The sequence below is a fragment of the Gasterosteus aculeatus genome, chromosome 18, assembly GCF_964276395.1.
Source record: "Gasterosteus aculeatus chromosome 18, fGasAcu3.hap1.1, whole genome shotgun sequence".
NCBI classification, from domain to species: domain Eukaryota; kingdom Metazoa; phylum Chordata; class Actinopteri; order Perciformes; family Gasterosteidae; genus Gasterosteus; species Gasterosteus aculeatus.
In genome coordinates, this window is record NC_135706.1 from 2,359,193 (window position 1) to 2,647,550 (window position 288,358).

The 288,358-nt window shown below is 44.5% G+C and overlaps 8 protein-coding genes and 1 non-coding gene across 41 annotated transcripts in view; 6 read left to right on the forward strand and 3 right to left on the reverse strand.

The window, feature by feature from the left end:
- nrxn3b (neurexin 3b) overlaps positions 1 to 42,527 on the reverse strand; it is a 210,734-nt gene extending 168,207 nt beyond the window's left edge. For 21 of the 26 annotated variants that reach the window (XR_013453507.1, XR_013453505.1, XR_013453504.1 and 18 more), the window contains exons 1-4: positions 42,244 to 42,527; positions 37,846 to 38,961; positions 33,066 to 33,083; positions 32,691 to 32,717 (exon numbers count right to left, since the gene is read on the reverse strand). Coding sequence is in view for 21 of the 26 variants with exons in the window: in XM_040160101.2 (XP_040016035.1) it covers positions 32,691 to 32,717; positions 33,066 to 33,083; positions 37,846 to 38,542 (742 nt within the window). In the remaining 5 variants the exon portion in view is untranslated. The remainder of the gene's footprint in view (positions 1 to 32,690; positions 32,718 to 33,065; positions 33,084 to 37,845; positions 38,962 to 42,243) is intronic. The other 5 variants (XM_078094043.1, XM_078094031.1, XM_078094042.1 and 2 more) reach the window with 1 other exon arrangement.
- Positions 42,528 to 116,427: 73,900 nt separating this feature from the next.
- On the forward strand, positions 116,428 to 123,564 carry snw1 (SNW domain containing 1). Its single transcript, XM_040160822.2, has 14 exons — positions 116,428 to 116,580; positions 117,023 to 117,176; positions 117,327 to 117,488; positions 118,081 to 118,176; positions 118,326 to 118,432; positions 118,813 to 118,917; positions 119,464 to 119,533; positions 119,628 to 119,693; positions 120,302 to 120,418; positions 120,501 to 120,642; positions 121,156 to 121,258; positions 121,590 to 121,707; positions 122,268 to 122,431; positions 122,923 to 123,564. The coding sequence occupies exons 1-14, from the start codon at positions 116,567 to 116,569 to the stop codon at positions 123,113 to 123,115; spliced, it is 1,611 nt and encodes a 536-aa protein (XP_040016756.1). The 5' UTR covers positions 116,428 to 116,566; the 3' UTR covers positions 123,116 to 123,564.
- A 6,524-nt stretch (positions 123,565 to 130,088) lies between these two features.
- On the forward strand, positions 130,089 to 143,761 carry sptlc2b (serine palmitoyltransferase, long chain base subunit 2b). Its single transcript, XM_040160801.2, has 12 exons — positions 130,089 to 130,389; positions 132,570 to 132,764; positions 133,003 to 133,157; positions 133,762 to 133,910; positions 134,227 to 134,351; positions 134,537 to 134,630; positions 135,065 to 135,170; positions 135,349 to 135,568; positions 136,175 to 136,301; positions 138,264 to 138,399; positions 140,677 to 140,806; positions 141,743 to 143,761. Exons 1-12 carry the CDS (start codon positions 130,246 to 130,248, stop codon positions 141,854 to 141,856), a joined length of 1,695 nt encoding a protein of 564 aa, XP_040016735.1. The 5' UTR covers positions 130,089 to 130,245; the 3' UTR covers positions 141,857 to 143,761.
- Positions 143,762 to 144,059: 298 nt separating this feature from the next.
- On the forward strand, positions 144,060 to 155,261 carry ism2b (isthmin 2b). Its single transcript, XM_040160806.2, has 6 exons — positions 144,060 to 144,739; positions 147,770 to 148,021; positions 149,613 to 149,946; positions 151,983 to 152,120; positions 152,220 to 152,288; positions 152,864 to 155,261. Exons 1-6 carry the CDS (start codon positions 144,629 to 144,631, stop codon positions 153,379 to 153,381), a joined length of 1,422 nt encoding a protein of 473 aa, XP_040016740.2. The 5' UTR covers positions 144,060 to 144,628; the 3' UTR covers positions 153,382 to 155,261.
- A 5,787-nt stretch (positions 155,262 to 161,048) lies between these two features.
- trnat-ugu (transfer RNA threonine (anticodon UGU)) lies at positions 161,049 to 161,121 on the reverse strand. Its single transcript has one exon. It is a non-coding gene; the product is annotated as a tRNA-Thr (tRNA).
- Positions 161,122 to 161,235: 114 nt separating this feature from the next.
- LOC120808146 (cholesterol 24-hydroxylase) lies at positions 161,236 to 166,206 on the forward strand. 3 transcript variants are annotated; one of them, XM_078094062.1, is made up of 16 exons: positions 161,236 to 161,273; positions 161,379 to 161,683; positions 161,801 to 161,878; positions 162,231 to 162,312; positions 162,528 to 162,601; positions 162,801 to 162,887; positions 162,993 to 163,131; positions 163,263 to 163,373; positions 163,440 to 163,602; positions 163,708 to 163,773; positions 164,170 to 164,242; positions 164,621 to 164,705; positions 164,943 to 165,053; positions 165,289 to 165,377; positions 165,473 to 165,539; positions 165,621 to 166,206. In XM_078094062.1, the coding sequence occupies exons 2-16, from the start codon at positions 161,388 to 161,390 to the stop codon at positions 165,768 to 165,770; spliced, it is 1,671 nt and encodes a 556-aa protein (XP_077950188.1). In that variant the 5' UTR covers positions 161,236 to 161,273; positions 161,379 to 161,387; the 3' UTR covers positions 165,771 to 166,206. The 3 variants fall into 3 exon arrangements, with proteins under 3 accessions (XP_077950188.1, XP_040016737.2, XP_040016738.2); XM_040160803.2 differs by lacking the exon at positions 161,236 to 161,273 and having other exon boundaries at positions 161,318 to 161,683; XM_040160804.2 differs by lacking the exon at positions 161,236 to 161,273 and having other exon boundaries at positions 161,450 to 161,683; positions 161,801 to 162,006.
- Positions 166,207 to 167,532: 1,326 nt separating this feature from the next.
- ccdc85cb (coiled-coil domain containing 85C, b) lies at positions 167,533 to 191,818 on the forward strand. Its single transcript, XM_040160807.2, has 6 exons — positions 167,533 to 168,802; positions 182,831 to 182,910; positions 186,846 to 186,947; positions 188,820 to 188,912; positions 189,320 to 189,418; positions 190,203 to 191,818. The coding sequence occupies exons 1-6, from the start codon at positions 168,100 to 168,102 to the stop codon at positions 190,290 to 190,292; spliced, it is 1,167 nt and encodes a 388-aa protein (XP_040016741.2). The 5' UTR covers positions 167,533 to 168,099; the 3' UTR covers positions 190,293 to 191,818.
- Positions 191,819 to 192,406: 588 nt separating this feature from the next.
- On the reverse strand, positions 192,407 to 197,531 carry ccnk (cyclin K). 5 transcript variants are annotated; one of them, XM_040160805.2, is made up of 11 exons: positions 197,364 to 197,531; positions 196,322 to 196,551; positions 196,066 to 196,147; positions 195,849 to 195,980; positions 195,238 to 195,343; positions 195,080 to 195,137; positions 194,817 to 194,986; positions 194,509 to 194,717; positions 194,395 to 194,425; positions 194,121 to 194,192; positions 192,407 to 193,285 (listed from the first exon to the last, which is right to left on the reverse strand). In XM_040160805.2, the coding sequence occupies exons 1-11, from the start codon at positions 197,370 to 197,372 to the stop codon at positions 192,747 to 192,749; spliced, it is 1,638 nt and encodes a 545-aa protein (XP_040016739.2). In that variant the 5' UTR covers positions 197,373 to 197,531; the 3' UTR covers positions 192,407 to 192,746. The 5 variants fall into 5 exon arrangements, with proteins under 5 accessions (XP_040016739.2, XP_077950185.1, XP_077950187.1 ...); XM_078094059.1 differs by having other exon boundaries at positions 195,843 to 195,980; positions 197,364 to 197,526; XM_078094061.1 differs by having other exon boundaries at positions 196,322 to 196,512; positions 197,364 to 197,494.
- A 3,760-nt stretch (positions 197,532 to 201,291) lies between these two features.
- On the forward strand, positions 201,292 to 226,220 carry bcl11bb (BCL11 transcription factor B b). 2 transcript variants are annotated; one of them, XM_040160800.2, is made up of 3 exons: positions 201,292 to 202,138; positions 208,359 to 208,742; positions 221,268 to 226,220. In XM_040160800.2, exons 1-3 carry the CDS (start codon positions 202,075 to 202,077, stop codon positions 223,319 to 223,321), a joined length of 2,502 nt encoding a protein of 833 aa, XP_040016734.2. In that variant the 5' UTR covers positions 201,292 to 202,074; the 3' UTR covers positions 223,322 to 226,220. The 2 variants fall into 2 exon arrangements, with proteins under 2 accessions (XP_040016734.2, XP_077950189.1); XM_078094063.1 differs by having other exon boundaries at positions 201,497 to 202,138; positions 208,362 to 208,742.
- The last annotated feature ends 62,138 nt before the right edge of the window (positions 226,221 to 288,358 follow it).

Genomic DNA, 288,358 nt, shown 5'->3' on the forward strand with positions numbered 1-288,358 from the left:
GAATGTGAATGGTTGTGTGTCTCTGTGTAGCCCTGCGATTGGCTGGCGACCAATCCAGGATGTACCCTGTCTATCGCCCGAAGTTGGCTGGGATGGACTCCAGCCCCCCCGCGACCCTGTGTGCAGGATAAGCGGTTTGACAATGGATGGATGGGATGGATGGATTTGGTCAGTCCTTCGATGCTAAATGCTACCATGGCAAAAAACACACCGAACAGCATCAGCAGATGGCCCTGGATCTCGTGATATAGTTATATTTCCCTCAGACAAACCATGCCGAAGTTAGAGTACGATCCTCACCAACCCATTGCAGCGGATGAATCAGAAATATCTCATAGCATCAAAACCAGAACGGAGCAAAGTGGTACTCATCATGAACACAAATATGCATGCCGCCCTGGTGAGTCCTGGGTCACAATAAGCTGTAATCCACTTCAAAATACTGCAAACACAACTTTAGCTAGTGGAGTTAGAACAAAATCTTCCATGCAAAATAGAGACATTTTTGACTCGGGCGTACAAAAGTTGAAGAATTCTTCGATGCTAAATGCTAAGACGACAAATGAGAGTGCTAAAAGGCCGATGAGATTGTGCCCAATCTATCTATATATCAAAGACACCAAGCTGTAGTCATTGAGCACGCTTGTTTTTATTCAACATGTGAGTTTGGGTGTGTTGCAGGTATGGTGACAGAAAGAAGGGACTTAATGTCGGCTCATGTAACATAAAGGACATTTCTCTTGAATTAAAAAACCAACCATCAGTCTGATCTCAGAGCGATGACTTGGCCAATGAAAGGACTGGAAGTAAAATGGCTGCTGCTCAAAATGACAAAGGGTCTGCACTTGTTCGTTGCACAGCATGCCTGTGAAGAAGGGGATCTTTATTTGGGACTAAAGTGGTAATCACAGCATTTTCCTAAGCAAACAGCATGAGAGTAAAAACACTGGAAGCAGAAAAAAGTAAAGTGGAAAATTCAAATACCGGCTAAATCAACAAACCTGAAACAAGTGGTGCCGTGAATATTCCCGTTAGCTCCCGAGGGCAACTTCACATCCTGCACACAGCGGTCTCTCTCTTGCACCCCCTTTTCTTTTCCACGGCTTGACTTCAAAGGCCCTCTTAAAGAATCCAAGTCAGGTAGTGGGGGGGGGATAAAGCACACAATATGCTGAGTGCATGCCATATCCCATATCTCTCACTCTTTTATGTGTTAATCACAGCAAGTGGAGCAGCGGACGGAGGAGGAATGAGAATGAAGACTCAGGCCGTGGGAAGTGACTCCCGATCTGCACCGAGACTTCTTGACATCCGATTGGTCTATAACTTGTATTAACTTCTGCCACTATGGCGGATCTTTGGGGCACATGCCACATGAAAGGAAAACGCCGCGCTCTCAAGCTCAATCAGGAAACGGGAGAATGGCAGAGAACTGGGCACCGCCCTGGAAACTCAACTGGTTATTCTTTTAAACCTCTGAGGAATAAATAAGTGGGCTGAGTAAATTTCATTAGTTTTGATCCCATCAGATAATTTAAGACAGGTACTAAAGCATGAGAAACCTTTAATTTTAAAGGTGGGACAGAGGAGGAGGATGAGAGAGAAAACCAAGACCTCTTAGAATTGGTTTGATAAACAGTAACAGCAAGGACCTCTCTTGAAAAAGTATATATATATATATATAAAAGCGAGGCCTGAGTCTGGCAGAATGAGAGCTCTATCAGGGCTAAGCCACACATCTATCAGGGAAAGGCACTACGGCTATTGGGGATAAGGCACGGAGGCGTGAAGAGAGGCTATTTTCATGGGGAGTCCTTGAAGAGGCCTGGCCCAACCTGCTGGTGAAACCCAGCAATGAGAGGTCTCTCTGGGGGACTGCAGAGGATGAGAGGCCCCAGCGGAAGAACTCTCACGTCAGCACTTCAATCACCTAATCCCTGCTTAGTACACCCACTGCTATGGCAAATAGAGGGAGAGAAGAGGGGGGGAAGTGCAGAGTGAAAATGGAAGGCTGGGAGAAAAGGGAGATGAAGAGAAAACGAGGGAAGATAAAAGCTACGCGAAAAGGAAGAAGATTAAGAGAAAGACTAAGATGAGACAAAGGGGGAAACATTGCCAAAGGAACCATCAAAGGTGAGCAAGTGGAGATAGAGTGTGAAACTGAAAGAATATACAGTACATACTCAGGCGTGATAAAAGCATCCGAGCAATCTCTACCCAAACACACGTGTTTTTCTGACACCAAATGCAATCCAGGTCAGTTGAAGTGGAAGCAAAAAGACACGCTGCATGAAATATTAATCATCAATGAACATATGACCATGCGGCAAGAAAATGATTCTCAGGAGTGATAGCAAAATGAAACTTCAAAGAACAATACTTTTAGCTATAAAATAAAAATCAAAGCATTTCTTTGAAAATGTGGTCCTCCATTTCTAGTCATTTCAACGTAACGTCTCATTTCTCTTGGTAGCAGGTTTGTTTGCCTTTAGGTTGAAACAGTCCCTTCCACACCAGACAAGTTGCCTGTATTTAGCTTGTGTTGGTCAGCAGTCGTTCGAATTATCCCTCCAAAAGAGGCAAATTGATAGAATCTATTTCTGTGCAGATGTGAAAGAAAACAACAACTGCAGTGACACAGCAGGTCTTTTTTTCATACCCCTCCTCCAGCCAGAGATGTAGAGGGAGACATCTGAAGATAGAAGGGCCATGACGGAGGAGGCAAGAGATGCGGATCTGCTCCTTTGACCTGCCATTACTTCAACCCTTAAACATGTAAACCTAAGCTGACGACTGATGTGCATATGTGCCGTCTGTTTGTGTGCACACTCGTGCATATGCGCTGCTGTGCTTTTGAAAAGTGTTTCTACACGTGTGAGTGTGTCTGGGTGAAGTGATGGAGCGGCGAGAGAGGACAGGAAAGAGGGATGGAGATCGAGCAGATGGACTCGGGGAGATCAGTGAAAGAGGATTACGGCCCGTCAAACCATCATTGCACTCAAAAAAAATCTGTCCACCCACACTGCTTCAGAGGCGGCCGAGCCAATGTAGAGCAGGGATGATTTAAGGCCCACAGTCCATCACCCTCTTTTACTCCAGATAGTAAACTACTGCTGAGAGTGAGTGGACAGAGGAGACAGGATAAATTAAGCGCTGGGGATTCTACAAGAAAGGGCGATTGAGAGCGCGTCAGGATAAATTGTAAAGCGCGATTGTGCATGAAAGCTGTGAGGGGATTTCCAGGTAAGAGGGTAAAGTCTGTATGTATTATTGAGTCGCAAAGAGCATCACTGGGGACAGACGTAAGCGTGCTGCATCTATTCCCTCTTGTGAGTGTGTGTGTGATAGGGAGGAGCTGCAAGTGCAAGAAATGTTAGCTAAAGATGCATCTGCAACAAAGACTGAACCTCAGGAGTGCTCTAGGCACTTACCTGACATTTGATTTACACTGGGAACCACATCATGACTATGAGCCTACAGTCAAATGATGACAACTGGGTGGAACTTTACATAAACTCAAGCTGAAATACAAAGAATCCAGCTGCTTTCAGTCTACTTTGTTCGTAACTCTCCAAGCTGCTGCTTTTTCCTTCCTGTTTTCCGCCCACTAAATTTCCTGCGGTTATCTTCTATTCAGCAATTTACATAACAAGGTGGCTGACAAATGTTCTAACACATAAACCTGACAAAGCCTCTGGTAAAATACGTTCACACAGTCAAACGTATTCTATAATCAACAAATATACTCAACACATCACACCACACAATATCAGCCCCCGAAGAGTGCTAGTCTCTTTCCCATTGGGCATTTCAGCACCATGGACAAGTCCTTGCACGTCCTGAGCATTCAGGACACAGCGGCCTTAATACAAATTGGATTTATTGTTGGTTTATTCGACAGTAATGGACGATACTTGTGTATTTCTTTGCTAGTCTTCCGATTGAAGGACACACCTGCTCTCCACTGAGCCACAGTAACTGCCAAGTGGATTCCTGGATTTTGTGCAATGGCAGAATTTTTTCTTAACAGCAAATGCTTGGTTTTTGTACCAAAACTAACTGGGTCGAGACCATTGGATGAGGGCCATTCCTACAAGTTTGACTGAATGGATTTGAACTGCTATTGTGAGATAATAATAATACATTTCATGTTTTACGCATTGAGCCAGTATATAGTACCAAAACATCAAACACAAACTATAATAAAAAACAAATAGCTGAAAGTGATTTAACATAAAGTCAAAAACGCGCAAGATCAAAATCTTGCTCTGAAAATGTGGAATATCTGACTTTGAAGACCATTTTATCCGCCAGGTAAGAGAGTGTCGTTTATGTACTTGCAGGAGGATGCACTGAAGGAGCTACATTACATGATCAGTTAGCATGACAACACGTATACTGACACTGATTATTCTGGGAGATTTTAATCACTGCAATCCCCGTAAAAACATGCCTAAACTGCATCAGTTTGTGACCTTCCCCACCAGCGCAAATAAAACACTGGGCCACTGTTACAGCAAATCACAAATGCCTTCTCAGCTGGACCAAAACCCCATTTTGGAAAGTCTGATCACTGGCAATTCGGCACAAACCAGCTTAAAACAAAAGGCTCAAGACAACACCAGTCGCAGTCAGAACCATCAACACCTGGACCACTAATCACATGAGCAAATACACAAAATGGGCCCACTCCCAAAAACCTAAAAGCAATACTACCTCAACCACAACGCACACAGTATGTGGCAGGGAATCCGGTCTCTCACAAACTACGGGAGAACTACAGCATGAAGCGCATTAAAAAACTAGTTCTCACACATCAACCGCACGGTCCCAGACACTGTCCACCGCCTTTAGTTTGCCCGTCGCTCCAATCGACCAGTGGACGATCTGGTAGCAATACTCCACGCCACGCTCTGCAACAACTGTAAAAAAAGAAAAGCTGAACGCTTTTCCTGGACTACAGTTCTGCCTTTAACACAATCCGCCCGGGAAAACTGATGGAGAAGCCGGCAGACCTTGGCGTTCCAACTCCCTCCTGCAACTGGATTGTGGACTTTCTGACAGGTGGCGAGAATGGGAGGACAGGTATCTATTAGGCACACAGTCAGCACAGGATACCCACAGGGCTGATGCCTTAGACTCAAACTCTTCATGACTGTGTCTCAACCCAGGACAACACTATCCTCATCAAATACGCGGATGACTCCACCATCCTGCGGCTCATCAAGGGGAGAGGGCGGGGGGGGGGGGTACAGGACCCTGGTAAACAACATTCTTGTCTACGGAGAAGAGAACAACCTCACCCTCAAAACAGACAAGACCAGAGAAATAATACCCCCCCTCTCTACAGCCTCTTATCATCAAAGGGACTGAGGTGAAGAGGGTCCTGGGACTGCAGGTTACATCTGACCTGAGTTTGACTCCACAGCCACAGTGAATACAATTCTGCTTCTTTGTAGTTCATTCTATATATTTATAATTTATAATGGCGGCCAGTGTGGCCCAAAGAGGTGAGGGCTTGCAGACTGAGTGCCCAAGGGAAAAGGTCTCATGTTGTCTCTGAAGGCATGCCAACAAGGAAGCACTCACGGCTCAATGAGGTCAATATTCAAACACGCTCATCCCATTCTACTTCCCAGCCTGTCGACTGACCTTGAAAAGAAAAGAAAGGGTAAATGACAGTACCGACACTGCTTTCACTAAGCTACATAGTTATTATTCAAACTATCAGTTTATTGACAAGGTAGCAATACAAAACATTTAAGCTAACGGTTATTTACATGATCTGCGTTTCTCATCGATCGTTATTTCTCATAAACAGCCAAATGATACTTCACAACTTAAATATTGCTGCCGCAAGGACTTTTGGGACGGAATCATCTCCTTTGCTTCCGTAAAAGGATGGTCCAATGGGTCCTGTGCTAAAGGAGCTAAGCAAGGTAGCACTGAAGCTCCTTTCCTTAGCATTAGAGAATTTTAAACAGCTCTTATTATGGCGGCCACTTCATTACTACTACTATTACACTACTTCATTCATTTGTCATTTAACTCATTTACAAACTTTTCTAAGCAAATTTACAATTTCAATCCAGCCAATACGTCACACTCAAAATGGCCGATGATTAAGGCCATCTGTGGTGGGCGGGCGCCATGCTAACACTCTGGAACAGAATGGATGGAGCATCCCAGGTCCATCTGTGCCTGTACATACAGATATGTACACATGGGACGTGCACGGACTCTGTGTGCACACATGAACTGTATAAATGCTCACAGACAAAGTCATAAACAAGCTGAGACACAGACTCCAACACCGAAATACAAATATGACACCAGAGAGAGAGAGAAAGAGAGAGCGGAAGGGAGGAGGGGAGATAAAAGCAGGAACACATGCTGCTGCAGCCACTATTGGTGGCAACGAGGCTTGGACTCTCTTTTTTACTGAAGCAACACTTGTCCCTGGCAGACTTTCTAAGCAGATACTCTCTGCTGCATATCCAAAACAGCACGAGAGCGGGAGGACATTAATTAGCCCAGCAGGAGATTACTCCCGTTGGTTTAAAGAGACGTGGATTTTCCTGGTGTTTGATAAGTTGTCATCGGGTCGGTAAAAAGAACCCCCACATTATAGTGCCTCAGAAAAGGCAGATTGCGCCGTTTAATTAGCATAGGAACCAAAGTGTGCTTGAGCACATGCCACCATTAATATGTCCAAGAATTGCTTTGGAAATGCAATTAGGAGTTGAAACTGTGACTCACTCAAGGTGATTTCAGACATTAATTAAGTGACCTTTAGCCAAATATGTTCTTTGAGGATTCACATTCAGCGTCTGACAAATGAGTTAATGACTATCGGGTTTTCAGGAACAAAAACAGAAACATGCTAAGGTTGAGTACTTGCACCTTCTCACCAGCTCTCATATTTATGTCCCCGTGGGCATTTAGAGTCTATTGTGCACGAGGGTCAAGCTGGAAGATGTTTCATTTGAGTGACATAATAGCTCCGACGCTCCCAGGCAAAGAGGAGCGGTAGAACTATGCAGCTTTCAGAAGAGCCATTTGTCATCCTTTTTTTTTTGTGGCTTTTCGGTTGGCCTCCCCTGCCGTGTCTGTTAGTTTATTTGCTTGTTTTCTTTTTTTTGGGCTCCCGTGTGCTAAAAAGAGATGAATCCATTTTGCGCTTTAGCGCGTGGGAAAGATTCCGACAACAAACGTTTACAGCCCTCCCTTTTCACGGCAGCTGAGAGGAGCTCAGCTATTTTTACGACGGGGGTGAGGAGGCGAGGCGAAGGAGGAAAACAAGCTCCCTGCTGGAGACGGGGAAGATGGTAAAGGCTAGAATGGCGTTGTTCTTTACCGTAGTACCAAACCCTATCAATGTTGACCTTTGCCCAAAATATATTCGTTCGAGCATGTACGCCATGACAGTGCATATAGGGAAAATATGTGATTATAAATTCACCTCAGTCCTTTCCACTTGGCAAGAGGAAAGAGGTGCATTCATGGGCAAATTCTGCAAAGGGAGAGAGGGAAACGGTTGATGGAGCTCATTTAAAATCTAAATGACAATCAGCTCCAGCAGAGACAGAGAGAGAGAGAACGACTGAGGGAGGCAATGGCTGGAAGACAGCTGAAAACGTAGGACTGGGAGTGAGGCTGAGATTGGGGAGGGACTGTGGGGCTACTGGGAGGCTGCGGCTCCCCGTAGCATCTGGGTGAAGTTCATTAAGCGGAGAGTCTGTTGCGGAGAGACTTCGTTGAAGGTTGTTGCTTCAAGGTCACAGCTCATCCCCGGGGTCACGAACAAGCCTTACCTCACACGGAACGATGGAGCTGATGGCGTCAATGATGATGGAGGATTCACACACACCCATATTCTGTCTCCCAATGTGACCAAAAACAAAGGGAATCAAGTGTTTACTGCCGCAAATACAACACATGAAATACATTTTATATATCTCAACATAAAGCCACCTGATGTCTTCCATGAACACAGCAATTGTTGCTAATATTTCATTTTTTGCATCGGAGAATAAGCATGGTGGTCATTTTTACCCGACATGGCAGTGTGGCAACTGTTGGATAGATTGCCGTCGAATTTGCTAAACACATTGAAGCCCCCTCATGATAATGCGTAATCCCTTCAGTTATCCGCTGATTTCTCCTCTCGAGCCATCAGAATTGCAGTTAGCCCAATACTTTGGTTTGTATCCAAATCCCACTGCTTTCAGTCATGACGCAGGACTCACGAGACCCAACAATGTTGCGCTCAAAAACAAATTTTCAATTGACCATAATCCTAGGAGCAATTAAATGTCATGCAACATGCATTAAGATCAAACAGTAGTCGTTATATACAAATGCAATACATATATATATATATATTAAAATTATATATTATTATCTGAGAGAGAGTGAAGTGTTCAAAGAGGCACACATTTGATAGGATCCATCCCCCATCTTCTAGTTTTCAGCAATCAAATTACATAATACAAGAGTTGGTTAAATTCTTCGCTTGGTTTAAGCAGGAACTTGGTATAATAACAGGTACTGTTGTCACAGTGATGCAAATCTATAAAATAAAGCTTGCGTTATGAGTTCAAGTTTTGAAAATGGTAGCAAAAATGTGCTTCTGGTGTATGCATGATTGCTTTTATTGTGAGCCGTGTTGGATAACCGTAATAATCTGAATGCAATTTTAACTGTGTATGAACATTCCATTTAAATTCTATAAACAACTATAGTGAAAAATATGCACATCCAGTACTTGTCGTGATGTTGCAGCTTGATGTCTTTAGGGAATGCAGGGTTATGATGACTTTTTCTTACCATACAGACATGTATTATTTAATACATTAGTCTTCATTCAGTTCATACAGAGTTTCATAAGGAAATAAATTGCTTCTGTGTTTCAACATTGTGCTAAGTAAAATACAACGGCGCCCTCTCAGGATTTGGATCAAATCTGGTTTTCATTGGTCCCTGTGTCCCGCCCCTTATCCCACCATGTGATCTTTATTCATCACAGATGATTTATATAATCGCAGGGAGAAATAATGTTCCTCCAAATCATTAATCTTTGGTTTTCAACAACCAGCGACGTGCAAGGAGAGAATTAGAGAATATAACACAGTCGTACATGAGCGTATCCATAAAGGCCTGTCAGATCAGATGTGCCATTTCTTTACTCTGCATTTATTATCATTAAGGGCTGTGGACGGCTGGTAAATATTCCCTGCATGCTGATGAGGGACCCTGGTGCCGAGATGTCAGACCAGATCACACTCACATTAGGTTTCACCGTGCAGTGGGAGTGTGTGTGTGTGTGTGTGTGTGTGTGTGTGTGTGTGTGTGTGTGTGTGTGTGGGGAGGCAGTAATTGCATCTGGTCATATGTGGAGGACAATGTAAGATGTCGTTTCGATAGGTACGGAGTAAGAAATATGTTTCAGCGTGTACCTGGCAGAATGTGTGAGTGTAGTAATACCTTGGTGGCCTCACGGCCTCAACACAAACATGCTCTACTCACAAAACACACAAAATATCGGGACACTCCAATAAAATAACTCTGCAAAGGCAGGACGGCAATTTGCTTTCATATCTGAGTTCTGCTCTTCTAGATGTTGGCAAAGGAGAATCTAAATCTAGGAGTGTTAGCTATTCCAGGTTTCATCCTACTCCATCTGCTCCACCTATTAGCATGACTTTGGTTTACAAAGGTGCGCTCAAACAACAATGCACCCAGAGCTGTTAAGACATCAGCTTTTTTTTCTCTCGAGCTCCAAGATCTCTTGATCTTTACTCTGTTTTCTTTGACTCGCCTCCTCTTCTTTTTTCCTCTGGTTGCTCTTCCTGTTCCACTGTTCTTTCCCTCTCTGTTGTTCGTCTCTCGTTTTTGCCTTCCTCCTCTACTTTGCAACGCTGCAGAGACACAACCGTGATGGATGTGTGCACTTTTTCACGAAAAAAGGCAACCGCGTGCGGTAAAAGCTGCCGGCTTTTTAAATAAGTAAAGAGCAAGAGCTACTGCAAGAGATGGGAAAGAAGGGGCTGTGATTCTGAGGGTGGGAAAACAAATATTGACTTTTACAGTTCAATGCTGATTCATTCATTGATGTTTGAAGTTAGAAGGAAGTTTGGCTGGAAGCTTAGATATTCAGGATTCTATTGACTGCACTGAATAATGTCCGAGAGGAGAGGCGACTACAAATGAGGGATGAGGAAATATGTTCGGACATGTAATATTTCAGATGAATACACGAAATACCCAAATGTTAATAGCTTGCCATTGCCAGAAAGTAGGATGGTAACGGCTTGCTAGTTATTGCTATTCATGCATATTTATTGGAAGATCATCACACAGCTATTGATATTTATTCTGCCCAGTGATGGTTTTGAAATTATGCAGATATAATTAGAAAATTGTATAAACATTAAGCCCATATGCTGGTGTTTTTATGGGTGTTGGTAGTTCTCCTCCTCTTCAGCTCAAAATGTTCAAAAGTAATTAATGAATTAATCCTTTTACTAATATATTCAGCTCTACACTCCTAAAAAACTAGGACTGAGGAAGCAGCAGAGAAAATGATACTTCATTAGAAGTCTTCTCGGCAGGAACACACTTGTCCAGCTAATATGTCAGCATACCGGCATTGGCGAATTAGCACCAAACACAGATTACTGCAGAGATTAACAAGAAAGTCATTAGTTTACCAGATGTTTGGGTCCAAAAGCGGTGGATCAATGGACTGACACTGTCATCTTTAGGGGTGGGCAGGGGGGGGGGGGGGGGGGGGGGTTGAATGCAGAGAAAAATTACCTGCATGTGTAAAACAGGCTCCAGAGTGAACTCTGCATTGGCTTGTATTATACGGTCGCCAGTGCAGAGTTAGCCGCTGCACAAACTCGATGGGTGCAGAGACCACAGGCCAAAAGCCCCATTTCAAGATTACCTACAAATCATGTGTGATTCACTTGCAATATAACATGTCCTATTTTTCTTTCTTTTCCTCACTAAGTTTTATAAAAATCGGGCCAGTGGTGTTTCCGTAAGTCTCCTGACAAACAAACCCAACCCAAACAGGAGCTGGTTGGCGCGCGTACTGGCTATTCTACCACGCGTACACACATATGTGCATGTATTTACTTCCAAACCTTTGCCGGGGGCCACTGCAGTTACGCCGTCATCATCATCGACATAATACTGAGTGGACTGGGTTTCAATGGCCTCACCTGGTTGTCTGTCCATTAGCATTCTCACCACTGTTGTAGTGCTGAGAAGGCAAAGCACAAACATGCTGTACCAGCGAGGGCTTCCACCAAATAAGCTCTCCATTAAGTATCAGCTGGTCCTGAAGCACAAACCATTTTGAGGGGCAGCAGAGGCTGTCGCTTAGAGATCTTTGTCAGCTGAGTCTTAATAAATGAGGCCGTCGATAGAACCTGACCTCAAACATCCCTCTTGGGAGCACAGTTTGGTACGGCATGCATACAATAAAACTAATAACCATCATATCCATATTCAAAAAATACAATACACAGGCGTCAGGCAGATTCCCTGCACCCTGCCACTCTGGGAAGGAGCCGGTGTGAGAAAAGCCGGCCATTAGAATTGGCAGGGCATGTTCTTGAGTGGCTTCCCCCCCCCCTCGTGCATTCAAGGTTCCTCCTCAGGATTCAATAACGTGAACTCCCAACGCGCACACAATGAAACACATGCAGGCCACGCGCTGGTCAAACAGCGGCGCAAAGCAGGATGTACTTTTTATGCAGGTGACGAGTCAGCCACAGCCAGCACCCGCCAAGTCACCCCTCCTATGTTTTTGTTACAGAGCGAAGCACAAACTGTGTTCATGCAGATGGTTTTTTCCTTTTTCTCTCTCGCTCGTCTGAATCCCTAACCTCTTCGTTTTCAGCGCTCTGCCTTCATCCATTTCTCTTGGACTATCCTCTCTCCTCCCCCCTCTCCTTCCTCCATCCCTCTATCCCTTTGACCTGGATTTTTTTTCAGCGGCCTGAGCTAAACAATACGCTTTGACGTATTAGCGGGCAGTCCAAGCAAAAGAACCCTGCTGGGGCCCCTCCTCGGTGTCTGTCTATCTCACTGTCTTGCCCCTCCCCATAAACTCAGCCCTCCATTTTGCACCCTCCGACTTGCAGGTATGCTTTGTGATACCTTTCCATTTCCGCGGCCATCCATTTTCTCCTCTCCTGTTATTGGCTTCAATTCTTCCCATCTTTTTCCTCCCTCTTCTTCGGTGTGGCTATGTGGAGCAGCCATGCCCGCGGCTTTAATAATCCTAATCCGCACAATACTTTGGACCTCTGCTTGTCGGGCAGCGTTGCCAGCACATGCGTGAAAATACATTGAAACGTGCCGTCTGCATCGTGGGCTGTAACATCTTTATGCCCATAGTGGGTCGCCATATTCTGACGTCGAGAAAGGATTGAAAGTTTGAAGGAGTTAATTAAATTGCCATTTTGATCAGCAGCACAGTCTTCACATAATCGTTGTTCACGTTTTATGAACATGTTGGGAGAGTTTCAGAGCTTGTAACGGGTGCGTATGGCACGGAATATTCACATTTTATGGCAGTAGCAGCGAGAATGTTCTAGTTCTTCCTACAGTCCGGCCCCACCCTGCTACATTTCTACCCCTCCTGTCCCATTACGCGCTTTTCATTTTTTCCCCTCACCTTCGCCCACACGCCGTTGCTCTGCCAGCCGAGCACTGGAGAGAGGGGGAGCAGCATGCTTTGTTTGATGACAATATTTAATCTCCGTCTCCCAATCTTAATGAGCCAAATCATTCACAAGCCAGAGAAGGGGGGAGAGAGTGGGAGGAAAAGGGATGGGTGAGAGAAGGGATGAGGTAAGTGTCTCGTCCTTGATATGCCAGTGTGGCTCAGCTTCACTCAACAGGCATCCCTCAAACAGCCAGCTGCCTACCAGGTGACCAGCAGCACAACTTGAATCCTGGGCCTTCATTGTGGCCGATTTCAGGCAGAACACTTTCCCTCAGCAGTCCACGAGTCCAGGAGTCTTCTCAAGCTGTTTAAAGCCAAACATGCGATGGTCGGCTCCTTTTGCGTCTCAAGAACTCATTAACGCATGAAGCTGCTCTACTTGTGTCGTTGGAGATGGTAAATGGACGTTTTTTCTAGTCATCGGACCACTCGAACACTACTAGTCAATCACATACATGCTAACACAGACCGCGTTCACGTTAGACAATATTTCGCAGGTCTTCAAGGTGTGGCAGATAAGACACAACGAACTAAAAAGATATGGTTGGGATGAAGACATACATCCATCTAACGCAGGGCGGCGCATGAGAATTCCCTGACGTGATGAACCTGTATTTTAAGCACGACTTCCTGTTAAATGAAGCTTCCTGTTAAATGAAGCACTCTTTTTTCTGCTTGCCTCTTCTTGTGTCTCCTCAGGGGGCTTTTTCCCCCCTTTCCAAAAGAAGTTTGTTTGTTTGCTCATCTCGCTAGCTTGTGGGCACAAGTTTTGCGTTGATTATCACATTGAGAAAAGTGTCTTGAAATGTGTTAAGAGGGAAAAGTGCATATAATTGGGAAAGAATCAGTTTTTTTCAGAAAGAAATAAAAAGGTCCTTCATTCTTTCTGTGCGGCCTGGTACCAAAGGGCCCACGGACCAGTACCAGTCAATGGGGCAGTGGTTGGGGACTGTCGAATCATTCACACTCATTCAGCAACACATTGAGATGGTGGACCCGCTGATTGGAGGACGACCCGCTCTCCCACTGATTCACACGTCTTCATCGATAGTTCAAGTCATAGTGATTAACGATGAACTCTCATCCAGGACCGACCCTACCCCGACAGCCAGTGGCCCCCCGCTCTCCCTGCGGGTACAGGTTGCGATGTAGTGGACAGCTTCCAGCCAGTAAAATGGTGGTTGTGTCATTTGTGTATTCGACGCAGAAGCAGGTCATGTCTCATTTATTCAACATACAAAGCAATTTTGCACACAATGATGATTGCTTCCAATTAATGGTGAAGGTCGAGCTTTAAAGAAGCTTCATTCATATAAAATGATAATGTTATTCACAATTCACAGAAGTGCTATTCACTTGACACAGACTGAGGGTCAATGCAGTGTTACATTACATTAACAGAACTATTGAACTATTATTATTTCTTTTGGAATATCGCTATGGGAAAGGTTAAGGTTTTATGGGTACGTTTTTAATCTGTATAAATGAGTGTGATATGTTTCGCCCAACGAAGAACTGGGTTTAAAACGATCAATAACCGGTACTGTTAAGATCCAAACGAGCCTTCCCTCTAGTGTAGGGAATTATGTAATAGTATCAAAATGCGTCGGATACAGTAACATTATTCATATGTATAATTGAATGAGTACAAACAGATTCTCAAGAGGACATCAGAGAGACGGTGTAGCACGTACTCTGTAATGTGTTTATGGTAGCACACATCTTGTCTGACTCCCCCTTTGGGTTTACATGACAGCTGTTTTCACAGCGGGATCTTCAAGCTCCTCAAGATCACAGTGATTGACACTCAATCTACTGGGGCTCATAGGAATTAAAGGATAGAGACCCGTTTCCCCACAAGTCACGCTGATCAGAGACGTCTGGGTCGGCGAGCTGGGCATGTTTATTAAATCATTTCATTTAATAAACTTTATTTTCTTTTGCCGTTTATTCTTGTGATTTATATATGCAATATGTGGGTTATTCTATTTGTTTCAGACGCTACGATGAAAAATGTTGCAGTAACGCATAAACAAATACGAAACACTTACTGTCAATTCGTAGCGGGCAACAAGCAAAATACCAATATTGCGCTTTTGCACACTTTGATTTGATGTGTATTTTTCAACATGTATAGCAAAAAGGACAGCTCTGATGTGCCTTTGCACATGAATGTATTAGGCCAGTAATCATCCATGTTACATATCGAGATGCTACTGGACGTTCGCAAAAGGGACAACAAATGGTGTGATTGTTTCACACGGATGGTGTGGAAGGCTACGTGTGGCTATGCTAACCGTCAGCGGCTGTACTGATACCCCGGCCTGCTTCAACGCTGTGATCGGCGCCTTCACAATGAAGAACCGCGTATGGATTTTACCTAAAAATAATCAAGCGATTGGTGAGTCAGAACCTATTTTGGGCTTAATATTGAATTGATAAGCGCGGTTGAATACCGGCTGCGAGATTCAAGAACATTTGCCTTCATATTCAATTGAGCAGTGTGTGTTTTTCATTGTTGCCGAGTGACTCACAATCGGCCGCTGTGCAGTAATCATGGATAAAGACGGTTGCATTAGCGTGCGTGCGAAACAGATTGAGGCTGTGAGAGTAGCACGCGACATGTCGTCTGTCAACGCGTACCGTTTTGACGTATTAGCCCAAAGAATAAATGAGGTAATGGGGCTTTCATAACTCAGCGCCTAGCCTCTCACAGACACCGCCGCACGTCACTGCGGCTCATTTGTAATCGTACAATAGCTAATAGATGGCTCTTCAGTCCTACCATGTCATTACTGCCTGAGAAGACTGACTTGGGCGCGTAGGCACGCTTCGTCACCGCTGTCCACGTCGGTGTCTGCCAAAAAACAGTCATCATGTCAAAGAGATAGATGTGAAGTCAGTGAAACTTTGTTGTGAGGAGTCACGCCTTTATAAAAAAGGTTAAATAGCAGTGAAATCGATGCGATCGCCCCGCTTGTCCGGCCGGCCGACGGGACACTAATGCAACAATTAATAGACGGAGACTGACAACTGGATCAGTGCTTTAAAGAGGGGCGGATCGTTTCGCTTTCAACCACACGCCCAAGGAAAGGAAAGGAGGAGAGAAGGACTCTCAGCACATCCCGATTCCCCCTTCGGCCGTTTTAAAGAGGGGAGTCCAGAATGCGCGAGCGCTCCGGGGGGGAGACTGCAGCATTACATCATTCCCTGCCATACCCTCTCGCCTCTTTGCTGACATTTCCAGCTGTGAAGCAAGTATCCGCCAGGGTCAGAGAAACGGTCTCGCTGCCACAGCTGATCCACGACGCTGCTTGAGATTATGTCGGAGAGCTAGCCAGACAAAAACAAAGTGGCGGCCCCGAATAATAGCGGGAGGTCACCTTGACACGGATACTCGAACAAGGAGGAGATGACAATTACGCCGAAGCACAGGACGCGCCGGTGGGAAGAAGGGAGTTACGGGGAGACTAAAGAACAACGCAAACGTGGCGTTTGTTCAGTCCCACGTTTAAGTAAATTCACGCTGTGCTGCACTGCTCAAGAGAATCTGTCAACCTAATTACTGTACTGGGCTCAAATCAGGACAGACGTGAATGCCTCCTACATTACAGCGCCTTTTCATGTGAATTCAAATCAAATCTGGAAAAACTGATAGGGAACCAGGTGGATATGTCAACATTAATCATGTTCACTATGATTGAATGTTCGACAATGGTGACACGATGCATATTGGGAGTCGCTGCAGGAATTTGAATTTTTTTTTTTCCTGCTTCATGTGCATCACCGTGGCCTTTGAAATGCACGCCTGCCGTGCTAAATTTAATTCCGTAGACTCAAATAAAGCGATCATGTGGCTCTTGTTTGTGCTACCGAGTAAAGCAGCTTGTTTGTATAAGCTCCGTCTACTCCTCCTCAAGCTCTAAATGTGCGACATCCGACAGGCGTCAAGCCGAGCAGACGGCGTCGGCCCATTCTTCGCCCGAGGCCTCCTGCTTCTGTCCAGAAGCTCGTCCCTCAGCAAACTGGGAAAATGAATTTACATCCATCAATTCTTGGCATTGCGGTGCATGTTGCTGCAGAATTTGACATGCAAGGATGTACGCCGCACTTTACAGAAAACATACAGCCGAATACGTTTTTTAGAGACGGATCAGGATCATTGAATGAAGAATGAAGCAGAAAATCAATTACCGCCTTTCAATGTTTCTGCTGCCATTGAACAAGGAGGGGGGGGGGGGGGGGGGGGGCGCCCTTCCCTGAAACTTTAGTTCAAGCGTTCTAGAAAGAATAGCTTTTAGGCTTTTTGAAGATGTGGGGATACTCAGGCTTGGTGCACAGTTTGATTATTGAATATGACTAAATCACAGGGTGGCGGGAAATAAAAGCAATAGAGACGATAGCATTAAAACTACAATCAGTCTCAAAGATCAGCTTCTGACAGTCTCATCTACATATGAAGCTTTTTCGGTCAGCCAGACAGTTCCTTTACTGCACACACACACACACACCTGCGTGAGCAAAGTGCATGTTAACAGTGACACTTTCACTGCTGCACTGAGAATTTGAGCAGAATGGCGTTGCATGTATGTGGAGTCAATGAGCTGCACACGCATGTGAGCCATCAACAACACTCATTAAGCCGCTCTCTTATGTGCACAAATTCATAGGTATCCCACGAAAACCATTCCTATGTGATCCAACTTACAATGAACATGTAATAATAGTCTTCTATAATGTTTGTATTATTATCACTATTCCTGCATTGAAATCCAACTAAAGTAGTTCTGCTGGCAGAACCTGATATATTGTTTCACCATCTTTCCATAAAGCTAAGATGTTTTGTTGCTGTTGCAGATGGAAGTTTATTTTAAAAAGGCCGTATGCATGAGATGTGTTTATACTACATTTATATACAGCACCTTTTTATCAGCGGACTGTTCACACTGAAAGCTCACGAGAAGCGCTTGGCACGGTCTCAGGACGCAGCAGCACCACATCATCCTTTAACCATGAGACACTGCGACTTCCCTCACTGCCGGTCAAATGCGCACACTGACCTGAAAACTATGGACCGACACACCAGCAAAGCGCACCGGGAGCTTTAAACTGGGACGTGGAGAACAACATTTACATCTCAAGCTGTTGACGATCACAGCAAATTTCCAAGGAGATTTATTTAACCGACCACATATATTATAATCACACGAAAACACATTAGTCTCTGAAAATGATTGCAGCAAATTTAAAAAGGCGTCGTTCTGATAAACAGAGATCTCTATTGAGAATATAATGTGTCATTTGTTTCACATTAATTACACACTAACACTATGAGAAGTGACATATTAGCAGTTAGAACTCTAAATCTCACGAGACTGGTGGGCAGTGTCACGGCTCTCAGGCGCAATGCATTGTGGGACAGGTAAGTAAGCGGAGTAAGCTCACGTATCAAACTCTGGCTGATGTGTAGTAAAAAATATACAACCAACTACACACTCAATTCCATATCACACCAGGTGTGAATGGTACAACAAGTATGTTGGTATGAGATTTCTTTCAGCTACCGGAGATGAAAAACCTCAGCTGCTACTTCAGGTAATTTCTTTTTTTCACGTGACTAAGAACAACAACAACATCTGGATTTCAAAGTTATTATTTCTTGACGTTTAGGGGGAAATGTGTGCTGAACATTTCGGTTTCCTCTGCGTAGTTGGAGCCCAGGTTCAGCAGGCCGGCGTCCCTGACAGAACCTGAGCTGCAGTGGAGTTCACACACTGGCCCTAAGCGCCGTGGCCCCATTCTGCCAGGAAAACCAATTACTTAGTGTTTCGAATCCCTCTGAGTGCCCGAAAGGGGCCCATCATTTAACCATGAGACACTGCAACTTCACTCACTGCCGGCCTTTCAGCAGCGGGTCAGACCGACACACAAATACACACATACTGAAAAGCCCTATGAATCTACACACACACACACACACACTTCAGATTGGGGCCGGGAGACAAACATTTACTTCTGATGCCGTTGATGGAATTGGTCAGTTAAAAAGAAACTAAAAAACGTATCTATTTGTTCCTGAGCTTAAGATGACAATGACAACGGAGAAAACCTCCAACATCCACAGTGATCTTTAATGAAAAGGAACGCAAGACAGATTCCACCTGAAATACACGGATCCCATCACCCCGAAGGCGCCAGTCCAGAATGTTGCAGTGCTGTCCAAACATTTGCAATTCATTTTAAACCAGTTTTTGACCTCTCAGCGGCGCTGATCGGGCGAGCTTTCTAATGCTCCGTGTCTTCTTACCAACATCTCACACACACACACACACACACACACACACACAGGTCAGTGCACCCAAACAAACACTAGCTTATGTATGCAGTCACTCGTGCAATTACACGTCTGGACAGACGTGGTGTCATACATGACCTTCTCCGCGTGAAGCTTCACTTAGCTGGATGAAGCTGTTCTCGGTTTACACTGTGATATATATATATATATATATATATATATCTATATATATATATAGATATATATAAGCTCGTGTGGTAAACGGCTTTAACACTGATCTTCTGTAGACTGCTCCGTTTGCCCGCAGTACATTCAATATGCTCCCTCTTTGTCTTGCTCTATCTCTCTCTCTCCGCAGGATAAGTTAATGAGTCTAATGAGAATAAAGAGTGAAGGGGTGAAGAGGGAGAGAGAGAGAGAGAGAGAGGGAAGGAGAAAGGGAGAAAAGATGGGGAAGCAATCAGATGTGGCTCGGCCCAGCCTTTGGCAATGACAAAGTGGGGCAATTATGCATGAAGGCTGTGACATTGACTGTGACATCACCTCCTCTGCTGATCTGTTAAAAAGAAAACACTCTCTATTCTTCAGCAGGGCTCTCACTCAATCCCACGCCCATGCAGACGCACACACGTCGCCCTGCCAAACATGTTCAAGGACACGGATGAACATGCTTTAACGAGTTCACACTGCGCGTCATCGGGGCAGGGTGGCTTGCTCTTCCACAATCTCTCGCCCACTGGGTGTGTTAGATTCTGCGAGAGGAACTCGTTACTTTCACAAGTTCTCACCTACTTTTCGCCTGCCATTATTTTCCGGACACTCGCACACACCCACAAAGATTAACCCTTAGCCAAGTGCACGGCCCGAAGCCCCCTCCCCCTCTCTCCACTGCCCTACTTGATGCTTGAGTGCATCGTAATGGTGTCATGCATGAAAGAGGTATTGATTACTCAGAAGAAGGACTCCTCAGCAGCTCTGCTTTTAACACTCACCTCATAACCGTGAGGCCTATACGCAGCCGTCCTCACATGTTCACCAGAGCCACATGGGACTGGCTGCAAATAAAGGTCAGTTACTGTGGAAAACCTGAGACATTAAGCACTGTGGAAGGCTGATTCGAAAATATTAAAAGGTTTTTGGTCATTGTGTGCATCACTAACAATCATAACATCAACAATTAACTGCTGAGCATGATACAAAGAGTCTGCAGCGATGCTCTGAGCTAAACGCTACGGTCGACTTGCTGATATTCTGCAGGCACGATGTTCACATGTCTTAATTCACACTGTTACCATGTTAAGATTAGCTAATTAGCAAGCATTCAAAAGAGAGGACAGTTGAGCCTTGCGGTACTGTTATGGTTATTTTTCCATTGTTCATATCAATGATGAAAGCATGCATAGCCTGACGGGGGAATCAGCAGAGTTATTACATTTTAACCTGAGGGGGACATTGATGCGTGTATCAAACTTCATGAGAATCCATCCAATCGCTATCATAAAAGCGTACGGGGCCGTTCCCCCGAAGGCCCAATCTATTTCCCATGGACCTTTCTGACAGTGAAAACCTTCAGTGTGAAGAGTCAAGTCCACTTTGCCATTCAAAGAGCAATGCGGCTTTGCTAAGACTTTTAACTTTTGGATGTCATAAAACAGCCCACAACAGGCATATAAGTGACACTGATGGGCTGCCGGCCAATCGAAATAGCTGTTTTTAATTAATGCTACCGTTTCATGACAGTAAGATGTGTTATAATCAAGCGGTTTCTGGTGGAACCTTTCAAGATATACAATAATCATAATAAGCTGTCACAAACCAAACCCAAGATCAGAATATATAAGTTCTTTATACATTTGAAATGCTAAATTTGGAGATTTAGAAAAAGAAGAGTTAGCTTGTAAATGCTGGATGGCCAATGACTCTTTCTAAACAGCTGCAGTGCACATACCTTTGAGCAAGGCACTCAGCCCCATGACAATCACATAAAGGGATATTTGGTGGAGCCTCCTGAAACCACATTCCTTTTATTTTTCTTGACCTAAACATACGGCTGTGTCAAACATGCAAGCTCCTTCTAAACAGTGACAAAACACGATGGGATTAAATTCATCAATCCCTTCATCTAACCTTTAATGAATCCAATAGTGCGTCATCATATGCATGAAAAGACACACAATGACTCACACCTGTCAGGATCTACCATAGGGTAAAAACGGAGTCTGAGCGAAGCATCTTTCCGTGATCAAATGATCACCCAATTACACAACTTATTATTGCCTCTTTAACATCTGTCAGACTGTGCGAGAGCAGAACAGTGGAGATCAGTGGGATGTGTTGATTTGAGCACCAAACATGCACACCGTTGAAAGGGAGGATGATGATCAAGTGCAATCAAATGCCTCCGTTAGTCCCTCAGAAGACACACAGTAAGCTGCTGAGAAAATGGGTATTAATGGTGGGATGCTTTGAGATTCGCCCACAACAACATGCAAGTTAAATCTGTTATCTGCTTTTACTGGGGCTTCAGGCAGGGTCAGGGCTAAGACTGCAGTGGATTGTGAACAGGTAGGGGAGAAGGGGGATGGGGGACGGAGTGCAGCGAGGAACTATAACTGAACTTAGAAAAAGGAAGTGCTTAAGAGGTCAAGAAAGAGATAAATGAAGGAAGGACGGATGATTTAATCATGAGGGAAGTATTTTCACGTTTTATAAAGGGGGGATGCCAAGGGAGGAAGTGAACTGATGACTATCTGATGAAATCCAATTAAAAAGGATGGGGGATGTGTTTTTAACAAACGGATGGGAGAAGGAGTGAGAAAATTAACGGGACAGTGAAGACAGGAAAGAGAGGACAGCCTCAGATTCAGACTAAAATGCTGGATCGTGCTCAGGCAAGTGCACGACTCTTCAAGCTCGATTCAGTGAAAATGATTATTGATCTTAACCTGGCTGTAACAACCGGTCCGTGTCGAGAGAGCCACCATGCGAGCCTCGGAAAGGAAACGGCGTGAATAAAAACAACCTGACGACCTGCTTGCGTTTCAATCTCTTCTCTCCTCTTTTTCTATCTCTGCTGCCAAAATCTCTTTCTACCAATCTCAAATTCAGTCCTCATTTTCTAAAATCTAAAAACTCTTTTTTTATCTTCTCCTACCTCCTCGAACTCCCCAGTCCTCCTCCAGCTTTCTTCTGGGAGACTTAAAAAAAAATAGCTGACATACGCTCCTGTTTCTCAAATCAATCTCCTATTACTTGTGTTTCACCAACTTCACCTCTATCTCCCTCGCTTCCCTCGTTCACCCCCGTCTCCTAACCAAGTTGTTACCTTAGTAACCTCTGCCCGTCCGACCACCTGCCCTCTTGACCTCATTCCACCCCATATTCTACAATCTATAGTTCCTGACCTTCTTCCCTTCCTCATCTGTCTCATTAACACTTCCATGCACTTCCCAACTCTCTGAAGTTATCCTTCTCCTGTAGAAACCTACCCTCAACCCATCCAAAGAAGAAAACTACAGACCGGTCTCTATTCTTCCCTTTTTGTCCAAAACCCTTGAACGTACGATCTTTAACCAACTCTCCTCCTATCTCCACCGTAACAACCTCCCCGACCCCCACCAGTCAGGCTTCAAGGCAGGCCATTCCACAGAGACTGCTCTCCTTGCTGTCTCAGAGCAATTCCACACTGCTAGAGAGGACTCTCTCTCCTCGGTCCTCATCCTTCTGGACCTTTCTGCTGCATTTGACACAGTAAACCACCAGATCCTTATTTCCTCCCTTCAGGAACTTGGTGTCTCAGGCTTTGCTCTCTCCCTTCTCTCATCCTACCTCGGCCGCACCTACCGGGTAACCTGGAGAGGATCTGTGTCAGAACCTTGTCCTCTTAGGTGGAGCTGAAGTTCCTCAGGGTTCCGTCCTGGGTCCCCTCCTCATCTCGATCTACACCAACTCTCTCGGCTCTGTCATTTGCTCGCATGGCTTCTCCTACCACGGCTATGCCGATGACACGCAACTAATTCTCTCCTTACCTCACTTGGACACTCAGGTGGCGGCACGGATCTCTGCCTGTCTAACTGACATCTCTCAGTGGATGTCTGTCCACCATCTGAAAATCAACCCCGACAAGGCTGAACTACTTCTTTCCGGGAAAAGATTCTTCTACAGAGGACCTGACTGTTAACTATGGCAACTCTGTAGATTGTGTACAACTCTCCAAATACCCTCTATAACATCACAATTGCACTTTCTTGTTTCTTTCTTCTTTTGAGTTTGTATCCTTGTGGTTGAAATGCACTTATTGTAAGTCACTTCGGCTTGATTAAGATCATAGACGTTCAGTAATAATAACGACAATCTAGTATTAGCGGTAACTTCAATTTGGGGTGAAAGGGCGAAAGGTTGGAGGGGAAATTATTACGCTGTAGAGATCCCAATGCGGATTGGCCACGTGGATAACTATGACAGCCCTTGTCGCTAATCACGTCCAGTATGCTTTTGTCCTATTTGTCATTAGCTAAGACCCAAATTGGGCCGTGACATATTTTAATTTCAAAACTGTGAATTTTGGCAAAAAGTGGCAACTTTGCAGGTATGCTAAATACATATTTGAGCCTGGGGAGGAGAAGAAAGTCAAATCTGGAGCAAATAAAAGAAAGCCTCTTGCACGCTGACAACATAAAAGAAGGTGGTAGCTGAAGCATATCCAGCAACTGAGCAATAAAACAGCAGAGCTTTGTAGCCCTCCTCTTACATTGTGAAGGCAGCAGGCCGTAGCTTCCACTGGGGACACGGAGCTTGTTTCCTCTGAACTTAACTGTGATTGACTGGCGACCAGTCCAAGGTTTACCCAGTCCAACATCCAACGTTAGTTGCCATTGACTCCAGCCCCCCTGGGACCCTCTAGGGAAAAGCGGCAAAGGAGATGACTGACTTGACTCCAATCCCCTCAATTGGCATCTGTTACCACTAAAAGCATACTCCTTTGTATTTTAAGCTCATAAAACCACCACAAATAATGAAAAGCCCAAAGGTTCACAATTCATGAATATCCATGTGTTTTCTCCTTCAGAAGCCATCCAGCACGCATGGAAGTGTGCAACACACACGAATACATAAAAGGAACAAAAAGCGAGCGCAACGTTTGAAGCTGATAATCTTCCCTCTGCGCAGTGCACCCCAAGCTGAACCAAATCGGATGACTTCATTAGCATATCATCTACATAATGGCTCCACCAGAGCAAGGGCCTTTTCCAGCCACGTGGCTGCTACCATGTCTCATTCTGAGGCGTGAGCTTAGGGTCAGAGATTCGCTTTCATTTGAGTCATAAGCGAGCATATGCTGGGTCTCTTTTGAGTCACATGACTCCTGTAGACATCTCTACTAGCCAGTTAATTGAGGGCACTATAAAGGAAGACAGTTCCCTCTCGGACATTTCCAATTATAAGCCTTTCTGCTTCAAATTAAAGTAGTGACACGAGGGCATGGACATTTGTACGGTGAATGGCCTGAATATTTCTTTTTAGTATTCAAAACACTTTCCTATTGCAAATCGGGTTGACAATTTTTGGAATAAAAACTAGTGCTATCTAAAATAAATGATCAATGTGTATTTTTGTAATTCCATAAATTCTTATCTCATACAAATTCATGTTTCAAAGGCTCTTAGAATATGTATTATGCTCAAATGGTGTGTGATAAAAGGTTTTCATTTCTCATCTCACAGATCTGCCCTTGGTCTGTGTTTGAAAAATGCCCTTTTAATATGTTTTTACATTTCATATCACTTACTTTGGACCTCTAATGTTAATTAGTTCGGATTCTTTTGTGTTTAGCCTTATTAGCTGCCTCAACATTACACCAACTCAAATTAAATACTTTTTTGAACTGAGACTTGAACATTTATTGTAATTGGTCGCAGTCAGAATGTTCAACTGGAAGACATTCTGTATCGGTGCAACACTTCAACACATAGACACAGGCATAAAAATAACTTTGTGGTGAGAAAAGAAAAGAAACAGCCATTCTGTTATGTTAGACTCCATGATGTGGGCAGACTCTTGACAGTGTTCAGGTGCGTGATTGCTGGAAACTCCTGAAGAGGTTAGATAGCAGTAATAGCCTCAGTTATGTAAGAGTGGGAGAGCATTTCTTGGCTGGCTTTGTAAATGTTTGATTGACAGATTGATCATTCGATTTAACTACCACATATGGAACAAACTATCTGGCACGCCCATGGAGCTCTGCAGGATGACGGATTGTTCAAGAGCAACCCCAGAATTAAACACCACACTGATTCAATACATTTTCATCACCATTTATATGGTTTTTGAAGCGTGAATCTGAACAAAAGAAGTCAGGAGCAACTGGTGGTCTATAACACCACGGTCACATGACTTCACCAATAGCCAAGGGAGGACTAGTTGATGTGGTGCGGTTTTAAACTCTCATTTAGTAAACACTTTTCTTAACACACTAAAGGGGTATTTACTGACCCATTTTATATTCTAAACCAAACTTTGAAATCACCTGTCTTTATGCCCCTCGCCCCCCCACCCTCCCAAACAAGACCAGTCTTAGCACGACTCCATTGGTATATTGGCCTAGATTGAGAAAGTGCAAAATGATTTGCAAAAAGATTTTTTTCCAATTTTTGCCAATACATGGTCTTCCCACACTGTTTAACTGCAAAATACTTTTCAATATCTTGCTTGTATGCGTGCTCCTAATGAGACGACGAATGGCATCTGTCTAAGGGCGGTGAGCTTCTGTAAAGTCTGAGGAGCAACATAAATGAAGGGAAATTAATATGTGATTTACAGTTGAACATTTTTTTAAGGGTAACATTGTAGCAATATTCAAATGATTCCAAATTTTACTTTTACAGATATGGGATCAACTTATGTTTGAAAATGAATCTGTTTAGCAGAGGTAAACACAGAAAGGAGAGGGTCAAGAAGAGAACAAGAGGCAGTGTGCTCGAACACTGCTTTCTGTATTTCTTACCATGCTGCTGCCATGTTTGTTTACTTTCACCCTGGTGTGAACATCTATGCATGGCTGCAGCCATCACATCTACACACGTCACCCCACTGCAAAATCACACACACACACACACACACTTTTTCATATTTTCCTAAGCCTTTCTGCGCTCATCCTTAGACTCTCACAATACAGCCCTTCAAGCCACATCTTAACCCAGTTCTTTGCATAAATCCTACTCATGAGGTCTCAGGCACTTCGCAAACAACACACAGCAGTCCTGAATTTCAGCCTAATGTGCTCACTCAGTATACTATTACTACTACTCCTGCATGTCAACCATTGTCTTTGGGTTCTTAAAACATGTTGTGCATATTTAAAGATATGAGAGTGTATCCGGCACATTTATAGCGGATTTCCTGAGTGAGCCATAAAATAATTCATGTGTTAACACCACGTGGAGGTAAGAACGTTTGAACACATGTCCCTTTCTGAAATCATAAAGACATGAGTTTTCGTAGGACTGTAAACAGATATTCTATGTGATGCTCTGTGTGAACAGTGCACAGTTCCTATTTCATGCAAACACATCAAATATTTTGGTGATTAGTCCCAATGTATATAAGATGGATGAATATGTCAGCTACATATTCACATGCTCTCTCTCTCTCTCTCTTCCTTTCTGTTGCGTAACCAAATACACTCATGATCCGTTAAAAAGCGAGAATCAGTTTTGCTCGGTTGATCCCAAAGGTCATCGGCGGAAAGAGGGAACAGAGGGAGAGAAGTGAAGAGAGCACAAGGCCAATAGAGAATGAAAGGAAGTGAGTCAGTGTAAGGATTGCACATTGTAAATTATGTTTTGCAAACCTCTGCCCTGTGTCATGGTAAATAGAGATGCCAGCAATGGCTCCCAAAGGGTGCAGGAAGAAGCAAAACATTAGATGACAGAGAACGGTGTTATGTAAACATAAACTAAAAGCTTAGCAGAAAGGAACAAAAAGTAAAGGAAATAATGCATTGCAGATTCGTACAGATACAAAGGAACTACTGATGACAGCCGATGCTGGATCACCCTCACTCCTCATTCCTTGACCGGACTGCTGCATTTGCTACAGTGGACTATCCTGTCATAGCGCCTTCACACTATCATTGGATTATCAGAATCTTCACTAAAGTGGTTTCAATCTTACCTTTCTGGCAGAACTGAAAACGTCTCACTGTCTCCCGTGGTGTTCCGCAAGGGTCTGTCCTCGGCCCCATCCTCTTTATCATTTACATGCTCCCCTCAGTCGTGTCATCAGCAAACAGGGAACGTCCTTCCACTGTTATGCTGACAACACACAGCTCTACATCAAGACTGCCCCAAGCCCCTGTGTAGTGATGTCATGTCTCACTGCCTATCTTGGGGAGATAAAGGCATAGATGTGCAACAACCGTTTGTAGCTAAACAGTTGGAAAACCAAAGTCCTCCTTGTTGGCATGCAACACCAGGTTATCATCCTCCATATCCCTTCTCACCTATGACAGTCGGTCTCCTCCACAGCTAGGCTTCGTTAGTTTTGACGCTCACCTGACTTTTAGTTAATGAGCATATCAAAGACACGTGCAAAACCTCCTTCTGTCATCTCAAAAACATCTCCAAACTCAGCCCCACTTTGACCTTTTCAGAGGCAGAGAAGCTCGTCCACGCATCTATCTCCTTAAGACTGCACCACTGAAACTCGTTTTTACTGGGATCACTGGGAAGAATATGAAACTGCAAAACACCCAAAAGAGTGCGTTTGCATGCCCCTGTAAAAAGTCAATCATAAAGCTACAGCTGATCCAGAGCGCTGCAGCTGGAGTCCTCACTAGGACCAGGAAAGTGGATCACATCACTCCAGTTCTCTACACTGGCTTCCTGTCAAACAAAGGATTTACTTTAATATCCTGCTGTTGGTTTAGGAAGCACTGAATAGTTAAAAGGCAAAGTACATTTATGATCTGCTGATAACTTATGAACCGCCCCAAACCCTTAGATTGTCTGGGACGGGTCTACTTTCTGTTCCCAGAGTGAAAACTAAACATGGAGAAGCAGTGTTTAGTTTTTCTGCTCCACATATCTGGAACAAAGTACCAGAATAATAAGAAATCCAGATTAAATACTTTTCTTTGCTGCTGCCTTTAATTAACCATTTCATTCTTAAATACCTTCTTAAAATTACCCTGCAATTTTTTTCTACTTTTACTTTTTTTAAATGTCTTTTTTAATCTTTTTAATGACTGTCTATTGATCCATCAATGTTCTTAACTGTCCGTAAATCTCCTTGCTTTATGTTTGGATGCTTTTAATGGTTTTATGTGAAGCACTTTGAAATGCCTTGTTGTTGACAATACTCAACAATAATTTCTGTCGTGGCAATTGAATGCATTGTACATCTTGAACATTGTTCATTCTGTACACATGACATCCATTGCAGTATTTCCATCCCTGGAGAAGGATCCTTCCTATGCCGTTCTCCCTACGGTTTCTTCCCATTGAAGCGTATGTTATTTATTGGGGAGTTGTTCCTGTGCTGATGTGAGGGTTTTCGGGACATGTCGCATGTGTACAGACTGTAAAGCCCTCTGGGCAGAATTTGTAATTCCCGATTTTGGCCTGTATAAAATAAAATGAATTATATTAAATTCTGACTACTTCAGTAGCAACGTATCAGAGTTGAAATCAATTTCACCAATGCCCTCAATTTTTTGCAATTTTGAAATCCACCTCAAGGATTGTGCTGTAGTGTCTGACTGAGTAATGAGGAGAGGCAAAGCTAAACTCAATTTGAGGGGAAGCGTCTGGCCAATAATAACCATTTACCAACAGTATGAGCAACGCATGCCAAAGCCAGCAACAGACAGCTGGTGCTCTCAATGCAACGTCTGAGGCATAACAGGAAAAGTCCATTTTATTGCCGCCATGACACATAGTGCCTGTAGGTAGGTTGAGGGCCTTTACAAATAGGAGATGAACCTTTCATTAATGTTTGACCCAAAAGTGGAACAGATAGCAGTGGTAACAGTTACTGAGAGGGCACCCGTTGGGATGTTGTGCATGCACAATACAACACACATACCCGCTGAAACTTTCCCAAGGTCCACTAATTTACGGGTAGCTGTGGTCACTTAAAACGTAATCATGCCCCTGATCATGTAGTTGAGGGCACAATCTTTTACCATTATCATTTTTTTTCACCAAGAAAATGTTACTTTTAATGCACCAAATTTGATTTGGTGGAAAATAGGGCAGAATGACATTTTGGGATAGAAAAAGGTTGCGAGGTAAGAGACGAGCCTGCTACTTAGTTCTGGTAGGCTTACTTCTTTCAAACTCTACATCCTCAGAGGGTTTTCATTTTTCAAACGGGTAGTCTTCATCTCCAAGCAACACTGACCCAGGTAACGTCCCTTCAGGAATTATATCAGATTGTGTTACACTTCCTTTTGGAGCCATATATCTTCGGTTACATAAGCAGCAGTACGTCCTAGGAAAATGTAAAAAAAGTTGATGTCCATATTAATGACCTCAATCAATAACTGTAACTTGTATGTGTACTTTTTACACCTTCAACTACAAAACATCTCAAATTTGTGAATGACTAATCAAAGAGTGAAACACAATAGAGTCATTATAAGCCTCTCAGTAATTCCCAAGCCTGGACCAGAAAAACAGCTGTTTAAACTTAAACTCCTCAAGCTGTGTGATGAGATGTCAACGGGGTGCAACTCTTTGTTTCTAACCAAAAAACGTTTGCATGAATAATATATGAGCAATCACTTTTTTTCAAGGCATCGTGTGTTTGTAGAATATTAGCTGACAAAGTATGTAAACAGGGCACTTGAATATCTATGTAGTACACTCGCACCTATAGCGCCATCTGTGGACAGGCAGTAGGCAACAGCCTGACTGTAATGTGAGGCTCATGAGGTCGATAGTGCTTTGAACTGGTGAGACACAAGGAAGAGGGAGGACGGGGGGGACGGGCGCGTGAAAAAGGACAACTGGAGTACTGAGGCAGACAGAGAGAAATTGAGTAGGACAAAGGCAGAGTGATGGAGCCCGAGACAGGAGACAGTCAGGGCGAGAATACACAGTGTACATAAAGAGAGGGAGAGAGTGGGACAGAGGGAGGGAGAAAAAACCCTTTCTGTGTGCACTGAAGAGATAGAGAGAGTAAGTTCTCAGTCCAAAGTCTTCATGCAGGAGATTTAGACTGAAGCAAAGGAGCTAACTTTAGCAGAGTACGTTAGCATATCATTAATAGCATTAATGCTAAATAAATAAAGACAGACATGCTCCCTTGGGCCCTAAATCTACAGCATTCAATCCCTTAACCTTCCGTTGTTCTTTTCTTTTGCCTCTTGAGTCACTCTTCTCTATTCTATTGTTCCTCCCACTTCATTGTTATCTCTGGCCACTGCACCTTGTACAGTGCATACGTACACACACACACACACACACACACACAACAGCAGAGACATTAATCAAACAGCACAGGGACTTGTGATAAGGAAAGTTTGGAATTATATACATCATGATGGTGGTTTTTCTCAATAACTTGTCATATCATAATTTATGGAACCTTGGTCACATGTACGTGTCTCAGAATCATCATTCTTATTTAATTACACGTTTCCATGGATATATGATTCACAGGATCGCTGCAGGGATACAATAATTCACACAAGTGGATACAAGTAGCTGTCAGTAAGATGAATAAAAGAAGCAATTTCTTGTTTTACCTTTGTCATTGGCACAGCACAATGCGTTATGCAAGGACAACAGGTCACGTGATCAAAATAGTGAATATCGGCAACTCAACCACATCGTAGCCGCTTTCATCGTAGTTGCTTTTCAGTCAATTAAAGTTCTAGAAGTCAAACCTGGTGATCATAATATGTAGTTTTCCTACAACTTACCAATGAAAGCACACACACACACACACACACACACACACACACACACACACACACCATGGCTTTGATAAATGAATAATGAGGTTATTCTCTGCAGGCTTGCAACACAGAGACCACTGCAATGGCCTCATTCAAATGGATCCAAATGTCGGGTCAAATTCACCAATCGTCTCCTTTTCAACAGACACACAAGTGTCACATCCAATTAGGAACACAGACTTCTGGGTCTATAAAGAAATGCATGCACGCCTCATCTTTACAGTTTATCATTAATATTTACTCTTTGCAAAAGACACTGAATAAACCATTGTAGGGCTTCCATCATTTCATATTAAAACAGCAAGTCAAGTGTGCTCGCACTCAGCCACCCTTCATGCAGCAGTGCATGTGGGCTCTCACCACCTGGAAAGCACCAGAGTCCCCTGACATTTACCTTTTCTCTCACACAGAAGAGCATTATGCACACATTTAATGAACGCACAAAATGAATGATTACCCAGTGGCAGCACCTGCGCAAACCCATCACGCACACACACACACACAAAACCTTTTCAAATGGAAATCAAGGGAGTGCTCTACCTTTGTTTCTACCTACAGTTTTTGAAGAAGAGAAAGGATCCAAAGAGATAAAAGAGGGAAGAGCGTCATCCGGAGCAGCATACCAGAAAAAGATGGCAAAAAGGTTTGGTAAGTTTCTGTTAGTCCGTCGTGAGCCTGTACAGTGCCAGCTCACACTTTCATGCAAAATGTTGCCAACCATGCAAAATGACGGAGGAATAAGAGAAGAGCAGCAGACAAATGACACTTCGCCTTTTTAGCAAGTTCCTTATTTGAGGTCACACGAGCAAGATTCCCTTCTCTCTTAGAGAAGGGAGCTGAAGCTTGTTGCTACTTGAGGGTCGAGCCGTAGTTTTCACTGGATATGGCTAGTTTTGTGAGAAAGGGGAAAGTTCAGCCGCAATTCATATAATAGCATTTTTAAACCGTTACCTCCAAAGGTCAGCAGTGTTAAGACATCTTAGTCAAGTTCAAAGCTGAACTCAGGGATTTGCACCAGAGATCTTGAAGATTCTATGGAAACTATTCCCACTTTTATGAATCCCGGAGCAGCAAGCCCAAAGACTCTTGGTAGTGAACAATACTGCAAAATACCAAACTACATTCAGTGATCTTTAACTCCTAATTAATTCATTATGAATTGAGGTGAAGGGGTAAATTTACACGTTTTCTGCATGTACCTCAGCTAACTGGGACACTTGTTGCTCCACGTTCGCCCCTCTCCATCTTCAGAACCCTTCATTGTCTTCTTTCTCCGAACTGTCTCCCCTAATTCCAGTGATTTCCTCCCCCACCCTCCTGCTTCTCATTGTCTCCCCTCCCTCACCCTGTCGCTGCAGAGGTCGAGTAGTAAAAGAGGAGCGTCACTGCGTGTTAGCTGTGGACCTGAACTAAACAGTGCACATTTATGTAACACACAGAAACCTGGGTGAAGCCAGGGTGAGGACACGGAGAGGCGATAGAAAGAGACAGACATAGGTGAGATGAGGAACATGCCATGCAGCCATGCAGCCATCGACGCACCCCCCCCTTCTCTGCAGCCACGACTAATGCACATGGACAGGTAGAGAAAGCAACACAGCGGAAAGATATGCCCCAACACCACGCCAGGTGGTGAGTGAACATAAAAACAGAACATCAACGCTCTAGAAAGACAAAGAACAGAATACCTTGCTCTGCCTTCAGGTGTGCGAGGCCTGCAGGAGGAAATAAATCAAACAAAGAGGGACAGAGAAAGTTTGAGAACAGCACGCCAATACTGCAGTCGTATTGTCAATAAACATGATTTGCATGATAGCAAACCATGGCGATCACACTAAAGGCAAAGCTTCCCCAAGTGCATCTGAAAGCTTTCTGTTGAAACAAACTAACAAAGACAGCAGCACAGTATGTGAATGTGAACTCGCTCTGCAGGTTGTTAACTGAGTGAATGTCAATTCGGAATTACATACCCTGATAAAGCACTGTGCATAAATGTGTAAACCTGTTTCTGATCAGGCTTTATTACTTCATAACATGAACTCTACCGACCCCTTGAGACTCACCTGGTTTTCTCTGGACTGCTGTGGAGTTGTCACAGGAAAGGAGAGAAAGCAGAGAGAAGTCTGCATTAACAACACACTCAAAAGTCATTTTGCATGTGGATCTAAACATGCAAACCATAGCACTCCTAAGAACTATGCTTCATGTAAGGACCAACGAGACGTCTCTTGACATGCCTGTTTAAAATAAGTACTCCAGTGAAAAACCCTGTGGAGAAGAACCCAAAACATTTCATCTGTCCCGTCCACTCGAGGAATCAGATCGACACCTTTCACATTTTGAATATTATAACATATCCTGCAGTTTGTATCACACAGAGGACCTCAAACACAGAAAAGAGACATAAATCCATGAGGAGTTATGGTGTTGTGAGGTTTGTGGATCTTGGTGTGCTTCTTCTCCTCCACTCCTCCCACTCCTTCTGACCCCGCCCACTTTGTTTGAATCGCTGACCCAGGTTCAACACGGCCCTTGTGGTCTCTCAGAGGAATGCTCACCGTGGGAATCCTGCGGTTCACAGTATGCCCATGCAAAAAAAATAAAATTAGCAACACATTTCCCTTCCCCTTGAGAGAAACCTCTTCCCAAGATGTGACGCACCTGGTGGGTCTGAAACCCACCCGTGTGAGTGACAGGTCACTCTGTAAAAGCAGCCTCGGTTGCATCAGTGTTTTTATGCTGAGCTTTTATGCAGCGTCCTTACTCATTAGTCTCAAACCCGCTGCTTTAGCCTAAAATGAATATTCATAGATTTCTGTAATCAGAGCGCTTTGGGAGTGTCACGGACTCACTAAATATTAAACAAATGTTAGTCAAGATAGACGACATTGGACAATTTATAGCGTCAGCTTTAATACATATGATGTCGGCCCAGGCTGGATATGACCGTTACCGCTCTGACAGCATTAAGTCCTTGAAAAAAAAACCCTCAACAGAAGACATATGTGTCTGAGACCGGGAGACAAATAATGTGTTTCTTTCCTCGCCTCCTTTGGGCGGTCCAAAATGGCTGCTACTTCTCCTTGCGTATGAGAAGGATGACATTGGGAGAGGAAACGGAAGGACAAAGCATGCAAGTGGGGGGATGGGAGACAGTGGCCAGCTGATGGACAGCAGCACCATAGCTGAAGACCGGGGGGGGGGACTCAGGACCCCTGAGCGCGTGCGCTTGAACGGGCATGTGTGCATGTTTTTTCTGACTATGCACACGCGTGTCCTCGATACGAGCGCTTCCATTGTGAGTGCATGTTTTGCGCGTTGCACGCGGATAAAGCCCCTTTTTCTTGATGCGACACCACCCAGAACAAACCAATTTGCTGTTGAGGACATGTGGTCCGAGCGTAATCCCCTGCTCTATTTTACCAGCAGCTTCGCCACTCAAATCCAAACATCATTTTCAGCTTGGGCACCAGACGCAAATGCCCTCTGCACTGGCAGCAGGCAAGTCCCTGCACTATTTTTTCCCTTTTTTCCCCCTGACCTAATTTTTCGAGAAAGATTATTGTAACTGTCATTTTTTCCCATGTCTGTTTATTAATCCCCAAAGCTAAGCCTGAAGGCACCATTTTAGCACTTGCTTAACAGTTTGCCTGCCATAGCCTCCAATTACCGGCCTTCCATCAAACCAGCAAATATTTTTGCAAGCGAACGGGTTGAACTGTTCATTACAAATGTAGGACGTGACGGATTATTCTACATATTCATTAAACTATCCATTGTAGCTCTTAATAACCTTCCCCGTATGCATGTCTTTTTGTAAGTGGAAAACCCTACGATATTCTAGAGACTTTATAATTTCCACAGTGATTTAATGGAATAGAATGTGGGATAATCTACATGAAATGTATTTACATTTGCGCAGGTAATAACGGGAACTGAACCAAGTTCATGCCTGAGAGTTATCCCGTCTGAGGGCCGGAGCGAACGCGGAGGATTTGCCTGGCAAAGTCGACTCGTGCCGAGCGCGAGTGGTGAGTGGTGTCTTAATTCAGCTCATTGCACTGACACAGTTCCTCACACTGATACGTCCTGATCCACGAGGGACGAGAGACTGAACATGTGTTTTATGGCCAACTGTTTGCGGTGCTAAGCTGCTAACCGAGCTGTTTCGTAATGAGAGTTTGCCCACCAAAAAGGTTGGGACCGTGTTGGAATGTGGATGGCTTTTAGCACGTTTGCCACAAACAGCCTTCATCCACCTCCACATTTTTTCCCCATTTCTCATCTCACATGTTAATTCGTCCCACTAGTTGTCTTCTAGGCCAGTGGGCTAGCGGGCTACTATTAGGAATGCAGCTGGCGAAGTGCTTCAAAGGGCCAGTTCGCTCAGTCAGTCAGCCATCTGCCCGTTTTAACAAGCTGCTCCCGGGCCTTGTTGCGTTTTGAGGTTGCCTGCACGCCTTTAAATGTTTCTGACCTGGGACATGCAAACCCTTGTAACACATAAATATTCACAGGTTTGACAGATTGCTTTCATTGCTAATTAATATACTGCATAATCACCAGTATGCCGACATGGACAGGTGTGCTCAGCAATTGTTGGTTTCCCCAAATGGGGAAAATGGGATTGTTCTGAATCTTTTGCTTGAGGGTAGCTTGGACAACAAGTATCATAACACCAGGCATGTGGCCATGGCAATAAAAGAAATCCTGCCCTTGTTTGCCATTAAAGAGTTTGAGTTTACAGCGGTGTTTGTGGAGGCATTTTTCAGGCAAATTAGCAATATCTGTTCTGATTGTTCTCCTAATTACGGTTCCCTGTCTCTGTGGCATAATCAACAACAATCAGCCACATCGGTTAATGGAGAGGCAGAGAGAGCAGCAGTCACATCAGCCGGGTAACGGACATCAGGACCCTTCCAATGTCACTTGAGAAGAAAAGAAGATGGAGGAAAGGTGTGCAGAAAGGATGGAAGGTGGGAGGGAAAGCCCACCAAAGAGCGGGGGGGGGGGGGGGGGGGGGCGTGTATTTGGTGAATTCCCTGGTCACACTTTCTGTGCCTGTGCCATAATATTAAAATATTCAATCTTTAGAAAGGATAAATGATATAATTGTGCCCCGTGTGTGTATGTGCATTTGTGTGCATGTGAAAGTAAGCATGGCTTGTGATTGTTCAGGGATGTTGCATTACACCCCTGTGGTCATTCCTAAGCAACGGGAATGCTAAGAGACACAACTATAAATGTAGATATAACGGTAAAAAGCAATTAAGAATTTCTTTCTTTTTGTGATTCTTAACATCTTGGTTGTTTGAACCAGAGGATGCCGTACCCCCCTGTCAGTTTTTTAGACCAATGCACTTTCTCCTCCTCGTCTTCATTGACTTTTCGACAGTAGACGTGAGTGAATGGGATCCAGCGGAGGGGGGGGGCAGGTCGAGTCCGTGCGCTTGACTGCTCTGCAACCAGCACATTGCGTGCTGCCCTGAATAATGCCACAGGCTAACGCTTGGGGTTTAAGCTCCAAACAGCTTTGTTTGAGCAGGAAATGATGAAACGTACTACGCAACCAAACACGTCACAACCTCCGCACGAAGATCTGAGAATGCTTATTCTAAAGGCACGCTATTGTGGTGGCAATTTGCAGAATGCTATGTGTGCTGGACACAGTTTTAAATAGCTTGCAAACAGTGCCATAGGATTCAGTGAGCATTCCTCTGATTTATAGCAAAATTGAGTCATTCCCTTGTCATATCAATTTGATTTCAACATGTAGGAAGTGGGTCGGCAGTGGAGGAAATTTTCTGTTCACACAAAGGTATCTTTTACAGTGCATACACGTGGAAAAAAAAGAGTTAAGCATGTAAGATTATAGTGAAATGTTGTATTCCAAGTTATTCTTGACTTCATTATGCTTTGAAAGATGCAGGATTTGACATCACGCAGCCCTTAACCCAAAGCAGGGCCAGGCAAAGTACAGCCCGGTATTGTAGAAGGAAAAATATCCTTGTATTTCCTGGGGAGAAAGAGGCAATTTGTGAAACTGTGTCCTGTATTCTATCACTGTCAATGGGCCGTGTGAGAGTATACATAAGTGTTCGCTGAGAAGAAAAACTGAGCATGCCTATATCTTGCTTCAGAGATAAAAGAGAACATTGTCATCACACTTCCGCAATAAGAGATGACCTTGGCACAGAAGCAGGGGGAAAATGGATGAAGTTGTCTCTCATCCCAACACTGTGTGTACCTTCAGGTCCCTGCACCATCTTGCACCAGCTGAATACATTAAATGGAGAAAAGAGAACTGAGTGTTGTAATTTTAGTCATATCAGCTAATACCGCATCCAGCACTTTCTCATCTAAAGTGAGAACTGTGAAGGCAAAGGAAATGCTGACCACTTCACCCTCAATTTAAGTCACACATAAAATACGAAGACATTCCAAGAGAAGCTTTCAGAGCAGCTACCCACAAAAAATTGACTGACTTTACTTGGATAAACTGCATTCAATGTTTCAAACACATGGTGGTATAGCTGCCCGTAATTTAAGCTGGAGAGTAAACTGCTACATTGCACAAAGCATTTCATAAATTAAGTTAAGGAAGTAAATGCATACAGCAAAATATGATGAGGCCCAAAGACCAACTTACCTGGGAAATTATGGATTTTCTTAATTATGGACACATTTTTACAAAAACGCAATATCAGGAGCTACTGTAAAAATGTGTATTGTACACCTTGAAGCAGAAATTGAACTTGCTGCTAAGTCAGGTACGTTTAAAATGAGTCCTTGTGAAAGATTTCTGATTAATAATGACATAGAAAGCTGTGGAGCCAGCCCTACCTTCAGTGCAGTATTGACCCACATATCCAGATCTGGAGCAGTCACAGTAGGGTTCTCCATCTGCCAAAGAGCAGATCCCGCCATTCTCACAGGGGTTCTCCGTGCAGAGACCCATCATCTCCAAGCGTACTTTCTGACTATTGATGAGCGTGGGCAGCTTACTCCCATAACTGAGGTCGGTGATAATTCCCTTGAATGGCGGTAGCTCACGGACAGAGGGCAGGGTGATGGCAGATGTGCGGATGTCCACCGGAAGCCCTCCCAGAAAGAGGTCACTAACGATCTTCATAAACCGCCGTTGGGGCCGCACCTCCTCCGTCTTGGTCTGGCCGTCCACGGCCAAGCCAGTCCGCAAATTGTGCCTGTTGATGGCAGCAAAGTGCCGGCGGCCGTCGTTGACCACCTTGTCAGAGGTGATGGTGGTCTCAGCACAGTCGATGCTGACGCGAAGCTGCAGCTTACCGTCTGACACAGCGAGCAGCAGAAAGTCACAGTAGCCGCCGTCGTCGAAGTAGAGCAGCAGGCCCTCCGATTGTGAGGTCTTGAACTGAAATGTCAGGTCACTTCTGGAGCTGGCGTCCCAGCGCAGGTAGCGAGCCCACTGACCTCCAGCGCCAGTGAACTCCAAACCTACGCTCAGGCCCAGCATGGTACCCAGCAGCGAGAAGAAAAACCCAGCTAGGCTGATGGGATTCATTGTAGAGAGTGACAGGATGCACCACAAGAGGGACAGAGCTCGGGAAAGATCCTCAAGAGTGATGATTACATCTGGTTCTGGGTGCTATTCAGGATTTATCTGCTGGATATTATGTCCCACATAGATCATTTTACAGTGAAATGCAGAATGCAATATCCGTTTTTTGCTATTGTTGATAACGGACAGAACGTAATATTCTCGGCCAAGTCTTTGCAGAGGTAAAGTGACTTTCCCACAGAGTGTACAGGTGACAGCGCTGAGGGGAAGGTCACAACCGTGTGTTCAGTCAGTGATTCAGAGCGGTGTCTTGTGAGTTTTCTTTCAGGCGACTTCCCGGATTGAAGCACACGACCGTCATGGTGGGTCCAGTCCTGTGCCCCATGCCGTGTCCTCCAGCTTCGAACGCACCTTTGACAGAACTGCAGAACAAAAGAAGATCACTTTAAGCAAATATGCCTACTTGTCCATTTCAATTGGCATGAGAAAGGTGCCACCTGCAAAGTGGCAAAGGGACCACAACCAATGGACTAATTATTGGAACCTAATGTTAACTCTAAAGTATTTTTTCGCAAATCTTAGCATGTACTAAGAGTAAGGAAGTAATTTCAAATCAACAGTTATCCGGAAAAGAATAGCGATAGTCGTGCGCGTGGGCAAAAAAAGTGTATAGAATTGTTCCTTTCATTTAAACAAAATCATGACAATGAGGCACAATCAACATCTTAGAGGAATATTAAGATTTAACTCCACGTGTGGCGAATGAATCCGACTAAATAACCTCTAATAATGCCCTTTAAAGGTTTACAAGCATATAATCTACCGATTAATAATTTCATTTGAAGATGAACTTGAATATTGGTTCCGAATTTTAATGCCTCTTAAATGAAGGCTTTAAAATTCTTCAAATGAAATGGTAGTTTTTTTGTAGGAAAACTAGTCGGTTGATGCTGATTCGGTATTGATTGGAAATCTATTGCGGTGAGCTGGAACATGTGTTGGGCGCTCAAAGGCAGGCTTGATATCTGTAAGGGTCTGCTGGGACCCTGATAAAAATGACTAATTATCCACAACCACTCTCTCTGTCCTTTGCAGGTCTTTGGGGATTACAATCATAAACAGCCATTCAGCGAGGATGGAACCGCTTCAAATACAGATCCCACCACTGACATTTTTCTATTTTCTTCTGTCGTTGAATCCATATTCTAATTATTTCCATCCACGAAACAGGGATGAAAGTAGTATTACTCACTGGCCTTTGCTTTGTACACCTGTACTCATTTACTTCTGTTTAAATTTGGTTAGCAGAGCCAGAAACTATTCCCGTTGAGAAACCTTACACTGTGTGTGTGTACTCTCCCAGCCTTTTGCCCTTGCAATAGTTTTGGCAGTGGGCTTCCCACTGGACAAACGCATTGTGCAATCATGACAGTAGCATAGAACCGTGCAACACAATAAGGCCTTTAGCCACCTGTCCTGAATAGTTAATATTGCTGCAGCAGGCAAGCTATTGAATTCCAGTAACAGATACCTATGCTAATGACCTCGTGTGCACACATGCGTGTCCGTGTGTGGGAGTGTGTGTGTGTGTGTGTGTCTCAGACAGCCCGAGGTTGCCTGGCTGGATCATTTCATCGCCTTTGTTTGAGGAGTGACTCTGTGAGACAGCACGGAGGTTAAGAGAGGTTGTGTGTGTGGTGAAAATAGACCTGAACGCAGCCGTGTCAGTCCAAACCACAAACTATAGAGCTGTGCTGTGTGTGAGGTCAATAAACAAAGCTTAGTATGTCCACGAAACCTGAGCCCGCAGTCTCCTATGAAAATGGCTCTGGCCTCCACTGAATTTACCCACCGTATTGTGTGCACGGCCTAACCGAGGAATCGGGTGTCACCGTGGGGCTTAATATGACAACGGCAACATGTTCACTCTAAGTCGGCTATGACGTTGGTCAATTTTCAATTACTTGACGTTTGACTCGAGTACATGGAATAGAGTAGGCTATACAACAATTGCACCTTCTCGCTAGCAAGTAGGCCAATGTGATAAAAAGTTAATATCCTGCAACCGATCCATTTCAATGAAAGGTCCCCTTAGCAGACCAAGCTGGAAGGTCCACGGGGATATTGTCGTCTGACCCTTCTTAAGTAACTTTAGCCTGACGTTACTTTTGATAAACTACCACAAATAAAGGTTTTGTTTTTCTTGGATAAATCAGGAAATTGACCACGTATTTCAAAAATCGAAAGGTACTTGGGAGCAGTAACCCTCGCTGACGGCAGCTCTTTGGCTTGGTAGGCGTAAGTGTGCTAGAATAAGCACATATTTTCCAGGGGATATAACTAACGTTACGCTTTAAATTATTAACTAGAGAAGGACATGAGGTGACCTGCACCGCCGTCACTGACTGTACATGAATAAATAAATAAATAAATAATGCATCGTTGCAGCCACGTTCTGCTGCGGGGGCCACCGGCGTGTTTTGTGACCCAGCCGGGCCCCCATCACGCACCGGAGACCCCTCTGTTCCCCGCGGGGGTCCCGGCAGACAGCAAACGTAACACGGCACGCGAGTGTATGAGACACGTGGAAGTGCGTCCGGAGCGGCTGGTCTGCTGCCAAGACAAAGTGAGGTTCGCGGACCGGCTGGTGCCTCTGTGGACCACCAAGCGGTCACCGCCAAAAACCACCTCATTTTATTTATGCAACTATTTCTCAAAATTATTGACAGCACATAAATCCCACAAACGGATGGTGCGTCGTGACGAATTAAAATAATTTGTTGCGTAAAGTGAGAGAGTGAATTAACATCTTAATACTTCCTTATGTAACTCACCCGATGAACATTGCAAACATCTGATTTTACTACGGAGAAATTGGAAATTCTTTCTGCCATAAGGCTTTAATAAGCAGTTCACAGCGTACAACATAAGGTATAAATAATATCACACTATATTAATGCATAGCATTGTAATGAATAAAAATCAAGTCAACTCGGACAGAAGCAAAATACATTCCTGCCCCGTTGGATCTTTCCATCCAGCGAGCTCTCACGAAAATTGTCAAACAGCCAACGTGTTGATTAGTTTGTTGAATATTTGAAATATTTAATAAAGTGCTGGAAAACGGAGTGTAAATGGGAGCAGAGGAACGAAGCGGCGGGCACTTTGCCTCCTGCTCCTCGCACGGTGTCAGTCCGCCTGCTGCTCGGGGCTTTAAAGCTGATGCCCGCAAAAGCAGTCGGAGTAATGTGACCAGGAGTCGTGTCTAAATTCGCCTTAAACCATTTGTACCAACCAAATATACGCAGTTGGAGCCAGGTTTAGTGTTGGAGCTCGGTCCGCATGAGAAGCGACTCGGCGAGCTGAAACTTTCACGCATTCACCTGATCGACTGTGTATTTGTCATAATTTCATCGCTGATTTGTCTCCGCGATGAGCTGTGCTGTCTGTCCACTAATCAGCACGCTGCTTTGTGGTTGGAGTGTTGAGAGCATCATCCAAACTAACCGGGCGAGCGTTTAATAAATCCACAACTCCACGATTCCACATCCGATTCACCGCGGGGATGGGATGGTAATATCTTGGAGAAAAACTTCAGAATTCCATAACATAAGTACATTCAGAGAACATCTAGTGGATGATGGATAAAATGGGATGGCAAAAAACATAACACGGATAGCTTTTCCGTGTTAATCGGCTCCTACCTTCTCGTGCAGAGAGACGATACCGGGCGGATGAAGCGATGAACGTGTGTATATGCAGAGAATTCCAACAATCCAGAGGGAAATTCCACCAAATAACCGTCGTATTATGAATTATAGTCTTCCCAAGGCGGCGACATGCTGATGCTGGTGATGAGAAGGTTATACCAATTGAAGCGCGGTGGAGGGAGAGGCGCTGGTCCTCCTTCCCGCGGCTCGGTGAACGCGCATCTCTCAGCCTGGCTCACTCAGCGCAGCTGATCCCCCGCGACCCCCCCGCACCCCCCACTCATGATTTCTCCCAGACTGACGCCCTGTGCCGCCTTCTTCACATTACTCTGAATAGTGGGGAAGTAATAATTTAAATTGGAGAGAGAGTGAATGGAAAACAGCACCCCGGGGAACACTATTGAATAGAAATCTCTTTCGTATTGTTAGTTGTTTAGATATAAAGCGTGTGTGTGTGTGTGTGCGTGTGTGTGTGTTTGCCGGTGAACTGCGGAGAAATTAGTAAAGCAGATTCCAAAAATGTCTAAAAGATTGGCTGAGGGAAAATGTGGTTGGTTTTTTTCTCTAATGAAGTAATAACCAACTCCAGATTAGTTGACATTGAGTTCAGCACCTTGGACAGCATCCCAGCAATGCTTTGCCAACATGCACCATTCCAGCTCCTTCAAAGGCTCAGCCCCCAACCGGCCTGCGTGTGTACAGCCAGGGACCTTCCCTCAGCCCAGAGCCCTGTCAGATGATCATTGCAAACATCAGCAGTGCTACACACTTACATTTAAATTCCCTGCCACTTGATTTAGCTGCATTTCCCATTATTGTCAGAGTTCCCCCCTCCAGACCCAGGTAAAGGCTGGTTTTGGTCTCCCTCTGGTGGATCTGGGAGAGGTTGGCCTCGCACGCACCTGTCTCAGCTCTGCAATCACGCACCTGCACCGGAGCCACAATCACCAGGGTATAAGAGGGAGAGCCTGACAACCGGCCGACGTCGGATCGTTACTCACGTCACGTATGTCGACCTCAGTCTTCGCGAGTCTCAGTGACCATCACCCAGTCAAGCCGAGAGCTGGCTGTTGTTCTCTTTTCATTCAGTGTTAATCCTGTTACTTACCCCTTGTCTCACCTCCTCGGTTACAGTGACACCGGTCTGGATTCCTGCACGTGGGAGGAGCACTGGGCACCGCGCACTGTCGAGGAGATCATCACCCGGGACCCCATCCTTCATCTGCACTCCTCACGCCCGCTCCTGCTGCACCTCCACAGTCGTGTCGATTAATAAACTGTTAAATTCACTCTCCTCCTGACGGCTGTGTCTGTCTGTTCTGCGTTTGGGTCCAGCCAAGTCCCCCACCTGACAGAACGATCCGACCAACTATGGACCCAGCAAACTTCGACACGGTACGTCAGGCGATCTCGTCCCAAGGAGCCATGTTGGGACAGCACCAGTCCTCCCTGCAGGGAATAATGGCCAGCCTGGACTCCCTGTCGAACAGTATCGCCGCGATCCAGGCGCACATCAGCGCACCACCCCAGCCTCCGGTTCCGAGCCCTTCTGAACCCGTTTCTGTGGTCATGTCCATGCCAGACCACGAGCCCCAGGTCCCCACGCCGGAGAGATATGACGGACACAGCGGCCGGTGCCGCTCGTTTCTGATACAGGTGGGACTGGTGTTCGAGCAACAGCCCCGCTCCTACCGGAGCGAGCGAGCCAAGATCTCCTACATTATTGGATTACTGCGCGGGGAGGCTTTGGAATGGGCATCTGCCGTTTGGGAGAAGCAGGGCGCAATCGCCCAATCATGTGAGTTATTCACCGCGGAGATGCGGAAGATTTTCGATCACCCCGTTCGGGGAAAGGACGCTTCAAAGCGATTGTTATCACTGCGGCAAGGGACACGCAGTGTCGCCGATTATAGCATAGAGTTCCGTATCCTAGCTGCGGAGAGTGGCTGGGATGAGGAGGCACTACAGGGGGTGTTCTACAACGGACTAAATGAGTGCGTTAAGGACAGTCTACTCTCCTACCCCGAGGTACAGGGACTGGAGGAGCTGATCTGTCTCACCACACGGATTAATAACCGTAATAGGGAGCGGAGGCGTGAGCAGGGCTCTGCACCAAGGGGATCGCCGTGCTCCAGAGTCGACACTCCTGAGAGGGTTACAGACCCTGAACCCATGCAACTGGGCCGTACCCAAATTTCGGAGGCGGAGCTTCTGCGCAGACGCACAACTAACTGCTGTCTCTATTGTGGCATGTCGGGTCACTTTCGCTCTCGTTGCCCATTAAAGGGGGGAAACGGCCCCGCTCACTGGAAGTAAGGAGGATTCTAGCGAGCGAGAGTCTATGCCCCTCCCCACACATATCACGGACTCCGCTGAAGATTTCAGTCAGCAACGGCACTGCAGCAATGGCAGTGGAGGGACTCATTGACTCCGGGGCCGATGACAATTTTATGGATCATAACCTTGTAGACCGATTAGGACTCCGTAGAGTTCCGTTAGAGGAAGTTATTGAGGCGAACTCCCTAGATGGCAGACTACTGGCCAGAATCACGGACAGAACGGAGCCGGTCCAGCTTCAAATATCAGGTAACCATTTTGAGCAGATCAGCTTTCTTGTTTTCAAGTCCCCTCTGGTACCGGTTGTGCTGGGCTACCCCTGGTTAGCAAAGCACAATCCTTCAGTTGACTGGTCCACCAGCTGTATTCTGGGTTGGAGTGATTTCTGTCTGGCTAATTGTTTACAGTCCGCCCGTCCCCAGGGTCCCCAGCAGGGGAGTTTGACGCCTGGCCCCGACCTCACTCTGGTACCGCCTGCTTATCACGACCTGGGCAAAGTATTTAGTAAAGAGCGGGCCCTATCTCTACCCCCTCATCGGCCTTACGATTGTCACATTGAACTGCTGCCCGGGGCCTCCCTACCCAAGGGTAGACTCTACAATATCTCCAGACCAGAGCGAGAGGCCATGGAGAATTACATCAGGGACTCACTGGCAGCTGGAATCATCCGCCCCTCTTCCTCTCCGCTGGGCGCAGGTTTTTTCTTTGTTAAGAAGAAGGACGGCACACTCAGGCCGTGCATTGACTATCGGGGGTTGAATAACGTGTCTGTCAAGAACAAATACCCGTTACCACTAATGAACACTGCTTTTGATTCATTACAGGGCGCTACTGTGTTCACAAAGCTCGACCTCCGCAACGCCTACCACCTGATCCGCATTCGAGAGGGGGATGAGTGGCTCACAGGGTTCAACACCCCCCTGGGCCACTTCGAATACATGGTTATGCCATTCGGTTTAACTAATGCCCCAGCCGTGTTCCAATGTCTAGTTAATGACGTCCTACGTGACATGCTGGGTCGCTTTGTTTTTGTCTACCTGGACGACATACTTGTGTTTTCACAGAATCTGGAGGAACACCAGAGACACGTCCGCCAGGTTCTTCAGCGGCTGCTGGAGAACAGACTCTTTGTGAAAGCGGAGAAGTGTGAATTTAACACCAGGTGCACAAGCTTTCTGGGTTATGTCATCGCCGAGGGAGAGGTAAGAATGGACCCCCAGAAGGTGCAGGCCGTCCTGGAGTGGCCCAGACCCAGCTCCCGTAAGGAGTTACAGAGGTTTCTGGGGTTCGCTAACTTTTATAGGCGGTTCATCCGCAACTACAGCCAGATTGCAGCCCCCCTAACTGACCTTACCTCCAATCTCAGAGCGTTTCGGTGGTCTCCTGGGGCAGAGTCCGCCTTCCAGGAGCTCAGGGAGCGTTTCTCGTCGGCACCCATTCTCATCCAACCGGACCCGTCTCTACAGTTCGTAGTAGAGGTCGACGCATCGGAGGTCGGAGCTGGGGCGGTACTCTCCCAGAGAGCTAAGGAGGACAACAAGCTCCATCCCTGCGCGTTCCTCTCCCATCGGCTGTCACCGGCAGAGAGGAACTATGACATTGGCAATAGGGAGTTGCTTGCGGTGAAACTGGCCCTCGAGGAGTGGAGGCATTGGCTGGAGGGGGCGGACCAACCGTTTGTGGTGTGGACGGACCACAAAAACCTTGAATACATCCGGAGTGCCAAACGACTAAATTCCCGACAGGCTAGGTGGGCGCTATTCTTTGGACGCTTTGATTTTGTTCTGTCTTACAGACCCGGATCCCAGAATGGGAAGCCCGATGCCCTGTCCAGGGTCTTCTCAAAGGAGGAGGAGACGAGGAGGACGCCAGAGACCATCCTGCCATTGAGGCGGGTAGTGGGAGCCCTCCAATGGGGCATTGAAGGAGCGGTTCAGGCAGCCCTTAGGAAGGACCCAGGCCCGGGTAAGGGACCTCCGGGTAGGCTGTTTGTCCCCGAGGGAATGCGACCGGCGGTGTTGGAGTGGGGCCATGCCTCCAAGCTGACTTGTCACCCGGGTGTCGCACGTACCATGTCCTTTCTGCGGCGACGGTTCTGGTGGCCTGCTATGGGGGAGGACGTTCGGATGTATGTGGCGGCTTGTCCGGTGTGCGCACAAAACAAGGGCTCAAACCGGCCAAGCGTGGGGTTATTGAGGCCATTGCCCATCCCTCATCGTCCCTGGTCCCACCTAGCCGTGGACTTTGTCACTGGACTTCCCCCGTCCGGGGGTAACACGGTGGTATTAACAATCGTGGACAGGTTCAGTAAATTTGCTCATTTCCTACCCTTGCCCAAGCTCCCATCGGCCAAGGAAACAGCGGACATTATGGTGCGGGAGATATTTCGTATTCACGGCCTGCCTACCGACATTGTTTCGGACCGTGGCCCTCAGTTTGCATCAGCAGTGTGGAGGGCTTTTTGCACGGCAGTCGGAGCTACTGCCAGCCTCTCTTCCGGGTTCCATCCTCAGACTAACGGCCAGGCAGAGAGGGCCAACCAGAAGATGGAGTCGACCCTACGATGCCTGGCTTCCTCTGAACCCTCCACCTGGTCTGAGCAGATCCCATGGGCGGAGTACGCCCACAACACGCTTCCCACTACAGCGACAGGTATGTCCCCATTCCAGTGTGTTTACGGCTATCAACCTCCCTTGTTCCCGTCCCAGGAGAAGGAGCTGGCCGTACCGTCGATACAGCAGCAGTTTCGCCGATGCCATCGGACCTGGCACCGCGCCCGGGCATCCTTGCTGAGAACCTCTGAGCAGTACCAGCGACAGGCTAACCGCCGACGCACCCCGGCACCTTCATACTCAGTGGGAGACAGGGTTTGGCTGTCAACCAAGGACCTGCCCCTCCGCACGGACTCAAAGAAGCTATCGCAAAGGTTCATCGGCCCCTTCCCCATCGAACGCATCATCAACCCCACGGTGGTCCGTCTCAAGCTCCCTCGGTCCCTTCGTGTACACCCAGCGTTCCACGTATCGTGCATTAAACCGGCGTCTGTTTGTCGCCTCCTTCCCCCCCCACCTCCTCTGCCGCCTCCCCGAATGATTGACGGGGCCCCAGCCTTTACTGTAAAGAGGGTTCTGAACTCCCGACGCAGAGGGAGGGGCTACCAGTTTTTGATAGACTGGGAGGGTTATGGGCCGGAGGAGAGGTGTTGGGTTTCCCGGCGCCTGATCCTGGACCCCAGCATGATCCGGGAGTTTTATCGGCGGAAGCCGGGGGCTCCAGGTGGACCGCCCGGTGGCGGTCGTGGGGGGAGGGGTACTGTCAGAGTTCCCCCCTCCAGACCCAGGTAAAGGCTGGTTTTGGTCTCCCTCTGGTGGATCTGGGAGAGGTTGGCCTCGCACGCACCTGTCTCAGCTCTGCAATCACGCACCTGCACCGGAGCCACAATCACCAGGGTATAAGAGGGAGAGCCTGACAACCGGCCGACGTCGGATCGTTACTCACGTCACGTATGTCGACCTCAGTCTTCGCGAGTCTCAGTGACCATCACCCAGTCAAGCCGAGAGCTGGCTGTTGTTCTCTTTTCATTCAGTGTTAATCCTGTTACTTACCCCTTGTCTCACCTCCTCGGTTACAGTGACACCGGTCTGGATTCCTGCACGTGGGAGGAGCACTGGGCACCGCGCACTGTCGAGGAGATCATCACCCGGGACCCCATCCTTCATCTGCACTCCTCACGCCCGCTCCTGCTGCACCTCCACAGTCGTGTCGATTAATAAACTGTTAAATTCACTCTCCTCCTGACGGCTGTGTCTGTCTGTTCTGCGTTTGGGTCCAGCCAAGTCCCCCACCTGACAATTATAGGCTGTTTAGTTTCTGTATATTATACAACTAAACACAGGCTTCTGTTTGTGTGCAGGTCCTAACATAAATATACATACCATTTTCTGTGCAGCTAATAATTAGCCTGCGTGTTATCCCACCCCCACTCTTTTACATTCTTGAATTAACAATGTATCTTCCAAAAGGATGAACTAAACCTCTCTCGTTGCACACTATTGACTATATCATTTATTCATATCTAGAATTCTGTCAGTAGTGTTGATAAGTGTTATTGCTTCTACCAGTTGAAAAACATGCTCACAAAGAGCTGGCACTACTTTTAAAATACATTTTTGCAATGACAACACCTATAGGGATTGGAAATTAAATGTTCCTCTCAAAATGTCCTGCATTAATTTGTCATGTCCCATCAAGGTCAATAAATACATATAAACATGACATCTCAACGTTGTTTCAACAAGCGGCCATAATTGGTGTAGCACTTAAAAGGGAGATGCTGATCCACGGAAGCCACATTGGGAAAAAATATATATGATTACACAAGTGAGGAGCTATGGCTGATTTAAAAAACTATTGAAGAAAAAAATGCGTGGTGACACTTAGAGAACCTTTCTTCCCCACTCAAAACCAAAAGAGTTTAAATGATTTAATGCTCTAGTGAAATGAATGAGGAAAACGATGATGGCATTATTCAAATGGAATTCACACAACGAATTATATCTTTGCTTGTATGAATTCTAAATTAATAAAGGACGTTTTTAGAGTTGGTTATTTTTTTCCACGTTAATCTGAACAACATCATTTTGTTTTTCCTTAGTTTTAATACGTGTCACATTTAACTGTTTCACTCTAAATCATTTCCCAGTGTCAGTGCATCCCCTAACCCATCCTAAAGCTAAGCCAGACATGGTCAATAACGCTAAGGGGCAAATTAAAATGCAAAAATGATGAGAGGATCAGCCGCTCTCCTTAATGAGCAATGGCAGGGAATAACTGACAGCAAAGAGGAGCCCAATCTCCAGGATAAAAGTGTTTTACATGCAAACAACTAATCACAGACCATCAAAGCCTAGACAAAAATGCATGCAAAAAAGGAAATTCCCTTCACGAATACATTTTCAAAAATCCAAGAAAATAATGCCGTAAGCTCTTTATGACACATTTCTTTTAACCCGCTTTTCTTATGTGCTAAAAGGCATAATAAATGAGTCATTTCCCTTTGATAACATCTTCAAAATGAATTCAACACAAGATTCTTCTTTGCTTAATAAACACCCATCTACTTGTTCTGTAATTATGAAATTCATTTTTTTGATGCCACAGTTAATGTTGTAATATTCACAATGTATTATTCATGGCAGGATGCTCCTTTTTTTTATTAATCACGTGTGAAGCATATTCCTACTTCGTGTGGTGTGGCTTGAGACCAAGCTTAGTCATCAGGCTAAGCCATTGCATGCAGCAGTTGTGTGGGACATGCTGTGACATGTGAGGCGTGACAGGCTGACCAGGCAGGCCGGGGGGGGCTTCTCACTTGCGACACGTCTCCTCTTCCTCTACATCTTTGCTGATGATCCCATGGCTTCTTCCCCATACTATATCACACTTATAATACCTCCTTAATGTCCATCTACCTCATCATCAGCTGCTGAGGATGAACATTTTTGCAACATACAACCTCAGCCTCAGATAACATATCTAGCGATCCTGCTATATTTACAGTACCCCAATTTTAAATACAATTAATCTACCTTTGCCTAAAATCGATTGTTTCAAAATGTATTAAGATTTTCAAAATGTGGAATCTACTTCTGTTCTTATTGTAAATAGAAAGTGTGTGTGAGTGCAGACAGCTTGACGGCAATAAACAGGGAGGGGGGCTTAGTAAATGGTCATTCCACTTTTCCATAATCCAAAATCTTTATCTTTCTCCCCAGCCAACGCTCTACCCCTATTCACCCCCCCACACAGACACACAGTCATTCATTTAAACAGTCATAATAACCATGAGCTCTTCAGCTTGGGGCTTTCACTCCTGATAGATCAGTGGCCTTGTGGCGCCCCTGTTTGCCCCGATAGTGGGAGGTTTGGAGTGGAGTTTGATCTTTAGCTGACTCGTCTCTGCGTGATACCAACTGCAGTCCTGCACAAAAAGATGTGCTAAGCCTCCATTTACTATACATTCAGCGCACAAGCTAGTAGCCTGGCCTTCTGTTTAAACATGGCCTTACAACTACGGACAGATGACATTTTCTCTGCTATTTGGGGCTATTTTGCTTCAACGCGTCTTTTAGACTAGTGGAAAGAAAACATCCAAAATATACATTTAGATGTCTATTTATTCTAATCAACAAAATATAGCAATATATGATGCCTCATTTTCATTTACACAACATTTCAGAAAACTTGTAATACAAATGAATAATTGTTTTAGTGTTTGTCTCAAATAATCAGGTATGTATGCAAAATAGCACACATTTGATTAGTTATTGCGTTGTTTTCATATTTAAACATGCATTTTCATTAAACACACACCAAACTAACCTTCTTCTTGATCGGGTCAGTTTTTTACCCCATTTACTTTGTTGAACTGCTGCAGGTCTCCATTTGCAAATTAACAACTTCCTGTGAGAGTTATATATATATCTGTTTAGAGAAATCTGCTCTTAAAATAAGTCAAAGAAGTTGAGTATTAAGGGTAGATACACATTCCAAAATACAACCTATGAGAACAACTGTTGTTTTTTAGTTAGGGTTAGTCTAGTTAAGTCTGTTAATCTGCTCTCAAGGAATTTCAATGAGCTCCCGATTGTTCTAAAGATTCTTCCACGACTAGATTGCAAAATAAAAAAAGTAAATCTATGTTCACAAGAAAAGAAGCTATGGAGTCAAATTAGTAATATTTCAGATGATGCTTTAGGTGAAAGAGGATACTGTAAATGACAAAGGTGAAGTTACAAAGATTATTAGGATAATTAGGCTTTGTGAGTCCTGTAGTGTAATAATGACATGGCCACAGCATCATTTGATGAGTAAGATAGGGAGTTGATTATGACTCATACAGAGATGTAAACAATGGAAAATGCCTGCATAGTAATAATACTGCAGCTTCATATCAATATATTAACTCTAATATATTCAAAATAAAAGCAAAAATATGCAGTTATAGCAAGACAGAGAGCATATACTTAAGCACAAGGTCTGGAAACGTCAAGTCAGCTTGTCTGACTCTTTGAAGGTAGTTAAACCTCTAAAATACACCAATCAACCTGGTATAGTTCATATGAACAAAAACTGAAAGTGACAAGTTGTGGTTTTCTTGCAGTCAGGGCAGCTGTTTTCTCCCGCTTTCAATCTTTATGCTGATCTCAGGTAGCCAACTCCATTACTGTAGCGGACATGAGATGTGTACTGATCATTCCATCTTTGAATAGCTTAAGTTCTAACAGCATCCTGACTTCCAACTTTGTGACAAGAAGTGATTATGTGAACGCTATGTTGTGAATGTGTGTGGGTTTTTCCCACTACTGACCAATCAATACATTTCAACTATCCTGCTATGGTGTTATCAATAATCCATGAGAGTCCTGATAATGCTGTGTCATGGTTTACCATCTCACATGTTTTCTCTCTCCACATTGCCCTCTTTAACTCTCAAAAACACAGGCACACATTCACACAATGATGCGTATTGATCCTAATTGCACTTATTTTACCTCAAATCCAAGCTGCCTGAATCCCTGAAAAGGCCATTAGGGGGTCAAAGTGATTACACTAATAAGGACATCTATTAGAATCCAATTTGGCCATGTTGGGTTCTCAAACACGCCCAGCTAACCTCCTTAATGCACATTCATTTATCTCCCCCTGTCTGGGAGCTCTTGTGCGGGAGATCCGCTGCCTTGCTGCTAAACAGGATGGATGTGATATTTAGATCAATAGTTCCGGCTGTTGAGGAAAATTTGATGTTAAGAAGGGCAATATTTTATTGTAAATGTCAATGTAATGTAACCATTAACGCCCATGGTAGGAGACCGTGCAAAAACTATACTGCAGTTTAGTGGCTGTATACTGTACACGGCGCAAACTATAGAGAATGACACATCAAGGCACTTCTGCCTTTCTCGGGGGTGTGAATCTATTTGAATAATGAGGAGAAGCACCTGTCAGGCTTGGTTATCCTGACACATGGACTCGAGTCTGAACACCTATACAAGTCTGAATGGAGGAGGAGACAAATAGCACACTCATTGCACTGCAGGGTACTTGTGGTTTTTATTTAACCACATACCTAACAGCTTGAATAGTTAATCTCACCATGAGAGAAAATGCTGCTCGGAGATGAGATCTATTAGTCTCACCACAGATTTCAAACGTGACATTTGATAAGCAATGTACTATATCTCATCACACTACTAGCACAGTGCCATCAGTGATACAGTCGGAGTACTAATTTTGTCCTCTTCACCATAGGTTTCAGAAGTATTGATAAGATGAAATATAGATGTTGCTACACTAGTGACTTAGGCCATATGCTACAATGATCTGAGCTATTACAGTCTGGAATCCTTTCCGCATTGCTCAATGTGTGCTGTCTCTGCTCTCTCTCATCTCCAGTAATAAAGCTCATCTCTGAAATAAAAGAGAACAAAAATACGACCCAAAATCCCAAAAAGGCTTTTTATTAGAATGACGGTTTCACTTATTCAGCCCCTTAAAACCAGTGACAAGGCTGTGCGTGTGACAACCAGGCCTTCGGGGATGTCCTACACATTCCTTTCCTGAATTAAGCCACCTATTGAAAACATTATCAGGCTGTGGCTCTCGAAACTATAAATCCAGACTGAAACGCTGTACAACTGGGCCTTATCACTGACCTCTCCAGCTTTTGTTGAGGAGCCCATCTTGAAAATGGCATTGTAAGTATATCCGGGACAAAAATTGAGCTCTCCATCCTCCATCAGCCATTGTGGGTTGCGAAGAACAGCTTGTAGATCTACACAAATTAGTTTATTCACGTGGTCGTCAGGTTCACTTTTCTAGCTCTGCATAGCTCTGCCTCTCACTGTGTGTATCCGATCAAAAGAAATGACATCATTGTACGCCTGCTTGCTGGCCCCTGTGTCGCCAACTCCATATCTGATTAGGAATTGCCACACAGTTACCGTTCCGTTCACTTCAAGCTGTAACGCTGCGAAGGCTTCTGGGACCTTGGCAACACATGATGGCTGAAATATGATCAGATGAAAGCTTGAACATAAAGGCCGGCATTGCAAAACTCAACCTGAGGCTGGAAGCAGCATAACCAAGATGACAGCTATGAAATGACGAGAATAGCCTATGGGAATTTTTTTTATCAAAATTAATTTTACATTCTGATGATGTTTAGGCCAGCAGAGAGGGCCTTGCTGGCCCTTACGGCCCGCTGCTGCTAAAAAACAAGTAAAAGTGTGGTGTTCTTGTGAGGTGGTCAGATGTTACTGCTTTAAAAGAAAAGGCAACATTGCCAAAGGTCAAGTGCTCAATTGCTTCATGTCACACGTTAGCTTAATTGGAAATGAAGCATTGATATCAAAGTGAACTATTGCTTTGAGGGTAGTTCACTACTTCTTGGATCCAGACAAGCAAAGGTCCTGCCAAGACCCCCGCACCACCTGAGTACAGGGACACCTGACTGCTGGCACTAGATGACTAGACGGCCAGATGGTGGCACAATGAGAGATCACACGCCCGTATTCTACTTAGCACACAGTTACCGTACTCAGTTACCTGTAGCTCAGTTGTTGACAACAAAATACAGTGAGGAACATTATATACTTTAAATATGGTATACTATGTTGGTACTGGGCAAAGGTTTAAACCCAAAGAAATTTACAGCATATTTGATGTGCAATCAAGCTAGTAATAGAAAGATTGTTCGTCTTTGTAATTTCAACTTTTTTTGGAAACAGAGACAAAGGCCAAGCTGAGGATTTTGAATAAGGAGACAGAGAGAGAGAGAGAGAGAGAGAGAGAGAGAGAGAGAGAGAGAGACTTATACAGAAAGATAGAATGAAGCCCTCTTCCCCTCCTAAATGACGTCGGAGGCAATGAGTGCAACAAAAGCAGCCAAGGCGGCAGAAACAGTCATCAAAGCTTCGAGAACTTGAAAACAGTTTTTTCATTTGCGAAGAGAACCCCTACTTCTAAAAGCAACGTACAACAGAATGCTGAAGCGCAAGTCTTTTTGAAAAAGAACACGAGAAAGCCCTGAAAGAGAACAGGCGCTTTTTCTTTAAGTTCCCTCCTTTGCATGATAAAGGGAATGTGTGTTAGAGAAGGGGGGTGGTGGGGGGGGGGGCACCATTATATATCAAAGCCTGGCAATGACTCTCAGGTTTATTTAAGGTGCAGTACATCAGCGCGAGAGGAATGCACCCAGTCTTAAACAAAGGTGTAGCTAGTAGTGAAACCTTCTCCAACCTCTCACTACAATCAGTTCATTCATATTCTCTACCTTCCATCTTCAAGGCAATCACTCATGTCTCGGTTGTAATGGAAGGTACAGCAGTCTTTTCTACCTAGCGAGAGGGAGCTCCGATTATTTCCTCATTGAATTGACGGATGATCCCTGGATACGATAGAGGGAGAGGGAGAGGGAGAGAGAGAGAGACATAATGTTGAGAGAGAGAAAGAGATCAAATATAAGGGAGAAGGGTAATGTTCAGGCTGCTAATGTTTGCTTTCAGATTTGAAATAAAGCTGTTGCGGCGAGATAGGAGACAGATCAATCAATGTAAAGAGAACGGGGTGAGCATTCTGGGTCTAAGAAGGTGATTAGTCTGTGGGCTGAAGGGAATTGGACATTCAAACAAGAACGGTTAGGAAAATGCAACCAGGCAGTGACTTCAAAAATCCCACAGTATATATATTATATATATATATATATATATATTGTGCAGTTTGTGTATATTAAACTAAAGTTTAGATTTCTTCATCTTAATTATTAAATTACTTAGACGCCTGGTTGGAAAAGGAATTTACAATTTATAGGGATGAGTTATTTTATATTTCAAGGATAAGAATCCCCTCTTGTTTCCCCTGGACGTTGTTGCCGAGCTTTGAAAGGGATATCTCCTAGTACCTTTGTCTATGCTTGATGCTCTTTGAACACAGCATCAATCATAACTTACACACAACTAGGACGGCAAACAAACCCACTGGATTTACGGGTCAAAGTCAGACTGAACCTTTGTATTTGTACAAAATCAGGGCTCTCACCTCTCAGGGACAATATTAAGATGAGGAATGGTTACAGAGACCAGCAACTCTCTTAATCTATGATTGGAATGTAATAATTCTATGAAGATATGCTCGGGTTCTATCAACTATGCATAGAACAGAGGAAGAACAACGAACAACGTTTTCAGTCAAAGAGGTTAGGATCTAGCAGGAGCCTTTTTGGTTAGCAGTATGACAACTAAATTATTGACAATGTATCAATAATTAAATCAATCACAATATCAATAGTAATCGGGCACCACCCTGAGATTAGTGACCAATAACAAAACTACAATATTAGTCTCAAACTTAGTGTTCACTCAAAAACAGTCAAAGTACTACTCCAAATTTAGTACACAGAAAACTGTTTCTAAAAGTATAACTGTCGCAGCTCCGCTCTTATAGTCTACTTCAGGGGTCTTCAACTTTTTTCAGTTTTACATTATGTTGGATTCATGTTAATGTGTATTTAAGGACAATAAATATAGTTCTGATTCTGAAGACATTTATAGTTGTGGAAAAAAAATTGGGTGAAAAATGTCCTGTTAAAGACCTCTGCTCAACTTGTCCCTCTGCCTCAAGCTCATTCAGTGTGCCTGTCAGGTACACCCTCTTCATCGCTCTCAACTGCCAACTGCTGCACTTACTAACCATAGCATTTGAATCCCAATCCAACACTGACATGTTGCCAGATTGTTGTGTATTATGCCACATCTTCATGCCCTCGCCCTCATCCTCGGACTCCGTTGCTGACTCTGGTTTGTGAACAAATACTTGTGTGTAGGGGGGGACAAAGGATCGCAAAAGAGAAATGGTGGCTACGCCGTGATGAATTTAAAAATCAATGAGGACCTTGATAAATCCTGTGGATACACAGTGTTGCTGCACATTCAGTATGTGTCATTCATTTTAGCAAGGATTTTGTTTTATTTCTCATGAATTCAATGTTTAATAGGGTAAATACACTTAAATATTAAGCACTAAACCTCTAACAACATTGACACTTTTCACAACTTCAGGATCAGATTAGTAAATGTTACAACAGAGCTATGGGTCAGAATAAAAGTAAGCAATTTAGCACAGCCGGTTAGTTGAATCACACCTATTCCGCCTTAAATCAAGCCATGCCCTATGAATCAGCTGTGCCCTTGTTATTCATTGTAACCGATTTGGATCTGAAATGTCCTTCCCTCCCGATTAGACTATCTGTTTGGCTTTCTGATATAGCTTCCTCCCATCTCCTTCCATTTGTCTGATGAAGAGACTATTGATTTCTTATGCTAACCGATGGGTGGAGAAATAGTGACAGAGTGGAATAGAGAGACAGCCAGGCAGTGTGCATACAAACAAGGTCAATTCTTGTAAATTAATATAATAAAAAAATGGATCATCACATTTTGGAATGAAAAATTATATATATATGAACTGAGAATTAATGATTTGGGTTTTGTCTTGTCAGCAGAAAATATTTTTTTGGTCTTAAAAAACTTATTTGAGTTTGGATGTTGTTCTTTAATAAAATAGAAACTCCTGGCTCATTCACCAGAGTAGTCCTCGCCCATTACGTCCAAACTCAAAAAAAAAAATTGTTTGCAACACCAATATACTTTCAAGGGTGATGTTGGTCTGTTGGTCCAAAGTGAAACATTTCAACATGTATCCAAAGGATGTGTACGTTCCCCATAGGATAAACTAAAACAACTAGGTAAATCCCTGACGTTTCACCTTGTGCATTGCCAATAACGTCAAGTGAACTTGGTTGTGTTGAAGCTTAAGCACATAATTAAACATGGAGGTAAAATATACCTCTATTTTAAACATTATCAGAATTGGTAATATTTTACTGGAGCATGTTGCTGTTAGCATGTAGCCCAAAGTAACCTTTAGTCTAAGAACAGCCTTCCAGCGCCGCTAGTGTGCCTGTAAACTATTAGTTTACAGGCACACTAGTTTACACGCAGTGAAATATATTACCTAGATAAATAACTAGAGCAAAAACATCCTCTCTGTCCCCATGGTAGGTCCGTCCAAACCACTCAGAGTGCAACCAGACTTCAAACCGTCTTGAATCCAGTTGAAAAAAAAAATGGGAATTTGGGTGAAGCTAAAAAAAACAAATAGACCCTTGGGTTAGAAGATTTATTTCTGTGTAAACATGTAGCTTGAATGAAGATTTGTGGCAGGCAGATAGAGAAGACATATTTTATGATGTCAAACAGCATTGATTAAAGTGACTGCTTCTAACAGAAAGCTGTAGTTAGCCAATATTAAAAAGGTATATCTTGGGGGTTCCACAATCAAGAGGATTTTTCATCTGACGCTCTCTGTGTTGCCCTCTGAGTTACTTCTCTCGGATGAGCATCCCTGCACCCCCCACGGACTTCTTCACTCTGTGTGTCAAACCTGTTTAAGACAGGGCCACAAAGAGAACTGATCTCCTTTGATTCTCCTGGACTAGGAGGAGAGAGAAAGAGGGAAAGTGCCACCGGAGTGCAGTTTCCCTCAGAACTTCTATATTCTTCCCGGTACCACAGGGATGCGGTGAATGAGAGGGAGGCCGGCAGAGCGTGAGGAGAGTCAAGAACAGGCTCTGCATACAGAGACAGACTTAGTAGAGAAAGATAAGGACTCACAGGGAAAACAGAACGGTATATGTGGCAGGAGAGTCAGGAATTAGACACAAAAAGAAATTCCAACAGAATGAACTCCATGTTGCAACAACAAGGAGGTCATTGAAATTGAATATGAATTAGACGGCGATCATATTTACCCTTAATGTTTGGCCCCAGCTGAAAGCCAGGACTGTTCATCAGCAAGGTCATCGAATGCAGACTGTTTGTGGACATGTTGGCTTTCTAAAAATGTTGCGTTGCATGAGTTTTTGGCACTGCTGAACTACATTGGATCAAATATCCCCAGAATGTCCATCTTCACACTCATGCTCCTCCTTACCACATGTTACAGTCCTTAACCCTCCCTTTCCACTCGGCTTTAGATGACAAGAGCAGCGAACTTCTTTGCCATTGGAAGAGAATATCCATACCAGAAGTGACTATGGGTCTCTTGACATTATGAGGTTAAGCACAAAAGAAACACATATTAAGGCTTAGCTCTGGACTAATATAGGAATGTGACCATGAAAGACATTTCAATCTGCTCCACCAAAATCACATTAACTCTCCTCATATATTTCCTCCACACTTACAAAGCCAAGTCTGGAAACATTTTTAATAAGAAACTTCCCCCTCTACACTGGCTGATTAAGGGGAGGACTAAAAAAAAATTCTGCTGCAAGTAATCCACGCTGAATTGGAATCAGGGTGAACTGGTTGAACACTTGGGCATGCATAGACTGCCTAAAACAATGCAGATTTACCTTTAATAAAAGTAGTGCTCATCTATGACAGTCAGTCAATTTCCTCAAAATGTCCGGGCACAGAAAAAAAAAGAAAAACAGTCTACACCAAACATGAATCAGCTCTATGGGCAGAATAAATGGCAACTTCCTGAAATGTGAAGCCATGCAGGACGCTACAGAAGACAGATGATTGGCTGTCAGGATCTTTCTACGGTGTAACGGTTACTGGTACCGGTGCACAAAGGAACCCAAAAGTAAGACTCAAGACAGGTGGATTTTATTAAAAGTTCAGGCAAGGTCAAAACCAGGAGATCCGTCAGTAGGCAAACAAATCCAGAGGGGCAGGGAGGGAATCTGTAGACGAAAACAGGCGGGGTTAGAACCAGGATGGCAATCAGACAGGCAAACAGCAGCAGGCAGGGAATTCATGATCAAAAGGCAGGCTAGGTCAGAACAGAAGGATATCGGGCTAATTTAGATATGCTGAAAAACTTGGCAAACGCACAAGACAATCTGGCAGGGCACAAGAGAATGTTACAGGCTTAAATAGTGAGTGGCTGACGAGGTTATGTGCTGCAGGAAGGGCAATGAGGACCAGGTGAGGGTAATGAGCTGATGATGTGGGAGGATCTGAAATGACAGGAGACTTGCAGGTGAGATGAAAACAAAGTGGTCGAATGTGTGACATATGACTTGTCGATCATCTCAACGAGCATGTAGACTCACTCATGGGTCCCCTGGGGTCCAAAACTCAGAGTTTGTTAACCCTGAGATGAGGGAAACTTCACAAAGGGAGGTAACTAAAGCTCAGGGCCAGTTTCCATGGTAACTGAGCCTGCGAACCGAACCTGCTCAGGGGGCAGGTTTTCTTCAGTAAACCTTGAGTTTCTTTCACAGTCTCCTCCCTCTGACAGCAGCCCAGCCAATCACACAGCGCATTTTCATTTCCTCATTCATGTACTCTGTACTGTACGTACGCAGTTTCCACATACGAACAAAATAAGATCTCTGTTACGTTAGCATGGCACGTCCTTTTCTTGACAATCCTGTTGATGAAGAAGCGACCTCACCCGTCCTCATATAAGTAACGTCCCACATCGTGGACATGTTCTCACATCCAAGCACATTCTTTGTGTAGCATTATGTTTTTCTGCAAACGGCAGTTTCCTTTACAACATTGGAATATTAGTAAAGCTGCTGTATGCAGAGCCGTGAGAAACATGTGCGTCGCTCTGAAACCTATTTTAAACCTTTTTGTTCTTTGGACACAAACCAGTGAAGCCATTAAAGAGGAGTTCCACAGGATGCACCTGAATAAAATACATTATAGGTCCAATACCATTTTACCAGTTTATACCAGCGGTATTGTTCTTGTGATTAAATATGAGCATGGGTGTGCATTTCAAGCCTGTGTGCCTGTGTGCATTCTAACAGAGTGTAAAAAATTTAATTGTTGGAATGCTTCAATGCATTTGTTGAAATACCTATTGCTCTTTCAAATACTACTACACTAATACTACAACCACTACTAATATTAAGAGTGCTTCTAGTAGTACTACTACAACAACTGATACTTCTACCACCACCACAACTACTACTAGTATTTCCACTCATGTTAATACTACTACTCGTGGTAGTACTAAAAATACTGCAACAGATAGTACTACTCTTACTACTATAAAACGTACTAATATTTATACGGCTATTAATACTTCAACAACTACAAATATTACTACTACAACTAGTAGTACTATTACAAATTATACTACTATGACTACTACTACTATTATTTGTACTGCTATCAAAACTACTACAACTAGTAATTGTGCAACTGACATTACTACTCTTACTACTGTAAGAAAAAGTACTACTAGTATTTCTACCGCTATTAATACTACATTACTAATGTTACTACAAATACTATGGCTGATAGTATTATCAGCTGTAATACTAATACTAACACTACTACTAATACTTCTAGTGTTTCTACTGCTATTGATACTAAACAGAATTGTACTACCTCTCCTGCTAGTACTACTAGTACAACAATTACAACTATGACTACTACTAATATTACTACAAACAACTTAAACATTTTTATTCATCTCAGCTTTTGTTATTTCTGTATATTTTTTAATTCATTTAAGCTCCTGCAACTTCTGCATTTTCAGCAAACCTATTGAAATTCCTTTCAGCTTCTCCCATTTCTGTACTTTCAGCAATTTCAAATTAATTTCAGTTTTCTCATATCTGTAATGTCAGCAAATATATTGAAATTACCTTCAGCTTTCCGTATTTCCAGCTATGTTTGAAATTTTCATTTTAACTTTTAGTTTTAAGCATTCCAGCGCATTTTCAGCAGGAAATGCATTTTCTAGTTTTCCCACTGGGAATTAGTAAAACATATGGATTATGATCAGTATGTACTTTAAATATTAACTGATAACACTATATTGGAACTTAGAGTTTGTTAAACCTCCTACTTCAAACAAACCCCTGGGGTGTTATGATAGCCTGATATACACCGCAAAGAAAGGATATGGGAGCAAGAGTGAAGCGCACGTCATTTGGAGCTGCTTTATTGAGGAGCACATATGATCAACTTCGACAGCAACTATACTAACTTATTAACAACAACATTCCTGATTGCTAAATAATTAAGAGTGCATGCATTTTTTACCCATATGTTACATTTCCATTGGTGTTGATAACTAGGTGTCAGAGAGGTTTGATAAACATACCCTTTCAGGCACTATAACATGTTTATTCTGACAAAATATTTCGAGCTCTGAGAAAAAAGAAAGCCAACACCCGGCTCCACATGCATTTACTGTTGAGGCACAAAGTAATCTGATTTCTTGATTTTTTTTTTGTTGAGTTTTTACACAGCATGCGCTATCAAGAAAAGCTGTTTGTTTTATGGATGTCAGAAGTTAATATGAACTTTGGGTTAGAGGTGTTGTTGTGGAAAGAGTTGGCCAGTTCTATTTAACGTAAGATCATGTCTGTTTAAAGAAAAGAAGAAAATTATATTTTCATCCTATTTTCGGTGCTATTTTCAGCACACATCCACTAAAGGTTGTTAAGTATTTTGCAATTGTGGGCTCTTACATCTCTGGATGAGTACCCATCTAAATGTTTTCAGCAACATTAATATTTCGACCAATTTTACAATTATACATCACTCTATATTGTATGCTACCGGTGGTGGCTTTAAATAAAAAAAAGAAAAACACTGGACAAAAGAATAGATACAGCAGATATACTGATGAGGAAAGTTTTGTTTGAAAGGGATTTTATGTGGTGGTCTCAGCCTTGAGACCGTGTAGATTCACACTATTAGCCAAAATGTAATTGGCAGTTCTTCACCAATGAAAAGTGTGTAATTGGAATAGAGACTCCCTAAACAATAGAGAAGGGATTTTCTGTTAGGAGAAAGCTGGAATATACTTTTTATTTTATATTCTTTGGCACTAAAGCATTAAAACGGGCGTCCTTTATATTTAACTTCCTTGTTTTTGCAAAGTATCTAGTTTTAATTTTTATGCTCTGAAGCAGCTATCAAGCCCCCATTCTGCCACTGCAAGCGAGCATTCGGCCATAGTAATGTCATACAGTTCAGCTTTGGAAGTTTGACAGTAGTTTCATAGGTTGTGATATAAGAGGTAGATATTGTGGCTGTGATAATAGCTGTTGGAGTGCCAGCAGCAGGCCACCAGATAGGAGTCAGCATAAGCTATTCCAAAATAGAGCAAAAGCAGATAAGACTCTAATCTCAGTAATGGCAAAAATGGCTTTTCCGTCCCCATGGAAACGGATAAGGGTCAGTAAGCCATGATTGTCCTGGTGTGAGCCCAAACAACAAAATGCCTGGGAGGCAGGAAACACTGCTCTCACTGCATCTTTTGTTTCTCCAGCACCGGAATAATTTGTCTCTCCGTCTCTCCCAGTTTCAACAGACTGACAAGACTTGATTTGTCCATGCAGCGTTTTTCTATCTGTAAATCTAAAGCAGGATCACACATGCTCATTTTCACTGTCTGAGACAACACCAGTGGAATCACCAGGCACAATGGGATAGAACAGGGGTGTCAAACTCATTTCAGGTTCGGGCCAGATACTGCCCACTTCGATCATAGGGAGGGGTGGCGCTGAAGATCCGATCGGTGGACGGTACGGGCGACAGGGGGATGTGGGGGGTTGCGCGGACGGTACAATAGCAAAGTCATTCGGCGGGCTGTCCACACTCCAGTGGCGGGCTGGATTTGGCCCGCGGGCCGCGAGTTTCACATATGTGGGATAGAATGTGCCTAAAATGTACACGTCGGGGTTGCTGGACAGGTGTTTATTCTGTTTGCTCACAGAGATGATAACATAATATCAAGATAATTTTAGTGGTACATTGGACTGCAAATGTATATTGAAGGGGTGTCAAACTCATTTAAGGTAAAGGGTCACATGCTGCCCACTTTGATCTCAAGTGGGCCAGACCAGTAAAATCATAGGAGATGGTTTGTTCATTGCGGGGTGGGGGTGGTGCGCGGACCGTAGGTCCAACGAGGGTGGGAGGGGCTCACCATGTCACTTTCAAGCAAGCGCTGATGCCTGGAGTGACGCCGGGATCAAAAAGGCCTAACGCAGGGGTGCCCACAAATGCTTTTGAATAAAAGGTGTCCGTTAGTAAGCAAGTATCGCTAATTAGCACAAACAAGTTTTCCCGTTAGCTCCGGCTGACTTTATTTTTCCAATGGCAGGCAATCTATTGGCACTGCCTTGGCCATGGACCTGATCTAACACATGCGCTGACTTATAGAATGCAACCCCCAGTGGACTGATTAGGAATAGCGTCTACTTTTATAGAAATGCAATTTATGTCTTTCTGTAACTATAACGATAGCAAAGATATCCAGCGGGCCTTGAGTCTAACATCTGTGGTATATTGCTTTAAAAGGGAATGAAATCACTTGCTAACAGCTGTGATGTTATTTAGACATTGGGCAAAATAAAAAGTGAAGATGTACTGTTTATAAAAGCTTTTTGAATCCTGCGGTGGCAATGTGGAAATGCAGTGAGTCAGAGGCGGATGTTGGTCCCATAAAGAATTCAAGGATGTCTTTCTGACTTTGCTACTTCTACACCTCAATCACCCAGAGAACGGATAGAAATTGAGAGCTGGAAGATTGAAAGAACCAAAAAAGAGGGAGTTAAAAGGAGTATTAAAAAGAGAAATGAAAAGATGACAGAGTGACAGAATCTATTTTCATGATGAGCACAGAGTGTCGCTCAAATTATTCTTTCACTTGCTATTATTCAACAAGAGATGCCTTTCATTTCGATAGCGTGTAGTGCATTGCACTGTTTCCATTGTTAGCTCAAACACACCGCTACCTCAATTACTGCCAACTGTTGGGATCGGTGTAGGGGCATGTCTGGTTAATAGCTAGTGTGAAACTAAATCATAATAATGATTATTAATAATCACTAAGACCATTCAAAAAATTACTAAATAACAGGGCACCACCCTGAGTTAACAGGGACTAATGCACAAACATAATTAACAATTAATACTCATTCATTAAGAGTTAGGAAGTGAAGATTTGCTCCGCCTCCAGTCCTTTATCACAAGGTGAATGTGCGACTTAGAGGTAAGGAGATGGGGAAGGAGGGGGAGATATGAATGAGAAAGTGGCCAGCTGGAAACTATGCTAACTACCCAATGGCAGTCCACATGTGGCTACGAAATGGGGAAGGAGTTGCTAGGAGGATGTATTTGATCACCACAAGTGTTCCGCGCAGTTAAAACCAAATCTATATGTGTGGGGATAGATGTGTATTGGTAACAGCAAGTAACTGAGGTTGGCAGTTAAACAATACAGTGAATATCAACACAAACACGCAAATATATCTTCCTGCCAGACTCACTGTGTGTTGATAGGATTTGCTCTGTTTCTTTGAGTCATGTTTATCTCAGCAACCACTCCGCCCGATATGAAGGTGTCATGGTCGTCTCATGATACCCTAAAAACGATGACGCTCTACACTCAAGGCGGTTTCTGCTCACCAACTGCAACAGTTTTTTGGTTTGGTTTTGGTGTTTTTGACCCAACTGTCCCCCAAATCTCCCTTTGACCTTTTCATTGAGTTCCTTCTTTACTCCTGCGATAACTTACACCACATAGAGCATCATAGTGTCATGTATAGGGCCACTGATCGATGTATCTGATACAACCCCTTGGCTGCTGCGGGAACTGTCCAAACCAGGTGTGAATCTTTTATGTTCACTGAGTTGTATCTTTGATCTTTCATCAAAGAAACAGTTAATTTTCTTACACAGTTGCTCATCTTTTGAACTGATTATTTGACCCAGAGACTCTCATGCCCAGTCAAGCTTTAAACGCTTGACTGGGCAAGAGACTTAAACGCTGCTACAACTAACAGCCATCTAAAATTGTCCACTGTCTTATCTTTAGAAGAAGAAGAATGTATGTGTATGTGCACTCTCTCTACTTCATGCGCCACGGTAGACCAATGTCTTGGTAAATACATAAAACAAGTTATGTATTTGAACATCCACTGGGTTTTTTGCAAACATATGCCGTTGTGCATCCTAAAATGAATTAAAACCTCCTTTTTAAAAGATTGCACATTGAATGCATAAGAAAGTTAAGCCACAAAGAAGACATGAGTATTCAGAGTGGAGAAATGTCCCTTCGCTCCTTGTATTGATTGGATACAGGCATAATTAAAAGTGACAGCTGTTCAATCAATAAACATTTCCCTCCGCTCACCCACTGGTGCAGCTGGACAGCAGACAACCCTCTCAGCACTACCCCTCTCTGTTTTTCACTCACTCGACACTATGCACACACCTCTTGGTGCTGTACTGAGTAGTGACGGGGAGGGTGACCAAACGTGTCATGCAGCAGCAGTAGATTATGTAACAGCGTTATCCCTGCCTGGCTTGTTTTCTTTCCCTTTCTCTCCCTCATTTATTGGCTCTCACCTCAAAAGGGTGGGAGTGAGGACTCAGCAAAAACAGCACGGAGAACACCCAGAATAGCTCATGTTGGATCTAAAAGCCTCACACACGCTCTCTTCCCCTCATGCATCCATATGTCATCGGGGCTCATATCACCACCTTTGCCTGTTGGTTCAACTCTAGTGTGAAAACTGAGGGAAAGATGCTCAGGATGCCAGTGAGAAGGCTTGTTTCATAGGGATTAAACTGGTGAATTGCCAAGTTGTTGTTTCTTCCGTCAGTATTCAGTATTATTCATGTTTTTAAGAATAAAGGCATATACACAAAAGACAAACGGAACATTTTTACAAGGAAGGTAAGGAAAAGAATTGCTGTAGGATGAACTGTGCAAGCGTCTACAAAGAACAATAAGATGCTTTCTTATAAACAACACATCCTCACATTATATTGTACCAAACGTTATTTGTGCATTTTCCTACAAAAACAGCTAAACATTTACTACACAGGCAGCTGAAACCAGCTGACAGTCCGGCAATTGAATCATCGCTTCAATCATCCATTCGCCACACACCAATCCTAGCCCACTTTCACCTCCAGGAGGTTCCTTTACATACTGCTCACTGATCCACAGACCATACGGATGGCAAACCTCTTAAGAACTTATTCACTTTACGTTGTCAACATTAAACATCAAGCTCTTATTCCTCCTGTGGCTCCTCTCCTTTTCCTTGGTAAATACATCTAAGAAGAAGAACTGTCCCTTCCCTGCTGCCCCCGCTAATGCCTCTGCATCCACAGGCGCTAACACTGTGGCTAAAAGAGCAAGACTCCATCCTTATGTCGAACTTTATCATGAAGACCCGGCCCTAGGAACTCTCTAGCTATGTCTCAATTCGTGGGCTTCATCCTCCAGAGGACCCAGCTTTTGCAGTTGAGCTGAGCTGGGTCCTCTAACGGCCGCATAGAACCAAGCCAGAAACGGGACGTCTGGCCTACAAAAGAACTTGTTTGCCTTATTAGCTTTTTCTCTGCCGCTTTCGTTTCCTAGCAACCTGCTACTCTTGACAGTACAAGCCTTAACACCCAAAAAACAAATCTTCTTATTTCCGTAAATTTAAGATATGCCTCATCTCAAGAACATGATATATTTCAGGCTGAGAGAAAAACATTTTCCGGTTAAAGTAATCCAAATCGGACACACTTTTAACTAAAAGTAATAGTTTAATCTTAAAAAATAGGAAATCAAACAATGTACTCAATAAAAACCTCAGAAGCAAACACATTTATTAACTTGTATTAACTTGTAGACTTTTCTAAAAAAAAATCTTGCACATACAAGCTATTTTAACAGTAACCTTAGGACATTACAAAATATGTCCAAGCTTGAGTAGCTGAATGTCACCACACACAATGTTCTCCTTCAGCTTGATGCTGCTTTCTCGTGGCTCCCTAAAAACTAAATGAAATGTATAGATAGTTTATCACACCACAAAACAAAAGCAAGCAAGTTCAGTTTCTTTGTATTTATTCTCAACGTTTGTAACGTTACTAACTTAGAAAGGTACATTTCTCACTTATTTACATTTCTCACTATTTACTATGAAGTATAAATCTATTCTTTTTCCACTGCTAACTATGGTCAGATGGTCGGTTGACAAGCTGCGTGTAGTTGGGGGATGGCCAGTGATACGGCGTTATGGTGCGTTTATACCAAACGACAGATACCATTGAGTATCGTCTGCATAACAATGGATGCTGTGTTTTTTGATAACATCGCCCCATGAGTTTATTATTTTAGAAAAAGGGAGCAGGCAGGTCCACATGGATCTCTCTGCGGGCCGACAGTCTGCCCAACAGCCCAGAGCAGTTAAACAGGTCATCATCTCCAAACACATCATGAACCGGCGGCGCTTAACTCTCTTAAGCGGATTCAGCCTGCTAGCTAAACTGAGACAGCTAAGCTAAACTAAGGAAGTGCACATTCACGTTGCAGTCCGTAGTCGGTGCACATGAACCACTAATGTGACCGAGCATTCTAGGTTCGTGGGTGATGCACTTCTGATACATTAATAACTGCCTTCACCCCTCAACCAACCTTTTGCCTCTAAGGCAACACTGGAGGGACATTATCTCAGCCGTAAAACACGAAACATGAGATGTTAGACTACAATAACAAAATAGAGAGAGGGAGAGAATAAGATATAGAATTACACTCGCCAAAGTGGCTAGTGAGAGTGACTGCTTTAGCTGCCACAGTTGATTTCTACCCACTTCAGCGGGTGGACGGGTGCCAATATTAAGCCCTGCCTGCACCTAATTTCAGTCTTATATTTAAATCATGTAAAGACACCAATGACCCTCTCTAAGCAAAAGTGGGGTCTTTCAATTTCTTGCTTGCCGCTTTAGCACTACTAGAAGACATTGCAAATGGTGCAATAAGGAGAGAGCTCATATGGAATTGGCTCATCAGCCGCTTTAGGTTTCAGAGGGCAATCCTCCTCGAACTATGTGCAGAAGCTTGAATAAATTAAAACAATTTGACCATTTGAGGAGTGTATGTTTCCCTGTAGTTTTTGACACTCAAATAGATAGCATGAGTGGAGTTTCCTGCTATGCTGGAATGTTGCTCTCATGGAAAGCTGTCCCGCTTCAGACCCTAAAAGAAACACATGCCGAGATTCGAATGTACGGTTATATATAGAATTCTGTTTTGATATATTTTCTCCTCATACCTTTTTACTGTATATATATAGACAATTACGGAGAGGTTTCCTGGATCTAACAGATGCCTTTCAAATAGTAATCATCAAGTCAGATTTAATTCATCCCTACGTAATGTTTTTCAGCTTAACATTGCCCTTCATATGAAAAGCCGCTGTGGCCTTGGTTTAGTCCACCTCAACCAGGTGAAATCAGTGGCCGGACGGAATCCTTTCAACTCCTTTTTATCTCCAAGGCTTGCTGCGGATGGCTGTGACTGCAAATTATGCAAAGTATGTTGTCATGCATCTCTGACTAAAAAAAAAAAAACAGGAAGAGAGATATTGGGCAGTAAAGGGCTTTGTCTATGTTTGTGTCTCTGGTAAGAAGGCTGCTGCTCCTGTGCTGTGTTGCTTTGTGGCCTCATCATTGACGTGACACAACTGGGTGTAACGGTGCAGACCTTGTCCTGTATAAAACAAGTAAACACAATGACTACTGCCTTGGCCTGCAGTCAAGACGTTGGACAGGAAACAAATTTCTTATATCCGCCCTCACACCAGTGTTGCTCTCTCTCTTTTCAATTTGCTTTTCCAGAATATCTCACATATTTACATATATCGTGCCCCTCCCTCGCAAAACCTGTTATCATTATAGAAAAGAAGCACAGTTGTGCCGGCCCAAACACTTAAAGCACCATTCTAGCAAGATACAAATGAGGAGGGTAAATTGAGAGGGTGTGAATGTACAAGATGCAGAGAAGAAGATCTAAAGTTGCCTTTATTGATAATTTGCTGTGATACAATATTTTAAAAACACACACACACATGTATTTTGCAGTGTCTTATACCAAAATACAACAATTTAAAGGCACTGTAAGCAGGGAGCTTCTACCTGAAACCAAATGGGTTATGAGAGGTTGGTTACACCTACACAATGTATTTGTTTTTTGGAGGTGAAATTGCCCACCACAAACTGACCAGGGCATTGAGCGTGACAGTCACGCATTGCGGTCTCTAGTCACGCACGCCCGCCACATATCAAATTCCTCACGCCAAGAAAACGGACTCAGGTCCGAGCCGTGTTGGTCACTCCCCCACCCCCCACCACATTTTGTCATTTGAAAAAGACAACATGTCTTTGAAAAAATGTATAGCATAACAGTCTTTAAAATTCAGTGTCTCGCAACCAGTGACAGTACTTTTGGAAGATGGATGGCAACATTATGATGGGATAGAAGACCTGAAGATCTGAGATGTTATTGTTGCCCTTTTTCTGTCTGAGGGTGTTTTTAGCCTCTGCTCCGAAAATGGCATACCATGACAAAAGTGTAATAACTCTGGAACTACTTCTATCTGGACAATTTGTTTTTGCCAGGATAAAGCAACGCTCCTGTGAGTGTTCTGATGTGTAAAATGTGTTTATATGTTACTGGTGAAGAAATAAATCAAGATAACACACAGCAACGCACTAAACCTTTTGAATATTGTGAATGGCTTGAAATAAAATCACTAACAGCCCTATAAGCCCTATAAGACATACAGATCTACGTAACAGCCCGTGTTTGGACAGTAAGAATGGTAAGTTTCCCGTTGATAAAGTACTGAAAACAAGTCACAATCTGGATTTTACATGTTGAATTTTTCTGGATCAGATTTATCTGAGAGTACTTCAGTGCGTCATTTTCTTTGTTACCGCCTTGCTTAGCTGAGAAAGATTTACATAACCACCGCTGTGTGCACATTTTCTGGACTAATTTGCGTATATTTTATTATTTGTTGGATTGGTGGCCGTTTGGAGTATTTTCAAACGGATTAGTGCATATTGTAGCCAAGATGTAAAGCATATTTCTTGGTGATAAGAACATGATTATCCTGTTCTTGCTTGGTTGTAGCTCGGTTTGGAGCCAAAATTGGCTTCGGTTGTGTGTAGCAGGTGGGGATAACGGTGCAAAACTGGTCTTTTCTGGAAGCCATTAATGCTCTATTCATTTATAGATGCAACATTAACTAAGTATTGTGAAAAAGGTTTCTCAAAGAAACCTTCAGCACATAAAGAAAAGGAAGTATGGGGCGCCGTTTGTAAAATGTTGCACGTTCCAAAATCCTGCGCAGTTTTTCCACATTTAGCATTATCATATGAACAAAAAAGCACGACAATATTCACATGTCACTTTTTCAAACATTTAGAGAGAAATTCATGTACATTCATGCAATAACTTTTCCAAGGATAATGTTTGGCAGTGACAAAGTTGTTAAATAATATAAATGTTAAATATAAATATAAATGTAAATATAAATCTAAATGTTGAATCTAAATGTAAATGTTAAATGTTATATCTAAATGTTAAATCTAAATCCAAATGTTATATGTAAAAGTTAGATCTAAATCAAGCTCAAAAGGAACCACCATGTCCTAGGAAGTCTAGTGGGAGTCTAGGCCTAGTAGCTTATCTTGGGCTGGTCCAAGCTAACCTGAGCCAGCCCTAACTATAAGCGTTATCAAAGCTTTATCTTACATGAGTGGATGTGTCCTCCTCCCTAACAAAAAGTGGAAGCTGGTTCCGCCACAGAGGAGCTTAATAACTGAAGGCTCTGGCTTAAATTCCATTCTTGATTTAACAACGAGCCAGTGAAGAGAAGCTAATACAGGAGTAATATGATCAATTTTCTTAGTTCTTCTTAGCATTCTGAATCATCTGGAGAGATTAACAGATTTATAAGAGCAGCCTGATAATGAAGCATTGCAGTAATCTAGTATTGAAGTAACAAGTCTAATGTAAACGTAAAAAAAATGGCGTGCAAGCAGATAGACTTAGATATGGAATGTAAAAGTACAAATGTTACAAGCGCATAATAGGTGTTCCTTAAATTAGGTTTCAGCCATCTTGGGAAGGGACCAACATGTTTCTTTTTTGTTTCTGTGACTGTTACGCCCCATTCTAGGGAAACCAGAATTGCAACCTATCCCTGGCACTACCTTGCCCAATGCAGTCCACAATAATTTATTGTGTCAGAGTACAAATAAGCGTCAGGGTGAGCGCTGCCCAAAACAATAAACAAAAATCTTTACCAAAATTGTACTTACCTAACCCCCCTCTCAACAAAACAAAAGGAATGTACTGTATGTAAGAATTTTACCTAACTCTCAATTGTAAAACATGACAAAAGTAGGTAAACAAAAGGGCTTCTCATTCGTACCATTACCCAGACTGTAACTACAATATTATCAGTCCCTTTTAATGTGATGAATCTCAATGTTGTCAAGTCTTGTAGCAGTAGCTAATGGCGCATAAGACGTTGATTGGTGTTACGCATACGACACAATACAGGAATACACAAGGACGGGGTGAACCAACATATAATTCAAGTGCTGCATTGCCAAAAGAAAAACCAAAGCTTCCTTTTCGATAGAGAAATATCACACAGGATGGTCAATTCCAAGGGCATCTTGTAACAGAACAGTGTCTGCATCCCCACTTTAAAGGGGTGCCCATAATCAGGCGCAGTTGAAACAGGCGCACTGCAAAGCAGAGCTTTGGCAAAATCGAGTGACTCACACATGGTAACCCAAGTGAAATGGCAAGAGAAACTGAACAAAGTAGGGAATGGCACTACCACACAAATTTCTCACAGAAGCCACGATAATAGCCACACATTCCCAGGAACCAGCGTGGGTTGCCGCCACATTTCCAGCACCGGAAAATCCAGGATGGCCTGGATTTTGGCAGTTAGAGGCCGCACCTGCTCCTACCCCTAGATAGGTGACTTGGACCGGACTGGGGGTATGCTGCTGTACAGTCCCAAGAAGGTGTGCCGCATTGTGATGGCGAGCGGCGTCCTCCACAATGTGGCAAACCGGCACACCATACCACTGCCACAGCAGCATATCCCCCCACCAGACGAACCAGAAGCTGGACCCATTAATCTCTGTCCTACACAGGAGGCCATTCGGGCCTGGCAACATTTGATTTCAACCATGTAAAAGAGGTAAGCACGCAGAATTCACTTATTCACCAATGCATTTGTCGATTCCCCTATATTTGTGAGGGCGCTTATCAATTGATCTAGACGATCATTTATGCCGCCTATTGCTCTCACGATTTCCTCTTGGGGCTCCAGCACAGCACGAGTGAGGACACGAGCAGTCGGGGGGACAGCAGCAGCTGGTGGTTGCGGTCTACTGGCGCCGGAGACACTGGGCCTGCCAGTGGAATCACTTGAGCTTGTGGCAAGTGGCTGCAACTCTGTGTCACAAAATGATAAATTGAGTTTTGAAACATGAGTTAAAGTCTTTGTTGTGAGTTACACAAATACATAGGTATTTACCTTGGGGGTTATCGGAGTGCTCCCACCACCCCTGAGAGAGCAGTGTCACCCATAATTGCGGTGACTCGCTGTTCAAACAGGGTGGGCCCCTCTTCTCCTGCACCCCCGCCTGTTGGGCAGCCAGTCTCCGCTTTACATCCACCTTGATGTCGTACCACTTCTTCTTGACCTCCGCTTGTGTTCGGTTCTCAGACCCCAGAGCATTCACAGCCTCGCATACACTCGCCCACTCCCTCCTCTTATGTTTGCTGCTTATTCCTGATGATAACGTGCCAAAGAAGACATTTTTGCGTGCCTCCACTTCGGAAAGTAGCACTTCCATCACGCTTTCGGTGAAGTTTTTTATTTTTCACCATCTTACTCATTCCTTTTTTCTATCTTTTCTGATCATGCAGAGATGGGAATCGCAGGTGCAGGGCTTATTTGATGTTATTTGCATATTTAAGTAGGGGCGTGGACAGTGAGGGGTCGGGTACTCCGACATGTGCGCTCAATCCACGTTGATTGGGATGTACAAAGGAGATGTGTTTGGATTCATGCGTTCGCACACATTGATACATCTGTATATTTTTGTGCGTGGGAGGCATTTGGGTTTGATCGTACGCCATGTTTCAGTAAGAAATCCACGCGAGTCTTTGTACATGAGGCCATTGATCACTTTGAATGTGTTTAGGTAATCTAATGAAGAACTTAACCAAGCTATCACTAATGCTGTCATTTTTAAAGAGCACAACGGCACGGCTACAAAGCGTGTAGACGTGCACATAATAGTAAGCACATACAGATAACCAGCCTTGGTTTTTGGTAAGGGTCCTACATAGTCAAAATGGTCCCCAATTACCGGGATGGGATGTGAAGGGGGCAGAGGAATAACCTGGTTAGGTTTCCCAGTTAGCTAACATGATTATAAGGCCTGGTCAAGTGCCATCACACTCCGTTCCAGACGCCGGGATCCATTCAGGCAAGATGATGCTCGCAGTCATAAGTGACCAACAGCTCACTGCGGTTTAAGATCTGTTTTACAACATAGTGAGATGCACTTTACATAACCAGCAGCCCAACACACTACACCGTATTAAAACGGCCACAGAGACACCAAAGGCGAGTATCCAGATGAGCAGGTGGCTTGCCAGTTATCCACACAGGCATGCAGGCAGCCTCCCATTATGATCTGGGCTGTGACTGCTGATTGCTCGCCATTGTGGCCAGAGCAAAGTGGATGGGCTTGGAGGCCGAGATGCTGAAAGCCACTTCTGCAAGCAGCAAGGGGCTGGTGTGTATTTACTGTGGACTGAAAAAACATTTACAGTAGATATCCACCAATGTCCAGGCAGGCACTTGACAAAAATACACAAAATCCATTCAACCCTGCATGTGATATAAACAAACCCACACACAAACAATTGAGAAACTACAAAGGAAGACAAACACTCACAATCACTCTCCTCCTTTGTCTGAAATGTGGCTTAGAAGGTCTCTCACATACACCACAATACCAAAACAAATTAAACAACAAAAAAGAATATGTGTGTAACAGCCAAATCAAACTCTGCTTGCACAGACACACACCTGGAGACCCACGAGAGAACACAGTTTGTAAATAGCACTCCAAAGAAATACTGCTGTGTTTCGGCGCACACCATGATCCACTTTTCCTCAGCCCCTATCAAGTTCAATTAGCTCCTGGATCAAATCTTATGACGAGTAAACTGTAGGGCGGGCAGCTTCACACAGATCTCCTTCTGGTTGGCTGCTTCCTACACTTAACTTTCTGACCGACGTCGCTCAAAGCCAAATGACTTAATACTATGAATTATGTATAGGCTCATATTCTGCTCCAGCATGTAGGCTGGAACTGTCGTAAGCATCTGTTGCCACCTCTGACAAAATGAGCCTCTTGATTGGTTAGGAAGCAGGAAAGAGCCAAGAGGTAGAGGAGAAATGCAAGCTGCATACTTTTCATCGTATAAAGGCTGTATTGTTGTTTCTAATGGCTCGAAAAGATATTACGAGTTGTCTCACCAGGATATATTATGCTGTCAAACAGCATCCCAATATATCTTGATTTTATTGAAAAGGGGTTTTATGTTTTATGTGGGGACTTGACCCATTGCTTGATAGATAAAAAATAATAATGTAACTAAGGTATCTTTATTTTTGAGTATGGCTTTGAGCAAGGTTACACACCACTGTGTAAAGCTGTAATCTATAGCTTATTGCGGTTTGAAAAAAAGTCTTCTTTATAGCTGTCCTCAGTGGCACATGACCAATTCTAACATATTTCATTTATAGTTTTATGACATTTCACCACCACTCAACATGACGATGTTAGCAACGAAGGAATTGTTTCACCTCACACTCATTATTCTATGCCCCCCCCCCCTCTCTTTGGATAAGGCCATTATTGTGTGGATGACCCATATACATGTGTATCTCTGGAACCAGCACCACTCCAAACTCAAACCTCATTAATTTGCAACTTATCTGTATGTTCGCTTTCTTCTATTGCTTTTCTTCTACCCGTTAGCCGTTTTTTGCCATCATTACATAATAATGCTTCCAATGTCCTTTTTCTCTTCAATAACAATATACAGTAAATGCATAAATTAAGCTTTGTTTAGATTCATATATCGGTTTATTCTACAAAGACGTTACTTTTACGTAAGAGTCATAACAGCTGGTTATAATTCCCATGATTGGTTGATATTCACAGCTGCATTTGACTCACACCTGTTCATAGCGTGTTATTTGGTTGCATGCATGTTTGCATCACTGTCACAGGGTTGGAGTTGACTCACTTAGCCTCTTTTCCGTCTTTGAATTTAGACCTCAAAGAGCAACTTAAAAGCTTGATTTAGTACAGGACGATGTACTCCTCACATGATGTTGCTCCTCATGTGAGGAAAATGTCAATATGATTCTTGCTATTATGATTAAATGGCTGTGTTATTGAATGACTAAAGTTGACACAGTTAAAATTAGTTTTGCTGAGGAAAATCATTACCATTTGATCAGCTCAACCCAGTGTTTTCCCACACTTCTCACTTTGCATATTCATTTGATGTATTTATGTGCTTGAAATTTCAGTGTTTGGGTATGGGCACTGGTGTGTGGAAGGAACAGTTGTTTTACTTGTTTAAAAGTGTGTTTTCATATGCATATAACGTTCATAAAGCATGAAGTACAAGCAAGGAAAAGGTAAGTGTGTTTTGCGTAGATTGGATTTAAGAGTGCTCTGGGGGTTTTTCAGCAAATTTATTCTAAGTGAATTCTAAGTATGTCAATGTAGTCTTCCAAAGTGAAAAAATAATTAACTACCCAAAATAAAAAGAAAATCCTCCCGAGCAACACACAGCTTGTAACTCAGAAACCCATGACCTGTAACTAGCAGCTGCACGTGTAAAACTTCAGCATTGCACAAAACCAAGAATGGGAGACAGATGGAAAAAAATATGCACACAAGTCTGCACCCGCCAGTGGTAAAACCGCAAGAGATGCAGGTTCTACTCTGTTCAGCCTGTCACTACCTGCATGTTTGCTAATGCGAGCTAGCCAGATATACGTACGGTCAATGTCAGGAAACACATGCAGCAGTGGCTTTGTTGAGCCACTATAGCCCATATACTGCATTAACAATGGCTAGATCTGCTGCACATGTGGAATGCTATAAACAAACTGACAACCCAGTTCATAAATTAGACCAATTAATAAAATGCATTTAGTCTACATCAGTATGCAGCTACGATTCTGAAACTATGTAATCCATAAAGAACTGGCTGTAATTTTGAAACTATAATAAATAGAATAATACCAATGCGCAGCTCTGATTGTATTCGATGAAATCAACCAAAGTGCATGTATGTAATACTTGATAACACTACTTATATTGACTGAGAGACGTTCAAAACCTGAGAACGCACCATCCAGTGAAATACCTCAGCGCACCACTATATTCTGTGAAAACTTTAAATAACTAGTGAACATGAACGCACCAGGAGACGTCCTGAGCCAAGCGGTGTGACATTGCCTTTCACACCTTTACTGACGTATAAATACCTGTAGGCACCCATTGTTCTAGATTCGTTAGGCGAAGCAAGACACAGTCACTTTGTGGCCTGTCGATTGCAGAAACCGACTGGTCCTCAACTGAGATGTTCTTTTTAGCAGAACACCTTTTTTAAATGCTTTTAATCTTAACTTTTCAATCGAAGATGTCCTTTGTTCGTCCGGAGTTTCTTGTACAAAAAAAGGCAGATTACTGGAAGTTCTTTGTAAAAATGGAAGAGTGAGAGAGAAGTGAGGTACGGCAGTCAACTATGGCTTGTTGCAGCTTTTTTTTGAACATGTTGAGAGAGGTGAGGGCTGTTAGTATGAGTTCCAATCATTTGGAGCGGCAAAATGAAAGGAAAATGAAAATTTTGGAATGATGAGGCGAATGAAGTCACTGTATGTTAAATGGTGATTGCTGACGGAAATGTGCAGAAGATTTGAGAGGGGGGGTCATTCCCAAAATGGATTTGTAGACCACGAGCAGCCAGTGTTATTAGCCGCCTGGTATGAAGGGAGGGCCAATCCACTAATCTGTAGAGATCACAGTGGTGCGTCGTGAAGGGTGCACTTGTGGCAAATCGGATTGCTGAGTGTTGGAGTGTGTGCAGTTTTCTGAGGGTGGTCTTTGACGCCATTTTAAAAATTACATCGCCATAGTCAGGAGGAAGGATGGTCATTTTCAAAAGGGTGAATTGAATTGTGAAGTGTGTGAAGGAGGCCTTGTTTGAATACAGGAAACCCAGTCTGGCTTTAACTTTAGCCAGAAGGATTTTGTTAAATCTTAAATGAGAGAGATGAGTCCAACCAGAAGCCAAGGTAATTGTTGGAGCTAACAAACCTGATGTGCGTCCTGCCCAGAGTGTTAATTGGTTGACCACCCGGCCATTCCGAGGGCAACTTTGTGTCCTTCGCCATTAATGGATGTTACGTTTAAAGGAATCTGCATGGACCTCATGGGGTCACTTCCCCGGAGCTCTCGCGGATGTTCCTTTGTGTAGGTCCTTGTGGATTGCAGTGCTGTTGAGAGATTTTAACTGACCAGGGCACGTGAATGCGACATTAACAAACGCTTTTGTAAGCAAGCATCGCAAATTAGCATGAGCATTAGTCGATGATCGACTGGTCGACCTATGGTGCAGCCCTTGCCCAAACCATACAGACGTTCAATTTACAATAACATCAAAACAGACTGGAAGTCCCATTTCCTTACATTTGACAAAGAGACGAAAAGGAAGAGAGTTTTTTTCTTAATATTTACTTTATTTATTGTTTGCTGCCTGACTTGTTGCTAAAACTTTAGTTTGTATATTTTAGGTCACTTAGAGATACTTATCAGCAGGAAAACTGAAAAAAAGACTTCATAAATCCCCCTTGTTGTTATCATTTTATGCCATGCCCGTGCCATTTACATCACTGTGCGAGCAGCTGAGTGGCGGCTGTTTTTTTCATTGTCATTTATGTCCATTGTATCTAAAAGGACCACCTGTTGGCTGGAGTAGCGGTGGACAGCCTTCTAGGGTGCGTTCTATAATTGCCACTGGGGGGCTGGTAAATAACAGCATGCTATTTCACAGGCTCACAGCCCTGCCAACATAATAAGTCATGGTGTTATTTCCTCTTTTCATTAGAGAATGTCAGAGTTAATTTAGGACATTTTGGCGAGAGAGCAAGGAGGCAAACCTGCAATTGGGGAGGACAGGAAGGGGGTGCACGGAGACAATGGGGAAAGGGGAGAGGGGGGGACTATTTAGCTCTGTTGCTATGGTGTTGGATGGTGTGTGGGTGAGGCTCCTGTGTAACTGAGTACTAAAAACATCATGCTAACACTCCTAACCACCTCAAACTTTGAAATCATTGGTATAAACCTAGGTTTAAAATAAGCTTGGTGTAAACATCTGAAACCTGTATTTGCATCAGGCTGTGGATGCCACTGAAATACATCCCTTGTGTGCGGAAATAATTTGACGGTTTTTGAAGTATAAAGCTTTAAGGTAGCAATATACTTGAATATACTTACATGACACTAACTGCCGATTTAACCTCATGAAAATCAAGCAATTGTTTCGGCTCCTGCTCAAAAATGTCATACCCATGATAAAAACAGTAAATCTGCAACCATAAAGTCTACTTGAATAACCTGGTTGTCATGATACCGTTTCAGGTTTGTAAATAAAAAGCACTTATAGGATGTTTATCTCTTAGGATGTATGCATTTACAGCTTTAAACCCCTCTACATGTTATAGCAGAATAGCTTAACATTATTAATGTTTTTATCATTATTAATAATCTCAAACATATACAGTCGTATATCGTAACATGTACATACGTTGGCCGGATGTTTTCAGTTGGCAAATAGGTTAATCTGATGATCTTCATTGCCAGTATCTGTGCGGAATGTGTCTAGAATACCTTTTTAAGGGCTTGTCTTATGTCATTATGAAACTTCATTCATGGCTATGAAAATATTTTGACGAAACAATACCACTTATTATTATTATTTTGGTATGTAGCTGACATTCATACCTCTCAGAGAAAGTTAGGTATTCGTTAAAAAGCAATATTATTCAACTTTGCGTTTATTTAGTTCTCTAGATGGTAAAATATAATTTTTGTATTTGGGTTTTTTTAAAGGGAAATTTTAGACTTAGCTCAAATTTGAATCAGCAGAGCTGTAGGCCTTTTATTGATTTATATCAACAGACACCTACAGTACATCCATCTGGCAAGACCAAATACTTTTTTTATTTCTTTTCAGCCAGATACTGGTTACTAAAACCCTCACAGTACGGAAAAAGATGTTGCAGGAGAAAATAAACTAAACACTCTCTTAAATTTGATTTTGTTTTCCATCATTCATGTACTGACATCTGTGCACTTAAATGGCCTCTCTCTGAACTTAATTCACACATTTTCAGGTGAATAAAATTGAAGGGGACGATGTGTTACATGAAGAGAAAGCGAGTAAGGGAAAAGAGAAGAGAGAGGGGCATGAAGTCTCCTTTAGCTTCGGCAGTTGAAGACTTATTCAGCTTTGGTGATTGGTGTTGATGGAGGAACAGGAACAGCCGTGATCCCCTACAGAGAAAAGGGACCAGCACAGCGAGATGGCTCTTTCAATTAAGCATTACGGCAAATTACTTCCTATCATATAAATAATAAATAAAAGAAATCAGTGAGCTTTTAGAGCAAAGTGCAACGTGGAGGGTTACAGCCTGAGAGGCCCTGTGCTATACAAGTGCAATCCAGGAAATGCTAGAAATTATAGAGTAAAACTGCACAAATGAAAGTTTAAAATGTGGGTTCAAATAAAAGTTGTATTAAATAGATCCATTCAGTGCTTTTGCATCTCAACATATACTTCATGTATTCATTAGGCCTGATCCATATAGCAAATCACTTCCCCTTTTGTGAGTCTTACCTTAAATTGCCTTTGCGCTGCACAGATGTTCAAGAAGCATCTTTAAAAACCCTGGGTCTTGTAGCTGAGCCCCTGTTAAAGAAACTCCTCCCTCAGGGAAGTATTTTTTTACAGCATGCAGTGGCTTACAAGAAGAGGAGTGAATGTCGTCTGAATTTTTGAATGGAAATGATGGATCTTTCTTTAAGTGGCAATTCAGTAGGCCCGGGCTGAAAGAGTGCATGTCAAACACAAAAGGGGCTGAGCACCAAATGCTCAGCCCTTTTTGCTGTATACAGTAGCAGCAGGGATGTGCATCTTGAAATAGCTGTTCTCCTGAGCAACAAGGTATAACAGCTTGCATTTACGCCCCCTGGTCAGGTAACGCCGTCATTGGCTTTAGTTCTAAAACCATCATGATAAAAACCCAGAGGCCCAATTACCTTTGTGGTGGGTTGTTGCATTGGACAGGAGGCAACACTGTAAAAAATGATTTGAACAATAAGTCATGGTAACTTCTTTTTGTTATTTACTTCAACTTATCATGATGAGTTATACAATTACAACTTCATTGTATACATTGTCAGTCCTCCAACTAAGGTTTGTAAGCCAGTTCAGCTAAGTTAAACACAACATTATGAGTTGTACCAAATTGTAAATCCAATTTGATTCAAAAGTTTAAGGCAGCTTTTGTTTGTGCAAACTTATTTTTGTACTTATTTTTGTTGAACCCCCTTGATTTTTTTAGTTCAGGCCTTTTGGCCACTCTGGAAAGTTAATAAACAGAAATCCATGATTTAATCATAACTTTTCTCTGCCACACTCATGATAGTGTTATGATATGTCGCTTCGCTGCAAAATTTCAATATGAAGTAAGCAAAATGTTTAGTCACTGCATAATGGCTATTTGGGAAACACTTGATCATTAGTGATTTTACTGTCAACACTATAAATGAGTCTGTATCCAGATAGTCAAGTTACTTACCCCCACCTGACTGACAACTCATGGGATTAGCAAGTGATGCGCAGTCTTGTGACAAAACGTGTGGAAATCTTGCTATTTGACAACCTAATGATGACATGTCAACCTGTCAAACAGGGCTAATTAGTCTTTCAGCGGTTCCGGGGCTCGTAAATCAGCACGTAGGAGAAAGTAAAGCCGCACAATACTTTAAAATAGCAAGGGGACCAGTAAAACTACAGCAGATGACTACCCTTGGCTAATTAAAAGATACATTTTAAGATGCTTCTTCAAATTCTCATTGTTAGTTTAAACACTACATTTTCTCACTGTATACACTACAATTTCACAAAATCTTTGGTCATGGAAATTTAGTTTGAAGTCATGGAAATCCATTGGTTAAAATGTGGAAGAGCAAAAGAGCACTCCAGAACCGTGTGCATGGAAGAGCAAATATGGCTGCACTGCACTCTTTGTTAACTGTTGCTTTTCAAACATAAGAATCAATTAAAACCACTCAGGCCAGTATTGGGTTTTTAAATAGCCCAAAAATAAATGCAAATATTTGGACTTTTATTTCAGCTTTTCATTGTGACATTAAAATAAGAAATACGTCATTGTTTTCAATTCAGTCAGTCAGGAGCTATACATTAAGTGAAATATATGAGAAAGCAAATGCTATACAACTGAAGGTTGTCAGTGTATCACAAATGTGCTGCAGTTTAAAGCTCATCAAGCAGACCCGTTCAAACATACTGACCTTCACACACTGTGTTCCTGTTGAATTGATTTTCGTTAAAGGGCAGTGCTCCTCAGTTAAATGTCACCACTGAATCGTCCCTCTTGTCTGTCTCTAGTTGAGCATGGGCAGTTTATTTTATCTAATAATTATTCTATGTGGTTTAACAAAACATCCCTCATGACCAATTCGGTGTTTCAGAGCTCCCATAGTCTGAAAAGTTAAAGGAGCAAGATAAGGTTGCTAAATGCATTCGTTACCACGCAAATATTAATCGTCGCCCCAGTCCGAGGTCCAGGTCGTCATTTCAGGCTATCGTCAGCCAACATCATGCTTCACTGTATGGATGGTATTGGCCCAGTGAAGAGCAGTGCCTGGTTTCATTCAGACATAATTCTTGACATCCAGGCCAAAGAGTTCAATCTTTGTTTCATCAGAATTAGACCAGAAAATTTTGCTTCTCGTGGCTTGAGTCCTTCAGGTGCCTTTTGGAAAACTCCAGGCATAGATTTGTGCTCTGACATGCACTGTCAACTGTGCTATCTAATATAGACAGGTGGTTCTAAATAATAAATAATTATAATGACCAAAGTTATTTCTGTACAGTGAACTCTACCGTACAGGCCTGCAGAGAGGGTTGTCCTTCAGGAAAGTTCTCCTCTGTTCATAGAGCGATCAGAGTGACCATTGGATTCTCTGTCATCTCCCTGACTAAAGCCCTGATCCCCCGATTGCTCAGTTTGGCTGGGCGGCAAACTCTAGGATGAGTCCTGGTGGTTCCAAACTTCTTCCTTTTCTGGATGATGGAAGCCACTGTCCTCATTGGGAACTCTAATCCTGCAAAAATATTTCTTTACCCGTCGCCAGATCTGTGCCATCTGTAAGACAATTCCTTAGGCTTCATGGCTTGGTATGTGCTCTGACATGCACTGACATGCAACTGCGGGACCCAATAAAGACCGGTGTGTGTCTTTCTAAATAAGTCCAATCAACTGGATATAGCAGGGTGGACTCCAATCAAATTGTGGAATCATCTCAAGATTGGTCAGTGTATGCAAAGGCTGGGAATACTACTTCTGTATCGTTTATTTCTGTATTTTTAATTGATTTGCAAACATTTCCAAAATGTTCACTTTGTTATTATGGGGTGTTGTGTGTAGACTTTTGAGGAAAAAAGGGAATATCATTTTTTTGGGAATATGGCTGTAACATAAGAAAATGTGGAAAAAGTAAAACTACTGGATGCACTGTGTATATACAGTATATGGTATATACGGTGGCTGAGGGAGCAGCCAGAGCGTCCTGAATGGAGTACAAGGGGTTGTCCATCAGGTATCATGGTTTAGCCATCATCCTTTATAGCAGATGCTGCTGCTCCAGAAGACCACCCCATGGAAGATGGTTGATCCCACCACACAATGGATGAAGGTCTTCGGGAGTGCTCCCTGAAGACAGCAGACTCCTTATCAGGGGCTCTATCCCTTTTTATAGAGTGCATTAGTGTTGTATGTCCAGTCCATTGTTCTACTTAACACCCAGCTACTTAAATGGTTTAACAATCACTCGTTCTGAAGGATAGTATTTGCACGGTGGAAGTCCACCACCAATCCCATTTATCAGGTCAATTTAGAAGTGAAGTTTTTTCCGCCATTAAATGGGCTGTACTTGTATTGCATATTTTATGTTCCAAACCACACTGACCCCCTCCTGGACCCCCTGCAGTTCGCCTACAGAGCAAACAAGTCTGTGGATGATTCTGTCAACTTGGCCCTGCACTACATCCTCCAGCATGCTTAACTGTTATCACGGACTCCCCAGGAACCTACCCAAGGATCTTTTTTTGGTAGACTTCAGCTCTGCTTTCAACACCATCATCCCGTCTCTCCTGCAGGACAAACTCTCCCAGCTGCACGTGCCCGACTCCACCTGCAAGTGGATCACAAACTTCCTGTCCGATAGGAAGCAGCACGTGAGGCTGGAGAATCCAATCTGAACTTATAAACATATAAAGGATATACTGTTGGGGCGACTGTGGCTCAGTGTTAGTTAAGGGTTGTCCTTTTAAAATTTGAGGATCAGTGGTTCCCTGCCTTTGCCAGTCCATGCTGATGTGTGGTCCCAAAGGCCATACTCATAATCCAAAATGGGTTTGAATGGGTAGTTCAGCCTCCCAGACTATCAGCACAGGTTTCCCCCAAGGCTGCGTCCATTCCCCTCTGCAACTCCAGTCACCAGTACGTCAAGCTCCTGAAGTTTGCAGATGCCACCACCCTCTTTGGACTGATCTCTGGTGGGGACGAGTATGCCTACAGGTGGGAGTCTGACCATCTGGTGTCGTGGTGCAGCCAGAACAACCAGGCAGGGAACCACTGATCCTCAAAATTTAAAAGGACAACCCTTCTCTACCACTGAGCCACAGTCACCCCAATAGTATATCCTTTATATGAAAGTTCAGATTGGAGATGGAGATGGAATCAATTTATCCACTACCAACAAATTTGAATTTGTGTTAAAATGAAAATTGATTTTCACTTTAACCAGAGTGATCTATGATACACAACCAACACCGCTTCTCTAAGCTCCAGAAATCCATACTGAAAGTTATTTTAAGACACAGATCAACATCTCAGCATGAGGTAATAAAAGGGAGGTGTGTTGCCAAAAAAGAGGCAACCACGACAACAGTAAGGCCGAGATCCTCCTTGTGGCAGTGGCAAGTGGGTGGCATCAAACTTGAGAGCCCCACCCCCTACACGGAACCCGCGGTCCAAACCTAAAATTAGCCTCTGTAATAAGAAGACGGGGGCTCACGTGTCTCAAATAAAATTAAATAAAATTAAATAAAATTAAATATTTACAGCAGCTGACCTGTCGTACAAATAACAGTTGTTTCTGGGAAAAATTGGCTCCTCCCACCCAGCGTGCCGTCGTGACGCCGACTGATTTACTGGCGATTGCCGCTGCCTGCCACAAAGTTGCCACCCACTTGCCACTGCCACAAAGAGGATCTCGCTGTCACTCCACGACAAACACTATAAAAATGTGATTCAAGTTAGTGGCAACAATCAACAGCAGTCCATTCTTAAATATCCCAGTCTCAAACAAAGGAAAAGCAATCTGAGAACTGGTGGCACGCTGTTGGGGAAACATAAATAATATTTAATCTTAGGTCAATACTACTTAGAGGACAGAGAGTCTGTGATCCCTCACGCAGAGACACAGTGCATTCAGGCTGATAGTGAAGATGTTCGTTGTGGCAACCAACGGCTGTGGGTGAAATGATAGCACTCGTATGCACGAGTGGCTGCACAAAAATAAGGTAAGAGGACAAAACAGGTTCTTCCTCTCTTGAGGGATCGGTTCAATAGGTCCAACCAGGCTGTCCGGCCTTCCGTCTCCTTGCTGCGGAAAACACAGAAAAACAACGAGGATTAACACACATGCGGTATCCTGTTGCAGAGACTAGAACATTTAATTGGTATCAAAGGAACTGCACTCAGCTGGTTTAAATCCTACCTATCGGACCGATCCCAGTTTGTGCTTGTAAACGGTGAATCCTCAAAGACCACCAATGTTGGTCACGGAGTCCCACAAGGTTCTGTACTTGGACCGATTTTATTTACCCTCTATATGCTTCCTTTGGGCGATCTTATCAGGAAACACCGCATAAACTTCCATTGTTATGCAGACGATACTCAACTGTATCTGTCGATCAAGCCAGAAGAGACGGACCAGTTAGTTAGACTCCAAGAATGTCTTGGAGACATCAAAACTTGGATGACTGGCAACTTCCTGATGCTAAACTCAGAAAAAACGGAAGTTATCCTGATAGGCCCAGAGCGCCTTCGAAGCCAGCTGTCGCGTGATACAGTTTTTATGGATGGAATTGCTCTGGTACCCAGCAGCACCGTCAGGAATCTGGGAGTTCTCTTCGACCAGGATATGACCTTCAACTCGCATATAAAGAAGACTTCAAGGACTGCCTATTTCCATCTACGTAACATATCAAAAATCAGGAACTTCCTGTCTCAAAGTGATGCAGAAAAATTAGTTTATGCGTTTGTCACTTCCAGACTGGACTACTGTAATTCTTTGTTATCAGGCTGCTCTTATAAATCTCTTAAGCCTCTCCAGCTGATTCAGAATGCTGCAGCACGTGTATTAACAAGAACTAAGAAAAGGGATCATATCACTCCTGTATTAACTTCTCTGCACTGGCTCCCTGTTAAATCAAGAATAGATTTTAAGGTACTTCTCCTCACCTACAAGGCACTTGCTGGTGAGGCACCGTTGTATCTTCAAGAGCTTGTAACACCGTATTGCCCTACAAGGCAACTGCGCTCCATAGATGCTGGGTTACTTGTTGTTCCTATGGTTTTAAAAAGTAGGCTGGGGGCCAGAGCCTTCAGTTATCAAGCTCCTCTTTTGTGGAACCAGGTTCCACTTTCAGTCCGGGGGGCAAATTCGGTCAGCTCTTTTAAAGTAAAACTTAAAACGTTCCTCTTTGATTCTGCCTATAGTTAGGGCTGGCTCAGGTTAGTCCGGACCAGCCCTTAGTTAAGCTGCTATAGGCTTAGAATGCCGGGGGAATTCTTAGGACACACCGAGCTCCTCTCTCACGCTCTCGTTCTACCATAATTCAAGTTTTATTAATGCACATGACTAATTCAGCTTCTTTCCGGGAGTTTTTTTTTGTGCTTTCGCCCCTATCAGGTCCATAGATCGTGGTTCCTTCGGGACCCTGGTCCTGACACCTACCGTGGCCATGCTGACGCCTGCTGCTGCCATCATCATCATCATCATCATCATTATTTTAGATATTAATAATATTACTTTACTCATAAACCGACATTACCCTCTCCTAAAATCTCTGTGCTCTCCCTCCCCACAGGATTCTGTGGATGGTGGTTCTATCTGATGGTGGTTGCCTCTGCAGTGGTCCTGCTGTGCGCCTGGCTTACTACTCACAATTACTTGAATCATTTCTGTCATAGGAATTGCATGTATTATACATTGTTCATTCTGTACACATGGCATCCATTGTAGTCTGTCCATCCCGGGAGTGGGATCCCTCCTCTGACGTTCTCCCTAAGGTTTCTTCCGTTTTTTTCCCTCTTGTAAGGGTTTTTTCATTTTTTGGGGAGTTTTTCCTGTGCCGATGGTGGGTTTCGGGGCAGAGGATGTCGTATGTGTACAGACTGTAAAGCCCTCTGAGGCAAATTTGTAATTTGCGATTCTGGGCTATACAAAATAAAATGACTTGACTTGACTTGACATGCCCCAACATGCCCCTGCGTGAAGTCAGCTCCTGCTCACCTCTGACCTTGGTGCTGATCTTTGCTCCTGTGCAGTTTCCTGAGGCTCTGTCCACGGTGCTGCCAGGGTGCCAGTGTCCAGATATCGTGGTGCCCGAGGTGTAGAAGATGATCGTCTAGCCCAGAGCTCCCCGCGTTTTAGCAAATGTTATCTCCAGGTATATATTTAAGCACCGATGAAGAACTTAATGCATGACTTGTATGCGTGTCAATTCTATCTCATACTAGCTTTTAAATGATTTTACACTGGTGCCAAGAAATAATTTTTATGACACAGTTACTCCTCCATCAGACAAAGAGCAACTTACAAATTAATCTGGAGTCTCAGACAAGCTCCTGCTTAGCTGGTTGCTAAACCATTTCTATCTGGTGTGTTGGTGATGAGTGGGGAGCTTACTAAACCGTTTTCTCTAATTGCTGCTGCTTCAGAAACGGAGTTAGTGAGGGAAGTAATACCGAACTAAAATGAATGATAAAGGTTGTCAAAATAAAACAAAGGGCTAAAAATCACAAACATTCAGAAGAGGCAACATATGGTCGATGATTGAAACCTTTCACAGCACACTTGAAAACATGCTTGTATGTATTAACATATTGTTAAGTGCAGCTTAAACAATATCTTAGGTCAAATCAAAAAGGTAAACACACACGCAGACTTTTAATATTTAAGAATATACAGTCTCACTGCGAGGGTCTGTAAATACGAACACAAACTGGTGTGGGAAATAATGCACTAAGCCAAAGTTAGTATGTGCACCATGCCAATCTGGCCAGCAGACGGCGTCTGACCCCTTAACATGGTATACACACCCCCTAACGCCGGGGGTCCCCTTGACGTCACCAGAGACCCTCAAAACTCCAGGCTGGCAGAGGTCAGCTAGCTAGGACACACATGGTGTAAAGAACAATTGCTATCGCTACCCCACTGCGCAGTGTAGTTAGCTTAATTTGCTGTATAGATAGAAGACTATAGTAGTTGTTATTTCAAAAAGTTGTGATCTGATTAGTCAGTTAATAAACTCTTATTTAGAAGGTCGGTGAAGGGCTCACGATGTGCATGTCAAGCATCCTAGTGCCACCTATGTGTTGTTGTGATGTTTGTGGGTGGGTTAAAGTAACGGGACGCAGGAGCGTTGTCAGAGTTCTTGTGATTGAAAGCAGTTGTTTTGTTTCAGCGCAGGCTACGGCCAACAATAAAATCCTAAGAATGCGTTGTCCAGAACTTCAGTAGCGAGAGTTGCTACAATACTATACACACTATGTATGTGTAGTTGTATGCATAGTCTGTGCCTAAACTCGAAAACCTCTGTTTGCTTTTAATGGCAATAGTACCTTGACGATTGAGCAAACATCAAGCATGAGATTGAAAGCAGTCTTGTGGGACATGCAGAGTACACAAGACCCACAAGACAACTCCAGGGCCCTGTTCTTCATACGTTGTTCAACTAAGTCGATCAAATGTCCATTTATCCAGCTCAAATTAACGAGATGATTGACATCAGGCTCTCGGTTCTTCAAAGGCTGATCTTACTCGCAAAAGGTCTCGTTAGTTTGAGTCATCAGGATAATCGAAGATCCATCCGGGGGTGGATCCTCCTGTTTCTCTTAAGGTTTCTTCCCGTTATTCTCCCCAACGAATGCTTTTTTCTTTTTTCCTGCACCGATGTGAGTGATTCAGGACAGAGGTGTGTACAGACTGTGAAGCCCTCTCAGGCAAATTTGCGATTGTGCTATATAAACTCAAATTAATTGAGTCAAATAATCACGGCAAAGACTGCCGCCGCCCCCCTGCGAGGGCTACAAGCCCGACAAAGTATCGCAGAAAAGCTGAATGTGTGTTGGGAAAATGTAAGTGCCTCATCATTAATGAATCAGGGTACATTTCTTTAAATGTGCCTGCTTGCATGAGGCTTCATCAAATGCATCATGATCCAATGAGAATAGTTATCTGAACTCTTTCAGAATATGTAGATGACAAGCCCAAAGAGTGACCATATAGAACTAGGAGTTTTATTATGTGTGTGTGAATGTGTATGGATGAATCAGTATATATCGGTTACTCATAATCAAACATTTCATCAATTTAGACAGAAAAACATGGAATAGAAGTTTATTAAGTGCCAAATAAACCAACAGAACTGATCACCACATGCAGAGGTTTTCCAGATGTTGTCTGCATCGCAAGACTGTACAGACATGGACAGTATGAGAGACAGTGTGTGAGACAGTGCATGAGACAGTGTGCGGGCAACTCGTGACCTGACCTAGTTCACGATGGCATCCTGTTTGGAAAAAAGGTGCCTTGACTGATCCATATCGTGTTTTCTCTGTCTGTCAAATATGATTGACTAGGTCCCATTAGGGGAGGGTCACAGGCGTCTCCCAACAACATCTTCCTTTTGCAGGGGGGTCTTCTGGTTTCCTCAACACAAACCTCTCAGAAGTGTATAAAAGCTCCTGTTCTCCCCAGAAGCTTGGTCAGATCTTTTAGCTCCTCTGAGGGAGAAAGAACAATCTGCCCCTTTTCAGCTAAATTGTAGTCATTTGACTTCTGTCTGTACTTACGGCTTGAGTTGATGATTTCTGTATTGTTTAGCATTTTTCGATACTGCACAAATCACGAAGCGAGTTCAAGATACTTTTGATTGCTCACAAGGGCTTAATCCACAAATTTCCACCACATTTCCTAGCAATGGAAATTATCAGAATGTCTTCAGAACAAAGGGCAGTGAAAAAGATTGTTTTTAAAAAAGGTCTCACTTTACCCGAGCTTAGGGGTAAAGTGAGACAGACCAGATAAATCAAGGGGGTAAAGTGAACCAGCTGGGGGTAAACTGATCCACTTACCTTTTCCACTTTAAAACTAGCATAACAACATATGTTTTAATAGTTAAAATCTTGACCGCTAGATTGACAACCACACATTCCAAAACTAATATCAGACTAGTAACAGAATCATGGCGATTGGTCAATTAAGCACATTTATTTAAACATTGGAAGTAACTCTGGACAAAATCATATACAACATAGTATAATTCAAAATGTTTTAATTAATTACAGATAGAACCAGTTAGATTAGAACAGTCATGGGACCATGATCAGATGTGGTAGGATTTCACGAGGAGACACATATCCAGGTTGGCTGGGACATGGCACATCTGAGTTAGCAGGAGAGGCACATCAATGTGAACATGATAGGTGGATGGATTAGCATCAGTGGGTGGATCTGCAGGGAGTGGACATCAGGGGTCTCAAACTCAAATCAGGTGCGGGCCAGATGCAGCCCACTTCGACCTAACGCGGGCCAGACCATTACCGTTGACGGGGGGGGGTGTAGGCGCTGATGGTTCGACAGGCGAACGGTACGGTCGACAGGGGGGTACGGATTTGGCCGGTCTGACACCATGGATGGTGCGAACGCTTCCTCAGGAAAAATATCTCGGTTATATGGGAAAATCCCAGTGGCTTTGAATCCAAAAATGATATTCCGTGGTGTACTGCTCGCAAGAAGGCCTCATTCACAAGTCCTGTTTTGCCAGGGATAGATCTCACCCATCTATCAAGAGCTCGGCTGTATAGGGTCTTGAAGGGCCCATACACGGTCACATCGATAGGCTGTATGCGATGGCATGTGTGGGGTGGAAGGGTGAGCAGACCAATACCGTTGGCCCACCGCCACCAATTTAGAAAAAACAACATCTCTTCAATCAATTAAGACTAATCTTCAGCTAGCATTAATCACATGGTTTTATGTGTTGGAAGTTCATTGACATGTATGATATAGATTTTTCTACCGGAATCATTCACAATCATTTGTTTTGACACAACAGTTGATTATGTTTACAGCAAGAAAATGTACTTTTACATGCTAAAAACACATTTTTGTGAAAAACATCTTCTTCATGGCAAGAGGGAAATGGGAGGGCTCTTGAAAACATAATGGTCACATGACAATAAATGTGTTCCGCCCTAGATACAGCGGGTGTCTCACATTACCCCGTTCTCCCCTACTGATATCCTTGCCCAATTCTGACCTAGAATCGTTCGAACCTAGCCTGCCTTTTGACCTGGAATTCTCTGTCTGCTCCTTTTCGGATCTGTTTGCCTGTCTGAATGCCATCCTGGTTCTGACCCCCGCCTCTTCTTTTCTACGGATTCCCTGCCTGCACCTCTGGATTTGTTTGCCTGTTGGACTGATATCCCAGTTTTGACCCAGACTAAACACAAGTAAAGAATTTTGATTGGATTTCTATTTCCAAGTTGTCCTTTGGGGTTGTAGTACCTGTAATCCTCACACGGTATTTCAGGGGGCTTACCACAAAGGTGCCAACACACTCTCACACAACAGTACAGAACTACACTGAAGTCAAAGAGCACATCTTAAACATCTGCTGTAAAAAAATAAAACAATATTGTCATCCTTTTTCTGTGTAGATTGGTTCGTTTGGTTTGTCTCCCTAACATTTGAGGTAGAAAAGGAGCTCCACTACGTCTGTATCAGGCAGCCACAATCGCTTAGGTTCTCACAAACATTTCCAGTAAGGGATCAGAATCCGGTTAGAGTGCCGTGGTTTTTCCCCACACACATATTATATCCAGCGGTCTGATTTCCCCATTATGACTGCAGTCATCTCTGCTGCTCCAAACCTAAGCGTCTGATCCTTTGTCTTCTCTGCTCTCTTCCCTCTTATTATAATTTATTTATATTATTATAATGATTGTGATAAATATAACTATTATTACAGTCACTTTCCTGTCTCACCTGCTAGTATACAAGCCACTGATAGATAATAAATGCTATGTAAAAACATGAAATGGTAAATTTTGGTAAATAAATGTTTCCTGATTCCTGAAATGTGGCAACTACACCTAAATACCTTACATCATATTACAATTTTTAAGTTTTAATACTGAATTTAATAGTACTATTACTCATTGGCCAGTAATTTATCCCTCTATTCAAGTGTCCCACGGGCACCATTTTGTTCACTTCTGGTAGTATCTGCCAAACAGGCCAGGAAGAAGTGGACAAACCTTAAAACGAGATAAAAGATAATCTCCACTTTGTATTATGGACTATGAGAGTCCGATTCCCCTTAAATAAACTACTTATAGTTATCAAAGCCAGGTATTCAACCCATGCACGAGCATGTGTTCTCTGAAATGGTGTACACTTTCTTTCAGCTTTGCAGTGAAATAAGTAATAACCTGCTTTGAGGAGCATAGGGACCCACCAACGGGGAAAGGGGTAGAGGCCGGTAGTGTCACTGCTGCTACCTGGCAATGGTACACAGCCATGGATGCTGCACTCCAGGGGCAGCACTTAATTAGTCCGCCCCTGGTTGTTGCAGCAAACCTGACTGCCACTACGGGTGGCACAATGAGCACATCTGCCTCTGGCTGACCCTTGCTGTAGAAGAAGCAGGGGTCAGCCAAGGGAGAGGCCCAGGGACTGAGAGGGTATTCTGGAGTTCCTCAAAGAGCGATGAGAAGAGGGAGCAGGTGGCAAGGGAAGAGGAGAGAGAAAGGGCTCCAGAGAGAGCAGAGTGCTATTGGTCTCTGTTCGAAAAACTTGTTGATAAAATGAAAATAAATGTCATGTTGTAAATTCAACACAGGGTATGCAGTTTGTACAACAGTTCTTTATGGTGACATGAAAACAAATCAGTCACAAGGAACAAAAACATATATACAAATCAACTCAGATGTAGTCGTGTTCACGAAGGCAATTAGCCAGTTCCTCCGGAGCACAAAGCTAGGCGGCGAGCCTTCCTTGGATCCCGTTCCCCTTCAGGTCCCTTGAAGTTCCTCAGCCACTTCTCAAAGAAGTTCATGTCAGAGCAACTATTCAACAATAGAGAAGGAAACACTGGCGCTTATTGAAGTTTATGTCGGCACTGGGGGAAAACCAGTAGTTGTGTATACCGATCAAAACCCATTGACATTTTTCAGTTCGCTGCACTCCCCAAACCAGCGTCTGATGCGAAGGACTTTGTTTCTGCAAAGTCATAAATTTAGATGTCAGACACATTAAAGGCAAGGACAATATAATGGCAGATGTTTTTTCTCGTGCCCCTGTGGGTTAAATGGTCTGAATTGTAGTGGTGAGGGTTGATATTGTGATTATGAAATGTAACCGTCATACTTTCCTCTGTTCTCATCTTAAAGGTACCTGGTTGCAGGGGTGGGGCGTAGTTTCAATGTAGAGGGTGGTGAGGTAGTAGTTATGGTTTTTTTTGTGGAGTTTGCGGTGATCCCTGTGGGGACCCCGTCTTAAGGGGGAGGGTGTGGCGACCCCTGCTGTGGAGGCAGCTTCCTTTGAATAATGATGTACCTGAAAAAAGTGTCAACTTTATAGAAACTAAAATGCATGCTGTTAGATGACACTTAAAATGCAACGTAAACATTGCCTCTGGAAGATGTAAGTGATAAGCAAATGATATTTCATTGTTTTAAATCATAAAATAAAACCTTGAGTGGGATGCTTTCATCCTTGGCTCCATGGCTGCACTTTGAGTAAGAGGTTGGGGAGATTGAGAGTGGGTTCTCCTGCTCGGTCAGGAACTTTGATACAAGCTGCACGTTGTGATTCAGGGAAACTCATCCTGGATCTGTAAGACAAATAATGAAATCTGGTTCAGAGCAACACATATTACAAGTGTACACATGGTTCTTTATGCTGTGTTCACACAGTAGTTTACAAACTAAGTCAATGCACTGACGCAAATAACGAGTGACTCGAACAATTCGCCTCACGTGCTTCCCGACGTAATACATTACATGTCATTTAGCTGACGCAGAGTCACACAAAATAACCTGAAATATCCCATGCGTGTGAACACAGCGTTATAACATGCATATTACTGTGGAGCAGCTCATAATAACTGATCTGAAACCAGCGTTCACAGGCAGTGCGGTGTGACGTCAGGCCGGGAGGAGACCATCGAATCCACAACGTCACTACGATAGAGAACACAGAAAGATGGCGGTCTGGATCTCCTGCTGGCTCTCAGCACCGGGAACGTGAGGACTGTGTGACTAATGTTACGTTACTAACGCCGGTGAACTTGTAATAGTCAGCAAGACACCGGCCACAGCGTGCACAACACACATCAACACACTATAGCTTAGTATAATGTCAGGTTTTAGCAGATCTTCAGCTTGCCATGTTAAAGTTACTTACAAAACGACGAGCAGGGATATGCCGTAAACATTTGTTAAATTTAGCTCAATAAAATTCCAAACTGTACTTAGTCTTTTATATTATGTAGATATTAATTAACGCCAATCCCAGTTTTTACAGTGCATCAAGAAATGCTGCATGTTAAAATCCCCACCCTGTATATATGACACTCCATTCATCCGCAAATCGCTTATCCTGCACACATGGTTGGGGGGGCTGGAGTCTATCCCAACTTGGGGGCATAACTACATACTTATGAGTAATTATAATTAGTTGGAGATAGCAGCACCGAGATGCCGGGACTACAGCTCCTCTTCTTCATCATCTTCTTATCAACTGTATAATGACTGATCCATTGAGTTAGTCTGTTTTACTTTAAATGAAAAGAAACAAAAGCTTGATAGAAAAATAAAATACGCAAGATTGATGGTTCGAGTCCAGGCTGCCCCATGTCCCATGCCGAAGTGTCCCTCAGCACGACACCAAACCCCTAATTGCTCCCCCGGGCAAAAATGTAAAAGCCACGGTTTAAAAACAATACAATGTAAGTCGCTTTGGATAAAAGCGTCAGCTAAATGACCTGTAATGTAACTTACAATCCTAACGCTCTTGTCTAGCAAATGAAATTGTTAAACGTATTCAGTTCCGGAATTAGGAAACATTTATTACCAAAATATGTCAAACATACAAGGAATTTGTCTTGGCGGTTGGTGGCGTGGTCCTTGCTGTTTTTTAATGTTTTACTTATTCCCTGGGTAAGTAGACAGATTTTTTATCAGCTCAAAAGCTCACAACCAGTAGTCAAAGAGAATATTCAATTGCCTGAATTTAACTTAAAACCTGACAAGTTTGGACATGATGGTTGCAACACCGATGGAGTTGCTGGTTCTCAAAAAAATCAAAATACACAGTTTGATCAGTTATATTAATATGATACTTTCTATCTTTAGTGTTATGTGTATAACCAATTTTCCCCATAAGTGTGCATGTCAAGGGGCAAAACCCACTGACCATCTTATAAAAAGAAAGCATTGTCATGTCTCCCAGATCTGTGGTGAGATCTAATGACTTTCCAGTTGCGTGCTGGCTTAAAATGTCTTCTTTGCTGCATCGCTGTGATTTGAAAGAATAATAAAAATTACTGGAAAATTGTTCAAATTAATATGCAGAGACAACAATGTATTGCAGTACATTATGTAATGTTTAAATGATGTAACGCAAATGGGAAGCCTCTATTCTTAGTGGGAACTAGGTCAACCATCTCAGGAGCAGCCACATGTCCCTGAGGTGGCGCAGAGTAATGTGTTGCTGGCCCTGGTGTCTCACTGCAGTCTTGTCTACATGATCAGATATCTACCTTCGCTTTGGGACGCACTTTCTGTGGTGGTCACCATCAGGGGTGGAAGTAATAAATTACAAATACTCACGTTACCAGGGACAAAATTGTGTGGGGGCTTACCACGAAGGTGCCAACACAAAGTGGGGGGGGACAGTATTTTTAATAAAACTAACTTTTTCAGTTCATTGTGTTTTCTAGTAGTTCTTCTAGTTTTCTATTGCTACTTTTAATTTTACGGTTCCTTTTTTGGCACCAACTCCTACTAAGTACCACCTATTTCACACTTTTTTTTGGAATATGGTAAACAGACCTCATTTACATAGCGGGTCAAACTGGCAGGAATATCACAGGTGGAAATTGAATAAAATGTCCATAATTCAGTGTAAGAAGTGAAGTCATTTTATTCGAAATGAGTGTAACAGAGAACCACTGTAATTTTTAGGCAGTTGTATTAAAGACAAAAATCTACCGCTGACCGCCAACGGTTTTTGACAGTCCGTTCGCTACTTTTTTCAGTTACAGGGCCAACACACACGCCAAACTGCATGCTGGGTACAGCTCACAACAAGAAGTAACGTTAACTCTGTTGCTACATGAAAACACGGAAAAGAGCGATACAGGAGGAACAACAAGAGACCAGAGATGCACCAACACAACTTGTGCCCAAACGAGGAGCTGTGTCTGTTTGGAGGGTTTTTGGTAAGTTACGTTAGATCAGAAAGCCGAACAGCTGTTCGGGTAGCCGCGGTCCTTTCCCGGGTCAATGAATTTGTCATGAACCGGGTACCTTCCTCTTCTTTTTCCTTTACACCTCTTTCGTGTCATTTACACACACACACACACACACACACCCTCCTTTCACTTACACCCGCTCATTCACTCCCAGCTGCTTCTCATTCTCTCATCATCCTCTTTCCCTCACCTGTTCCTGCTTCCTCTAATTAGAAGCTCTATTTCTAGTCGGCCTCTTCCCTTTGTTCTCCGCCAGAGCATAATCTGCACTATACGTGCCTGAGCTTACTGTCCCGTACCCCCTGCCCTGCCCTGCCCTGCCCTGTCTTGACGGTTCGTGTTGAACTAGTACTGTATCGTTGCTAAACCTCTGAGGTCTATTTTTGCCTCGGCCTTCCAGAGTTTATCAAAAGAGACTTTACCTTGCTTTGCGTTTGAGTTCTCTCTCCCTCACAACCACAACAGAATGAATGTGTTTGAAACTTGAAAAGCAATACTGTGCAGCCCTTCCTTACGCCTCCTCTACCTGGTTGCCGCCCTCCCTGCCCCCTTTTGTATTAGTGTTCTGATGAAACTCACCCTGTTTGCCCTCTCTTCCAGGTGAGAGCAATGACACTAATAACCAATTGAGAATCATCTAATTTGTTATCACCACTACTAAATTTATTAGTGTGCTGACAATAGCTCAGTTACATGTCCCCAGCGGAACATTAGCTTTTAAAATGCTCCTCCATAAAATGCTGTTCAGGCGGCCTTTGGAGAAATCCAATATTAATTTCACTGTATAGTCCCTTAAATTGGGTTTATGAGCCCAAATTATCTACATAACCTTGTCTTAGGTTTGAGGTTTTGTGTAATGACTATCTTTAATACCATCTGTTATCATACTCTTACTTCATCCATGATAACATCGTATTTCATGACAATTTTCAACATCCATAGCATCTGCAGCAAACAATCAAAAGCGCAAGTATTATGGAATTGTTGCTAGATTTCTGCTTGTCCGCCAGGCTATGGGAACACACATCAAACTCCCCTGCCAAAAATCTTGTGATGGAACAGTGACATATTTCAAAGCTAAAATCAGTCACAATATGACAGAGAAATGACCACCTTCCCTTAAGAGCGATCTGTCAGTACCAGGGCCAATCAGCTCATTGACACTGACACAAATTGACACGTCAACATCAAATAAAAACCGCTACTGTAACACAACGTTTTTTGGGGGTTTGAACTCTGAGGAATTTTGAGTTTTGAACTTCAAACATTGATTATGTTTCGCTTACTCTTTGCATCATTTATGTAGATATTTGATTCTCAAAAACGTTGGACACTTATCCAGCACAGTTATCAACTTCTCCAATGTATGACTATGGATGATTTGTTGTATAATTTGAATGTACAACAGGCAGCCCTGATTAACTGGCAACCAGTCCAGGGTGTAGCCGTTCTCTTGCTCGATGTTTGCTAGGATTGACTCCAGTCCCCCTACAACACTCTATATAAGCGATATAGAAGATTAATGACTGACTGACTATTTTATAGGTATTCTTGCTGTGTGCAGCAGGTCAACACTCCCAGTCAGTGTTAAATGATTATGTTCCAATCTTATGGTCTGCCCGAGATGTGCAATCAAGTCACGAGGCTCCATTTAAGTGGAAATATATCATCCTGCGGATCTGCCATTGCAGTGGAAGCGCAGCAGGGCTGTAGACAGCTAAGGTTTTAGGGATGGATACGTGAGGGGTTGGGTTAGGGTTAAATTAAAATCAAAATGTTTATTCTGTAACAAAACCCAGTGCAGTAGCAAACTAAAATATTTAATTGAATACAGCCGTCAGCAGTTAAACCACACAGTGTTATGGGTCAGCTGCCGTTTCTCCCCATCCTGTGTGTTTGTATCTTCGTCCCCAGAACCCCTGGCTCAGCCTTGGCTATCCCCGTCCCTTGGAGTCCTGCACTCAATAAAATTACTTCTACTGAGGTGTCAGTGTCCTGTGTGAATCTCTGTGTGCCGGGTCGACTACCCAGCCTTGACACACAGACTGGCGTATCCCAGTTCAGGTGCCCTGTCAAACCCCAAAGAGACCCTCCACATTTTTCATTTCCAGTCTTTGGCTGGATTGAAATTGTCAAATTTGCGTAGGAAAGTTGTTAACTGAGTGAAATGACCCGCAACAAGTGGCCGCCATGATAAGAGCTTCTCTCGAAATCAGAGGTGCCAAACTCAAATACAATTTGGGCCAAAATGGGTGTAAGTCAAGCGCATTAAAAACATTGATCAAAGGAAAACCTGTTGCATTCATTCGTAACAAAGTGCAAAAAGGAAACATTCCCACAGTTGAGCAGCTTAAGTATTGGGGCATTGTAGCTGGGAACGTGGAAACTGCAGTGCCCACAGAGTCATTCTTTGCCTTGAGTGTGTCACTACATTAGAGTTCAATCAGCTCCATTTGGAGATGGTTAGTGCACTCTCCACGTCAGCTACAAATGGGAAGTATGTTGGATTTCACACATGTCGGATTCACATTCACAAAATGTATTTTCTACTCTTTAAAAAATTAAGCTAGAAGAGTGGAAATGTGTGGCAATGCTGGTCAAAATATCTGGTAAAAATCTATTTTTGAACCAGATTCTGAAGCTGTCCACTCCAACATGCCACGTACACACGCATGTAAATCTCAAACAGTCTGGAACACTTGAGTTTGCATAATCAGTTATATTAAAAAAAGTTGAATAGATATCAAAAATCGTTGTGGGTGTTGTCAACATTTTGAAATGGTGGCTGTAGCTGAAAGATTGAGGAAGAAGAAGGATTTGAATGTTCAGGAATCCTATATACATACACATTCCCTGACAAAAGTCACAAGTTGAACTTAAGTGCCCCTCAAATATATTTGTAATACATTTTTGGGGCTAATTTCAATCTAAACATCTTTTGAAATGTTTTGGTGCCAAACGAAACTACTGAAAAGCGTTCTAACGTTCACAGCTTGGTAAAGCCCACTGAGTCAGTTTTTGCAAAGACAAAAGTCTTGTCTCCTTGTCATATGATGCACCCAATCCTGGATTACAGCCTCACCTGTGATCAATAATTGATCAATTAATTAGTGGGTGTGTATAAAAAGAACCCCAGCACACGACACCCTTCACATTAACCGCAACTTGACCTCAGACAGCATGCCCAAGATTGACCCTGAGACCAAAGCGTTGATTATCAAGATGCTGAAGACCAGATCCACTGCTGAGGTGGCTTAGCGTCAAGTACAAAGAATAAGAAAAAGATTTGAAGAGACTGCAGATATTTTGGACAAGCCCAGTGTCACGGCTAGCCGTCCCCTTTAATGTGAGCGCTCAAAACGCAGACACTGTTGTGCTAACCTCGCTCACGCCTTGTTTTTCTCCGTCGTTCCACCTTTGCAAGGCTACCTTTGTGTGTTACGCCTGTGCCCCCCTAGGCACGATAGGCAGGCCGTAACACCTTTTGGTAAATCAAATGTTATAAAGGTTGAGAAACAATTATTTTTCTAAGTAATATTGGTTTCTGCAAGGCAGTGTGGAAGTAAAGCGAACAATGGCTGATGGTACACAGATCATTATTACTCACTAGAGCAGACCTCCACAGCTGAGGAAGCGATTCGGCCCCAGTGCTGTCCGTCAGCCCTGTGGTATACGTTCGGAGACAAGAATTTGCTGAACTGTGAGGGGAGGTTTAATTTGATGGGTACATGCTGCTTAAACCACAAATGTGCTCACAGAGAGCGAAGGCAAAGAGCGCCACGCCTTTGAGGGACTGACTTTTGTTAGCGGCACAATGTCACATTCCAATCAATCTCTCTGTGTGCTGGAGGTTGTCTGAGCCACAATTATTTAATATGCAGTTTTCTGCAATTTTGTCCAAAGAAGATAGGAATCAAAATATGGTAGAGGCATTGTTTGTTTGTCATCACACAATGACATTACTGCTCTTCTCTGGGCCTGAAGCGAGAAAGCAATTTAAATGATAACATGGAACGGGTAGCTGTGGTAGGATACAAATAAAAAAGGTAAGACTCAGTGTTCCTCATGGGCTTTTCATAAGACTCCTCAAGCACGGGTGACTGCTGGTATTTGAAAAGCTGTCGGGGGAAATTAATTATAACTATCTCAGTATAGTGATCAAAAAAATAAAAGCTCTAAGTATGGTGAAATCAACAGGTACATATGGTATCTGGTACAAAAAGAAGTCCATAACAATTTTTATGACTTAAAAACAAGGACACTTCTAAAGCAGTCTTTAACACGATGTCTCCTGAGTGGATGTGCTGTGACTCTTGCCCACCAAAAGTGGTCTCACACTGGTTTTATTACGCCACTACTTCACAGCACACTTGGTTGTGTTTACATAGCGGTCAGACCACACGGCGCACAATTGACACACACAAATTCAGCGCTTTCTGATCGCACACAAGAACTCGTTGTGTCACTCGTATGCCAACTGGTTCAATACTTTATTTTTTTAGCAAAAAAAAATAACGTTTCAGCCTAAGAAGGCATTCAACTATTGTACATTTGCTAATATTTTAGTCAAATCTCTCATTATGAATGCTGCCATACCTGCTTATTTGTATAATTTATTCCACAATTATTAGTGTAATTACTGCGCTTACTGTAGAATTATGATTCTTTTTGTACTATGTTGCAATCGTAATATCTGATTTGAGGCTATACAAAACATAATTAAATTGATCTTGAAGTAGAAAGGAATTTAATGTAAAACTAACAATAGTAATTAATGACTTACCTCAGAGTTCAGGTTGCACTATATGATTAAGCTGCAACTACATGAGGCCAATCACAAACTGGCTCTACGCTTCAAATTATCTCAAACCAGTGGTTTCTAAACTTTTTTCTGTCAGGGCCCCCTTGGAAGATAAAGGGTCTCGTGTCTTTTTTTCCCTTATGGGTGGCTGTTGTTTGGGAAATACTGTTGTAAACCAAAAGATATTGATAGCCATAGAAAGTGGCACTCCTGTAACCCTACCAATGTCTGCAATACCACGCAGTCCAGATGGCAAACCATCCATCCATTGTCAAACCGCTTATCCTGCACACAGGGTCGCGGGGGGGCTGGAGTCCATCCCAGCCAACTTCGGGCGATAGACAGGGTACATCCTGGATTGGTCGCCAGCCAATCGCAGGGCTACACAGAGACATACAACCATTCACACTCACATTCACACAGCAACGGGCAATTTAGAGTCCCCAATTAACCTGATCCCCCAGAGCATGTCTCTGGACTGTGGGAGGAAGCCGGAGAACCCGGAGAGAACCCACGCAGACACGGGGAGAACATGCAGACTCCACACAGAAAGGCCACTGGGCGGAGTCAAACCCAGGACCATCTTGCTGTGAGGCGACAGTGCTAACCACCACGCCACCGTGCCGCCCCTGATGGCAAACCAGAGACACTAAAATAAAAAATACTGAAAACCGCAAGAGTTGCTGCAATACAACAGTTGGTACATTGACAGCTGTGAATCAAGAGAAGCAATGTCTCTGTCTGAGTGGCCGGTGGGTCTCTTGAATGACAGCTACGGCCTTGCTATCGTGGTCGATATCAAGGCTGGTGGGTCGTTCAAGAAACGCCTGTTTCTCTCAAATAATGAGGTCATTCGGTGTATAATGAGGCAACTGGGAGTGCAGGGAGGGAAAGGGAGGGGGGGGCTATCCAGACACAAGGGACTTGAGGGTCTTTTCAATATAAATTTGTCGGAACAGATTGCAGTTCCTTTATGTTTTGTCGCTGCTGCTCAGTCCTCCTCCTCCTTTACTGTTTTTAATACGCTGTCATTTTGTTGTGTCATCAGTGCTAGCAGGATGTGACAACCCGCTGCTTTTAATCATTCTCAATCAGGAAGGACAGTCTCCCTCCCTTCTCTCTCTGCAGGAGACAGACAAAATGGTGAAGAATGAAACATGTGCGTAACCTTTTCAAGGACAGCAGTGTGGATGGGCTGTCCGGCAAGAAAGCACTTTAGGAAAAGAAAACCACTGGTGCGGTTAATATAGAAAAAAAAGAAGAGAGGGAGAATGGATGAGGGGGCCTGAAAGCCCATGATGACTTCTATATATAGCCTGGTCGCTGCAGAGCTAATCCGACATGCTCTTCCAGCTAAAGGGATTTCACATAGAATATGTGTGTGTCGATTAGTGCGTGCGTGTGCGCGTGTGTGTGTGTGTGCGCACACGCATCTTCATGTCTTATTAGGACCAAAGATTATAGTGAACGCTGCTGCGGACAAGTAGAGAAAAAGAGGAGGAGGAGAGCTGAGGAGCCGTGGTTTCCTTAATTACAAAGCAAACAACCACAGGCCTTATCCCTGGATAAATGCTTAGGATTCCTCTGAAGGGCTATTATTACAAAACTTTTCTACTCAGCCTTTTCTAATAATTAAATGTTAAAGACCCATTTTGCTTCCCTGGATTATATGGATTGTTTAAGGTTATATTATTCAGCAAAGTAGGCCTCTTTTATTCTTTTACCGCTGGTTTGTTAAAGGAAATTCAGACTCCGTGCAGACGGACTCTAGTTTGCCTGAACCCGGTGAACCCAGTCTCCGGATAGCCCTATCGTGCAGACGAACGCACTGTATCCGCACACTGTATCCGCACTCCCTCGAATCGGGGGTCCAAAGTGAATAAACTCGAAATCCGATTGCTGTTGGTGTTCGTCTGCACGCTATTCGCATACCTAATCGGATTGCCCCACCTGATTGCATCACGTGATTGCATGCAACCTCACGCTGAACCCTTATTAACCCCAATGCGTCACTTCATAACAACGACAACAATGGCGAACGCAAGGATAATGTGCCTGCTGAATATGCTAACAAGTCTACAATGCGTACCACGGGAATATTGTCAGTTCTTTTCGTTTGTATACGGCGCACATGTCTTATACGCATGCTCCTGTCTTCTCCTTCCGTTTTCTTAAGTTGTCTGTAGCACCTTAAAGCGCCACCAACAGGCATGGGGGATGTACTACAGCGGAGTCAATCAGATTCACTGGGTTCATGTGCACGCGATTTAAAAAGTGGGTAGGTGTGAAAAATGAACCCGGTTCAGGCAAACTAGATTCCGTCTGCACGGGGTCTAAGGTTGATACATACATATTGTATCACCTTGAGCAGTAGTGAATGTGTGCTTTCCAACACGTTATATCTATTTGTTCTAAACAATAATACAAAACGCTGTCACTGGATCCTGAACTCATTGAAGGAAGTGCGTCTTCAGGACAATCTCACCTACTCAGCCTCTTGGTGACTACTTGGATGTTTTCGATACCTACACCTTTTAATACATGTAAAAAGCATTCTAGTGAGGAAGATTGATTAAAGTATTAGATTTCAAATAACTTAATAAAGTTATAATTGTTCTGTCTGCTATTGCAAAAATACATCGTATTATTATTATTTTTTAAATCTTGCAGTCTTGGAGTATAAAGCTCAGGCATGCAGCTGTGTTCACTGGACTTGGAGACTTCAAAATGTATTTTAAGTGCCTCCCACTATTCCAAAATGCATAAAACCGTTCAATGAGAGCCAGACCCTGGTTATTAATAAGGGTTTCTCCCAACAGTTGATGGTCTCATATAAGGCCTTGTAGGCCTCCTTACGCTTTGAAGTACTACGGGGGATGGTGTCATTGGACGCATAAGTTACATCAAGTTGCATAGAGCAACACACACAGCAAAAAACAATTAAATCTTTGACAGCCACTTCTTTAGCCCTTTATGTACCCTATTTTTTCCCCTATATCCAGTTTCTCTTTTTAAGAGCACTCTTCTCCAGGAAGGCCACAACAGCTCGGGCTATAGATCCCCCATCCAACTCAACAAGCCCCAGAAATGTTAAGCCAATTGTGTCTTTGTCACTAAAGTACCTTATTACAACCCCCAGGTACTGACCAATATTGACCAACTTATTACTGATAGTAATTGTATCAGTTGTAGTTGTACTGACACTACTGCTATTATTACTAAAATGATTCATACTAAAATTGCTTAATACTACCAGTAGTAGTAATGACACTGCAACTGATATTTCTACTAAAACAAAAAGTACTACTATTTATGCTGCTATTGGTTTTATTACAAATACTACTATGACTAATGGCAGTAGTACTACAGCTGATAATATTAGTACTAACACTATTACTTTTCTAATGCTATTGATAATAAAACTACTACTTCCTCTACTGCTAGTATTGCTAGTACCAAAATTACAATTACTACAAATATTAATACTTCAAATATATTTTTTAATATTCATGCCAGCTTTTGTGATTTCTGTATTTTCAGCAATATTTTTTATTCCTGTGTTTTTTTCAAATTCATTTTACTTTCTGCCATTTATGCATTTTCAGCAATTTCTGGTAATTCAGCTTCTCCCATTTCTGTATTTTCATCAATTCTTTCAAATTTATTTAGGCTTTTCTGATGTCTGCATTTTCAGCAATGTTTTGATATTCTCTTCTGTATTCTTTTAGCAATTTTTCTAGTCATTTTTAGCTTTTCTCATTTCTTTATTTTCAACAAATGGATTGAAATTCCTATCAGCTTCTGCCATTTCTGTACTTTCAGCAATTTTTCAAAATGAATTACAGCTATCAGCTTCTAAGCTTTCAGCATTGCATCGCATTTTCTATAGGAAATGTATTTTCTAGTTCAACAGGGGGTACACGTTTTGTAAACTGCCAGTGGAGTCATATTTATTACCGGACAGACATATACACCACATGGTCGCGTTTGGTAGAGTCTGAACACAGCTGAACCATAATAGCTGATTAGTGGAGTGACATGACGCAGCTATGCTCTCTGTCATGAAACCCCTCGCTTGCCCCCCCGACCACTCCTTACTCTTAATCGCTCACTGTCTCAGTACTTCTACTACTACTACTAGTAGTAGTACTACTAGTAGTAGTAGTAGTAGAAGTACTGAGACTACTGGTAGTAGTAGTCTCAGTACTAGTAGTAGTAGTATTCAAACTGGTATTAATACTAAACTTACTCTTACTATTACTACTAATACTATTAGTGTTAATACTAAAAATTGCAATGACACTGCAACTGTACTACTTGTACTACTAGTATTCATACTGCTATTAATACTACTACTACAACTTGTAGTACAACTAACTAAATAATTCTATTATTATCACTACTAGTAGTTCTACTGGTATTAAAATGACTACTAAAACTAGTACTACTACTAAAAATACTACTACTTCTAGTACTGACTCTGCAACTGACATTACTGCTATTAATACTACAACTACTACTAATGTTACTACAAATACTACTATGCTGAATAGTATTACAGCTGGCGTTAACGGCCGAGCAAAAAAGCTCCACTGGAACGAATGGAGTACAATGTATGTGGGTTCTAGATGAAATCCCCATTTACTCTGCCTGTTTTCTGCAGTGCAGTTAGCCCAGTGGTATTTTTTTTTGTATGTAGAAGACCCGGATTCGAATCTCTCTTTTTTGTTTAGTTTTTAATGCAAGTCTAGCCAACATTACGACACTCTAACAATTTCTGCGGAATTTTCTAGTTCTGTTATTCCCCTTCCGTAAAAAAGTTTGACACGCATCTCCTCCCGCACCCTTGCTCGGAATTGTGTCGGCACCCAATTGTGTGCTATGACCTAGCTAAAAAAAATAACCTAGTTTTCCCAAAGATCGCAAAATGTCTGTTTTACTCACACATTATGTAGCAGGGCTAAAGCTTTTTGTTTAGGACGTAGGAGACTCAGGTTCGAGTCTCGAATATTTTAGTAATAATACATTTAATTTCTATAGTGCTTTACATAGTTGGCATAGACAGATCAGTTTGGGGAATCTTAGCCTGAAAAACGTTGAAGAGCCCTGGTCTACAGGAAGGGCTGGCTCTGCCAGCATGTTCAGTGCATGAACAGTGTTCAGCAATAGCTAATACCATGGTGTCTTTTGCCTTTTTTGCAGAGTCAATGTGTTTATTGGTAGCTTGCTTAGGGTAGAACTGTACGGCTTTGCCTTTTGAATTTTTTTTTTTGGCATAAAACTCTGCTTTACACTACAGAAAGTATGCCTGTGTATCATCTCAAATAACTGGTTTCAACCAACCTTTGAAATCAGGGTTGGATTTCCATTTCTTTCTGTATTTCTGTGTGGTTAAGTTTGAGACATGTTGTCACAGAGAGGCACAAACACAGTGGATGAGGTCAATAAGTAACTGAGGCTGTGTGAACGTCAGTAAAGAAACATTTAAATACCCCACTTGACATTGACATTTTAACGGAACATTCAAAGAAAACAGTCATGACACTGTTATAAACTGGTTTGACTATGTAATTACACACAATGAAATCTTAATTGTAGAATCTAATCGTTCCACTTTACTTGAATTCAAATAAAAGAGGTATGACACTATTATAAACTGGTTTGACGATGTAATTACAAATATTGACATCTTAATTGAAGAATCTAATTGTTCCACTTTACTTGAATTCAAAGAAAACAGTCGTGACACTGTTATAAACTGGTTTGACTATGTAATTGCACATGACATCTTAATGAAAAGTTAAAATCATTAAATCACTGTAGGAGGGAAATGTGACAGTTCTAGATTCATTTAGCAGTGTAGTTACACTTAACGACATCTTAGTGAAAAGTATAACATTTATGACACAATTGTAATGGTTTTGTGACAGCGAGTGTCCAAACCATCCATATTTGACGGTTTAATGTAAAATAATATGAAGCCAAACGGTTTTCTTAAGTTTGACAGTTAGGTCTGCTATGACAGGTTTTGTTGTCTTGGTTTATGTCAAGTTGTCATAACAAGGACATCTCAAACAATGTCACCTTTGCATGATAAGTGACATAACTTACCCAATGACACTTGACGACAACTGTCATAAGTATTCATTGATATTTATGACAGCTGTCATGTCATGGTTATGACAATGTTATGTCAGTCTTATGAACAACCATTCAAGTAAAGTGTTACTCACAGTAACTCTGTAAGATCACAGAGGAATAGAGCTGTAGCCAATTTCATGCCTTGTATTTTCTGCCATGAATGGCTAATTCATAGTTCAGGCGGGCGCGATGAAATACACGCCCCATGATCTTCCATAGTCCCCCCTAGTGTGGGCCTCGTGTGGTGGAGCCACTGAGCTATCTTTATGTGTGGAGCCTTTGCAAATCCATATAACTGTTTGCTTTCATACAGTGTTAATTCAAGAGAGCCCGATGAAACCAAAGGGGAGACAGTGGTGGCAGTTCCATTTAGGTTTGCTACCCTTGACTGACTCTGTGACGTAAATGACTATCCACCCCCACTCTCCAATGTGCCAGGGTTTACTGAATTTTTAATTGAATACCTTTTGACAAATTGCACAAATTTGTGAAATTATTTCAAGAAAAAAATCTTTTCCATAAAAAACATTTGGAAGGAAGAGTTTAAAGAATTAGAAAATGACTTTGTTACCAAGATGGGACAAGTAATGGCACTCATATGTGTACAATAACTATTTGGCTTGAGTTACCTTAGCCTAGCATGTTTTTAGGTGCTGAGATTGAGGCAGCTTTTCTGACCTGTGGATAAATGTCAGGGTTTGTAATGGGGCTGAACCCAAACGTCAGATAGCAGGTGAACGTCTGATTTATTAGGTGACACAAGGGTAGGTGTGCGGCAGGAACGGATGTGAGGAGTGCGGATGATGAGAGTGAATCCCAGGTGTACGATATCCGGTGAAAATTCAACGTGCAGGAACAGACAGGTGCAACTGGAACAGAGGAGGTGAAACGAGAGGTAAGTAGCGAACGTTGACTGATACGAAACAAAAAACAACAACAGCTCTTGGCTGACTCGATATCTCTTCTACTGAGACTAGACAACGCCGGAGGTTGACATACGTGACTTAGGTAACGATCCGACATCGGCTGGTTGTCCGGCTCTCCCTCTTAAACCCTGGTGATTGTAGATCTGGTGCAGGTGTGTGATTACGAGGACAGTGGCAGGTGTGTGCAAAGGCCAGCCTCCCCCAGATCCACCAGAGGGAGACCTAGCTCAGCCTTGGCCCGGGTCCGGAGGGGGAAACTCTGACAGACAAGGCAGGGTTTGCTTCTTCCAACTGTTTCCAGTCTTTATACTAATCTATGTCCGCTGACTGCTGGCCCAAGACAAATTGATGGGCACTGCATTATTTCCGGCAATATGTTATATTTTATTCTGTTTTTATTTAAATTAAACAAACAAGATGTAACATGTTAGTAAACCTAAACCTAACCCAGTATTGAGCGAGCTCCTCAGCTTATTCAAAGGCTATTACATTCTGCTAGTTGACCTATTTACCCAGCTGCAAAATAAATTGATAACATTATTGGTTGTGATCTAATGTATGTTATTAGAGCAGCTCCATCAAAGATTACCTCCAAAGCATTCACAGTTACACATCACATCTTCTGTAATTAAACAGATTTTGGTTGAAGAAGAAGTGTAATTTACCCTCACTAATAATATCCTATTATTCTATATCCTCACTAGAGGATGAGGATGGACGTGGTAAGCTAGAGGATTGGACGCCAGTGAAGCCTGAGGGTTACATATCCTTCAAAACAAAACCTGTTGGGCAAGAAGGTTACGATAAAACCATAAATAGATACCTTTGGGGTTAACGGGGGTTTCAGTTCCTTTCTTATTGAAGCACAGCATACCGCATCGCACATCAGTGTTTCCATGGGTCGTCCGCCACAGATCGCCCCGGATCTTCACGGCCTTGATGTAATTGGCTCCCGATAGCAGTCTAGATCCCTCCATAACCCCTTGGCTGGCTCTCGGCACTTCCCCGATGTTGCTTAGGCCTGCGCCAGTTTATTCTTCAGGAACTGTCTTTCCTTGGCTTTGGTACCTACGTGCTCACGCTGGAAGCATAGCAGGTCATTCCTGGTCAAGAACTGGAAGTCCGGGTGGCCTATTAGCGCTTGTATGTCATCGTCGTTTGCCTCGGCTAGTTTGCCCATCCACATCGCTCTGAGACGCGGGATCGATGTACCTACGTACATCGTTAGGCAAGGGACGCCGAGTCCTCCGTCCGCGGGGTCGGCGTAGATGTAACCCAGGTCGTCGACGAAGGCCAGCGTTTGGAACAGGTATCCAGAGCATATTCTGAACCCTACGCCTGTGGCCTCCACCTTGGTCAGGGCTTTATTGACTATCAGGTTGAACAGCAGAGGGGAGAGAAGGTCTTCCTGCAATACACCATTCACCATTCTGAGGTTGGCGCCACATAGGTTTGTGGATCCGAGGGCGTAGTATGTTTTGAGGTATCCACATATGTGCTGTGGTATCCCGGCCTCCTGTGCCACCCTTATGATTGTTTGATGGGCGACACTATCGAAGGCTTTCCTCATGTCTATGAAAGTAATGAACAGGCCTTTGACCCGCCTTTTCGCTTCACGGATGACAGTCTGGAGGATCGCTAGGTTGGCTGCTAATCCGTCCACCTTCCTAAATGCTTTCTGTGAGTGATGTATGGGTAAGCACTGCTCCAATCTTTTAGCCAAGAGCCGGTGGTATAGGCGGCAATAGGCGTTGTTAATCGAAATTGGTTGATATTCCCCAGGGCTCGCTGGGTTATCGTTCTTTGGTATCAGGATGGTCCGGCTCTCCAGGAATGTGTGTGAGGGCACCCCTATGTAGAGCACTGCGTTAAGCAACGTCGCAATGTCCCGCGGATCTTTGTACTTTAGGTCGGAGTTGAGTACTCCGTCAGGCCCCGGAGCTGACATAGGCAGCTCCTTTAGTAGGGCGGTAGCCTCCAGTACTGTCACTGGCGCTACTGCTTCCTGGAGGATTGGATGATACCTGTTCGGGTGTCTCTAATCCTCGATTTCGATGCAGGGGAAACAGAGATGGGCCACCAGATCCAAAGTTGCACAAGAACGCACGATGAGCAAGTGAAGCGCCACAACACGGTGAACGACTGGGTCTACCATTGCCTCATAAAGAGGGGAGCAAGATGCACGCGGCTGGAGCCGCAAATAGCAACAGGCGAAGGCTTGAGGAAGCCCGACCTATTCGCAGCGTGCATTGCGAAAGGAGTGGTAGTTCTGGACACTACCATAACTACGGACTCTTGCATCACCACAATTGCGTTCAGACAAAAGGTTGACTACTTTTAGATTAGATTAGATTCAACTTTATTGTCATTGCACAGGGTACAAGTACTGAGGCAACGAAATGCAGTTTAACATCCAAGAAGGACCAGAAGGACATTAGGACATGGATTGAATGTGAACCCCACAGCAATAAGGTTCGGAGCGGTGGTACTGACGTGGAGAGGCACATTACACGGCCAAACAGATCAGTTGCTGGAGGAACTTGGCATGTCCAAGGCTGACAGAAAGCTACTCGCGATCAAAAGGCTTGAGGGCTCAATTCGATGTGCGGAAGCATTTGCAAGGCAAACAACCCGCAAGAAGGGCCCTACCCAGAGAAGGACTTCTAAGAACAACTAGGGAAGAAAAAACAGGACGCGAACCCCCACTTGAAGAAGAAGAATGAACGGTGCAATAGTATTTAATAAGAAGGGTCTTGTGGTAAAAAGAACATGTCAGCTGAGGAGCCGCTGGTCTCTGTAACCAACAGGCCACAGTGCCCGTCTGTTGCCTCCACCAGCGAACTCCAGAACAATGGTTGTGTGAAAGTTAGTGTCCACACCTCTGGGAGTGGTCTTCTGGTGAGTTCAATGTAACTCGGATTTTGTATGACCCTCAGTCAATATCAGTTGTGGTGTGGTCAAGAATTACATGCATGCATTCCAGTTGATTACATTACATTAAATTCAACTATAACTGTACATTGATATTATTCTATTGATTACAGTTTCAATATTACAGTGGTTTTACAATATTGTCATTACTTTATTGATTACACAGTTTCAGAATCATGGATGTATTCTGGTGTATATGGATTTTATTAATTTATGAACCGGGTGGTCAGTTTATTTCTAATATCCTACAGTATCTATCTTCTTATCTTCCTCTCTGCAAGAAAGAAAAGGGGGATATTTTCTCTGCCACATTTTTGGCACATGCATTTCTTTAAATAGTCAGTCAACATAAAAGTTTTGGACTAATAATAATACCAAGGTGTGCCAACATTATATCATTAAATACCCATTCTACAAGGTGAAACAAACTCTGAATGTTGCAGCTGTGTCCCTTTTTCCTGAGGAGACACTGCCAGCTGATCTGCTACCAGGTATGTGCAGGGCACAGCTGCACATCGTACCTCCTGTCTCCATTACCTGTCAAAAGCAGTTAGGTTAGAAGGGCCCTATCACAGCACCCACCACCAAAACATGTCATCTTGCTTCTGTGGACGATGCAGCGGTCTATCAATTACCCTCGCTGGAGCTCATTCTGATAATGAGGACCATTTCCAAACTCAGAGTACCAATGGTGCGTTAGTTTTATGTATATTGGAAGTGCAATTGAGGAGGAAGATGCCTAAAATCGATGACCACTGACCCCTCAAATCAAACTAACACACCCTCACTGTAAAATGAGGTGGTCTCTTTATAAAACACGCCACATGTTCAGAAATGCTCAATTCCCTGATTACTTACTCTTGTTACACCCCCACCAAACAAATCCATAGTGCAGCTTTCAGCCCTGAATGCAGTGTCACCACATTTCCAAAGCATTTTTCTCTAAATTAATTGTGTAGCCTTCCGGGAACAGCCTTAAACTTGCCGATCAAATCCTTTGCTTCACTTTGAGGGCTCTTTCTCAAATCTGGAGCGATGCATATCTCGACTGCCGGAGACGCTGCTGCTCACTATCAGCACCCTTCATCGAGCGGCAAGCTCTGGAGATTAGCCCTGTGCGCTGCTGCTCCCGCTAGCACCGCCTGTGTCTCCCCTTCCCAAGGTCACATCAGCACTGAGGCGCTGAGCACCAACACCCTGTGCACCAAGGCATGAACGCAGCATGTAATGGGGTTTATCGGAGAGCAGCTCTGCTTACTTGTTTATTTGAACTCACACAGCAGGCGGAGTAATTGCAGAAAATGGCCTGTCGATGAGTGCTGAAAGCATTTTAATTAGCTCCGCTTGGTCCCTTCAACAACAAGCTCGCTCCGTATGACAAAGCGATATTGCTTTAATTAGAAAGTGAAAAGTTCCTCTGCAAATCGTGGGACGGTCTGGCGGGAGTACACCTCCCCCCTGGCACCACAAACGGGTGGTGCATTGAATGAGTTGGTAAAAGTCAAGACAAATACAGGAAGAGTAACTCAGTGAGCCAGTATTGTGATGTAAAAAGGCCCTTGTAGCGGCTGCATCCTCCCTCTCCCACCCTCTACTATGGCTTCACATATCATGTTATTCAAGCACACTTGTGGACAAAACATAGTCACCCTTAAAGACACAGCATAATCTTAGCCTTTGAGAGGTCTAGTGAAACAGAGCTCCTAGTGGAAACCCCTGCAAGTATCCTTGTTGTCACTGGCACGCCATCTTTGAGTGGTGCTGTCATCTACTGGTGCATATTTGAACTGTGCACTGCAATATAAACACAAGTATGACATGGTTCCTTCTTCATTCATTAAGCAAAGTGGTGATAAACACATTGCTTACAAACCACAGGTGCATCCTTTCATTTTTCAAAAGAGGGAAATATGCCGTTAAACATTAAGATGGCTTCCCAGTCCTTACATTATTTTCAATGTGGCTAATATATTGCTGAGTTTAGCTATTTGATTGTAGACGAAAGAAAGCCCTTAACACATGATTCACACCATCTAACAGAGATTAAAGACCTCATGATGTATTTGTGCTGTTTGCATCACTGCATAAACGATCTGTTCTGCTGCAGACCTAATCATCCATTCCAATCACCTAATTATGCCCATCAGTCAAATGAAGGCATTTCTTTCAAATAATAAACCCAGTCTAAACTAAATCAGACTGAGAAAATACTGCTACACAAAGAAATCTGTAACCCAACACTGCCCGTGCAACATAACCCCCCCTTCCCCCTCCTCGGGACTCTCATACGTAGCTGCTCCACTTCCTCTACATTTAAGGCATCATTTGCTCTGCTGGCAGTTTATTTGGCTCTCATAAGCTGTGCTTAAAACCTTCAGCCGACCTTGTTTGGCCCCGTCTCTGTCTGAACTCCATAAGAAGGAACTAGCACTCTCCTCTGCGTTAAGGTCAATGTTAAAGGTTAAGGACCATTTTGCAAGACATTTTGACAGTGTGGCTGAGACTGCCCGAAGACGTTGCAATATACATACATTAGTATAGTATAGTATAAGTGTAGGAGTTGATAGGAGGTTTGCAGAGAAAAGACACAAACGCACACATTTGATCTTATTTGTACTTCAGTAACATTTTTATTGCTTTTTTGTATTTTTGTAATGTTTCCCTTATTTTATTCCTCCTGTGTATTTTTATTTTGTACATTGTTTATGTTGTTCACTGCTGTTGTCCAGCTTGGGGCCATCAAACGAAATTTCGATGTACAACAACAAATTGTACTATAACTAGGCTTGAGTGTTCATTACAGTTTTCGGACTCTTCACCGGTAACGTTACGTTTGTTTAAGGGCAGAGTTTAGATTCATAACTGTTTAAATTGAACTTTAACATATTGTCTGTATCCATGGTGTGCAGGCTTGTTGCACTGTCTATCATTGTGCATTAAAACTAACAATGTTTAATTAAAGGACATGAGGAGACCCGGACCGTCATCAAGACTCTAAACCGGCAGCAGGACATCAGCGTTAAAGCGACTCTGAAATGTAATAATAATAAACAAAGTATTTAGGATATATATCATAGCTATTAAATACTATGAGGTTAAGGACTGATGAGGTCATCTATCTTATGGTATGTAGCCTCAGTAATCACTATATTTTTTTGTGGGACAGTCTGGCGGGAGTACACCTCCCCCCTGGCACCACAAACGGGTGGTGCATTGAATGAGTTGGTAAAAGTCAAGACAAATACAGGAAGAGTAACTCAGTGAGTAACTCAGTGAGCCAGTATTGTGATGTAAAAAGGATACTATGAGGTGTGTATGTGGAGCGTAGACCTATTCATTATTGTTACTGTGTTAAACCTTTATAAAGTTAATACAGTGTGATGTAACACAACAGCCCGGAATTAAATGTTTACCTCAGTACCCGTTTATGTGTTTCTTCCATCCAGTATGAATACAAATGAGATATAGACCTGTCAGTACAATCCAGTAACGTTCAGCAGTTGCTCCTCTTTATCTTCTTTAGAAAAAGGTTCAACTGGACAGCAATTCTGATGTGATCCATTGAGATGTTAATTATTTTGGCTAATTATTTTATGTCAATGAATGACAGCTAGCCGCACATGCATCAAAAGTTAACATTTTCAATACAACGGTCTACATCATGGTGCATCTATGTTTCTGCTTAAAGTGAGGGTCTATATTCAAATACTTATTTACAATAACATCAAAATATAAAACACATTTTCCCTTTCAAATTGCATTACTTTTAAGAAATTACATTCTCTGTTCCTGCTGCCCGTTGGGATCGTGGTGGCGTGGATTTCAGGCCACCCGATTAACTGCTTCCTGTGCTCAAACTTGACCGAAAACTGCCATCTATTAAAACGTAGTACTAATTATTGTTGTTGCAGCTTTCTTGTTACGGTACATTGAATATATTCAGTGTTGGCTACAAAGAGACACTGCACACATCCAGTAAAATTGGGTGCAACAACTTTATGATCGGCTGGTTCTGTGACCTTATTATTTGTACCCAAATGCATGAGTCAAAGTTCCTCGAAGAACAACAAGTTTCATGCTGTTTAGTCATTTTAAATGGTCAATACATTGTAGTTAATAATAAAAAGGTTCTAGGTTTCATTAAACAACAAAAAAAACCTATTTTATATGAATCAGTTGAGGAGGAAGTCTACTGATTCTTTAGAAAAGAAAAGTATTGATAGTTCACCATTAAAAACTCTGTTCCATCTTAAAGTTTTGCATTGGGAAAAAAAGTTAAACTCAAACTCATTCATATGTCCTCTTCTATGTACTCCTATATATAGATATAGAGGGGTAGAAGTAGGAAGTGGCATGAAAAGTGTTACACTCGTTGTTCTCAGTGGCAGAGTTTGATGTGCTTGAGAACATTTTAAAAGCTGGTCAGATAACGACAACAATGTTAGTATAATAGATCCTACAAAGGTGCATTTTCTTGTTTTAGTTTCTAGTATAGATGTTACAATCATCCAAAGCAGCCTCTGTTTGAAACACACACATAAATACATCTTGACTGAAAACATCAAACATCACTTTGGGTTATAATAAAATAGTTTGAGGGCCTTGTTATTTGTTTTGGTGGGGAATTAAATTATTCTATAACTATAGATAGTCTATAGGTAGGTATAGGTAGTCTTAATACCATAATGTTGTTAATATCATAGTGTTGTTGTTATTATGTAGTATCTTATTTAAATAAACTGTAGAGGCATATGTGTTACGTTACAAGTTTAAAGCTAAATTTCACGTAATTCACGCTTGCCTTATAAAAAAGAAAGACAGAAAGCAATGTCTTCTGTATTTCCCCTAACTTAAACTGAAAGTGAATAGAAAAGCATGCCAGGAAGACAAATATCTTCCTAAACAGCCTATATAACCAAACATTGACGCGTCCACCTATGACAGTCGCTTCAAGCCAAGCTCCGCGCATGCGCAGTTCACAGCTAAGGAAGAAAGGGGGAAAATGTCTCTGACGAGGTGAGGACCGCGACCAGGCCTTCGCTGTTTTATTTAATACAATTGCATAAGATGTTGTTCCTGTTGTCACTTAACGTTGTGCGAAGTTTATGTTCCTTCTAATATTGTACACCAATGTTTTTGCTTAAGTCGCTTTCATTTCGTTTGTATCGAAGCTAATGGGATCAGCTAATGCTACTGTATGTGGTAAGCTAGCGTTAGCTAGTTAGCTTAACAGCACGCAGCCACGAACAACAACACGCGTTTATCAACGGTTAACTGGTGATGAGCTAACTACACTCTTAAGTGTGGTTAGTGGGCATCGTAACAACTGCCCGGTGGTTCGCCAGCTGAATTCCCGTTTTAACTCCTAAACTGAGAGTAACGTCGCTCGGTGGCTCTGCTGGCTAACCCGAGCTGGGGTCGCTCGACCGAACCTAAACCTTCGTTAATGCTTGTGCAGTTTCTTGCCGGCGCCGACCCAGCTGTCCCAGGACCAGCTGGAGGCAGAGGAGAAGCTCCGCGCCCAGAAGTCCTACTCCACCGCCCTGGTTTCGTCTCGCAAGGAGCCGCCGCTGTATGAGACCAGAAAGGGCTGGGTGCCCCGCTCCCTTGAGGTACGTCAGTCTTCAGTATTTACCCATTGAAAAGTTCCGATTGTTGGTTTGTTCGGTGGTGGTTGAGGGGGGGGTCCGTGGGAGCCCCACACCTTCAGAACTAAGTCCGCAGTCTGTCGAAGTCCTGCTGTAAATGTTTTGTTTGTGTAGGATTTCGGAGATGGGGGAGCTTTCCCGGAGATCCACGTTGCCCAGTTTCCTCTGGAGATGGGAAGGAAGAAGAAGACCTCCAATGCCCTGGCTGTACAGGTGGACGCAGAGGGAAAGATCAAATATGACGCCATTGCCAGACAAGGACAGGGCAAGGATAAGGTATAACACATTTTTAGAAAATGAATAACGGTTTTAAAGGATCATTTATTTTTCTTCCTCCTTCAAATTCACCAATATCCGGCATCCAGGAGCAGGCTGGATAAAGTAGTTGCCACGTTCCTAGTGGTGTTGGCGTAACTCACATCTCGGCTCTCGTCCCTTGGGCAATTTGATGGCAATAAAGAAGATCGAAGATAAAAGAAAATGTGCTGGAATGAAGGGAAGCGACAGGCTGGAGCAATAACTCTCACTGCCGTAGCATTTTCCATTTGGAAAATATCAAATCTTTCGGTCAAACAGTCAGTTTGTAGTTTAGATCAACAAGGAGGGGCATTAAAATTGGACGTATTTAATAGCTAAAAAAACTCAATAAGAAATCTACGGAATTAGAAATGCAAACTTCATTCCTGCAGTACTATTAATTTTATTAATCACCTACTTGGAGTCCATTCATGGACTAAAAACACACCATGATGCACATCGTCAAAGCAATTCATTGCCGTGGTGCATGTCATCTTCACGCGTTTTATAAAAGTGTGTTTGCTTCATGAGTTAGTTATTTCTAGTCATTTCTCGTCTTTCACTTTTGCAGGTGATATTCAGTAAGTACACCGACCTTCTACCGAAGGAAGTCCTTAATGACGACACTCCAGAGCTACAGAAGCCCGACGAGGAGGCCATTAAAGAGGTAGGCCATGCTGCAATGTGTATTTTGGGGAAAACTTGAGTTTCAAGCAGGATGCGATGGATCATGTTCTTCATGGGAATATTTATTGGACTACTCCGATCATATATGATTTTTAAATGTGGTCGTCATTCTGTGTTTTTTTTTTGTAGCTGACGGAGAAGACCCGCAGTGCGCTGGACAAGCAGGTGTCTCAAAAGATTGCTGCTGCCATGCCTGTAAGAGCTGCAGACAAACAAGCTCCTGCGCAGTACATCAGGTGTGTATTGAATCAGGACGAGCTCAAACTTACTTGTACAATATTTAATAAGTGTGGGCCTGTCGAAAATAGCTCAACTAAACCAGGGTTGATAGCTGATTTTGAGTTTTGATAACTGCACAAAAAAGCCAATAATTACATAACTTTGATTAAACTTTTTGTTTTTGTGGTGCATTAATAGTTTTAATCATATTCGTGCCGTCACAGATAGTGAGGTATGAACTCTGTAAACAACAATAGTAGTATTGGGCTGTCGTGCAAAGCTTTGTTGACGTGTTGGAGTGAAGGCAGGGATGAGGTAGACTGCCACTTATGAAGCTAAATGTTATCAAACTCTTTGTCTGTGTGTGTCCCCGTCTCCCACTTTTTCTCTCCCAAAGATACACGCCGTCCCAGCAGGGAGTGGCTTTTAACTCTGGGGCCAAACAGAGGGTGATCCGCATGGTGGAAATGCAAAAAGATCCAATGGAACCTCCACGTTTCAAGTGAGTAAACAACAAAAAACAAGCGTAAAGCCGTATTCAAATACTGGTTTGATAGATTTTGATTAAACAGGTTGTGAAACCAGAGCACAGAAAACTCCATTTACGTCTGGAAAAGCTTTTTAGCTCTATGCTAAAATTAGCAACATATTATGAGGTTAACCGAAAAATCGGAGTACAAATGAAATGTCTGAACTGGAAGACCCACCTGCTGGTCCACAGGACTCCACCCACCAAATAAAACACGGCAAACACATCACTCGCTCTATGTAGAGCAGTTAAATCCTCAGTTTCCTTTGGCAAGACGACACCCTAATAGCTCCCGTAGCTGTGACGTTAACGTTAGTTAACGTTAGTTACTGATGTGGAGGTGGAACCGTTGTCCTCTCATCAGCGTGTGATGGGTATGTAGTGTTAAAGAGCTGCAAGGGGTCAGAAGACTAGAAAAGAGAAACACACTTCCTCCTAAACCCGTAACTATTAGAATTAATAGAATTTTTCTAATTCCCACTTGAGGCCGTTGTGTAATACGATGATTATATTTTTCAGGATTAACAAGAAGATTCCTCGAGGACCTCCTTCTCCCCCCGCCCCTGTCATGCATTCCCCCAGCAGAAAGGTACAGGGGGCAAACGAATGTTACGCTACACGTTTCACTACTATTGGGATGAATTGAACATAATTGAATTGTGTTTGCTGGTTGTTTCCTGTAGATGACAGTTAAGGAGCAGCAGGAATGGAAGATTCCTCCTTGCATCTCCAACTGGAAAAACGCCAAGGTAATGTGACACCACCAATTAAAAAAAATAAAGTCAGTCTATAATACAAATATATATAATAATAATATTACAAACTTATAATAACTATAACCCAGTTTATTCCGTGTGTTGAGGAAAAAAACAAGTAAAAAGCCCCACAAAACTACTTTGGCTAAATTGTGTCTGTTTCCTCACGGCTTGTGTCCGTCAGGGAACGTTAACATTGCTACACAGCGAGCTTGAGTTATCCGTGTGTGTCCGGTGTTCTCTATCGTGCCTCCTGTCCCTTACTCTCATATCTGTCCACGCTGGGTTTAAAAAGCGAGCATAGGAAGCAAAATATGGCGTTAGCACGACTGCCTCCAGCTGGCTAAACCTTCCCGGTGTAGAAGTCTCTACAGGAGCTTTGTATGTGCAGCTTCCCTCTCACGCCTGCCTGATTGTGAGGTCAGGCTGATCTGCGTTCAGCTGTTAGTCAGTTACTCAAATACTGACTATTTGTAAAGTATTTTGAATATATTTTTTAAAAGCCATGTCCCAGCTGCCACTGTCATTGAGCAATGAAAATATGTACGCAATGCACCACCATGTGATTCCAATTTCATTGCTCTGTATGCTTGATGTTTCAGGGCTACACCATTCCGCTTGATAAACGTCTGGCTGCTGATGGCAGGGGGTTGCAAACTGTTCACATCAACGAAAACTTTGCTAAGCTGGCCGAGGCGCTCTACATCGCAGATAGAAAGGTATTCCACCTGTCCAATGTGCTCCAGAATGCAATGCATTCCCCTTTTTACCCTGCATTTAAAATGTGGATTGTTTCCGTAGGCCAGAGAGGCAGTGGAGATGAGAGCCCAGGTGGAGAAGAAGATGGCACAGAAGGAGAAGGAAAAGAAGGAGGAGAAGCTGAGGGAACTGGCCCAAATGGCCAGAGACCGCAGGGCAGGAATCAAGAGTCATGGGGACAAAGGTGAGTCCTGGCGATCACTAACAACAAGTGTGTGAGTAGCAGGTGTGGTTTTCTAAACTAGTGGAGCTGTTGCCACGTTCCAAATCTGTCACACAATGTTGTATCCTTCCGGTGTTGACGGGACCGTTGAGCTGTGAAATGTTTCTGCTTCCCTGCTGATGATTCAGCAGTTCAGCATCAGTGTTTTCAGAAGAGAAATCAGTGTTGGATGTCTTTTATTATTCATCCTCATAGTAATTCAAAAGACATTAAATAAGAATTTAAAGCCTTTGTTATGGATCCAAATGTCTGTCCCCTGTGTGTCTTTTCACCTCATGTTTGCTCTTCATCAATCGGCTGCCTGGCATCTCTTCGCTTTCCATACGTCTGTTTCCAGCATCCTTCTCATCCACCTCACTCTTTACATTCACCTCTGCGTTTATGCACCATTTCACATCATCGCTTTCCCAATCTTCTCATCATGTGGATTTATTCCATTTAAAAAAAACTCCCTCTTTCTATCTCACGTGACAGGTGGCGAGGACAGCGAGGTCAGGGAGCGTGATGAGATCCGCCACGACAGAAGGAAAGAGCGGCAGCACGACAGGAACATTTCCAGGGCGGCTCCTGATAAGAGGTGCTGGACACACTTTAACACAGCGCACGTGAATTTGTGTGCGCGCGCTGTCAAGTTGCCAATTGATGGCGTAGAGTGTCCCTGCTGGAGGATGTGACGCTCATTTCATCACGATTCCACACTTTTTCATAATTAACTTTGATTGAACTCTGAGGTGTTCTTTTTTTGAAGGATGGTCCAAATGTTACTGATGCTTTCCAAATATCTCATTATACTACATTTAACTTGCTCTGGAAACCAAATATTTATAGTGGAACTCCGTTTCTGTTTTGATGTCCTTCTTGCTCGTGCTCAGCATGCGCTTAATTTCTGACTTTGCTCTCCGTCCCAGGTCAAAGCTGCAGAGGGACCAGGACAGGGACATCAGCGAGCTCATCGCGCTGGGCGTTCCCAATCCTCGCTCTGCCGGTGAGGCCCAGTACGACCAGCGGCTCTTCAATCAGAGCAAGGTTAGAAACAAAACTTCCAAACACATACAAGCCCTGCAACGTGCAAACGTGTCGCTTTTCAGCTAAATTTGGCGTTTTGAAATAAATATTTCATCCACATGAATTGTTTAGAGCTGAAGCGTACAGCCGTGGCCAATCAGCGTTGATGTCATTTTCCCTCCAACTTTTCATCCTTTCACTCCAAATTAAAGTTACCGCCAATAGTGTATGATTTATTATTACGGTACGTGTTTCGGCACAATCTCTGAATCTAATCAGTATAGACTTGACTAATCACCCTTTTCACTCCTTAGGCGTTTGAACATGAGGAAACCTTAAACAAGTTTTGAGCAGAGGTGCTTTAGGCCGCCTGAAAAGGGTGCCCCTAATAATAATAATAATGAACCACAGTATGTTTTAGACATTTCAGTCACACTGCAAAGAAGCAATTCAACTTGTGGTAAAAGGGCAGAATGTCTCCTTTAATAACAGATCAAGGAAGACACTCATCACTTCTGTGGGTTCAAACCCATCAATAGGTTTTATTCATACATGGTCGTGAACTTGCATCTCTCTCCCAGGGTATGGATAGCGGTTTTGCAGGCGGCGAGGATGAGACCTACAACGTGTACGACCAGCCGTTCCGCGGCAGCAGAGACATGGCCTCTAACATCTACCGGCCCAGCAAGAACGTGGACAAGGACGCCTACACAGATAACTTGGAATCCCTCATGGAGAAGAACAGGTACTTTCAGGAGATTTGATTTCAATAAATCATGTATACATTTCAGTGTTTCCCCCGTGGCTTACAGCTTCGGGGAGGGTATTATAACAACAGTCGTTCCAGCTGAGTTGGATAGTTCATGTTTTCAGTGAGCAATGACGAAGCAAAAATAACAAATTATCAGAGAGAAAAGGTATCTGAAAGAAAGTCAATACAAAGTTTGCTCCCATCTTATTTTGTTTTTAGAAACCTTATACCTTCTATATTGATGGAGTAGCTGCAATATTAATCCTATTCATAAGGTTAATGTTAAGCTCATCCAAAGTACTTTATAATACATAATCCATGTGGGTAAATGTTTTTTATATTTTCACTTACTTACAGCTAGCAAGGTGCTTCTTGTTCAATCAGCTTGCCTGTTCAAACCAGTGTCCTCCCGCCTGCTTTCAGGAGACAGTGAGAGAAACTGAACTTGTTGCACACTTGTAATAGTCTTTCTGTTTCACTGGCAGGTTTGTTCCGGACAAAGAGTTCTCGGGTACCGACCACGGGCGCGGGCGAGAAGGGCCGGTCCAGTTTGAGGAGGATCCCTTCGGGCTGGACAAGTTCTTGGAGGAGGCCAAGCAGCACGGCGGCTCCAAAAGGCCGTCCACCAGCAGCCGCTCCAAGGACGACTACCACGACAAGAAGCGCAGGAAGGAGTGAGCTGGGAGGCCTTTTCACCTCCGTCAAGCAGGATGTGTTACATTTTACTTTTCTTTCAGTGGAGAAAAGACAGGCGATTTATGTTCAATGTGACATAATTAAACACCTTACGAATAGAGTACGCTGGAGCTAAACTGAAACCGGTTGTATGTGTAAGATCAGCCTCTGCATCTGGAAACATTACACTGATATTTGGGCCCTGGAAATGTGCAGGTTTTAGGTAAAACCTTTTTTTGTTTCCTCAACATTATTGTTTTAACATTAATAGAAAGTAAACTCAGCAGGACCTGTTTTTTTATTTTTATTTACCTCATTTATCCCCCACCTTTCCTGTCTGTGAGCCCAGTTAAAGCTCGTATTAGAGCTACAGTACAAACGTATCTGAAACAAACCAGCTTTATAATTATTGTATATTACTACCAATGGAATAAATTTCATACAGTCTGCAATGGGCTGCTTCTGTGTTTTTATTAAGGTATTTTATTTATTGCGTAAAACCTTGTATGGTGTTTTTGGAATTGTACTGTAATTTCTTTTCAGTGCTACTAAACACACCAGCCTAGTGGGAATTTTGTAATTTTAAGAGATTTCTGAGTAATGCATTTTATGTATATAGTTTTATTAATGTATTTTGAGAAGCCATCACAAAGTGTGAATACTGACATTTTTACCGGTAATGGGCTTTGCGAGGATTCAAACAAAACCGGTTCCATTAATTATGATTCATGCATTCTGACAACGTTATTTTCCGGGGCTCTGGAAAGGAATCATCAGGACGTTACACGGTGCCAGCGGTCTGTCATGCCTGAGTGCGGCTCAGACAGTTGTTAAATGCACGCAGGATTCATGTGTTGTGGCTTTCATTATTGCAGTGTTGGATTTGCATGTTACGTTCTATTGCTGATTCTGTTCCAACATCAGAAAGTACAGCCTGGGAGAAAGAAGTCAAGCTAAATTAAATTCTATGGGACTTTTGCAAAAAAGCAGGACTGGGTGTTTTGAAAAACTTTACCTGACACCGCTGTAAAATAATTGAACATTTATTAAATGCTTGCAAGCATGGACCAGAGTTGAAACACGTTCAAGTGATGCATCAAGGCTATCTTTCTCAAGCTTGGGGTTCTATAGTATAAGGTGACAAACATCTGTGCCCCCCTCCTCAGGGGTTGGGGTATCTACAGGATCGTGTTGTCACTGTAATGTTGGGAGTCAGGGAGAGTTGACTGTCGAGTGTCACGCCGAGGTTCATAGCCGTCACAGTGGGCGTTAACACAGAGTTGCCAAATTTAACAGTCAGGTCCTCTGTAGGAGAATCTTTTCCCGGAAAGAGAAGTAGTTCAGCCTTGTTGGGGTTGATTTTCAGATGGTGGGCGAACATCCACGAGAGATGTCAGACAGGCAGAGATCCGTGCTGCCACTTGGGTGTCCGAGTGAGGGAAGGAGCGAATTAGTTGCTTGTCATCGGCATAGCTGTGGTAGGAGAAGCCATGCGAGCGAATGACAGCGCCGAGAGAGTTGGTGTAGAGCGAGAAGAGAAGGGGACCCAGGACGGAACCCTGAGGAACTCCAGTAGTAAGAGGACAAGGTTCCGACACAGATCCTCTTCAGGTTACCCGGTAGGTGCGTCGTTCGAGGTAGGACGAGAGAAGGGAGAGAGCAGAGCCTGAGACACCCAAGTTTCTGAGGAAATAAGGATCTGGTGGTTGTGTCAAATGCAGCAGAGCGGTCCAGAAGGGAGAGGAGAGAGCGGCGGCTCTAGCAGTGTAGAGCAGTCTCTGTGGAATGGCCTTGAAGCCTGACTGGTGGTTGTTACTGTGAGGATAAGCGGAGACGTGGTTAAAGATCGTGCGTTCAAGAGTTTTGGAGAGAAAAGGAAGAAGAGAGACTGGTCTGTAGTTGGGGTCGTCGTGGCGCAGGGGGTAGAGCGTGAGTGATGGGAACGGCAAGGTTGGTGGTTCAAGTCCCGGCTGCCCCATGTCTCAAGTCGAAGTGTCCCTGAGCAAGACACCTAACTCCTAATTGCTCCCTGGGCAAAATATTTAAAAAGCCATGGGTTTACAGTATAATGTAAGTCGCTTTGGATAAAAGCGTCTGCTAAATGACCTGTAATGTAGTTGTGTTCTTCAGAAGGGTTGAGGGTGGGTTTATTTAGAAGAGGGTTAACTTTTGCCTCCTTCAGAGAATTGGGAAAACAGCCAGATAACAGAAGTGTTAATGAGACAGGTGAGGAAGGGAAGAAGGTCAGGAGCGATAGATTGTAGAAGATTGGGTGGAATGGGGTCAAGAGGGCAGGTGGTCGGACGGGCAGAGGTTACTAAGGTAAGAACTTGGTTAGGAGACAAGGGGGTGAAAGAGGGAAGAGAGGGCGATAGAGGTGAAGTCGGTGGGACGCAAGTAGTAGGAGATTGATTTGAGAAAGAGGAGCGTATGTCAGCTATTTTACCAAAAAGATAGCTGACAAAGTCTCCCGGAAGAAGGGGGGGGGGGCTTCGAGGAGAAGATAGAAACATGTTTTTTGGAGTAATAAAATGAGGACTCAATTCTAGATTGGTAGAAAGAGCTTTTGGCAGCAGAGACAGAAGCAGAAAAAGAGAAAAGAGGAGAACGCAAGCAGGTCATCAGGTTGTTTATATTTACGCAATTCAACTGAATTCAATTCTTGGTAAAATATTCAGGTCCTACTTTGCAAATCATGCTGGACATCTGTTTGTCCCAAAACGCTACGTATCACTTCGAAAGGTCACAAACTCTCTGCAACAAGAATGGACCTTATTTGAGTTTTTCCAACAGCGGCACATTTTCTGGATGTACGGAAGTTGATAATGTTCATTGCAATATTTTTTATATTTTTAATATTTTTTTAAAAAGCGCTTAATGGGATTTCAATGGAGCATTTAATGCCAATCAAATACATTTCCATCCCAAAGACTTTATAAGCAGACGCCATGACTTATTATTTCATGCTTTTGTCCGTCGCGTGTTTTGCTTAAATTTATAACTCAAATTAAGTTTTTAGATGTGGTTGATTTGACCGTACCAGTGATTAAAGACTTATCATACAAGTCCTTTACTTTGATAGGACATTAGTATCATAATTAAGTAACCTCGTACTATGCTTGAACCAGTGCGAAGATGTTTCCTCAAAATTCGCTGCAATCGCACGTGAACGCCGTTCAAATGCATTGAGGAAAAACTACAAAAGCAAGGTGACACGAGAGGCCCGACACTGATCTGTTTTTCCATAACTACCCACAGCTCCTCCCACTGCTTTGCTTGTGCTTGGACAGGCAGTCCTCTGTTTAAGCATAGGCAAGGCAAGCGCTTTTCATACACAAGGCAGACTCAAAGTGCTTCACATCATAACATTTCATACAATAAAGTGAAAATAAAATGCAGGAATTAAAAGACAATTAAAAACAGCAAATAAAATTATTTAAATTATTATTTAAATTGTTTAATTAAAGGCGGAGGTTAAAAGTGCAATGTAGGTAAAACTTAGCAGAAGGCGAAGCTGAACATGAAGGTTTTCAGTCTTGTTTTAAACGTGTCAGAGTTGGGGCAAGTCTTAAATCTTCAGGAAGTTTATTCCAGCTGTTTGTTGCGTAGTAACTAAATGATGCTTTCCCATGATTTGTATTTACTCTGGGAATCACTAACAGATTGCTGTCAGAAGATCTTAGTGATCTTGAAGGCTTATGTAGTGGAAGCATATCAGTGATATACTTTGGCCCTAAACCATGCAGTGATTTATATGTGAGCAGTAGGATTTTGAAATGAATTCTCTGACATACTGGGAGCCAATGTAAGGATTTAAGAATTGGTGTAACGTGCATACAAATATTTGTTCACTTAAATGCTTGCCGTGGTGTCTCCTTTCTAGTAACGATGTGACGGGGGGACGAGCTCCGCGCCTCTGCATCAATGAATGAGGACAGATGGACGAGCTTAAGGACAGCCGGGGGTTTACTATGAGTCGGTGTGAAGAAATTCCTCTGACATGTGAATGCTTAGCGTAACAGACTTGTGAGGGGAAAGTCCTTGTGTTGGAAAAAAAAAAAAAAAAAATACAAGTCAACCAAGAATTCAATTGTTTAAATCCTGCTGGGTTCCTATCTGTACAGCACAGACGCGGGGCTGAGGACAGCTTAATAATGTCTCTCCTCTCAGCTCTCGCCTGCCTTAATGAAGGTGCACCGAGGAAGATGAATGAGATTCATTTTGTGAAGGTAAGAGGAAATTGGTTTCCTCGGCATTGCTTTTGTGTGCTGTTGGATGTAAACGGCGAGTATATTGTGTGAGGCTACAATGGAGCCCTCAGGTCACAGAGGCCACGACGGATAACTCCTTATCTTTGCTCCACAAGGTCAGAAATAATGAACAACGTTGCCTTGTTGCTGACTTGACGAGTACAGCTTGGTTTGTTTTGTGATATTTCTTCCCTCCCTCCCCTCGGCGGCAGTAAAGCGGTACGTTAAAAACTTAATAAACCTGCATGTAAACACGTAGGAGAATACGGCAGCGTAGGAGTCAGGTAGAGACAATAGCAGAGCTAAAAGTAGAGTCCATATGACACATTCCGCAGGAGATAAATAAACGCTAATTTCACTCCATGTCATCTCAACACGGGCGAATTCAATCATCATCATAGCTGCCGTCTGGAGTCGTCTGCTCCCTGGGGAAGGGTCTGCCGGCCCCCTCCGTCTGTCCTGTCAGCCCTCAGAGCAGATTCTGTCCTCACATCCGAGGCTCCCGCCATGGATCATGTATCACATCGGGGTGAGGTAGACAGGCGTAACCATCTCTAATGGTCGTACCAGTCATTGCGGCAGGGCCCCCCCCCAACCCGTGGTGGGAGTGCATCTGGGAGCGCTCCGGGATTTGCTATGGCAGGAATCGATCGACAAATTGGCCAATGTCTTGATCTGAGGAAAGAGGCTCGGTGAACTGTGGTTGGAATGGAACCGTGGCGGTAGACATGTTGATGATGTATTTAGTGTCTTTAAATACACATTAACGTAATTCCAACATATTGTGGCGAACGGATTGATGGAGAAGACGATATCTTCAAGACACACACTCATATACCCACATGGAGCTCTGTCAAGCTGGGCACCGGTTCACTCACAGCTCCTTTCATGCTGATACGACATCGAAGGCACCAGCCAATCAGATCGCGTTCATGCTCACGTCTAAAGAGCGCGAAGCTCAAAAATAAAACATGGCGGACCAAACTCTGTAGAATACGGGGTCCCTGCTCCATCTCGCCATCAGTTTGGGGGTGACCTCTGACCTAGAGAACCAGATTCATACATTGCTGATATTTAGGCAGGAAAAAAACGGTATTACAGATCATGAGACTTATTGATAATTGCATACAGTATCATGTATATGTGAGTAGTTACAGTGTCAGTATAAATGCAAGCCTTCCGTCATCCAGGTCATGTGCGGATTAAGATACAAGGACGCATTGGGAAAAATATTCTCTACATAACCTGCACAAATAAACATCGAAGTGGACCTGAAATTGTTAGTACGAATCATTTTGTATCCATCAAGAGAATACAAGGCTGTTGATTGTATTTGTGGTGTTTGAGATTGAGGCCTCAAGCTCCTGGGTTTGCTTGAAAAAAAAAAGATTGAATGTAAATGAATGCTTTTATTTTGTGTGCTGGATGGAGGCAATTGTTGCTGCCCCTGTTTGACATACAAACTCTATCAGTGGTTTTGTAGCAGAATTAGAATTTCACTTCAACTGTTAGATCAAACATTGGTTCAAGATAGCCTGGAAATTGTGCAATTTATGTTGTGCTTACACTGAGCTTCTTCTAATTTTTAAATGTTCCTTATAAAACTAAGTGCAGCTCTTTGGGTCAGTGGCCTCTTTGCCCAGTTGTTAGTCCAGCCTTGGGTCACGGTTGAGAACCACAAAAACATCTTTACTCGCAGGTTGAAATGATTGCACCAATCAAATGAATTGCTTAATTTAAAGTCACTGTGACTTTTATAGCCTCGTTAGTGACTTCAAATCATTGTTTGAGCTGCATGCATTGTCTGTATTGCCTCTTTCCTTTTAACCCTGCCTCTGATCCTATTAAGCTGCAGCCGTATCACCTCCATCAGCTCGGGAATGGATTGTAGTTTAACTGCCTTTGTGCACATTGGCAAGAGCTGCATGGACTAATGCTTTACACAACCTTGAGAAGGAAACAAAGGCTTGACGGTCGATTACAGAATTAAATGATTACATTACATGTCATTTTGCTGACACTCTTATCCAAAGCGACTTACAATAAGTGCATTTTAACCATAAGGATATAAACCCAGAAGAACAAGAAAGAAGTGCAATTTTATCAAATACTATCAGATGCTCTCATCAATGTCTTCATCATGGATGGATGAAACCATCATATGCACACCACAGCCATTGAATACGCAACTGTAACCCTCGGCACCGGCATCACCCCCGATTGTAGCTCCCAGCAGGGTTCAACCTCTGTGGCCCAACACCGCCACCTAGGAGGCTGGTTTAGAAAAGAGCTCTCACACGGTTTGATATTAACGTGACACTCAACCTAAAGAAAATGTTGGCCTCTCACCAGAAATACCTCTGATTTGTGCGTGTTATTAATACCGTTAATATCAAATGATGCAATAAATTGTTAAACTGTTAAAATAAGCTCTCACTTTCTGCCATTAAAGCAAAAGATGATGGCTAATATTTTAAACTGTGAAATGTGGACTGCCATAAAGAGGCAAAGGCAAATAGAAACATATTGAGTTTAAGAAATACTTAGCTGTGGCTGTTTTGCTACACGCAAGCTTACATGTCCGCTAATTGAGAATTTACCACTAGATTACATTACGATCGTGTCGATCGTAATGTAATCAATGTTATCTGTTGCCTTGTTTACAGCTTTGCATTGTTGTAACGTAGACGATCTTTGGGAGACAGCATCGGCCAATGAAACGACTCGGGGGGCGTGGCTTCATGGCCTGCTCTTCCGGTCCCGATGAATAGTGGGCGTGGACACCCGCCCGCTTCTCGAGCTCATACATGACTTCACTGTCAACGGTACACAAGTTGGGAAACTTCATATCTAGGATTTCTCCGTCGCAAACGCTTGACAAAGATGACGGAAAGCTCCGCGAACAAGCTGCTGAACGGAGAAGCTTGTCACCGAAACTCGAACGGTAGAAAATCGCGCAAAAATGGCTTCGTGAAGAACCACTGCCTGTTTCAGCAGCCACAGAAGTATCGTCGCCCCGGGGAGAAGGTGAGGCCCAACCGCCGAACGCTCCACGGGGGGGGGGGACCGTCCACAAACACGTCCGTGGGTGTCGGAAGGATGTGGACTCGTCGAGTACTGGTGTATAGCGGCTTTATATCACCCGTTTTGGAGTCACTTGTGTCGTGTTAACGAGAATAGCGCCGTGATCTGCGTTCACACGACGGCAGCCTCGCCTCTCAAGTTAATAACTGTTTACATTAACTAATGTAACTCCGCTAACCAGCTTTAGCTTAGCATCAAGGTCCCATCCTAGCGGCGTGTCCCCCGCAAAAAAATGCGACACATTTCAAGCCCAGCGGAATTCCGTAACACGTCCTCGTTTATTTCCCGTCATCTAAAAAACAACAACTAATAACATCAACAAAGCGCGTCACAAATGTGCTGACTTGTGTGTATTAAAGCTCGTTTAACGCCGGTGGTGTCGTCACAGGCTCGCAGCGGCGACTCTCTTGTAACCTTACACCCCGTCTCTGTTTACACTGGTCCCAGTTTGAATAAGACCAGTGCCCTGTGGTGTTGTTACCAGAGATCCGTCTTTCTCCTGTTGGGAGGAGGTGTGTGTGTGTGTGTGTGTGTGGGGGGGGGGGGGGGGTCGTGAAGGGTGCGGCCCCTCCCACGGTGGAATGCAAGCACAGTTTGTGTGTATTAGTGGAGGTTACGAGACACACACACACACACACACACACACTCTCACGTGGTACGCATTTGTTTTATTCCCTGTCGTTTAGCTTAGAGGGGAAATCTAAAAAGGTGCCATTTCCGACTTGTGACGCTGCAGGGCCCGCTGACGTCAACACGAGGTTGAATCACTCGAAAAGGCCCTGATGATTTTGCTAGATGATAATCTATCTGGCCAGACTTTGAGCCAGAGCTGCCCTTCAGGCCACCAGTGATCTTCTCACTTTAATCAAGAAGGGACTGAACATATTCAAGTTGAGGATTCCTAGCGAGGAGGCTAAAAAAGAATCCATGGTTTTACACGATGGCAATGCTGTTTATTTTGTGTGGACCAGCCCGAATGATTATGAACACCGTTGAAGCACTTCAGGATTAGTAATGCTTGGGATCGCTATCAACGCCGAGAACGTGTGTGCTGGTGTGTGTCGGGTCATTTGAAGTACAGCATCCAGGGCCATTTCTCACTTTAATGTAAATTCTTGTTCACAGGAGGTTAAGAAAGGTCGTCCCGGGTCCGAAACCTGTCGCTAGGAAATAGATCTTTCCTTATCCAGCTGGCCAAAATCCCCATATTGACAAAGTGGGGAATTGGTTAGACGCAGGATTGTTATGACGTTGTGATAAATGCAAATGCCTTTTCAGTTGTTCACTAAGGACTCCATATATATCCATATTTGACAAAAATATGTTCATTTCTCCAGGGAGGCCGTTGGTTAGAAGCTCTTTTGGGCCTGTAAACGAACGGCAGACGTCTCCTTCTTTTCAGTCCCTGTTTGTCCACAGGTATAAAAGACCAGACAAACATGACGTCAGTCAAGCTGAATTTAGCCGCTGTGGTTGGAATCCGTCTGTTTGAACGATGTGCCTGGACAGGAATGCGTTTCCCGTTCACGGTTCATAACTCATGGTTTCTCTTTCATAGAAATGTTGTGCCTGTAGAGAAAAGGACGTGTTTGAGCTTCAAACACACACACTAACACCTGCACACAGTGCAGCGCTCCCCCGTCTCCTGGCTCAGAGGTATTTCTCGGAGAAGCATGACTGGTCACATGAGTTATGGTCGCTGAGCTGCAAATCCCAGCCTGTAAATGTGCGACCGCCCTCTTTTATTTAATGGTGCTTTAGTAGCCGTCCAAGTTCACAGTCCAGCTTGAGGTGGTTCTTTTATAAGTGTTATATCACATTGTTATATTGTCCCATAATCCTGGGTCAATATTACGATTAAACAACTCAGTCTCCGTGCATTCGTGTACTTATTGTAGCCTTCGTTCTGTTTCCATCCTTTCTAAGAAACAAACTATTTGAACGTGCTGCTGTCTCGTGTGAGCCCAGTTTATGTGCTTTCTATCACTTCATTGGGTGTAAACAGACCATTACCAGGGAGAAACCACTGTTCAACATAGTCTGTTAACAGTATCACTCCTAAATCTGTGGTTTGTATTTTAATTTCATTTTTATAATTAACTTTCTTTTTTTTTATCACCCAGAACCAAAATGCGCCGCACACCTCCAGCCTGTACAAGAAGCCCTTTGCAGAATCCTTCGAGGAGACTCCTCTGCTGGTGGCTGTGCTCACCTACATGGGCTACGGCATCCTCACCGTCTTTGGCTACCTCCGGGACTTCCTCCGCCACTGGAGCATCCAGACGTGCCACGTGGCTCGGGAGAAAGAGGAGCAGAAGGTAAATCACTTTTTTCACACGCAGGCTTCCTTTATTGTAAAAAAAACCCCCAAAACATTGCTGGCATAATTATAATTAGTCGTAATAAACAGAACTGTGCCGCACGTCCCCCCCCCCCCCCCTCACGCCCATGTCACACCCATTAAATGCGGTTCAACAGCAATCGTTAGCTGTTGCCACAGAACCGCAGACACGCCATTAAGGAGTCTCCCACACTGTTCCCTTGTCCCCCACGCAGGACTTTGTCCCCCTCTATCAGGACTTTGAGAACTTCTACACCAGGAACTTGTATATGAGAATTCGGGATAACTGGAACCGGCCCATATGTAGCGTCCCCGGTGCCAAGATGAACCTGGTGGAGAGAGTTTCTCGTGACTACAACTGGACCTTTGAGTAAGTTGCTGCGTTGTGTGTGCGGTTAGAGGTGTCTTGTCTCTATGTCTCTATGATGCGTCATTACTCCCAGAGGTGTGTCCCCGTGCTGCTGATCCTTTTGCGCAACAGGACTTGAAGTCACTGACCTCGTGTTTCTGATAATAAGCGTGACGTAAGCTCTGGTTTCTGTCGGAAGCTTTACTACCCGTCACATGATACCGAGCAGAAGCACCACACAGAGCCGCCCTCCGCTAGCAACATTAGCGCGATACGGTCCGCTGTCGGTACTGCCAAACATGGAAATGCGTGGCCTGTAATCGGCTGAATATTATTTTATTAATCATTTCCTGTTGTTACCTCAAGGAAATTCTGAACATCCTATGTTTCTGTTTTACCAAAACCTCTTGACTTTTATGATGCGTCAAAGGCACAAACTGCAAAAAATGTGTATTACTTTCCTTTTTATCTCATTTGTATGAACAGGATAAAAGGAACTATCCTAACATATTACTCTGTGAGACAATACAGAATTCTAACTGATTAGCAGTGATCAGGTAACCAGTCCACATAATAATTATTTCTATTTAGCTGGTGTCGGGTACCAATTGTCTGTCTGTCTCAGGCACACAGGCAGAGTGGTGAAGGACGTCATCAACATGGGCTCGTACAATTACCTGGGCTTCGCTGACAATACCGGAGCTTGTGCCGATGCTGCCGTTGAGGCCACAGAAAAGTACGGCGTCGGGGTTGCAAGCTCTCGCTGTGAAATGGGTGAGGATGAACAGAAAATCCAGAAGATCCGTCATTTTAGAAGATTTCATGATCTGCCGCGGTCTACGGGTTCTTTTATCCTAAAATCCAAGACACCTCAGCAGCGGGCGTGAATGGCTTTGTAGGATTAGCAACACAGTGAAGCAAAGTACCTGCAAACCGTTTTTTTAAATCAACATGTCCTCCACGTGAAGCGTGTAGATGCAAAGAGTGTTTGAATGAAGTAAAGAGCCTCAGCGTGATGACGCAAATTAAAACTCTTAATGCAACGCTGTGCTGGAGCGAAGCCGTAGTGAGACTGAGATGTTGTCTCCAGGGAACCTGGACATCCAAGAGAAGCTGGAGCAGTTGGTGGCCAGGTTTCTGGGTCTTGAGTCGTCGATGATCTTCGGCATGGGCTTCGCAACCAACTCCATGAACATTCCTGCTCTCACGGGGAAGGTTTGGCATTTCCTTCACTTCCTTTGTCCCCAGCACATGTCCTTACTCTTCCCTAGTCAATTTCTAGACTTGATCTCTAACTGAATAACGTCTGACTGACCTGCCTGACGCCGTGTTGCTGCTGTCCTTCATTGTATTCACTGAGATCATCAGCTGAGAAGAACGTCTTCTCTTCTTGTCCTCAGGGTTGTCTCATCCTCAGCGACGAGCTGAATCACGCCTCCCTGGTGCTGGGGGCCCGCTTGTCCGGCTCAACCATTCGGGTCTTCAAACACAACAGTGGGTGCCTTCTAATAGCAGTTGGATAGGAGGGGGATTCAGGGTCTGCGGTTCCACGCAGCACCGGATTAAAGTGGACACACACACACACACACACAGACAGGATTCGGCCGACAGCAGAGCAAATACATTTAACATGGGTGTAGCTCAACGTGTCGGCGTAGGTTCGTTATGTTCCCTCCCTTTGGTTCCTTCAGTTCCACGTTGCCTTTGTGGCGTGATTTTAAAATGTATGTTTTCCGCCGTGTGTCCGGACGAATGCACACAGAGTTACAGACTCGCTGTTATCCAGCTCAGAAAACGCTCTCAATGCTTCGAAGGGCTGATCAAATATTGACACTCATCCATTAATTAAGAAAAGCTCTCAAATTACTTGACGGTAATAACTGATCTCCTTAGACAACCGGCCTCGTTTTTCCTTTTTTGTGTCGTAGACATGCAGAGCCTGGAAAAGCTGCTGAGAGACGCCATCGCTCACGGGCAGCCGAGGACCCACCGGCCCTGGAAGAAGATTCTCATCGTGGTGGAGGGCATCTACAGGTACAGTGTTTACCCTGCGCCTCACTGCCGATGACGGGACACCAACAGCAGCTCACCTCTAAGCTTTCCTTTAGCGTGACTCGGGTTGAACTTGTCCACTTATTTGTGAGCACTTGCTCATCACATTCAAAGGCGCTGTTTGTTAATACTGTTGTTGACTTATTGTGGTGTCCTGAAGCATGGAGGGGTCCATCGTGCGCCTGCCAGAGATCGTCGCTCTGAAGAAGCGCTACAAGGCGTATCTGTACCTGGATGAGGCCCACAGCATTGGGGCCCTGGGGCCTAACGGCAGAGGAGTGGTGGACTACTTCGGCCTGGATCCCAAAGACGTCGACATCATGATGGGAACGTTTACCAAGAGCTTCGGTGCTGCTGGAGGATACATTGCAGGCAAAAAGGTTGGTGATCTGGAGCACCGGTAGAACTAAGGCTCTGAGGTCAAGGGTCAGGGCCGTTTTACAACATTCAAGGTCCCGATTACTGTTAACCAGCAATGGGAAATGTAGCTTCCTCTTCTACTGAAAATGAATTATGTCACGGTCAGATTTCATTGGAACTTCAGACAATGCAGCTTGAGTGATTAACCAAGTGAATAATACTCATACAAATACAAATACTTTGTATACAGCCATCATGACCTAGAGGCCCAAATGGAACTATTGTTTCCATAACCCTCAATATGTCTGTTCTACAGCTGCTTATGTGTTCAATGATAAGCGTAATGACAGTCAGTGGTTCTGTGCAGTAGTAAAAACACCTGTTGTCTGTCCAGGATGGAAAGATAATATTTTACAGGATATAGTCCAAAAAAATTGTAATATTTGAAAAGAAATCTGGCAGAATTGTATTGATAGTGATTTTATCCATCATTGATGTTACGGAGGAGAAGCTGTCTCTCTTTACTATTTTCCTCCTGCATCTTGAGCTTCCTGTGTGGGCGAGTTAAATGTATTCCCCATCGTCAATGTTAAACAAAAGTGATCTCATTCTAATTTGTGGTTCAGGACCTGATCAACTTCCTGCGGTGCCACTCTCACAGCGCCCTGTACGCTACCTCCATGTCGCCTCCTGTGGCCCAGCAGATCATCACCTCCATGACCATCATCATGGGAGAGGACGGGACCACGCTGGGTAGGTGCCAGACAATGATGCATCTCTGTGCCGTGTAATGAGAAAGGACCAAAAGCAGCTTAATCGGGATCCGGTCCAAGGAAAAAGGGGAGATGGAGGTCGTCCTTTACTTTGACTACTGTGACTACATAAAAGCTTTAGGGTGGGACAAAGTGTTTAAGAAGATGTGCCGCTGGCTCTGGGTCGGTTTTACCGTCACCGCTCCGAACACCTGCTGTAAAAGCAGAGCCCCCCAGACCTCAGAGGCCGTCTCCGCATTCCTGCAGGCTTCTCCTCGTTGCCTCTGTGTCCGTCGACTGGACGCTTCCAAGCTGCATAAAACTATGCCAAGTGCTCGTCTGCCACAGTTCCACTAGTGTCATCTATTTAGTGTTTACTGCGGGGTCCTTTATCTGATTTACATTTTGTGCAAGCATGAATTACTGAAAGAAAGTAAAGACAATGATCACACTCTACCTCACGTGCACGGAATACGCTGAAGCCCCTAAGTGGGAAAGACACTGAGCAGGTAGAAACCTTTTATCTTTTAAAAAAAAAAAATGCTTGTCCGTGCTTTTCCTTCTTTGCAGTTGCAGCAATTTTGAAGTCATGGGATTTCTGGACGACTGTTGTGTCTGATTTGACGTTTCAGCAGCGCAACTCCGTCGGAGACCACACGATGTCGCTATCGGCTCAGTTTCAGACTAAATCCAAATCCCGCTGGAGTGGAGTTCCTACTGCGTCATATCAGCTTTTGTACTTTGACTCTTTCGTACGGAGTGTGCTTGTTCACCTTGAAGCTGTGCGTGCGTGAGGACGCTTTCAGCAGCGGACACCGTATTTAGGACGTCAAAAAATGTCAATATCTGCCCCCCCCCCCTCCCCCATGAGCTGTAAACTCAGGGAAACACTGAAAGCCAGATGTAATATGTACGTTATGTAAATGCCGCAGGTTGTTGGCTCATTGGTTGGTCTGAATCACATGAGTAATGAGTAAAATGTCCCATCCAGGGTGGTATGTTGACTCTGCCCTCTGCCTTTTATGGCCTTCAGATATGTGTGTGTGCTTATTTGCCTCCACGCTGTGCACGGAGCCGTATGCTGCTCCCGCCAGAGATCTGTGCACATCTTTGGTCGTCCTTTTACTCTTTTAAGAGGCCTGGTTGATGAAGATCAGGTTACACTGTCATTCAATCATTGCATTCTTTTATTTCAAGTATAATTGTTCCACGATGTCGGCGGCTCTTTCCCCAAACCATTCGGGAGAGGGGAACTCGCCGACCTGACAACGCAGCCCGACAACTTCCCTGTTGGACCAACCGGCTGATTGGTTGCAGGCCCGTCACTGTTTGAAATGCAGCCCTTTGAAGATTTAGACAGTGAGTCAAAGTGACAGTCGAGCTGCCTGTTAACAGTTTGTCTCCGCATCCAAGTAGCTGCATCAGAATGGACGTTTGTTTGTTTGAAGCTCACATCAATCAAAGTTTCGATGGGACAAAAGCATTTGTTTCGTATTTCATAACGCTCTGCGCGTTATAAATCCTCAAGGTGTCTGATCACTCGGCGCCCGAGTGCAGCTTTGTTGAATATAATGTCCGGCTTTGTTGCGTGTCGGGGGGGGGGGGGGCTTTGAAGCTGCGGCGTCTCAGCACAGCCGGGCCGCTCGGACGCGTGTTTAGCCGCTGGCTCTCGGTGGCGTGTGGTTATTTGTTTGGTTAAGACGCGGATGATCTGGTGGAGTCAGAGGGTGAAGCACACTGACACGCGAGGACGGTTTCAGCCCGCTGACCTTGACCGCTGAGAATCTCGTTTGTCTTCAAAGGGTGAAGCACTTTCAAAGGGGGCGGAAAAGCTTCCGGTAAATTTCCGGAAACTTTCCATGCAAAGTTAAGCTCAGGGATCCTGACCTTTTGTTACGGCAATAAGCTTGATTGATGTACGGCCATCTTGGTGAATACGCTTCTGTTCATCTCCCCTCCCCAGGTGCCGACCGCATCAGACGGCTCTCCGAGAACACCACCTACTTCCGCAGGAAACTCCGGGAAATGGGCGTCGTCATCTACGGCAACGACGACTCGCCTGTAGTGCCTATGATGCTTTACATGCCTGCCAAAATCGGGTATGACATTCTTAAATGATACGTTTCCATGCGTGCACACATGTGAACCGGCCGGCTGGTCAGAGAAAAGGAGAAAAGTTCACAGTAAAACGTCTTTGGTGAGACGTGTGGAGTCCTCGGCGTTGAGATCTCCATGTAGACGGGGCCTGGGTTTGACTCCAAAGGCCCCGTAGGAAGATGTTTGACTGACTCAATTGGTAATAAAGGGCCCGAAGTGTGCTAAGAAAATATCTCCCACACCATTACAGCAGCAGCCTGAAGCGTTGATACCAGGCAGGATGGATCCATGCTTTTAATGTTCAATTCGTCCTCTAAAACTATGACGAAAAATGGTCATTAACAACCTTGTTTTCCATGACTGAGACGAGATTAAGACGTGACGAAAACTATCTTAGAATAGATTTAGTCATAGTTTTTATTTTTTAACTTTCGTTAACGAGACGAGACGAACATGTTGGTGGTTGACGAAGTCACGATACTTTTCCCCCCTAAATTCGCACGCAGCCGACAGACAGCAGACCGGCAAAGTACGGCGGTTATTAACGCGTCATGATGACATCATCCACGAACCCAGATTAGGCTTCGTTAGTTTAGCTCGGCTGTCTCGGTTTAGCTGCCTGTTAGCGGGCTGAAGCCGCGCTGCTTCACAGAAACATGAAGACGCGTTTAAAGACCGTCGGACCTTTCTGCTCTGTTCTCTGGCGACGGCAGGCAGCGTTTCCTCAGCTGGATGAGACGCTCCGTCACAAACACGTCTAACGTAATAAACTCATTGTAGGTTCTGAAGCCAAGAAAATAATGTCTTGCAGCGATTGTAGGACGTTAAGGTCTCTTTTGTTGGGACAGTGGAAACAATAAAGGAGCATAAAGTGTCAAAAGCATTGCAAGTAAACAGACAAAGACAACAAAGTGTAGCGTTTAGGTCCCTGGTCCTCATGAAGTTGTTACACCTTTGCCAATTTGTTAAATGGCCTTGCAAATAAATGCTTTGCTATTTGTTAAAATCCAAATCCTTTCATGTAATAATCTTTCACATGTCATTTATATCAGCTCACACAAACACTTCAACCATTTGTTCTTGGCCTCCGTCACATTTTACAACCCATTGTGGCCGCGAGTCAAAACGTTTGCCGACCTTCTATAGACCTGTCCTAGGAGGGACATCTATAGGCCTGTCCTAGGAGGGACATCTATAGGCCTGTCCTAGGAGGGACATCTATAGACTTGTCCTAGGAGGGACATCTATAGACCTGTCCTATGAGGGACAGCTATAGGCCTGTCCTAGGAGGGACATCTATAGGCCTGTCCTAGGAGGGACATCTATAGACCTGTCCTAGGAGGGACATCTATAGGCCTGTCCTAGGAGGGACATCTATAGGCCTGTCCTAGGAGGGACATCTATAGACTTGTCCTAGGAGGGACATCTATAGGCCTGTCCTAGGAGGGACATCTAATGGACAACCAAGTACTGCAAGCTAGACTATTATGCAGCTGTAGACACAACACAGGGGGTCCCATGGGCCTGAGAAGGGAAGAAAAGGAGTTTAATATGGCTATTTAATGTGACTAAAACTAATTACATTTTAGTTTTCGTCGACGAAAACTAGACTAAAAATGACTAAATGTGACTAAAACTAATATGCATTTTTCGTCTAAAGACTTAAGACTAAATCAAAAATAGCTGCCAAAGTGAACACTGATGTGATTGAAGTCAAATTGTGACCCAAGACTCGTCCGACCAGGCAACGATCTTCTGTTGTCCGTTGCAGTGAGCCTGTGTGAGTTGTTGTGAGTGCCACCGGCTGCTGTAGTCTTCTTCGAGGTTCCACGCGTTGTGCGTTCACAGACGGTATTCTGCGCTCCCTGGTTGGAACAAGTGGTTATTTGACCTTCTGTGGCCTTTCTATCATCTCCACCAGTCTTGCCCATTCTCCTCTGACCTCTGACCTCTCACATCAACACGGCATTTTCGTCCACACAGTTTTCTCTTTTTGGGGCCCATCCTCCGTAAACCCCGGAGACGGTTGTGCGTGAAAATCCCGGCAGATGAGCAATTTGTGACGTACTCTTGTCTGGCACCAACTACCACCCCCGTCCCTTTAAGGGACTACGGCCCCTGCTCCAGTTTGAATGACTCCTCTCACTGCCGTCCCTTTTCCAAATGGAACCCGAGTGTGTGTGTTTTTTGTATCGGGTTCGCGCAGTTAGAGGAAGCGCCATAAAGGATGTGGGGATCAGTTCCATTTTGCTGTGGCTAACGTTGCCGTTGCTTTGAAGGGCGTTTGGCCGGGAGATGTTGAAGAGAAACATTGGCACCGTGGTGGTCGGCTTCCCAGCAACACCCATCATCGAGTCCAGGGCACGTTTCTGCGTGTCCGCTGCCCACACCAGAGAGATGCTGGACACAGTAAGTCATCCGATCCCTGTCCCAAACATAACACGGAAGAATATGTCCTACATGGAAACATCCACATATCTGTCGTTTTAAAAGCGATAGACTGCAGTTTAAAAAGAATGACGGAAAAAGCCACTTCAGCAAATTCATGGGTTTACGGTTTGTAATCGCTGCACGGGTCTGACATATGAATCACCTGGAACCTTTATTTTTCTTAGGTTTTCTCTTACTTATCTTGCCGTTTCTAGACAGTTTTAGAGTTTTTACTCCAAATAATCATCAACCATGCAGAATGATTTGAAAATGCTCATTAGCACATCAGCACAAACCGGAGAAATGGCTCCACTTCCATCTCCGACATGCATTAGTAAAGATGGTGGCCGAGTCTCTTTGGGGAAGATGGGTAAAAACCTACATTCCTGGACCATCGGAGCTTCCAACACAAAACGGCCACAAAACTGTCTGTGTGTGTCCACACAGTCACGGCATGATCAGTGTGCCTGTTGAATAATTTAGCCACCCAATGTGTCCTTCATTATAAAGAACTTGGGAGGCTGGGCTGCCTCCAGATATTCCAACATGGCTCCAAAACGGAGACTTTTATTTGTGCCGCTGTGTCTCTCCAGAGACACTTCATCCATCTTGCTGAGGAGCATGTCAACGCCGTGTGTAATAGTCCATTTAAAGGGCATCCGCCTGCCTTTGTTGAGCACTTTGAGGAGCCGCTTTTTCTTTTTCGGCCAGCACTCGCTGTTTCTCAAAGCGTGGATCCAGAAAAAAAGGTAAATTGTTTCCAGGTGCCCCGCAGTGTTGCAACGCCGATCCAAGCTCTCGTGGTTGCGTCTCTGTTCCCCCGTTGACCAGGCAGGCAGCTTTCTGTTCCCCTTTGCCCACGTTGACTTGAGTTTTTGGACCGAGCCTCATAGCGTTCATGCTGTTCTTTTCCAGGCTTTGAAGGCCACAGACGAAGTGGGTGACCTGCTGCAGCTCAAATACTCCAGACGGGAACAGCCCCTCCCCTCGCTTGGGTGGATGGCCAAGGAGAGCCTGCTTCAAGACTGAGCAACATCCACCACCACCACCACCACCCACCCACCCCACCTTTTCTTGCCTGATGTTCTTCATTTTCCTCCTCACCATATGTCCTTACGTCTCCGGTCACCAGAACATCTTCACCGGGCCGCCCTTTTTTCTGAAGCCTTCACACCACCACTGCTCACTGCGGCTGGTTCCACCCCCCCTCCTTCACAACGTCCCTTCACTTTGTCCCAATTCATTTTGATCACATCAAGCCCTGTTCCTGTATGCATATAAAACGTGTGTCTTTATCCGTGCAATAACAACAACAACTTGAATAGGGTGATAGTTTCTTTGTAGTTCCACCCAGAATAGAGTAGAGGAGACCTTTTTTGCCACGAGTTCCCTCTCGTGCACTTAGAAGAACGGAGTAAAGCAAATAATAAATTGGATCAGAGTAGTGATTAAAACAGGAAGAGAAAAAATGTAAATATTATTTATCATCCCAAACCTTCAATGCAGATACATTATTTCACAGAACTAACATTTGCATATGTGCGTGATGGCCTTTTTCTAATTACTTTTACTTGAATGGAGCAGAGAATCGTGGGTGGTTTCCCTGACCAAAGGGTCTATACGCATAGACGTGTTTTCTACCCTTTTCTCTTACGATGCAAAGCAGATGTTCCCAACAGAACACTACGGAATATTCCTATTGCTCATTTCCTACAGATATTTTTCTGGCTTATTTACTTGCACTCAAACGTGAGCACAGTGTCTTTAACATTTCCATAAGCTAATGCGCTGCATGGGTGACCTGTTCTTGTTGCTTTCATGTGAATCGGTGTCTATGAGCACGACACCCCGTAACTTGGATCTGTATGTATGACGATGTTCCATTCCTTTACCATCCTATCGGGGGGGGGGGGGGGCGCCCCCCTCTCCCCCCTTGGGGAAACACTGCATCTGATTTACAGACACCTTTTATTTATTCAAAATGTCTTCTCGTATTTCTATCTGAAAGGCAGCTCAACATGTGTTTTAACTGAGTGTCTCCATGTCGTAACTTCAGCGCCGGCACTACTGACGGGCGTCCTGCGTGCACAGATGACGTAGTCGCTGATATTTGTGTGGCTTTGCTTCAGATGTTGTTTGTTTTTCTACCTTCGGGAATGGCATTCCGTACGAACCTGCTTTCAGTGTCGAGTGTCGGGTTTGGTTTTTTGTCTTCTCGGTGCGAGACCACCCCCGAACAAGGCCCGCACGTCCTGCCATGTTCTTGTGTTCTCGCACTCGATCGATCTGAACGGCGGCCAGTCACAAAGCCGCCAGCTGTCTGGCAATGGGATCATTCCTGCGAGGGTTCTTCAAAGTGATTTGCCCTCAACTCGAGTTGAAGGGTGCTTTTGCTGAGTTGTTTTGCGTCTTAGCACAACAGTCTGGCAGGACTTAACTGCACTGTTATCGTTGACTGAGTCATTCCGATACTGGTTGTCTTCAGCAATAATCTCTGTGATGCATTTGTTTTCAATGAAGATAATGTAGCCGATGATTAAGGTCTGGAATTGCACTCTTTAGAAATATGCACTCTGACCTAATAAAAAAAAAAGAAAGAAGCTGTCAGCATCACCGTGCAGTGTCTTAGGTCTCCGCATTTCTGTCTGGAGGCAGTGTGTGTAAATGCAGCGGCCTCGTCCCACATTGGAACAGCAACGAACGTGAGATATCAACATGTTTCAGTAGCTCGGAGCCGAGTGACGCAGCGTTCCACAAACACCTGCACACCGACCCACAGTGTCCATTGGAAAATGGTTTATCAGCAGCTTTTGCCCTTGGGATTGTATTTGTGTTGAACATAAACCACTTGCAGGAGTTCGACGCTATGATGTTTGTTGACTGTTTGTTGGAAGCAGTGCTGCAAAGATTAAAGCACTTTCTTTGGATCAAGTATTTGGAATTTGGTGTTTATCTTTATTTTTACTGAAGGCACACGCAGATTGTACAACTCGTATGATAGTTTCCAATTAATCATTATTTCAGAATAGTGAAATAGTATTTAATTGAAAAAATGTGGTATTCACAGAAGTGTACACGTCCCATTCATGTCCTGATTTGTAGCCCACTGTAGGTTCTCACACACACACACACACACACACACACACACACACACACACACACATCTGTGAGCAATAAGCTTCCCACCCCCAACTATTCCACCAGCATCAACCTTCTGAATGCGTGCGTAAAAGGCGAGTCTCCCAAAACCGGTCGGCTGGGCGGTGCACGCAAAGATACGCACGCATCCGCTCGCGCCGGTGGATGAACTCCAGCGGGATAATGGATGAACGCTCCGGGTAGACAGCGAGAGCGCACCGCGTGCGCCGATCTCCAGACGTCAATGCACTGGGAGCAAACACCCACCCACGACGCAGTGACTCACAGCTCGAAGTAGTCGAATAAGCGAGCGTCGGTGCGGACGGGGAGATTGCGCGTGTGCCGCCTCGCTCGTCCGCTACTTAAAGCCCCGCCGGCGGCTCTCTATGGGAAGAGACGCGGGGAACTCGAGCCGCCACCCGGACTGAACGCTGATCGCGGTATGGACAGCACGCGGGCGACCTGCGCGCGCTGGTGCGCGTCCTCATAGAGAGCGGCACAAGGAGTCCGACGCAGTCTGACCCGTTCCTCCTGAGTCCAGGCTGCTGACCAGCGGGAGAACCGTCCCGCAGGAACCCCCCCCCCCCCAGAGAGAGAACCCCCCCTCAGAGGAACCGCCCGACAACCTAACGAGTCCTCCAAGGAAGGTCCGCAGCGGAGGACATGGGTGAAGAGGCCGCCGCGAGATGTCCCCTGCTGGTCCTCGTGCTGTCGGTCCTCCTCGTCGGCCCGGGGACAAGCTTTCCCACCGGGCACAAGAACGGTGTCCACATGGTGAGTTGGCTTCGCTTCTCCGGTCCCCGTGGACCTATTTTAACTTTAGTAAGTTGAAGCAACACGTCTTAAAAAGCTGCGTAGTCTTTAGAAAGTAACACCTGCACCAAACAGAAGCATTTGTCTCTCAGATGATGAGCATCTTTGCTTACTTGTAAAATGTCCATTCGGTAATTATGTGATCAGCCTTATTGCTTAATATCTTCCTTAAGGTCAATGCTTTGTCAACATTGGGCTTTTGTAAACGTCCATGACAATAAAGTCACATTAAACGAAACTATACAAATATCACAAACCTAATTCTAATTTTTTTTAATACACTCGAATGTAAATGCCAATTTCTTTGAAATGTAATGTCATTAATACAAGTTATTTTCAACACATTCTCCTTTTTATACCAACCTGAGTGTCATAGAAAATAAGTGGAACTGCTGCTTTTTTTTTTGGTGTTGCCTTTAGTCTGTTTCCATCAATAAAGTGATGTGAAAGGACCAAATCTCCTCCTCCAGTGTGGTCGGCTTTTACTGGGCATGCACGCTGAGCGCTGCGTCTATGGGAATGTTTGTGTTGCACACGGGCAGATCTGGATATCAAAGCCTTTCGCTGTGGGCTCGGGTCAGAGTTCAGTTTGTGCCTTTGAACCCTCCTTCCTGTGTGGCCTGGAGCCCCTATTGAGACTCTCATCATCTGTTTGATTGATGCCAAAGCAGAAATAGGGAGGGAGGGAGGAAAAAGAAAGCATTAGTGAGAAGTCAGAAATAATCTCTCTGTGGCTGTGTGAGCGTTCGCTTCATTCACCAAAAGGCCCCGGTCGGCGACTCGGTGCCCTTGCCTGTGACTTGGTGTGGATGGAGAGGAGAGATTAGCAGAGAAGGAGGAGGGGAGGCTCAGTAACAAAACGCTTATGTAACCAGAATAAGGCGAGCCCGGCGTCTCTCACGCTGCCGCTCGGGTCAAGTGTCATTCGTCTGATTGTTTACATTGGCTCTTTTTTGTGTTAATGTGGAATTTCCTGTTTTTGGTTTTACCCCCCCCCCCCCCCCCCATCCCACAGCAAGGAAAAGGAAAGGAGGGGTTCATGTTGCAGTGGCCTCTTTGGATCTAAATATCTGGACCTGGTTGCCAGGTCCAGATATTTAGATCCATTTTGGATTTGTTGCTCCACTTTCCACCCTGACCTCCCAAACCTCACCCTGATTCCACCGGGCGTGCATTTGTTGTCCGGGTTCCATTTGCTAAAGATGGCGATCAAAGAGCGCCCATAGTTTATTGTTCTCGTGTAATGGTTTGGAAACAGCCAAGTGCAGAGGCCTCTGATATCTGCAGGCACATAAATCAGGGCTGCCTTCCCAACCGGCCCCCCCCCCCCAATCCCACCGGCTTCTGTCGCTGCTCCTCAGACCTTGCTGCTCCCCTCCTGTCTCCCTGACCTGAATGTTTGTGGCCATCAGCAGTAGCTATGACAGCGGCTCAAAATGGATCCAGTCTCCATCCGTTTAGTAATAAAAGCACACAATGCACATTGGTGAGGCAGAGGATTTAGAGAGAAAACGGTCTCCAGACCAGAGCCAGGTCCTTCACTGCAGCCAGATAGTCTCACTCTTAAACACGCTGCATGCCATCGGCCATCCGGCCTTTGATCAGAAGCGCCCCACTACAGAGGAGAGCAGGATCAGAGAGACCGAGGAGGAGGAGGAGGAGGAGGAGTGATATACAGGATCCAGATGTGTAACAAGACGCGATGAGAAGGGTGTGAAAGTATGTGGCCTCTCTCGTGACTCTAGACCCTCTGCATGTGAGGGCGGAGGTGTGAATTGGTGTGTAATGTGAATATAGTCACTGCTGGACAGTGACACACTCACAGTGCTCACAACCGGCCTGTAGCACCATCACATGGAGACTTCAACGCTGGAGGATTTCTTCAATAAATTCTCGTATAAGACAGCACACTTTAAGTGACCTAAAGGACAATTGATAATCTCACTGGTTGATCATTATTTTGCTCTAATAACGTTATAACCAGTGGTGAAAGAAAGCCAGTAGATTATTTTACAGAGACCAAGGCTGAACGTGCTACTTGTCATTACCAGTTTACATTTATTTACCGAAGGGGCCAACTTCTTTTCATCTAACGTTCATCATGCTTGAACGGCTTCTCCTCTAAACAGGAATTGTGTGTTCACATTCTTGACACAACTTCTTTATGGGACAATCAGTGCGTCGGTGAAAGATACGCCCCGTTCTACAGGCTATAAGTATAAATCATCAACCTGTTTTTTTTTAATCATTCACACAATTCACAAACTGCTTCTGGTTTGTTGCAGACCACGAACTGGCTTATGACGAAAGTCAATGTCCAGTCCAGTTACAAGATTTAGCCAATTTATCCAAATCTGAATCATAGAGACATGAGTGACCAACAGACCAGTCTGTGCATTACAGGTACGGCTTTTTAAACCAAATAAAAAAACTATTCTCAGTCCCTCTATTCCAGATTAACGGAATTGCAGAGCTACAATTCCCCACCGTTCTACTGCCACCAATAATCACCATAATCTCAGAGATCAACATTCATCCCTGCCGGGCTCATTAACTGTAAAACCTGGAAGGTCAAATGAAGTGGCGGCCATATTAGCGGCAGCACACGCTTGTACCAGCTTAGGAGTCCCACGCCTCCCAGGCCCTCTCATTAAAGCCAAAAGAGGATCTCTCTCTGTCAGAGGCCCCCCTTTGTCCACAGCCTGGATGCCATGACTGCTGTGGGAAAAAAAGAAAAGAATAAATGAACGAAGGCTGGTTGGTCACTTGTGCTGGATGCATCAGGGGCTCGTATTGCTGACCAAGCTACAACGTGGTCGACTGGTTAAACGTATCTTCCCTGAGATATACTAATATATTTCTATCATTATTCCTGGCATATCCACTGGCTAATCCCGTTGTTTGATTGATTGTTCAAGGTGTAAATCAGATCCGAAGGCATTGTCTTTCATCGATTTAGTCTTTATTTTGTGTCCCTGCTGGTTCTCTCAGGCTCACGGCCTCTCTATTTCCAATGGTGGGATCCAATATGTGCCTGAGGATTCAGAGCAGCAGAACCAAGTCCGGAGTCTCCTGTCTGAGCCGCACAGCCACCAGAGGAGGTGGTCCCATCCCCAGCACCACTCTGTAGGTGTTCTTCCACAGCCGGAGCCTGAGGAGGAGACTAAACCCTTCATCCTAGACCTTAAGAACTTTCCAGAGCTGGCCAATGCTGACATACACCCGCAGAACCCCAACATCCAGGTGAGTCTGAAGGGATCAGTTCCTTAGACATCCTTACACCGTTTCAAACGTGCCTTTTGGGAATAGGGCGTATTGCATGGCCAACAGACATGCTCATTGAAGGGCTGTTGAGAGCCGCTCATCGCCCGTTGACCCCAGGGTAGTGAAGAAGACTTGGACCTGGTTGGATCCATCATCCAGCACTAACAGTGGATGAGTTACATGCTCAAGCTTATTAAAAGTGAACGCGTAAAGTAGATCAGAGCTTCGGTTCCTTAAAATACGCCATGGACGCCGACACATACAGATGGACTTGCTTGGCTGTTATAGAAAAATGATATGGAACAAAAAAAGTCTAGAAAATTGTAATGTTCTGGCTCGGACTAGAGATTTCTGAACCCAATAAAACGACAATTGCTCAAAATTTGGACACAATTCAAATTGAAAGAAAAACAACGTGCCTGAAATAGATTTCTCTGGACCCCCAGAAACCAGGAGAAAGGACTTGTTAGTTTTTCAGACGTATGGTTCAAAAGCTAGAGTCTCGACGGGTATATTGGGGGAAAATCGGGTCATGTGTGAAGTGCTAGATGTTCTATTTGTAGGCTATGACTTCATTTTAAACTAAGGTTCATGGAAGGAAAACATTAACTTATTCTGTGTTAAAGGATTTATTTTTTGTTTTTTTCTACTTATAAGATCAAAATGATGTGTAAAAACTCTCAACGGACAATCATTTGTCTGAACTTTACACACAGTACCAGTCAAAAGTTCGGAAACACTTTCTAATTGAATTGGACGAGAAAATGTGTCAAAACATTTCACTGGTACCGTATAAAACAAGTCTTCAGTCTTAGCGAGGTGTGCTAAAGGGAAACGGGCCCTGTAGTCATACGTATTTGCCAGTAAGTCGTCATCACGTTCGAAACTGACCCAGAGTTTTCAAACATATTTTCTGCCAGTTGCCCTTTCTAGCTCTGGTCAGCGTGAGCAGGATGTGGTTAAATGGACATAATGAGGTCTTCATCACATGATCACAACTAAAAGGTATATTCAACTTAGACCGATTAAAGCGTTTCCAATCCCCGTAGAGCTTTCCTAACTGTGACATTGATTTCACAACGGAACAAAACGCTTCCCTCTGTCGTCTCCCTGCTTGCTGCTTGGCCTTCACATCAGCTGCTCTTGGATGAGTCATATTGAGCTAACGAGAGGTAGTTATCCAGAATAAATGCTCATGTTCTCTCCCTGAGAGGATTGTTTGGTTGGCTGAAGCTCACGTCTGGCTGGCTGACTTAGATCAGCAGGTTTGTTTGCTAGAAACCTTCTCAACCGATTTGAGTTGGTTCATTTCTTCTGAAGTGCTTCTAACTCAAAAGTATCGGAGGTACTTTTAGTTTTTAGAAGGGACATTTTGGCATAGTCAGACTCAACGTGGCAATGCGAGGTCAATACTTGAGTCATTGCATTCTACTCACCATTAGTGTGTCATTTATGAGATTTGTAGTTCAGACCAACAGGAGAGTTTTAAAGCAAATGTGTGTGCTGTCCAAGATCTGATCAGCGACGCACACACTTCAGACTTCCAATGGCCCTCTCTGTTTCTGCGTAGGTAACCATTGAGGTGGTGGACGACCCTCAGATGGAGGTAGAGATAGACGTTGCCAAGGAAAAAGACTGGCTACCTTCTTCCTCCTCCTCACCTTCTTCCACGGTGGATTGGCTCGGTGGCAAGACGCTTTTCTGGCCTCTGTTCTGGAGTTACACCGACAGCGAGTCCAGCGAGGACAGCAGCAACCGGTCAGGCGTGGGGGAAACTGGCGAGGAAGAGGAAGAGGAGGATTACTCCCTGGATTACGGTAGCGAAGAGCCGTTACCCAGCGGAGTGGGCGGAGACTGGGACACACGCTGGAAAGAAGGCTGGGATCCAATGCAGAGCTACTATGGTAAGGTTACTAAAGTGGTAGTTAGTTCTGACTTTAGCCAATGATTATGGCTTTTACAAAACAACCAAAATATGTCCAGTGAGTTTTATCAAATAAGGTGAATGCAAAAAGGGAAAGTGTGGAATTTCAATTAGTAAATTCATCAAATAGAGATGTAGACAATGGAAATATCTGGAAGGAGAGACGGAGGGAAGTTCAGAGGTGCTCATCAAGCCTGCATGATACCTGCCTCCACAGCCGAAGAGAACCAAACGATGTCAGCATGCAAGGCATCATGAGCATTCGACCATCAGGGCATTGTGGGTAGTGCGTACTTTGAAGTCGACACTGGTCGTGTTGGGGGAGAGGCCTGTCCTTTGAAGATGGGTTCGATGAGCTCGCTAATGGCAGCGTGAGGCCGCCACTGTTCCCTGGGACAAAACAGCCCTCTGCCTTTGGACAATTAGAGGGCAGATTTGGAACTCAGAATGACAGGCGCCATCCGGCCAGTCTTTTCATCTTTCCCTCCCATACCCCCCCAAACACATAACTTGGCGTCCCTCGCTGCCTTTTGCGGCTCAGCCTTTAGAGCCAGTTCAAGAATTTTGAGGGTCTTTTGGTGCTCTGCAAAACTCTTAGACCTCGTTTCCCCTTTTGTAATTCTGCCTTCTTCCTGTTGGAAAACATAAACCACTTGTTCATTTGTGAAGATAGTAAATCAGTCGGGGAGAAAGGTGAACGTAGTGAATGAAAGGGACAGAGAAATAAAGACAAAGGGGACGTCGGATAGGCAGAGCAGTGTGGGCTCACTACATCCTGTTGTTGTTGTTGTACATAAAAACACAAATGCATGTTCCAGCAGGTGGCTAGTTAGCGCTAGTTTAGATTCTTTAAGCGTTCCCCTATATCAATTTGAACGGCTGTGCGTGTAGTTGAGCCGGCAAAAGGCAACAATGTCGATTAAGGGGTCACATCCAAAGACTTGGTGAACATAAACCAAGATGTCTGCCGTGGCTTCTTTTGTAATTAAGACTCTCCTGAGACTTCTTCTCGCATGGCCACATGGCTACTTGGCAGCGTCCACGAAGTAAAATTGGATGCTCGCTACACCCACGCAGGTATTTCTTCACCCACCTCGCCTTTAATCAAGATTGACTTTTTTTCACTGTTATTAACACCACAAGGAAACAGCGCGGAGGCGGACAGCCACAGCCCAGCTTCTCTCTCTAATTTGACTCCGACCTTCTTAAAAAGAATACGGGTTTGCATAGGATAGGTTGGAGCAGGAGAACATGGTCATTTATATGGAAGGAGACTGTACAGTCCTCCATAAGACCGTTGAAGTACAGACGGAGCTCTCCTTAACACAAATCTGTAGGCGCTTTTGTTGTTTGTGTTGTTTTCACCCTGTATTTCTCGTGTCAATCAACACTATTAGGAGGTTAAATTCAGTCCCCAAAGGAAAGTATGTCAACTTATTTGATCGAGTAAGATTTCAGTGTGTTCATCTCATTACAGTAAAATGGGATTGTCAAGCAGACAAACGTACCGACACTGTCACAAATGTTGCGTGTGCCTGACAAACTGAACTGTTTGTATGACACAGTCCAACTTAACTGAATGCAATCGCGTGTGGACTGCAGGGGAGCCTGTTCAAAGCAAACGTTCCAAGGAGGCAGGTCTTTGCTCCAATAGGTGATAGATTTAGTTATTTTCACGTTTCCAGTTTCTTTCTCCAACGTGTCCATTCGACCTGTGACCTCTGCTGACCTGATCAGAAAACAACACAGTACCATCTAGTGGGCTGAACAAGCCATTGATTTTATTATTCAAGCTATTCTATTATACTTTATATAATAAAAGGTCGATTCTTGGCTTCCGTGTATCTTCACAAAACCCCCACCAACTAGGAGGCATGATGTTGGAGCTCCTGTAACTGAATTAACTTTCATTTTGTATTCCCTTAATTTCTCAAATATGTGAATGATATTGAGTTTAACAAAAACAGAAAACATAATGGCACAAAGCGTGTTTGCATTTTGTTTTCCTCCCCACAGAGAAGGAGACAGATGAGTGGACTCCCTGGTCTCCCTGTTCAGTGACATGTGGAAACGGTGAGAAGAAGAGGACCAAGTCCTGTGGCTACTCCTGCACCCTGACCGAAGCCTCCAAGTGTGACCTGGAGCCTTGTCCTGGTGAGACTATATTTCCCTTTCAAGGGAGACACTACTAAACCAAAGCCACAGTATTTGGATTTATGATTTTGAATCTACTGACGTATCTTCTCTTTGTAGGTGAAGTCAACACTGTGGTTGAGCCTTTCCCTTTTGAGATGGAGAATGGCACACAGCCATTTGGTACAGGTGAGTTTTTCTAATGGAAAGTTCTCAAAAACATATTTCCTTGACTTTTAACAATTGCACGATACATTCATCCATTAACAGCAAGCAGTTTATACTGTACAGTCCACAAGTGTAACATGTAACCTATAGATAGTATAGACTTATTACACTTTGATGGAGCTCCTCTATTTTGATTGTGCGCATGGAAACATACGACCACATATGTGACATCACGTGTCGCTACTCAGCCAATCGAATCTGTATCTGTATTCCGATCTGTTATGTATTTTATTCTTAAACCCACTCTTTATTTTACTTCAAATTAGATGAACATTTTATTATCTGAGGGTAAATGATGACATGAAGGTTAAAGAGATTAGAGTGGTGGGAAGACTAGAAGAGAGAAATATCAGTACAATTACCATTTAATTGGACAGCCTTGGATTGTGGTAACAATCTGACAATGGGGAATGTAGCACGAGTGCGTAGCAACGTAGCATCTTAACAGGACATACCCTGTAAGCGCTGCCCACAATGCCACCATGTACAACTCTAGCCAGCAATGGCACGTACTATTACTTTTGTCTTTCCCAAAGATGTGGACAGCTGTGAGAAGTGGCTGAACTGTAAGAGCGAGTTCCTCCAGCGGTACCTCCACCAGGTGCTGTCTGAGATGCCCAGCTGCCCCTGCTCCTACCCTTCTGAAGCGGCGTACGCCGTGGTCAGCGTCCACGACGAGAGTCGCGGCCGACCGTTCAGCTGGCGCGATGCCAGCGGCCCCAAGGAGCGACTGGACATCTACAAGCCGTCGGCGCGGAGCTGCATCCGCTCGGCACTTTCCAGCGACTCGTCGACCCTCGCCGCGCAGCAGTGCTGTTACGGCGACCGCGGTCGGCTGATCACACGCGGGAAAGGCGCAGGGACGCCTAACCTGATCAGCGTTGAGTTCTCCCCCGAGCTGCACTTTAAAGTCGATGTGCTGCCTTGGATTCTCTGCAAGGGCGACTGGAGTCGCTTCCATGCTGTGCGCCCACCAAATAATGGATTGAGCTGCCCGGAAAATCCCCACGAAGACGTGTTCATGAACGAACTGGAGGAGGCCAGGGAGTACTGAGGGACCACAGCCAAAACTACCACTTGACTCAGTCAAGGGGGCCAATCCTAATTTGAGAGGAGACGATGAAATGAAATGGTACATCTGAACCCGGCTGTGCATCAGGCGTTAACCAAGCGCTGACAGAGAGAAATGCACATTTGTGGTTCGGATGTTTGGGAGGTTTAGGTAGGGTAGTCGCGTGGCTGTCTCAAATTAGGATTTGTGTCCTGATATCAGGCTCACATGAACTGATGTATAAGAATGGAAAATGCAGTGTTCTCCCATCACTTGCTAACGTGTTTCACATCTCTCTCTTTAAATCCACACTCTCCTGTGTGTGTGTGTGTTTGTGTGTTTGTGTGTGTGTGTTTGTAAGCATGACGTCTTCGTATTGCCTTTTCGCTGATGTCCTGGAGCGCTTGTGATTGACCATACCAACACACGGTAGACATCCAGATCATGCTTCTTGTAGGTTTTACAAAACGTATAAATGTAAGCTGCTTATATTGATGAAGTAAACACATGCATGGGAAAGGTCCAACAGAACTAATATCCCAACTATGCTGCTACACGATCAGATCCTTCCGGTTTTACAAAGGTAGTGAGGGGAACTAGACAACAGAACATGGGTAAACCCAAAAGAGGCCTAACGAGCTCACAGTAATGTGCATTTCAGTCATTCAATTGTATTACACTAAAGTTGGTGGTATCTCAGCCAGAGAGGTAAGCTAAAAAGATTTGAAACGGTGTGCTCTCTGCTGAGCGTTATAACCATATTGTATTGGCATCATGTTTTTGTCACAGATTGATTTCATGTTTCCTCACACTTTAGGAACCATGGAAATAATATGACCTGGGTGCCAAAGAGTTAAAAATCAGACAGTGGCAAATCTCTATGGTGCAAATGTAAGTAAAGTTCTGTTCAACAGTGAGCGGATTGAGCTCATAGATCTCAACAGTCTTCTCATGGGGACTGGCTGAACGATAAACACATTTGTTAATTTACCTCGACAGCTGAGCGCTATTGGAAGTAGCAATTTCATCCCAAGATACCATATTTTATCTTGAATTTGAGTGAAAGGACAAATCTCGCATCCAAACCCCTGAGAGGACATGTCCTTTAACCCTGACTAACATAGAGGTTAAGGAAACATGGTAAATACCTATTTAGGTATGTTCAACCATAATTACGATAGTTTTCAGCATTGTAGGAGGAGCTGTTTTCACACGGCAGCTAAACGTAGCGACCAGCCTTTTTTCAGGAATTTTGCCTCCAGATTTTGAAATCACCAAACGTTAAAAAGGAAGGCACTTTAATTAAGAAATGTGTGTGTGTGTGTGTGTGTGTGTGTGTGTGTGTGGTGGTAACAGGATCGTCTGGGCACCCGGGCCTAGACGCCTTTGAAAGGGATTTTGATAAATCTTTTATGGCGTATATATATATATATATATATATATATATATATATATATATATATACACACACACAAACAAACAAAAATCACTACTCCTATTGGCCATTTGTTGATACTGCTATTATGGAGGGAAACAAACCAGAAACGCTGCATTGTTCTGTGAAAGTGTATATACAGAGTGTTCTGTTGAGGAAAGTGTGATCTTGTTGTGATCTTTGAATCTAGTATTACATATGGTGTTGTACAGTATTTATTTTTCTGCTCTTTTTTTTTTTAAGTTCGCTGAAGCTTTGAAATGTCTCTATACTCGGTGCACTAGTCTGACGGAGAAACGAAGGCAGCCACTATCAAAGGGAAACCACTTGCCACATATCACTTAATACAACAACATAAAGCGTCTTTTCCGTTCTACTTTGTACTGCAGTGCTTTATGGATGTGTTGTTTCTATTATGCTGAAGAAATAAATAAAGCCCTTGCATTCATCATCTGACTCCTTAATGTGCCGTTTCTTTTTCCACACTTTCACGACTATGGTGGAGCCAAGCATAGCAACATTCCTTCAAACTCAACTGAGTAGTTCTTCTCTTTTATTGACCAACACAGCTAAACTTTTCCATTAGCATTCAGGCTTTCCAGTAGGTCAATTTAACAATAAAGAATAGTTGGACATTTTGGGAAATATGCTTCTGTGCCTTCTTGCCTACACACACAGTAATGCAGGGGAAATGGTGTTTGATTATTATTCACGTGATGATTGTACAATTTAAATAATCCAGCAGCCAGGTAGTTTGCTAGTTAGTTTGTGTAATCAGCCATGCTTTCATGCTACACTGGTTACAGAACATTGCCCCAACAGTGGGCTGGTGGCCAGTATTGGAACCATGGTCTGTCTTTGACTTCCTGCCGGTAGGAGACAATGCAGCTGGTCTCCTTTCAGTGAACTAGTCTCCTAGCTGCTGTGAGTGAGACAAGAACCGCAGCTAGCTAATCATTATCTCATTTTCAAATTCACGAAATCACACATGAATGTCTTTGATGGTGATGGTGCGCCAGAATTCACTGCAGTCGGAGACTTCAACTCCCAGAGCGTCTCAATGTGCACTTCAAATCTGGTTTTATTTTGTAGACTACCAAACCATACTTCTTATATTACCTCCTGTCGTTGTTCACTTTCCCGCCGTTTTTTACCCACACTGTCTCCAGTTTCCCATCACACACTATTTACAACCTGAGGCCCATGAGGAACAAAGCCCTGTGATCCCTGAAAATTCTACCACACACCAAAATATCATACCAATATTTTGCCAAAACTAAGCAGACTGTGCGTTTCGGGGCCTATTGTATCGAAGCTAGATGCTAACAAGGAAAAAAGCCAGCCAGTTACACACAGGGCGTTGTTGTTGAACACCCACCTATACCTGGTTCCAGATGCCCTCACTCGACAGTATGTCTCGGAGGATTCTCTGTCCAATCAAGTCACTATCTTTCCTCCACCCTGTGTGGTAGCTGCAGTTACCTGTCTTCCAAAACTATACCGTTAACTCAATCTAGAATCTAGGTGGAGCTCCAACAGCTCTCAGACTGAAACTGCTTGACAATGACGATCCATCCGACATTCAATCAGTGCCTTCCATCAATCATCCTGCCTTCTTGGGTTGATGGCTCCTGTATGTACGTTGTCGTGGTCGAGGCTACCAGTAGTCCAGTAGACCAGTAGAAGAGAGGTCTTGGGTCCCTTGGTCCTTAATGGATCCCCCAGGGAGTTTCAGTAGACTCAACCGGACAAGCCCGGGGGAGTACTTAGAGGCTCCCGTTGAGGGAGCAGTGAGTCACGGTCCGCCAGCACCAACAATGATAGAGAGACCATGCAGCGGTTAGTTGATGCACCCAAACAAACTGCATTAAGGGGGTAAATGCTCCAGGCGGTTTGCCAGTTTACAGCCCAATCACAAATGAAAACCAGCACAATTAAGAAAAAGAAAATCCCCAAATCATGATCCGATTTCATTTTCCATTCAATTTCTTTTGTATTGCCCCAAATCACAAATTAGTGTCAGATGGCTTTTTAACGTAAATGCTAAATTGTTTATTTATCTCTGCAAAGCACTTGTGGCTTTGTGTGTTAGCATGTGCCTCAATGAGAATAATAGTGTATCACGATAGGATTTAATTAAGAGTCAGGCATAAATTCTCTTGCTTGCATGTGTTAGCAGTGCGTGCAGTGACTAGTTTTACCAACAGTATTCCTTATTTACATTTTATTTACAAAAATGAGATTAGTTTTTAAATTTACTTCATGTCTGAGTCAAAGGTTCTACTAATATTTTATATGAGTCGTAGAAACAGTCGATCTCTGGCTTTTCAAAAACGGCATGTTTCCAGAAGAGTGATTACTTTTCAGGACTTTCAGTTATAGTTGTAGGGTCCAAGCGAGAGGACGGTGTGTTGCTGTGTAGACCAGCTGGATATGAAAACCATACAGATGGTTCCATTCAACCAGACAAAACAAGGCCTGTTAATACATAAATGAAACCTCCTAAACCCCTGCATGTCTCCACTGTGGTATCTAGGTTGATCTTTTTCTAACATCATGTTTTCCAGGGTCTAGACTCCTTCCAGAGTATTAAATAACATTGAGATTAAAAGTTTAAAGGTCAGAGTAATGCAATTCCATAGGTTTAAGCAACCCCAATATTCCATTTAGACCCTCTAATTCCTGCAGGTCGTGCTGTCGATCGTTCACCCAATAGAAATGAAGGGGGAAAGGTCTGCCTGCACGTTTACAACAGAACTTTGGGTCAAATGTGAGATACGTCGTTAGCAGAAGATGGAGTAATGTTTTGTGCATGAACAAGGATATACTTAGAAATCCCTAACCATCAGTGTGGCACATATCTAGTGTGGCTCGAACACTTGTTTGCTTGGTAGGTCTGCTACGGTCCGCTAGTGACTCCTAGGTGGACTACAGATGAGTTCTGAGTGGAGGGAAGCCAAACACATGCGGACCACATTTCTGCCACAGAATGGAAGATAAATAACCTCAGATGTGTTGACAGAGGGGAGAGCAGAGAGAGAGAATACAGAAAGAAATGGGAAAATAACATGAAGGAGAGGAGGTTTTAAAGCTCTGAGGCTTAAAGATGTTATCTGGAATATTGAAAGGCGCCTTTTAAAAACCTTCTGATTGTGGTTACTCAGAAATTCAAACTGACGATTACATTTCAATTTAGCGTGGTTGTTGTCTTGTTGTCTATTGTCTGTTTTGTGTCTACTGTCACGCACCAACCGGCAAGACAAATTCCTTGTAGGTTTGACATATTTTGGCAATAAATGTTCCCTGATTCCTGATTCCTGATTGTTTCACATACAAAATGTGACTCAATTGGATTGAACTTAGTTTCAGAATGCACACCTACATTTCATTCTGTCGTGTGTGTGTGTGATGTGATTCGTTCCTGTAGTTGTGTTGACCCCAGTTGGTAACCCCAGGCCACGCCAACAACCATGCACTCCCACTAACAAGGGTTCAGCCAAACCATCCTGGAGGCACACACGTTGCATTGAAGGTAACAAATCCCATACACATGCTTGCTGCAATGTCTACATGATTTGTGAGAACGCCGGTGGCTTTTAGGATCTTGTGGATTATCTGGAGTTCAATTTGTCCCGTTCCTTGACACAGAGGAAGGCCTTGTTCTGAAATAATCAACAAGACTAATCTCGAAACGGAGCCTCCACTCACTCAAATCCAAGAGTTGTGGAGCACAAGTTTTGGAGCACAAAAAACACAAGTGTGTATTTTTAATTTTGTGGCATGTTTCCTCCAGCTTTAGGTGATATCGGTGGTTACCATGTGAATGTATAACAGTGCTAAACTGCCGGTTGTGTTGTTTCATGAGCCAAAGTGCTGGACACATTTACATTTTGACTTAATGATTGTCAGAACGACAACACCATACATTGAGTCCCAAGTATATAGTCTACTAACATCATGCTGAGCATGAGGTTGGTGAATGTTAATGAATCATAGTACTGATGGCAGAATAAGGCGGCTTTGTGTAGCTCCTGTCATCAGTGTATGGATCGGTGTGAATAATGAGAAGTAGTGACAATATGTTTGATGTTTACTATCAAAATGTCCTTTCCTCTTGAATACTTTTCATGCTCTTCAAATCATGGGAACCAATAACAGGCAAATTGTTTTACAAGCCAGAACAATATTCAGCCGAATAACCCCAACGCTGGACATCAATATCCTCAAAGAAGATGACGGACATTCTTTGGATGCACCAGACGCGACCAATGCTTGTTTGCTTACTCGTGTCCAGTGGGAGTCTTAATTTGCTCCGTCTGTTGATATTACAAATCAAAAGAGCAGCCAACACAATACCTTTGGTCATGAGAGGGGCCTGCAGATCCAGTAGTACTGAGGCGGCGGCGGCCAGCCAGCCATAACAACATCAAACAGCCCGTAGCCTTCAGCGTTTACACAGAGCCAGGACCCTGGACCCAACATCTGACGGCTCGTTCGTTTTAAGATAAGAATGCAGACAAGCTCGGTGTTTAATGCAAACAATATGTGCAGGTATGAGGAGGTCATAGTTGTACAAGTGGATGGCTTGTGGAAGAAAGAAGAAAGAAGAAGAATGTGGTACGTTAGGTCAGATGAGTTTCTCCTTGTATGTTTGGCATATTTTGGCAAATAAATGTTTCCTGATTCCTGATTCTTGGATACCATAGATCGGATTGTGAGATATGGGCAGAATTGTTGTTTATATGTGCACTACAGGGCCAGCGTTGATCCTCGCAGGATTTTGAATCTGTGCTGTATTCCTTGTTAGTCATTGTTTGCAAGGAAAAAGCCCTCCCTGCTGGCCACCACAACTAGGTACACATACCTCAAGGAGCGGTCGACCTGCAGCGGTTCTATACATCGCAAATTACAGAGTTAAGATACCGAGATTTGTTTGCAATCTTAATCAGAACAAAACTGCTTCATATTCGAGACATTTATTTTGTCACATTCTGAAAAATGTATCTGCTAATCAGTAGTTGCATTGAAAAAGGTAAGCTTCTAAATGGATAGCCTTCTCCATTTCAATTCTAGAATGACAGTTGTTGTAAGCCTGTAACTAAGAAATTCCCCTACAAAATGTTTGACAAATTGTTTGTTAAACAAAATGTAACATAGTAAAATATTGCATTTTCCTAAGGCTCATTTCAAAAAAGGTTTGCCCCCCAAAAGTCCAAAACCCAAACATTTTATGATGATCATCACAGAAAAAGTTGGTACAAGTAAATATATTATCAAAATTGTTGCCAATTACATTTTACTAACTAATACTGTTATGTATGCATTGTTTGATGAATTGATTTTCTGGGTTACATCACTTTTATCACAGGAAACATTGAGTCCTGAATGAGCTAGAATCAGTCAGAAATACCATTGTATGATATGGATTAATGTATATGCTAAATAAATAAGATTCTGTACAGAAAGTGCGTCACTTTATGCAGCTTGAAAAAAATGACTGACTCTAAATCTGATGTTTTTCCTTGCATGCTTACTTTGCTGGGGCCTTTTATCTCTTTTTAACACTGCTGAATGTGATAAATGAATATTTCCACAAGCAAACATAGGTGCTCATTTGATTCACAATGTCCATCTGCATCACTTAGCCGATCACTTCTGAACGCATTGCTTTCCTAATCCTGTGTGGGATTCTGTGTTGACTCAAACCATTACTGCTATTTCAGTGCTTCTGGAGATGAGTGTAATTGTATAAAGGGAGTATTATGTGGGATCTGATGTGTGAAGTGCATCTATCTACGTAGTTATATTCTCCGCTCGGCATCATTAGTACTATTTTTAATCATGGAGGATTTCCCTTGCTGTTTCATGCTGAAACAGACTGCCGAAGGATGAACTTTGCGGATGAAGAAAGAATAATGGGATTCAAAGTTGAGAACAAAGTTTACAAGTTGCAGTGGGTGCATAACACATACACATATTTTATTTAGTTTCACATAGCTCAGCCTTTTAGGCACGTTGCACAAACCTGACAGCAGATATTTATTTTACACAATTGACATTGGTACCCTACAGTTATCTTTAGAAATATGTCAATGATTTGATCATGATCCTAACAGCGACTTTGAAAATATACCTGGCCCAACATAAAAACTAATTTAATTTGATTCACCACATTGTCGACTGGAATCAAGGAAATGTCAACATAAGATATCTGCCGAAAAATGTTCCACACACGAGGCCCCAGCGAGGATCGAACTCGCGACCCCTGGTTTACAAGACCAGTGCTCTAACCACTGAGCTATGGAGCCCGTCATGGTGCAGCGTTTGAATAAAACGCTTTATGTATACCTACCTCACCTACAAACACACATCTTTCGGTGATATTACCAAAACCTTCGCCAACATGTGGTTAAAACATAGTTACACTACGCGAGGACAACAACAAAAGACACAGTAGGTGGTAGGTACCGATGCCTGTTCAAGACACACGTCAATATACGCGTTTCAGAACGCTTGTCGTCCGTCTAATACGTGTATCATAACTCGTTAAACCTGTGCCAAGTAGATGTGAGACATGTCTATACAGCTCAAGAAGGAGAACTGGTTCTTCGACGCGGGTCCCGCGAGGCTCCGCCCACTTCACACATCCGCCTCACGCGCGATGCAAACGAAGCAGCCACCGGAACACGAGAAGAACCAGCGACCCCGCGAGGAACACGCTCGGACCCAAATGGCTCTTTTTCCCGCGTCTCTGAGTTGGACCGCCGCGTGCCTCCTCCTTTTGGTTTTGATATTGTGTCTTGGTTACTGCCTGTATGTGCAGCACATCCACATGAAGTACGACCACATACCTGGGCCACCGAGGGACAGGTGAGTGACGTGGGCCTTACCGCACGTTAAAGTGGGCTAACACTGACTGCTCTCGTACACCTACAATGCTTGGCTTTTGACATAACTTTTAACTTTGGGTTTTCAACCCCCCCACAGTTTTCTCTTCGGACATTCAGCAACCTACGCGAGGGCGATGCGGGATGGCGACATCATACACGACAGGTTCCTGGAATGGTAACTTAAAGCAAAAGCGATAGAGGATGCATATTGGACAGGTATAAGTGATATAACGTCATTATGAGGCCCCTCGGTGGCACCTGAATGTTTCCTGCGAACGGCCCTTGTATTGACAATTGTATCAGGTCAGTTCATTCGTTTTATTTAAGCAGGATTCTGCTGGTTTTTGCAACAAAACTGATCGTATTGCAGTCTTTCCATATAATTACTTCTACAGTCATTTACAACAATGGGATAAAAGAATGACAAAAGAATGGGAATTGAAACATGCAAGTTCCGATCAACATCAAGTCCTCAAACTCTATTAACCGTCATGCTGCCAAAACCATAATGAAGATGTTATTTACAGGGCTGAGAAGTACGGGCCCGTCTGCAGGCAAAACTTCCTGCATTATGTCGTCATCCTCGTGAGCTGCCCAGAGGGAACAAAGGTGAACACCCGCACCTCTCAATAGCACTTATGTAACTGTGATTTGCTGCAGCGTTGCACAACAGAATCGAAGTTCACAGATGCATGGATGTCCCTGATTCGGTCGAGACTCTTGCAAAATAATAACCAGGCAGCAGTATTCTGCTTTTTGTCTAGAGATGGATCCTGACAATGTTTGCAATGTTAATGTTGGGCCCTTTGATGACTCTGTTTCAGGAGATCCTGATGTCCCAAAAGTATCCCAAGGACCGATTTTTCTACCGAAAAATCTTCAACCTGTTTGGTCAAAGGTAGTTTAAAAGATGTTGGATTAGTTGAGTCTTCACAGTTGTCAGGCTGAGGAACCTCAGGCTGAAGTGTAGATTTGGCCTGCGTTTTGTCGGTACACTTTCGAGGCCCAGGAACTTAGTTAGTTTACTTTGCTGTTTTGATATGTCAAATCTTTTCCAACCATGCCTTTCTAAGTGAAAGTGTGGCTCTTTTTTCAAGGTTCCTAGGTAACGGCCTGGTTACAGCACAGGACCATGAGCAGTGGTACAAACAGCGCCGGATCATGGACCCCGCATTTAGTAGTTTGTAAGTTTCACGACGAGTCACGACGGAGTTCGCAGCTCTGTTTAGATTGTAGGTCTCTCTCCCTCCCTTTGCGACAGCGTTGTCTATAACTTCCGGTGTCTACAGGTATTTGCGAGGGCTGATCGGCACCTTCAATGAGAGAGTAGAGAGACTGATGTCTAAACTGTCGGACGTCGCGGATAACCAGACGGAGGCCGGCATGCTCCAGCTCGTCAACTTTCTCACCCTCGATGTCATTGCCAAGGTATTGTGCCTCATCGCCTAGGTTCTCACCATCCGCGACAAGAGCGACATCGTACGGTTTTCCTTGCATGTGACAACAGATCTTGAGACAGAAAATCATTGAATCCACGTTGGTTCCCTGATAACCCTTAGGTCGCTTTCGGGGTGGATCTGGACCTGCTTAAGGATCGGTCACGTTTCCCCAAAGCTGTCCAGACATGTCTGAAAGGGATGGTCTTCTCCGTCCGAGACAACTTCTTCGCCGTAAGACTTGGCAAGTTCGTATGAAGTAAGTGTGGCGACAATGTTCTTAACTGCGCCATTTTTCAGTACAACCCAAAGAACAGATCGTTCATCGAAGATGTGAGGGAAGCTTGCCGACTGCTGCGCACAACTGGAGCTCAGTGGATCAAGGACAGAAAGACGGCCATGGAGAGCGGAGACGACGTCCCCAACGACATCCTCACCCAGATCATCAAATCCGCTGTCAAAGGTCACCTCTCCAAAATGAAACGGCTCCGTTGTGGCAGTTAGAGGGTAGATTTATATATTAAGAATGCGGGTTTAGCTGTTCAACTTCAATTTCTTATTATTCCAGAGGAAATCATGACTAAAGAAGACGAAGAGTTAATGTTGGACAATTTCGTGACGTTTTTCATTGCGGGTGAGTTCTTGTTGTTTCTGCTTTTAAGTGTGAAAGGCTCCACAAGCCGGACGCTGGGATCTGCAGCAGCGAAAACTAAAATTCAAATAGAAATCTCCCTTTTACGCAGAATCATACCAGTATGAAGTGTTGAGATTTGGAGTTCACTATTACTTTTGAATTATATTGACATAGTTATTTTAGTTATTTACAATAATTCATATGCTCTTTGGTAAACACTATCTGCCATTGTTATTATTAATAACCATTGCTTTTAAGTCCTTCACTCATTGTCTTTTTACATGAACTTTTCTTTGAAGCTCCACTTTTTGGCTTAGAGATAAAGACAAATGTAACTTCACTGTGTGTCGTTGATCCACATTTGCTCCATTTGAAGGTTGTTTTCTCTCATTTTAGGCCACGAAACAACAGCTAATCTACTGGCTTTTTGCATCATGGAACTGACAAGACTTCCTGATGTTCTGGAGAAGTATGAACTGATAATGTTTAACGCTGAACAGTTGAGTGATGTAGCTTCTGAATGATAGTGTCTTCAGCTGTCGGGGGCGGTGGAAGACCCGAATGCAGTGAGACGCGGGAAAAGTCCAAAAACAAAACGCATAATACAGAGCAGAGCGAAGTAGTGCAACAGGGAACACAACAGACAAAGCCAGACAAACGGGGACAATCAGGGTTCAAACACACCGGGGAGGCGCAGGGGTCGAGACAGGAGCATTCAATCAGGGGCTAGCAGGACATCACAATGGCGGGAAAACATGCAAAGAGGTTGGAAAAATACAAAATAAATGCAGAAATCCACTAAACAAAAACCCAATACCATGACATGAGTTGTGATTCTATTTGTCAGAGTGAAGAAAGAGGTGGATGATGTCATCGGGATGAAACAGGACATCACTTGTGACGATCTGGGAAAACTGGTCTACCTCTCACAGGTAAATATCATCACGTTGGCATATGATGGTTTAGTGAAGCATGTCGTGAAACCACTGTGCAACTTACTCGGTTATGCATTGATTTATTCATTCCGGGACTTAGCTTAAATATAAGTCTTTGGATGACCAGAAAAACCAAGACTTCCTTTTTGCAATTCTGCTTTGATGAGCTCAAATCCAACAAATTGTTAAGTGAATAACCAATGTGTGCACCTCTTGCTGTAACATCCTCCCCAGGTCCTTAAAGAGACTCTGAGGATTTACCCAACGGCTCCAGGCACCTCTCGGGATGTACTGCAGGACATTGTGATTGACGGGATCCACATACCCGGTGGAGTCACATGTTTTGTGAGTCGTGCACTTTTGATCTGGATAAGATTGAACTGATGTGTAAAAACTCTTTAACGGACAGTGATTTGTCTTAACTTTACACACGGTACCAGTCAAACGTTTGTACACACTTACTCATTGAATTGAATGAGACAATGTGTCCAAACTTTTGATTGGTACTAAAAGAATACTGATGTAGCAAAACAAAAAAAGTACATGTTAAAAGATGTTCATTCATTCTTCTAAAATGCAGTTCAGTTCCTATGTGACTGGGAGAATGGATAAATTCTTCAAGGACCCGCTGACCTTTGACCCGGACAGATTTCACCCAGATGCTCCCAAGTGAGAGGCATACGTTGTTAACACAATGTCAATAACATGACCGACCACCGATCACTGGGGCGTTAATGGAGGCCGTCTCTTGTCCGTTTCACAAGGCCTTATTTCTGCTACTACCCCTTTGCCCTCGGCCCACGGGCGTGCCTTGGCAAGAACTTTGCTCAGGTGGGTGGTGACGGTCATATATAATCAACACACACAAAACACACATGCAAACTAACTCAATAATCTGTGGGTCTATTGCAGATGGAGGCTAAAGTGTTTATGGCCAAGCTGGTCCAGAGGTTTGACTTCAGTCTTTTGCCTGGACAGACCTTTGACCTTGAGGACTGCGGCACGCTCAGGCCAAAGAGTGGAGTTGTGTGTTCAGTCAGACACAGGGATCACAACAAATAGGTGGTCAAATACCCTTCATTTTTATTAAAAGCACGTTCCATAAGGGTTCATGTGGTGAAATTGGGGTTATTCAGTTGCTAGGAATAGCCTTCGACTAGGCTACATTTTCTGCTGCCTTATGCTGTACAGTTGTGGATAGGATCAGGTGCACTTGTTTTAGTAACGTAAAACAATAGAGTATAAAGTGTTCAAAAGTATATCCACAAATCAGTGGTGAAGATGATGATTATGCCTAATAATGAGGAGGGAATGGGAAATTTACAATAACAACTTCTTGAGAATCAGAAGCACATTAATTGAACTAAGACATTATACCTATATATGTGTAAACACTTTATGCCTTTACCACGAATATTTCTTCATTTCACATTAGATTATGAGAAATGTGTAATCTGCTATTATTTACACTTAAATAAACTAAATATAATCAATTCAATTCTTTAATTTGAATTCTTTGTTGTTGTACACATGGGGGCACTGTGACCATGCAGAGACATTCAAAAGCATCATAAACTACTTTTTCCTCAGCATTAAAATGAAAGAATGTGCCATTTCTCCAAGCCTTTTACCGGGATTTATACATACAAACAGCTGTAGATAAAATCAGTATTAGTATTACAACCAACGCGTTGTTATTAACAAGAGGTGAACAATACATTGAATAAGATGTCCCTCGTTGTACTGTCACTTTAAGAGCCTGAGCCTCGTAGGCCGTTCTACGCATAGATATACATAAAGGCTAGATGTCTTTCGGCGGAGTCTAGAACGTCCGCACATGGCCGCCATCTTGCTACAGTGAGCTCGCTCACCCATAACATGGTGTTTGTAGTGGTACATGTACATTTAAAATAACCTTAACTTGCTCAATTTTCAACGATTTTTAAAGGGTTTGGTTTGTCAACGTCAGAGATGTAGTTATGGCACTGCATACTTATGAATCATTATGTAAAATAGAATAATGTTCTAAAATAGGAACAAGATTTCCCTCACAAGTATACATCAGGAAATGCTGCATATTGAAATGACACTGCATAAGAATATGAATAATTATAATTTTAACCACAAGCTTTAATCAGAACAGGTAGGTGCAATAAATATACACATGCACAATGTATTTATGTTAAATCAATATATAAGCACACAAACATATTTTATTTATATTATTACTATTATAAAGTACACATATATCTCATGTTGCCATTCTGTAGGCTGAGTTTTGGTAGCCTATATATTAATTTAACATAAATACATTGTGCATGTGTGTATTTATTGCACCTATCTGTTCTTTTTAATGTAATTTTCATATTAAAACTCACGGTTATAATTATAATGATTCATATGTATCATAAATCATCATGTCATCGTGTCATAAATACATCTCAATCAATGTACATGATGGGGACAACATGCATTTCTTGATATATATTTGTAAAGGGAATGAAATCTTGTACCTATTTTAGAACATTATTCTATTTTATAACATAACATAGTTATTCATAAGTGTGCAGTGTGATAACGACATCTCTGACGATTATAAAAAACCAAACCGTATAAGAATCCCTAGAAAATTGAGCAAGTTATGGTTATTTAAAAAGTACATGTACCACTACCAACACAGTGTTATGGGCGAGCGAGCTCACCGTAGCAAGATGGCCGCCGTGTGCGGACGTCCGACTCCGTTGGACGGCAACGCGGAGGAGACTTCTAGCCTTTGTGTACACATCTATGGCTCTGCCTTTTGCCCCGCCCCTCCCTCACGTCTTGATTGGCCACGTCGGCCCAAATCGCTTTGGAATGATTTCAAACCCGAGCGTCGGGAGCAGAAGGAGGAGGTCCGCCGCTAATCCCGAGCGGTCTGAGAGGAAAGGCTCGAGCCCAGCAAAGAGGCTTATCCGGAGCAGCGCTTCACCCCGCAGCTCAGGTCCGGGTTTTGCCAGCTGGGACTTATTGGTGCGTCGGGCTGTCTGTCTCTGTTTGCCGTGGACGGGGTGATGTCCAGAGGACGCGGCGCGCTGTGCTGAACGGACCTGATGAAAAAAATCCCCGGTAATCGATTTCTAACCCCGAGCATCCGCTATTGACGGAATATCAGCGCCCGGCGGTTGATCCCCAAAATACATTTATCCTCTTTTTTTTTTTTCCTATTCCGTTGTTCATTATCGGCCCGTTGAAGAGAAGCCGTAACGACACTTACAACGATATTCTGCACGATGTACTCTCGTTGCAATTCGACCCCGCAGCTCCGGCTTGGTTGAAAACCACTCGTCGCGGTTGTCTTCGAGCCGCCGGTTTACACCAAGCGAGCCTCCTCTTCGCCCGGGGGACAGACATGGCCGGCAGCCCGTCCGACGGGCGGCAGGGGGACCTCGGCCAGCCCGCCGCCGCCGACGAGCTGCTGCGCTGCAGCCGAGAGGAGCTGCTGCGCAGGTTCCGGAGGGCGGACGGCGAGAAGATGAACCTGATGCTGGAACACGGCAACATGATGAAAGACGTCAACCGGCGGCTGCAGGTGCACCTGCACGAAATCCGCAGCCTGAAGGAGATCAACCAGAAGCTGCAGGACGACAACCAAGAGCTCCGGGAGCTCTGCTGCTTCCTGGACGACGACCGGCAGAAGGGGAAGAAGCTGTCCCGCGAGTGGCAACGCTTCGGCCGTCACACAGCCAGCGCCATGTGGAAGGAGGTGGGCACCTACATGATGAAGCTGAAGGAGCTGGAGGCCAACCAGGACGACGTGCTGAGGGAGAACGCCGAGCTGAAGGAGATCATCTTCATGCTGGACGAGGAGAGAAATGGAGCGGGTTCCAGGAGCTCCATAGACAGTCAGTCCAGTTTGAGCAACCTGAACGGCGGCACCGGGACCGTAAGGGACGTCGGGGACGGGAGCAGCACGTCCAGCGCAGGTAGTGCCGGCAGCCCCGATCACCACAACCACAAACACAAGAACGGCAAGTCGGGCGCCACCACGAGGAGGTCCATGGACGACCTGTCAGCGCCGCACCATCACAGGAGCACCCCAAATGGACTCAATGGTGAGTGCAACCCTGTCCCCTCCACCCGGGGAAACATCTGGCCGTCGTGGTAACCAACAGGGAGACTTGACACCGGGCCAGGAGACCATGTCCGACAGCCCAACCGGTCAGGCCTGTCTTTAAACGAGGGTGGAATTGCCTCTTTGATGTTATCTCCATCGAGGAGACCAACACTTTTGTTGGTTTTGTTGAAAGATCTCCATATACGATTCACCGTGTTCCCCCTTTGAATCCTCTTAGAAATGTTGATTTCTTTTCTGTGTGATTGCGCAAGACACGTCAATTCCTCTCCTCGTAGATATTAGGATGTGATCGTGCTGGCAACATATGTTGACCAATCACTGTGAAGGATTAAGGGGGGGGGGGGGGCTTAACCTTACTGTAATGTCTTGATTAGGGTGATTATGACACACACACACACACACGCGGAGGCGTCTTCTGTCCGTGCTTCCCATTCATTTGAATGTGTACAGATTTAGGTCGCTGCCCTCGTGGTCCTTAAGGAAGAGGACTTATCTTAATAGCTTTTACGGGGGAGGGGGGGGTATTTTTGTGTCTTCCACTGATTGTTGTGGTCGGCGAGCGGTCGTGTCCGCCGTGAAACGCATGGCGTGGGACCAGAAGCCAATGTCCCCGCGTTAAGACCTAAATGCGCGGCTGAAAGCTTCAAGCGGGGATGAAAACGGCCTGATGGAGCAGGGAGACACTAAGCCTCACTTCGCTTGCACATGGGCTCAGTCGCTATGTGGAAATGCATTCTGGTCATGGTGGGGTAGAAAAAAGAAAAAAACCCTCCACCCAGTCTCAACTTGATCATTCCCACCTTTACAGGGAAAGGCAGTAGCACATACAAGGTCACAGCCAGCAACGTCACTGGTCACATGTTCTCCATCGGACAGGACTGTGAAGGTGAACAATACGAAGGTTGGAAAGGCGCATGAGCCGAGGAGCCCGTAATCCAGAAACACCCACATTTTTTTCTGGGTGGTGTTTGGCGGTCCAGCGGCGCTCTAAGCTGCTGTTTCTCCCGATGCCCCCGAGGCTCTGGCTCTCGGCTCTGGGGGATCAGCGCTGACGACAACGCGCACTCATTATTCCATGTTAAAACCAAAGCATTGGCATTGGGATTGGTGCCCCGAACGAGTCCAAGGGGGGGAAACAGGACTACTGTTGACGTGGCCTCGGATGTCAATCAATATTAACGCAGTACCACATTGATCCTAATCTGCTATTACATAAATTGGATTCCCACCCAAATGTTTGCTCGGATAAGAATCTACGGGACCAGTAAGAAGATTCTTCCCCCCGGCACAGATCTACGTAGTGGCACATGTTGGGAGGTCTTCGGTGTGGCTTTATCTGACGCTGTGGAGATGCCGGGGGTCTCCTCCCGGGCATTCAGGGGACGGGCGTTCAACGAACAGCATCTGCCCGACTGCCTGATACTCAGACGGGACCAAGGAGAAGAGGATGATTATGTTTGGTGTCCCGAGAGGAGAACGGACCGGCTGCTTGAGCTGGAACGTTGTATTTCATACCCTTTCACAGTTTAATATATATTCTTGGTCCATCCAAACGTGGCACTGGGAGAGGAGTGTAGGAGAAGGAACTGGGGGGGGCTGGTAGGGCCATGTCGGGGGGGGGGTATGGAGCTCAGAGGAGGTAATTAAATTTGTCACCACATGTGGGAGGGGAGCAACGTCTTCAGTTCTGAAGGGAGCAGCGCTGTGTCTCATGCGGTCTAATGGGGACTGCTTTTTCCAGGCTTCTCAACCCGGTCCCAGCCAAAGACCGCCTGAGACATGACGCGTTGACGTTGTCCACGTGAGCCGAGGGGGGGGGGGATCCGCCCTGCAATAACGCCTGTTGACCTTTAACACCCCCCCCTCGCATACTCTCCTGGCCGCCAAACGGCTTTAAAGGCGCCCGCTCAAATCTTTGAACCGGGCGTGTGAGTGTTTTTCAGGCGAGCGCCTCACTGGTGACGGAGCGGCGTGATGGGAATGCACTCGAGTGAGTTAGTTAGTCGGTTTCTCCGGATGTGGGTGGACTGCTGGTCCTGGTATTTGGTCAAACAGGTCTGTGCTGCTGGCCGGCGTCAAACTCAACCGCGGTCCTCAAGAACTTGTTGTTCACATTGTTCCTCCTGAAGGGACAACTGCACGAGGCCCTGAATTCACCGGACCGCTCGCTTGTTACGCAACAGACCTCCATTATCCTTTTAATTCCTGCATGATATTAATAGCTGGTTTATTTGCTTCAAAGAACAGGCTGCTTCTCAGGAACAATCCACCAGCAAAGAATCGGGCGCGCCGTCTGCGTCCATCCGGAGGACCCGGCCTCCTGCGGTCGACCTGGACAGGGGGTCCTTCTGGGTTCTGACCGAACCAGGCGGTCCCACAAATGGGACGGTCCGGCCCTCAGGGGGGGGGGGACTTCCCGCTCGCGTCTTCAGCTTCAGCAGCAACAAAAAAAAAAACTAAACTTAGAGAAGGTAATCTTGTTTCATTAAATAAGCGACATCTCCGCAGCATGATATATTTCTAAATTAAATTAAAATCTGTGAAGCTTAGATAAAAGTAATCTTGCAATTTTAAGGTAGAGGAAATCATTTCAATAAATACCGCCAATAAAAACCACAGCAGCAAACGCGTTTATTAACTTGTATGCAGACTCTTTATTTATTTTTTCTTCGCAAAAGATACGATAAGGGGTTTTAACGGTAACTCAAGATGTTACAGAGTGTTTCCAAGCTCCAGTCGCTGAATGTCACCGCGCACATCTTCCGCTCGCCGCTGCTTCCTCCTGGCGAGTCTCAGCCGGAGGGACGAATGCAGCCGCGTGAGTTCCATCTGGTTTCAAATGAAACTGGAGGATCAACGACACAATGGTGCTTTCCTCTCGGCTGTGGTTTCAAGTCATTGTGCAGCGTTCCTGTGGGCTTAGAAATGCATCAAAGCAGGAATAGGATGTTTCTTTTTCTGCTCCGCTGCTTGTCTCCGTGCTGCAGGAAGGCCGACTCGCCCCAAACTTATGTACTTTTCTCATGAAAAGGAAGTTACACCTCTGGGATTATTAGAATTCAGGAAATGAATTGTGTTGCATTTGGTCGCGTTTAAACCTGCAGCGCGGATTGTAGCTACAAAGGAGAACGCAAGCGTACCATGCATGTTTTTATGGTCTTCCATTAGCTTCATTGGGTTTATCTCTTTGCCTCGTGTTATCTAGCACCCGGGCTGCCTGTGGGAGGCCCGGTGGGCTGACACACACACACACACACACTCAGTGTGAGAGGTTGTGTGGAGGAAGCCACAGGGGACCTCTGCTGTGGATGAAAAGCCGGCCCGTCACTGCGTCCCACATTCCCGCATAAACAAAAGAGAAAGTGGGTCCTTCCTCTTGGTGACACACACACACACGGAGAGGTCCTGCGTGGGAAAAAGGGAGGCGGGCGTCATCGCTCGCGTCTGGGTCGCTCGGCGGTCTTTCACCTCCCCCGACACGCTTGACTTCTCCGGTCTTCCCCCCCCCCCATCGGCCTCCATCTCTCTCTCTCTCTGGGTTCCTGCGACGCTGCCGTCTGATCCGCTGTGCGTCCGTTCCCGCCGGCGACAGAATGAGGTTACAGCGTCACGCAGACACAAAGTCACCGATCCGATGTTTGTGCCTTTTTTTAACACGAAATGTTTGGTTCCGCTTTGCGCGCTCCTCCCGTAACGCCTTCCAGTGGCGTAAACGTGATGTCACAACGGCAAACCGGAGATTGAGTAAGCCAACCTCCGCCACTTACCTCTGCGTCTGCACTAATCTGACTCCCCGCGCCTCCTTTTCTGACGGTGGAGCAGTGGGCCGCTGGAGGGGCCGGGTCGCTCCGTCGCCAAGGCAACGGCAATGATCAGTGGGGCGAGTGGACCTCGCCCACGCCTCGCCTAGGACTCACTGGAGCAGAGCGGAGCAGGGGGGGGATGGGGATCGGTTTGGGCATGGCCTCCATGCTGGATGACCCGTGCAGAATAGTGCTAGCAAGAGCTAGGTCGTCTCTGTGTGTGTGTGTGTGTGTGTGTGTGTGTGTGTGTGTTCATTGTTTCCAAGTAACCTTCTCAAACAAACTGGGCGTGACGCAAGTGACTCATGAAATACAGTAATCCCTCGTTTATCGCGGGGGTTACGTTCCGAAAATGACCCGCGATAAGTGAAATCCGCGAAATAGAAAACTTTTTTTTTTTTTACAATTAGCAACTATTACATGTATACAAATACAGTGACTCGCGTGTAGGCCGTTTCACTGCTCTTCAGACTGGGCCGCTGCATCCTGACTGCGCTCTGCAGTGTTCTCTTCTTCTGAAGCCCGCGGTGCAGGTGTGTTTGTTCGGGAGAAGAACATAGTGATAGGCAGCTGTTGTCGCTCTTTTTTCTTCTTTGCAAAAAGATCCTTGTACACCGACATGCCACCATCGATTACGTTGGAGAACTGTAATGAACGGCTCGGGAGTGAGTTTTTAGCGAATCAGAATGCAGAGCACAATGCACCAAAAAAAAAAAAATGCAATATGAAAATCCGCGAAATAGCGAATCCGCGATAAGTGAACCGCGAAGTGGCGAGGGATCACTGTATTAGTAAACTGGCTTTACTGTGAGACGTGGAAACCACAATCGAGCGTGAGTTATTTTAAGAGAGCAGATAAAAGTATAAAGTACTTCTCTGTTTTAGACGTTTAAAAGTGTGTTTTAAGAGCTTCGCTCCTCTGACGTGATGCACGAGACAAAGTGACTCACCAACTGCAGAACTAAAAACAAAACGCTTCTGAAGGTCTCACATAGTTATAATATATCTGGTTAAGCACTGTCCTCTGGGGTGGGCCGGCTCCACACAGAAGGTCCTCCGTCTCATTGTCGGGCTGTCCAGAACCGACCTGAAGTTCTCGTCAATGAGCACTTCTGCATTCTAGCGTGAATCTGTGTCACGTGTCAAATTGAAACAACTGACGAAGATGCAAACGGGGCACGCAAAGCGGGAGATTGTGGGTCCAGGTTGAACAACGACAAAAAAAAACCCAATCTGGGGGTTGCAACCATAAACTCCCATTCAGCGATTTCGATTCCGCCCACACCCACACACCCAGTGACCTTCATCGGTGGAACGCTCCCAGGTCGGCCAGAGTCAGCACCTCGGAGACGGCACGCCTCTTCATCAGCTCCTCTCCAGGCCCGCCAGGCACAATGTGTTCCTCTGGCTTTGCTGCCTGTCAGCTTTTTTTTGGGGTCGCTGTGACATTGGAGACTGGTGTCAGCACATGTCTACACCTTGCTTGCATTTAGAAGTGCTGACTCTTTAACGCGGAGCCTAACGTTTATAGATGGCTTTCTTTCCGTGGAACGTGGGCACGGGGCCGGTTTACGTGGGTCCCACTTTGAACGCCTTTTTATTAGATTTCCATTTTGTCCTGTTTTAGCTGAAAATATCTTGGAGCTTTTTATTCTCCAGAGACGTGGTAAAATGTGGAGTCGGCAGCATCTGGAATGAATTGCACGGTCTCCACGTTGTTGCTACATCCTCAGGATGTGATGGTTTCAGGTAACGTTCTGTTCTGTTCTGTTCTGTAGACTCATTTCCTCTTTCAGACTGCACTGTGTTACTTATGAAAACATGTTCAGCGCCTTGCAAAGGTATTCGGCCCCCTTGGCCGTTTCTACGGCTTGACATGGTATAATCACCAATTCTAATTTATTTCATTGGGATTTTATGGAACGGACCAACAGTGAATATGTATTCACCCCCTTTACTGTAAAAACTTGCTTTATTTGCATGTCCAACTCCATCAAAGAGACATTAAGGCCCCCCCCTCTTCCCTGGAACTCATATTATCAGGGCGTGTCATTATTTATCCTTCCTGGGGAAAGGATAGAGCCCTCGATTCCACAATCATAAAGCGCTTAGGTGAAAGCTGATGATCATGGGAAAATGCGGGCTCAGAGAGAGAGCTTGGCTGGCTAAATTTGACTGGCAGCATTGATGGCTGAGAGTTACAGGTACAACTCCAAACGCATTCCATCCTTTCGTCTGTTTGCGTGCGTGTCGGGGTATTGGAGGTATTAATGTTGACGCAGAAACCATCCACGAACACGGGAGCTTTTCCTGGGGATCCCTTCAATCCTCTTTAACTCCATCAGCTGTTTGGCTCTTGATAGATGGAGAATAACATTCATTCATTCTCCGTGTAGAACTGGATGGTGGCAGAGGAGGCAAGTGGAGCCAGTTATTTGTCTTCAGATTACTCTCATTCATGGCGGTCAACCCTAGGCGGCCCGTTATTGAGTTAGAACTTTGAAACGGTGTCTCGGTGGCTGAAGGGTAGCGTTGGAACATGCTCCGACACCCGCGGGCGATGGGAGTGGCACTGAGGTTGTGACATTTTCAACAATGAATGAGGTTAGACTGAAGGGTGAACTCACTGAAGCCACCCACGCGTTGCCTCTCACACAAACCTTGTACTTCCGTCTTTGTGAGGACACTCCTTGATAAAATGCATTCCCCAGCCTTCATTAAATATCTGATCCTTACCCGCACCTCATCTGAACTTCACTGCAACGTAACTCTTCAAACCACGTCTGAAGCCTCAAACGGGCCGTTGGTCATTGTCAATGACACATCCATTGAGTGGCGGATGTCTGATCTGTGTCACTCATCGCTACCGTGAGATGACGCCACACCTCGGAAAAGGACAGCTGGCCCCTCGGCTCCGACAACGGAGGCAGGCTAAGAGGGGCGTTGCTCCTGGGGTGGACTCATCGGTCGCCTTTTCACTGTGGCCTCTGCTGTGGAGGTGTGCTGGGTGACTTTTAGGGGTCATGGTGTGGGTGTGGAAGACTACAATTTAGTTTCAGCAGCTTCTTACAAGCTTATTTTATGTTTGAGGGGGCACACATGCAACATCCTCTGTCCCGAAACCCTCACATCAGCACAGGAAAAACTTCAACGGGGAGAAAATAAGGAAGAAGCCTTATGGTCCGTTCGCACCCAAAGCGAAGCAAATGGTTCGCGCTTTTGAATGAGTGTCATCTTTACAGAACGGCGTACAACGTAGAAGGTGCCGTAGGTTCAATTCACGCGACAGAAACGCTTCACACGGGATGTGAAATGAGCTACTACGCCTTGTTTGCGTCCGCAGTATGTGCTGCGTGAACCTCCCTGTCTTTCTCAGCGCCTCTTTGCAGATGACTGAGTGCCTTCGCTTGGTGTGAGCGGGGCGAGTTGAAGGCTGTAGAAATAGAAGGTCCAATATCAGTCCCTCCCCAGCTGGATGGGACAGGATGACAGTCGATGTGGACCGATCCAATGTAAGATCTCTTTGTCTTGGTGGCAATTACTGTGCTAACAGCACTGTGGGATCCCTTTGATCCACTATTGCCGGGGTAATAGTTGGTGAAGCTCCAGATGACATCAGTGGATGGATGATTCTTTTCTCTCATTCAAGATGAGTTTCATTTGAATGGAATCCGAGGCAGTTATTCCCATGTAAACGGTAATGAAACCGCTATAGGAAGATTGGAAGAAGCCTGAGTTTGCAGATTTTCACAGGTCGATAATGAAGGTGTTTCAGGGTTCTACCCCACCATGCGACTGCTGCCTGTTGGACTGCTTAAATAAGCACAACCTCTGGCAGCTCGGCAGTCAAACAGACTGGGGAAGTATGTAGATCCATGCAAATGAAGCTGCCATGGGGTTTGTGCTGGCGAAACCGTGGTAACGGGGAGAGGAATGAGGTTAAAAAGAGCCGCGGGCTCCGCGACGACACTCTCTACCCACGATGCCCTCTGGTGTTTGTTTACACCCAGCGTTGGGTTTGCTGTGAAGGAAAACCAAGCGTCTCGTTAAGCCTCCTCTGCAGAACCCGTCTGTGGGGCTGAGGACATCGTGACGGTCACAGGTTACATATCTACCGTATGCTTGTGTTTCAGTGGAATTGCTTTTCAGGTTGACCTTTTTAAAGAACGTTATTTAAAGCACAAGTAACAACGAATCATCCCGTGTAAATAGATCTAGAATACTGTCATTTCTTCAAGGATATGCATTGTGTAGAATGTGTTTTCCAGCAATTTAACAGAAATTCTGGTTGTCGCACTGGTTGACTGGGCCAGAGGAATGTAGGGTTCCATCCTCAGACCAGCCAATCGTTCTGACCTTTTGACCTTCTTAAGCTTTCTTTTTTGTAAAATACTAAACACACAAAGACATTGTTCACCCTAGAAAGTGACTTTCTCTTACTCAATGCAGATGTGAGCGACGGATAAGAAAAGTTGCCTGCAACAAAAATATTTGTGCACACGCGCACATTTCCTGCTGTCAATCAGAGACCTAAAAGCCATCCGACGACAGACGTCATTAATCTTTTCTGCTTTGTCTCACAGTGACTGGCCGCCGCCACATGCGCAGTAATTAATGGAGAGGTCTAAATATAAGCCCACCGCTTTGATTCCATGGGATTAAGCCCAGCAGGCTGCCACATTCCCATTGTTGTAGCCTAATCAAAAGATTAATGGCACCAGCTCTAGTGGCCTGATCATCAGAAAAATGAACTGTCGGTGCTGAATGCGGTCCACTTTTCTGGGGGTTAGGGTTTCGCGAGGCTGTTGACATAAAGTTCACATGAGTACTATTTATAAATTCCCCCCCACACATTACGAGAAGACGTGTGAAGGCGTCTGCTGACTCCGTGAGGGTGGTGACCGTGAGCTGAGGAGACAAGGAGGTGGTTGGGGATGAGGCGGGATGAGGGGGGAGGTTAGATGTGCGACAGTACTAAGACACACTCACGTTTTGCTGGAGTCTCTCAATTTCTCGATGGGATAAATGAGGAGGTTGTCATGAGCAGCAAACCGGTTTATACTGATCTCTGTGCCGGTTTTAGTATTTATGAGAATTCTAATGTCGCTGTCTCTGGGGACTAATGCTGCGCACATTATTCACGCATGTGTATTCCATGCAAAGTCAAAGCACGGACGCGAATGGTTGCGGCTAAAGCACGTTTTTCAACGCGGTGCGCAAAAAACGTGGAAAGGACGCGAAACGAGCAAAGCAACTAATTGCCTATTAGCCCCAAAGTTGAAATATTTTGCCTCGCAAAAGCCAACCGGCGTTGACGCGCTTCTGCTCGTCGTCAACCAATCGGCGAGTTAAATCCCAACGGAGGCTGTTTAATAAGCCCTGTTGACAAGCAGCAAATGATTAAAAAACTGATCTCCCCGTGGCCCCGGCCCTTGTACCTGGCTAACTAATCCTTTTTTCAGGATCTCCACGAAGCAAGTTTGACATAATCACCATGGCAACACATCCGTAAACCTGAATCTGCCCCAGAGCAGGCTAACTTCAGTTAGCCGGATAAGCATGCCCCGCCCCCAGAAAAAATATCCGCTCTCTTCCTCAGAGATCCCATTGATGTGGTTTTTCTGTTAGGGAGAGAGAGATCGCCAGGAACCGTTATCACATCACGATGGCATACAGCGTGTGAACACCACACGCTGTATGCAAAGTCTCACACGCTGTATGCAAAGTCTTGTGCTTTTTGTCGAGTGGTACGCGTTCGGACGGTGATGCGGAGGATCTCGGGAAAGCGGCTATTCGTAAAGTTTATTCAGCGCTTTAGACACCTGGATGTTCCATGTTTCACTTCTTCAATATATTGAATTTCTGATTATGAATGATGGATACATACACACTGATCCGCACATACACAGATTCACACACGCACACAGGGCTGTCACGATATCACATTTTTGTTGTGCGATTATTGCACCAACATTTATTGCGATATGCGATATTATTGCGTTAAATTCTTCTTATATTTTCAGACCATTTATACCACTGATATACAAACATAATGACAACATAGCCTAGTAATAAAAGCACGCTATTTCAAAGAACAAAGAGCGGAATGTTTACGGAAATTCACCGGAAACCTTCCGCCCCCATTGCGACCTTAGAAACACTGCACCGCCAAGCCACCAACATGAATTCCTCATCTTACAAATGCTCCATATGTTTCATTCTTCAAACACACCCACAGTGCTGAGAGAAAATCCCTGTCTGTTAAAGCTGAGCAGAGGAGATGAAAGCCTGTTGCCGAGCCAGGAATAATAAAAGCAGATTTCAATGCGCTGCGTGCTTCTATGGGCCGAGAGCTGCGACTCCAAAACATGAAAGCAGGACCTTCTTTTTCTATTTTAACGTGGAGGTCGGTCCTTCGCTTCGGTTACAACATTCCCATCAGTCTGATCTAAATGTCCATTATGCATTTGTTCGTGTGTGTGTGTATGTGGTATAATTTGAACACTATCAACACTAATGTTCACATCAGGTTTTTCTACTTTTACGTCCAAGTTTGCTGCGGAAGAAGTGACGTGCATTGACTTCCAATGAAGTTACTCCCGCTGCCCCACCCTGGAGACACATTACAGGAAAAGGCCAACTACAACTAGAAGGAAATGACTGAACTATCCCAAAACATTGAGTTGGCCATATTATCCCAAATCAGAACACTGAATTACGGAAGATCAATCTTTAAAAATGGCCCAAAAAAACTATACTTATCTATATTAAGCTGCAGATTGGATGCAGTGTGGAGTATACGCAGCGGGGCAATATATGTTAGATCAAGTCATTAATGTCACACAGGCGCAGTGTGCATTTTACATAGGTTTTGCATGTTTAACAAGGTGTGGGACACAGAACAATGGGATATCAGACTGATCGTTGAATGGGATTGATGAGGTTGGGTCGTGTGTTCCATCACATGAACTTGCTGTCAGAGAGCGTTTCATTCCAGATATGGAAATGTGAGTTAAACATTAGCAAGCAACAATAACGAGGCAAAAGGGGCGCAGACTTTATTTCCCCTGTTTAAGCAAAAGTCTGATGCTTGTCGGGTCACAGGGGGTCGAAGGGAAGCCAGCGGTTGCCTGGATCGGGAGAAAGGGGACAACATCTGGAGCTGTACAGTCTTTTTAGTTGACACTTAAAACACACAGATTTGGTTCTTAAGGGGCACAGTGTAGATTTGATTAAACTCGTGCAGCTCTTTTTTTACTGTTGAATGAGTTTGACATTTCGGATAAATACTGTGTAGACCCTCCGTTCCTCTTCGAAGTCGCCTCTTTGTTTTTCCAGATAATCAGAAGCTGTTTATTGTTACATGTACAGGAATTTCTCTTTAGTGACTTCTTCTCTTCAGATCAAATTTTTAAAAATAAGGGAAGGGGACAAAAAGTCTTTGTCCGGGATGAACGAGGTCTGCTACAATCTTTCTGGCCCAGAAAGCCTTCTGTTGAACTTGTTGCGTTATGGTAATAGGAAAAAAACACGCCCAAAAAGCTAAGCTGTCCAATGTGTCTAAAACCACAGTCCACTTTTTAATAGCAGAAAAGAAGCACAATGGACAGAAAAGTTGCGGCGGAGTGAAGTGATGCGACAGAAGGAGGGGGGGAAAGTTGAGGAGGGACTTGTTACTGGAAGTGGGTCACAGCACTACTGACGTGATGCAATGTGACGTGCAGAGAGGGGGACAGGATCACGCCACTGTCTGCGTCCCCCTTTTGTCCTTCGCATAAGCAAACACACACACACACACATAAAGATGCATCTGCTCGGTTAATTGGGTAAACGCTTGTGCAGAGGTAGAGATCACTTGTGCTTTGCAGAGGCAGAGGTCCCTCTGGTTCTCTGCCTCTGCAGATACATATAAAAATAAATTGAATGAGTCCTAACTGCCTCTACCTGGGTGCTCGTTGATGATACATGAAGCATAAGGGATGGAGGGGATAACAAGGTGGAGTTCCAGGGGAGTCAGGGAGCAGTTTAGTTGAGGGGTCCAGGTGTTTTCTGCAGGTTACCTGTTCCTGCAAAATGCACACATACTTAAGACCTCTGTATCAGATCATGTGATGTGCTCTGGGATTTGGCCTAACCCGTTTGGCACATGGAAGGCTCTTGGACAGGGTGGGGGGGCTGCGGGATGTGGAGACGACTCAGGCTCTTGCCACAGAGGGGCCCTGAACAATTCACCATTGTTTATATTCGATTGCTTTTCTTAGCATTTGATTCCTTTGCTCTTAAGAAGACGAGGAAATGAGCCGGACAGACTGGGGGGACTTTTGAGTTTATTGGATTACTGATGGCGAGATCTCAATCTCTGTAAATGGTCCAAATGCCACGGAGAAACCAAGTAATGAGAATTTGTTTGCCGTCCCCCCCCCTTGGTTGTTGGAGTGTGCTGACGGCGACTGAAGGTTGAGGAACCTTCATCCTAATCGGCTTGAGATCTGGCCGCAGTTCAGGCCACCAAATGAATCCAGATTAGAAGGGTCACAACGCAGGAAGAGGGGATTACCAGCTCTGGCCGCTGCGCCGCCTCCTCTCGCCGTTCAGCCGTCTGACTGGTCGATACAGAGGGGCCTGCAGGCCCAGTTAGGCGCTGCTGGCATTCACTCCTTTCTGCCGGTCTTGGGAAAAGGCGTCGGATTCGAGCAAATTGGAAATAGTCGTGACGCAATGTCTGTCATTATTTCTGTAACGTAATCTAAAACAGACGTACTGGTTTAACATCAGCACACGCAACGTTTTGAGTTTTTTCTTTTACGTGTAAACTACAAGGAAAGTAAAAGCAGCTTTACAGTAATCGAATTAGAATTGTAGAAATGGTACGAAGCTTTTGGGCTGCTTCTGGGAGGGTTAGGGTTAGGGTAGGTAAGAAGCGGGGCCCTGGCTAGGGTTAGGGTTAGGGTTGCACTGCGTGGATCACACGTCTGCTGTTCAGCTGTGGAAACCCACTCATTTCTTTGCCGTCTCTGGTATAAGTCCGACCTGATGTCTTTAGAAAGCGAGCGAGTGTATTAAAGGCCAGCCCATCATTCTCAGGCCGAACCCAAGCGACATGTGGTTTCCATCTACATCCCTTGGTATGGAAAATAGAGACGGTTCTGCAGCAGGCTGACCTCACTATCTGGTATGGAAACATGCTGTAAATGGGGGAAACATTGGTGTCGCTATCATCTGTGATTGAGTGCGTGTTAAAAACATTGTATGTTTTCAGAACAGAGCCCCCTGGTTGCAAAGTGCAGGTAAACTAGGTTACACAGTCTGGTTGGACGCGTTGGGGTGAGTTAAAGACAAAGGGAGGTTGTTAAAGTTCCCCATCACCCACTCTGCTCTCCGTCCCTCTGCTTCCACTTAGACGGCAGAATGGAATAATGCTGCGTGTGCAGCGGCGTGTTCTGCAAGCGGCCAGACTGCGGTTCCTGTGCGTAGCTCTGTTTCTGATCCCACTGTAAATTAAACATGCCTTTTTAGATAACAGGCTCTGTGCCCCCCGCCGTGTCAAACTGCTGCTCCACACTTCAATCGGCTCGTGTCCCTGGTTTGAACTCAGCGGGTTTGATTCCTGTTAACGCACAAATAACAGCTGAGGGAATCTGCAAAGCGATTAGGCCACCAGTCGTTTGTGAGTCGTATAGAAGCCGTCGTGCAACAAATCTTAATTCTGACAGCTACGTGTGTTCGCAGGAGAATTTTGGGCCGGACTGTGAAATGGCTCCAGTCGAGTATGAGGTCAGAAGTTGGGTCAAGCTCAGCTAATCTTGGTGCTTGACCTTTCACATCCGCCTGCGACTAGTTTTTCTTCTTGTACCAGGTACAACACGGGGGGGGTGAAGATGACTGATTATCGGGACATCTTATTAACCTGCTGATACTCGCATAGACAAGAGAAGTAAAACACATAACTACTAGCTATGGTAATTTATTACAGACCCCCGTGAATACTCATGAATTGTTAAGTAATAATTGTTGTCTGTAGGGTTCTCGGTTAGAAGATGATTGTTCCATCACAGGACGGGTATTGCACATATCTTAGAGACTACTGGAGGAATACATTTTCTTCTTTCCTCTTGTGGTCCTTTTGCTCCGGTGCTCGTGTCTGCCTTTGAGCTCTTTTGAAATGCTAATCCCGTCCTCTTTTCTTCTCCTCCGTGCCCCAGATTCCTCCTCCAACTACATCAGGCAGCTGGAGAGCAAAGTGCGGATCCTCGAGGATGATAACAATAAGCTCCTCTCACAGGTGAGCCACACAAATATAGATACCGAGTCACAGCACAGCACTATTTGAACTTCTACCCTCCCTAAGCACCTCTTGTGCAATTATCGGACTCCCCCTCATCCATGCGAGTTGGAGAACATGTTTACCCATGTTTAATTCAGTTTCCAAGCAGCCATGTTAGACCTTGAGGTGAACCGTGAGAGCAGGGGGGAGATCAGAGGAGGGAGTATGAGAGGAAAGAAGCATTTCTCACAAAGTTGACCTTCCTTTGACTTCTCCCACATGTGGAGGGCTGAGTGAGTGCAGGTGGGTTATCGGCCTGGTTCATATGGGGCTCAGTCTGCATCCACACAGCCACGTTATGTACGATTCATTTATAACTGAAACATATTAATTGGCGCCCGTTTGGGGGATTACATCGTGGAACAGCGCTCATTCATTCTAGGTGATATTAAGAGCCTGGAATAGATTCATACACCTGTTGTTATCTTTCTGTTTGAGTCCTTCAGTTGGTTTGAAGCCCTTTTCGGGAATTTCTCAGTTTAAATCAAAGCCTTAAAAAAAATCTATTCAATTTCACCAATTATTTCCCAGCAGATTCATTCGTACGCTGGAGTCCCTGATATGAAACCCGAGCGCTCCTCATAATTGGCGCTAAGTGCTACGATTATGTGCTACACATGGTCTCATGGCAGGCGAGACGAGTCATTTAACCCGGCCTAGTAGTCCATTAACAGTCCTTCTGTTTTCTTTTTCTCTGCTTCGATTTGAGGTTTGGATCAGTATCTTCTTTCAGTAGTGGAACTTGATATGAATTGTAATGAATGCGTTGGCTAATAATAATAATTAAGATGTGGAGTCCTCCTGACACCTTCTTTAGAATACTTCTGTAAACCGTATCGTATGTGGATGTACAATACAGTTGCTACCATTTCATTTTGTCCAGATAATCCAATAATGGGCATATTTACTCTAATGTTGATCTCTCACTCGGTGTATAGTTGGTATAGATCTTTATAGTTTATACGAAAAAGGTAGTTTTCTGAAACATCGGTGATCTGCTTGTTGAGCCGGGACGTTTCACAGCTTTGACTTTGTTGCTTTCTAATATGCAGGAGGTGGACACAATATTAGCTCACCTGTACAATGGTTAATGTGATGTTGAGCTAATAAGACTTTTACATACTGTACGTGCCGATTCATGGCAACATTAAAGAAGAATGCTGTGCTTACATTCTTTCTTGTACAAAAATTGAAAGAAATATACTTTCATATATATGCATACAGTGCATACTTTCATATGCACTGCTAGCATGCTATGCTAATGAACAAGCCCAGGTGGCACATGGGGCCCGTGGTGAATGAATACTACGTTGTGCATAAATGATACCCGCATGTCCTGGCTTGTCGGGATCTCTGATTGGCTGAATAACCGTTACAATGGATTAAGTGTCCTCAATAAAACTATTGGCCAACTTCCTGTTGTGAAACCGGTCGGGTGGAACTCGCTGAGCCTGAACGAAGCAGTAGCCTCTTACCGCTGGACTGTCGACCCCCAAACCCACCTTGGGTGGAGGCTCTCACCGTGCGTGAAGGAGAAGGGAGAGAGTTAACAAAAGTGTCCCTCGGGGCTTCCACCTTGTCATTAACATTTAAACATCTGACTCTGACAATTTAATGCTTCCTATGACAGAATCAGATGAAGTCGGAACCAACAGGTCCGTGGAGGTTGTAGCTCCAGCTAGTGCGCTAATTTAGCTTATCTTTGAGTTTTACTTTATTACTGATGACTCGATTGATTACAGCAGGGGTTTCAAATCGGGGGTGGCGACCCCCAGGTGGGTGGGCAAGGCTTAACCCCGCCACGACGGTAAAAAAACTAAAAGGGAAACCAACACGAGGACTTGACATGGCTTGTATTCATCTTCTGTTCTATGATCCACTGTGTCACGGCATCCAGCGTCACTCCCGTGCCTCAGAACTCCTACAGCTCCTCTCTGTCTGCACCAAGAACACGGTGATGGAAGGACGGGTGGTGTTGGGTGGAGTCCGTCAGTCGAATAGCTTCGCTAGTCTCAGTGGTCCAGGTCAAGTCTTCTCATTTAGTTGACGGATGTATTCATTTCATGGATAATGCGTTTATGTAGGTCTGCACGGTACACCGGTTCACACGGTATACCGTGCAGCGGTAAGAAACCCCCGCCGAACTGCATGCTGGGTAAAGCTCACAACAAGAAGTAATGTTAACTCTGCTGCTACATGAAAAAACGTGAAAGAGCGATACGGGAGGAACAACGAGAGACCAGAGACGCACCAACGCAACTTGTTCCCACGAGAGGAGCTACAACACTTAGCAGCCACGACAGGCTAACGAGCTAACCCGCTAACGAGCTAACTCGTCGGCCAGTTGCGAGCGAGTTGGCCAGCGAGCGGCGAACAGCTGTCGGCTAGCTGCGGCCTTTTTTTCGGGGTGAATGAATTAACGTGTTTACTTGCAAAAAGCAACACCGTCACATAGCGAGATACCGGCAGAATCTTTCTAAATACCGTGATACGGATATTTGACATGGATACCGTGCAGCCCCACGTTTATATAGATTACATTACCCTACAGATGGGACGTATAGGCCGTAGCTCAGAAATGACAAAGACAGAACTCAACGCGTGAATATGGAAACATAAAGCAGTGGGAGGATTGTAAAACATTAGCGGACAGTAGCAGGACACTAAGCCGTGAGCGCTAACGGGCTGCGCGGCATGAGGTCTGCGCGCTCCTCGTTTGGGCCGCGTATTGCCCGGGTGCTCCCGGACGTCACGCGTTCACTCGCCCGCGACTCGTGGCCGAGTGCGCGACGCGACAAATGTCCCGCGGGCCGGCGGAGCTGCCGTGTTGCTGCCTGCCGCGAGAAGCTGGGCGCCTCCAGGAAGCCGTGGTCTTTGTCTCTAAACGAGGATGAATCCTAGGACTCGCCCAAGTGCAGCGCATGAGGAAAACCTCAATAAATGAGAGAGCTAATGTGCTATAAGCAGCATCACTAAGGACCTTGACATACACTGACGTACACGTCATCTTTAGCTAATGTTGAACAACTGAAACATTGCATATTATAGCGTTATGGGGGGTTATGTGTGAAAAACAGTTGAGCGAGAATAATAACAGGAGCGTAAAGAATAACTGAAAACACAAACCATGATTCATTAAACATAATGGATCCTCATTGTTTGTGTTGAAGTAAAGACATTGTGTCAATTTTTGAAACAATATATCATTATCAATCAGGCCTCAAATGTAACAATAAGTATAATGTAAAATGTACCTTCACATCAGCACAGGAAAAAAACAAACCAAAATGAAAAAACTAAAACAAAATGGGGATAAAAAAGAAACCTTAGGTGGAACTTACTCCGTAGGGTTAACAGAATGCAATGATTGTCATGTATACTGAACAAACAGCCTAACAGATGTACAGCATGTTCAATTCACACCACAGAAATGATTCAAATATTGAGAGTAAGCAGGTGTAAGACCAGTCCGGGAACAACCAGCACGAAATAAAACTACCATGAGATAATGGTGCTTTACGATGATAGTAATAGTAGTAAATAGACTAATAATGATATTAATAATGGCAGCAGCAGCGGGGGTCAGCGGGGCCATTGCAGGAAGCAGAAACCGGGTCCAGATAGAACCATGATCCATAGAAACCTGTGAGGCGACAAAGCACAAGAACTCCAGGGAAGAATCTGAATTAGCGATGTGAATTAATGAGATGTGAATTCTTATAGTTATGATGTAGTTTAGGTTTAAGGTTAAAAAAAGGCTCAAAACTAGCCGATCACGCCAACCACGTTCTATGGGAAAGATCCTGTTCTGCTTCTTGCTCGCATGAACAACGATGAGCGAACGTGTCTTTATCAACGCCTTTTATCTCTGGTGTGTGTTCGGTTGCCATCAGTCCAACCCGGGTGACCTTCGTGCCCTGAGGAAGGGAATGACCCTCTATCACTCCGAGTCCCAGCTGTCATCACTGCCCCAACGCCAGGACGCCATGCACAAGGTCAGTACCCAACGCACACACATCCGGAGCTACACATGCCGAGTCTGACATTGCCTAAAGTGGTCACAGCACTTTAACAGTCATAGTAGATCAGTAGTAATAATAATAGATTCAGTTATTTATAGAAGGGTGGTCGTGCCGGGGATCGAACCGCCAATCCTCTGATTAAAGGACAACCCTGCTCTCCACTGAGCCCCAGTCGCCCCCCTTTAATTACCCCCCCGCACAGACCACCAGATAGACCACTATCTCTCACACACGACAGGAAGAACCGAGAGCGTGGAAGGCGAAGAGGATCTAAGACCGGGAGACGAGGGGGTCCGACCTTCGACCTCTTCCTGTTAGAATTGAAACCCCTTTGACAATCCCGTACAAGCCGCTCACCCGGCCAGTGTCTGCAGTCACCAACCGGAGGTCTTCCTCTCTGCGGCGTGAAGGTCTGCGTGTGGTTTTCATCCTGGGCGCAGTGTGAGGTCACAGCCCTGTGACACGCGGCCGCCTCCTCACGGAGGTTCGTGCTGTTCAATAGTCTTCACGAGGGGAAATGGCTTTAAAGTGCTGTTGTTATCAATGAGCTGGTCGTCTGAACTTTTGATCTAACGAGATGTTTGAAGTGGATTGAAGTGCCGCGTGAGGTCATCCTGTGAGCTGGAAAACGTCTGCTGAAAATGTCAATTTCACTAAACGCCACATGTGTTTTCTTCCTCGTCCAACTCAGCACAAAGTAAACAAACAAAAACATAACCTGGGCCCCCTTTCTGCGGCTAACTGAGTTAGCGGGATAACCTTCAGGATTACATTACATACTTGTAATGTCAGAGGATGTCAAGTGTACAGAGCGAACGGCGTAAAAGATGCACAATACATTCAATTCTTACATCAGAAATGATTCAAAGCGGATCAATATTAAGATTCGAAAACACTTCTTACGGAACCTGAGTAGACAAGTAGGTTTGCGTCGTCGGTGCATTCAAATGACACAGCGGGTCAATGCATTCGTATCAACCTTTTCCTTTTGTCCCTGATTTCAAAGCTCATGGATGAAATCTATCATGAGAGCAGACTCATCACCATATAACTGGATAACAACAAGTTCCACATGAAAACCAAAGGGCTTCTGTTTCCTCTCAAAGGTTACTTATGTCGACGGTCTTTCTCCGATCGTTTTGAAACACATGAATTTCATAAAAGGTTCAATGTAAATTGAAAACGGACATTCAGACATTCAAAAACAAATCTATTTTTCTTGTGTTTGAACAGACAAAACGCGGCTCTTGGTTTCAATTCATTTTATTCCTTATAGCCCAAAGTCATAAGTGGCAAACCTTCCTCTGAGGGCTTTACAGTCTGCACACACGGGACACCCTCAACCCCCCCCCCCCCCCCCCAGTGTGGTTATTCGGTCGTCACCGTGCTGGTGGGGTGTGTGGGCCCATCCTGGCACCTCAACGGGGTCAGAGGGCGCAGTGAGCGGACAATGGAACCCGGGCTGACCGAGCAAGGGAGCTGTGTCTAATGCAGGGCCCCGGTGCCAGCTTACAGTCAATGGTGCCATTGTGTGCCCCCCCCAACCCCCCCCCCCCCCCCCCCTCACCCGTCTGCCGCGGACCAGGGGGGGGGAGGATGAGTCAAGCCGCTCCCATCACACCCGCTCAGAATCACCGGCCAGGTAGCAGCTGGCTGCAAGTTGAATACGTGGTGGGAGGGGGAGAAAACCACCAGGGGGGAAGAGGGGTTTGGGGGGGCGAGGGGGGGGGGCATCGTCCGAGCTACGCTACAGCTCAGTGACTCCTCGAGTTAAACCCATTGAGGGCAGATGTCTCCTGTTCTTGCTCTTATGGTTTTGCTGTGCCCCCCCCCCTCCACCCACAGGGTCCTGGCCGTCTCCCAACCAGCGAGTCTTCTCCAGCCACAGGCTACCTGTCCTGCGTCCAGAAGCCCGAGGCTGTGGTGCACGCCATGAAGGTACAACATTCACCCGCAGCTGAAGACGACATTCTAAAGTCCTTTTTGTACATTGAGGTTGTGCAGCCGCTCATTCTCACCCGTGTTCATCCACTCTGCTCCTTTTCATTTGAACCACTTTCAGACTCACACTCACATTCATTCAGCAAATCATATTGGTCTAGTGCTGTTACCATGACGACAAGTGCTAAATGATTGCAAGGTTCAAATGAAACCAAATGCATTATGCTGGACATCCCTGAATGAGTTATTGGTGTTTTAAAGAAGCCCGTTCATAATAATAATAGCGACACTCTGACTCACGTTTAAAACCTTTTGTAGGGTAAAACGAGTTCAACTGCACATTTGTAAACTGAAGGGTTGCTTTACCTCTGTTACATAACTACGATGGTTTCACTTGTCATAAGGTGCTGGAGGTCCATGAGAACTTGGACAAGCAGGTTCCTGAGGACTATGAGGACGACCTGAGTGAGAAAGAGAAGGCCATTGTGAGAGAGATGTGCAACGTAAGTGCGACCCCCCCGCGCCCCCCCCCCCCCCCCCCCCCCCGACGCGTCTCCTCTGATCTGCACCGACGTTCCGTTCGTTCCGTCCGTCTGCTCGTCCGCTCGCTGCAAATGAGGTCACTTTTTGAGCTGCTCCCACTAATGAGCACGGCTCGTCTCCACTCATTGGGTTTGGAACGACACTCGCTCCAGTGTCCCATGCCCCCCCCCCCCCCCCCCGCCCCTCCCCTCCCTCCCTCCCTCCCACCCATTCATTCATTGCCGCTCTCAGCCGGCAGCCCTAAGTAGAGACTCGTAGCTGAGCTGCCGGGGGCAATTAAACCGGAGCGGCAGGCAAAAGAACACCCCTCCGTTCTTCCTCTCCTCCGCCCTCCCACTCCTCCATCTCCTCCACCTCTGTCAGCTGGGACCGAAAGACCCCTCGGCCCCATTTAACAGGTCCGCTGATTAGACAGGAAAACGGGGAGCGGGGCTTTCCGGGAGGTATGTGACAGGCCGGGAGCCTGGGGAGCACTACAATAGCACCTCTGTGATAACACGGGGGGCCCCGGGGGCCATGGGGGCCCCTCTCTCAGCACCAGCCGGCAGCCTCACAGAGACACAGAGATTGTGTGTGTGTGTGTGTGTGTGTGTGTGTGTGCGCGCGTTTCTCCTGTTTCTCTGCAGCTCAAAGTGGAAGTGAACATTTGAAGCTTGCGCTCTTGAAGAAGTCCTTTTTTTTTCCTCTTCCCCTCCGCCGCCGTCCTCCGTGTGAGCCGCTCTCTCCCTCCACTTCTGTCTGCAGGTGGTGTGGCGAAAGCTGGGTGACGCAGCAGGATCAAAGCTGTCCGTCAGACAGCACCTCTCCGGGAACCAGTTCAAAGGGCCCCTGTAGCCTGGCAACCAGGGAGCGAGAGCGATGAGGAGTTCCAGTACCTGCGCGTACGCTACCCATCATGCCGTGCACCTCATCAAACAGACCTGCTAGTCTGTTGCTCACCTGCAAAACTTTACGTGTATTACATCTTTTTTTTTTTTTTTTTAATCTCTCAGCGGGTTATGAAGCGTCGACAACTGGCAGCTAGTTTTACTGATTCACAACTTGTTTTTTCTTTCTTTGATTTGGAGGCTTCCAGCTGCACAATAGTGTCTCTTTGTAAACGTAATCAAACACCACCTTTAGTTCTTTGCAGCTCAGCTGGGATACATGAAGCAAAACCTACAACAGGGTTTCAAGCAAAGACGAAGGTTTTAATAGCGCCCCCTTTAGATACCCCGACCCTGTCACATATACCCCCCCCCCCCTAGTGCGTATAACTAGCATTAGCATTCTAAAGTGATAACTCAGCAGGTGAGCTCCTAGTCCATAGAGATGACTTCTAACTTGTGTATAATATGTATAAAACATAGCACTACTTGTTATAGTTGATTTTACTTTGATCTATTTTGTATTCTAGTGTGGCCATGTGATCAATTACTTCTCCTAGTCATTTTCTTACTTTGTGGAACTGACTAAAATTGTATGCTCGACAATCATTTTCTCAGGTTGAGAGGGCTACAGCTTTACCTGTGTGTGTGTGTGTGTGTGTGTGTGTGTGTGTGTGTGTGTGTGTGTGTGTGTGTGTGTGTGTGTGTGTGTGTGTGTGTGTGTGTGTGTGTGTGTGTGTGTGTGTGTGTGTGTGTGTGTGTGAGTGAGTGAGTGAGTGGTTTCGCTGCAGTTGTAGCATCTTCACCTATTAGGCATTTGCTGAATCCACACGAAAAGCCTGCACAAAAATGTCACGGTCAAATATGAGACCCTCAGTTCAATGAATAATGTCGGCGGCGGCGTCTCCTCTGGATGAGACGGGTCCCTTTCGTTGGGCTCGGTCCTTTTCTGTGGATTCAGCATTTGTGTTCATGTGGCATGTTTCTTCAATCTTCTTTCTCAAAGTCTTCCCTTATGTCTCCTGAAAAGACTTAACATTTAGAAACGAGTATTTCTTGATGTCAGAATGAATAAACACTGTTATTGTTTAGTATTGATTGACAGGTGTCAGAGATGGGAGAGCCATTAGTAAGTGAACAGTCCACTTTTACATTACTAAACTATCAGATGTTTACTGACAGCTGAGCGTCTCCACCTCTCGCACCTCTTCTCTCAAACAATGGGGGTGGAAATAAATCAGAGTATTTCTTTTTAAAAGTCCTTTTTTGTAGGAACTGATTTGAAGCCATGATGCAATTTTGAATACTTAATAAATGGCATTAGATTTCAAATATGCCACTTGTTTTTCTGCAAGACGTTTTGGATTTGGAACTCGTCTTATTGTCTGTACAGAATCTTAGATTCCACAGTGTAAATAAAGCAATATCTGTAATAGCTCCCATGGCTGTAGCCTCTTTTCACGACTTTGGAATAAATGAAGTTGTTGGAAGGACGCTGTGAAGAAGTGTCTTTATTTCCTGAAGCAAGCGCGAGTCAGCCTGCCCCCTGCTGGTCTGGCACTGGAAGGAGAACTGATGAGGTTCTGCATCAGTGTGCCAGGAGGTCATGATGTTCTCGCTCTGGAGCTCCTCCTCACAGACACTGTCTGCTACGCTCCCGCCTTGCTTCAGCTGCGTACTTTATCAGTGTCAAAAGATGATCTGTTAGTCACGTGTCAGCCGGGTGATTCTGTCCATTTGCATCAAATCCCTTTACAAAGCCGCTTGTTATTTTTGTGAATACTAGGTATGCAAAACCAAACCGGGACAAAAATAAGTGTTCAATGAGGTGCGCGCTTGCTGAAGCACCACTATTAAAAACAGGTCTGTTAATTATTCAGTCAGGTGTGGAAGAGTGAGGCCTATTTGACCTGAGTGGCACTGAGAGAAGCCTCTGAACACACGGATAGATGACACATGTACAAACGCACCACTATCGAGTTCACGCGTTACTGTCAGCAGGAAGCTCGCCCGAAAAATAATGGGCCAGGAAACGTGAGGAAAACATTTCTCAGTGTGATCATCTTCGAGTCAACTACTGCATGGAAAATCATCTCCAGATTTTATTACACCTTTTCCTCAGCAAAACAGAGGGAACGTACAAAAACGATTAGAGTGCATGAATACAGAAAGAAATGAGTCAACCTCTAATAGTCAGAAGGTCAAGAGAGAACAGCACAGAACTAAAGTTAGGATATCAGTTTGCAGACAGACGAGTGCACAGCGATTGATTCAATATGCTGGAACCACAGCAAGTAGCATCCTTGTGACGCGTAACAATCTATTCATTTTCAAGTCTACGTCTTAGAAAGCCTTCATGAACAACAAGAGCCCAACAACTGCCTGGTGGTCGCCCTCCCCAGCGACGCCTCCGCATTCATTCTCATCTCATCCAACCGCCATGATTCATAGGCATGCCGGGCGGAGGGGGAAGGGGCACCTGCGATTGTCCTGGGGGGCCGGGGGGCGGGGGATACCCAGCAGGGGGGAGTCCTATAACCGGAGGGGGCACGTGGCCCGGCGGCATGCGCGGAGGCGGCGGTGGAGGGTAGCTGTTGTAGCCTGGTGGAGGATACTGAGGCGCCAGGTTGGGTGGTGGGTAGCTAGATGGCGGTGGCGGGCCTGGGGGGGGGGCTGAAGGCGGCGGATAGACGTGGGGGTGGTATGGTGGGATTGGGGGTGCGTAGCTGGGGGGCATCGGCGCGTAGGAGGGACCTTCTGTCTTCATCAGTGACTGCAGGCTCTGGTAGCCTTCTCCAGACATGTAGGAGCTGGTGGTGGACATGATGTAGTTGGAGGGCGGCGGTGGAGGAGGGCGATGGGGCAGGGGCGGGGGCTTATGTGGCGGCGGCGCATGCGGTGGAGGCGGCGCGGTTTCATTTAATGGTTCTGCTTCCGTGGGAGGAGCCGGAGCTTTGCGCTCTAGTGAGGAGAGAAGACGAGAAAACAAAGCTGGTTAGAAAATTTGGCTTCATCGTTTCCTGTAGAACCGAAACCACTCACCACCCCCCCCCCCCCCCCCATTCCACCACCACCCCAATCTCAGACTGCGCACACAAATGAAGCCAGACAGCCAGGCTTCAGCGGCCCAGGAGGTCTCATTATGAGGCTCAAGCACTAATCAGATTGCTCAGAGGGGTTAAGAGTCTGCGTGTGTTGGGAAACAACGGACAGATAAGTGAGCAGGCTGAGGACTCCAGATAGGGGGTCCCTGTGTACGTGTGTGTGATCCACGCTGACGCTAAACACAACTTTTTTTTTTTTTGCGCCACCGGATTACATACAAAGTTTAATACGACGCAAATTTGTCACGTCAAACGCAAAAGCTGAAATTTGGTGTTCGAGCGGCGTGACCCTGCGGACCGACAGCCTATCAGCGTTCAGATGCTCACTGACGTCCTGCAGACAGTTGCTGGATCCGAAGGAATGGAGGATAAATGAATAGTAATAGCTGTACGATCCATCCTCGTATCTAATGTTACATTGTGACCAGTCCAGGAAAGACTTGCACGATACAACCGTATCTGCCCGTTCTACAACATTCCATCACTGCACTCGATATAGTGCATTACGGTGCAGGGGAATTGTATTGTTTGTGACATATTGCTACTCTACATTCAGTAATATTGCTCCTTTAGGATGCGCTTGAGCACACGGTGCATACGGGAGGGGAAACAGTGCAGGTGGAACTCTAAATCGCTACCTGCCTCACAAATGAGACTGAATGAAAGAGCGTGGATGGAGAGCCCTTTGTTACCTGGGGGAGGCTGCGATGCAGGCAGAGGGGGCATGGGGCTCTCCAGCCGGGGAATCTTTGATCCAGCCGGTTCTGTGAATGTAAACAGATGATGCATGAGGGAACTTTTCTGTTGGCTTGAATAATAATTACATCAAATCTTGCCCGAAAGGAAAATATGAAGCCCGAGCATTTAGAACCTGCAGCATCCATGTGATCTTAAACTGAAGTCATGTAAAGTAGAAAAGAGGTTTGGGAGGCGTTTGAGTGGAGTTATGTGTGTGCGAACACCCACCTGGAGCCTTTGGTTCATCTTTGGAGGGAGTCTGTGAATAACAAATAGACATAAAAACATGAAACCTACAGCCGGTGCCGCGGGTGACGTCATATGAATTGGGCATATACGCACATGTGCGCGCTTGTGCTGGCGTGCAGGGCTGCCTCCCATGGGGGAAGTCTTCTTTGGGGGTGGGGGAGGGAGGCTGGGGGCTGGTGGTAGTCCCTGTGGGATTGGAGGGATTGGGGCCTGAGGAGCAGCGGCCCTTTCCTTCTCCTGGATCTGCTGAGGGATGGGCTTGTTGCCCTGAGAGTACAGATCCAGGATCTGGTGGCAGATGTCTGGAAGACAAACAAGTGTTTCTGTTGCAACTAGTCCGTTAGGAAAGGAAGCACAGCTCGTAGCTGCGGCATGTGGTGTCACGGCTTCCTGACGAGTACCTTCAAGCAGCTCAACTGGGACGTCCTGCACAAACTGCTCCCACCAGCGGCGGGACGACTGCTTGGCAGTCCACTCCTGGATGTCAAACTTACAGAGGCGGCCGGCCAGGTACATGACGGCGACGGCGATGATCTCTGGTTCCCACTGCAGAGACAGCATGGTGCACAGGCTGCCAGGGACACACGCCACACAGTTACACCCAACGGCCAGAAGGCGGCGCGTCACTTTGTAATACCAAGAGGTCCCAGGCCAAACGGCTCACCTGTCATTGACAAAGGTCCAGGCCATTTGTAGCACCTTGCACACTTTATTCTTCTCACCTTTAATATGAAGAAAATTAGTCTCAATCCTCATAATTTCCTGGAGAAATAAACAAACAGCCCCTTTGTGGAATCAAACGCCACTCTTACGCCAGCTCACCCTTGAGTTGCTTGACGTAGCGCAGCAGGAACATGTAGGGGTGCTCCACCTGCAGGTCAAACTTGATGGTCTGCAGCAGAATTCTCTCCAACACCATTACCTCTTCCTGTTGAAACAAACACAGAGCTCAAGTATTCCCGTGAGAGAGAGAAAACACCTACAATACTTTACAGATGTGCATTTATGTTAAGCATCCTGTAGTAAATTAATACATTCTTTTTTTAACAGCTAAAAGTAGATTCTTCTGATTCTTCTTTAAAAAGTAAAGGGAAATAAATAGTCGAGGAATGGAAACTTAACCACTTGAAACAGCAGGTCAACACGTCTGTACTGACACCAAGAGTAACAGACACGTTTGTTTAGCAAAGCTACACATGCAAAGTAAAAAAGAACTCCGCCTTCAACAGGAGCGCAGACGTTTTACACAAAACATTAAAGCTGGTTCATCAAAATGATGTTGCAACTTGTTAACAGACAGTGCGACTAGTTTTCAAAGGATTTAGGATAAGATTAGAGATTAAAGATTTTTAAAGAGTTAAGAAGATTCTTTTCACACATGAAACAGCTGACCAGTGTAAACTGAAAACAAGTCAAAGTAAAACAACCTGCACCTTCGGATCATCTCCGAACTGGGCAAACTGCACGTCGTTCAGTAAGCTGCGAGCCGTTTTGATGATGTCTTTACACTTCTTTGGGGTTTCTTCCACTTTGCCCGCCAGAAACAGACAGCAAGCACCGGTCACCTGTTAGGACATACGCCTCAAGATTAAAGACACACATTTTGTACACTTCAAGCAAAAGACCCAAAGCAGGAACGACTGGACTTACGTATCGGGGGAACTGTTTGAAGGAGTGGAACATGTAGAAGCGGTGGAAATATATGATGCCAGTTGCCAGTGTGTCATAGTGTCTGATGACAGTCAAGGATACAAGAAGCACGTCCTCACCAAAGTGGGTTCACTTGGAACAAAGCCGAACGTTAGCATAGCACAGTATTTTCATTGAGCCGTTTCTCAAAACAACTCATTCATAAACATAGATACGAATTTCGCCTTCAGTATTCAAATCAGGAGATCAAGGATACAGGCCGAGTCTGGTCCCAACGTCAAAAATGAAGCGGGCTCCTTCTCTGCGATACCGGGCCTCCGTGCCAGGGTCCAGGCCTTCAGACTGCGACGGGGTGTGGGCCAAATCTTTCTTGTCCCAGTACCAGCATGGCTTGATGTGGTCCAGGATCGCTTGGCCCGAAAAGTTCTCCTTGAATTCCTTCATGGGCTGAGAAGAGGCAACGGTGGATGAACCCGCTGCACCGGACTGCAAAGACAGGACATGAGAGAGCAGGTCTACGGACTGTTTGGACCAGCAGAGGAGCCTGAATCCTGGTCTGTTAGACGGACTGTATGGTCTCTACAATAGAAGACAGCGGGGACATCAGAAGTCAATTTTTCTGATTACCACCTGACTAGAGGGGCTGTTCTCAAACCTGTGACCGGATGTGGGAGAGCCAACCATCTTCAAAGTTAACCCTTAGCTCACATCTGGTTTCCTCATAGTTTATATGACAGGTTACTGTTTGAGTTTGAAGAAGCAGAAACGAGGGCACCGTTTCTACGGGATTGTGTTTTTCACGGCGCCTTCCATCCTATTCCTTCATAAACTACAGCTACCACTGCTCACAAAAGATTTATGAATACTACATATCACACAATACATAACGTTACATTCATGTGGATTTCAAAATCGACGACTAAGAATATCGTCGAAAAAGCACGACGGTAGTGACAGCTCCTCAATAAGTTAGCATTGAGTAATGCTATCCAAGCTAGCAGCAGTGGGAACTTAAAAGTTGGCTTCGTGGACCTGACGTCACCAATGCACTCAAGATTTTTAACAATTTATATATTATATAGAGAGCAACGGGTGAGTTAGATTCACCGAGAGACTGACACGAATTACGCCTTCATGGGAAAACGGTTCCGAAAAGACAACTTGGGCTAACTTTAGCGCAGAGGCAAACAGGTGTTAGCAGCCTCGGCTAGCACGCCCGCTAACTCGCGGTCTGAACTGCGCCGAGGCGCGAGCGACGCGCTTCAGCTCCGCTGTTCGTGGAAAAACGCGACTGTTACCTTTAACATGAAGCCGGCGCAAACAACCCGCCGTGACAAATATCCGCAGCTTCTCACAACAGGTCGGCTAACAAGTTATCACCATTGTAACAAGGGTTCCGCCATTATGGAGCGAGTCACGGGCCGTCGGCTACGTCATGACGCAGCACGTCGGCTACGCGTTCACCGGGATTAACGTCCGGTTTGGGATTTACCTTCTTTTCTCCTCGGGATTAATCGATCCAACGCTTTAGCTAATTCGCCCCTATTGGAAATCTCCAAGCAAGATATGCATTTTAAGAATTATTATTATTAATTATTATTATTATTTTTATGTTAAAATAATACTATTCCCAGTGACATCCACCAGAGGGAGACAATTAATCACTCTTGGACAAAACATCGGATTTTTGTGTTTCGAGCATATGACTCAATTGAACAATCAGTACAATTTCTATAAAAAAAAAAGAGTAATACAAAACAATATTTACTAAATTATAAGACAACGTTAAGATAATATATTGGATATTTGCTCTATGGTATACCTGATTTGGTCATATGCCCGTTTAAAACGACTACACTGCTAAATGAAATATAAATATAAAAATAAATGTGCCCCTATTAAACATATACGTATTACTCACAAATGTTACTAAATCATTTGTTGAAGGATCCATGGAAAACCCTGATTAAAGCCACTGAGATAACTGAATGAAATGTTACAAAAGCAGCAGCAAAAAACAAAAATCGAATCTTACACAGAATAAATGTATTTATCTTATATCAAAACGCTACTTGTACATGAGTTCAATATAGTTTGAGATTTGCTCTTGGTTAAAAGAAAAACAATATTTTCTGGGACAGATTTCCTGCGCTGTTTGAATGCAATTCCCTTCTGTCTCTGGAGTTTATAGACAATTAACAACCTGCAAATCAGACATTTCTGAGCCCCTTGGACCAGTAGACGAGACTGAGAATGCAAAGGGAATTACTGGATGCTCTTATTTATATATCAAATCCAAAATTGTGATCTTTTAAATACACATCCCTGAAATGCAGAAAATCTACTGCTGCCGCATCTTTTACAGAGTAAGAATTACATTTTGTAAATCCTACATTCACGATAAATGAGAAAAGAAATAGAAGACTCGCTCCACTCTTTTAAAGTTGACGTGAACAACGGCGGCTCAGCGCGATGTCTCGTCGCCGCTTTTGTTTGATAGTGAAGAGCACTTTCAAGTAACATCATGTGCCCTCTCCATTCCCCTCCCAGCCTCACGCAAAGCCACCATTGAATCATTTACTTTGTCCAAATTAAAATTTGGAATCTGCATGCATTATATATTCAGCCGTGCTCGGACAAATCCTCTTAACTTGGAGAAATTGTCACGATGTGTCCTGTAGAAAAGTAAGAGCCTCGTCTCGTTGTACCGCCCGTAGCAAGGGAGCATCTCAATCTGTCACTCAAGTCCACACACACCACCGTAAATCAGCTTATGAATAATATATACTTGTACTTTCTTTATTAATATTAAACATTGCATAATGAGGCACCGTCTATAAGCAAATCCCAGAGCAATATTCATATTACCCTGAGCTGTCCGGGAGTGGACCTCTCATTGTTTGTGTCACTTGTGGGCCTCTATTTAACCACAACACTAATGCAGTTTTGGTGCATTCTTTAGGCAGTAAAGAGGCGTGAAAAAAACGAAAGAGAAAAGGTTGTGACCCAGAGTCAAAGCCACTTAAGCTGCACGCTTTGTCCACTAATGCGCGAGAGCTTCGCTTCTTCTACTTGGTCCTGATTTAACACAAATGCGTGTGGAATCACCATGAATCCCGTGTCAGAGAAGAGCTAAAATGTCCCCATATTGTCTCTTGTTGCCTCGTTGCAGAACTTCAGCACATCTCCTGCCTCACATTCAGCCACAGCACTTTACCACACAAGATATACATGTCTCCTTGGAGGCAACGCTTTGGACTTAAAACCTTTCCTGTGTCCACAAGCAGGGCATTTGTGGTGTGTTGGCCCCGTGCAACCCGGTTTAAACAGGAGCCAGCAGATACAAGCTATAATAGAGACATTGATGTATTATTAAGAAACCCACGGGTGCGGATCAAGGAGCTGCTTGCAGTCAGCGGGGGGGGGGGGGGGGGGGGGGGGGAAGCGAGCGAGCGCGTGAACTCAGCACAATGTTTTCCTTCGGCGTCCAACGTGCGCAAGGCCGCCGTGGCTCTCTCGGCCCAACGTGGAAAACCCAGACATTTCATGTAATATCACATACGGAATTTATGTGCTCCAGTCAAAGCAATATGCTCGACAACATGCTCGGCCCATCTGTGGAGGATAGCTGTTGTGTTGTGTAGTGTTTCCATGCAGAGTCGGCTGATGTTATCTCTACTTGAGCCAGAGTTGAGATGACATTTCATTTATATAAATAATTACTGTCCTGAAAGTCCCCGAGGCCTGCCCCGAAGCAATCAAACCTCTAATGCTCTTAAAATTGCCCACCATCTTTTATTAATGGCGGACTATAAAATGCATTGCTATATCTGCACACTTCCCTCCCGATCCACCAGGAAACCGTGTCAACTTTAAACGTCAGCATCAAGGCTTTATATTTGTATCCAACCTTGTATTTCAACCAAAGAAAGATTCGTGGTGTCGTCGGGAAAAAATGAATAAACTTGAGTGTGTTTTATAGCCGAGCTGCAGCCGGCGTGAGGCTTCCTCTCATCCAAACGAACGCGGGGGAACTATGTGCGGAACGATTGCCCGTTAGTGGCATTAATTGACCACTGAGGGAACCGGCTCTGCTCTTTAAGGACTCTCTCACATTTTCAACGGCGTAAATAGCGAATTGAGGAGGCTTCATTTAAAAAAAAAGTGTAGCAAGGCAGGTTGGTAATGTGTCCTTTAATGCGCCAACAGAGGGTACTGTTGCCTCACGACATCTTTAAATGATCCCCGACCACAAAGGTGAAGCCTTCTGCCCCCCTACAACCCCCCCCCCCCCCCTCTGATGCAGTTTGAGGAAATAGAGTGTTATGAGGTTATGTTCACTGCTTGGACTGTGTCACAATAAAGTATTCGTTTTCTGAATTCAAGTTGACCTTTGAACCTTCATTTGGTCCGATCGAGGTGTGACTGGGAAACGGTCCTGCAACGGAGTCTATTGGCTCCTCAGGCTCAGCGGCGTGAATTATGCACGACTTATTTTCCTGCAAACCAAATAAAATGTCAGGTTACTAAAAAGGACGGGTTTAAATCAACTGCAGGCAACAAAGCAAAGGTTCAGGAAATCCGCCACGATGGCGTCGGCCCACGTTGAAGATCCTGTGTTCGTCTTCGTTTAAAGATCCTTTGATTGACTGCCCCCCCCCCCCCCTCCTGGCCTCACCTACTGTCCACTGTGGCTTTAGTCTTCGCTTTTATTACCCTTCTACTTCTGACTGCTGCACATTTCACTCCTGTGTCCACCATGAACCTCCTAACTGACGTTCCATGCTGTTGGGTTGAAAAATTGTCCAACAAATTATTTTTCTTTGTACTTTTTCAACCAACAATTCATGAAAGAGGACGAATCAACAGATTTGGTCAGTTAACCGACTGTTAAGTTAACTCACTAAAGAACAAAAGGCGGACAGAGAAATGGAAAGTCCTGGACATCGTGCCATGTCCATCGGGGAGGGATTTGAGGTGGTGGACTAACACAGTGGACTAGTAGTGTGTACTAGTACTACTAGTAGTAGTATGAGTAGTACTAGTGATGAGTGGATGGAGACCGCTGGTGTCCACGTGTTATGTTGTCCGCGCGCCTCTGCGGACGCTCTTGAACTTGAAGCTCGTCCCGCAACCCGAGCCACGCACACACACACACACACACACACACACACACACACACACGCACACGCATTCATGAAAACCCCTAGAGCTGTGTCTGCTCACACACAAATGCGTCCTCCCTCCTCGTGTGAGTCAAGGAGAGGCGCATCGACACCGTAGGACACCAGGAAACATCGGACCTGAGCTTGTTGGACGAGAAGGAGGAGGAGGTGTCTTGTCTGCCCGCCCCCCTGCCCCCCCCCCCCCCCCCCCCCTTCCGCCCCCCCCTTCCGCCCCCCTCCCGCCAGCCTGTCACGCTTTCTCTCTCAATCAGCGAAGCTTCTGCCACCAGAGCCAAGAGTTGCCGTTCCGCGCACCGATGCCAAAACGCGCCGGAGGAGTCAGTGCCAAAGGGTCATTTCAGCGCAGCGCCGAAGCGGAGCCGCTGTAGGGAATCCTAGAATTAACAGGAGCCGTTTGACCCGCAGATGATACGATCATATCATTAAAACCATAAAAAGGGGAGCCAAATACAAACCAAAAGCCGGCAGCAGTGGACTTCTTCTGCCGTCGCTGCCGCTGCAGAGGCGCGCTGTCCAGGACCCTTTTTTAAATTTATTTTTTTTAACATCCCCGCGCACCGCCGCCGCTGCTCCGTAAGCCGCACACTTTGGCTTCTTCAGCCCCCGGTGCCGCTTCCTCCGATCCCGCCGCGGGACACCGCGAAGAGACGGTCCCTGCGCTCGCGCGCGTCCGCGCCCGTCCAAGTAGGACTGCGCACGTTAGACGGATTAGGAGAGGAGGGGGGAGAAGTTGGTCACCTGCCAGCCAGAGTGGACCGACACCACGGTGCGAGCCGACTCCCAGTGCCGTTCACCGGGCGATGCCAGAGTAAATGCCGGGGCCATGTCCCGCCGCAAGCAGGTGAACCCGCAGCACTTCTCGTTGACGCGCAGGGAGACAGCACGCGGTGAGTTAAATACCCGAAAGACTCACTCACTCCACGTCAAGTGCACTTATTCTATGTACCATGTGCATTTATTGATTTGATTTGATTTATTTGACTTAGATCCGTGGATGTTTTTAAGCCGGTGGAAATGTGCCGGACAGAGCAGCTAATCACAGACAATAACTTCAGTCGCCTTTTTTTGTGCCATGTGAAATATTATTAAATATTAAAGTGGATTTGAACACTTGTTATAATGCACATTTGCAACTAGCAAAAACAATTCAGTGATATATTTGAATGCGCCTGTTGCAGCTTTATGCAACCGAAAGATTTGAGCACATCTTCGGTGGGACTGGCAGGTTACGTGCCTGCGTGTGTGCACGTCTGCGTGTGCACGCACGAAGCAGCGCAATTCAATTTAGATTTTTCTTCCTGCAACATGTGGCAACGTGCACATTTATGCGCTTTGTTCAACATTATTTGGAGACTGCACGGGGTGTCTGGATTTAAATGTGTTTGAATTTAAAATATCTATTTCTATTCCACACACACACACACACACACGCACATGCACGCACGCACACACACACACACACACACACACACACACACACACACACACACACACACACACACACACACATGCAGTCATTAATTATAAAAATGTTGACACTCAAAGGCCTTTCTGCACTTTAAAGCACCTTTTAAAAGCTTAATACACAACAGAAGTGTGTAAAGAATTATGTTCAGTTTGCAATCTGACCAATAATATAAACGCAACACAAACTCTGAACTTTTCCACAATATTTAACAAACAAAGAGTTATGACTTTGATTGAAGATTTCCAGAGCTAAGACCAAAGTTTTGATCGTGCATATTTAATCTGAGTAAGTATGTTTTTGCTTATTTGTGGCATATCATTAAAAAGTTGCTTAATCCAATTTAAATTCCATTACACCAATCTAACCTTCATCTCCCGGCGCTCTGCTTTGTCTGAATCTAATTTCATCGAGGCCTAATCTGGGTAATTCATAGCAGAAGTTCATCGTGTAATCTCCGCTCAATCTGTGTGTGTGTAGGAAAGGTTCTGACAAATTCTGTCCCAGCCGACACATTTAGCATTTAGACCAATCATTTCCTCCATTCATGTTCTGTCTGTCTGTCTGTCTCTCTCCCTCTCTCTAAATCTCGATATTTGCTATTTTGTTTTTTGGTTGAGAAAGGATCCTCGCCGGATTAAAGGCGGAGATCAAATTCTGATCCAGCTTGAATATTTATCTCGATCACAATCATTTAATTAAGGCGTAGGCCAACTTGTTACTCCTCAATACGTTTAAGAGTGTGCAACGTTTCACCGTCGGCATGTGTGTCTTTGTTCAACATTTACCTGCGTGCATTATGATAAATAATTGACAGTTTCATTTGTTCATTTGTTTTTAGGGAAATGGCAAACATTTCGACCACTGTCAAATATTTGATTATCCTCCTTCTAGTCACTTTGTTTGACATCTTCTTTTTTTTTCTTTTTTTTTTACATATTTGTGAACCTCACAGCACCTGCAGTAAGCAAATAGTCCAAACTGAACGGCTGCTGATAATTAATGTCACACATTGAGTTTTAAATTTTTTTAAATGTCCGTGTTTGGCTCAAAGTGTCTGCAGAGATGCATCTGTTCTTGCCTAAAGTTTTTTTTTTTTGAATTTAGAATCAGTGCTGAGCTGTCAGGGGAGATTTAACTACGTCTTATATTCACATGCTGCCAAATGTTTGATGTTGTGCTCAGTCGACGCTGTCGGCTCTCGGAGCAGAAGCAGCAGGATGCTGAATCTCGCCCTACCTGTTCTCTCTCATGGTACACACCGTCCCGCTCAACTGTGGCCTCAACGGCTGCACCATTAGGGAAGCGCTGGACTTTTTCCTGTCTTTCTTTTTGGAGATCAATGCAGTGCCGAAACCCGGACTTTAAACAGATCAGCAAACAACAAATAAGCAATCGCCCTCCTTTGTCTTTTTTCTATCCGATTGTTGTCTCTCCACGAGAACAACGTGTTCTCAAATTGAGTGTGTGCGTGTGCACAGATGCACCTGTATTTCCATATAACGCCATAGCCACATTGTTACCACACCTACGTCTTAATGCTGACACCACGTCTCCGTCTATGATGGAAGGAATCACTGAATGGGGAGGCTGGCTGGGTCTGGAGAGGGCCAAGTCAACGCGTACCGATAGCCTTGCACATGCACACCGAGCATCAGAGAACGTTGACTATGGAGAATGGACCTCATGGTTAATGTCTCCGACATGACCCCCCGTCCCTATAGGTTGTGTAACACGTCAGTGTCAGCTGCAGCGACCTGCCACACACGTCCTTATACCGTTAATAACGAGGGGATGATTCACTGTAACTGAACACGGCCTCGTCCCCTGCAGCCATGAGCTTGTGCGGAGAACCTGAATTTCTGCATATCTCTCGGAAGGCTTTTTTGTTGAAGATCTACTTGCCGGGGCAGATGTAAAGAGGGACGTGTCGTGTTTAGTATCACAGGCCCCCCCCTTTGTTCAGAGACTGGGATTCCTCTAATCATCACAGGGATCTCGGGGTCCGGCCGTGGAAACGCCCCACAATAACCGTTTACTCCGAGTGCACGCTACTTGTGGTGCAGTGAATGTTTTTGCTTTTATTCGTGCCATATGGCTGTCACACGCTGGGGGGGGGGAGAAACCCCCCGTACGCACTGCAACGCAACACTAAATATTCACACACATTGTGGTAACCGGATGGTAATCTCACCGGAGGTGATTGGTGGGTGACGAAGGATTTATCGTGAGGCGGCTGCAGTTTGTTCTCAGTTATTTTTCAATCTGTCAGTATCATCGAAAACGTTCAACGAATTTAGCGGCGCTTCTTTTTTATACCGATTATTATTGTGTCTTAAAATAGTTTTTGCAGATTTAATTCTCATCCTCAGAGGTCACAGCTCGCAAGTCATTTGTCGCGATGTAGTGACGAGTCACAGTTTGCCGCACGGCCGTTTTGCTCACTTTCACACCGAAAATCTAAGATTTATGATCAAAAAACGGGAGTGCTGCAGAGTAAATGATGATAAGATAATAAAACGCAACGCACACTGTTGCAGCTTTCATCGGCGCCGGAGCAGAGGAAAAAAAAAGGATAAGCTAAGCGAGGACGCTTGTTGTTTGAATTTTTGATTGTAGCCATCTGCAACGTTGCTGGTGTCATTTATTTTCAATGACAGGGAGAATCTTACCCGACTTTCCCTGTGGATCTCGTGTGTGTGCGTGTGTGTGTGTGTGTGTGTGTGTGTGTGTGTGTCTGTGTGTGTGTGTGTGTGTCTGTGTGCACACCAGTTCTCAGCTCAGCAAATGAAAAGGTAAAACAAAGAGAGGTGTACAGGTCCGAACCCATACGGTGTGCTGGACCGTCATATGAACCCCCCCCCCCACACCCCCCCCCCCCCCCCCCCGGCCTTCTTCCGCCTTCACCGACACGACATTTTGTGCTGCTTGTAATAAAATGTCGTCGACTGAAAACAGTTTCACGGTTTCTGTTTAAAGCCGCCATGAAGTAATATCATCAAATTCACATCAGAAACAATAATAAATATTTCAGACCCCCCCCCCCCCTCCATAAAATACATTTTCTCATTGTTCTTATTCAAATTCCTCTGGCAACATTTGAAACACATTTGTAACAGCATCTGAGAACAAACAAAAATAATTAAGAATAAGTGAGATCAATAAGTCAAGAGACATGCGAGGATCTTCGTACATGTGGATTCACCGGCTCTCTACGTGCATCCTTTTCTATACATATATATACTATACATTTCTATACATGTGCAGACCCACGAACCAACCGTGAGGCCCAAACAATTCAAAGTTTGCACTTTAAAAAGGGTTTAGAAATAACTCCTCCCCTCTGACAACACAATAACTTCATTAAGCACTTTCTTGGCCGGACGTTTTTTAATTATTTTTCTTAAACTTAAACACAAGAGGAAATGTTGGTGAAAGAGGCCCATTGTTTTCGGCTGTGTGTCCCATCTGGTCCCCATTGTGCGGCGGCGCTGACTCCCCCCCATCCAGCTGATAGGGGGTGCTCTAACGCCGCCTGACTACTCGCACCAGATAAGGACTGTCTCTGGGTTACCACAGCTCTCTGTGTGTGTGTGTGTGTGCGTGTGTGCGTGTGTGTGTGCGCGTTGTGTCATGCTGCACATCGGGCCTTGTTTGGCTCTCTTACCTGTCCAGCATGTGTTCACAGGGCCGTTTGTGCACACAGGGTGAGACATTGTCCATCACCACCAGATTAGTGTGTAATTCTTCTCGCATGTACGTTTTCTCGTTTCAGTGTTTTTTTTTTTTTTTTTGTCCACGGTTGTTGTTTTTCCGAAGTTCAGTTCCTTCTTGCACCTGTTTTTTTTTATTTTTTTTACCTTTTCTCTCTCAGGTGAGCCTCGGGGATAAACGAGCGAGCGGGTTTCAGGGAGGGGTGCGGTTTTTTAGAAGGTGTCCGACTGTTATTCCAGCGGCACGATGACAGTGCCAACGCCTATTAATTCACCGCCTTCCGCTCCGAGCCGTGTCACTCAGCCACATGTTAGCAAACAGGCTCCCTCGTCTCTCGTCTCCCGCGGCGACCAAGTCGAGTCCAACTGTCCTCTCGTGGGCTCGCTGTTGTTCCCCAGCTCGAAATTAGAACGCGAGACAAACCTGTCAGAAAGGCGAGCGCCACGTCGTCCGCAGACGTCTCCCGCAAATACTGACTTACACGCAAGCATGCATGCATGTTCCTCGGCTTGTGACTCTTGAACGCTGCTTCATGTGAATCATGGTGGCGAGCTGTGAACTGGAGGTAAATACGTGTTTGTGTTTCTTCTTTGCCGCCAAAGATTATGAGATGGAAATGATTTGGCGGCCATCCAGGAACCCATCTCCATTTAGAGAAAATATATTTGGCAGCGGATAATAACTCCGGGGCAGTGAGGGGACCGGAACGTGTGTGTGTGTGCGTGTGTGTGGGGGGGTGGTTGATTCATATAGGTGCAAATATACATTTGAAATATGACATTTTGGGGGGGGGGGGGGGGGAAATGTGTTTAATATTTAGCCGTATCTCTGCGCCGAGTTTAACGGCTGTGACTTCAGAGGCCTCCTTGGCAGTTAGAGACGGGGTGGATAAGGGACACCGAGACACTGGCACACGCTCACCAGCACGCACAATCTTTGTCTAATCTTTGCAATTATTAGGGTGTCGTGTTTGGAGAAAGAGAAAAGGGGAGGATGGGGGGGGGGGGGATGCATGTGCTAGAAGTGGAGGAGCAGCACAGACAGGCACGCAAAGCTATGTTCCTCTCCCAGGCAAACGGCACCTCCTCCTGGGTACCCGCTCCTTCAGGCGGCCTCACAGTCTCTGGAGCTTCAGGTTCCCTCTGGGCTTCTTAGAAGAAGACACAATTTCATACTGCCGTGCTGGGGCAGTGTTTAAAAAAAAACAGAGGTCCGTCCATGAGGGATTTACGTTAAAAATGGAAATGCTGCACGTGACACAAATGTAAAGAAGGAGTTTACTCTCTCAACAGGACTTTTTCTGTGTGCGGGGAGCACGGCGCTGCACCTCACCTGTGCGCCGCTGCGTGCACGTGCACGCGCACTGCAACATGTTACTGTTCATATCGCTTTCTCGGTTTTTCTTTTTTCCATCTTATTCTGTGATCACAAAGAAATACATGCACACACACACACACGAGCGCGCACACACGCACCAACAAAAACACACACATGCTCCCCACGTCGCTCTGCACGAGCTGCGGCTCCCACGTGGTGAAGGCATCTGTCTACCTGTGACAGCTCGGTGCAGCAAAGGCCCTCACCGGAAACCCAGCCTGCACATCGAGATCAATACGCTTCCTGGCCACACACACACACACGCGCACACACACACACGCACGCGCACGCACACCAAATTTGCATTTAGTGTATGTGCTGGATTCCACCCACGCAGATCTCTCCTGGATAAGCCGCGCAGGTGTTCGTCAAGGCGCAGCGGCTTTTTTTGTGCCCGTGAAAGTGACACAGTTGTGTGTGATCGTTTAATTCAGCAGGAAGAGGGTTTTCATCAGGAATAACAAAAGCCTGCTGTGAAGTTTGTCTCCGTCTGCTTCTCACTCGATTTAACCCTCGAAAATAACTGATTTAAACCTTTCTCTCCTCTGCAGCAGAGGCCAGCTATGATTCGGGGCCGGTGTCTTCGTCTCCGGAGCTGTCCACCCCCAGCCCTCGGAGGCCGGGCCCCAGGGAGCACGACATGCTGACCTGCGGCCAGTGCCAGACAAACTTCCCTCTGGGCGACATCCTGGTTTTCATAGACCACAAGCGACGTCTATGCCGGGGGACTCGAAGAGGACCGGAGTCCTTCTCCAAACCCGGGGAGACTGGCGGCGTCCCCGGCGTTCCCATCTCTCCCAGGGTGGCATCTCTGGAGCTGGGCAGAGGGTCCACTCCGGTGGAGGTGGGCATCCAGGTGACCCCCGGCAGAGAAGAGGCTCTGGAGAGGAGCCTGACCCCGGCCAGAGGGATCTGCCCCAAACAGGAAAGAGGAGGTACGGAGACACGCCGGTCCACCTTCTAAGCTTTGCACAGGGCAGTACAGATGTGCAGCTTAAATACACACACGCACACACACACACACACACACACATGCATCACCTGTCCAGGAGAGATAGATCTCTTTAAAGAGAGCTGCTTGTTATTTTGACAGTGGCCTTCAGGAGGGATTCATGTAGCCTGGGATGATTTCATTAGAGCGAATGAGAGTCGTGCTGTATTTCTATTGCGCTGCCACACACACACACACACACACACACACCAGACTAACCAGCAGGCCTGAAGAAGTTATTCATCTGAAAGCAATAGTAAAAGTCGAAGAAGAAGGTGATAGAGGAGCCACCCTGAGTGTGTGTGTGTGTGTTTGTGTCTTATTTTTTGCTGCTGTGAGTGCACATCAGGATTTGTAAAGAAATCCTGCAGCATATAAAAAAAAAAGGTTAAGAAAGCTGATTAAAATTCATCTGGGTGCGTGGCGAGGAGAAGGGGATTAATAAAGCCGCAAGGCCGTTCATCTGGCTGTGGGGGGGGCGGGAGGGGGGGGGGGGGGGGTCTGTAGACTGCCAGCGCTGCAGGGAAACCAGTTCAAAGTCATCACAGGAGACAGTCGCCGTCGCACCCCTGAGCCGGCGAAGCTATCCGGGATTACACAGACTCCGGGTGGCTAAGAGGGACGTGGTTAAAGGAGGGACGCGGCCAGGAGGACGCGTGACATGAACACTGGAACGGGTCCCCTGGAGGTCTTAAACCACCATGAAGAGACTCAAATAGCAAAGGACATGGACCCTTATGCTGTTACACGTATGTGCATTCTAGTCCTAAATGCTCCATCGTTGTTTTTGTATTGTTGGAGATACAAATCTAAGACATTCTAATTATTTATAAAAAGGGCTTTTAAGTCTTATTCTGTATGTCACACACATTCAGGTTTCGCTGATGAGTGTGCTGTTAAAACGATCCCCTTAAATGTCCAACGTGTCTGGGACACAGGACATCGAGGACGTGCACGTTTAGTTGAATCACAGCTGGTGTGGACACGTTCTCGCCGCGTGCACGGCGTCTCCTGCAGCGGGAAACATCCATCGCAGGTGATCAGGAGCAACGTGTGACGACACAAAACTAAAAAGTAATTTCCCTTAATCAGAACGAAAGTTATCACATTTTTCAGTAATACTTTGTACTTTTTATGAAGCCTGAGGGTCCTTTTGCACGCGGAGTCCTTGTGTCGTACAAAAAAAAAAAAAAACATTGAACTCGTTTAAAAGCTCAATCTCGGTTTATATGGCGGGTTTGTCTGTTGGGTGGTCAGAGGAGAAACAATAGAGCGCGTGTGTCGGCCAGCTGTTTGCACAGACACACATTCTTATCGCTAAGAAAACAGAACATGAAACACTCCAAGGAACAAATGAAAGAGAGGAGGGAGCTTTGTTCTACACATTAGATTTCCACTCAAGGCACTCTCAAGTTTCAACCGAATTAGGCCTCATTAAGTCCAACGTGTTGGCAGCGCACACTAACACCCTCACACACACACACACACACACACACACATATGGAAAAATCCTCACATTTGCCTGCAGTTGGTATTGAGAACTTTGCAGCCAGAACGTACACACTTATTCGCAACATGAGACATAAAAGAAAGCTGCACGCACACACGCACACACACACATATACATACTTGGCATGAAATGCTTGAGCCGTGTGCAGAACCCATAACCATCTCCTCCGCGGGATTCGGTTTTTATTTCTGTTTCACCTGTTTGTGTTTTAGAACTTCCTGTCATGCCGCTGCACGGCTACACAGAGTCAACCCTAAAGAGACGCACACAAACACCCGGACGCACACACTCCCCCATGCTGTGTAGATGAAACACGGCCCCTTTCTGTGCACAATTATATTTTCTGCAGTTTCTCTTGCCGATGCATAAACGTTACGTGCATGTGTGTGTGTGTGCACGTGTGGGCTCAGTCAGAGTGTTTTAATGTGTGTGTCTGTGAACAATGAGGCGTGTCACCAGGGAGAGCGAGATGTTGTCACTAGGGGAGCGTTACCCACGCTAAAGGCGACCCTGGCCCCGCTCTGAACCGCTCCCAGGACGGCTGCCGCCCCCCCGGAGCACTTTAAGACATCCAGTACAGGACAAAGTCACATCACGACAAGGTCTCTCTCTCTCTCTCTCCCTCCCTCGGTTTCCTCGCTTCCTTTCTCCCCCTCAAACACTGTGTGTATAGATGACGTGGTAAATGTTTCATGAGACAACGGCGACATCATCCCCATCGCTCGCCCTCCCTCTCTCTCTCCATCCACCTCCGACACCCTCTGGGGGGCAAATGAGCATATTAGGCCGAAGATTCTGCATTGCTTTGTTTTCGTTTTCTGGGAAAACACTTACATGCATGACTTATATAATCAGAGGAACCAAAGGAGATGCCGGCCACTTTAAAACCGTCACACAGACACGCCAAGATTCTCTCACAGATTCTGTGTAAAGGAAGGCAGGTGTTTTCACGCGATAACATCAGTTGTTTTTACTCGAGGCAGTCGACAACGAGGGATTCTTTACACCAGGAATGACTGAATGATGCTTTCTGTAGAGGAGCCTGAAGAATGTGACGTTACTGGTGGAACCTCAAATGTTCAACACTTATTTAAACCATTCCAGTTTCCCCCACTGGTACGGATTTGATGTCTGGGTCCCGTCCTCTCTTCGTCCCTCTCTGTCTCTCCCCCTGTCTGTCTTTTTTTTTTTTTTCTCCTTCTTTTTGCCCCCCACCACCCGATGCTCCTTTAATCACCTGGCTTGCTCTCATTTCCATATTAAATAGGCTTTAATCATGAAAAGCAATCAGGCCTCTGCATATTCATACCTTCCCCTGCACGCCGGCTTCCGCGTCGCGCTCCAGTGCCGAGCAGCCAGCAATCAGCGAGGCAGGCGGCGTAAAACCTCCGGCCCGTGGCATGAAAACACACACACACACACACACACACTGGGTGAGTTAGACATAGCTTCACATGCTACCTGTGCATTATCGCCACTACCAAGAGAGAGATTTAAAAAAAAAAAAAAAAGAAAGAGAGAAAGATGGCGATACCGATCCCTGATTTGAGCTGCGAGTGCATGTGCAGCGACTCAAGGAAAGGTCGATTTGCATAATGACTTTGTAGTTTTGCATTAATCACATTTGCATATGAAAATGCGTTAATTACTCCTGATGATTTAAAAAAAAAAAAAAAAAAAAGAGGCTTGCTTCATTTGATGTCCAAGCTCTGGGGTTGTGATTAGGGGTTACATGGTGCCAGTCGTGTAAGTGATGTGCACGTGTGCGTGTGTCTCTCATGGGTTTGCGCGGCTGGTGTCTTTGCGTGTCAGCGTTTTGAACGCTTGCCAGGAAACGTAGGTTGTGTCCGCTGTCAGGCATTTGTCTTTCTTTTTCATTTGCGTTTCCTCATTCTCCTGAGGCGGACACTCACCGGTGTGAATACTCAACCTTTACAATGAAAGGGACGTCTACTGTGTGTACATACTGTAGATATCTGCTTTTCATGTGTGTATTTTTTCAAATGTCAAGCTGCGTGGAAAAGACTACGAGAAAGAGAGAGAGGGAAAATATAGAGTGATATTAGATGTATTTTAAAGACAATTTAATTTTGTAACATTTTGGATAGAAACAATTCCCAAATTTCAATCCTTACAAATGCAGAAACCTGCAGAAACACGGAGCCTTTTTCCATGTCTCCCAGCATCTACGAGAACTTGGGTTCACATACGGACCTGTGTGTGTGTGTGTGTGTGTGTGTGTGTGTGTGTGTGTGAAATTACAGTATACGCGTTCCTTCCTGTGTACGGGCCCCTAGAGTTGTTGGCCCATAACACTGCGCCTCAGACGGGACCACCCCGGGGGCCGTCTCACTCTGCTTGTGTCTGTCTGCTCCGTGCAGCAGGGTCAACTGGGTCTAAAAGGACCGCTGGAACATGCTGCACATGCAAAATGCCACCTGACCGACACACACACACACATACACACACACACACAGAAACTAAACATACATGCAACACACAAACAGATAAGAGCCACACACACACACACACACACGAAACACGTGTTCATGCCTGAATGCCCACAATGGCTCCCATCTCCCATCGAGGCCTGCAGACACATGCACACAGACATGCACAGACACGCGCACACGCACACACACACAGCGTAAAGGCTCCCACATGAAGGCATCAAACGCTCCGCAGTCAGCTTTATGGTACTCATATGGCAGCAGATTTAATATTTTCCTACCACAGCGGGGGGAATAAAACTCGCCACTAATTTGGACTGCGAGCGCCACCGCTAACTTTCAGCATGTGCCGGCGGACTGTGTGTCCCAGATGTGTGGAATCTTTGCTCCTTAACAGCCTTAACTTAAGAGGCATTAGAAGCCTCGCACCCCGGCCCCGCGTGCGCTGTTGGTTTTCCGACACAAACGCGCTGCTTTGTGTTGCGAGTGCTGATGTGAACTTCGTGGTCTCGCTGCTACGGACCATAAGTTGCGTCGTGTCAGTGAGAATCTGTGCATGTGTTTATGCTCTGCGCATGAATAGCTATAATCACGGCAATCTGACTGCTACACTGCAGTTATTCCCGTTTCCCCCCCTACTTCTCCCCTCCGCCCGTGACATTTGATAACTGGTGTGCTGTCATCAGCGCTGAATAATGTCGTGCATTTAATCAAGAACTTACTTGGTGGAAGGAATCCGATGCGCACGCATGTTGCATGTACACTTTTTGAAATGTGCACAAAAGCCCCAAATGACACAAACCTGCTGAGCAACGTGTGCACCTTTCTGCCGCTGTGGAACGCTCCTTGATGAGGCCTTTGTGATGGACGTGCAGATAAAGCGGACGTGTGCTCAGCTATTACGGCTGCTGTTGTTAGTGCAGAATTTTCTGACCCGCTCGTTTCTATTGAAGAGTAGCGTGCGTTTGCCTTTTGGGGGGGAGAGGACTGCCATTAGTATTTGTGAAAAGAAAAAGAGATGGCGCTTGTTATTAAGTCAGACATGGGTAATCCTACTTGCTACAATGTTGTTGTTCCGTTCCTCTTATCCGAGCGGCGCTCTGCTCTTACAGGGCGGGATTGTGGGAGAAGAAAATGAGGAGACAGCGTTTATTGCCGTATTTTGCTTTTTACGGGCTGCTTCCCCGCAAGAGATATTGAAAGCCTTTCATGGTACACTTACGATTGGCCTTATTTCATCCACTTATTTGTCTGCAGCAATTACTCCTAGAGGGAACACAAGAGACGTGAACTTATGTTACCTTCACCGTTACACCAAAATAAATCAGGGGTGTGCTTATTGATACAACATTGATATGAAATATCAGACACACTGTAAGCAGTTAAATACCATTTTTTTAAAAGATATACAAAATTAGAAAAATTACTTTTCTGTCACGTTAAAAGGACTGTTGAACAAGTAAATAATACATGGCATTTAAAAATGCAAATTCAACATTGTAATATCTTTTTTTTTTTTTTTTGGGTCGACATGTACTTACATTTAATTTGATTTATACCACAGACATACATGAATAGATCTTAAGACCTGGGCAAATGTGAACCAAGCGCCTTGCTGGGCTGGATTGTTTCATATTTTGGTCAAACAGAGGCTTCGTGAGACGAGGCGTCCAGTTTTCTTTTTCGCCGTACTGTTTTTTTGTTTTGCTTTCACTTTAACGGAAAAAAAATGTGAGAAATGGGTAAAACCATCAGCTCTTGGAAGCTCGTGTGCTTCTTGGAAGTCAGCCGGCCTGCGCCGTCATGTCAACCGATGGCATCGCCCAAGGTTAAGGCGCTAACGTTCTCCCCGTGAACTGCCGTCATTCACATTTTTCCAGAAAGCCCTCTTTTCTGCGACTGTCTCTCTCCCAGAGCCGAGCACGGCTCGCCAAAATGAAATAAAGCCTGAGATGCTATCAGGGTGATTGGTGCCAGCAGAGCTCGTCTGGGCCTGTGGTCTGGCGGGGCAACGCCGGCCCGTACCAGTGAGTGTGCGTGAGTTTGTGTGTGTGTGTGTGTGTGTGTGTGTGTCCTAAAGGCACTGGATGGATGAAAGCTTTATTTTACCATAAGCTATGCAGGAGCCGTGCCAAGAGCAGGAAATGTATCAGCGTGATAACAGCCAGAAAGACAGAGAAAATAAGAGAGAAAGAGGTAGAAGAGAGTTAGTGTGTGTGTGTGAGGAACTGAAGGTTAGATGTTCGAGTCGAGAGACGGTTTGACACACCTGAGTACGCTTCAGGACACATGAGGGAGGAAACTGAACCAACCAGGAGATATGAGCAGTGCCGCAGCATTGCAGCTTAAACACGAGACACGGGGGCCGCACATAAAGCCTCCACTTGATCTTTGCTCCATTCATTTGATCATAATTTGTTTAAAAGTGGGAAGAGGCATTACATACATTTTGATCTGAAAAAAAGAGAAGAAAAAGGCTTCTTGCAATGAAGCAGGCCTCAAGAGGTCCCCGCTCTGTTGCAAGAAATAATCTGGTGCACAGCCCCTTGTTAGACCACAGACACTGATAAATCCGTATAATCAAGAGAGAGAAGCAAAAAAAGGAAATGCGTGTTTTTACCCAAACGTTGAACCGTTTCTTCAAGAGTTTCACGCATATCACACGCCCACATCCTGCTTTCTGAAGTGAGCTTCACAAGCCCTTTTCCAACATTGTGCAGAGCTGTTGAATGTAGAGCAAAAATAACGGCGGTTCATCTCTCGCGCTGACGCTTTCTCCGCTTTTGTTACTGCTGTTTAGTGAGCTGACACTTATTAGATAGCTTGCAAATTGGTGTCAAATGACGCACCGCTGTGATTCTCCCAGCAGTTGTTTTGTTTGTGAGCGTGAGGAAAAAAAGCACTGCATCCTCTCACAGCCCGAAGTAGCCAGAACTACATATAAAAAGTAATAGCGGATTAGATCATGAATGTTCAGGCTCTCTTTCCCAATCAATGGAATGCACTCCATGCCACGTCTGAAGTATGTGAAGGGGCAAGTTTTATAGCGGGCTGATTGGGTTGGACGGGCCTCTGTGCTTCATTCGGGGGCCGCGGTGGTATTTTCCTTGTGGGCTGCTAGTTAAGTGGGACTGGCTGCTTGGCTCCAGTGGGCAAAACCCAGCTGGGGACCATTACTAGCGCTGAAGGGATGTAGCGCCCTGTCACAGGATGGAAGCCTGAGATGCACAGAAGAAACGCGCGCCTAAACGGATGATACCATGTACACGTACTTTGCTATTTTTATCTTTCCATTTTCACACACACCTGCGAAAGGTAAATTGAACAAGCATGCGACGTGGCTCTTGATGCTTTTATGCTTGATTTGATTTAGTTTGCTTTAGTTGACATTTTGTAAAAAAAAAAAAAATCATTGCCGCAATAAAAGACAAATAAACCCCCAAAACAGAATTTGCAAGTCACTCACGTGTCAAAGCAGATTTCCTATTGACTGCCAGCGAATAGGAAATGCGCGAGAGTGAGAGCTCCCGAGGAGAACGACTGGAGCTCATTTAGACCTCAACAAAAATATATATCCATAAAGTCAGTCTTCATTTCATTCACCGCCTATTCAAACATTTGCTGGTCTTTGGTGGGGACCTTTTTATGAAGGTTCATTTCCGTCTGTATTACGCAAACAAATAATACGTTTTGAGAGCAAATTTCTTCAAAAAAAATAAAAAAATAAAAACCCCTTTTTTACTGGAGGTGAGTTTGGACGTAGTGGGCGGGGCATATACTGCCAAACCAGCCAGGAGTTTCTATTGGTGCGTTCAATCCCCGTCCGATTCCTGATTCTGCACACATGCTGCTACTGTCCTCAAATGATGATACGTGATAGAGTGACGATAAACTACTCTACAGGGGGCTTTTGTGCAGGCCTCACGGCAGGGAAACCGCAACTTTTTTGGATCGTCCGATTCTGTCGGACCCGAGTAACGCTGCGCGAGAGCGACAGCTCCCTCAGCCACTCAGGAGCCGAAACGGGCGTAGCGTAAAATTACGCTTGGCTGACAAAACCTCATATCTCCTTTCTGACGGAGGCCTTTTCGGTTATTTTTCACCGATCGCCCCGTGTAGCTCGCAGTGACGTGCTCCCTTAGTTGTGCTACATGGGATCCACTCACACATTGTGACACAGCTGGAGTCAGTCAATGTGTGTGTGTGTGTGTGAGAGTTGTTGGAGATACCTGATCCCTTTTATTGTTCATTTGACCCGCATCCCAGGCTGCATGAGCTTCGGGGTGGAGCATCCAGATTCCTCGTCCAGGTGATCAGTGTGGACGTGAAAGCAAAGGGAGAGAGAGGCGTGGAGGGGAGAGCGCGAGAAAACCCCCCACAAAGTATATCCCAAATATTTCTCTCCAACAAACCCATTAAGGAGCATTGTTTCTTTAAATCCTCACAGGCCCTTCAGCGAGCAGAGAAGCACACACACACACACAGATGTACATGGTTAGCAGGCTGGAGCTGGTTTGATTCAGCATGCAGCCAGTCGCACTGTGAGGGTCTCACCCCCTGCCTGCTACTGCCACCCTCCACAGTCTCTCCCTTTCCTTATTTCTGTCGCTAGCTCTCGCTTTGTGCAACAGGAAGCGAGTGCTGGCTGAGTTTACAAACTGGGCTCCCAATGTCCTGTGAAACACGCACACACACACACACACACACACAGGGTTGATCTGCCCGGCCTCGTGTCTCCTGATTAGCCCCCCTCTCCATGACAAACAAGCCGTAGCACTGAAGAAGGAGGAAGGGATGCACGGGAGATGAGAGGAGGAGAAGGGGAGTTGTATGGGGACTGGGGGGGGCCGAGGTGAGGAGGCCGGGACCCCCCTGGGGACCCCGAGATCACAGCCATGCTAACGAGGAGCTGCTTCGCCAGCAGCAGAGGTGTCAGCGAAGCCCTGACAGGTGCACAGGCGCGTACTTGCGTCGGCGTGTGCATGTGTGTGTGTGTGTGTGTGTGTGTGTGTGTGTGTGTGTGTGTGTGTGTGTGTGTGTCGTGAGCTCGGGTGGGAGGAGCTGCAGCGGCAGGTTTATGTCCCAGTGGCCTCGCCTGCGGGCGGCTTTGTTCTGTATGCAAATTCTGTCGCAGAGGCGTTCCGTCGCCCTTGATGGAATGTTGTGGGGAACGTGAACCCGGGAACGCCACGGTGACATGTGACATGTTCTGTCGCAGGGCCCGGCCCCGCACGGCCCTCCGGGTTTTGCCAGTAAAGCGACATCACTCTGCACACTCAAGAACTAGAGCTGGCGTTCAAAGGCTACTCATTTGCAAATTAGGATTGTTTCCCTTGAGCTTCATAAGAGTTAATTTGGGCGTCATTGAGCCGTCATTACCACGTAGCGTCGGCTGCGGAGCGCCGCGGTTCGCCCGTCTTTTCGAGGGCTGAGCCTGTGGATTTTCGTTATTCTTATGTGGTCTTATTATAAATCCTCGTGGATTAGCGCATCTGATGAAGGCTCCAAAATGGAGGTGTAGTGTAAATGAAGGGAGCTCATGCTTCGAGAAAAGGATAAATCAAAGTCGGGCGGGGGGGGGGAGGCGGCATATGTGAATTCCTAAATGAAACAGAACTCCACATGTCTGCACCATACGCCCGTGTCGTGTCGACGTCAAGCCTGCCAAGCTCACACCAACTTTTCCACACCGGCCATATGCAAACAGTCAATACCATGGCTCCCCTTCATTCACTGGCATTTTGTTTGTACTTTTTAAGGCAAAATCGTGGCTATAAAAGGCAATCTGGAAGGAATAAAATCTGATGTAAAGCTCTGATCTCAGTCCCCGAAGACTGGGTTAATTGGCCCGGTGGTTTAGTAAAAAAATAACCCAGGAGAGGAGGAGAGCATTATTACCGGCCCACCTCAGCTCGACGCATGTGCCAATGTTTTAATAACTTCCTCCAGGCCTCCTGGCCCGTAGCCCTTGTTTTCTTGCAGGACAAAGAATAGTGCTCCTTAAGTGGATTGAGGTCTGTGTCGCGTTCATCCGTTTCATGCGAGCCTACCTGGTCGGACGGCCGGGCTCGAGGCTCGAGGCGAACGCGAGCTCACAGATTTAGACGGTGTCACCCTGTAGCTCTGAACGAACGCTTCGAGCGGCTGGGTGTATTTCAACATGCGGCGCCGTATTACTGAATCCTGCTGTGACGCCCATTTCATTTAGCCTTTCGTCTTATTCACTGCAGAAGATGTAGCGTCAGTGGCGATCACATGGTGTGCCCGAGTCAATTGGCCCATTAGGTCCAGCATCAGCGACCATGTGGAGGATCTATTCCAACTGGTCGTTGACCTCGGCAGTGAGCAGTGAGGGGGTCCCTGCCGTGTCAGACCGACTCCTTGGGAGGTTTCTACCCGTCCCACTCATGAACCCTTTCCACAAGTCAGAATTGGATGCTGACGTAGCCCGAAGGAATTGCCCATAAGTCATTGCTAGGCGACGTCAAAAACTGGGATAGCCGTCGTTCCTTCGATGTTGTTTGCTGTGATTATTGAGGTGCAGAATCCGTGACTTCATTTCCCTTTGCGGATGACAAGAGATGGTTGGATTATTTTCGTTTCGTCTTTATTCTACGTAGGAAATAAATTATAAATATACAAACAATAAACACGGTCGAAAAACGATATGCTCTCGTGCCTAATGCAGCTCTCTGCTTCAACCATGATGTCACTACATTTAGACACAAATACTTGACACATCTTTAGTTCATACACAATGAGCGTACATCTGAAATGAATGATTAATGTTGCCCAAATTCCAACAAACTATTTTCACCAGTTAATATATTGTTCATTGTTTAAATTTAAAAAGTATGAAGCTAGAGTTATGAATTCAATTATATTTACAATATTCTTTAAACAGTTATTATAATGTTCAATTTGAAGGAAATAAGCCAAATTGACTTTACAATAAAATGTCGTAAATTGTTGTTTTCTGCTTCTTTTTAAAAGTATTGGGTAAAAACCCCAAACGATACCCATCCCTAATCACGTCTGGCCCTTAAAGTCTCCCCACCTTTCTTCTTACCCCCTCTCCTCCTCTTCCCTTTCCCTCTTTCACTCTTCGTCTCGTCCAAGGTGTTAAGCTGTCCAGCTCTCCGCTGCCAAGCGGCTGTGTGAAGCCTCGCCAAACTAAACACGGGCAAGCAGCCCACCACTCGCCCCCCCCCCCCCCCCCCCCCTCCCACACACACACATGCACCGACCAAAAATACATCCACATAAATGTCCACACATGCGTGCACACACACGTTAGGAGCAGGAGTCAGGTCATGTGCCCTCCCACACAAACAGAGAGAGACGGCCTCATGGCAGAGAAAAACAGACAGAATCGGCAAATGAGCCCCTCATTAACTTTTTTGACCCCTTCTCCCCTGAGGAAAGCCAAAGCAATCCCACTGCCAAATCAACTTCCTGTACTGAACACTGATCCAACATCAGCTTTGTTCTCATCCCTTTGCACAATACAAGTGTGTGTGTGTGTACCGATGTGGGATGTGAGAGAAGCAGGAGACAGGGAGGGGGGGAACGTAAAAGGAGAACGCTGCCATGCATGTGCCTTTTTTACGTTCCGCGACCGCGGGGTCGCTTCGAGGCAGCCATCTTACTGTTGGGGCTCTGTTCTTGATCCCGCAAAGCTTGTAGGCAAAAATCACTTCTCCGTCTTTATTTCTCCATGCGGGCTTTGGGACCACCGGACCAACTGAACTCCATTTGCGGTAGCTGCTGCTGATAAAGCAGATGCAGATGCTGCGTTCGATGCTGGCCTGCCTTGAATTAGATGAATCCCGACCGAGGCGCTCTTTATGACTCGCGAGCGTCCTGACATGGCCGTGCCGTAGTGACTGATAGATTCATTTGGCATTACTAAGTCATGCAATTTAAAAGGGCAATTTTTCCCTGAGTGATATGAGGGTTTGTGTGCGTGTTTGAGTGTGCGTACTGTAGTTTTTATTACAGCAGTGACGTAGAGCTTTATTTCCTGTGGATGCTGTGTTAATACCGCAGGGCTCTTTACTGTTTACACATCGTCTCCATCACCTCTCCTGGCTGTCCCTTGGTGTGTCCCTCAAATACCACTGTTCCCCTCCCCCTCTCCCATATTTTCCCCATTTTTGTGCTCTTTTCCCATTGCTGTCTCCCCTGTCTCCATATGGAAATGACAGAGTAGACGCGGTGGATCTGTATATTAAAGCCTATCTGACATTAGAATTAGCATAATGTCTTGTGGCCTTAGGGCAGTACCTGCCATCTGCATTAGTCTGCTGACACATTTCCTACAAACAAAAAGAAAACCTTCATAAATGGACCAAAACAGAATGTTTATACAACTATGTTTAAACTAAAGTTGATTTTACTCCTGTGGCACGGCAGCCTTGCAAAGGAATACATTGACTCCAATGTAGTACTAAAGTGTTTTGGGGGATTTTATGGTATTGATTGTGATTTTGTTTATTTTGTCCTACAGATAAAGGTGAGCCATCCAGCTACATCTGCACCACCTGTAAGCAGACCTTCACCAGCGCCTGGTTCCTGCTTCAGCATGCTCAGCACACTCACGGCATCCGCATCTACCTGGACCACCACACAGTCAACTACTCTCTCACTCCCCGCTTGGCTCTGCCTCCACCCCCGTGCACTGAAGCCCTGCCCCGCTCCCCGCTCCCCACTTTCCTTGGTGACACCAACAACCCATTCCACCTCCTCCGCATGGCCGCGCCTCTGCTCAGGGAACACCACCCTCCGCCGGGGTACATGGAAACCCGGCTGCCTGCCACGCCACCCTTCATCAGCCCCCCTCCTCCACCGAGACCCGCCCTAGACCGGCTGGGCCCGGAGGAGATGGGGCTGCTGTCACAGCACCCCAGCGCCTTTGAGAGGGTGATGCGGATGACCCCCATGGAGCCGCCTTCCATGGACTTCTCCCGTCGTCTCAGGGAACTGGCAGGCAACACGACCAATAACGGGGGGCCCACACCTCCTCTCTCACCAAACCGTGTGCCGCCGATGCACCGCTTGCTGAGTCCGACGCTTTTCCAGGCCGGCGCCAAACCCCCAGCATTTCTCACCTATGCCCCGCAGCAACCCACTTCTCAGGGGGGGCACGGTTCTTCCAGCCCTCCGGACGCCCAGGGTCCGAACCAGACCCCGGGGAAATCCAAATCCTGTGAATTCTGCGGAAAGATTTTCAAGTTTCAGAGCAACCTCATTGTCCACAGACGCAGCCACACAGGAGAGAGGCCGTACAAGTGTCATCTATGTGACCACGCCTGTTCCCAGGCCAGCAAGCTTAAAAGGCATATGAAGACCCACATGCACAACAAGTCTGGGTCCTTAGGTGGCTCCCCAGAGCAGGGAAATAGAGAAGAGGGAGGAGAGGGTGAAGAAAAGAATATGGAGGGGAGTTCAAGAGGCTTGGGGATGGACAATGAGGAGGATGAGGAAGAAGAGGAGGAAGAAGAAGAGGAGGAAGAGGAAGAGGAGGAAGAACTGAGGAATGGTCGGCCAGATTCAAACTTAAGCGAAGACTCCCAAGACTTCGGCCACAATAGGGAGAATGGCTCCAGACAATGTCTCGGGGAGAAACCCCTGGGTGGGGATAGAGTAAGTGACGGTGGCGGCGTGGGTATCATGCACCAGTTCAACCATCTCGACAATCACCTCAGACTTAACCCTAACAAGAGAGGCCTGGAGAGACAGCCGAATGGAGATGTTGCTGAAAGGGGTGAAGAAAGAGAGAACGAGAGGGAGCAGGACAGAGGACGGGATCAGCACGTGGAGCAGAGGCCTGTGATGAACGGTAGGATCAGTGTACCTGAAGCAGACTCCTTCCCCGGGCTGTTCCAGCGTCGTCCCACCCCCATCACCAGCCCAAACCCCTCCAATAACAAGAGGATCAAAATAGAGAAGGAACAGCTGGAGCTTCCTCCGACCTTACCTCTCATTTCCCCGGAGAACGTCTACTCTCAGCTGCTGGCAGGCTACGCCGCTTCCCGCCACTTCATCAGAGAACCCTACTTGGGATTCACCGATTCCCGTCAGTCGCCGTTCGGCACCTCCTCCGAGCACTCGTCCTCAGAGACAGGAAGCCTCCGCTTCTCCACCCCGCCCGGGGAGATAATGGAAGGAGGAAGCGTCTCCGGCCGCAGCGGCAGCAGCACCCCTCACCTCCTGCGGGGACCTGGACCCGGCAGGCCCCCGAGCTCTAAGGATAGGCGGAATGACACCTGCGAGTACTGTGGCAAGGTGTTCAAGAACTGCAGCAACCTCACGGTGCACCGACGCAGCCACACAGGCGAGCGGCCCTACAAGTGCGACCTGTGCAGCTACGCCTGCGCCCAGAGCTCCAAGCTGACGCGCCACATGAAGACCCACGGGCAATTCGGAAAGGATGTGTACCGCTGCGACATCTGCCACATGCCCTTTAGCGTCTACAGCACACTGGAGAAACACATGAAGAAATGGCACGGCGAACACTTGATGGCCAGTGAGGTCAAACTGGAGCAGGCGGACAGAGGCTGAGCCAGCAGCCATTTGTTAATCAGCCTACGGTGTACACAAGCAAACAATAACACACATACAAGAACAAGTACACACACATGTACACACCAAAATTCCTGTAACCTCTTCTTCAGCTAGGCTACTTGGCTGGATAATCTCTCTCTCTTTAAAAAATTGAGACTGATCGATGTTAATCTTTCTTTTCTTGTCGCAGAAACTGCCACCTAAGAATATAAACAAAGGGAAACTTTAATGATAACTAGTCTGGAATGCACAATATGGTGCTTCCTGGCAAACTGTCTGAGGATTTTATCAGTTAGGAGTCCATGGAGCCTTTCTACTGTGCAATAATTTCTGTATTTATTGGATTTTTGTATTGATATTTGGCATGTGCAGGTACATCTTTGTGGGATTTCAAATGGAGTTAGTTTTGAAATGTGCTAAATTGTTTTTTCTTTCTAAAATGAGACAACTGAAGTCACCCTTAATACGAATTTTTCTTGTTTTCTCCTATAAGGAAGCTTATTGACATGTCTGCGTAAAATTGTACAAAGCAGTTTTTAAAGTAAAATAATTGTTTTTTATATTAACTGCAGCAGCGGACTACAATCCACTCCCTAATACTGGCCTAAAGCACTGAATGTCAGCCTGACAATAAAACATTATGCTGGATTTCAAAAATCCAACATTTTCTGAAAGACCTGATAAATTACTTTACATTCATTCAGGGGATTTGTCCTTGAAAATATTGGCATGTGAATAATTTTTAAAATGCAGTTACTGTATTGCTGTCCTTGCTTGAGTCGGGACATTAATACAGGTAGCACTTAATGGAGGTACCTTTAACTGATGCTCAGTACATTCCCAATGTAGGATTAAATACCATATTTAATATGTTGAATGAATTACTTATGATTAACGTGTGAGGCAGAACAGTCCCGTTTATTTTTTTTGTAAATATTTTCTTTTTTTGGTATCTTAAAGCTGCCCTGACTGTACGTGAAAGACGGACTAAAACTAAACAATCAGAAGACCGGCTGCCTCCGCAGAATACGCTCAAAGAATATGTTGAGTGTAACGACCATTCATCTTTGCTTTATTAGACCCACCTGTTTATCTCCCCCACCCTCTGTGTGCTTACTGGACGGCAGTTTGTTAAACTAAAGCTACTTGAACAATTGCAACACGTTCTCATTCATCTCGATCTCCTTGTTATGTCTGCTGGGTGATCCGTCTCCGACCCGGGGTTTGCCTCCCCCTGTCCCTTTAGGATCCACGAAATGCTTCCAAATGCAATTCCTATCAATATGTGTTAGCATGTGTGTTCCTCTCACTGCGGTGTGTTCTAAGCCTCTCTCTTCGAAGGTTCCTTTTCGCAGATCACTCAGATTTATGCATCAGAGCAGCTTTTAAAAGCCTCAAAGTGATTTGTTTTAACTCCCAGCAAAAGGTATCGAGACGGTGTACATGTTTGACTTTTGGGGATAACAGTTTTTATTTTCTACATTGTTGGTCCGAAAAGTACTCTTTTGGTGAGAGAAAAGGGCTATTTTATGAGTTATGATCATTTTGAGCACAGCTGCAAGGAAGTGACCTTAGTAGGCTCTATTCTTATGGTCAAAATGAAAGATTGAAACTGAGAAATGCATATGAAATGTGTGTTTTTTTCACCCAAATTCACATCCATTGGCCACATCTTGTAATGGACTATCAGAGACAGAGCGAGCGTGAGAGCAATGGAGACGGCAAAACCATGTGAAAGGAAATTCAGACTACATCTTTTATCTTAGTTCTGCAATTCTCAATCATCTTCACTTGAACGTTTAAATTGCTACTTCAGCTTGTTGTCTTTTTCATCTGCACCATTTGTTTTGCCAAAACAATGATTATACTCTATGTTTAATGCCAATTGCCCGTTTTTTAATTTGAGAAAGGATATGATGTTGAGGCCATAGCAGTTCTCCATAAGCTAGTTCAATATTTTAACAGTGAATTGACATAAGAAGTGAGATCGGCTAAAGAGTTGCTTTACGCTTGCTTACACATGTGACGCCTACACCATGAGAGCAAAAATCAAAATCTTGTTACGAGTGTATTCATTCCAGTGAAACTGGAAAAGGAGGAATAAAACTATGAGACATATCGCATCCAAACAGTGAACAGTGGAACGCTGACAGAGACCCGATCACACCTGAACATTCAGGCCTTCAATATGTTTGAAGAGTAGAAGTATGCTATTAATACAATACTCTGTGTAAGTGTTTAAATGATAACAAAGTATTGTTTTTGTCAAATGTTTTGAATGCCATTACAGTTTTGTATGATTATCATGGTGGAGGGATTTGTTTCTGTATGATGTTTCTGTATGATTCATTTTTCTCTGTATGGGAGGACAATTTTTACTGCAGAATCATGCCAGATTATTATTTTTTTTATTTTATAAGAGTGGTACTCATTTGTTTTATTTAATTTTTTCTTTGTTGGTATGGTGAAGCTCTCCTCCATGGACGTAAAAAAACGATAAAAAAAAACAGAATTACATGAATGAGATGATTCTAAAAGAAGAACTTTGGGCAGGGAAATGAGCATTGAGCAGGAATCAATTTTATGAGATATTCATGAACATTGGCTTTTGTTTTTCCTCATGGTTGGTTAAAGGTCTTGTGAAGGCACTTACAACTGTAATTTGAAATACATTTTAATATTTAACTTTTCACAACTTTCACTTTCACTCTTTGTACAAAACAGTTTCCTGTTTGTTTTTGGTGAGAGGAGGGGGGGTATCATTGTGAAAAAAAGTGATTTTCGAACAGTGGATCTGCTGTTTTGAGCATATATGTATTTTTGTAATGTGTTGAAAAATCAATACAAGAAAGCCAACACTTCAATAAATGTTGCAATTGCTCTATGATTGAAGCAACTTTTCAGTTTGAATATTTCATTCTTGTCTTCCAACATTGTGATTAACAAAAAACATACATTTATGAATAAACCACAGGTTTTGCAGTGAACATGTTCATTTTTTGATAACTGTAGTAAGATAAAAGTAAGTGAAATAGGTGAAAAAAGTGAAAACAGCAATACAGGAGGAACAACGAGAGACCAGAGATGCACCAACACAACTTGTGCCCAAGAGAGGAGCTGTGTCTGTTTGGAGGGTTTTTGGTTTTGTAAAATCTGCCGTAAGTTACGTTAAATCGTTAAAAGATTTATTGCAAAGTCTGTCGAGCCTCTGGCGGCAACACCAGCAGCCACAACAAGCTAACAAGCTAACACGCTAACCAGCTAACTGGGCCTGCGAGCGGCGAACAGCTGTTCGGGTAGCCGGCAGTCCTTTTTGGGGTCAATGAATGACTGTGTTTACTTGAAAAAGCAATCCCGTTATATACTGGGATACCGTCAGAATCTTTCTAAATACCTTGATATGGATTTTTGGCCACACTCCACAGCCCTACAATACGGTGTTACAAGCTCTTTGAGATAAAACGGTGCCTCACCAGCAAGTGCGGAGAAGTACCTTAAATTCTCTTCTTGATTTAACAGGGAGCCAATGCCAAGAAGCTAATACAGGAGAAATATAATCCATTTTCTTTGCTATTGTTAATACACATGTTGCAGTATTCCGAATAAACTTAAGAGGCTTAAGAGACATATTAGAGTAGCCTCATTATAAATAATTGCAGTAATCTAATCCAAGTAACAAATGTATGCATTTATTCCTCTGCATTACTTGTAGACAGAAAATGCCAGATTTTCAATATATTACGTAGATGAAAAAACGTTTGTTTTATCTCAGGGTTAAAGGACAAACTGAGCTGGCTAGTCTCTTCTGGTTTGTTTGATAGATACTCCACGAGTATCGACGAGTATCGTCTGCAATGAAAGTTTTGCAGTGTTTTCTTATGACATTGCCTAAAGGAAAGGATTCACTCCAGCCCCTCCACAAACGCACGATCTGCCTGTTTCAACGACTTTTTTAAATCGCCTGATCCTATTGGATACAAGTAAACCCCCTCGGAAATGATTGACAACTAAATTATAGCACAAGTTAAACTTCCAGACCTTTGCTCAACGAAATTCTCTCAAATGGACCTTGTTGATCAGAATCGGAGCAATTATTCTTCACATTGTGCTACTACTGCTGCATTGCACCTACCAACACTTTCCCAAGAACTTCCTTGTTCTCATGTAGAAATACAAATGAGAGTGAAACTAACATATATTTCTGAAGGGAGATGTTGACAGCTTTGTGCTTCATAAATGAGTCCTGGCATGAGTGTGGGGACCCATCAGGTATTTCTTGATATCAGGCCAACAGCAGTCAAGCCTGTCCTTGCTTGAGCCTCCGGGCCACTGGATAGCAGGAACAGTGCACACATATGTGTGTGAGTGTGTGTGTGTAGGGGTATGTGTGCAGGCTATACGGTGTATTCAATTTCATTCAATTCATTTTATGTAGCCTAAAATCACAAATTACTCATTTTTCTCAGAGAGCTTTACAGGTGTGTACACATGTGACACTTCCCCAAACATTACATTACAGGTCATTTAGCTGACGCTTTTATCCAAAGCGACTCACATTGCATTTTTAACACATGGCTTTTTACTTTTTTGCCTGGGGAACAATTAAGGGTTATGTGTCTTGCTCCGGGAGACTTCAACATGGGACACGGAGCAGATGGGGCACGAATCGTCAACCTTGCGGTTCCCGGGCACCCTCTCTACCCATGCGCCACCGTCGACCCCAAAACCTCCACCTTCACATCGGCACAGGAAAAACTATGAAGAAAAAACTCCCCCACCGGGACAAAAAATGAAGAAACCTCAGGGACAACGGCAGAGGAACAGGACAAGAACAGAGACGAGTCCGATACAAGTAGAAGATCATTCGTTATTTTCACCGGTGCTGTTTCTGCGCTATGATGCATTCTACATCCTGACTGAAAATCAATCCTCAAACAAACCATTTTTGTGTAGAAAGTCACACAAGTGATTTGTGTTAGCCAATACCTGTGGATCAACAGTAGGTTTCTTAAGAAGAGGTTTATTTGCAGCTACCTTGAAGGACTGTCCTGTCAGCCTGGACAGATTCATAACATCCATATATGTAAGAGCAAACAGGAGAAGAGGGAAGAAACACAATGTATTGGAGATTGCTGAAAGGAAAAAAAGGTTGAGGAGGGCGGTTTTGTGTAAAAAAACTAATTGACAGAAATAGCAAAGAAGGCTACATTCAAACGCCGTTTACTCATTGTCTCAGTGTACCAACATTATGCATGTTCAATGTTAAAAAGCAATTATTACATCAAAGTATTCTCTATATAATCACATTGCTTACATGAGTGATGATTGGCGTAGGTCTTTGCAGGAGGTTTTGACTTTCTCCATATGTCTGTGCGTGTCAGTGTTTGTGCCTCAAGATTGCATCTGGTAGCAATGTTGATGATGTTGTTCTGATCAGCAAAAATATACACACTGAAAAGATTCCGCATTCTCACAGCTTTTATCCTTACTATATATGGCAACACATCAACATAACACTTGCAATCTCATAACTAACAAAGGGTTAGTGGTTGCAGATGCTCTGAATGATTGCAAAAAAAGATTCTCATCTCATATGTCAAGTTATCTTCTCTCCCTCGTCTCAAAACATATTTACAACATACATCTAAAAGGAAACCATTTTTGTTTGACACTATAGTTAAAAAAATATAGCAAATCTTAGCCCAGCCTCAATTATAAACTATTTTCTATATTTTGGCGAAACTGTTTTTTATCACCATGTTGAGGAACGGTGCCCATATGGGCAACAAACGAGTCAGAACTGGTCAGAACAAATCAGAGCCTAAATTTCAGCTCTCTCTCCTGGCTACAATAAGCACCAAACCACTTAAAAATACTCCAAACACACTTTTTGGGTGGGGTAAGAGTAAGAACATATACCATGCAGATTTGTCCAGAAATTTTGGACTGATCAAGAGTGCTTTATTTTTATGATGCTTTATGCTACATTAGCATTGGAGACCATAAACAGCAAAACAATCATAAATGTGTCTTAACTTTGTTGTTTTTCACAAAAAATGATGGATTTAATCCGGTTCTTTTTGCAATGAACTCTTGTTAGACTTTAGCTTAGCATTCGTTCTGATCTGGAGTGACAAAGTAAAAGCATGTGGAAGCACAAGACTTCACAAAAGGCTTTCAGGAGAGCAGTTTATCGTTGCTCTATCAACTTTAAACTTTACAGGTGTACTGTCCACCAACTGGCAGGTCACGTAGGTGGGTTTTTATCCTACGCTTTTAAGCTCTATGGGATTTATAGGGCAGGTTTATGACATCTTTTGTTTTCAACAGTAACATATAGACTGATTGGCCCTGTCTGTGTTCCAATAGGGGCCTTGAGAACCAGTGGTGAAGATGTTCTGTATCCTCTTTACCAGGACGCACTTGCCAGAGGTACAGTCACAGAGTCGTGGAGCTCGAGATCAGCGTTAGGAGTAAAACCACGTCCTCTGGGAACAGGGTGTCAGCCAGGACTGTGGCTGGCATCTCAGGCCACACAGAACCACAAGGCCCCTGCAGAGGCCTGCCTATCTGCTGCATCAAAGGCCATAGGCCCACTGGCCTCTCCGTAGATATCCAGTTACTAATCTGTTGGGCCTGGCCAGAACTGCAAATGGTTCTGCTCATCCAGCACGCAGACTGGGCTTTGCCCTGCAAGACAGTAAATCCAGCCCAGCTAAAGGGGGGCATGGGGGGCTGAACAGGGACACACATCTATATGGGTGGTCAGAGGACAGAGAGCATTGAGGTTGAGCGCAATCACTCAATAGCTGCGGTTTAGGAACATTTTCTGGGAGAATTTGACCCAAAGCTCGTCGAGCATGGAACTAAAGGACAGGAAATTCAGACTTTCAGAAGGAACGTTTATATCCCGACCAAAAGTATCGGATTGAAACTCATTACAAAACAGATATGACAACTCATGGTTGTTATAGTTGCTTTTCTTATATTCAGAAAATTCCTTGACTAGAACTACAATCTTCCTTTACGTTCAATCAAGTATGGCTTGTATAATCATATACGTAGCTTATAATCATCTTTTTCTCTTCCTTTTTCTTGGGTCATAGGGGGTATTATTGGTTTCTATTGTAAAATGACTTAAACCATGACACCGATTATAAGCCAAACCTCTCAGTGGGTTCCCGTCACCTCACCATGGAGATGTAGCATAGCATCTTTCTATCGTTGTGCTGCAAACACACCCCTTCTGTCCGCGTATTTAACCCTGTGTGTATTCATCTGTTCTCTGTTGTCTCTCCTGAGCCTGCTTCTCTACCTTCACCCTCCCTCCCTTTTTACTTCAGTTTTCTTTCATTTCTTGCCTCTCTTTCCTACCCTCCGTTCCAATGTCAGTTAAATTCCATGGGAGTCGGACCTCCCAGAGGCCCCTAGACAGAGGTAGCCTCCATGAAGGGAGAGCTTCTTCGCTGTCGGCTTCCTGCCGCCTCACTGGCCCCCACACACGCTCACACATGTGCACACTTTCCCTCAGGGGGGTCAGTGTCATTGTTGGCATTGAGTGCATGTTTGTTGGGTTGCAATATTAAATCTCCTCATTTGATTTGGACCGTAATTATGTCGTAAAAACAAACTGGCTGTGAAGCCGTGGCCCGCCAGTGTGATCTACTTTCATCAAGTTCAGACTTGCCTAATTATAGAGAATGCCATACAGCCATCTTTCACTGGGCAGCTTCTCCTGCAGCTTCTTTAAGCCATCACATTCTTTTGTTGTGCGTGAATCACTAGGCAATTGGACCATTTAAACACTGGTCTGTCTAAATCTTGCAAATTGGTAAAAGAAAAGTCAAGAATTAATCAGTTGTACAGGGTAATGGAATCTCATGCCTCCTCTATTTCTGCTGTGTATTTATTGAAATAGTTTTCATACCACAAAGGTACTCAAACGTGAGAAATCTCTGATATGAATAAAGGATTTTTGTTCTTTGTGCACCTCTAATTGAGTTTGTGAGGTAAGGCAGATAAATGAGTAAATTAGGCAATAAATGATCAAATCTCTTCAAAGGAAATCACACTGATGCGAATGACTATGAATGAAACTTGGATTGTTTCCCCTTGGGATTTTATTTCAGTTTCATTATCTTCATTATCGCCATAAAGAACTTGAAGAAATAACACTCAGACACTCAGATCTATTAATTTGATGAGAAAATGATTTCCTTTCAAAGTCTCTGCTTTTAATCCGTTTGTTTAGACCTGAATTTACCACATGGTGAAGTCAAACCAGATTCCATCTTCATGTCAGCTCATGCAGGAGGATGCCAGATGCCAAATTGCAACATATAGCAATATGTACAATAATTATTTTAATTTGCTGTGCTTCGTGCAGTATGTTCTATAGTAGTGCTTCACGTCACATCCTTTGCTCTGTGTATTGTGTGTCTCAAACTAATCTCATCTGATATTAGTTAAATTATGTATGGTTGTAAATAACTTGTTTACTAGGACCTGTTGGGGATAAATACATCTTTTTTTAAATTAAATATTAGCGTCAAGAAATCAAATGACACATTTTTTTAATCAAAAATTTGGAAGTATTAATTGATATTCTTGGCGTCGATGGGTACTTAGGAATAAGAGAACACATCCAGGGTTGATGTCAGAGATGAGTGTGTAAAGGAGGGTAAAAGGATGGATCCGTCTGGGGGCTCAACCTTTTATGTCTTAATAGTTGGGCTGAAAAAGAGGCTGAAGGGTCACCGGGGGAGAACTCCCTCGTCTTTGATGGGTTGTGACAGGTGTGTGAAGTGGGCACCTTGGCAGAGGTAATTACTATTTTTGTGGGTCATTGTTTGTCCCTTTGCCTGAAAAGACCATTAGAAAAAAAAGAGGTTTGTTACGATCCCAGTGTTAAAGACGAGGACTCTTATTCTCTCGGGAATAAATATACAAATCCTGATTACAAAACATTCAAAGTGGAAACGGTATCAGCTGTTTCTGTTCTTTAGCTGAAACAGGCTGCTGTGGGTTCGCTACACCATCAGGAGCCACAAAGATGACTTAAGCTATTTCTAATTGAAGATCAATGGAGACTCTTTGAGGTTATTTGTTATATGACTTATGGTGCCCTCCGTCCACTTATGATATCAGGCGATGCCACTGTAATCAATTAGGTATTGATTTGCCAGATCATTAACTGACCTATGGATAGACGCACGGATGTGTTTATGAATGCATTTTTAATTCACTTACTTTTGTAAGCATTAGTTTGCCAATCAGTGCGAGTCATCTGAGTGAGGTTGAGAGTCTCTGAGAGTCTCTGAGGCCGGCACCCCTCTCCCCCCCCCCCAACAGAGAGGGACCAGGGTGCACTTCTTGTATCATGTGTGGTCTGATGAACAGCACATTCAGTGCCACACGGCATGTTGTGATTTTCCAACCTTAGCAAGCCTTCAGCTCTTGTCGTCTCCTAGCCCCTTTTTCCATTTTTTGTTGTGTTTTTTTACACACTAATGTGAGCTGTAAGAAGCTGCTGTTGGACAGAGGGTGGCTGGCAGCCCTTTTAAAGGGCAAACACTGCACAATACTCCAGAAAGCACCATCTCCTTTTCTTTTTTGTAATTTCTCTATCTTGTCATCGTTTTAGTTTTGACCATACTGTGATGAAAGTAGTTAATTGTAAAATACATATATTTTTACATCTCTCACGTACTTGTTTAGCAGTTAATTTTAACGTTTTTTATGAAAAGAAAACTGTCGTGCCTCCTGTGTTTGTGTTCAGCTGCTGTCACAACTATTTTCCTGTCTCAAGACCATTGAACCAAAAACAAATAAGATGAAATCCTCAGTAAAAAAACAACGTGGAACTACAGTTAACAGTCACATAATCATATACTGCTGAAAACTTTCAACCAACCCGTGACCTTGAAGAATATATCCTGAAGAGACTGACATCTAAATGGGTTTGATTGGGGCACATCCCTTCATTAACATCCTACCCCTCTATACCCAGCTTGAGACGGTGCCAAATGTGCCGTGGTTCTGCATTGTGACAATTTCCGGCACTTCAGATGTGTCTTTCCTGGCTTTCTAATCAGAATGCTATTTTGAATCCCAAAAGGGGCTCCATTCAGCCCGGCATTAACGGCACTCATCTGTGATAATGTGGAGGCTTCGGGCCATAGGCCACCAGCTGCATCCACTTGTCAGTCTTTGGTACAGATGCCCTGTATGTCTGCTCTGCAGAATGAACTCATGGATTAGAAGCCTCTTATTGTGCGACATGATTGTATGTATGTTATTTTGATGTGCCTCATTCAATTCCTTAACATGGTTTGATTGTATCTGCTCACAGCCATTTCAAATGTCAGATTTGAAATGATTTAAACGGTATCCCATTTTGTAATTGATGTCTTTGAGTGGCCAACGGAGACCGAATGTGTAAAACTAGAAGGCTCCCAGGCATTTTATCCAAATCTGGTGGATTCGCTGTGCATCATATTATTTTCTCATAAAAATCAAATGAAGAGAACTCAATTATGATGGATCAATAATTCAGCATTCTCAATTATGCTTTGATTGTAAAAAGCAATATCATCCAATCGTATTGTGTGGATAGGTGTTGTTGCACTATAGAGCTTTGGCTGATTGTTTGCATGAGATTAGTGCTGTGTATCATGGAAAACATCAGGCAATGTCACAGAGCCTGGAATAGCCAGCCAGTGACACGTACATAGACATCCCCTCACACACTCCCAAATACACACACTCTTAATGACACAAACACGTAACGTAAAGCCAAACGCTGCCACTGAAATTTGCATGGTGCTCAGTAATGCATTAGTGAACATCACTTGGCAATCTGTTCATACGGGTTTAATTGGATTTTAATACCGCCTCTGATCTTGTTTTCTAATTAACGGCGGTGGCTGGCAACCAAGCAGAACCGCGCACCCAGCAACACCTTTGATCCCGGCCATATGGAGTTCCTCCAAGCACGCAGGGGATGTAGAAATCTCTCACCTAGACGTGGGCGAACAACAGGCCCCCGAATCAAAATGGATAGGGTGAGGAAAATGAAGGAGGGTGAAGAATGGAGGAGTGTGGCATGGGGTGTTTGCAAGGGAAGGGGCTGGTGGGGTGGGGGGGGGGGGGGGGGCATGTGTCATCCACACATCCCGGCGGCTTTGTTATTGATTAATTTCTGTTACGATCAGTTGTGATCACTGATACATAAAACATTAGAGGGGACCGTATTGCCAGTGCACCTTATCATCCTTGCTGCCTCTCTGCACCGTTTGCTTGCGATGGAGAAATATCAATAGCTTTTCTAATCTGTTTACTTCTCCCCTTGTGGCCACTACTTTATATATTTGATGAAAGGATGCCAAACATGTGCCCTTTTCTGTCCTTGCTTTTTTGGGGGGTTTTCGCAGACAAACTGAGCAACTGCTCAACTTTACGTCTGCATAGTCAGCCTAGGTCTCTCCCCCACTTATTTAGTTGTTTAAAAGAATATCACTTAAAGACACAATTTCAAATCAAGATAATTTTATAAATATTAGGATAGCTTTGAGGCTCATTTATGTCTTTTTCGCCAGTTTCTGGAAGTCGGACGCGGCATGTTGACAAAATCCACCCTGCAGTCTCAGCACCCTGTTTTATCAAGTTAGCCGACTTAAATGGAAGTATCTGATATAGTAAATGTTCACAGTGCAAACGATGCTGAAGAAATAACTTCTGAAACAATGATATATAATAGTATCCAGTATTGTAGAAGTAGAGTAAGGGTTTTTAAATGTCACTTGAAATGAAATATATGTTAAAGAAAAGTCTCGCTCTCGTACCTGTCTTTTATCAAACCGCAAACCTTTAGAAGTTTTTTATTTACATTTCCAAATATGTTCTCTCTATTCAAAGTACATACGTCCACATTTAAAAGTACTGTAGCTTAACGTAAGTTAACAACGATTTATAGTTTCTTATGAAAATTGGTCGTCTTGCTGAAATTTTTTTTCGTCCCAACAGAAAATGCCACAATGCCTTAAGCTCTTAATACTTGAATGAATCACTACCGGGGGTATTTCCAGGCCATCCTACATGAGGTGAAAGCAGTGCGGCATATCTGCGAAGGTCAAGGCAAAGTTTAACCTACTGACAGGTGGGAGAAGGCCACCTGGACTCCACTGTGAGTGGTCAGAACAACGACCTGATACCTGCATGGCCGTCATCCATTTGTTAAGAAAAGCAGAACAGAAAGCAGCTCACTAACTATGCATTTCAATTTGAAAAAAAAAGAAAATGTCAGAAATGTTTTATTATATTATATGAAGCAGAAGGATGGTGTTTTTAAAGGGTTTCACAGTTTTGAAAAAGTGTTTTGAAAAAGATGTACATCAATGTGGACTTATCATAAGACCTAGCGATGTGATTTTTATAGTATTGTAAATATTGATCACGGCTGCTCATGGTAAGAGAGTGTTTAAATGCACACAGACACTCTCATTTGGCGGATCAATCCATCTTTATTTCTGAAAAGAAGCACTCAGACATCACATGGCCTTCTACAACAACAGCAAGGAAGAGGGAGGGCCTCAAAGTCCCCCCGAGTGACTGTACCTGAATAATGTGCGTTTTTACATGCTGGTTGTTTGTCCTTCACAGGGCAATTATTTCAACAAAGTGTTTATGCTCTATTGAAAATGATTGTGACATGCATTGCCCCGGCTAATGACTAGAAATGCATGAAAACTAAAGTGGTGAAGTGGTCTCCTGATGGAGATCGTTGAAGGCTTGAAGGCCTCTTCTTTCTCTTCATATGGAACTTTTTCCATTTATGAAAACAGAGATTCTTGCCCTTCCTGAATCAACACACTTTCCTTTGACCGTATACTTTTCCGTCTTTCTTTCAAAGACACTTTCGAGCGCTGTGTTTATTGAAGTGTTAGACACAAGCGGTTCCTAACCTTTTTTTTTACCTCACAGACCGGTTTCATGTTTGACGACATTTCGCGGACCAGCCTTGAAGGTGTGGCAGATAACCTGCCTACGGGGGGGGTGTAGTGGTCGCTGGGTTTGTCAAAAACAACTGGCTAAGGTGTCAAGAGGGACAAGCGAATGTAACTGAGAGAGAATCCGGTCACTTTTCAAAATAAAATATTTTGGGGGCTTTCTTCAGCCGCTTCATCGATGACGAAAATTGCCTTAAGCGAACGACTATAACATGCTAATGAATATCTCAATCCTTCCATATCAACACTGTTGCCTGCAATGTCTATATTATAGTTGGACAGCAAGCTCGGCTTGAATGAAATGATTACGCTTCACCTCAGCTGACGCCTTCAATTATTCACAGTTTGGCATCATACACATTACTGTACGTCTGTACATCTTATGAGGAAGCACGATAGAGACCTTGCGTAAAAGACAGCTCATGGTTTGATTAAAAGCAATCGTTTCAAAATGAAAGACACACATTATTTTGTAAAAAGGTATACGTCTCTCACGTCCCAGTGTGTTACAGCACAGTTAGTCCATTCCCACGTCAGCTGGCCGGTGGAACCAGTGCTGCTCGACCAGTTTGTCTAAATGTGACGCACCGGCCTGTCATTCAAACTTACTGCACACAAAAGGTCACAGTCTCCATGTGCTGCTTTGATATCATTTAACAACAGGTCATGAATCATCCGAGGGAGGTGAAAGTTAATAGGCTCAACGTTTTATCCACATCTTATGCAAGTGACTCGCTGTATCCGAAACACTTGGTTATAAGTAAATCATTTAAACAGATTATCGGTGGGATATTGTATAGAAATATTATTTATACATCAAATATGCATATTTTCACTATGATGAGCTCACCTGTGAATGTATATTCTCAATCAAGGAACTGTGTACCGGCCTCAAAGCTTTGTTCGTAAATTAAGATAATTATTGGACCATTACATTATAATTGTGACATTAAATAATGTAAAATGTAATCATATTCTTAATTTGAAAATGAGAGCGATGCATGTTTCCTGTGTGCAATACACTCACATTCAGCAAATATGTGTTTGGCCAGAAGTCAAGGTGTAATTATGGGTTGCAAAGAACAGTCAAAAGAATGTTCTCTTATTTCATCTCACGCAGTAAGACGTACATATGCACGGTACACATTGCAATGTCCACAGCGGCGTGCACGCCCAGTGTACTTAGCCCGGGGTGATTCTGGCAGAGATAAAGAAACCAAAAGACAAGTCACGTCAGACCAGCTAACCATCCCTCGGGTCAAAAGTGATCAGTGGAATCCCACAGCACAGTTACAGACGGAGCAGCAGCGCAATCAGCATCGGGGAAACAGTCGCTTTATGTTTACCGTGTGAGTCAATTCAGCATCGGTCAATCAAAAAACTCCTACCGCAATGAATTTCTGTCACTTGGAAATCATAATAAGGAGCAAGTAACTACTCAAAGTTAAAAGTATTCTAAGGCAGAAAGGACGGGACTGTAGTCTGTCCCTCATACCAGAGGATGGCGTTTCAAAAGAACATGGTCAAGAAGCCTTTTGTCAGGTGGCAATTCACTCTTTCTCTGCTCGCCGTCAAAGAAGAGATTAAGTTGTCAAAATGTGTGTCCTGGTCCAGACTGGTCTTTTGAGTGGATATCCACTTGTCTGATCTCCACCGCTGCTAATAGACAGAGCTCAAAGGGGAGCAGGGAGAACAGAGGAGGAGAGGGGTAATACGGCTTTAGGATTACTTTACCTGGATTCGGCAGTGTGGCGCTGGTGGATTAGTGCCCCGGGCCTCATGGCACGCTAGTCTGCAAACACCCCCATAACACGGACTTACAGGCACAAACACACGTGCACACACACGCTCATTTACAGCACGGTGGCCAGTTGACATACAAATAAACACAATTCCTTTTTTTTTTTGCCCTCCCACCCAAAAACACCAGATTTTTAAAGCATGTGCGTTTCCTTGAACGCATGCAAACACTATATATATATATTCTACAAACGTGTCCAGGGATCTCCAAAGTTTCACAAAATCTCAGATCAATAAAACTGCGGCTCAGATGGAACAGCCCCAGATAAAACAACCACTCTTATTTCCACCGATTTCTGGCTTCCGCACAGTTGGGTTGCCTCACAGAAACTTTCTGTTACATTCAAGAAGCTTTCAAAAAGTCTGTTCCTTGTCTGATATCACTCTGTAAGGTCACTCACTCATCCAGAACTGCAAAACCATAACCCATAAAAGAGGAAATACAGGTTGTTCTTGGCAAGAAGAAGAGAAACCCACCAAGTCTCCATCCTTCTCTGCCGCCTCTGCCTGCTCTCCCCCAGTCACTACCTGATGACTTCTCCATCCGTTTTAATTGGTAATTATTTTGCGGGGTTTAATGCCTTTATTCAGACTGTCAGTGTGGAGTCAGGAGAGGAGGATTAGGTGCCCCAGGGGGACGAGACACTGGCACGGCCAGGACAGCTCATTTTTACACGGGCAGGGGAGGAGGACAGCTCATCTTTGATCCGGTTGGGGCTTCGCAGGCCAGAGGGGTGACAGCTGCACTTTCTTTAGCCCACATTTGAATTTGAATTCTATCTTAGGATGCAGCGTGCCGCGGACTTGGCAGGGCAGTGGGGTAATCTGCTCGGCACAAACGCCCGGGCCTTTTCTTCCTGTGTGCCCTCGCAGAGATTGGAGTAATTAAAGTTAAATGGAATGCATTAAAAGCTCACTTGTGCCGAGGCTGTGGCGGCCGTGCCAACAGTAAATGGGCTGGGGCTGTCCTTTTACGCTACTCTAATCCTGCAGAATATATGTGTGCCCCATGACTTTGATGCTACGCTCCCAAAGCATCGGAAACGGCTAACAGCCGAGCTACAACTGAGTGCTGGCTTTCACCTCAGGAGAACATCTTGGAGAGCAAATTCAGCTGGATTCTGACATTGGCAGGAGGTTGGATGGAATCAGCTCGGGAAGGCTATTAGGACTTTTCCAGACTCACAAGTCACTCTCAAATTGCCATGCTTTGATGTACGGCCTATTTAAATAGTACAAACTGCCTTTCCCCTGACTATTCGGGATGACTACCGATTAGCTGTCCGTAACAAATGAACAATTTGTACCAGTTGTTGAACAAAGGGTTTGGTTACACATGAAGAAACTCTTCCATCCCAGCAAATGCTGGTTATCTACGGATGCAACTTTGCGGAAGAGATGGGCGCTCTTGAGATGGGCCATCTTGACATGGACAGTAAAAGACAAACCAAGCAAAAGGCGGGGAACCAAACCCGCTGTGTGTCAAGAGACTTGAGTCATCAGACACTAACCTAATGGTTGCCATCTTTTAGAGGGAGGCGGATGAAGACAAAGAGGGGTATGCTACAAAACTATCATCATAACGTTGCCCGGGCTTTACCTATGATCCTCGAGCCTTTCTAATGATAAGAGATACAATGGGAAGAACATAAGGGGGCAGGATGACAGAAAAAAAGTTTTGTAAAATGGAAATTGAGAATAGAGCAAGTGGAAAGACAACTACAAAACTACAACTACAAAACACAAAAATCAAAAGGTCAAACATTCGGTATTCCAGTCTCTGCACCTCACAAACCACTAACTCTAAAGTGAGGAGAATTTCTGGAGCCAGTAAACACACGTTTCCTAGGTTTTAGAGTAAATGCCTACAGCCCAAGCATGTACAAATTTGTCTGATATTACTTCATGCTACACCAAATATTTCCCTTTAGACCTAAAAGGGGACATGTGTATGAACGTGTTGGCCATCTAGTTTGACACTGCTATTTGACATTTTGCATTCATCATTATTTTTTCACACATCAGACCAACTCTGCCAAATGTTACAGTAGGCCAAATGGTTTTTTTTGGCATTCTTGGAAGGGCCAAAAGTCTAAAGGACACGGAACCCTCCAGATTTCTCAATTCCTTCTATATTCGAATGCCCTTTTCCTCATGGCAGGTTCCCATTATGGCCTGCCTAGTTACATCAGACATCTGCCTCTTCCTTCATCGCTGTTCTTCTTTGTGTTTGCTGCGACAAAAGCTTAATTCACAAGCATACTGGCTGAGAACGCCACTGGGAAATACATAAGCTCCATACATATATTTTGGACTATTCATCAAAACTCACAAAATAATATGTATGGTCTATCGTTTAATATCTAAAAAACAGCCGCAGGAGAGACTTCCCGCATGAAATATACATACTTTATGTGATGAGTTGTGTCCTTCATTGCATCCCGTCGTCAGGGATACCAGAACAGAGTGAACACAAAGACCAAATAGTACAGAATGAAGTCAGACATCAATTCTTCATGTCATATGCATCTGGACATCACACCTGCTGGTCACGATTCCAATAAATACATCCTCTCTTTACACACAAAATTGGAGGGAAAATGTGATGGTTAAAATCATGCAATAGACAGATACGTTGATGCTTCTGTGGAGGGATTCAAGTGCTTGTTCACTGAGAAATGAAAAGAATACGTATCTAATTATAACGCATTCGAATACCAATATAAGACATTGGTTAATACTTTCGTGGACTTGATTAGGGATGATTTGTCTATTCACTGACAGATGCTTGATGTTGGTGAGATAAGAAAAAAATGCCTTAGCACTTGGCTGGGAAGCGCTCTTATTCATGGGCAGCAGTTGAGTGTGTATTTCCATTAGATGTGTGAAGGCCTGTAAGGTCTAAGAATGCGCTTTAATAGATACCTGTCAAATGTAATTAACTATGTTTTTCCTATATCACACGGTTTCCCATTGCCTCCAGCCAGAGGCTCCATAGTGTGTTTGTGTGAGTGTGTATACAACTACACGTACATATGTGTCTCTGTGTGAGAGAGACAAGAGTCTGTCTCAGCGCCTTTTGCCACCCAGCGATTGGAGACAGTTTTAATTGCAGCATGACAACCACAAGAAAGGACCAGAAACCCCATAAAAGCCAAAGCAAGCTGGCAGCTATCCCACAGTGGAAAGCTAGCCATGCCATAATTACAGGTAAAAATACCTCTAGCACTGTAGCTCAGAACCATGTTTATTTGACACCAATCATGCAACTATGCAGGTATCACAACAATAATGAGCTCTGTCCCAACAGGACTGAAGTGCCTGTGAGAAAGACTTGGACATCACTAGTAACCAAGGAATGTCTTGTGGCTCGGAGACTGAATCCTTGTCAGAACATGAAAGCAAGCGGAGAGGCCTTGATTTGAAAGAGCTCGGATGAATTCAGAAGTGCAAGTTACATTGTTCCTAGTCAGGGTAGAGCCCTGCATGGCATCAATAATTCATTTTACAAGACTTGTGCCTCCAGTGAGCAGTTTGATTTAAACGTTTTGATATCCCCATCTAAGAGTGCAATGGGTCGCATTAAAGACACATTAGTAAAGCCAGTGACACCTTGCGCTGAAGAAGGAATTCAATCTTTTCTCAGTTTTAGCAGAAGAGATCATCTGTACTTGCTCTAGTAATATGCTTTACATGCACTGACAACGGGACGTGCCTGATTGTCTTTGAAAGTGTCAATAGGTTAGTAAAAGGGCTCCTGGCGACCATCATTGCCTGTCTTAAAAGTAAAGTATTGGAGTGAACTGGGAACCCTGTGTAGTACACTCAACGATAATTTAAATCCTCTAATTCCTCAGCTCATTCTTATCAGATGAAGTACTTAGGTATAGTTTTAGTTCATTTGCTGACTGTTATTTACTGGCCGGCGCCAGGGGACAGCGAGCCGCAATTGGCGGCTGCGGAGTCAGGCTTCGGGGAGCCGGGGCGGGCGTCAGACGTCGAGGAGCCGCAATCGTAGGCGGCGGAGTCAGGCGTCGGGGGGCCACAATCGGTGGCGGAGTCAGGCGTTTGGGAACCGGAACTGGAGTCGGGGGCGCGGGTCGTGGAGCCGGGACTGGAGTCAGGGGCACGGGTCGAGGAGCCGGGACTGGAGTGAATGGAATAGGTGGCCTGGAGGTGGGCAGCCAGCTCAAGCACCATCTCCCAGCGCGATCCGGCGACTGGAGACCGTCTGGCCAGACCGGTTTCTGGGGACCAAACTCTTTCGGGTCGGGTCATTCTGTCACGTGGTTGTCACGGAGCAGGCTGGAGTTGGCGGAAGGAGGACTCAAATTTTTGTTTTAGACAAAAAAAAAGGTAGACACAGACGGGGACCAGGAACTCACAAAACATGGGAACGAGATTCAAGAAGAACAGGAAGTGAAGCTAACCCAGGGACACAAGAAATGAAACTCCAAAATAAAACAGAAAATAAACTCAAAGGGTGACAGAACCCCCCCCCCCTCAATGGACGGATTAAACCCAAACCTTGACGCTAAGGGCTGGTCCGGGCTAACCGGAGCCAGCCCTAACTATAATATCATAGAGGAACGTTTTAAGCTCTATCTTAAAAGAGCTAACCACATTTCCCCCCGGACAAAAGAGGAGCTTAATAACGGTTCCTCAAACCGTCTTAACCCTGCAATTCCTTATTAGCAGGCTGCCCTTATAATTCTCTTAAGTCTCTCCAGTTGATTCAGAATGCTGCTACATGTGTATTAACAAGAACTAAGAGAAGGGATTATATCACTCCTGTATTACCTTTTCTGCCCTTGGCTCCCTGTTAATTCAAGGTACTTCTTCTCACATACAAGGCACTTGCTGGTCAAGCGCCCTCTTCTCTTAAGGAGCTTTTAATACTATATTGCCCTACGAGAGAGCTGCGCTCCATAAATACTGGATTACGAGTTGTTCCTAAAGTCTTAAAAAGTAGGATGGGAGCCAGATCTTTCAGGTATCAAGCTCCACTTTTGTGGAACCAGCTTCCACTTTCAGTCCAGGATGCAGACACAGTCACCTTATTTAAGATAATGCTTAAGACTTTCCTCTTTGATATAGCTTACAGTTAGGGCTGGCTCAGGTTAGCATGGACAATGTCAATATCTTATCTATAATGATGATTCTGTTGCTGAAAGCAAGAGCCAGGGGACCCAGAGCCAAGATAATACCCAGGGCTACACAGTGGCATTGAGTGGGCAACGTTGCATGTATTGTGGGTCGGTCTGACAGTAACTCCTCGGCCACCTTTTTCACCAAGTCCACCCCATTATCCAAGCATGTGTCTCTTGCGTTCTCTTTCATGCACATGTGCACACTTTTGGTCTCTCTCATGACTATAGATTTGCATATCTAGAAAGTATTTCCTGGTAAGTAGAGCAGTGGAAGCTCTCAGGAGAGACATAAACAGATATAAATTTTGTATTAAAAAGACGAAACATGTAAGCAAAAAAAGAACAGAACCCCAGTACAGCATTACTTTAATGATCCATCATGTTCAAAGGAACCCTATTAACAATCCTTCTGCAATAAACAAGGGAATGAAACACTGGAGTAAAGTGCTTTTCATTTGGTGGTTGCATGCAGCAGATGTTACCTCCTCCTTTTTTTGTAGCTCTTAACAGCCTTTTCTCAAACAGGTCATGTATCCACGGCATAGTATGCCATTAACGTTCTGTTAAGAAATGCTGTTGAGGTCCACAGTGCACAACGCTGGGCCTAAGGTCAGGTTCCCGTTGTCTGTCCTATGCAAAGGAATGTGGGTGCGTCTTCCACAGTGCAAATGTTCTATTCCCTTCAGAGGCCAATACATTGTAGAGTCAGAGTTCAAAGGTTAAACTCAGAGGAGTTGTCAACGTCATTACGTGAGAGCTCATCAACCCAACCCAGAGGGCTTTGTCAGTATTTACCAAACGTCTGACCTGTCGCCACTGGGAAATCTCCCCGTGTCTGTTGTTTAAGCCGTCGTTCAGTCTCCAGTTTACTTCCTTCTCCCAGACTTTTCAGGGTTCAAGTTCACAGTTAATGCAGCCCAGACATGTTGAGTTCACCCAGAACTAAAGTGTATCTTTAGAGCTGTTTTCTGTTTGTATATGTTACGTAGTTACATGTCTTAGAATAGCAATTTTCACTTAAATGATATTTTGATGAACATTTATGAGTTTTGTATCTGCAATATATAACAAAAGCTAAAAATCAACAATTAACAATTGGCCTGGAAAAAAATTACAATATAGAACAATTTTGTTCTATCGCTATTCTTGCTTTCGGTCATGTTTGCATGAGCTTCATAAGCTTTAGCTTTTTTCCAATGTCAGCTTGAAAGTCTTTTTTTCTCATATGTTATTTGTTTTACATGTATCTTTTGTATGTCCAAGATTAAAAAAAGGACACAATTCCAACACTACTTAGAGCCAATGCTCCAGAACAGCTATAGAACTGTTTTTCTAGACTATCAATTAGCAATTTATCAAAGGTGGCAGCTTACCTTAAGATGACTTTATTCTAATAAACATTCCCTCAATTGACTCCAGTGACACATATCACGCTTTGTTTATATGGCCAACCAAACATGCTGATATGTGGAACAGAGAGTCCAGGATCCTTCCCGTCCTCTCCTCTCGTCTCCGCCCCTCTTTCTCTTTAAACGCCTGATTATTTAAGTGATAAGTGAGGGTGATGGATGAGCAAGGCTGTGTGTAATTATTGTCCTGGTTGTCATTGTCACTGCTGATAGCATGCATCACCGTGTCCCAGCACATGTTGCATGGGATAAATAATAGTAGCCAGGAAGAAGGAATACATCCAAATCGTTTGTGAGCAGACCCCTGGAAGGTAAACACACATGCAGGCTAATGGAGGGTCCTTGTAGGTACTAGCACCGGTGCCGGGAAAGACTATTGTGTCATGGTGTGATGCTAAGGTTTTCACTGTGTGTCTGCTATAATAAAGGCAAAATGAGCAGAGCAATGGACTACTTTCTAGCATTTCAGAGACCTCAGCAAACTGCTTTTTTCACTCAGAATCAAAAATGAAATACGCTTTATTATGCTTATGCATACATGGAATCTAACTCTGGTTGCATGTGCTCTCAATTACAAAATCTGTAAAGTAATTACAACAAGAATAGACTAAATAAATTAAAAAGGGATACTATGTGAGAATAGAAAACAACGAAAAACAAAGGCAAATTTGTACTATACAATTAAAATATATATTTAAAATGATATATTACACTACATTACATTAAATTGTCATTTAGCTGACGCTTTTATCCAAAGCAACTTCAACCATAAAGCAAGCATGCAAACTCAAAAGAAAAAAGTGCAATTTCATTAAATAAGCCGATTTACAACTTGCTATAGATCGATGTCTGTATCTGACAGCCATGAGGTGTTTCTATCTCAGAAGATGATTTATTGATTATGGCAAATTGTGATAGAGGTTATTATTAAAGTTTGATGTTTACGTGCATTGAGATGCTTTTTGAAGAACGTTTGCAGAAAGCTGTGTGAACATAGAATATATGGCTTGATAAGGGATGACTTGAGGAAACTGTGATGTTTCTCACACATCGACACGGTGAGCTGTCATCTGTCATTTTGTAAGTTGAGTATTATTCTTTCTCACTCTTTCCTGGACTAGAGTAAACATGACCTCTGACCTCAAACTCTGTGGCTGACTGAGCCTGATGAGATGCTCTGGCCGTGTAACAATGTATCAAACATTGATATAATGCTAAATGTAAAATGTGACAAACACGATGTACATTAATTAGTCTTCACAATTCTTACTGTTTCAAGCAAGTACTTTCACAAAATGATGTCCTTTTGGAGTATTTCCTGGTAAAGTTAGTATAGTGATTCCAACATGGGATTGCAAAGGTCATTATATAAATCATATATGTATGTGTGTTTTAATATTTTTAAAATGTCATTCTAATTTTTATGCATTTTTGTTTTTTTTATTACTGGGTTTTGTATCAATAGAATCATTTTCTAGAATAAATAATTATACCACGTTACATTGCAAGATATTTCTCATTACACACCATCTTAGTAGTAGCAGTTTTTCATTTCAGAAAGGTAAAGATGTTCAGTCCGTATTTCTAGTATTTGATAAAGAAAAGCTATTGTTATCTCTACAATATCAAACACACCAAAAGAGAAGCATTGATTTATGCAATCAAACATACATTGTAATGTAAAGTATCAACTTTTAAAAACAGGCATACCCTTTTTAATTGATTTAGTATTTACTGAGGTAAACCAGTATATTAGAAAAAGTCAAAATTGATAAATTTTAGTCTTCTTTGTACTGTGAATAGTAACACATGCGTTATTCATGTTTACTGGGTTCCTTGGAACTACTACATGTTCATTATAAAATATAAGCACTCGAGGATGATTAATAATATTGAATGATAATGAAGTAAATAACCTGATTGAGATCCAACAAAATAAAAAGCATTTTCCCAACAAAAGCTTCGTGGAAATATTTGACATTTCAGTAGAAATCAGTTTGGTTGCTGAAATATGTTAAAGAACTCGTGTAAAGAACAGTGATTTCATCCAAAGATCAAGTAACTGTGTAAGTTCCCCATCAGCAGAGGAGATATGGAGCCACTAAAGGCCCTTCGGGTGGATCAATCAATGCTATCCTGTGGAAGGTGAACTGTTCAGAGGTCAGACAGGTCAGGGAGCGCCGGCCGCCCACAGCTGTTGCTCTGACATCTTCAACAATAAGTAATCGTCACAGGGAGGTATGGTCGCTTATGCACACTTACTTGTCAGTCTTGGTAGAATAATCAAAAGCCAGTTATTTGGGTGATTCAGAAACTAAATGTGTATTGCAGAACATCTACAAGTATTCAGGTGCACGTAGTCCAACGGATGACCTGTAATGACAGCAGCTTGGATACATGAGCCACTAAGTACCCCATAAAACACCTTCACACATCTCCTTCTCCCTCTTTCCTTCTCCCCCTGTCTCACTATCTACCCCCCCCTCACACCCTCTCCATCTGTCTCTTTTTATACCCGGCCGTACTCCCCCCCCCCTTCTGTCTTTTTTCTTCATAGACAGATGATACGCTGTCCTTCTTCCAACACCCTCGCAGTAGCATATTCCTTTCCCTCAAGCATGTAACTCTGTCCCACCCCCGCCCCCCACGAACCTCCCCGAAAACAACACATCCTAGGACAAGCGTGGCCAGCAGCTTCAATGGCCCTCCGTGGAACAAAAACACACACTGCCTCTCAAAAGCCTCCTTTATTCAGTGCAAACAAAAAGACAGCTTCACCTCCATACTGTTCCCACCATTAGGCCCCGGCCCTCGTTCCTCTCTCCCTCCTGCTCACACCCCTACCGGGTCCTCGGGGGTGTGAGGGTACGGCCTTTATGTTCACATGTGTTCAATTTAATTCTATTGGCGTAGCCCAAAATCATACATTGCACATTTGCCTCTGACGGTTTTACAATTGGGCTTTTGATGGTTAGTGCTGTCCGGCTTGCCTCGTCTACTAGACACTTGCAAAAAGACTGAGCAGCAGGTCACGTGACCACCCCTCAGTATGAATGGGCATGGGTGCAAAAACCCACCTGCATCTACCTGTGTGTTGTTCATGCCAGAAGGCCACATTTGTTCCCGCTGACTTGGAAAGTTCGGAATTGAACCTGAAATCGACCGGATCCGACTCGGCCATCCTAGAAGTAGGTTGGATGAAAAATGACACCCTGACACATTAGGATTCTTTCACATCAAGAGAAAATGATATGTTCTTTTGTTCCACGTGTGGAGATGCCACTCAATCAACGAGATCTAACGATGCGCTGGCAAATTCACATTGCACGAATACAAAGTGGGTCATTTGGAGGAATTGTTTCTGGCATGTAGATCCTGTCATGAAACCAAATGCGTGTACATATTTAATAAATGCCCCTGTTCAATGTAATGTTCACCTTTTACATCCCTTCCTCCTTCCGGAAACACCAAACAAAATGCCTGGGTCATTTGACTCTGACTGGATCCATAAAGAAATCATTATCCCCATCACCCCGAGCTATTAATTCCATCCCTCACTCCTCCCTCTGTCTCTCATTTCTCTCATTCTCGAGACAAATTAATTTACATGAAAGACCACTCACGGTGGCACGGGCCTGCAGGTAAATGACGATCTAACCAACGATTTCATGCAATATTACCATTTCTCAGCTGCGCATGCAGTCCACGGGGCTGCGGTAAGTGTATCATTAATAAATCGGACCCTTTCCCATGACTGAAGGGGATCAACGCGCTATAATTATCCTGTTGTGATTTGAACTCCATCGGCATAGCGTTCGGTTACACAACCATTCCGCTGCAGCGAGCGAGATCAACACGCAGAAAGAGGTGCAGCAACGAGGTAACACATGGTCCTTCTCCTCCGTCTGTCTGGTTTAGTGCAGCAGAGAGACAGACGTGTGTGCGCTGACAAGTCTGGACCTGGTTGGTCTGATCAGCCGAAGTGCAGACAGAATAGGGGAGGGAGGGGGTCTTAATGATGTTTAGGTGTGAACAAATTAAAAGCAGAGCTGAATTTATCAGATGTAGTGTTATCTTACTTAATTCAATATATAAATCAACTAGGAAACTGTCAAAAATCAAGCACTCCATTGTTTTTTTTGGGGTTTGGTCTCCGCCGTCATGTGTAGATGACAGTGGGAGGACAGAACAAACACTCGGACCTCAGCATCTCGCAGTGAAAGGCCGAGGCAGTGTGTCGGTCTGCGGGCCTCTGTGTGTGTGTGTGTGTGTGTGTGCGTGTCTGTGCATGTGTGTGTGTCTTCCCATCTCCTCATCAGGAAAAACTGCAGCCTTTTTGTGGCTTTGGTGTCTAAGTCCCGTAGGGCAATGGGCAGCTTATGTAGTTCACACAAACACCCACAGAGCAGACATGGACACACACACACACACACACACACACACACACTCTCACGCAAGAAGGAACCTGCTATCAAAAGCTCGTCCCACTGGCTCGCCGCCAAAAGAAACGTGCTGAGGCGAACACTAATCCACTTTAAATTACAACAGTACTGAAAGCCTGCGACCACAGCCAAATATTGATATGGGGTCATTAGTCAATTATGGCTGGGACTCTTGCTGAGTGATCAGAGGGGGGAGGAACCAAGGGGGAGGTGGCCGAGCAGGAGGTGTAGGAAGCGGGTCTGGGAGGAGGAGGTCAGCACTGGGAGGGGGAGGGGGGTTATGGTGTTAGCTGGCAGAGAGAACGAGACTCAACGATAAATATTCTCTTTTTCTCTTCATTCTCTTTGCCTTGGGGGGGGGGTCATACCTGCCTGTGTGAATATGAGACGGAGCGTCCTGTGTGGTGTATTTCTTTCAACACATACCGGCCCAAAAGGCATCACCACCACCCCCCCTAGTGGCACATCACATGTCCGTCTTTTATTACTCCGCTCTTTCCAAAATGTATCATTAAATGCAAATATGCGACAGAAAATGAAACTCTGTTGGTTACTTTAACACTTCCACCGTTGAAGTTAATCAAAAAGATGAATCATTCAATTCTGTGCAATCAATAAGTCCTATATAACCTGCTTTTATTTGCGAAATGTACATTTAAAGCAGCTTTTCTGTATAATTATAATTGGTATGAAGATGGAAAGAAAATCTAGAGGAATCTAATCTTTCAATTAGAAGCATAGTGTTGCAGGCTAAGTGAAACTACATCAATGCTTTGCCACAGACGATACCATCAATTTCCTCCGGGTTAGTAATTTGATAAAGCATCAAATTGGAGAGATTGCGTTGCAAAGGGCATCATCACCGCCAAGCCAATTTAGACAGTACGTGGGGATAACGCTGCAGCTAGAAGATTAAAGAATGAATTCCTAAAAAGACAAGATGTGTTTATTTGAACTCGTAAACCAATGCATTGGAATATATGTCTCAATGTGCATTATGTGTGGTCTGTAATCGTAATCTCTGTATGTAGAAACAAGCACGGGCCAGAAAAGTTATCATGAACACATTTTGTCCTCGACCGACGCTGTGATGTCAAGACATTTATTATCGAAGGCCTTTTCACAACATGCTTACACTTAAAAAAAAAAACGAAACAATTGCTTCTCTGAATGGTGCAAATGAGAAAAAGAGGGAAAATGCCAAGTAACAGACCACCAGTAAAGGAGAGACCACCTAAATGCTTTCCATCGGTGGGTTCACAGAAGCACTTCAGCTGTAATACTTTAATTGCTGAGGGACTCAAAGTCTAATAAGGTTTCTAAATCTAGCTGCTTTATTTGTTTTCCTTTGACTCGCGGCGAGCGCAAAAATGCAGCCACTCTAATTGCAGCGCCGTCATTAAGAGCTGTGGGTATTAAAAGTTTCTTCCTCCAAAAACGGGCATGTTGCAATGTGTTCCTTTTTTTTCTTTTACTCTCCAAAGCTGAATGGTGTGAGTCTTTAGGTTGAGGACAGGTTCACGCAGGAAGTGATTTAGTTTAATATAAGACATGAATCCATTAATGATGTCATTCATTGGTGGAATCGAATGTCCTCATATAGGACCAAAAAAACTAACTATTATCTGACTTTTTTTGTGTTACAATTCTCACACAAAATATGTTTGTGACAGATCTGTAAAAATATGTAACCCCTGGATCTGTGTTTTTATTCGTGTCTTAATCCACCTTCTCCCACTTTGAGCTGCGTGCTTTTAATTGAGTTTGCGTTGCAGTAATTATCAAGTGAGAAGGAAACGAAGTATCTGTCAGCTCGACGTGTCACAGGTAAACTCTCACATTGACATGGGTAAGGTGGTGGTGGGGGGGTGGGGGGGGTGGGGGGGTTCTTGTACTTCCCCCGATGAAGCACACAATGGCAATCACAGCTCAATTAACACTTTCTATATATACAACTGTACAAGGTGCACGGAGGCGCTCCCGCGCACACAAACAGCGGGGAGGGGGGTAAAAAGACCTTTCTGTTGATCATGTGACTTTTACAGCTGTGGACCTGTGAAATGAGACAGAATTAGGAGGATGATCTCATTTATTTTCAAATATGTGTGTCAAAATACACTCAACAACAACTACATCTGTAAAACACGATATATGTTGCAATATTCTGGAACGAGAACTGTAGTAAATCTACATTTTGTCATTCTTTATTGCTGTGTATGTAAAACCTGTTTAAATCAGCTTTTTCATTTCCATATTTCATTGAAGGCTTCACATTTGGCCGGCCTTCCCTCAGGATACACCTGATCTATTTTTACTGAGGACAATCAGAGTTATTTCTAATACGTCTGTCCTTCCATTCCCCACATGCCTTTCTTCTTTTTTTCCCCTCTCTTTGCTCTCTGTCTAAACTTGCTTTCCTTGATGAGTCCTAGCAGGGAATCACAGGCTCGGAAAAAAAAGGTATGGCCCTGACAGAGATTGATGTCTGAGCGCTCCCCCTGATTCGCTGATTAAACCCATCAATCAATATGCAGAGGAGGTGTCCAATGCAAATGGGTCCAATCAGGCGGAACGGACTGGTATTGTCTGTGTGTGGAGGCGAGTGGTAAAGTTAAGAGGTGGAGGACAAGCGCTCGCCGACACAGACAGAGGATGCGCGCAGGCTCAAGGAGAGAAACCGGACCACAGTTTGAGATTGTGAAGACCGAGACGGGATGAACGCATTCCACTTGAGAAACGATGGCATCAATTCAAAGAAATAATATGGTGAAGCTGCGATCGTTGATTCTCTGAGATCTCTGACGCCCCCCTGATCCCCCCTGATCCCCCCCCCCCCCCTCGTTTAAACAGGAGAAAAATGGGCAAATCCAAACACAGATGCTAATTCCTCAGCGCGCACACACGCAGCGACGTGCACGGGCGCGTGCGCATAGATCATCCGGGCGGCATCCTACTTGTGCCCCCCCCCCATCAACTCACACGCACCATCATATTTCCCACGTCTCCATCTTCCTCCAATCTCACTGTAATGGCCCGGCGGGGATCTCCCTGGTGGGCCCCCGGCTGCTCCCTGAAGTATCGGCCCTGCTCTCACTTTCAGCCCTAATTTGAATACCAGCAGCATCCCTGGTCGTTACAGGGGGGAGCGTGCGGCCCGCTCGCCTGTCGTCGGAGTGCGGCGGGTGTGCGAGCGTTTCCCCCCCCCCCCCCCCATCCCCCGGTTGTGAAAGTGACACGGCTGAAACGGGCAGCATTGTACCCGGGGGTCACGTTGGACTTTGCTTGCTGTTGCGATCGCCCCCAATCAGCTTTTCCTTCCGTCCAGTTCAAGTTCATTATTCACAGTTAGTACCGTGAATGTTGCTCCCCCTCCTCATTGCGACCCCGCAGAAAGAGAGCGCCGGTCGTTTGTTTCAGTAAATGACACAGATACCTCTCACTTGGCCTGTAGACTGATTCCTCCCCCTTTTTTGGGTAGAAGGCGGGGGGGTGAGGCGGTGCCACACGTGAGGGAATGATACCATGACAAACTCTTCCCCTCCCTGTTACTCCTCCTTTGTCTGCTCCTTCTTTCTTTGCCCAGTCGCACTCTATCCATCCCCTCTCCTCCTCCTCCTCCTCCTCCTCCTCCTCCTCCCCTTTTCTGCAGCTCTGGTGGGAGACAACCAGCCCCCAAAATGGCTGCCTGGGTGCCAGGGGGACCACAGGCTGCTCTCCCATCTCCCATAATCACCGGGGCGATGCTCGGATGCCTTCGCCATTTGCATAATGCCATCCTGACACTTTCACTTCCGCCATCCATCACCGGCGGCGTGAGTCCCGCGGCCTGCTCCGTCGCTCCGTCTCCCCCTGATTGCGTCCTGTGTTTATCTGCCCAAGCACAAAAGATTGATTCCCCGCTGTCTCTCGGCCTTATGTTCAGCAGATAGGGATTTTTGCCGAATGATGAAGCACCCAGTCAGCTAATGATAAACAGAAAACACATATTCAAAAGGACGGTCTCTCCCCCCCCCTCCCTCCCTCTCCCCCTCTCCCCGGCGTTAGTGTGGCTGCTGCTCGCCTCGCCTGCTCCTCTGCCATGTGTGGGGAAAGGAGGGATGTCAGGTTAAGGAAGTGAACACACTCTGCAGGGAGTTCAATTTGAAACGCAATTGTTTTCCTGTCAGTCCTTTTACATTTTTTCTGTTGATTTGCTCCAGGGGTAAGAGAAAATGAAGGACTGGGAGGAAAGTGAGATAGCAATTAAAATAAAACTGTCGTCTTGATGGCTGCTCTTGTTCTTCCACACGCCACGGTGCAGGCGGATGTGACAGGCCACGCTTCAAGAACATATCCTGGCTGGAAGATAAAAGCAGACACCAGCGCAGTCCAGTACCTTTTTAAGAGGACGGAATTGGTACAAGAGGATTCCTATGGGCTGCTGCTCCAGAAAGAGGAACATGCCAAACCCAAGTAAGCATCATGCATTCAATCAGCAAGCATGATGCCGCGTTTAACACCAACATCAAGTGAATGTATGTTGTAACAGATGCACGTTTCAGTATTACATCCATTGAGCATCTAAGATGTTCTCGCATCGTGTTAATGAAGTGGGCTGGAGTCACATTTCTTTAAACGCAGGCTACTCGCGCAGCTCTTAACACGATGCTGTGGCTCGCTCCGCTAATGCGACGCTGCTGTTTGCTACTGCGGAATGTCAACGCAAAGTATTTCAGCAAGTCGGCAAAGTTTCACTCCACGATAACAAAATACTATTAGCTGCTGTCACGTACAGGAGAAGAGAGATTATTTTATTTATTGAAATGAGATTGAAATGATAAATCTCTCTCCCCATGATAAAACACTGGGACTCATAAGCCTAGTGTGGGGGATAGGGATTAGAAAAAGATGGAGGCGAGAGAGACTGAGCGAGAGAGAGAGAGAGAGAGAGAAAAAGAGAGAGCGAGAGAGAGAGGAGAAGAAATTCATAATGCATAATAAAACAAAAGGTGTCGTGGGAAACATCACTGATATTAAAATCAGAGGCAGACAGATCTATATGAAAAATGCAGATTTGAAAATGTAAATAACTATGGCCCTAGGGGGGGAGGGGGAGTGATTCAAAGATAGGATGACAACATGAAGAGAAAGGCATTTATATGGGAGCTTTGATGTTTCTCACATCCAAATTTATGCTACTGACGACCAAAATAATGCCACAGAAGGGGGATTTTACACAGTGCACTGCTTACCCGGGCTTCATACCACGATGATATAAAACACATTATGCTTCACATTATCCCAGTGTGACAATGACTCGTAATGAGATGATTCACATTCAGGAGAGATACTTAAGATTGCATTTTCAACATTTCCAAACAACAACATGTTATCTTCACATTAAAGCCCTGTTTTCCGAAACAAAGCGTTTGATCCGTGTTCAAACGGGTGTTCCTTCAGTGGGAAATCCCCACAGTGTGCCGAACCCCGGCCTGTCAGGATGACCCCCTCACCTTCATCCAAATGCAGCCCATATTGCTTTGATTCTCCGTCGGAGTTGAGCTGTCAATCAAGACCAGCATGACAATGGACCCTGGTAGGTGGATGAAATATCTCTTTAATAAAGCTGACTCTCATCGTCAATCAAGGGCAAACGAAGATGCTTTTAAAATAATGCTGCCATGGTGCCCAAATGACATGTTAAGTGAAATATGAAGGTGCTGGAACGTTCGGCTTACGATACGTGAACATGTTCTTTTGTTGTTCTTCCCGTTCGCAAATCTAGATCATCGTTGGTGCTTTTTCTTTTCCCGATTGCATTTGACAGAAGGTTTGTGGGAGTGTGAGAAAACTATATTAGGACACCCTTGTGTCGACTGGTGCTCGTCGTTTTACGTGCCGGATTGCCAGGGAAAGAGTGGGCGTAGCCGTCTATCTCCCTTGTGCGGTGGAAATCCACCGCACAAGTTTAGCCTTGTTGTGGTGCTTTACAATACTTGGCTTCCTGAACATTGTCATTAGAGGGTTCTCTCAGAGAATGTATCATTTTTCTGGCATGTCTCTCTTTTTATTCTTTGTTTTGAATAGATACAAGCTTCACGAGACGAGAGCGTCGAGTCGCTTGAAGCACTGATGCCACACTAGTCAGATTCATTGGCTCTTCATTGGAGTTTTGCATTTGTTGTTGAATGTTGAGATTAAGATCCTCTTCTCATTGTGACAATTCCTCAGAATATAATAATGTAACCTTTACGTTTTAGTTTGGACACTATGGCCACTCACCTGTTGGGAAAATGGTTCTGAAACAATATCCAATAATTTATTACACTTTATTAATAGATTACCAACATCTACATAATCCATAACAAATACCAAGATTTTGCAAACTGACAGCCGCAAATCTGCTCTTATTTTCATCATAGCGGATAATTAAATTATTTACGAAATAGTATTAAAGAAATGTACTACAATTACAGAATTATATAGAGTGGCTTTTTGGAACAGAAATGAAAATTAATTTTCACAACTTCATCTGCATACAAAGTGGTTTGTGGGATGGGAGCCAGAGCCTTCAGTGATCAAGCTCCTCTTTTGTGAAACCAGCTTCCGCCTTCACTCCGGGGTGGGGGGGCAGACACAGTCCCATTTAAGACAAAGCTTATTAAGACTTTCCTCTTTGATTATGCGTATGGTTATAGGCTCAGGTTAGCCTGGTCCAGCCCTTAGGTAAGATGCTATAGGTGGAGACTGCCGGGGGATTTCTCAGGACACAACCAGCTCCCTCACCCCTTCCCTCTCTCTCTCTTTCTATAAAAACACACACCTCATTAATGCACATCGCTAACTTTGTTTCTTTCAGTGTTTGTGCTTTGAGGCCTCGCCGGTTTACTTGGATCATGGTTCTATCTAGACCCCGTTTGTGCCTCCTGCCACCTGCTCCTGCTATCACTATCACTGTTCATATGAATCATATAACTATTACTGTCCTCATAAACCAACTGGCTTTCCCTCCTAACAGGTTTCGGTGGACGGTGGTTATATCTCCCAGAGGTTTACTCCCTTTTTTCGTTGTTCCTGTGCCGATCTGAGGGTTTCGGGACAGAGGATGTCGCACGTGTACAGACTTTAAAGCCCTCTGAGGCAAACTTGTACTTTGTGATTTTTTTGGCTGTACAAAATAAAATTAATTCAGAATTCAAATCCTATAATCTGGGTACATTTTTCCACTGTCTGACAGTTTTTTTCTAACGTCAGAATTCTTTTGAGATAGAAAGAAAAGCCAAAGCCTCAAAAAAACGGAATCTCAGTCATTTTCAATTTTTTAAATTTCAGAACAGGAATTTTCTTCTAAAGTGGAATCCAGTTGCAAAACACCAGCGGGGCATTAATAGTTGCACTAACATCTGCCAAGTTAGCCAACGTGGACATCTTTTATAGCTCTGCTAACGTCCGTCTGCCTCGGCATACAGGGACTTTCCTTTTTCCATCCGCTCCACATCTGCTTTTAGTCAGGGCCTGAGGTCCCTCCATCCTCTCCCTCCGCCTTCCCCATTCCCTTCCATCCCTTCATCCCTCCTGCCCTTCAGCTTTCTGTTCTCTTGCCAGGACTGTAATCAAGCCTTCAGCTTGTGGCGAGGGCCTACCCCCCTCTAAGCCCGTAAAAGCCACCAACAGACTAAACTATGAGCGAAATCGAGGGAAGAGAACAGAAGGAGGCGAGCGGGGTGTGAGAGATAGTCATTAAAACTTTGCCCCGTACGCTAAGAGAACACCAGCATAATGTTTTAAATACAGGGATTGTTGCACTGTGTTTGGGTAAACATTACGGTTGAAAGTTCAGGCACCGTCTAAAATTGCAGGGCAGGAACAGAACGGGAACTAATGTAAAACATGTGCACCTCACATTCCACTCATAGCGTCGTCTGATAAAGGCCTTTGTCAGAATGTTTGGTGGTTGGCAAAGACGTGGGAGTTGCTATTATGCATATTGTGCTGACGTATTTCAAAGTAATAAGGCCACCTTTTAAAGTTGTCCTTAGGTGTTGAACGTAGCTGCTTTTGTACGCTTTCCCCCGTCTCCAGTGTCATCTTCCTTTTGCCAGAGGGCACGGTGCAACGGCCTTCTCCTCGCTCCTGATCAACGCCCGCTCACATGACATGACTGCAACCGCAGACCACTATTCTGGACTGTCTTTTGGTTGGATGCGATGTTATTAGCTCTGCCTTCCATGGCCAGATGCACGTGAAATGTGTCATTGCCACTGGAAAACAATACCGAGGCACAGATGATGCAGGGCTGAAATGCACACATTTAGGATGGACACAATGTAAGCACCATATAGAGCCGAGTAGTCGAGGGCGGTACAGCTGTGGGCTGATGTGGGCCTTAAATTTGAGTGAAAGCTAAAAGTTTGTTTGCTGTAAAAAAGATTAAGGGAAAAGTAAAAGCTGATTTGGGCAAAAGGATTTGAAAAAAAAGTTCAGTTCCGACATCAGAAGATCCCCCTCCAATATTTTTAGCCATCCATATATTTGTTTGCCTTTTTAAACCAAATTTAAATAAAATAGGTTCACTTTATTTTCTAAAGACATTTGTAAAGGAAGATCCATGGCAGGAAATCTGCCCAAATCCTTGGAAAATCCAATAATATTTGCACAGAGCTTAAAACATGCAAAGTCCCTGCGTACGAATTAAGCTGGAAAGGAAAGCCCTGCTGGTTATGCATTAAAATGGATTGGAAGCGAGGTTTGACTCCTACAGGTAAAAGCCCTGGAGTGACGACTGATTTTGCACTTTGACGAGACAAATACGAAAGATGTCCCTTCACTGATGTCCAACTCCCCACTGTGCTGCAGGATAATCTGTTTGGCAGCGCTACACATCGCTCACTGACCCTCTCAAGCTCTCACAGCTACCTTGGAAAAAGCAAGCACAAAGAGATCTTCTACTGTACGTGGCACAAGGCCATTGATGTGTGGTGCACATGTAACGGATACACTCCATTGTGACAGACGGGAACGAGAAGAGAGACAAGCTTGTGCAAGAAAAGGGACAAGAACACCTTTCCGGCTCTTATGGACTATTGAAGTCCATAAGAGGCGGAAAGGTTTTCTCTTGCAGATGCGCTACCAAGGCCAGCGCTGATTACAGGACGCATCGTGACACGGAACGCTTGCGTGCCGTCAACGCAGGGACAACAAATATAGAGTTTATAGCACATTAAGAATTGAACAGGCAATCTTGTCACGCAATTAATGGCGTCTGAAAACAAGCTCTATTTGCGTTGAAAGCACTCCAACATGAATGTAGGCCACGACTGTTGTGTGCTTTGTTTTCCGCTGATTCGCCCTTGAGGATCACAGTTCCAGAACTCGCACACTTCACAAAGCTTCCCTGCGAGTTGCTCTGCCCCCCTTACATGTTCGTGTGTGAAAACCACAAGGCGTATCTACAGTTACAGTTCCTCTTCTGTTTGTCCACAAAGAATAGCCAAGGTGATTCTGATTATACGTAACAGTGTTTGACATTGACAAGCTGTTCGGGACACAAAGTATTACACTACTTTGAGTGTGTGGGATTCGGATATTTACGTTGGAAAATGATCATTGTAAAACACCCAAGTCTCCTTAATTTTCATGTTGGCTTAAGTATATTTATCAATCTTCTGGTTCATCAGTAATGTGGACCCTGTAGCTCAGGGATCCCCAACCAGCGGGCACCACAGAAAGAATTTGTTTTTCTTTTCTGAAACATGTTTTATTTTGAAAATTGCCCGGATCCTCTCTAATTATGTGCGCTCGTCCCTCTTCACGTATTCACCAAGCGTCACCAAGCGTTTTTCTTCACGTTTACAATTGTCTTACGGGGCACGGCAGTTTCGCCCACCAGCGAACAGACGGCGCACGATTCCGCCTTCTTTACCGGTCCGCGAAGTATTGTCTAACATGAAAACGGTCTGTGAGGTAAAAAAAAAAGGTTGGGGACCACTGCTGTAGCTGAGTGATGACCACAAAGAAGCTTTAGGCTTACGTGCATGCAGGTGTAATGTAAAAGTGACCCTTTTTTTTGCCCTTTCAACACACGACAGGATACACACAAATTTATATATATACATATAAACCGATACACACAGGAAAGAAACAAAAAAAAGGGGTTTCTGGATGTTTGTGTCGTCTCAATAACGAGATAAATCCAGAGACAACATTCATGTGCTCTTCTCTTGTCACATCTTCCATTTCTCCCACTGGTCACGACATTGTTCCTCTTTGCTTGTTATTTTGTGGGAAACTTACCACACTTCCATCTTTGATAACTGTGCATATTGCTGTTATTCCATATGAGATCCATTTAAACCTCTGATCAAGAAAACCTGGAATAAATTGTGTATCATAGGCTACCCGTCGTAGCACTCTAATACTTTCACTCACAAAAAATTCCTGCCATACTTGGGGAGGTCAGGCGTAAGTTCCCCCGTGTAGCTGTTTCAACTGGCCTTCTGCAACTAGGAACAGGAAGAAGGGGAAAGCCATACAGCAAACCAGGACATGACACTTGTACTTGATCCATGAGCTGGATTGTGAAGGTTTGATCAGCAGGAGGTCCATAGCAACCTCTTGGGAAAGGAATCTGGTCTCAGGTGGAGGTCTCTAGGGGAATGCACATGTGTGTTTTGTTCCCATAAGTGTCAAGGCCAAAGAAAACAGCTATGTGAAATTGATTTCGAAGGAGAAGCTATGAGTGCAGTTTCTTAAACACAACTCATCAGACGTTTTCCAGGAGAAGGTTAATGTTGTACATATACAGCCTGTAAACTAGCTACTCCTATACATCCGCAGATGCAGCTTAGCTTAAGAGAATGGAGACAATGAACATAAAGCTTAAATCACGTCATTGTAAAAGTGGTGCATTAAAGACAGCACGTCTCACATCCACACTTCCAGAAAATCCAATAATACCAAGGATCCACACATGAACAACATGAAGTGATGGTTTCAGCACTTTACATGCACAACATTAGTTTCACATGTTGCAACCTCATAATATTATTCTCAAGGAAATACTGGTACAGATTAACACAGTGTACATGAAAGACCACTGATGCCTCGCTCACATGTGACCAAAAGTAATCAGATTTAGATTCAAGTGATCAAACTGTAATTAATCATGTGAAGAGGGAAATGATCCTTGACGGGGCTCCAGCTGCGAGATGCCTCTGTTTGGTCCCGCGTGCCCCTCTTACAGGGGGTCCAACGGGGCTACATTAAGAGGCTTTGTGCCAATGTCACCTAAATTACAGTCACTTAACACAACAGATGTACTGAATGTCGAGCAAATGATTCGCCGTGGTTGGGGTGGTGCATTCACATGCATGGAATAAATTTGACCCAATGTATCAAACATGTTTTTCTTGCATCCTCTCCCCCTCAGTAAATTTGCATTTTGCTATATGATGAGCATGCTCCACTAACCCACACTGCCTTGTATCTCAATCTCCAATATATGGTTCTTTTATTTGCTGGCCTCTACGGCCTCCAATGCAACGTTTTGCACTTAAAAAAATAAACATATTTATTCCAGTGGATCAGTTTGAGGAGATTTTCTCTGCTCTTAAAGGCTCAGCAGTAGATATGCCAGCTGGCTTAGTTCAGAAGATTATTTTTCTCTTTGTGTGGCAGACTCCTCAGTGGAGGTAGAGGCAGATACAGGTATTCAGATGGGAGCCACGCGGACTGGGCCATTGTGCTTTCCTGCACGTAGGAACAGAGCGTTCTTGCATTGCAGGTACAGAGGGGGACAATAACCCAGGGTTGCAGGCACAAATTGCATTCATCAACTTTATCAATAGAGTGAAAATTTAAGCCAATCCTACCAACATATCCACCCCCTTCTTCATAAGTCTTCAATGCACAAGTTAATTCTGCATACACTGAGAGAAATGATCTGCTCACAATTATGCTTTCTCGGATGGGATATTTGATCGAACCAACACAGCTACTGCCACCGCTCTTGCAACAATCCCCCCAAATCAGTGACGATCTAATTTCTGTAATACGAAAAGCAATGCATTGATGCCATAGCCCCTCTTTTCATGTGTGTGAGAGACGGCGAGAGGGAGAGAGAGAGAGAGAGAGAGAGAAAGGGGGAGACAGGGAAGGAAGGGGCGGGAGATTATAGGCAGTTTAAAAGATGAAACCCTTCAGTCTGTAATTGTACTTTACTGGGAGAAAGAATAAAGCAAGAGGAGAGGCATTCTGAAAAATCATAAGCCATTATGTTGGAAAAAGAGTTTGTGGGGCGGGGCGTGTGTCCACATAAAGCACTGCTGAGAACCTCCAGCAAATTACCCCGCAGGCCTGCGCGGAGGGGGAAATATCACTAATTGGCCTCCATTCTGTCAGGTCAATTGACTCTAATTGGAAAAATAATAAAAAGCACCCTACCCCAGGAGCAGCAAGCTCTGAAAGCGACAGTGCCCGTTTTGGAAATGGATAAGGTGGGTTGATGGATGGCGGGGGAGGAGGGGGGGGGGGGGGTGGGGTGCTCGGCTACACATATACGGCATCTGAAATCTATTTTTGCCTCCACCATTCCTCCTTGAAAACTATAGCATGCCTTCCCCCTGCCACACACCTTAATGTATGTAATAAAACTGCCTCCGGATGTGCATGTCTGTAGGGGGGAGGGGGTCATCTGGTCAGTTACTATTGAATTGTCTCCGCGCAGAGCTCAGTAATTTGGAGTTAAATGAGCGTGGTGGGGAGACAGGCCACATACAAGAGTGGGGATATGCAGATGGAGAACAAGGAAGTGTTGAATATGAGCAATGCCCCAGGTGTTGGCAGACAAGAGGGAATAGGGCTAATCTACTATCTACATTACTAAGTTATTGGAGATGAATGGCTCTGCTAATACACACTGCTCATTGGCGGATGCAGCCGTTTGAGGGGCTCAGAAGTTGTAATTTAGTTTGAATCGAGTGTTTCCGCAAACTAGATAGATAAGATCACATGTGTGCCCCTCCTCTTGTGTGTTTTTATTTACGCCCAGAACTAATTGAATGATCAATTTAATAGATGGGGTCAATTAAATATGAATTTAAATACATTTTCCAAAATGTTTTGGCAGCTTTTCTGTTTTTATCCAAAAGTATAACCGGAAATCATTTTGTAGATGAATTACTATTACTGAGGAGTTTCCATTGCTTTTTCTAATTTTTATATGAATCAATGTATTCTTCTTTTGTCCTCTTTTGTCCAACTGTGGATCAACAGCTGATCAGAGCTTAATTCAATTCAAATCAAATTTACATCAGTAATTGAGTTATTTATTATGGCCAAGACAAATACCAAAACTTCTCAAAGAAATTAGATTCATTTGGGTTCAGTGAGATTGCAGATGTTGGAATCCTTTTGATTAATTCACTTCCATGTTCCGTATGACAAAGACAATCTCCTTTGAGACCCACTGGCACATCCCCCCCCTCGGCGACGTCTCGCCCCTCGAGACAAACTTAGGATAGAGCAATGACAGGAGCCCAGCAGCACACAATCCACTGCCCAACCGCACACCCACCTGCTTATGATCAATGAAACCTCGCCGTACACTATCTCTGTACACCACGCCAGCCACTGATGAAAGACCTCATCGTTAGTGACCGTCCTTGATCGGCTCATTGCCTGTTTTGAAATGTAAATTGACGGGAAAAGCAGCAGCGTGCAGAGGAGAAAAGGGGAACCCACCCTCTGGGGAGATTAACGCCACCCCAGTCAGACATGTGTCAAGTGGAGCTTGATGAATCCTGGGAAAATGCAAAAAAAAAAAAAGGTATGAAAAAGGAGACAGAGAAAAGAAAACCCTTTCTCTTCCCTTCTGCCTCCTTCCACAGATCTCAGCCTCTCAGATCATCGTCTCCCGCCCTTATTCTGTCAACCCCCTTCTTGATGGTTACTGTCAGAGGTGTGCATCTCTTTTGTAGTGTGATGTTTTGCTGCTGCCACAGTGGAGAAGCTTCCTTCCTCTGCATATGCACAAGTAGGCAAGGGTGGGGTGGGTGTTTGGGGGAGGATCTGGTGCGGAAATGGGGATGGGGCTGCCTGGATGTCGGTGTTATCTCCTGATCTTGACACACCTTAGGGAATCAGAAAACAAAGGACAGAGGAATTGCTTCCTCGAGAGCTGGGAGAACCATATGAACACAAGGGATTTGGTTGTTGGTGGCGGCTCTTGCAAAGGGTGGGGCACATGGCTGGGACATTGTGGATGATGGTACAGGTTTGACCTGTAAAGGAAAATGGGAAAGATGGTTGTGTATATACTTATCTGGTAATCAATATCTGGTCAGTAAACAATAAAAGATGAGTGGGATTGAGTGCATATCCATCTGTCATTCACACAGCGGAAACGGGATATCTCTTCTGCACCGTGGGGGCGGAGGTGTCACCTTCCCTGGTAACTCCTGTGTCTGTCTGCCTGTGCCCAAAAAAATTGAAGCGACTTAGAAATAGAATCGTTAAATAATGTCCCAGCAGGAGGCCGCTCGTGGAGACAAAACACTACGCACGCCCTGCAAACTAATGGCCAGCTGTCTCGTAATGAGCTCCTGCAATCTAGTCATTGCTGTCCCCACTGTGGGACATAACGGGCCGGTGTGGTGTCGGGTGGGTGGTAAAGAGTGTGGAAGAGAGGGAGATGAGGGTGGGACTGTCCCCTCTCTCCTACAGCTCAAACCCACCATCAGAGAACTACTGAGAACCGAAATCCTCTCAGTTAACAAACCAAGGCCCCTCTAATTAGAGCTCAAAAATTCATGAGGGTCCTCATTAATATTGAATATCTGTTGTGGGCCAAGATTTCAAAATAAGCACTTGCATATGCAGATGGTAGGTGAGAGGAGTGATGGGAAGGGGGGGTGGGGGGCAGAGGGGAGTACATTGTGCAGTGTCAAAGTAAAAGTGAGGTAAAGATATAGGGAAGGAAGTGGAAGGATCTAACAGAGAAGGATTTGGAAAGTGCATGAAAAGAAGGGCAACGGGTGGGGGAGACAGATCTGGGGAGGATATGGAGGGAGAGTAGGGAATAGGAAAGTGGATGAGAGGGAAAGGGATAAGAAAAAGTGAGGGCCCCCTGAGAGCTGTACCTGTGGAGAAGAGTTGTAATGTTGCAGGAGTCTCCTGGGAGAACGAGCATAGTCTTTAATGAGGAAGGTGGAGCGCGATGGCGAGGAATAACAAAAAAAAAACATTCCGCTCTAAATTTCTCGCTGGGAGAAATAAGTCTTTCAAGCAGGCAAGCGGAGGTCTCCCTTTTCAAGTCCCCCCGTTCCTGCTGTATTAACCTGGAATAGGGTACACAGATAAAAGATACCATCAGTTAAAGAGTGTGTGCTACCAACAACAGCCATTATGCTTTGAGATAATACTGGGTTTTCCACTTTTAGAAGCATATGGGCAATGCACAGGAGGGGGGGATCCACTACATTAACTATATGTCAGCCACTTTAGAAGACATGAAGGAAGTCATTTTATTGTGAAGAAGAAAAAAGCTGAAACAAGTAAACAACTTGCCCTTGCTTTTTGTATTTTGTGTTGTTGTAACATTATTTCTGCATGGAACTGGGTAGAAGGGTGTTTACCGTGGTCAGGTGTCAGCATGGATTTTCATTTCCTTGTTTTAAATCCCCAAAAAGTCCAAAAGGAATTTAAAACACTTTTTGATTACACTTGTAGACGACATGTATGTCTCGGTAAGTCACAAATGCATCTTTAGTTTGCAGGGATTCAAACACATCAAGGTCAGTCTGCACCAGTGTTGGAGTTATTTTAGCTAATGTTCGGGACACTACGGGCCAGCTTAACGGTTTTCAAATCCGCCCAAACAGTCGTCCACTCTGTCCGCTACATGTCCCGTGTCAAAGTGTCCCTGAGTGTGACACTTAGCCCTGACGGCTCCGGGGCGCCTTTATGGCAGCACACTCCTCCCACTGAGTGGTACGGGTTAAATGCAGAGAAGAATTTCCCCACAGGGATTAATAAAGGATACTTTTGGTCTTCTTCTTTCTTTCAATGACCAGCTGTCAGTTTGTCCACTCTGTCGTTGACTGTTTTTAATTTTGTTTTCCATCCAAAGTTATGATTATGATGAGGGTGGGATGATCCCATGTCATCCCACCCTCATCATTTACTTGCTAAAATCTGCAGTTGGCCCCTTCTAAGCCTGACACAGTATCATTCCCATCGCCTTAGGTGGTGCTAAGAAAAAACTCCTTTTAAATCGACTGCAAGACGGCAAGAATCAGCAGCCTCATCCACAGCCAAGACGTTTTCATGCATTGAGTTGCAATGAGTTACCATGTGAAACACAACACCATTTGTCTGGTTTGCCAAAGCTGACATCACTAGCATTCTCAGTTATGCCCATTCGTCCAGACGTCTAGGGGTTCATTTGTATTTCCTGAAAATAATTATCCTACCTCGTGCCAGCATTAATTTCAGGTGTAAGAGCAGCCCCAACATCTTTCATTCTCTTTTTGCCTTAAGCATTATCCTTCGAGGTTGGTCCTTCCTCTCCCACTTACTGTCCTTGCCTGTCACCACCCCATCGCTTCACAATGTCATCATCTTGGAAGACACCTGTGGAATGGAGCGCAGACTGTTGCAGGACATTATTTTCCTCTTGGAACAGCGTTTTCCTATGACTTCCACATAACTCATAACTCCCACAGACATTCAACTGTATTTTTTGGGCTCTTTTGCTACTTGCTGTGTGATCTTAATTTGTGATTAACATTAACATGTGATATAATAATTATCGACGTTAATTGATGTGAAAATTGTTTCTCATTTGGACTCAGTCTAAGCCAAATATAAATAGTAAATCTAAACTTTCAGTGTCCCCTTTTCTCTTTTTGGGAACCACCTTTTGTTCCTTATTTTACTCGATCACCTTTCTCTTGCTTTCTCCGTCTCACTAGTCTCTTTCTAAAGTTTTGCCATTTTTCTTTTCCTTCCTACCGTTGTGTGGAATTTGCCACCATTTATCTCAACTGTCTGCACTGTTAAGACAATATTATTGTGCCTGCAATGCACAGACTGGATTGGTCGAGTGGTATCACGTGGGATGGCTTAACTATGTAATTGGTCTGGCCGGTTGAAAAGTGTCCTCTCAGGTTTTAAATCACAACCGTTGTTTCTATTTTTAGCTTTAGGTTCGGGTTCAGATAGGACGGCATCCGGGTCCGGATCCTGATGTAAAAAAAAAAGCAGAACTCTTCAGGTGATCCCAAACAAAGCTTAATTTAAGGAAATATTTGTTTTACCTTTATAGTGGCGTATGTGCTGGACTATTTCCCTGAATCTTGTTGCCACCCTGAACTGCCAGTTAGGTGTTAGTCTTCTCATCCACTCACAGCAAAAACAAAAAAATGTTTTCCATCAATGAAGCGAAAACAAGGTTTGTCAAGCAGCTTGTGAGCTAGGCTTTAAGGTGTGGACCTGTGGACAAACTGTACTGTTCCATGCATACAATCAAAGGTGGACACAGGAAGAATGTGTGTTTGTGCGTGTGAGGGCTAGTCTGAATGTGTCTGCTCAGGCATCTGTTTGCCCATTTGTGCTCAGCGCTTTTGCTTGTGTGCATGTGTATGTGTGAATCAACTGTGGTGGGGGCCAACCTAATTGCTCTTCCCTAATGTGTCTGGGAGATCCAGGGGAGTCAAAGACTTTGGAGGGTGTGGATATGTCTGCGGAGATTTAAAGGTTTCGGCCACGATCACTCTCTTTTACTGGTGCCAAGTTAAGCAGTAGCATCATTAAAACCTCAGAGGAATCCTTTTGAAGTCAACAATGGGATCTTAGTCAACCCTTAATGCTGAGTACACAAACAAACACATTAGGTCATGCACCGTTTTGCACTCTCGATATTTACATATATACACCAACGACCACACACAAATACGAAATGCCCGTATATATCTTTTTCACATTCTAGAAAGATGCAGAGTAGGCTAGATTAGATTAGAGCTTCATTTGTTGTTGAATTCAGTTGTGAATTCATTTCCACTGGCAGCCAAAAGCAGGTACATTCATTCAAGACACTTATTACTCATGGTTTTACACAGACCAACACCCTGTCCCAGAGGAAATGCACTTGCATAGTTGTCAAAAAACAGTTCATGGTTCTATTAAATGTGGTGACAGTCAATGTGACCGAATAAAGCATCAATGGCAAATATGAGACATATCCGGCATGTAAACTCTGTGAAATAAAAAATAATTTCCCTTATTGTATTGTATCATTCCGTTATGTACACACACATGCTCCCATTTGACATCAACAGATGCCATCTCAATTAAATTTGACCGTACGAACACAAATGGAGGCTAGCGGGTCTGCGTCGGGGGTTCCCAGAGCATATGGCGGTCAGGAGCCACGGAAAGAATGAAGGATCGGAGACCGCCTGCTGTTTCTGCCTTGCTGACAACACATTGTCGAACAGTAGGCCCCTTGTAGGCTGTGACCAACCATCCGGCCTTTCATCCGGGAGACATTGAAAGATGTAAAGCCAATGACAGTAATTCTCAGTACACATGTAGGTCTTGACCTTCATAAGTCAAAAGCGGTATTTATGTGGAGACCTAAGTAGGTGTAAATTGGACAATACACGTTTGCTTCGATAATGAAATAATCTTTGTAAAATGTCTAAGCAGCCCTTGGCTCAACATCAAAGTGAGAACTAGCAAAGCTTGTGGATCTCAAGCATGCATAGTCAAGTTAGCTCCATGCCGGGGACCCATACAGTGTAGATCAAACGTTTTGAGCATTCTAACAGGATCACAGTGGGAGTTCACAATGTGAGCTAACTTGGTGTTCAGAGGGGGTGGGGGTGAGCAAACATGTGAGATCCTTATCTACCATAACCATGGAGACATGGTGGTGGTATGCATCAATAAAGTCATAAACAAACTGTACTCGTACTAGCCTATTAGAGTCAGACCCTCACAAACAATGGCTCATAATCTGTACACAGGAGGGATCGAGGCTTGTCGCTCATTTTTGTACAACCCACTGAGCTCAAAAACTGGAGCAAAAACACTTAATGATTTGTGACTGGGCGACAAACAAACAAATCATTTGATATAAGGAGCTTACACACAAAATAGATGTAGAATTATTGACACCCAGCATCATCGCTGTGCACACTCCCCTTCTTTGAACTTGAGAAAAATGTAATTCATATGGAGGTGATCAGAAAATGGAAATCAAATTGCTGTTTTATTTGAGGTATAAACATGTGTTACTCTGCTGGGAGTAATGAGGAAAATAATTACTTTAGCCTTGAAAACAAGTCTACTTGAGTAAGTTCCAAGATAATAGCCTTATGGTTTGAATTGGACCTTGTAGAGTGCAGTCTGTTTTACTTATCCTTCTAGACAAAAAGACTCTTGACAGTGACTTATCTTGCTTGAGAGGTGTTGGCTAACTATAGACCCAACTCTCTTCTCTCTAAGGTCCTTGAGAAATCAGTCACTAATCGTCGCTAAGTGTGACTTTCTACATAACAATGGTTTGTTTGGGGATTTTCAGTCAGGATTTCAAGTGCATCACAGCAAGGAAACATCACTGGTGAAAATAACGAATGATCTACTTTATATAAATATATTTATATTGTAATATATTTATTCTTTAATATAATATATGTATTATGTGAATAGACTGCTGTCTGGTGATGTAGTTTCTCTAGATGCTCTCTAGTGTCCAGTAGCACCGGGAAGAATCTTGGAGTTCTCTTTGAGAAGAACTAGTATTCACTGACTGACATTCATACTACTCCTCGCGATCTGTATTCACACTCATGGTTTCCATCTTCTTGGCTCATATAATCTCTTCTGTCCGTTTAACTTTGTTTTCAGTGTCCAGCAACAATTCTAACCGGCCTGTGAGTAAATATCATATGTTCATCATAAAGGGCCCGCAATAGGATGCACACCACTGATACTAAATGTCGCAGAAGGCCCTGCAAAAGCTACTAGTTACAAGACTAGAAACTTCTCTGATGGAGAAGGAGGCGGGGCTGCCCAGTATTGTGTTGAATATGTATTGATCTGGTATCGTAAGTATCGGGTGTCATGATATTCATAGCAGTCTTTAATTTTAGCCCTCTCTGTGATTGCGTTTGACACCACTGCTCGAGCCTATTCAACCCTTGCATCACTCGCTCGCAGACAAAGCCGCTTTTGGTGCTGCACGGCAATCCTTTGAAGGTGGAACTGAAAAGCTAAAGGAGAAAAAAGAGATTTCTTGAGGAAAGTAAATATGAATCCAATATTTTAAAATCTCTCTTCTCCAATCTATCGACTGGCGACACAACTTATTCTTTTGTTATTCACCTTCAACACCCCTACACACATCTCACACATTGTGATGACTCGAAGAGGCAGTGAAGATTAACTTCCTGTTTTTATTTTTGTAACCACGGCACTTCCTGTATCTAGTTTCTCACCCTTCGTTTCTCCCCACAGCTGAGTTTAGTTTGCAATCACCACCACCTGTATTTAAGCCTCAGTTCCCCACTTGTCTGTGTCAGGTTATCTTTTGTGTTTCCTAGAGGTGTATGTTTGTAGTTAGAAGTCCCCAGTGCTGTTTTTGGTAAACTTGTTTTTACTTCGTTGCCAGGCTCTCTTCCTTTTTTTGTTTCTACAAGAGCGTGTGGATTCCGACTTTGCCTGTGCACCCTTTGTCTTACATTAGTTTATTTTCCTAGTAAAAGATTCCAAACCTGCAAAGAACCTTCTGTGCCTTATTGCTCTGCACCTGAGTCAAAGTCCTGACCCCTCACACACATCCTCATGCCACACTACTGATAATACTGATAATGACTGACAACCAAATATGTTCTGTTCTCTCTGGGGAACCATCACCATATCGTGTTGGAGAGGTTTGTGTGTCCCTATGACCCTGAGGGCTGTGTTGTCGGGAGCCTTGTGCTCCTGGCGACTGAGGAAGGAACACTTTGAGGAACTCCTGAATCAAACTACTACGCCCTCTTTGGTAGAGGCAGAGCTGGAGGCGGAGGAGGGATCATCGTCAATTTGCCTGGTGGTGGTCACTGAGGTAGTCAAACAACTCCGCAGTGGCAAAGCCACGGGGATTGATGAGATCCGTCCAGAGATGCTAAAAGCAATGGGTGTTGGGGGCTGTCTCGGATGACACGCCTCTTTAACATTCTTTAACAAGTCTGGGACAGTGCCCAAAGAGTGGAAGACTGGGGTGGTGGTACCCCTTCTCAAAAAGGGGGATCAGAGAGTGTGTACCAATTACAGGGGTATCACACTACTCAGCCTTCCGGGTAAAGTCTACTCCAAGGTGCTGGAAAGGAGGGTTCGGCCGATAGTCGAACCAAGGATTGAAGAAGAACAATGCGCTTTTCGTCCTGGTCGTGGAACGATGGACGAGCTCTTTACTCTTTCCAGGATCATGCAGGGGGCCCATGAGCCCATGGTTCTCAGCAGGAAACCGATTGCCTACCCCAGGTAACGAATGTGTCCTTACTCCAAGTGAAGGAGTTCAAGTACCTCGGAGTGAGGGAAAGATGGAGTGTGAGTTTGGCCGGAGAATTGGAGCAGCGGGGGCAGTATTGCACTCGCTTTACCGCACCGTTGTGACGAAAAGAGAGCTGAGCCGGAAGGCAAAGCTCTCAATCTACCGGTCAATCTTCGTTCCTACCCTCACCTATGGTCATGAAGGATGGGTCATGACCGAAAGAACTAGGTCACGGGTACAAGCGGCCGAAATGGGTTTCCTCAGGGGAGTGGCTGGCGTCTCCCTTAGAGATCGGGTGAGAAGCTCAGCCATTCGTGTGGAGCTTGGAGTAGAGCCGCTGTTCCTTTGCGTCAAAAGGAGCCAGTTGAGGTGGTCTGGGCATCTGGTGAGGATGTCCCCTGGGCGCCCCCCGAGGTGTCCGCCTCCAGCGAACTCCACGAAAAGGTCTTTTGAGAATGATCAATGGTACGTCTGACACCAGGGTGACAGGGAAACCGGCAGGTGGGCGCTCCTTGGAGGACCTGAAAGCATGCACACTTTGGAACAAAGAAGTGGTCGGGAGGCCCCGCCCCAGGGTCTGGTTGGGTCAGAGGAACATTCCGGAACACTGATATGATTCACCAAGGGAAAGACAGGTTTTTGGGAGGATGGTGTCTGGAATGTCGGCATAGCTGCCAGGGGAGAACTGTCAAGAAAGATTGTTGAGTTTGGTATTTTTGTGGCTTGGACAGTAGAACTTAAACCGTCCAGCGTGCCTGGCTGAGTTTTATTTAGAGGCAGTCTGCATGTCTTTACAGTCCGTCCAGACAATGAATGGATGAACGGTCCCTTCAGGTAGCGCACAGGGCGGTGCATTTGTCCACCCATCGATCTCAGCCAACGAAACTGAGACACAAAACAGCAAGCTCATTCCACGCTGATTACGCTGATATCCAAAAACATTCCTCTCTGTGTGCCATCTCATTATTTCTTAACCAGTAACATATATACTGATATTTCACATCAGGACACACTCACAGGTGTTCCCCTTTGTCCTGACAGCAAACTAATTTCAGATGAACAAAATATTCAAGGGAAATTGCCCTTTTTATCATGGGTATGCCGTTTTCCAAAAAACAACATCAGAGTTTAACTGGTGATGTGTTCAAGTTCAAGTTATTAGCCTCTTCTGCGGGCTGCTAATGCCGTTTGTGATTGACCAGCGCTGAGCTCTCTAATATCTTTGCAGGGATGCAGGAGCCTGTAATTAATCCTGAGTTGATGGCCAAACCAGTACATCCTCTGGGAGGCAAGCAAGTGGTATCCACACTGATAACCACAGACTAGACTCCACATCCTCGCTTGGATGTAAGTCGGAGATGCCGGGTAAAGGTTTGCAATTACTCTCTCACTAAGGCTAAGTGAAAGATGATGTTTGGTGATATTTTTCAGTAGAATATTCATGCCCTGTCTGACTCACTCAAAGTTTCCTCATCTGAAAAGGTTGTCTGACGAAGGATGAATCTCATGCATGTTTGTCAATATAATTTGCTCTCCTCTTTACCACTGAGAACCATACCAGTCCCTTAAGATTTACGACTCAAATACCAACATCTGTCTGGCAACGCAGCAGATTGAGGACACCTTGATCAGAGGTATTCTGTGGTTGACAGATGCTACGAGGTAGAATTTGAGATGAAATAAGAGGCAAGCTGAACGAGGCTTTAGTATGTATATCCCCCACAGCACCCACCCCTGTGTTAAACAATCCATCTTGGTTAATATTTCATATAATGAAAGTATATATTAATCAGTAAGAAGTTTAAACTTTTCAGCTTTACTAGAGGAAGACTAATCTGTTTTCTGATACATTTCAGGGGTGATTTTAAACAAAGAGGACCAACTTCTTTTTGTGTCTTGAATTCATGTTAGTCTGAGCAAAGTGCGACCAAATATGCCGAAGGCCCAAAAGCATTGAGATCCATAAAAATTGGGTATATCTGCTTACACTTATCCCCATTCACATATTGTCTTTTATTTACATTTGACTTGGCACCCTCTGTTGTCCCTCCTCCCCAAGCCCAATAAACTGATAGACAGACAGGGTGAGAGTAGCACATCACAGTAACACATTGCTCTCCACCTCACCACTTTCATTATAATGTCACTTTCGAATAATCACCAGTGATGGACTAGCATAGATGACTGACGCATTCCTGTGAGCAGATCAGCTACAGCGTGTCCTGGCAAGCCCTTCTTTATGTTGTATCAGAAGGAAGTATCTGGCCAAGGAGCTGCACTAATACGGTATAAAAAGGAGAAATCCCCTACCCCTATGCTGGTTGAAACAAAACATCTATGTTGAAATCGAAGGCAATATACCTGGGAGGAGCTCTGCTCACCCAATGATTATGTGTAATTGCCTAGAAAAGTCAGACAAAAAGGCAGGAGTGCAGATAAGGTAGGGTGAGTAAGTTTTAATATCAGCTCTGTATCCATTACCAAATGTCAATTTCAAGTCAAGTGATATAATGAATGAAACAGATGTTCCCTTGCCAGAAATATGAGGCACTTTAACTAATGTGTCAATGAAAATCTATCTGAAAAGAGTAAGGGTGACAGAAACGATATCACTATAAATTATGGTTTTAGCAGAAAATTAGATCATGGAGTATCAGATTTCATAATTTGCATTTTGCATGTAAGCAGTGTTAAGCCAAAAATACTTGCTGCAACACCAGAGCGTCGGTCTCAGGGGGCAAATGGAACAAAAAAAGAGAACAAAAGACAGCAAAAATGGGGGGGGCACAGAGGAACAAAAAAATGTCCCAATGGAACAGGGCAATGGCCAGAACAGGATCTGGGATCCACATCAACCAGTTAGCAGCAACTTTTACTCTGGTAGAAAACCCTTTATTGCAGAGATGTTCATACAGAATCATGGGCTCTGACACCGAAAGAAATCCAAAAGACAGATCCACCTTTTTTCACTTTAAATTTGTATCCTGAAGTCTAGAAAACGTACATTAACGTTTCATGAGGACATTATGTCTAGTTTGTTTCTCCTGGACTTTCCCCTCAGATATTTCATCCAAGATGTCCCAAGCATTTCTGAAGTAGACGATTTGAAAGAAAAAACAGTGCTCTTCACGGGGTTGCATGTCTTTCCTCTAAACATTGTGAAATTGTTTCCCTAATTGTCAGTGCCAGAGAGGAGAAACAGGTCCCACTTTCAGTCTGGGGGGCAGATTTGGTGAGATAAACCTTCAAACTTTCCTCTTAGATATCGCTTATATTTAGGGCTGGCTCAGGTCAGCCTGGACCAGCCCTTAGTTAAGCTGCTACAGGCCTAGACTGCCGGGGGACAAGCTCCTCTCTCACTCTCACTCCCTCCTTCTAAAATAATCCACGTCTTGTTGATGCATATCAGTTTTTTGTACTTTCTCGCCTCACAGGTCTCCGTAGTTCGAAGTTCCGTCTGGACCCTTGTCCTGACTCCTGCCCGGCCCCACGGACACCTACTGCTTTTAACACCATTGGTATTCCCGTTTCTATTGCAATGAACATCAATGCGCATCACTAACTTTGTTTCTTCCATGGCGTATTTGTGCTTTCTCGCCTCACATCGAACATGGTTCTATCTGGACCCTGATCCCCTCCTACCGTGGCCCTTCTGAAACCTGCTGTTGCTATCATCATCATTACTATTATTTTAAATATTAATCACATTACTATTACTGTCATAATAAACCAACTGTCGTCCTGCTGTACACCTGGCTTACCACTCGCAATTATTAGAATCATTTGTTGTGGGAATTGAATGTATTGTACATCTTTTACATTGTTCATTCTGTACACATGACATCCATTGTAGTCTGTCCATCCCAGGAGAGGGATCCTCCTCTGACGTTTTCCCTAAGGTTTCTTCCCTTTTTTCCCCATGGAAGGGTTTTCATTTATTGGGGAGTTCCTGTGCTGATGTGAGGGTTTCGGGACAGGTGATATTGCATGTGTACAGACTGTAAAGCCCTCTGAGGCAAAGTTGTCATTTGTAATTTTAGGCTATACAAAATAAAATTAATTGAATTGAACAGAGAGTCATGGTTTCCACCTCATTCAACCCACATTATTTTAAGCATATCAGACCCATAGATACTCTGCCGCCTCTTTGGCTAACAAGCCCAGAAGTTGGCCCCAAAACGAGAGACAAACACAACGCCCCTGTCCCCCGGCTCCTGGTGTGCATGTACACGCTCTGCTGCTATTCTCTTAAGTGTACCAAGTTCTCTGATATATGCTTTCAATAACCTGTTGACTCTGCTGGAATCTTGCAAAAGCTTTTTCAGTTTTGAATTCAATGAATGGTATACTTTCCTCTCTGAGAAGAGAATGAGCCATTGCTGACCTGACGGACGGCCGGGTGCTGAAACTAGCTCTGCCCATATTACATTACATTACATGTCATTTAGCTGACGCTTTTATCCAAAGCGACTTACAATAAGTGCATTCAACCATAGAGATACAAACTCAGAAGAACAAGAAACAAGAAAGTACAATTTCATCAAATAAGCCAATTTACAATTTGCTATAGATAAGTGGCGTTATAAGTACATTTTCAGTGCTACAATTTGTTAGTCTTTTAGTGGAGGTAGAGTCTGAAGAGGTGTGTCTTTAGTTTGCGGCGGAAGATGTGAAGGCTCTCTGTGGTCCTGGTGTCATCAGGACCTCGTTCCACCATTTTGATCTTCAACCCCTCCACCGTGCCATCTTTCTATCACACTCTGTTTTACCCCCTCCTTAAACAGTGAATCCAAAAGTCAGATAGGGTGGCTCAGTCAAAAAGGAAGGAAGGGAGTGAGAGAGAGGTTGCAGTCAACGGTGGTGTGAGAAGGAGCGTATGGCACCCATTATCTTGTTTATTAAAAGCAAGTTTCTTTCCTTCACTCCTTGGAGCCTCCCCTTGGAGCTGACCACAGATATTTCCAAGGGCTTCGCTCTTCTGCTCTGTGCCTACTTCACAGGCTGCTGGAGGGGTCACAGGATTTGAAAACAAAGGACGTCGTCAATCGTCTCAGGACCCAGTGAAGGCACCTCAAAGGGGAAAAACAGTGTATCAGCTGTGTTTGCTCGTTTGTATGTGCATGTGGACACCTCATTGCAATGTATGTGCACGTTTGTTGCTGAAGCTCTAATAAAATAAAAAATGAAGAAGTCAGACTTTTCAGCTGCTTTGCACATCTATTAACCAAGAACTCGGAGATCCAACCAAATGCAAATTCAGCCCTTCAAACTCATCCTTGAAGTACAGTTTGCAGTGTTTCCCCTACCACCATAAACCGAGGTGAAACACTGGTTTGTTCTGCAGGCTTCACTGTTGCGGACTCTTTGTGCCCAGAGTGATTTGTTTAGGGATGAACTCACATGTTATTCAAATGTTATCTTGCTTAATAAGAAACACACAGCATGCAGTCTGCAGTGGGACTTATTTTTTCCATACTGTATCAAGATGCCCACATGTTAACCAGCTGGCGGTGAATGTTACGCTACTGTACATGAAGTGAGGCCATTTACTGCTGCTAAAACTGGCTGTAAAATATCTAAAGTACTTCTGTATCCATCTTGTGTCACAATAAATGTGATTTCCACCTCATGTATTAATAGCGAAACTCCATCCTGAAACAGAATTTGTGTGTTTCGTTTAGTTATGATCAATATGAGTCGAGCATGACCAAGTTAATCTCATTGCTACAAATAAACTTGTGACGCCACATGTGCATTGTGTGTGGTAAAGTTCTCAGGGTGATTTTCTTCGGTTATCTGGATATTCCTGCTGAATAATTGTTAACACAACACAGATATTTAAATATATTTATGTGATATTTCTGACAGTCATATATATTTATTGACGTTGTCGCTGCTCCAGAGCTTTCTGTCATAAACATTTAAAAATAACATTCTGGCATATGTGGTTTGCCGGTTTTGTAGAGACTAGTACATGTTTGCATACACAGAAGTATTTTCAGGATGTCATTGGAATAATCTCAAAAAATATTATTTGTATTTCTCATATAAAACTCTTGGATTCATATGGAATGAAATATTTTTCTCATTTGGTGTAATACCAACACTTAATTGTAATTTCTTTATTTTGCCCCCTTTATCAAATGTGCAACCTCAGGAAAAGGGTTGTTACTTCAGTACTACTATGGTTGACTTTGCACTCATTGTTATTCTTTTTACACACACAGCAGTGTGTGTGTGTTGGACTCATCCATGAGAAAGTACAACTCCTGAGTCATCAATCGGTCTGTGCCCCCTGCATCTGACCAGGCACCCTTTAGTATCCGCATCTGCAAAGCCAGAGGTCACCATTTGTACTTGTTTTGTTAATCATGTGAGTTGCTTGTGAGTCAAGCTGATTTCAACTGCGCTCTTTCCCTAACCCCAGCTAACCTCGGGAGCCTCGAGCGCCATAGTGTGAAGCCTACGCACGCTCGCCAAGGATCCGCATTTGACAAGTTGGGAATGTGAATGTGTTGGAAAGTTGGACCAATGCCACCAGATCACAATGGTTGAAATGTCTTCACTGTATTAAGTGGAATGAAAGCAGAAGGACACACAAATGCTCAGGCATACAAACGCACTGACGTCCTGACTCCCGACTGTGCGTTGTCTTTATCCAACACATCTACAGTGGGAAAATCTCCTTCATTCAATTTGCACCAAGCAAATCTTTAGGGCAGTTTAACTCATCAGGTCCAATTACTGATACAGCGTGCTGGAGGTTATCTCGCCACACGCGGTATCACTCAGACCATCAGCTTCGCATGAATCAGGGTGCTCCCTGCATGGGTTCACAATGCCCCGATAAGTTCTGATAAGAGATCGCAACAGGAAAGACAGAGTTGCAGGTAGTAGCCTGTGGGCCTGGATTTATGTTCTGTTTGCTTGTCCTGCTTTGTGATCCCTTCTAATTAGCCATCATTACACCCCACGTTACCCTATCAGGGCATGGCTAGAGGGGGAAACAGACCGTGGTTGTGGATGGTACGCTTTGGTAAGTCTGAATTACACAACTCTGGGGCCATGACTAATATTGGCTCAGTCGATAACTGCTAATGTAAGCCATGGAACAGATGCCCATGGTGGAATAACAACAAATATAGTCCAGTTAACCTTCTTGCAAGGCTGCCTTTGACCGGTCAGAGACGCACAGGCTCGGTCAAGCGCACATGATGGCTCTCATTCAGCTGTGATTGTTTTTCACTCTCGTGTGCTAAGTGTTCATTAGTTTGAGATTTATTGTTTGTATGTGCGTTCAGATGCATATTTTTGTGTTCCTGTGAGGTGTCCCCTTCACCGAAATACACCCAGTGTTTGTGAAACCATCCAACAAAATATTTAAAAGCGGAAAGGCAATCGTTTATGGTAATAATGACCCTTCACCCAACAAGCAAAAGTGTGTTTGTACTTGGATTTAAGGAATCCCATGAGACCGGCCGCAAAGAAAAATAAAGACGAAAAACAACAACGATTGTTGTTGTATCGTTTGTGACTCAAGATTTTAATTGTTTGTTTATGGTTGGAGAGTCTTCTTATTTTAATTACGCTCTGATCTGTTTGATAAAAATAAGATTCAAAAATATTTTTTCGGTACAAACACAGAATGCAAACTTGAGAAGGGCTCCCCTCCCCATCAGCAACCCCTCCCACCCCCCACTCCCCCCCACACACACACACAAATCCACACCCCTTAAGCCTAGTTTATGCTTCTGCGTTTTCTGAGAGACGCAAGGAGACGTCGCAGACGCCCCGCAAGAGCCCCTTGCGTGTCCCTTACGTGTCCCTTGCGTGCCTTTACACCCCTCCTTGCGTCCTTGTGTCCTTGCGTGCGTCGACCCATTTTTCTAGACTAGCGTCAAAGGCGACGCAAGCCTCCCGCAGCCTGCAAGGCTGCGATTGGTCCGCTAACTACGTCCTGCACGGAGTCTCACATTTCCGTTTTCATAGCCCGATACGGCCATTATTAAAACGAAGAATGCTGATGGCCTCTGATTCACGGAGGGAGATCTCCACAAACGCCGGTTTACCGGTCGAGGGGAACAAAGTTGTGGAGGAAAATGTGTCCGCGATGAAAAGCATCAGCGGCGATGCACGGGACAGTAAAGTCTATGATAAATACATAAACCAACCCAGGTCTTCCACACACAAAGACGTGACTCTCTAGGTCGTCTTCAACAAAACGCGTCACTCCGCCTGTTGTTCTGGAGGTGAATCGCTCTGCAACACACGCAAGACTTTTAGAACCATGAATTGAAACGAGTGCGTCGGCGAGACGTAAAGACGCCTCTCTACTGAAGTAAATGTAACATCTGTCTTCTATCTCTCCGGTAAAACTTGGCAATCTCAGAGCAATTTTTCGTTTCTCTTGTTGCTCTTTTCAAATGCATTTGAATGTTTTTACTTTTTTTGTGGCAGCCCCGTTGGTCTCATACGGGATACTTGGGGATCGGAGCAGGACGGCCCAGGACCGATAGATGAGACCGGCTTGACCCATGTGCTGAGCTGCCGGGTTACTTGATTGAAGCACACCGCACTTGAGAACATCAGCGCCTTGCATCCATTGAAATAATAAGCTGACCCAGAGAGCTGCTTGCCTTTGAGCTGCAGCCAAGCCATCTGAATCCACTCTGTCCAAATGAGGGCTTATTTTTCAAAGCGTCTGTCTCATGCGCTCCGGCCCGACGCCGCACCGTCTTATGTGCGCGCTATATGTGTGCAAGTTAGTGAGGGGGCGGGTACCGTGTTGGAAAGGAAAAGATCATGCCAGTGGCTGAACACTTTGTTTGGTGAGTCACATGTTCCTGGAGAGCCGTCTTGCTACATTCAGAGTTTTCTCTCCAGTTTGTTTAGTGTTTGCGCTTGACTTTCAAGTCATGAGGACACTAATTTGTCCTGAAAGTTTTCTGTAGAGTCATGTAGGGGGAACACAGCTGCGAGAAGATGAGACATAATGCTTTGGGACTGTATGAAGGGAGTCATAATGATGTCCTTGATTACAAGGAAATTATGACATTTGCAGCTGCAAGGATAACAACCACATTGAACCAGGAGTAGGGAGGCAAAATGCCCCAAAATGTTTATATTCAAAGCGTATAATGTTGTAAAGTTGATATAATGTGACACTTACTCTTTTGAGATTTGACACCTTGTCTAAGGCCTCTAGAAAAATGTCACCCCAGATCTGGAAGAAACGAGGTTTGCATGTTATTTTCCCAGTGGGTTTGTGATTTTGTTGTGATCTTATTTGTTTTCTTCCTTATGTTCCATCCACGATGGGGGGGGGGGGGACACAAAAGGGCCGGAGGAGCTTTTCAAGCAGTTAACGACTACTATAATATACATGAACATACAATAGTATTATACATAATGTACAGTATGTGTAGGCTAAGGAAACTCTGTCTGCAGTAGCTGATGAGTTTCGGATATGTTCCAGTTTGTCCTCAACAGCATTGAGAAATAATAAATGAAAGCCAAGCTGTATATTAGATTAAACTAGACACACTAAAGATATATTATGAATATGAATAATTTCTGAAATGAATACACCTCATTTTAAAAGACGCATATATATGGACCAGATACACCAGCTGAATCAGACTAAAATCTTCACCTGATGACAAAACCGACTGGAAAGGTTTGCTTACTTAGATTGGTCATGAATCCTAGTTAAGGTATTACCTCCCATCTACACTCACTATCTGAAGCTTTTCATCGTAAATGGCCTAAATGTGAAGAAGCAGACGTGGTTTCTGTTTCCAGTGAGTCCACATGGCCCAGCGAGGCGTCTCAGGCTTCACTAGCAGCACTCGCTCACCAGGGTGGTGTAGAATTTGGTTCCCTCTCTCTTCTTTTCTTTCCACTTTGGAGAGTTTTTACAGCACTGTACATGCGTTTGAGCACAAAAGGCCAAGTTCCCATGTTCACCCGTGAATCCTTGTCCCCCTTTCTGCATCACATTCTTCAGTAGAGCGGTCTTCTTCACTCAGCAGCCCAGCGTTTGCCCCCCCCCACCCCCCCACCCAGCAGTGCAGTAGCCAGTCAGCAGAATAGATGAATGGGAATGAATCTGGAGTAGACGCGTGCCCGCCGGAAGAAAGGGTTTACACGGTCACCTCCAAACACCTCACGAGAGGGGGGGGGGGGGGGGGGGGGGGAAAGAGCAATAAGACGAGGGCGAAGTGGGAGAGCAGAGGAGGCGTCGGCGTGCAATCTGCCCCCTTAGCGCCGCTTCTCAGATGTGGTCTGGCGCCCGGTTCACAAAGCCAAACAGATCCACACGTCGCCTTCATAGGTCTCTGGAAAGGGGCGAGCGCTACTGGCGGTGGGGGGGGGGGGGGGGGGGAGTGGAAGCGGGGAAGAGTGAACAAAAGAGGAGGTCGGGTGAAGGGGGGGGGGGGGTCTTTTATGTTTACTCACTGCCAGAAACTTTAGACCACATGAGCCTCTCACTTTTGTCATCTTTGCTGACCGAGTCCCATGTAAAAAGATTGATGATGAACTCGAATAAACGGATCTCACAGTCAGGCAGCCAGAGCCCCCCCTCACTGAACCAGACCCACATGCCCCCCCCCCTCTCCCCCAAACCTCCCCCCCTTAACTCAGAGAGGTCTGGCTACTCGGCAGCAGCCTGCTGCCCTCTTTTGTCAACATTATGGCTGCACCAGGTGGAGATCATATGCACCAGTCAAGCAAGACTTATTGTGAAGATAAAACCCCAGACTTTTGACTGCAGTGACTGAGGTAAAATATAGAATTACATTAGAGAAACTTGCTTTTTCAAAAGTTGATTTATGCACAAAAGATCAGCAAAATGTAGTTAGAATAAATGCATATTACAGATGTGATTAATGTTAAAATAACTCCTCCCTTATATACGGTACTGTAATATTACATTTTTTCACCTGTGTCCCTTCATCACTTCACGGCGCACAGAACTGCAGCTTTTATCAATCCATAAAACAATGTCTTGTTTTAACAAGAAAAGGAATTCTTTGCCGGCATAATTGATAAGTGCCCAGATCATTAAGCCCTAATGCGAGGCATTTCCTTTGGAGGTAGTTTCCATTTAAAAGACAAGTGTCTAATTGGTGAGTTGTTGAAAAGCACTGCTTCCCCAGAGATCGCTTCTGAAATCATATAGAGGATAATTCCCTTTCAATTAAAAGCTACAGTATTCCAGGTTGATTTAATTGAATGCATTTATTCAAATCATAAGGGTGGGGGTTGAGTCCATTGGGGGTTGTGTAATATTACGAGTCCAGTGTGAAAAATATCACAATGTCTCAGGAATAGAGCAAAAAAAAAAAAAAAAGATTTGTCCAAAAAAAAAACACAAACACTGAATCAAGCTGAATCAAACACTCCAAAGTCAACATTGGCCCTGTGCAGATTGAATAAACAACTCTAAGTGCAGAAATAGTAGCGAATAAAGATTACCTGATGCTGCCGCCCAATTTGAATGTTATTGGAAATAATATTTCAGCCAATATTGAACATTTACTATAAATCAAGAGACTGAATACGTCGCCTGCAGCTTTTAAGTAAATGCTTTTTGTGTATATGAAAACTGTTGGGATAAATCATGACACAGGGCAGAATGGGGGACAACGAGTCCTTGCGAGGGTTATGGAATCATGGTATTTATTGTATCATATAAAATCTAATCCAGTTTATTTCAACTGCGATGACTAAAAGTATCTAAAAACCGGAGACTGAAAGACACTCGACACTCAAATCCCAACTGTAGCTTCTTAGGACGTAAAAGGTGACGAGTTATCTCACTCTCTTCATCTCTTAGTTTGTTCTGTCAACTCTCCCTCCCTCCCTCCCGCTCTCCATGGCAGGTGTCACACCCACACTGTGGCCTCGGGGCTGCAGTAGTAGTGCAGCGCACCGAGATAAGGTCTGTACAGAGACAAGCACACATCCTGTGTGAGGTTAGGGCCCCACCAGCACAGCACTACGCTGTCATGCATGTTTCTCTATGTGTGTGTGTGTGTGTGTGTGTCACACCGCAGCTCCTTCCCGTCTCCACGCCATTGAGGACAGAGCCTGCGGTTGGAAGGCGCAGGTGTGTGTATGTGCGGCGACAAAGAGAGACCTGAGAAACTCCGCTGTGTTCTGGTCTCATGGGCGTTTTGATAAGTGTGTAAGCAAACGAGGTCAGAGAGGGTGAAGCGGCCCTGCCGTTATGACGGCGGTCTACAGATGTTGTGATCTCACTGTACTACCAGCTTTTAACTCCCCTCCGCCGGGCTTGTCTGCGGTTTGAGATCACGTTGTTGAACGCAAAAAGGTTTCTGTCTCTATTTCATTGTCAAATATCGCGCTGATCTTGTCCGTGCTGCGCGGCGCTCGGCGATGGGAGGAGGCCTGTGAAACCGATTGGTGGACCCGGGATAGAAATTCATACGAAAACCTGCAAACCCATTTGTCAAAGAGTGTGCATAAGCTGAACTTTGACAGCAAAATATAACTTTCTTCACACTTTCTTCTCACATCTAGGACTGCAATGCCCTCTCATGGCTGCACAAGCACACGCCCAGCGAGTGGTTTAAAGGGAGAGAAAAAGTGGAAGCAAGCAATCTGTTGGTGGCCATGTTTAAGGAGGGATGTCACATGTTGTCAATATTGAAAAAGATTTTGATCCCCTTGCTCTGTACTGTAAATTGCTCTGCCTTCGTCACAGGCTCACTGTGAGCAATGGCATCGAACGCGTGCATCATCACTGCTGTGGATGTGCGCAGATGTATATTTACAACTGATTAATATATGTATCTGCGCATGTGAACATTTTCCAATATTCTTAAAGCTGTGGTGTGACTTCAAATACAGATGTTTACACACATTTCATTTTTCTGCCACACACACACACACGCACACACGCACCTCATATCATGAGGTCATCATCATATCAGAGGCTGTCCCATCAAAGGAGCGACTACTTCTCCCACTCCCTGTTTGGCTCTTTCCATCTAAATCTGACATTGCTCCCTTAATAAGCAGCCTTGCATATCAGCTCCTTGGAAAGAGATGCAACTGCTCAAATGAAGGGAAGGAGGCAGGAGGATGAAGGGGGGGGGGGAGTAGGGGAGGTGAGAGGAGTGGGGGGGGTGGGGGGCAGGAGTATAAATCGCTAAGACTTCTGTCACTTCATGAAAAATAGCTTCCCCTTTGGACGGAACTTCACAGGCCACAATCAAGCAGTGCCAAGACGCTGCAATCGTGGCAAATCAAGTCAGCATCTATTAATAATATTTCTGGGGCTGCTGCGGTGAGAGCGCCGCGTGTCCTCCCGCTGTCACAGCGCCGTGATGGAGCGCTGCCTTTATCTCAGCCCTGGCACGCTTCTGTCACCGTGATAAACAATTCACACACCAATATGAATAAGGATCCTCCCAGTAGGCCCCTACACACCCTGCCTTTTCCCCTCATTTTCTAGATGGGGGAAATGTAATCTTCGGCTTGGTCTTTCTCTCTTTTCCTCTCTTTCACACTCTCTCCATCACTCTTTTCTCCCATCTTCCCCTCTTTTCTTTCCACCCCGCATGCACCCCTTCATTCCCTCCTTTCTCTTTCTTTTCAATCTGTCTTTCAAAGATATGTAAATGACCCCGAGATGGGACCCCAGTGTGTAGGTGGTGTAGCGTGAATGTCAAGTCTGGGCCTGTGAACCCCGTGCATGCACACATGCACGCACACAAACACACACACACACACACACACACACACACACCCACACTGTAAAGCCATCTACTTTGCATACTTATTCATAATCATATGAGTTATCCATGTGTGCGCCATGCAGAAAGAAGGACCCACACTGTTTCTCTCTCGAGTGACACACGTGCACACACTAATATCTGGAGGGGACTGGTTTCCTGATCAGGAAGCATAGGACCTCATCCGCTGTTATGTTAGTCACAACAACCAGCTACTCTCCGTCTTAACCATGATGGAAACATATCGATTAGGTTCTTGAGCGGAGTAAAACTGTGGCTGTGATTGAATTAATCATTTCACCAACTACCAGCTGTGCTGTCATATTTTGCATCGACTCTAATGTTGTAATTATTCAAAGACTATTCCATCTCCAGACATGTTTTATTGAGGTTTAAAGGACATGCAATATCATGAAATTGGATGTATATTAATAGTTTTCTTTTCAAGATGCAACATAAAAGGAGAAGGAAAATCAATTAAATGTTTTTCTTCGTCGTCCAAATGCTACACACACACTGAACACGCATGGTCGTCTTCACATAAAAGCACACACAGACGGATAGACAGATAGATGAATAGACATGTGGATCGATAGATGGATACATAGGTCAATAGATCGATAGATGGATAGTGGGATAGATAGATAGGTAGGTAGGTAGGTAGGTAGGTAGGTAGGTAGGTAGGTAGGTAGGTAGGTAGGTAGATAGATAGATAGATAGATAGATAGATAGATGGATAGATAGATAGATAGATAGATAGATAGATAGATAGGTAGGTAGGTAGGTATAGATAGTGGGATAGGTAGATATATAGGTAGGTAGAAAGATAGAAAGATCGATAGATGGCTAGTGAGATAGATAGATATATAGGTAGATAGATCGATAGGTGGATAGATAGTGGGATAGGTAGATATATAGGCAGGTAGAAAGATAGAAAGATCGATAGATGGCTAGTGAGATAGATAGACATATAGGTAGATAGATGGATAGGAACATAGTTATTCATCTGCAGCCAAGGTCACACCTGGTATGTTTCGTGTCTAATTGTCATTAGCTGTTTTCTGAAGGCCAGGTCCCCCCTTGTCCCCCCTGGTACTCCCCTGGTCCCCCACTGGTCCCCCCAATGTCCCCCCCATGGTCCACCCACGTCCGTTATGTAATTGCATATTTCTAGTGCAGTGAAACATCCAAAGAGGCCAAAATGAGTATTTACTCAGCAGGATGGAGCCTCCAGTGCAGCGCTGATGATGACTGTATCGGAAGATTGATTAGCGCTGCAAGAAGTCTGACGGATATTGCCACCAGAGGTGTTTGTGTGTCTGAAAGAAAGACAAGAGGTTGGTGTTAGTGGCAAATTGCTTCGCGTATGCATGTATGTGGTTTTGACTGGACTGTGTAGATTGTGATTCAGGTGAGAAGGGAGACCTCCACACGTGGGCGTTGAAAAACAACACTTGACAAAAGAAAGAAGATCTTGATCAGCTCATGATTTCAATAGATTGAGACATGCAAACATTAAAGGACAGTCCTTAAATCCCAACAATCTACTTTGGGAGTAAAAACCAACTATAGTTCCAGTACCAGCAATAACACCACGACTGTGGTGACTGTGGCTGGGGAGAGCAGGGTCGTCTTTCTCTCAAAGGATCACGGTTTGATCCCTGGCTCTACTTGTCCATGTCCATGTGTCCTTGGGAAAGACACTTAACTCCAGCATTGCTCCTGTTGCTGTGACTACGGTGTGAATGTTAGTTACTGATGAACAGGAGGCACTGTGTATGGTTACTCCTGTCATCAGCGCATGAATGAATTTGAACGGGCGTGAATGAAGACGTTCAGCTGTCAAAAATGCTGTGCTAAGTACTTATTTTTCCGTTTCACAAACACTTTCTTAAAGCCACCTTGTTATCACCGTCATCCAAGTGTGTTCCATGGTCTTTGCAAAAAATGTAATCTCCAAAATCAACTGTGCAATGTGACCTTCATGTCAAATGCAAATCAAAGTCTCAAGACATTAATGATGTTGGTCTTCTTTAGCAGAAGCAGTAGTATCAGTCTGAGAAATGGTATCTGTATTACCAGCAGAAGCATTGAAGGTTACTGTTCTATGGGTATTAATAGCAGAAGTTGCCGAAACACTGCTGTAGAAGTCATTGCAATTTGGATAATAATATAATAATAGAGTAAAATATTGAAATTAACAACTGAAACTACGAGCAAGAAAGCGAAATGTAAATTCAACTGCGATTAATTCAACCAAATTCGCCAATGGCATAAGCTGCTTACAGCATATTGTAAGTGAACATCTGGTGCATCGAGGAAGAGCAAAACCAGACAATTCATAGACAAGTCAGTTCAGTTTCTGTCATTTTTGGTTTGAGAATGTCCATTTGTTTATTCGATTCGACGAAGGCAGTGCATATTAGATTCAAACCCTCATTGTTTTAGGATTTTCCACCGGGTACACCTACTCCTACACTGATGTTAACGTCTTTATTTTCTTTATTTCCAAACGATATCCATAAGTCCTCAGATTCTATTTAAGCTATAGCAGTGCCACGGTACAATGCAGAGTTCTAGGCTTCGCATTGGATCCCTGGACCTCCTCCATAAGAGGAAAATGTCTGTGCAACCCTTCCTACAGGACGTTGGCCACCACGAAGTGAGCCAAACATTTTGCACAGACAATTCCCCCACTCTGGCTTTAATGGTGGTACACAGAGGCAATAATCATAAATAGCCAGAGCCGCTCTCTGAATGGTGACTGAAATTCGTCTCCTACAGTAACTGCAGCCCCGATGCTGGGCAATTTCCCCTCAACATGCAAAACTGTTGGGACAAAATGTGGTACTGCCATTCTCCATGCATATTAAAGACACTTGTCATCAAGACGTCACCCAGGAGCTATGAGAACAAGAGGTACAGTTCCTCCGAGACAGACTCACTCACCATCAAAACCATGAAATTAGAGCTGGGAAAATATCCTTGTGATGGGAAAAATGCTACACTTTAGTGCATTTTGCATAAAAAAAAGGAAACGGATGCATGTAAATTGCCCGTGCCACAAAGACAAATTGGTAATTCAGGTTTGGAATGAAAATGACACTAAAGTGCAAAAAGGAAATGGTGCAGCGTGAAAGGAATAAGGGTTGTTAAAATGTCACATTTGAGATTCTGTGCCTTTAGGAATCGAGATGTATTGTTAGAGGAAATGTGATAAACACAAGCCAAATGTACGGAGAGCAAATAGAAGCCCCATGTACAGCATGATGTCTGAGTCAACACTCCCAAAGACAAACTGATGAATGCACAGTTTGTGGTTATATATAGAACCTCCTCACACTTTCCTCTTGGGAACTTATACATTTTCTCTAGAATAAAGAAGTACCCACACAATGACATTCAAAGTGTGATTCTAAATGAATTAAACGAAATGTATATTTGTATAAGTGCTGATTGATCAGAGAAACAGAAAACAATTTCAAAATGGTCCAAATACGCAGCTGTATATGTCTGTGCAAACATATTAAATATGTTTTCATTATGGACAACATACCATATTCACAGCACACAACCCGTCATCATACACCGCTTCAACCCTGAACCCCTGTCACTGAACAAACCAAGAGACCTCGCCGAGTCCTTGTATTTGTTTGTGGCTTGTATTTAGAGGGAGGGAGGCAGAGCGCTTTCCCGACATGGGTGCTGGTGACATCAGCCACCCCCCCTTGGTTTGTCCCTGGGCTCCTCAGGGCCCAAGACCAGTGCCCTCCAGGATGACAAATGGCCCTAATGAAATAGGACAACTCAGCATACATGCATAAGAGGACGTTAAATATTGATAGTGAAAATCAACGTAGCGGTGCATATTCCTCTCTTTAATATTTTAAGTGTCAGACAGGCCTATTTTCTATATATTGGGAGGGGTAAACTAATGTCCCCCCCC

Bases quoted from the DNA above. Each gene is read 5' to 3' on its own strand.
- ccdc85cb (XM_040160807.2), top strand. From the start codon at position 168,100: ATGGCCGGCAGCCCGTCCGACGGGCGGCAGGGGGACCTCGGCCAGCCC. The intron at 168,803-182,830 runs GTGAGTGCAACC...TCCGTGCCCCAG, and splicing joins CACCCCAAATGGACTCAATG to ATTCCTCCTCCAACTACATC. The intron at 186,948-188,819 runs GTCAGTACCCAA...CTCCACCCACAG, and splicing joins GCCAGGACGCCATGCACAAG to GGTCCTGGCCGTCTCCCAAC.
- sptlc2b (XM_040160801.2), top strand. From the start codon at position 130,246: ATGACGGAAAGCTCCGCGAACAAGCTGCTGAACGGAGAAGCTTGTCAC. The intron at 130,390-132,569 runs GTGAGGCCCAAC...TTTATCACCCAG, and splicing joins ATCGTCGCCCCGGGGAGAAG to AACCAAAATGCGCCGCACAC. The intron at 134,631-135,064 runs GTGGGTGCCTTC...TTTGTGTCGTAG, and splicing joins TCGGGTCTTCAAACACAACA to ACATGCAGAGCCTGGAAAAG.
- LOC120808146 (XM_078094062.1), top strand. From the start codon at position 161,388: ATGTCTATACAGCTCAAGAAGGAGAACTGGTTCTTCGACGCGGGTCCC. The intron at 162,313-162,527 runs GTGAACACCCGC...ACTCTGTTTCAG, and splicing joins GCTGCCCAGAGGGAACAAAG to GAGATCCTGATGTCCCAAAA. The intron at 163,132-163,262 runs GTATTGTGCCTC...GATAACCCTTAG, and splicing joins CCCTCGATGTCATTGCCAAG to GTCGCTTTCGGGGTGGATCT.
- ism2b (XM_040160806.2), top strand. From the start codon at position 144,629: ATGGGTGAAGAGGCCGCCGCGAGATGTCCCCTGCTGGTCCTCGTGCTG. The intron at 148,022-149,612 runs GTGAGTCTGAAG...GTTTCTGCGTAG, and splicing joins CGCAGAACCCCAACATCCAG to GTAACCATTGAGGTGGTGGA. The intron at 149,947-151,982 runs GTAAGGTTACTA...TCCTCCCCACAG, and splicing joins TCCAATGCAGAGCTACTATG to AGAAGGAGACAGATGAGTGG.
- ccnk (XM_078094058.1), bottom strand. The intron at 195,344-195,848 runs GTGCAGGTTGTT...TTGTTTCAACAG, and splicing joins AGTTCGGAGATGATCCGAAG to GAAGAGGTAATGGTGTTGGA. The intron at 193,286-194,120 runs GTAACAAAGGGC...TCTCCTCACTAG, and splicing joins TGCATCGCAGCCTCCCCCAG to AGCGCAAAGCTCCGGCTCCT.
- snw1 (XM_040160822.2), top strand. The intron at 119,534-119,627 runs GTACAGGGGGCA...TGTTTCCTGTAG, and splicing joins TGCATTCCCCCAGCAGAAAG to ATGACAGTTAAGGAGCAGCA. The intron at 122,432-122,922 runs GTACTTTCAGGA...TTTCACTGGCAG, and splicing joins TCCCTCATGGAGAAGAACAG to GTTTGTTCCGGACAAAGAGT.
- bcl11bb (XM_040160800.2), top strand. From the start codon at position 202,075: ATGTCCCGCCGCAAGCAGGTGAACCCGCAGCACTTCTCGTTGACGCGC. The intron at 202,139-208,358 runs GTGAGTTAAATA...TCTCCTCTGCAG, and splicing joins GCGCAGGGAGACAGCACGCG to CAGAGGCCAGCTATGATTCG. The intron at 208,743-221,267 runs GTACGGAGACAC...TTTGTCCTACAG, and splicing joins CCCCAAACAGGAAAGAGGAG to ATAAAGGTGAGCCATCCAGC.